The sequence below is a fragment of the Mesoplodon densirostris genome, chromosome 8, assembly GCF_025265405.1.
Source record: "Mesoplodon densirostris isolate mMesDen1 chromosome 8, mMesDen1 primary haplotype, whole genome shotgun sequence".
NCBI classification, from domain to species: domain Eukaryota; kingdom Metazoa; phylum Chordata; class Mammalia; order Artiodactyla; family Ziphiidae; genus Mesoplodon; species Mesoplodon densirostris.
The window spans coordinates 76096773-76342771 of NC_082668.1; the positions used below are offsets into that span (position 1 = coordinate 76096773).

General features: G+C 39.5%; 2 protein-coding genes and 2 non-coding genes across 17 annotated transcripts; 2 read left to right on the forward strand and 2 right to left on the reverse strand.

Moving 5' to 3' along the window:
- Positions 1 to 22372: 22372 nt before the first annotated feature.
- NR4A2 (nuclear receptor subfamily 4 group A member 2) lies at positions 22373 to 40310 on the reverse strand. 12 transcript variants are annotated; one of them, XM_060106623.1, is made up of 9 exons: positions 31734 to 32069; positions 30089 to 30283; positions 28574 to 28697; positions 27217 to 28065; positions 26296 to 26425; positions 25738 to 25901; positions 24603 to 24805; positions 24034 to 24212; positions 22373 to 23883 (listed from the first exon to the last, which is right to left on the reverse strand). In XM_060106623.1, coding segments are annotated over exons 2-9 (1908 nt in total). In that variant the 5' UTR covers positions 30091 to 30283; positions 31734 to 32069; the 3' UTR covers positions 22373 to 23626. The 12 variants fall into 12 exon arrangements, 11 of the variants coding, with proteins under 11 accessions (XP_059962606.1, XP_059962607.1, XP_059962615.1 ...); XM_060106624.1 differs by lacking the exon at positions 31734 to 32069 and adding an exon at positions 30370 to 30387; XM_060106632.1 differs by lacking the exons at positions 30089 to 30283; positions 31734 to 32069 and adding an exon at positions 40214 to 40310.
- Positions 40311 to 83159: 42849 nt separating this feature from the next.
- Positions 83160 to 83231, forward strand: TRNAA-CGC (transfer RNA alanine (anticodon CGC)). Its single transcript has one exon. It is a non-coding gene; the product is annotated as a tRNA-Ala (tRNA).
- A 287-nt stretch (positions 83232 to 83518) lies between these two features.
- On the reverse strand, positions 83519 to 83589 carry TRNAG-GCC (transfer RNA glycine (anticodon GCC)). Its single transcript has one exon. It is a non-coding gene; the product is annotated as a tRNA-Gly (tRNA).
- A 3052-nt stretch (positions 83590 to 86641) lies between these two features.
- Positions 86642 to 241938, forward strand: GPD2 (glycerol-3-phosphate dehydrogenase 2). Of its 3 annotated transcripts, none has more exons than XM_060106452.1 (17): positions 86642 to 86719; positions 146589 to 146698; positions 163149 to 163320; positions 175953 to 176077; positions 177360 to 177457; positions 178683 to 178846; positions 208660 to 208824; positions 209653 to 209797; positions 216715 to 216908; positions 225998 to 226132; positions 226391 to 226566; positions 227126 to 227257; positions 228409 to 228567; positions 236791 to 236903; positions 236989 to 237067; positions 237265 to 237363; positions 240466 to 241938. In XM_060106452.1, the coding sequence occupies exons 2-17, from the start codon at positions 146597 to 146599 to the stop codon at positions 240589 to 240591; spliced, it is 2184 nt and encodes a 727-aa protein (XP_059962435.1). In that variant the 5' UTR covers positions 86642 to 86719; positions 146589 to 146596; the 3' UTR covers positions 240592 to 241938. The 3 variants fall into 3 exon arrangements, with proteins under 3 accessions (XP_059962435.1, XP_059962434.1, XP_059962433.1); XM_060106451.1 differs by lacking the exon at positions 86642 to 86719 and adding an exon at positions 110255 to 110362; XM_060106450.1 differs by lacking the exon at positions 86642 to 86719 and adding an exon at positions 110890 to 111030.
- The last annotated feature ends 4061 nt before the right edge of the window (positions 241939 to 245999 follow it).

The window sequence follows — 245999 nt, forward strand, 5'->3', positions numbered from 1 at the left end:
CAATAGCAAAAAAACAACATCTGGATTTGAAGGAAGAGGATTGGCCAACCCCCTTCACTTTGCCATCACTGAAAGTGCTATCTAAACCTACCTCTCTTTTGTTTCTTCCATAATGCCCTTTGTTTTATTTACTTGAATCTTCTGAGCAGGTTCAATTATTTTCAGTTATTTTTCTTCACCACATTGACATTATGCTTTTTTTCCCCCTCTGGAATGTATTTTCCTTTTATCCTTTTTATATTTGTTATATGTTTGCATATTTTTCTTCCTTTTAAGCTACTTAGCATTTAGAAATAATTTGCTTCAGACTATTACTTCACATACAGAAATATAATGCATAGTTTTTTTAATGAAAAAAATGATACAGTACATATTTTTACCCTCTCTCAGAATTTCCTATCTCTTCCTCTCATTTTGATAATTGTCTTAGAAAAAAATGGCAGTCTGAAAGGGATAATCAAAGGGATTTTAGTCAAAGGGACCATTTATACGGTTTTAAGAGAGTGGTTCTCAACTGGGAATGATGATTTTCCCCCTCAGGAGATATTTGGCAATGTTTGGAGACATTTTTGCTGGTCACAACTTGAGAAGTGCTACTGGAATCTATTGTGTAGAGGCAAAGTGTGGTACTAAGCGTTTTACACCACACAAGACAGCCCCCATAACAAAGAATTATCCAGACAAAACATCAATGTGCCAAGGTTGAGAAACCATGGTTTAAGGAAACCAACAAAAGATGATGAATTCCTCAGGGAATCATAAAATCAGGAAAGGGTTACTACCCTTAGGCCCAAAGAGTCAAGGTGAGAGAGCTGTCACCAGATTTCAGTTAGAGCTATAATGTGGAGAGGGACCATGATTCAGGTTTTATAGGGCTTAAGTTTATATAATTTGAAGTACCCACTTCAAGAAAAAATTAAGCAAAATTCCAAATATAAAATTAGGCATGAATGTGGATATTTTAAAATAAAAAATCTCAAATTTTTTAAATCGAATAAATACCACAAACACAACAAAATCTAGAAAGTAATTATTTTATTTATTAACTAACAGAAACAGTTTTGAAACATCTTTTATCTGACTTCTTTTGGTTACTTATTCTGATTGCTTCTTCATATAATTTTTAAGATCGATTTTTAATAGGGAAAAAATAAGTATTTTCTCTAGCATGATGGATTGAAATTTATTTTTCATCATTGTTCATTTAGAATCAACTATTACAATGTATAGCTTCACAATTCCTATTGTTAATGTTTATGTAATTTTTTTGTTTTGTATTCAAATTTTGGAAACCTTCCATCAGGTGTCTGTCATATATAAGCTATAAGATTTCAGGTCATCTCAAGTTTTCTTGTGTAGCAACTAGTATTAAATACTGTTTGAGTTGACAATAGTCATTAACCAGTTTGTCCTAACTGTCCTCGTTATAGTGTCTTATTGTGAGTTTTCTATTATCTTTATCAATGTCAGTAATTCATGTCAAAGCATCAACTAATTTATATCTTTCTCCAATGTGTCTGTATGATTCATTCCTCTTTGTTAATTAAATTATCAAACAATTCAAGAGCCTATTCATTCTTTCTATTCATAATTTATTTCTTACTCTGTGAATTACAGCTTTTAGTAAGATCCGAAAAAAATTTGTTCTATTTCTCATTATCAGAATTACTTCTACTGATTTAATCACTCAATTTATCATTTCATATTTCATTAATTGTTTAATTTATCTCTGTTTTTTTAACAAGTGTGTTTAGTGATGAATCAGGAATCTCATATTTCTTGCTTAGAATTTTTAAACTTGTGATGCATTATTGAAATATTCTAAAATTTCTTTTCAAATATACTTCTTAATGCCAGAATATTTTTTTATTTTAACAAAAACATATGATTGTACAAATATTATTGGAGCCCCTCTCTGGACCTTGGAAAGAGCCTTGCATTTGTGAGTGGTTCTGAAGCTTAAGCTTCATTCATTTCATGGAAATCCTCCTCCAAATGCAGTCACTGCTAAATCTTGGTCCACCATGGAAAAAGTCAGGAAAATAAAAGCCTCAAGCTCTCTCTACTGCTGGTGCCTCCTATTGGCCAAACCCAAATGCAAGGGCAGCTCTGGAGGGACAAACAGTTGAAGGAGCCCAGCTAATTGTGTTTGAATAATTCCTGTCTTCTAAAACTTCTATTTTATAGTATTTATACCTTATTTTGGACTCTTGTGCTTGTGTTCATAAAGAAGGAAAGCAAAATAAAAAATATGATTGGCACTTGCTCATAGAAATTACTTGCTCAAGAAGCACCTGCTAGCCTAAGTATGCCTGTGAATCTGTACAATCTTGGTTCGGCAAAGCATATTCATCCCATAATACATTCACATATCATAATCGAAAGTTTCAACACATGTCTTCTAATGATGTCACTCTATATAATGAGATATGCAAATTAAAATGTTATAGAGAGTCTTAATTGCATTATATCATTCAGAGTTGTAAATGTTCAGCTAGTTACAGCCCAGGTAGGACAATCAGAAGAAGAAAAGAAGAAAAGAAATATTCTTTTGGCTGTTTGACCCAAAAATGAAATAGACTTACCTTGTTAATAGGCATATTAAAATGCTCCTCAGACATCTATAGTAACAGGGGGTTAACAGGGATGGCCTCAAGAGCTGTATCAGCATTTTCTTATAAATGCTTCATGAACCCTAGCTTCAGTGTTTTGGGGTCCCCAGGCTCTATTTCATATATTGTTTTAAAGCTTATAAACTGCAAGAAATTAAAAAAGAAAAATATGACTTGTCAGGTAAAGAGTGTAGTAGGGCACAGTATACCTGCTAAAGAAAAACTATGTTCCCTTTCATATACTTTCCATGTAGTTAAATAATGTCCATAATGTTATTTTCCAAATTCTAAATTCTATCATGATTTGACAAGATAAGAAAATGGAACTTGGAAGACCATTTTCCTGGAATAGACTAGAGCAGATTTCCCAGAGGGCTGAGGAAAGGACTCACCACCCTTATGTTGAGCCCTACTAGGCTTCCCATGCATTTCAGCCCCAGTGTTATCCTCCATAAGAAGTAGATAGGGTTCCAGGTTTCTTATCTTCTTAAAAATTTACTTGTCCCAGGTACTATCTCCTTAGGCCCTCAAACTTATTTAAGAGATAGCTAAATTATTTAGCAATGTAATCCATGGTCATTTGATGGTGCATTCCATAAGATTACTGTTTTCATAGCAAGATAACTATGTGCTTTAGAGGGACCCTCTAGAATATCTGTCTCATACCAAAGGAATAATTCTTCTGGTAGAATTATCATGCTCTACAGCAGGTCTGTTGGGGTAATGGTCTTTTTGTGACAATCAGATTCTATCGTGATCAATGACAATCGAAGCTTTATCGTTTAGACCTCTGGTATTAAAAATTTCCCTTACATACAATGGAATATTTATGTATATATTCGTTCTGGAGTCAGTATAGTGTACTGATTAAGAGCAATGGTTCTGGGGCCTGGCTACCACCATTTAAATTCTAGCTCCAATTTGTTGGCTGTGTGACTTTGGGCAAGTTACTTAACCTCTCAGTACTTCTGTTCCCTTTTCTGTAAAATAGGGAATATAAGATCCTATTAACAGGGTTGTTCTGATGGTTAAATGAGTTACTCCATGTAAAGGACACATAATAAACACTCCATCAATGACAGTAGTAAATAATTATTCATTTATTTTTAACTGGCTTGTTCCCAAAAGGTTTAAACAAGCCAACTGAATAAATAAGACATTCTATATATAAACCAATCCCATATTTATGATGTTATCTTTTTAGGAATAATAAACAAAGCAGGTTGCTTCTGAACAAGAAAAACATTGTTACTCATCCACAACTACTAATTAGTATCATCTCAAATCAGATTTTGAAACAACCCAGTACTGAGAAGTGACAGCTACCAGTGAAAAAGAAGAAAACATTCACCAACTAGAAAAACACAACAGTGTGGGACTGACTGTTTAGTTATCTATATTCCCCACTACATTGTATTTTCTGGAGGAACCAGGACTATGTCTTTAGTTATCTATATTCCCCACTACATTGTATTTTCTGGAGGAACCAGGACTATGTCTTTCTTTTTCATTTTAATTCCAAGCTCTAGCATATTCCTTGATACATACTAGGAGCTCAATGCATTTTAAGTGAATTAAAACTACGAATCTTGAGCAGCAGAATAGACTGTGCAAAACAATAAATCTATATTTGTGTCAGTAATTTCTTCTGTGGGGGGATTTGCAATATAGTCATTCTATACATCAAATTATATTAAGGTCTAAAATGTTTTAGGCCAACTCAGAACAACGAACATGTCAAGCTCATCTCAAGTTCACGTGTGTAATATTTTTTCTAAACAAGAAAAGTCTTATATACCTTGTGAAGATTTCATACAGACACACAAACTCTAAAAGTATTTTTAAGTAACTTCTATAATTTACTTGTATAGAAAATATATATATATAGTACATAGATTATTTTTCATTTCCTAACAAAGTGAAGTAAACATGTTTCTTCTTGAGTTCCCGTAACACAATGTGCATACTTCCATTCCAGCACTGCTCACTATGTAGTGTATCTGTTGATTCTTGTGAATGCTCTGTTAGACTAAGCATCTGTGTCTTTCATTTTTATATCCCCTGTGCTATCTGGTACATAACAGAAACCTAATAATTATGTGTTTAATTAATTAATGAAACCTTATTTTCAATGTGAATTTCTTCTTTAGGCATTTTGACTCCAGAGTAAAGTTTTCTTTACAGAAGCCATCATTTTCCAATAAGAATGATAATGTCTCTTGGTAATTTGGGTCACTGGCCACCCATGCCCTCAGGATAACGTTAACACCACTTAGAAGGTTCTGGGTGGTCCAGCTCCTTCTTTTGCCTCCAGATCCATATCCTTTCATTCTCTACCTCACAATGTCCCTTTAGCTCCAAGTGAGCTGCCTTTTATGAATTGGCTAACCAGGAAATCTTTGCAAGGATCAAAAAGAAAAACTTCAAGACCCTAGTTAAACTATAAATAAAAAAATAATTTTAGGTAAAAGTTCATTGCCTGGTGGGGATCAATAAAAATGAATACAGTTACTCCACAAGGGCATCTGCAGTGATGGCTCTGTTCTCTGATTTTTGATTGTTACAGTTCTAAACATGATATTATCCGGCCCCTGAATTATAATTTATTTTGAGTAGAGATTGAGTCTTTCTTTAGTAAATATTTATAACCTTGAAAGAGATACCTGGGAGGCTACAAACATGATTTTTTTTAACAATAGGCAATACATTTGTTTTTACCATAAGTTGTCAATAAAATACAAATAAAATGTAAATATAAACATACACATTTTGAGTGTCCTTGTCCCCGTGGTGAGCCACAGCCACCCCCTGCCTCTGCAGCAGACCCTCCAACACTAGCAGCCATGTGGCTGACAGGGTCTTGGTGCTCTGGCCAGAGGCCTGAGCCTCTGAGGTGGGAGAGCTGAGTTCAGGATATTAGATCACCAAAGACCTCCCAGTCCCACGTAATATCAATCGGCAAGAGCTCTCCCAGAGATCACAGTCTCAATGCTAAGACCCAGCTCCACCCAAGTGATGATTTCACTTCCCAGTTGAAGTTTCATTCATTGCCAACTGGTCAAAATATAAAATATAAAATGCTTTGTATGGCCTTGTAGAATCCAGGTTCTGATTATCAGTCTAATCTCACCTGCCAATATCTTCTCCCTCAGATTTTATATGCCAGCATTTCTCAGAAAACCCTAGCCTTTTCATATCTCTAAGCCTTTAATCTTACATTCCCTTTTGTCTTTGAAGTAAACTCCTATTTTCCCTGCAAGAGATTCTCCCAGGGATACTTGGGTACTCCATCCCAACGCATGGCTTAGAGGTCCCTGCGTAAAGTTATTAACATACGGTGCCAAAAGTGTTGGTTTTCACGTATGTCCTTCTTATATGACTATAATAGACTTGAGAGCAATGACTATGGATTTTCTTCTTTGTATTCTCAGCATCCCTACACTAGCACATAGAGAATTTGCAGTCAAGATTGGTCAATTAGATGAATGCAAAAAAGGCCCTCCACATTGAACAGTATTACAAACCACCAAGTACAACTACAAAATTAATTGGAGTGGAAGGTGGAATTGAAATTAAAAGTGCTTCTATTCTCAGAGTCTAATGAGATAGTGGCAATAGAAATAACCACACCTTACTGAGGATTCATCATGTGCCGGACTATTTTTATCTCATTTACAGATGAGGAAACTGAGGCATAGATAGGCTAGGTAAACTGCTCAAGGTAACACAGCTAGTAGTTAGCAATACTCAGCATACTGCATACTTGTTGGGTTGTTTGGTTGTTTACGATGATTGCTACTTTTATTTCAGTGCTCACAGGAAGTGCCCAGAATCTCACCGTATCTTGTACATGATACAATGCATTGGATTCTTGAGTCATGGAATAGCTATAATCTTGCATTTAGTCAACTCCCATATTTATATCCAAATGTCAGAACTATTCCCCAGGGTACTCCTAAAAGATTCTAAAACCATCATTCCACTGGAGCCTGCTTCTTCCCTTTATTTTTCTAAAACATAGAGCTTTAAACTAAGCAACTAATCTAATTCCTGAAGGGCTCCTGATATTAGCATAAGGTGGGTTCACTCTTCCCTAAAAACCTCCAAATAGAAAAGAACGATGGGAGCAGAATAGGTACAGAGTCTTGTAGACACCTATGGAAAATAAAAAGCTCTAAGACAAGAGTTTGCTCTATTAAATATGTCAACTCTCCCTAGTTCCACAAGCCTCCAGATCCTAGACTCTCAGTAGGAGTTCAATGCACTCATTACAACAAAAGACCAGGCACTGTGAATAGGTCTACTTGCTTATGTTTTATCTATATGACCTAGACTGCTTTAAACATGAACTTTGAACCTGCAAAGAAGTAAGTTTTACTTTAATGACGAAACCAATGTTTTGCTTGCCTTTGGTTAGGTATGCCATTATTTATGCCCTAATTAGTGTCAGAGCAATTTGGTATCTATATATGTAATAAATACATGTCTACTACCTCAAGCGTTTCCTCTGTACTGTGCACATCTTTAGAATATAAGTCATCTATAAACCCACGAAGAAAGTGTTAAGCAACAAAGCTTACCATTGTCAAAAACTCTCATATTCATACCAACGCAAAGACATCTTATTTCTTGGAAAAAAATCAATGGTAGTTATTCACATATGTTAAAGAATCATCTCAAAAAACTACTTTTTCTATAAATAAATACATTTTGTATAAGTAAGCCAAATGTACATAATGTAATTTAGATACACTTGGCATCCTGAAAACACTTGGGAGAGTATTCACGAAATCATTCACTAAATGCTATAATATTCTGTCACTGTATCATAATATTTTATATGCAAAATATGCCCTTCCTAAAGTGGGCCTAAAAACAGTCATTTCTGAGATGTTTATCTGGAATATAAATGTGTTAATGCACTATGGGGTAAAACACTTGAGTGCCTAAGGATTTTCACTAGGTACCAGAAAATTATCAAAAGAAAAATCTTTCATTCCTTTTAATGGCATATTCAAAGTAATTAGCATCTAATATTAAAATGCTCATAAAAATTTTTTTCAAATCCCCATTCCATGACACAATTCCCTCTGTGCACTTGGAGATAAACGGGGATCTTGTCTTTGACATGCAAAGGAAGCAAGACAAGATTGGCCAAGTGAAAGAAAGATGGCCTTAGACAACCTTGTGAGACCACTTTAAGTTCATTTTACAATTCTATAAACAGACAGGTGTTTAACTTCCTAAGAAGACAATAGATGTTAACTGCCTCAATCTATTTCCCTAGAAATCAATCTAGGGACTTCCCTGGTGGAGCAGTGGTTAAGAATCTGCCTGCCAATGCAGGGGACACGGGATCGATCCCTGGTCCGGGAAGATCTCACATGCCACGGGAGCATCTAAGCCAGTGAGGCACAACTACTGAGCCTGTGCTCTAGGGCCCACGAGCCACAACTACTAAAGGCGTGGCACGCCTAGAGCCCATGTTCTGCAACAAGAGAAGCTACCGCAATGAGAAGCACGTGCACCACAACAAAGAGTAATCCTCGCTCACCACAACTAGAGAAAGCCTGCGTGCAGCAACGAAGACCCAACGCAGCCAAAAATAAATAAAAATAAAGTAAATTTATTTTTTAAAATCAATCTAATTCACAAAGTAGCCATTATAAAGATTACACACGTTATGTCATAGTTAATAATAATGTTCTTGTATCCAAAGAAAATTCACATGCTGTGCAATGATCTGGTGAATTTGCAAGGATCTAGACAACTCATTTATACATTGTCATTGTCTAACTCTCAGCTTCCTTAACATGACCTGGTTGGACTTGTCCTATGCTTTCAAACAAGAGACTGAAAGGAAACACAAACAGCACAGAAAGAAAAAAAAAAAAGAAGCATAATCATGTCAGGAAGTCTTGTGGTCAAAAACCCGAGCTCAAAATAATACAAAGATTAAACTAAATAAAAGGTTTAGCATGCAAATGGGAGGGTTAGGACTAAGATTCCACTGTGGAGACATGACAAGATTAAAAAGGAAAAAGAAGTGATTGATTTAAAAAAACCTTAATATCACTTACAACAAATTCCTGATTATTAAATAAATTAGAATAATAAAAAGACTTTGCCATTAGTTGTAGAACCTAGGTTAAATAGAATAATCTAAAATTCAACATTCCTTTAAATGATCAGAAGAATTAAGAGTGTTTGAAATAAGCTAATCATAAGACTGAAAATAAAAATCAACCCCTCCTTTATCCACAGTGGTATTTTTAAATGCACAGTTACAGAAGAAATGTTCCTCATTAGAAAAGTTTATCATTAGTTTTACAAGAAAAAGTCAATGATAGCAGCCTTGTTTACTTTAATTAATTTTTTGTGCAAAAGTAAGGTCATTTTTCCACTAAATCCTTAACACAGTAACAAAAGTAAAGCAGTTTAGCAATTATAAATGTTTGCTTACAGCATAGTCTACCTGTGTAATCTCTTTTCTATCGCTTTTTAATGCAAAAATGATTAAATTAAATCTCCAGGCTGAAGAGTTTTCTAAAATAAAATCAGAAATTATAACCATTTACAAAATGAAAAAGAAATCTACTGAAATCTTATAGCATCCTCTTCACTTAATAAAACTGTCTAGTAAATATAGTTCATTGACTTTTATTAGGGTAACGCATTTTTTAAAACATTTTTTAACAAATAATAATAAAAAAGAACAGTTGGGATCTCCTGCAGCACACTAAGGCACCACACAGACACTTTATATGTCATCTTGAAACTAAAATTATCTGATGAGTTTTGGTATAAAACACACCCATTAGAAATGTAAAGATACTCCAGATAAAACCAACTGGCCATAATTGACACAAGCTATTATGTATCAGCTATAAACAACATATCAAAAAAAGGTACAGACAAATGTTGGCTATTTTTTTTTTCTCCAATCAGCAGAGTAAATCCACCAGGGTCCAGACATCAACGTTTACTACGCGGCTTAAGAGAAAATACCTGTGTGCTCCCAATATGATACCTTACTGTTAGAAGTTTAAATTGGGCATATAGGAAATATCAGTTCAAATAGAGACAGACTATAAGTTAGTATTATCGTGGAATCATACATAGGATCCTATCCAGAAATAATTACATGCAGCCTTTTGCAGCAGGCACCCCTAGAAGCCTGCATATGTTGGCTTCTCAGCAGCCTGACAGCAGGCAGTTTCAAAGTGCATGGGGAGTGGAGAGCTCATGTTAATGAGATTCTCTTTCTGCATCTCTCTGCCTAACATGCTGCATCTTCTAGCACAGAAAAATCACTCTCTTACTACGACAGGGAAAGCAGGAGATCCTTATGAGTCTTGAGTTCACTTACGTCTTTTTGCCATTAATATTTTTAGATCTGTTTCTATTTCTCATTGACACTGGAAGAAATATTTTCCTTTTCTTGGCTTCTAGAGCAGGATGCTTTGTAATATCCTTTCCCTCACCTCCTTGCTTATTATAATTTAAAGTGGCCACTTCATTTTCCATTTGTACTTTTCCCTTCCAAGCTGCTCCAAGTTTCAGAGGGGCATGCCAGAAAAAATACTAATAAAAGATAAATGAGAGCACGCCTTTCTTCTTTTATATGTTTGATACTGGGCTGTGTTCCATCAGCATCACTTCCATTATGAGGAGAACAATTCCGTGAGAGGAATATTTTACTAAAAGAAAACGTTAAAATCCTCTTATTACATTAACCAAGGTAGGGTTAGCTTACTATAGAATATGTGGTCAAGAATAGATCTACTGCGAAGAAGACCTCTGAAAGTAGGAAAGATTCTATTTTTAGGATAGCTTCATTTAAGATTCACTCTGACCTTTATTTGAATGTGTCATATTCAGTTTAAACTACATATAAAATTCTTCACATTCTAAATTGAAGTAAACTATTGTTTTTTCTTTGTTTTCCTCTTTCTCATCTCAAAGTTTTTCTAGTAGTGAATAAGTGGTCCTTTTTGCATTAAAATAATAATAATAATAATAATAATAATGCAATACTCTTTACTAATTCCTCAAAATTGCCTCCATTATTTTACAAGTAACATCATGCAAATTATTTTTCTGATAATCTACCAAATCCCTCTCTACTTATTTTCTTCCCCTTACCTCAAAGTTATCACCACTTTGGACCCATCTAAGCAATTCAACTCCTACCTTGGTATTTACACTCCTCAAATAATCATACATGGTTTTCTTGTCTCCTCCCCACTCTACTGCTTGTCTTGTTTGGATAAGCAATACATAACTGGTTCTTTTAATCTTTTCTCCTAAGTCACTTGCTCCAGCCCTTAATCATTTTTTGTTGTGGTTCTCTGAAATCTGTCCAATTTGTCAACATCCCTCTGGTGCTGGGAAGTTCAGGACTGCACACAGGATTCTGGCACTGCTTCCTCAATGCTTTCTTCAGAAAAGGATTTTCACCTCTCTTGTCCTGATGGTGAGAAGTCCCTGGGCATGCAGCTTTAAAAGTGTACAAGCTTTTTTTCTTTTTGACTCTAATTTTACGTGGACTATTTCTACCGAACTTTTTATGTAGCCTTCACTCCGAGCATTAGCATTTTACAAATTTTTCGCTTGCACTCATACTCTGTATTTCAAATCCATTATGCTGAGACATGTATTGGACATATTTGCTTTCATCTTTCTCAGCTGAGAAGTGCTTCATTTTCTCTGTGTATGCCTGACCTCTCTTTGTGCCTCTGTATTTCTCTGGTCTCACCAAGTTCTCCATTCTGTACCATTTGTGAGTGTAATTAATGTGATCTTTGCCCATTATAAGGATTATTAATAATAAGGTTAAATACAAGCCTTATAACAGCACCCCCAGTGAATCACTCCACACAAGCCAGCTTTACTGCCAGACAACAGTTCATTTTATGTATGCTCTTTCAACCAATTTTCAGCACATGTGACAGTGCTCTTGTTAATCTGAATAAGATTTCAAAAAAGGTTTGGTGAAACTGTATCACAGGTTTCATGCTCTTTTCAGTCACCAGTTTTGTAATTTGATCAGAGGGTTGTTAAGTTTGACTGCTGCAGTTCAGTCTTCAATTTGGGAAGTTACCGTTATTAGCTGGAGGAAAAAAAAATGATTAGGTGGTTCATAGTAGTGGGAGATTGATTTCTCTAAGTGAAAGCCATAGGAACATAGACTTTTAAAAATAATAAGCATTCATTGCAAAATCATATACATTTAATAATATGCTTACTTTCCATGTTTATGGTCCTGTTTCACTAAGTTATCATCAAAATTTATGAATATGTCTACATAATGCAAGTATTTGTATTCTAGTTACAGAAAGGAAAAAAATGCTTATTTACAGCTTCCTGTTTATAGTACCTTGCCTTTCCTGTATCATACATTGCTACTTGCAATCTAATGAATGATGCATTTCTCACCCACACCAACTTTCCTATAGCCATCAAATTCCATAACTGTTTTATATTATGGTACATTGGAATGCTTATTTTGAATACATGTCAAGGGAAATTAACTCAAGTAAAGACAAGCACTTGATTTTCTTTTTCTTGCTTTTCTGTTAAGTACATACAAGATATGTAATGAATGAATCAACAGTACATATTTTGATGAAAGCAATGTTAAACATACAAAACACTGCACATTGAAGAGAAGCCTTGCATTTTTCCTAACTCATAACACTGGAAATGAGATTCACAATCTTGTTAGTGTTAGACTCTCATCATTCACATTGCTCTACAAATCAAACTACTATTTTTAAAAGAACAGCACTGTACCTTTCATGTTAAAGTTTTCTGTTGTTTTGTGTTTTATGAAAGAAATTTTGCTCAGAAAGATCCTCAAGGGATGTGAAAGACGTAAGGCCTTGTGAGTCCAGAAGAGAAACTGGAGGATACCAGTAGGTAGCAGATAGCGTGCAAATTGGTCTCTTGATACCATTTGAATTGCAAGATGCGACATTAAATACTTGTGCTAACTGAAAGTAAACTTATGGTATTCTTGTCAAACCCCGGGCCACTACTGCTGTGTGTGTCTTGGAGGTGATGTGTTAGTCCCCAGGGAGAGGGTACATAGGAAAGTGCACATAAAACTTCCACTCCAGAGGAAAAGCAGCATTGACACCCTGGACACAGAAAGTTGCCCCTTTGTCCTCCCACCTGGAGGTACGGTACGGTCCTGGCATGTGACAACAGGTGGAGATTAAAAACAGGAGAAGTATCTGGGACAAAAAAAATGTCAAAGCCTTAGAGTCAGTTACAGTCTTAAAGAGAATAACATTTAAAGGGAAGTCACATTATTAGCAACATCAGCTTTAAAGGGGAAAGAGTAATTAGCAACTTATTAGTTCTGAATTACAAAACTTTCAGCCAAATTCATCCATCCTTAGACAAGTCTGAATAGACATTAGAACAGACTTTGTGTAGCACCCATGTTTATCACACAAGGTAAAAGTGATAGCAGGGCCTCCCTGGTGGCGCAAGTGGTTGAGAGTCCGCCTGCCGATGCAGGGGATACGGGTTCGTGCCCCGGTCTGGGAGGATCCCATATGCCGCGGAGCGGCTGGGCCCGTGAGCCATGGCCGCTGAGCCTGCGCGTCCGGAGCCTGTGCTCCGCAACGGGGGAGGCCACAACAGTGAGAGGCCCGCATACCGAAAAAAAAAAAAAAAAAAAAAAAAGTGATAGCAAAAGATTTTCAGTCAACGTTGTTGCCTTTTCCAACACTCAGAAAACAAATGATAATCCTTTTCGTAATATGTTATTCATAAATTTGAAGAAAATTGCTCACCAAACATTCACTTTTGAATTCATTTACTCAGCTCTACCTGTAGAACTAACATAGAAGATGGTACAGGGAAAGATGACCATAGTATCAAACCTATGTCTTATTCAGAGAATGCTGTCGAAATCTCTGATTCTATCTATATTTAGGTATGTAGATTTTTTACAGTAGACTTACCTCAAGGCCACCTAAATTTCTCAGTTCAATTGGCACTTCTCTACTAGAGATACTTTACATCCCTTCCAAAAATAACTGAATACAGGACAATTTTAAATGCTACTCAGACAGATTTCAAAACCTCTATTCATTACACCAGATCCTGGCACACAAATTCCTCAGCTTCTGAAAGCATAATCATTCCATAGAATTGTTTTTCCTTATGTGCTAATCCAGGACTGTAGCAAATTTGGTATGTTTGACATGTATCAAATATATTTTTTCTTTTAAAACTAAAAATCAAATGATCTCTTCTTTATATAGCTCTCTTTTTCTGGCCATAGCATAGAAACCAGTAATAATTTAATTCATTTAAAACATTATTTGCATAAATAATAACAAATAATTCATCCAATAAGGAGACTTATAGACCCCAAATATAAACACCAAGAGCTGTATTTTAGTAGGAAAACATGAACTATTGGGGGAAAAAAATGCAAGACAGAGCAGTACACCATACATAAAATGTCAAACATGTCAAAACACTCATGAATACCAAGATCTCCCACCACACCATGACCAATTTTAAAGGTTATTTAGGGCTAACACATCTGCAAGTGCAGATTTTACAGCAACAGACTTCATTTTTCTCAGATATATTAAAAATAAGTCACTGAAGTGTCAAATGTTTTTGATGTTGTTTCCACACATGTGGCCCAGCCACATTCTGCCCAGCACTGCTGAGAGTGGGACCATTACACAGAACACGGATTCTTGGCATCACATAGATTCATTATGGATTTCTGGAAGCTTGTTTTTAGCTGTATCCATTCACTATACAGGGAGGATAATTCAGCAAAAGACCAAGAAAGCAAATGTAGCTGTCTTCGTTCTTCAAAAATAAAAAGCCCTGTTAGGGTCTCCATAATTCAACTTTTCAGAACTTCATTTCAGAAAGGCACTTTCAGAACATGTCACAAGGCTTCCTTGTCCTAAGTCACTGATTGTGAATTATTTCCAGAGAGCTGCAGACAAGTATGTTTTATAAAACAAGAAGCATAACACATGCAGAACATACCTATCCTATTCCCAGCCCTCAGATAAGCAAAGCTTAAATTAAATGTCAAAGACGAACAAAATCTATTGTATAAACAAACAGCTGACCTAAATCCACGATATTTTGTTTGTCAAGTGCTATATTTTAATAAAATTTGTAACATAATAAGACTATTTTTGCAGCCCTTTGACCATGCCAACTTGGATGCAGATAGTCTTCTTGAGAAATATTACTCTCCACTTGACACTCTAAGCAAAATCCATTTATGCCATTTGGTGGACTGTGAGAGTAGCTTTTAAGAAAATGTTCATAACAGGTAAACATTGCAGACCACAAATACAGGAGAAGTCAGGGAAAGAGTGAATGGCTCGTGCACAGCCAGTTTTTACAAAGTGGTCTGCTTGGGGCTGTGACTAAAGTGAGCTTACTGATGTACAATTTGGTTTTCCTGATAGGAGATGTAGAAGCTGGCTAAAAATCAGATGATTAATAAAAGGAAATTCAAACAGCTTGAGGAGGAAAAACATTTTTCCTCATATTACCTTTAATATGACTTTCTTTTTTTTTTTTTTTTTTTTCTTTTTGCGGTACACGGGCCTCTCACTGTTGTGGCCTCTCCCGTTGCGGAGCACAGGCTCCGGATGCGCAGGCCCAGCGGCCATGGCTCACGGGCCCAGCCGCTCCGCGGCATATGGGATCCTCCCAGATCGGGGCACGAACCCGTATCCCCTGCATCGGCAGGCGGACTCTCAACCACTGCGCCACCAGGGAAGCCCTAATATGACTTTCTTGATGACAAAAACAAATACAGCAATCATTCCCATTCTTTTCTTGGGCAGCAAAGCAAGCAACTCAAAACTCCTTCATGCATTAACTGTGAAAGCAATCAAAACACAATCAAAATAATCCCTTCTGAGAGAAGGGAGTCTTCTCGTCAATAAAAGAGAAGAGCAATGTACTATTATCACTACCCACTATGATTTCATGTTAGTTCTCCCCTCTAGAAGTCTGAATACAACATTCTCAACTCTCAGCAGAAACTCATAGTCAGTTTTGGCAGAAGTTATGGGAGAAAAAGGTACAATCCTTCTGTGCCAGGTAGCACAAAAGCAAGGCAGTTGGAATTGTTGTCCTGGTTCTGAGTTCAAATTCCAGCTATTCCATGTACTTAGAAGCCAAGATATTTAACAGTACCTTTGAGTCTCATGTCACTTGTAAAATGGAAGCAACAATGCGAACCTCACAGGTTGGAGTTGAGAGGATTACATGAGATGAGATCTAGCCTTGCAACATGGCAGGTAGAGTTATTGTGATGGCACAGTCTCAGAAACCATGGCCTCATCTGCCATTTGGTACTGCCTTTCACACTGGCCGGAATCTTGAAAAGAATCCACATTACCCCAGACTGGAGACTGCAGCACCCCTTAAGAAACAAGCCTGCTTTCAATACCCCTTAGTTAGAATGGAACGACAGGGGAAGTACTTTTCCATGTCAATGGTTTTGTTCCTTTTAATTCCTTATGACATAACTTGAAACTTCTGTATGGTCCCCATTAACCCAAGGTTTCCCACACCTAAAGCCACCCTCTCCTTCCATAATCCTTTTACTATGGCCTCCACATCCAACTTTCATCTTATATCTGCCCACCCACACCCAGCATCCTTTATGTGCCCCTTCTGTTTGCTCTTATTGGTCTCTTCTTTTTTCTTGAAGCCCATCCATATTATTGCTGGTACCCTGGCATCCTGTATTTCTAGGGCATTTTAGTCTTCTTTCCCATCTCTATTTGCCTTCAATTCTAGCACTTCGATTAAATAAATCCTCAAATTTCCCCTTCCTCTTCCATCTCCTCAGTCCCCACTCATCTGATCTTTCTCAGTAAGGTTCATTATCTTTACCCATCCCTATCTCTACCTATTTTCCTCAAAAGCTTTTGCTTCTTTCCCAGCGTTGGGCAATAAATGAAAAGGCCAGGCACGTGGTGAATGGACAATGTGATGGTCACTCCCCTACCCTCTCTCTAGCTTCCCCCATGACTTGCTTCACTGTTTACTCTATTCCCAGGTGCTAGGTTGCTGAGGGAAAGGCAAAGGGAGTGGCTTTGTGTGCTTGTCCCATGGTCCTTACTCACAATGCCCAGCCGGGTTCCAAGAGGTGGAATTTCGTTGGAGTTGGGGAGGAACACGGAGGAGACGGGGGACAAAAAAATAAATAAAACATACAGAAAAGAGAAGACTGACCACAAAACCACAGTGCTGAAATTCCCTTATCAGCATCTCTCAGTACAGGCAACCCCCCTCCTTCACTTCCGGCACAGTCTGTTCGGTCAGCAATGGCTCTCAAACTTTTTACCTGAGACCCACACTCATAAATATATTCTATACTGTGGGCCAAGAAAAGTTTCAGCTAACAATGCTTAGACTTTTTATACTTTGGCTATTCTGTACAAAGCACTCGTGAGTTCTATTCTGTTATTCATTTATTTCTTTGAAAGAGAATTCTGATCGTAACCCATTATATGGATTTTACACACCACTAGTGGGTCAGGACCCTCAGTTTGAAAAACACTGGCCTACTTGCAGCTTACTGATGGAGAGTCCTCTCTCCCTCTCTACCTCGTACCTTCTTCAGAAGTCCAAGTTAATCTAAGATAGTTAACCCGAGCTTCCCTTAGCAGGAGCAGTCCCTCTAGAAGCCCTTCTAGTATCCAACGGAGTTCTCACACGCGCAGCTGCCCCTCGACCACCCTCTACTGCCCCCAGGGAAGTCTCTTACAGAAACTCGGAGACTCTTATTTGTTAGGACTGGCGGCACGTGTCCTGGAAATCCTAGTTTCTCTAAACACAACTTTAGCTAGAAATATAGAGAAATAGGAGTAAGAGAGATCAACTGGACGAAGAAGAAACGCGGAGGAAAGCGTGGAAGCCGATCTCTCCAAGGATCCGGGTCCCTGCTCGGTGCTCTGTCAGGTCCAGCTGAGGACTACAGAGCTCGGCTAAGCAGAGAAGAGGGCAGCCAGCAGCCCGCAGTCCGCGGCGTCTTTAGGGGAGGAAGGAGCGCGCCCGCGGCAGGCGGATAGGCGGACTGGATGTCCTGAGGCCCCTCCAGGCGCTGCACTCATCTGGCCACCTGACGAGTCGCATCCCCCGGCGCGCGGGCCTAGGGCTCACAACCCGTGGTGCGAGACCTGAAAGCAGAGCCGGATGCGCACCATGTCTCCTAGGAGCTTCGGGGTTGGGAGCACACTTGCGGGGCACACGTGTGCGGGGGGTCCTGGGGCCCCTTTCCGCAAGGCGGATGCGCCTCCGACTCGCGCCCCGGCGCCTCTGCCCCTCCTATTTGTGAGCCCACAACCAGGGAAAAAAGATTTTCCCCAGGAAAATCTGGAGTGGATGGACGCTCCAGCTCGGCTCACAACTAGGGGAGACCCAAGACTGACCACTGATCTGTGGGTGCAGGGGAAGCCAGGGGCGCTCTCGGCCGCACGTGCTCGCGCCCTGTCGCACCGGCCCTGGCCACGCGGCGACTGGAACCTGTTGCGGCCTCCGGCCCTGGGGGACGTGGAACAGCTGGGAAAGAAGCAAGGAGCAGCTGGGGAGGGCAGGGCAGGAAACGGAGGAAACAGAGTTAACCCGAGCGAGTTCGTCCTAATTGGTCCAGGGCTCCCTGGGCAAAGTCTCCTGCTGCAACCTTCAGAGTCAAATTCTAAGTCTCCAAAACGCCTCGGGCAAAGCTGGAGCGCGTGCGTCCCCGCATTCGCACCCCCGAACCACAAACGGAGCCACGTCCTCTCCAGTAATTCTGGGGCCTCAAAACCAGACCACGCTGGGAGGGGGGAGCCTAGTGGGAGGGCGTGGGGGTAGGGAGTAAGCGGCCGGAGCCTCGCTCTCCGGAGTTCTCCCGCCACTGTCTGTTGGGCAGGGAGCGCACGTCGCGGCTAAGAACCAGGGGTGCGGCCACCTCCTTACGCCCCTAGCGTTGGGTGGGGCCCCGCTGTCCCGCTCCGGGAAGCGCCCTCCTACGGAAGTGGGACTTAACCTAAAGAAGCGCAAAATTAAAGTCGGAGCAAAGACCCTGCGGCCCCAGCGGTCGTCTCCAGTCGTGCTCAGAAAACAGAAAGACTGAGGGAAGATGGATTTAAACGACAGCCTCACCATCCTAAATGGCTATGCGTAATACCCAATTTGGAGTTTCTAGTAAAATTCAAAAGTAAAAATGAAACGTGGATTTGTGCGTGTTTGTTTTATTATTAAAAACGAATTACAAAAAAATGACGGCGCTGTTTGGAGTTCTTATCTTGCTTTACTAGTAAAGTCAGCCAGTATCGACTGAACCCCAAAACATGCAGCTTTGCTAAACGCGATCCCCTGGCTGAGTTCTGCCAGATGCATAGATCTTGGCCGAACCTTTCCCGAAAACTGTTGCTACTGGGTGCGCTCTTTTCAGTCCTGGCTGAGACCCATGGGGAGGATCCGTTGACTGGGCTTAGGCTGGGACCCCAAACTCCATCCCTCCCCGGTGGGACTCTAAAACTCGAGGGGCGCACAGGAGGCTTGGACTACTGAGGAATTTCCGGGCGCGCCCACGTAGCGACAGTTCCTGTTCCCGAATAGCAGGCGAGGTGGGGGGAAGCCTTAAAACCCCTTTTGGAGGAGCACGTTTTAGAGATACTCACTCCCAGACCTCTTGTTCAACCGTCGAAATAATACTGGGAAAAAAAGTTTTTAAATCCGCGGAACAAGATACCCTCTTTTCCCCTCCCACCTCGATAGAACCTGTCTCCATTTTTGAGGTGGCGGCGAGCAACACGGCTTCGAGACAGAACCAGGAGCCTCCCTCACCGAGAGAAGCGATGCCGGCCCGGGAGACCCCAGCCCTCACTCTCCGCAGACACCTCCGCGCTGCCGCGCGGCGGATAAAAAGGGAAACGGGCGCAAGTGCGGAGCTAGGCAGGGAGCTGGTGGCGCAAAGATGCGCATCCCGCGACATGCCTGGAAGGGCCCTGGTATCGCTACCCTGGATAGGGCCTGGCGCGATGGTAATGTATCCTGTACCGGAAAACTCTGTGATCAAAATATTGCAATGAAACAAAACTTTCCCCTCGCAGACGTGTTTGTATCTTGGAAGTATTCACTGCCGACGCCTAGGTTTAACATACAATTAGGTAATTGACTATTAGTTTTGAAGCGCAGATAATGCCGAGAGATTCTCATGGCAAAGTGAAATGGAATCTTCAAGCGACATTCTTAAGTTGGCAGGAATATCTGCTTCTCCTTGTCCGGCTCCTTGCACTCTAAGAACCAGTGTCCCATAAGACTTATGACCGGTATTTTTAGTGGAGGGGGCACACCAACTCTCTAGGGATGGAGTTGAGCACCGAAATGAAATACACAAGGTAAGGTCGTTGGGTGCCGCTGTCACCGCAGGGTGCTGTCAGCTCTCTGGACCAGGCTATCTCTCTCGTTAGAATCAGGACCAGAAATTCAACCCCCCCCCCCCCGCCTCTTTCTCTCCGCGAAAGCGGAAAGTCAGAGCCAGGGCCGCCTGGGTTCTTGGAGAGACTGTGGCAGTCGCCTGGACGGTAAAGAAGCGGAGCGCACCAAGTAACAGGCAGGAGCGCTGCTCACCCGTGCTTTGTATTAAGGGCAACTCTCCATAAATTCAGGGCGTTCTAAGTAACCACTCGACGTGGGTCTAGACACCTTGAAGACTTAAAATGAGACCCTCTTTCAGAGCTGAGAAGTGTATGGTCATGTCTTCTGAACAATGATAAAATATTTCCATTGCTGAAACAACACACAGTAACTGAAATGCTTAAGAGGACTTGGGGAGAGGAGGGCTATATGAAGCCCCCATTATAAAGTTTTAATCTATTTCTATAGGAGCTCCATGAAACTTCTGTCTTTTGCAACGCATCATGTCTGTTGCTTTTCTTGGGCTTTACTCCTAGAAAGACCAGGACAGGAAAAGTCCTCAGCCTTACGGATACCGGAAGCTGCAGGATAGATGCGTGCGAGGCTCTTTCCCCGCGCAACCCAGTGCGCAGCCGGGAGTTGGAAATTGACTCGGTAACTGTGAAGCAGGAAAAGGACTATCCACTTTTCAATTTAGGAATTACAACTAAATATACGCGGAGCTGGTGCAGTCTGCACGCGGGCATGGGAGAGAGTCATCCCTCCCTCCTTTCACCCCAAATTCTCGGGAGGCGCACTACCTGACACCCCACTGGCCTCGGGTGATGCACAGCCGCTTCCTTAAGGGAGAACCTTCAACAGAGTTCGTTTCTGGGTTCAACTCTCGAGGATTCTGAGTCGGAATGTAATTGTCTCGGGGTTGCAGACACCTGGGAGATGACTGCTGACGGCTCTGCAGACCCCCAGCATTTCTAAAGAGCTTTCTCCTTCTCTCTGCTTATTAGTGTTCGGCTTTAGTTGAGCAGAAGTTGTGAAAATAAAAGAAAATGGCAGGCCCCATCTTTTCAAGGAAGCTAGGACATTGGACATTTTGCTTATTACTTAATCTCTTATGTGACCACACACTTTTGCCCCTCAGAGTTACCTGTAGAGAAACGCATCTCTTGTAAATAACCTTAAATTACCACGGAGACCTGCCTTATCTCTATTGCCCGACCCGTAAAACATGTCTTTTTTTTTTTTTTTTTTTTTTTAAGGAAGAAAAGGCAAAGTAAAAATAACCTGAGAACTCTCCTGGAAATTTACTGTTCTAACTCTGCATTTTAAAAATAATAACACGTTCTGTAAATTTCAGTGACCGGGAGGCCAATTGAAATCCACCAGGGCCAATGAAGAAAACCACCCCCATCCTGCACTTTCTATGAATTCACAGCTGTCCAGAGGCGAAACTGGCTGGACCTCCACCACCCAAGGACCAGGTCGCTGAGAGGAAGCTGGTACCAGAAGTGGCTTCTACAGTGTTAGTTACTTTCTTTGCTAAAAGTTGGTGCTGGGTGGAATCCTAGAGACTTTGGTATAACTTGTTTGTATCTGACAAGACCCAGGACGTGACAAATGGATATTTTGTCCTTTACCTGAGAAACTTTTAAGACGAAAATATTATTCTAAAACTGCAGATTGAACCTCATCACTATTCACTGAAGGAGGAAAACAAAAAGTTGTAAGAAATGCCTCTATTCTGCTCTATGCCAAAGACCACCGACCCAAGGCCCAAAGAGACCAAAATGCTTGGCTCTTCCTCCAAGATCCTTTACAAAGAGTGGGAAAAATCAGAGATTATATTTAATACACTACAAATCCATGTTGACTTTCTGAGTCTTAAAAAGATACTTTCTAAACATTGTGCAAGACAAAAACTTGATAGGACTTCGAACCTTGCAAAACTTCAAAAGCTGTTAGGTCTCCTGAACTTCTCTTCTGAAAGCTGCACTTACTGGCAAAGTTATCAGAAGAGTTGAGATAGTCTCACCTGATTCTGATAAATGTAGGTTGCCACACTGGAAAATTCCGGTTAAGGAAAAATACTGTACAGAATTCTCTGGATAATTAGTTCAATTTCCCATTTCCTTTTGCCAGAATAGGTCTAAGCTGTCAGAAACTCAGATGTTGAATAAGTGACCTATCCCAAATCAATCTCCAACTCTGTCTATTGTATACTGCTGTTTAGTCATCATTTTTCCTAACCCAGAAAGAAGACAAAATTCTGTTCATTTACATAGTTTATTGTTGTAAACATTAAAATTGTCTTTCTCAAAGAAAGAATTTATCAGGAAAAAAAATCAGCGTCTCTAACTGTCATACACCATAGAAAAAAAGGCAGTGACTCATATCGTGTGCCATACTGGAAATATACAAAGAAAAATACTACAGAATATGGCAATATTAAAATTCTTACTCAAACATAAAATAATATATTAACTGACAATCTTAGACATTAAAACAAAAAACAAAAAAATTCAAAGTGCTCAGTAATTTCCAGGGAGTTATGTATATTATAAGCACTCTGGAAATGGTCAAAAGCTGCTGCATGCAAGTTCTGTTTAGCTTTAGACAACAAAATAATCAAGATATAAACTTTCTTTTATCAACATCAACGGTACATACAACACTTACAAACAAGGAATGTTGGACGGTGTTACAAACACTATGTGTCCCTTTTGTCAGGATTTTCTGATGTGTAATACTTGTGCCGACCTATTTTACAATTGAGAAAATGTTTAAGCTCAGATAACTACCAATCTTTATAAAATCTAACAGACTACATAGTGTCTGAAATACTATTTATATAATATAGACATTACTGAAGTAGCAAGTGCCTATAACATTTTCAACCTAGAATCAACATGCTTGTCCCTTTTTTGTGGTTATTTCTTTTTTCTTTTTTTTTGCAAACACACTTATCTTTTAGAATTTGTAATATTTATTCATAAATAGGCACAAAATAATTTAAAAAGCCAAACTGCATTGGGTAAATTTACAAGCCTTTGCCTTCTTCAACTCATGCCACCCACGCAACATTTAGTTTTACTATATATTACAGCTTTCTTTACAGCAGAAAACTTTGAAGTCTTTTAAAGGGCAATACTTGTGGGTCCCCTTACAATGTGGGTGTGTGTGTATGTGTCTATGTGCATTACATTTGTCTTAACTGCAACAACCAAACATGGCCAAATGTTTTCCGTCATACATTAAGAAGCTTCCTTCTGAACAATAAAATGATTTTTAAACTGATAATAAAAAGTTTATACCACTGTATTGTGTGTAGTCCGTGTTCTAAATCCAGGATGCCCCGGAGCCAAAATGCCCTTTCAGGTTCTGCCTGCAGGTTAGGAAATAGTAACAGTTTTTGCTTTTGTTGTTGTTTGTTTGTTTGTTTTCTTTAGAGATCAAGGGCCAAGGTGTATGGAAGGGGTGGGGGCCGGCTAGAGCTGAGGCAGCTCAGGGGGATCTCTCTGCCCTTGTGACTTGCCCCCTCTGGACAGTTTTAGGTTTCTTTCCAGTTTCTTTGAAGTGCATGGAAGGAGGTCTTAGAAAGGTAAAGTGTCCAGGAAAAGTTTGTCAATTATTGCTGGTGGTGGTACCAAATCTTCCAGTTTCAGGTAGAAAATGCGCTGTAGCCCCTGCGTGCAAAGCGTACGGAGTTCTGGAAGCTTCCCCAACAGTTTGGACAAATAGTTGGGGCGGTTCAAGCCCCCATTATTGAAAGTCACATGGTCTTTGAGACAATTTACAATCTTGTTTTGCAGCTCCTCCACTCTCTTGGGTTCCTTGAGACCGTGTCTCTCTGCAGAAAACACAACCAGAAACAAAAGAGGAATGCACCGAGCAGTTAGCTAGCTGACAGGACCAGGGGGGGTCGGCAGGCAGCAAGGGAAAACCGGGACGAATCCCACTGGGCAGTTCTGGAGAAGTGCCCTGTGCCTGTGGTACTGACCTGTGACCATAGCCAGGGCAGCAATGCAGGAGAAGGCAGAAATGTCGATGTTCATATTCTGCAAGTTGGAGGAGAATTCAACAATGGAATCAATCCATTCCCCAAAGCCACGAACGCATTGCAACCTGTGCAAGACCACCCCATTGCAAAAGATGAGTTTACCCTCCACTGGGTTGGACCTGCAATTAATACCAAAGAGAGGGGGAGGGGGAGAAAAAGAGAGAGAGAAAAAAGCTAAACAACTAATTACTTGAAGAGCAATAAATGAGGGATTTAAGAGGCACCTAATTACCAAAGAGTTAATAAAACGTAGGCCAGTGGACCTTGAAAGGGTTTAATTTCATAACAATCAAGAATGCCCCCTATCCCACCTCCATTCCATTCATCTAAGGCTTCTGCCCTCACTCCTTCCCTTCTCTTCCTTTTATCTACTCTCCTTTCCCCCTCATTTATTTCCCGTTCTGTTCTCTTCTCTTTCCCCCTTTTCTTTCCCTTTTCCTCTTTCTTTTCCTTTCTTGATTCCTCTCTTCCTCCATTCCCAGCCTTTCTGGATCGCCCTCTCCGTTTACCTGTATGCTAATCTCAGCACAAATAGTTCTAGGAAAGCCGATTCGAAAAGCAGGTCCTGGTCGGCTTTGGGCAGGTCAGCGAAGCCCGGGATCTTCTCCGCCCAGCCCCTGATGATCTCCATGGAGCCAGTCAGGAGATCATAGAATTGCTGGATATGCTGGGTGTCATCTCCACTCATCTGATAGTCAGGGTTCGCCTGGAACTGGAATTTCATTTTAAAAAGCACTTAATGAGGTTCTCTAAAATATATAACCCGTGAAATTGCTAACCTCGCTTCTAGTAGGGGAGCCAGGTTTTTATAACAGTTAAACCTCTCTCTGACCAGTAAGGAAATTAGATGTTCCGGGGCAATTAATTCAATTAGGGATGGTGCTATGAGGTCGCTGCTTTAAATATGTAAATTACCATTTCCATACAGACTAAATACGGTGCCAACCAGCCCTGGGAAACGTTCACTCTTATCTCCACAAAACAATTGACACGTTAGTATTCATGCCAGTCCCAGAGTGGGTCTCGAGCAGAGACGCCCTTTGCAAATCTCAATAAAATTGCAGTGGCTTCTAGGTTTGCTTCTAGGCTTGCCCGGCACGTTTCCTCCATTTAAAGCACACACGTTTCTCATGGCTGGGGTAAAAAAGGAATCTGACCACTTGATTCCCCCGTTCACTGCCATTCCTCATACCCCCTTCTCTTCCCCTTCCCTGACCCGGGAGGAGGCATCCCTCACCCTGACGGCACCAGAGAGAATGAGGATTAAAGCATCTCAATGGAGGACTGGTGATAGAACCCAAGTGGGGGCTTTTGCACTGCCTCTGGTTTAGGCATCAGAGGCACTGGTGTGTGTGTGTGTGTGTGTGTGTGTGTGTGTGTGTGTGTCTGCACTGTGGTGCTGGGAAGGGGCCTCACAGAGGTTTGACCACTGTGGCCTACCCTCTCTTCCTTCCTCTGCCCTGTCCTCACGTCTGCAGCCCTAGCAACGCCATCTGTCTTCTGTGGCCCTGCCCAGAGCTGTGAAGCCACAGCCTCGCATGCTTCCTTTATCCCTTGGGCCTGGGGGTTAGTGATGGGTGTGGGGAAGGGGTCCTGCCCATCTGTCAGTTGTCCGAAGGATCCCCCCCCGCGCCAGCTTCTTACCCTGGAATAGTCCAGGCTGGTCATAGCCGGGTTGGAGTCGACATGGGCCCTGACGAGGGCACTGATCAGACTCACCGGGGGCGAGGGGGGAGAGGGCTCCTGTGGGCTCTTCGGTTTCGAAGGTAAACGACCTCTCCGGCCTTTTAAACTGTCTGTGCGAACCACTGCAAAGGAATCGCCGGGTGAGGGCAAGCAAGATCCAGCTGCTGCCTGGGCCCCTCCCCGGAGGAAGGCCGCAGCCGCGGGGCACCCGGCGGGGCGGGGCAGCGCCCCACCGCTTGTAAAGCCTTTACTGACAAGAAGCGTAAAAAAGGGGGGGTTGTTTCATGTCATCTTCCCAATGGGTCGTATAGTTAAAGGCGGGAAGGGCCTAGCGGCTTTCTCCTAGGGCAGGATGGGCTAGCAGGCAGCTGCCGAGTCGTAGAGGCCAGAGGCCGGTGCGGGGGAAGCCGGAGACCTCCCCCCGCCCCCGCCCCGGCTCTGGGAAGTGGGTTTGGGGCCGGAGCAGAAGCTCCCCAAAGGCGCAGACTGGGGAGTGGGCTGCTGGCCCCAACCTACCTTCTTTCACCATCCCAACAGCCAGGCACTTCTGAAATCTGCAGTACTGACAGCGATTCCGGCGCCGCTTGTCCACTGGGCAGTTTTTATTTGCTAAACATACGTATTTCGCGTTCTTTTGCACCGTGCGCTGCAAAAGGAGACAATACAGGCCGGAAAAAAATTTTTTTTTCTCTTGAAAATCCAACAATTCAGGGAATCCAGACACAATTTCTGAACGGCCGGGATCCACACACCCTCCCCATAAACAAACACATACACAACTCCTTTTTATTTTTTTCTTTTTCCTTTTCTTTCTCTCTCTTCTCTTTTTCCTCCCCCAGGGCATTTAACAGAAGAAAATTGATAGCGTTAACATTTGAGCTAACCTTGCCGCTCCTTGCTGTGTTTTATATGCCAAGAGAAGAAGGAGACGCTCAGTAAATACAAATCCGTGGGCATTCATATTATTTACATTCCTTAGAGACCTTCTCTATTTAAAATGATAAGATTATTCAATCAGGATGGAGAAATAAAGAGATCACTTAATTTGACCATAGGGAATTCTGTTCCACTTGGTTAGCTCAGACACGGTTCTCTGTCCTAACCAATTTCAATCTGAACAGAGAAGACAGCTCCTAGCACATGCAAATGACCCTCTTCCAACTCAGCTCCGGCAACTTCGGGCGGGGGCTCGCCGGGTCGGCTGCGTGCGGCGGATGCGACCCCGGGTCTCCCGGTCTTCCAACTTCCCTTTCCCAGGCACCCAGAAGCCTCCGCCGCAGCCCAGGGGCGGCTGCAGTGCAGCCCCCGTGGACCCCGGGAGTCGGACGGTCAGGGGCCAGTTGGCGCCGGGAGCCTGCACCCCGGTGGAGCCAGCACTCTGAGGCTCCGGGCACTAGGGGGCCCCTACCTGTCTCCTCCGCCCCCGTCCTGGCTCACCTTAAAGAACCCTTTGCAGCCCTCACAGGTGCGCACGCCGTAGTGCTGGCAGGCCGCGTTGTCGCCGCACACGGCGCACAGCCCCTCGTTGGAAGGGGAGCCCCGCGACGGCGGCGAGGGCACCTGCGTGTCGAGCAGCTGCGACGCGTGACCGATCTGCAGGCCGGGGAAGCCCATGGACGCGGGCTTTCGGATGGGGTTGGGCACAGCGAAGGTCTGCCCGTCCACCACGTGGTGGCTGCTCGCCGGCTCCGGGTTCATGGGGACGTGCAGGGGTCCGTCGAAGCGCATCTGGCAGCTAGACACGGGGGTGCTGGGGGGCGACTGCTTAAAGGAGAAGAGGGAGAGGCGGGAGACCGGCGTTTTCCTCTGCTCAATCATGTGCGTGGTGGCCACGTAGTTCTGGTGGAAGTTGTGGAGGGAGCCTGGGTCGTCCCACATGGGGCTGTGCTGCACCTGGAAGCCCGGGGTGGTGGGCGTCGGGGGAGAGGAGGGCTTGTAGTAAACCGACCCGGAGTGCGGCATCATCTCCTCGGACTGGGGGGGCAGGTGGCTGTGTTGCTGGTAGTTGTGCATCTGAATGTCTTCTACCTTAATGGAGGACTGCTGTCCGGACAGGGGCATTTGGTACAAGCAAGGTGGCTTGACGTCGTAGCCTGTGCTGTAGTTGTCCATAAAGGTACTGAAGCTGGGGAGAGAAGTGGTGGCAGTGATTTCAGTGTTGGTGAGGTCCATGCTAAACTTGACAAACTCTGGAGTTAAGAAATCGGAGCTGTATTCTCCCGAAGAGTGGTAACTGTAGCTCTGAGAAGCGGGGCTGGCTCCTTGAGGCGAGGACCCATACTGCGCCTGAACACAAGGCATGGCTGGAAATGAAACAGGGTAATATACACTCAGCCTGGTCAACTGAACACTTTCTCCCGGGCTCGGGTACACCTGGAGCTACACCGGCAGCCCGCGGCGGTCAGAGAGCACGTAGGGGCGCGAGAGGAAGGGCGGAGAGTGCGAATACTGAGGAGCGAAACAGTGCAGGACAAGGAAAGGCTGATCCAATAAAGACCCAGAACTAGAAAGCTATTACAGTCTCCATTCCCGGATATTTCCAGCGCCTCCCCCTCCGCCCCCTTTCATGGGTAATCCCTCTTCAATGAGCCTTTCCTCTGAAGCTCGGGTTCAGCAAGCTCAATCCAGAAATCAAGTTGAATTGCACAATGAGAAACTTGTTCCCGAAGGCGATGGGTCGGGGCGGGGGGAAAAACTTAAGTTACAGGGTTTGCTGGGAAAGATCGCATTGCCCTGTTTCTTGACGTTTACGGAACTCGGGGGAGGGAAAGAAAAAAAATGAAGTTGCACTAACCTTCAGCTGAGTTACAGGCGTTTTCGAGAAAATTAAAGGTGGACAGTGTCGTAATTCAATGAAGGACAAAGTTTCCAAGATTTTTAGAAAAGCAGTGGAGAGCCCAGCCTGGCAGATCTCCTCCCTGAAATAAAGACACAGGAAGCCTTAGGGTGACTTTCTGGACAGATTTGGCTGGGCATCTGTATCACCAGGGAGGCCCTTCTATGCCTTTCTTGATTGTTTAATTGGAAATTAGTGTGTAGCCTTTATCAAACAGCATTTAAAATGAATGTCTAAAAGAGATGGCTGGAAACAACAGAAATTTTCACCCATTGACTGTGTTGATCCTTGCAGAGAATACCTCTGAAGAAGGAAAGGTATTCCATGTACTTATTTATGGTGAAATAAATTGGCCCCTTTACTGGGTGTTTGGGGGCAGTGCGAGGGGAGTGTCATTTCCATTTTAGTTTAATTCAAAACTAAATAAGAAGAAACTGGGGTTTAATAAAATACAGCACTGGAACCTTCTCTTGAATTTTTTTTTCCTGTGGTGAAACTGGCTTTTCATCTAGGAAGCAGGAAAGGAAGTAGAAGTCAAGAATATAAAATGTGAAAACAATCTCTTTCTTCACCCCCTAGGTGTTACAAAATGTTAGCAAGGCCCGGTAGCCCTGAAGGCAATCTTAATGGAAGCATCTGGATTTCCTAAGAGCTTTTGATGGAGTACTGGGTTTGGGGATACAGGTGAATGGGCATTCACTTCTCCAGGAAATTTGTCTTTCATCTTTAATGGCCAAGAGGTGGAAACAGGGGACCCTATTTTTTCAGGAGCATCTTAGTCAGTTTCAGGGAGAGGGAAATGCTGCATATCCAATAGTGGCACCGGTGTTTGAAGCACCTCTCAACATAGCAAGCTGGGCACCTTTCCTATCCAGCCTTCCACAATCTGCTTACTTGCTGGAACAAGGCATTCTTGTGTCCTAGTACTTTTCAGATGTTCCCACTTGGAAGGCATTCTAGAGCATAGACGATTGTATTACTAATGAAAAAGAAAGCCAAACATCCAATTCTGTTCTCCTCCCCCACCCCCCTTCATAATCTTGCTTCATGGAGGAGGGAGGGTAACCAGAAAAAGTAGAAAGAAAGGAGACCCTTGACGGATATGCCTGTGCTGGATATTAACCCTCTGGTAACTTCGCAGCTTCATAACTACTCTAAATAGACTGTCTCTCTGTCTCTGCCTCTCTGACAAACTCACAAACACAAGCGCGGCATATGTCAAAACCAGAAATTTCAAGCAACTTAGTAACAGGTCACTCTACCAACCGCCCCTCCTTACTCAACAATACCCAAGAGACACGGGCACGCTGGCCAGCCGCGGTGATACAGTTCCCAAGCAACACATAAACTGAAGAACTTTCACTCTCCCTGTCACTTTGTGGGCAGCGTCCAGGTCCCTCGTATACACAGGACTTGGAGTCTACGTGTCCAAAGACCACAATCAATTCCGCACCAAGAGCAAACTTTGCGCACATTTCCGCGTGTTAAGTCCGCAGCTCCCGAAACTGTGCAAGCCTCCCTCTCACGTCCACCAATGAGGAGCCTGGAAGCCTCTGTTGGGTGGCAAAGCAGGAGTTCCGACAAATGCCCTCTGTAGCTGCGCACACCTACTCCCCATCCTCCGGCCCCACTCGCGCTCCGCGCCTTCGGCGCCCACTTCCAGAGAACCTGCACCACACAAGCGGGAAGAAGAGACGTGCAAAAACAGAAAGAAGGATAAAAGAACGCGAGCTGTACGGGCTGCACCTACTCACTTAGGAGTTCTCCGTGTCTCTCTTCATTCATTCAACTCGGCCAAAGTGTAGTTCCCTCCGGGAGTCGGGGTGGCAGGGTCGGGGAGGGGTGGGCGAGAGGGGCGAAGGGAACGGAGGCGCCGAGAGCGGGGAGGGAGCAGGGGAAGGCGGCGGCTGGGCAGGCGAGCGGGACCGCGGAGCCTAGCGCGAGCCACCGGGCGGACTGGCCCTGGCCGCCAATGTGCCTTTGTTTATGTGGCTCGCGCTGCCGCTGCCAACATTCACCTAAAGTCTCCGCGCGTCAGCGCGCGTCAGCGGCCTGCCGCCCAATCGCCGAGCCGCCGCGCTCCCCAGACTCCTGGCCGGCGCTCGCTTTGGTATATTTCCGACCTGACGTCACGAGCAGGGCCGATTTTAAGGTGGGAACCGTTCAAGGTTCACCTTGGTAGCCAGCTAGGTTTTTTTTTTTTTTTTTTTTTTTTTTCCCTTTTCCGAAAGAGGTGTGACCTCTCCACTTAGGTCCGCGCAGCCCACAGAGCCTCGACATCTCCCCTCCCCACCCCCCAACCCCCGGCCAATCCCCGCGCCGCCGCAGCGGTCCGGCAGCTCACAAGTGGGGGAGGGTGCAACAAAAGCCCGAGCGGAAGGGGACCCAGGCGTGGGCCAGGTAGCCAGCACCTGGAATCGCACGAGAACGGGGCGTGCCTGGCAGCACCCTAACCTCGCCCACCCACAATTGCCACCCCCGTTAGCGGAAGCGAGTACAGATGTCCCATGACACGAGACGCTCGGAGGGCTCAGGCAATTGGGGTGGGATTTCCCTAGTCCAGTGCATCCCCCTTTTCTTTTTTTTCCTGTCCCCGGCCTTCTCATCTAGCATATTCTCTCTCTCTCTCTCTCTCTCTCTCTCTCTCTCTCACACACACACACACACACACACACACACACACCAAGGTGGAAGAGAGTAGGTATGGCCTATTTTCTATGTTCCCTTCTTTCCTTGCAGTGCTCACGTGCGAGGGAAGACGTGGTGCGTGGGGAGGGAAGCGGAAAGGAGAGGGTAGCCAGTGACCCAGCCCTTCAGGGACCCCCAAAGTCAAAGTGAGGCGTCACCCACTTTCCTTTCTCAGACAATGCAGCCGAGCGCCGGGCAACAGGTGTGTTCTGCAGAAAGGTGCCCCAGCCTCACCTTTTACCAACTCTCATACTTTGACACTACTGGGTGCCCATCAACTCGTGTCTTTCCACGAGTTTTAGGGAAATAAATCTACCCTCCTCTGAAGCACAAGGGCTCTCGAAGCTTCAATCTGAGAGCCAAGAGGGAAAGACTAAACATGGGGGAAGCGGCGGGGAGAGGGGGGGTTCTAGATCTCTGCGAGGCGTACGGTGTGTGCGTTCAGCCTTCCCAGGAGTGGGGCCCGGCGGGCGACCGGAGCTCGCCGCACCCCCGCAGCCGCCCCAGCCGCCGCAGACTCCGCTTCGCAAGTCAATCCACCTCCAAGCTGAGGGCTCAAGGCGCTTTCTAGCAAAGAAACGCCGCTTCTCCCGGGAGCAAGCCCCCTTCCGGGTTCCTGGGCTCGAGCTGGACGGGCCTCGGGGCTTCTCCCATGGGGCTGGGGAGTTAAAGGGGGAGGGAGGGTTCGGAGGCGTCCCCTTCCTCCGCCCAAGAAGACTTCCAGCCGCCCCTCCCCCTCGGCGTAGCTCGCTTCCAGGCTCGGGGCCCCTTTGCACACCCCCATCCTGGTGTTCCCAGTACAGGCGGGCCGAAATCGCCGTGGGGCTCTCCGCCTTACGGTGCCGCTCAGCTCTAATCTGCACCCCAGCCTTTGCCCTCTCCCGCCGCCTCCTGCTCCCCGGCGGCAGGAGAGGCGTTGCCATCAGGTGCCCCGAGGCTGCCCCAAGAAGCCGCAGGCTCTTCTGCACCGCATCCTCGGGAAAACCTACGTGACCACCTTAAGTTTCCCCCAGATGTTGCGACTGCCGCTGCTGCTACTGCAGCCACCGCGGCGGCTCAGCGGTGCCCTAGCGGGCGCGAGGAAAAATAAAACCAGGAAGTGTGTGTGAGAGCGCGCGCGCGTGTGCGTGTGTGTGTGTGTGTGTGTGTGTGTGTGTGTTGGGTGGTGGCGGGGGGGAATGTTGCGGTGGCGGGTGAAGGTGTGTAAGTAGGGGGATGAGAGGAGGAGGGCGAAGAATAGCTTATTAGCATGAGCTGGGTAGCGTCAGCGCCCTGTGGGCAGAAACGATTCCACGCGAACGAAAGGGAAAAAGTGAGAGTTTGGAGAGCAGGGGAGAAGGAAAGCGGTGGGGGTGGCGGTGACGCAGGGGCTCAGGCATTGACGCACCCGCCGGGCTGGGCCCAAAATAGCAGCAGCTCTAGCTCGGTGGCGCCCTCCCGGGTTCCCTTCCCCTTCCACAAGGGAGCAGGACGCGCGGCCTGGGGGAGCTTTCCTTGATCCCAGGGGTGGGCCAGGCTCCCAGCAGCTATTTTCAGGCAGTCGGAAATTCAAGCGCAGCCATGCTGGAGTGGCAGTTATTGTTTTTTAATATATTCCTAGGAAGGCGGGGGCCAGGAGAACTTTAAGGTTGTAACCATCATTCTCCAAACACCAATACTCACGTCTAAGTAGGTACATTCCCTCCACACGCTCCTCCTCTCTTAAACCATTTAAAAAAACACTTGGCTTTAGCCTGGGTTGAGTCTGCGGGCAATTTGAAAATTCTCTCCCAGTAAGTGGGAAAATGTGCTGGAGTTCTTAAAGTGAGCTCCAAGGAAGACAAACATTGTAATGTGATGGGTTATTCTATAACAGCAACCTGTCGAGTCTGGCTTCTTGATAACAGAGCTTTTGCTCAAGTCTTAAGGCACCCAAGATCGAGACGCAGTTTTCACAGCAGCTTATTATAACAATTATTAGTAACCAGAAATGGATTGAATAAATACAACATCAAAATGAGAAAAAAAGGTGGCTTTTTTTGCCTTCTATTCTACAATCCATATGAATTTTCTCTCTCCTCAAATTCCTATTCTAGCTCCTAGGAAGTGTGTCTTCTTGGGAAGACACACTGGATGCAAGGCGGATAAACTCACTTAAACCCATTATTGGGTAAGCTATTTCTTGGGTTGGTATTTTTGGTAGGGCTCAGATGTGCTCGGGGTGAAAAGGATCCAGCAGACATTAGAAAGTGTAAAGAATGACCACGCTCAAAGCTCCAGACTCCTGTGTCCCCACCAGATTCTGATGGAACAGCCTCAGTAGAAGGGCCAATGTCTGTAATTGACTGATCCTGTCAGTAGGGGGCCTGACTCCACAACGTTCAGGAAGATACATCACACACACATACACACACACACACACACACGCACAAGCACATACACACACAACTAGCTATTTACTACTTAGGCCAAGCCCCAGGAGAGCTTGCTGCAAGCCAAAATATTCATATTCTGCTGGAATTCATAAATAACTACAAATCTTTGATTCTATTCTGTATTTCTCAAAAAGGGAAACAGTTTAACACTGGAATTAGGTTCACAACAGGTTTTCTTTATTTCCTCCTGTCCATGTTTAACTCACTGTTAGCTCACAGGGAGAAAAAAAAGTCAAAATGGTAATAAAATCTTTCATTTTATCACCAAGCAGTTCAAATTTGGCATTTAGTTTGGAAAAATGAAAGCATGTTTTAAAATCTTATGATTACATGTTTAAATAAATTATAGTTTAGAAGAGGATTCCTGTGGGTGTATTTGCTAGTACATAAGAGAATGCTTTTGTGAATAGAGGTTTAATTACACATATAATGGAATCAAAATGTAGAATTGAACAACCTTTTAGAATATGTTCAAATGATGCTCTAGGCTAAAAGAAACTGAAATTCTGCATTTATATGACTGCAATCCTGCAAGATTCTTGAACATAAATAGATTCTTGAATATAAACTATTTTATAACTCGATTAAAAAACAATAATGTTTCTTTCAGGGCCCAGAGTCTGATATAACTTTAAATTATTGCCATGTATAAATACATAAAGTTACCCCAAATGAAGGTCGGTGTTCTTAACAATTTACAATAAATGGGAATAAAATTGATCCTATCCATAAGTAGGCCCTTCTTTTGAAGCCAACTAAAATAAATTACAAAAGTATTATTTCTATCAATATACAGTATTAGATGACCTCAGAAACAGCATATAGGAAAATAATGTTACTATGTTATCTTTTATGATATTAGCCAATATTAAGCAGAATATATTGGTACATATATAGAAAAAACATTTTCATAAAAAAACAATGTAAATAATGCATACTCACATCTAAACCAAAGTATTTATTTTATGCAAGGCTAGGCAGATTATACTTAATAAAATTGAGATTTTGGTATAATTTAGAAAGCAAACATGGATTTAATTCCATAGGGTTTTGTATCTTAATGCATGGGAAAGGGGTCTTTAGGGATTTATTTCACTATTCTCCCAAAATGTACTCAGAGTAGCCCTTAGCTCTTACAATTCAAATATAGTAAACAGATATACCTGTTATGCTATAAGAATCAAGGTAACTTGAAGACATTTCACAATAATATTAGTTAATGGAGCCTATGTTAAGCATAAAGTGAGACATATTTTAAGTTATATTTGGACAATTTCCATGGCATTTGTTGCCATTCAGCAGGAAGTTTTACATTAGTGATAGAAGAAAGAAATTTTCACTTTGAAAAAAACTCAGTTTCTGAAAATACAAAATCATTTTTTAATATGGAAGGTTTTTGGTTATCTGCTTTGCCATTTCACTTGCATTAATAAGATACTAATCAAGCAATCATTTGTTCCTCTTTTATGAGATGCCTAGAGAATAAGTCAAATGCTCAGCTGGTAATTCACATTTTGGATAGTTGTGGCTTTTGCTCAGTTTTACCCAGCCCATTTTTCACTCCAAACCACTTAATGCAAAGACTTTAAAAATTGTTTCTTGCTTTGATACAGTACTCAGTTCTAGAAATGTGGAAAGATGTGCAGAAGAAAACAGCACTCTTTTTTTCTAGAAGCATCTACTTATAAATTAAAATTCTAAAACTGAACATATGGTAAAACCTCATGCCACTCAAAAAGTATTTGCATAATAAAAATCCTTCATCTTTTCTCTAATTCTTGACTCTCAGTAAATATCTCCTAAATATTTACTTTAAATTAACCACTTAAAATTTTCTTTTTGTTGTTGTGGTAAAAGACACATAACATAAAATTTACCATCTTACATTTGTTAAGCGTACAGTTCAGTCATGTTATATACAGTCATGCTGTTGTGCACCAATCATCACCATCCACCCCCATAACTCTTCATCTTATAAAACTCTAACTCTATAACCATTAAACAATAACTCTCCATTCTCCCCTCCTCCCAGCCTCTGGCAATCACCAATATTTTCTTATGTAAGAATTCTTCTTGATTAAGCAAGGAAGTGTTACTTTGGTTTTAGATTTCCTTGCTGATTTCACTAAACATGGGAGTCATTAAAATGTACAAAGTCCTGAAAGACACTTTAAAGATTCTGAAAATAAGTTGCTATATGCTAAGAATATATCTCAGACACTTGAAATTCTAGAAGTAGCTGATAACATTAGTAACCATCACAGTATTACATAGAATTTTCTTTTAGTAGATAAAATACATACACTTTGCAATAGTTTTCATATGTATATCATAGCTGGTTAGTTTTTGTTTTACCTTTAATGATAAAATAACCATTTTTGATTTTTTTCCCTCAGACTAACTGGCGTATAGAAACTTCTCAATTTAATAAAAAATGAAGACATGTTATTGATATATTATGACAGACATACATGCCCTTTTTTATCATAATTCTGCAATTATCAAGCCTACAATTTTAACACTACAAAAGTAACTTATAGCAAGGACCCTTATAGTGATAAGTAATAAATCTAATTACCATATCCTTTGAATAGATGTAATATAAATTTCATTGCTCACTTAAAAGTTCTAAAGTTAACAGCATAAACTTGAAGTTGAGTAATTAAGTAATCCTTATATAGACACTTATTAAAGTATTTATACATATTATCTTAAATCTACATCTATCATTTTGCCAATTAAAATTAGGACTTTAATTGCAATTAAGTAATTTAATTGCCAATTGAACAGCAAAATTGCTAAGTGACTAATTTTAATGCCTATTTTAATTACCAATCATGACTGGGGAGGGAGCTAATCAAGTTACATCAAGCAGTACCAGAGTAATGATGTGAAGAAAAAAAAAAAAGTAGAACAAACATTCAAGGCTACACGCTTTAAAAAAAGAAACATAAATTAAATAAATGCAAACACAATCTTATAAATGTATAAAAATACTGTATTTCAATATCTGAATACAGAACATGAAATAGAGCAAGATTAATTAAAGAAGCCTCTGTCCATCTTCAAAGTAAGGAACACCAAATCAAAATTTTATGTGTTATTTACATGGCCACCACACTAACCCAGGTAAAAACAAAGCTGCATATAGTCGAGAATAAAAGATTGTTTCCTGCTTGGCTGGTTAAATATTTACAGATTGACAGTTTTTTAAAAACATGTTTAAATGAAAGGCTATAAAAGAGAGAAACAAGTTTCCAATGCAGCAATGTGGTTTTAAGTTTGAAAAGCAAACAGGGCCAGTGCAGTGGGACTATATACTCTTTCCTGATGGCTCTCCTCCCCACACTCACTCACTCAAATGAAGTGTACCATTAGAGGTCTAATGCCTATCCATAACTTGTCTTATATTACCTTGAGAAAGGCATAAATCTGTCCTATCTTAAATATTTTAAAATACATTCATAGGTTAAAAAAAATAGAAAGCATCTAGGATTACATCACAATTAAAATTACTTAGAGCATGGGCAATAGACCTTGTCCTAATAGTATTTCTTAATTTTCAATTAAAATATACCTGCCGGCTCAAGATTAAGACTGTAAACCAGCAGGCAACCAAAAACTCTGGTGAAAATCTTGGCCAATACAAACACATTTTCAAAAGTTTTCATATTCAAACAAATTCTCAGATCAGCAATATGGAAGGGCCATATTGAAAGAGGTAGGTGAAGTTGGGAGCTCAAAAAACAGGAAGTGATTCCCTGGTAGACAATAACAATACCACTACTTTCCAGCTATAGGGATCCCCTTGGCAGCCAGCCACCTCATCTAGAGTAACAATGGACAACCATCAAATCTTTGTTTAAAATAAGTCATGATGCAAGATACATATCTTGCTTTTGCTACTATATATGTATAACAAATATACATAGTTTTTGTCTACAAATGGGCCCGAAATTATTCACAATGTATGTAATATAACTTCAGGAAAAGCAAATATTGCTGCTTAGGATTTTATGTACTAATGGACTTGAATTCTGAAATAAAGCACAGCAGGACTTTCAGCCTGGCTTTTGAAGAACATGTTAATAATCATGGGGCTTGACAGAAGCCTGCAATATCTGCTCATGACAATAACAGCTTTATAAGGCGAGTTCTGTGTGACTGGTTAAAGGACACATTCACTGTCTATTCAGAAGTCATGGAGATGGAGTCATTATTGACAACCTCACTACTGATCAAGGTTAAAACTCATTGAATGCTGATGCTACAGAGAGAAATACAACCTCAGCCACTAAAAGACTGCCAAAAACAGTCTCCAGTAAGGGTTGCCATAACTCAGATATATCTTATTTTGTTCTGTATAAAATTTTCTGCCATTTACATACACAAAAGATCTTATATTATTTGATAATCATTATCAAAATTATTGCCTTAACTCAAGCACTAGGTAACAAATCATCAGTCATTACAAAAAGAGAAAAGAAAGGAGAAATATTATCTTGTAATTTAAAAATGAATATGAAACTTGTATGACTGAAAATGTGTATTTTCAGACTATGTCCATTTTGTGTATGTCGCTAGTTTATCAGTTCACATGAATTAATGTGGTTCACATATTGCTGGATGCAAAATCTTTTAAAAGATAGTATGTCTATAGCTTTTAGATATCCCTTAATAGGTAAAAGTTTAAAAACAAAGTTATCGTAAATTATTTTACTTTTTTTTTTACCCTTACTTCTTGTTTTTCAGTGTTGCCTCTCCTCATTAGTGAAGGAAAAAGGAGGGATACAGTAAAAGACAACCATGTTTATAATCTGAAATTAGAGCCAATCAATTAAATATTTTATTAATCACCAGGGTATTTTTTTAGAAGACCTGTGAAATATTACAGAATCATTCCACTAGGATCTGACAGTGAGCTCAGTATGCTGTCACTGACATTTGGGGGGGGGGGTGAATAACAAACGAACAGTATTACCACATCCAGGATTCAAGTCAAAGTACACACATAGTTGAGGGCATGGAGGCAGGGAGGGAAGGGTATAGAAACTAGTTTACTAAGGAGGTCCTTCTTATCTTTCTTATATTTCATATTTCTAAGTACTTTTCCGTAAGTTACTTTCCTAAGTTTAAGAATGACTGAAGTATAAAAAAACAGAATTTCAAATAGTTAATAAATGGCTTTAGGAGTTATATTCAAACGACTCACAGAACACATAATTTTCTTAGGAGTCCTTTAATTTTCTGATTCAGAAAGTACGGTATTCCTAAAGACTGCTCTTAAGTACCTAGCTCTGGAAATCATATTTTCCATTTCTCCATACCCTCATCGATTAGTATTTGGTCAGCTGATTGGCAGTTACCAAGACAACAGTTTTGCTAAACTTTATAAACTTTCTATCAGCCAGAGGTGGGGGGAGGGGGGCAAGACAGAAACGGATTTTACAGCCAGAATGGTGTGACAGAGCCCCTCAAACTACAAATAGATGTTACAAATCTGAAACGTAGCTCTGTAGTTCAATTTATACCACAGAAACTGTGAGATGCTACCTTCCTGTTGTTATAACGTATCAGGTCAAGGGATATAAATTGTACCAGGTAATTCATTTTGCCATTCAGAGAGTCATTAAGTTCCTCCCAGAATATACGTGATTGATATCCCTGGAGGTGAAAGGCTAAAGGAAACATATGGCAACATGTTGCATTCCGTATGCTATCTGCCCATCCGTGCTTAAGCTGCCATTAGCAACATCTGTACCTAACTGAAATCCAGCTGCGCCGACGCCGGCTGACGGAATTGTACTTGGGGGGGAAAATCTAGCTTAGCGCCATTAACTTGAGACTTAGAGTCTATGTACCAGGACGCATGGAAGCTTTCACAATTAGACGAGACGACACAAATGCTTTATTAAAGTTTAATTTTGAACTCCCAATTAGCGAAACTGCATTACAAATCGACTGCAATTTCCTAGAAGGCACAGCAAGTTCTCTGCCTGCCTGCCACGTGCGAGAGGCTCCGGAGCCAGCTTCCCCAGCTACCGGCTGCTGAAAGGGGACGGTTCAGAGCTGCTCTCCGCATCCCAGGAAGTCCCTAAAATCCTCGCCAGCCCCTCCTTCCGCGGGGCGGGGGCGGGCGAGGACCGAACCCGCGGCGAGGGGGTGGGGGGGAGGACTCAGATGTCCCCGGCGTTGGGAGGGAAGCAAGGGGTGGGAGTGGGCGGGGGAGGGGCGACGGGGGGGGGGCCTGCGCGGAGGGGGGCGGGGGTCCTCTAGTATCCGGGCCTCTCCGGAGGAGCCTCAGCTAGTCACGCAGAAGTTTCTCTTTCGCTCTTCGCGCTACACACCCAGGTTGGCTTCCTGCGGGCAGGCCAGGGGTCCGGAGAGCGGGGGAGGAGACAGGAGACCCGGAAGGGCTGCCCGGCATCCACACCCACCCCAGGTCCCCTCCCCCGACCCCAAACAAAGCCCCCACTCCAGGTCCAGGATACTTTACCTGCCTGGCGCTCCCGGCCCCTCGGTCACCGCGTCCCCCGCTGGGCGCGCCTTGGGCGGGTCCCGCTCCCCGGGACGCACAAAGTGGTCTCCCCCGGCCGGCTAAATCCCACTCTCTCGTCATGTTGGGGGTCAAGAAGGGGGAGCGGGGGAGGTGGAAGCGGAGGTTGGGGCAAGGAGAACTGACTGATAAAATTTTTTTAAAAAAGAAAAAAGCAGCAGCCGGCGGGGCCCGGCCAGCGGCAGAAGAGGCCGGTTACGTTTCGGGGGTCTCGGGCGAGAGAGGGGGGGGGGTCGGGGAGCGGCCGCCCGCCCCCCTCCCCCCGGCCCCCAGCGGCGACGGCAGCTGCACACACACAAGCCCATTGTCGCCGGCGCCCGGCGTGCAGCCCCGCGGACTCGGCCCCGCGGCCAAGCGCGTCAGCGGCCCCGTCAGCCGGGCCGGGCTCCGTGACGCGCGCGCAGCCCGCTCTATAAATAACCCGCCGCCGGGCGGTTCGGGCGGCTTTCCAGTGACGCCGGGGCGAGGCGCGGGAGGAGGAGGGCGAAAGGAAACAATGAAACCGCCCGCCGCCCTCCTCCCAGGCCGCCCTGGGCGCTTCTCGCCGCGCTCCCCTGTCCCCGCCCCGCCCCGCCCCGCCCCGCCCTGCCCGGAGCAGAGCGCGCGTGTGGGAAAGACGTCGCAGAGGCTGCGTCCCCCGAGCCCGCCAGGAGACTCGGGGGTTGGGACCCATCGCTCTCCCCCGGGGCGGGAGGGCGGCTACTTACACACCGGGGAACGGGCCGGGGGAGGGAACTTGGCGACGAGTTTAGCGAATGGGTCGCTGTGTTACTTACTCCCAGACTGATTTAAACAACTTGACGCTTGCTCCGACGCTTTCCCACACCCGTTCTAATACAGGTCGGGTGTGTTCATGGCAGTAAACCCTCACTTCAAAACAAAACACAACACTTCCCTCTTAAACGTTCTGATCTAGCGTATTTTAAAGTATATGCCTGTGTTTGCATCTCATAGGGTTCTGCCTACATCCTACCCTGTATCTGGATTATATCCTTCCTTTCCTAAATTCCACCGGAATTATTTATCTAGGTTTTTGTCGGGCCAGGCCTACGTTACTGTTTTCATTTGGGGAGTTGTATAAAGGGTGCCCAGTAGAAGCAGCTTGGGCGTGGGTTCCAGGACTCATGCTCTCAGTCCCAGAGCCTTTTTGCATGTCTTTTTGGCCTTGAACATACCATAGCCTGAACGTAGAACATTTGATTTTTCCAAAGTCTATAATATTTCAACGTCTTAGACTTTCATCAAGGCTGCCATTTAAAAGGGGCTTTTTCTATAGGTAAATTTTTTTCTGAGGACTTTCTGTCTTGCTTGTATATTTAGGCCATTCTGTCCTACACCCGGACACTCCTCCCTATTGAGGTGCCCGTGTACAACTGGAGGCAGTCTGTCTTCCCGGAACCATCAATTAATGGACTAGTAAGACAGGAGTTCCTCTTGAGCAGAAGATCTCACATATATGAACTCCACGTTTTCTGGGATGCTGATATCCATAGTTTGCAGAAGCAAGCAAAGTTCTGAAGTGACCAGGCACGGATAGAGTGAGTTAAAAGGGCTGAGGAAGTGGTTCTTGGTTCACAGTCAAGACAAAGTAGTGTAATGAAGGGTTCACTGGGCCGGTTTTCAGGTTTTAATTCTATATTCATTGTATCTCTCTGTGCCACCTTGCAGAAATCGCAGTCTGTCTCTGCTTCAGTTTCCTCGTCTTCAAAATGAAGGACCAGTGGTTTCTAAGCCCCTCTCAACACTAGCATTCTAGGACTCTTAAAGGATATAACTGTGTTCAGGTATAAAGTTACTAATGTGAATACCCAGTGTCTCATGGGAAAAGGATAACCAAATGTAGAATGATTAATTCAGTCTTCTTTCAGTTTCTTATTTTGTACATTTTTTTCAGAAAGAAAATATATTGAGGCCACTTCAGAAAAAGAATGAATTCACCTGCACGATTACAACTATAATAAGAGGGAAAAATAGTTGTCACTTTTTGCTCCATTCACATGACAGCAAACACAATTACAGTCTGATGATGTCTTAGGCCCTTTCCAACATCATATTCACCATGTGAGTGAATAAATTATGAGTAGCAAAATGTACTAGGACCACTTTCTCCAATTTTGCCCCCAAACCTGTCTTGTATGGTCTTTAGGAGGAAGTTTTCAATTGAAAGACACTAAATTGTTTATCAATGAGCAGTATTTATGAGACAAGCAAAAGTCATCTGATTGACCCTCACCAGAGAGTCAGAATTTGCCTTATTCTCCTGTCTCCAGGTTGGTGAAGGGAGAAAACATAAAAGCGGCAGAAACAAGTTTAGAGCCAAAGCATTTGCTTCACATAGACACCACCAAAGTGTGATCACAACTAAAAGTTAACCAGTATTTTCCCGGTTCCAAAAGCACATCTGTCTCCCTTTCCCATAAAATGTTCTGTATCTCTGATTTAATTTAATTTTGTCTTAAAGTTCTTTCTTCTGTAGCTTATAAAGAGGTATTTTTCTTTCACTGCTACTTTCCTGTAACTTCCAACTTCTCACATCGTTTTTTTTTTTAACATCTTTATTGGAATATAATTGCTTTACAATGGTGTGTTAGTTTCTGCTGTATAACAAAGTGAATTAGCTATATGTATACATATAGCCCCATATCTCCTCCCTCTTGCGTCTCCCTCCCACCCTCCCTATCCCACCCCTCTAGGTGGACACAAAGCGCAGAGCTGATCTCCCTGTGCTATTTAGCTGTTTCCCATTAGCTATCGTTTTACATTTGGTAGTGTATATATGTCCATGCCACAGGACAGGAATAAAGTCACATAGTTTTAAATTGAAACTCTTTCGCTTATTTCTTATCTTTTTTTCATGTGACCAGTTCAATACTCCATTATCCTTACCCTTAAAAGTTTAACAGAATGAGAATTAGAGTATCCAGGCTAAAATTGAAACATGACCAATTTTAGAGAGATGAAAGAAGGCTTAGTTCTAGGACCAGTAGAAGTACAGTGAAACAACCAGTTTTCTCAGAGCAAAAGCAAAAAAAAAAAAAAAAAAAAAAAAAAAATCCAGAACAATCAGGCTGAAATTTGTGAAAATAGGAGACTGAAAATATGGAAAACTTTTATTTGGATCTCCTTGACACCATAAAACTTGTTAGAATTCTTTAAACAGTGAATGTTTTAGAATGTGGATATTTCTTAATATTTCCAAAGTTTCTGTCTACCTGAAGTTAAATCCTTTGAAAAGACTCCTCTACGGTAACAGTATTGAAGAATTTATTCAAGAAACTATTGTGCACTCTTGCCTCATTACTCATTTAATCCTGATCTATGTTTAGAGAGTTGTGCCAGCCAGGTCGAGGCCTCAAAGAAATGAGCACAAACATTTACCCTTTCCTATGCAGTATAGTTTTGGTGATAGAAAATTCATTTGGGAAATATCATTGAAGTTATAGTATAAGCAAATTCAGTAATCTTTAAATAGATAAACAGAAAGCTACCGATAAAGTGATAATGGATTCTTAGTATTTCAAATGAAAAGAAAGGGGAAACCAAAGTTTTAGAGCTAGGAGCTTTCTGCATTTAAAAAGCCAAGAAATTAAGGCAGGCAGTGTTCTTAAAAGGAAGGTTGACTAAATTCAGCAAAATTAATACGGCTTCCAACATCAGTTCAAAATATGAACATACATACATAACTGGCTCTCTATTTTTTTTTCCCTGATTTTTTTTTTTTTTTTTTTTTTTTTTTTTTTTTTTTTTTTGCAGTACGCGGGCCTCTCACTGTTGTGGCCTCCCCCGTCGTGGAGCACAGGCTCTGGACGCGCAGGCTCAACAGCCATGGCTCACGGGCCCAGCCGCTCCGCAGCATGTGGTATCCTCCCGGACCGGGGCATGAACCCGTGTCCCCTGCATGGGCAGGCGGACTATCAACCACTGCACCACCAGGGAAGCCCTTTTTCCCTGATTTTAATGGTTTATCCCCAAGCTGTGCAGCCTTTGGTAACTCCTTGATGAGATCCATTATAAACAGCTTTGTTCTTCCTGTATAAATTATAACATCAAACCAGGATTTGTTAACAGTGAATTAAAAAGAAATTCTTTGTGAGGCTTCAGGATTCCAGGCCTGTTTGCTCTCTGATCCATTCCTGGCTCTTCTCTCCCCCTTTCTGGTCTATATCACAGGGGAGCTGATCCTGCAAGCAGCGTTGCCCTGCCTTCCCTTAGGAGCTGGCTGCCAGCTGGGTGTGACCAGTGGGAAGCAAGAGCAGGAAAGGAGAGAGCTGGAGGATGGGGCAAAGTCAGGATATTCCTCACTCAGCCTCCCTGCTCTAGCTCCTGCCAAATGCCCTGTGACTTGACCCTGGGCTCCAGTAACGTTGCCTTTTCCCTTTATTCCTCCTGCTTAAGAATCATAGTGGCTTTATCCTATTCAGAATCACTGTCCTCTTTTGGGGTTCTCTTCTCCCTTCTGTCACCTGCTTTTACAAATTCCTCGAATTAAATTCCCCCTCGGTTGACTACTTAGAGCAGTTTTCTGTTTTTCTGTTTGGAGCCTGACTCTGTGCATCCTATTGAAAGGCATTATTGGATGATATACATGGAAAACTCTATTATTCCTTGATTTTCTTTTGCTAGAAATTCTTTACTTTTAAATGTGCTATTTAGAAGTGCTAATAAAGGGTTCAGTCCTCAAAAAAGCAGAAAGAAACCCAACACATTTTTAAAAATCAGTTTTCCATGGTCATAATATTCAAAACTATAAACACAAAATATTATAAGCTTTACTGTTCATTAGTCAGAACAGGGCTATACTTAGCTGTGACTGATATATAAATTCCATCCTAAAAAGAGGAGTGGCATATAATACTTGTCAAGACAATTACATCACACATCCTGTATAAGGGGTACTCATTCACCAGCTTATTTGCCAGTGGTCTCTCTGTTTTCTCATATCAAAGAGAGAGAGAGAGAGAGAGAGAGAGAGAGAGAGGGAAAATAGAGAAGAAAGAAAAACTGGAACTTTCTGAATTACCAATTTGAAATGCCATGTTTGTGAGTCCTTGGGATAACATTTTGAAATCTACATTATGTCAGCACTTTTTTTTCTCCCTGTATTTTCTGCTATTGCTTCTCTCCTCCCTTCCCACCTCTGTAAGCAGGTCTCCTGCTAGGTATTCATTGTCCCAAGAAAAGGCAAGAAGAAAGGCAAACAAAAGTAATCTATGTGTATTTCTGGCTTTGTCTTATAGAATCCTGAACTCTCAGGGAAAAGAGTTTCAGGACACAGACTAAGTATCTTGAAGGACCTTCAGAGGGAAAAGGATTTTCCTGAATCTCAGAAGAGGATACCCACAGGCACGCAGAAGGGGAGAGAGAAACAGTGCATGTTCAATGATTCCTGAGGAAGAAGCAAGAAGCTGGGAGCTGCCACTGGAGGAGTTGCTGAAGTACAGAATCCAGGGTAGACTTAGCAAAGGAGTCCCCTGAGATCATGGTTCTCGCATGCAGGTGTGTCACGGCAGATTACTCATCACACAGATGCTACCTGGACCTCATTCGTCTGTACCAGCGATTACATTAGTTCTTCCACCTATTGACCAGTCAGCACCCCAAGTAGCCACAGTGGCTGGTCAGGACATGTGCGGGAGCCACCAGGAACGATTTCTCCCTTGTTTTGTTCTCTGTGCTTGAGCATGGAAAGATGTAAACTGCCACCACAGGCAAGAGTCTGCGAGAGAATGCAGCTAACACAGAGAAAATGGATCCAAGAGATGGAGGGGAATTGGGTGTTGAAGACATTTGAGCCTGGATCAAGCTGTTTCTGGAGTGAGACCTATCAGCCTCTCAAGTTATGTGAGTAAATCAGTTCTCTTTTAGCTAAAGTCAATTGGGATTGAATTTTCTGTCATTTGCATTGGAAAGACTCCTAATTGATACACTTATCCCTAATACCTACCTGTTCAAGGCCTTAGTGCTGGGGCATAGTAAGTACAGAACTTACCTGAAGACTAATACTGATGCATACACTTAGGATATAATTTATTATGCTACTGCTACTGGGCAGGGGGAGAGAGCATTTCATATCATCACATAGGAAGTGGCATGTCAAAATCAAATGGGAGGGGCTTCCCTGGTGGCGCAGTGGTTGAGAGTCCGCCTGCCAATGCAGGGGACACGGGTTCGTGCCCCGGTCCGGGAAGATCCCACGTGCCGCGGAGCGGCTGGGCCCGTGAGCCATGGCCGCTGAGCCTGCGCGTCCGGAGCCTGTGCTCCGCAACGGGAGAGGCCACAACAGTGAGAGGCCTGCGTACCGCAAAAAAAAAAAAAAAAAAAAAAAAAAAAAAAATCAAATGGGAATGCCCATTTTGGGTTAAACCTTCAGGGAGGATGAGACTCTTCTTGCCACAGAGACATTAAACCCTCTACCACCACAACAGAGAGCTTAGTGACAAAAGCTGGAGACATGAAACACAGCAGCCTTTTTGGGCCCTGTACACCTCTCACCTCTTTATTTCTTGATTCACTCAGCCTCAGTTTCCACTCCTAGTCAACTAACAGGATTAGTTAGACTAACCCCAAATTTCCTGTGTTGCTTCATGTATTAGTACCTTTGCACTAGCTCTTTCCTCAGGCTGGAATGAACTTCCCATACTGTCTACCTTTCAATTCCCAGTTAAGGGGCTTTAGCTTCTGTGAAATTTTGCCTGACACCAACACTACCCTGCTTATTATACCTCCCACCCACATACTCTAAAATTGATCACTTGTCACACTGTGTACATCCTTCTGTTGTGACCCATATGCAAGTTTTTGTTTATTTCTCTGTCTCCCATATTAAACCAAGCTCCATGAGGGCAAGAATTCTCTCTAATTTATCTTGGAATTTTTAGGACCTGGCCATTAGGCTATCTACAATTATTTGTGAATAGTGGAAATTATTGAATACATGAAATAAATGAATGTGGAAGCAGAAGGAGTCATACGTTTTTAGAGCTGGAATATTAGAGTCCACCTAATCCTTGTGAATTAAAATATTTACCACAGGAACAGGAATAGCAAAGTTATAAATTTTAAGAGAGTGAAAGGTTAAATTTTATCAGAACGCATCATATGATAGCATTCTTTATTTTATTCTTGCACAAACTATAACCTTATATTACAAAGTTTAAGAATTCTCATTTTTTTAATTTGGCTACCTTAAATTTCTCTTTTTCAAATTTAAGACCTTCTTTTCCTTTAAGTATTTTATTTCCTGTGCAAGTCTGTTTGTTCCCCAGGACTATGGAATATTTGTGATTACAGAATATGAGTTCAAATAGCAAATGAAATCAGATGCTTGAAAGAGCCAAGCTAATTATAATTGGAAAAAAAACCCTCCACCAACTTTATACACACACACACACACACACACACACACACGACATTTATATCTATACTCTTTAATAATTCCATGAATTCAACATCTTTGTGTAGGAAGGGAGTTGCTGTCACTTGAAAAGGTTATGTAATGCATCCTGTTTCTTACAGACCTATAGGAATCTGGGCAAGGTTAGAAGCAGGAGGATGAACAAAGTGAGAATCAACATAACTCTGAATAAAAATGTAGCCAGTTATCTCCATTTAGGGTAGACTCAGTGCAGATTACGTTTTTAGGAAAATTTTTCTCTTCCTTAATGTGAATTGTCTTTGATAATTATTATTTGCCTTTGGGAGATACGCATGTGTAGAATCCAGTGGATGAGCAAGGAGAACGAGGTGCGAAATCTTCACTGCTACCAATAGGTACAGATTGAAACGCAAATTCCACAGGGGCTGTGCTGTTCGAGACCCTCTGTAGTATTATTTCATACTGCCTAATTCAGGCTTTGGGAAAGGTGTTGCTACAAATAATATCCTGTGGTTGCACTGACTGGGAAAGGGGCTGGACCCTCCATGAGATTAAACGCCATGAGTAGGGCGTAAGGTGGTAAAGATATGTACTGTAGAGATATGAAGAAAGGTATTTTCTAAGGGGAGAGTCAATACCAGTGGACCTTGAGACGGGGGACTTGAGACAAGGAAGAAAGGCTAGGAGTTCGGGATATGCTCTTAAGGGGATCTCTGTGTAAGTAGTAAGTTTTTTTGTTGCTCTTTTCCTTTGACCAGTTGGGAAGTTTTATTTAGTGAACAGTCTGTAATCTGTCCTCTATGTTGTGATTCCCTTCATTTGTTTCTAAGTTTCAGCCGTTATTAACACCTGCACAGACTTGAGTGGTGAGTGTATGGGACAATCAAGGAAAAGAAGACGGCATCGGGAAGTATAACCTTCCGCACATGGCACCTCCCTGAGACCAGGGTCGTGGTCCCCACTTCTGACAAGCAGCAGGGAACTGAGTGGTGGCCTCTGAAGCCTCGTGGAGGAGACCAAGGCCCAGGAAGAGCTATGGATGAGCAGGTAACTCAGGAGAGGGGGGCAAAAACTTTCTTTGCCAGAGGTGTCGGAGCTTGCCGTCCATTTTAACTCTAAACGCTGTATCCCCACACTCCCTTCCCCTCACAATCTATTTCCTTGCTCTTCTTTCACCTTTCGTCACTTTTTACTTGGATTTTGGCAACAGCTGACTATGTCATCTCCTGTCACCAGTGGCTTCCTTGCCCTGGCCTGGCCCTACTCCACACAACTGCCATGGTTGTGTTTCTAAAGAGTTCTGGCCCTTGACCTTCCCCAGTGCTTGGCCAAAACCTCCTGTAAAAACCTTCTTTCTGCTTGTTTACTGTCCTTGGGATTTCTATCGCAAGTTGCACCTTTCATTTGAAGACTAGGTATTCAAAGCTACTAGAGGTGCCACTAAAGTCATTAAGAGGTGCCATTAAAGTCATTTGTCATGCCAAGAGGATTCCATTTAAGATGTACCCACTTAAAGATTACTCAGGTTTTCAGTATTGAGACACTTGGCAACACAGTGGAAGCAGTGATGTCCTGGAAAATCTGTCAGTTTTGTTTGGGAAATTAAATGTTCATATAGTCAAAGGCTTGTGGGATCTGCTTTTTTAATAATTCTGTAATCTCATCAAATATTTCTGATCCTAGATGAATCCAGAGAGAGTAACGTAGGATATGATAGAGAGCATGGTGGGGTCTCTGAACCATTGGATTCAAATGGACCAATTCTTGGGCAAGGATCTTTACCACTACACCTTATCTTTATCACATTACACCGGGGGCTTTTTTACACACAGAGCTCACTTAATTTCCTGAAAGTTAGTTATTTTTAGCATTTTAAAAAGTCTTCTATAGAGTTAAGTTCATACCCACATTTCTAATATGCGTGATGGTTTATAAATATGTAGAAGAGAAAGGAGGAAACAGAAAATATGCTCCTCTATCCCAGTAAGTCATGCTATTGAAAAGGGACCCAGACATAGCTTTGAAATCCAGTCTGGAGCTCCCATTATCCCTCTCTTTTCATTTCTTTGGTCTATCTTGATTGAATGGATAGCATGAAGCTGATATATAGAGTCTTGTCCTCATCTGTATCATAGAGAAGTACATCATTGATGTCTTCATAAGTGACACTAGTATAAAATTTCTCCTATATCAACAATGTTGTTATAATACATTCAACTTTGGTATTTCGTTTATATGCCTTAAATCCAAAAGCTCTTCACCCACTGCTGCCCACATATGCTGACAACTGTTCTGATCTGATCCCAGCAGGAGTAACAGATTTTATTTCTTAAGCATTGCAGAACTACAACCAGAGTGTTATCATTAGATGAAAGATCTCATACTGATTTTGCAAGAGAGAAAAAAGAAAGAATCGAGATGAAAATAATCTAGGCTATTTAAAAATGCCCCACATTTTCAAAATTGTAATTCAATTTGGTTTTCAAAGGTAACATATTAAAATGGCTCAAAGTTCAAAAGGTACAAAATTATGTACAGAGAATAATTTCTGTCATATCCCTGTTCCCCTGCCATGCAGTTCAGGCTAAACTAATGTTATAAAATGTTTGTATTTTCTCCCAGAGATAGTCTACATGTATACAAGCAAATGTGAGCTCACACACATTTTAAAGTATGTATCTTGTCTATTTTTCCTTAACCACTTATTTCGGAGATAGTTTTGTATCAGTACATAAAGCGCTTTTAAATTATTTTTTCTGGTTGCATACTGTTCCCTTGCAGGGATATACATAGTTTATTTCATCACTACCAAGTGAATGAATATTTAAGTTGTTTCCAAAGGTTTGCTAACACAAAGATATCCCTGCACCTACATCATTTGGTTTATGGATAGATATTTCTTTAGTATAAACTCCTAGAAATTGAATTTCTTGCTTAAAACTATACTTTCTTAAAGAATGTAATTTATTCGTTTTTGAATTGTGATAAAAATTCAAAAGGAACAAAAGGATATATCTTGAAAAGTAAGCTTTCTTTATCCCCCTTTGCCCAGCCCCCCACTTTTTTTTCCCAGAAGCAAATATGTCATCAACTTCCTGTATATCCCTTCGGAGATTTTACACACACACCAAGCACACACACGTACAGACGCCTATGCAGGAGAATGTCCATATGAGAAAATTTAATGTATATAGGCAGATTTGTATTTTCTTCTGCATTGTAGTCTGCAGGGATCAGAAGGCCCTTGCAAATACGGCTGACAGCATTCAGTGTTAACAATTTAAGTCAGGAATATACTCGTTTATTGCCTCATATACCATTATCATTTAAAGTAATTCTACCACTTTTCTCTATGCACAGCTGTTCTGTGTGGAGGGAAGGAAGGCTGTGGATAAAGAGCCTTGCCCTGTCCTCACCAAAAATTGTCTAAGGAGGTCCATTATGGCCTGTATGCAAGGTGAACCACAGTTAGCCTGTAATGCTGTCCTCTTTATCTAGGGCTTCTCTTCCCCTTTCTCTTGTGTTGGAGTCCCTGTTCCCTCTGGCACATGTAATCCTCTTTTTCTTAGTGTTCCCCCCAACTCCTCCTCCTTGCCAACACACATTCTCTTTCTCTCAGAATATATCTTCTGGGCTTCCCTGGTGGCGCAGTAGTTGAGAGTCCGCCTGCCGATGCAGAAAACACGGGTTCATGCCCCGGTCCAGGAAGATCCCACATGCCGCGGAGCGGCAGGCCCGTGAGCCATGGCCGCTGAGCCTGCGCGTCCGGAGCCTGTGCTCCGCAATGGGAGGGGCCCCAACAGTGAGAGGCCCGCGTACCGCAAAAGGAAAAAAAAAAAAAAAAAAAAAAAGAAAAATATATCTCCCAATAGCTCCAGCACAAGAGTGTCTAGGAGGTAAGTTTTTAAAGATCCTACATTTCTGAAAATCTCGTTAATTCTTTAATCTGATTAACAGTTTGGCTGATAATAACAGTTTTAGGTGGGAAATACTTTTTTTCAGACATTTAAAGACATTGCTCCGGTCTTACTGTTAAGAAATACGGTGCCATTGTGATTTCTGACCCAATTTTTTCCTCTCTGGAAACTTTGGTGATCTTCTCTTTGTCCTCATTGTTCTAAAATTTTCCAATGATATGCCCTGATGTGATTTTATTTTCATCCATTATATTGAGCACTGAATAGGCCTTTCATTTTGGAAATTAATGTCTTACAGTTATGGAGAATTTTCTTGAATTATTTCAGTAATGATTTCCTCTTGTATGCTTTCTTTTATCTCCATTTCTGAAGATATATTCATTATATATTATATATTAGACATCCTGGACTGGTCCTTCAATTTTCTATCGCTTTTCTACTTGTTTTTATTTCGTTTCTGCTATATTTTTTGAGAAAATTCCTCACCTTTATTTTCCAACTGACATTCTTATATATTTTATTTTTCTATTTATTTTTATGGTGGCAAAATATATATAACATAAATTTTCTGTTTTAACCAATTTTAGATGTACAGTGCAGTGGCATTAAGTATGTTTACACCGTTGTGCAGCCATCACCACCATCCACCTCCAGAACTTTTTCATCTTCCTAAACTAAAAATATGTATCCATTTAATAACAACTCCTATTCCTTCCTTCCCCAAGCCCCCAGCTCCTCCATATTAGAGGTTTTCTCAGATGTCTTATAATCCTTGATTTTCTGCTTTTGATTAAGAATGAAAAACTAAAAGCTGATTGGGAACTTTGAATGCATACATGCATATGGAACTCACTGATCTTGAGCTTTACTGCAAGGTGATCTGGGAAGGCTGTTTTTTGGGCATCCTCGTTAGCAATACTTTTAGGTCTTCCTAGGTGGCATGGCCAGGTACTAGAGAAAAGTCCACCTGTCTCCTTCGTGGAGGGCCAAGATTTGGCTGCCAGTGTCCTGGGAGCTGAGTGGGGAAGGTGTTTGAGGTGGTGTTTTCAACAGAATATTCAAGTCTTCAACTGTGCCTGGCCTTTATTAGTCCAAAATAACCACGGGGCCTTATTCCAAGGTGAGGAGAGTTAGTCTCCCACTGGCATCGGGCTGGGAAGGAGATCAAAGGAGATGATTGCTTCTCAGTCAGCTTTCACCGAATACTCCTGTAGCACCGACCTTCCCTCCTTCACTTTCAGTTTTGGAAGTACCTGGGCTATTATTTCCTGAACCTTAGGAAAATTCTGTTGTATTAATGGAGATGTTTCTCAGCTTTCCCCATTACTAGCTTAGTTTCCCCTCTCTGAGGTCTGCTAAGTCTCTCAGGTTTCATTCACTTATTTTCCAGTTTTCAAAAGTATGTTGCTGTTATCTCCTATCTTCCTCCTTTTTTTTTTTTTTTTTTTTTTTTTTTGTGGGTGTGTGTCTTAAAAAACATGTCCTTAAGATTTCTTTCACAGGATTTCCTGAAGTAGTGGCAGTTAACGTGTGTGTGTTCAGTCCTTCCTTCAACCCCACGCTGGCACAGCATATTTAATGCTTGCCTGGAGGATCTCCTTGATTCAACAACTTCCAATAAATTTAGGGATCTAGAATTTAGTTTTATGCCATTAACTTAATATTGCCTTATTGAAAATTCTCTCATTTCCTCATTTTAAGGAAATATTTAGAAATTGGTTTATTTCTTCACCACTAAGGTGCTAAAGTTGGGCCTAAATCATATGAAGTGCCTATTCTGATAAGGCAGTTGACATGTCAGCAAATAAATCTATTTTTTTAAAGGTGTAGGGCTTCCCTGGTGGCGCAGCGGTTAAGAATCCGCCTGCCAGTGCAGGGGACACAGGTTTGAGCCCTGGTCCGGGAAGGTCCCACATGCCGCGGAGTAACTAAGCCCGTGCGCCACAACTACTGAGCCTGCGCTCTGGAGCCCGTGCTCCACAAGAGAAGCCACCACAACGAAGAGTAGCCCCCGCTTGCCGCAACTATAGAAAGCCCGCCTGCAGCAACAAAGACCCAACGCAGCCAAAAATAAATAAAAATAAATAAATAAATAAATAAAGGTGTAATCTTCCTATAGACACTCTATTAGGAGGAATAATCATTGAGAAAATTATATTTACTCAGCAGATTTTAAATTATAAATGATTTGTGTAATTTGGTCCCCATTTATTAAAAAAAAGTGTTCCTCTGGGTTTTTTGGTTTTTTTTTTAAGTTTCACATGTTTTCTTTGAGGTCATTGCAGTTGGTCAAATTAGTGTTGCAGTAATCAAAGTGAATTTTCAAGGGAAAAAAATAAAAATAAAAATAGAACCTGTTTATTATCCAGATATATCTGTTCCCTCTGCTGCATTTTAGTCATAGCTATTTAATTTCCTGAAACAAAAAACAAACAGATTTTTCACTAATGTCAGTACTGCAGAGCTAGCATAGGACAGAAGAGCCAGCTGTACTCGATTTCGTCTTATGCATCATCAACAAAATTGGCAGCTAAGTTCTGATTTCAGAGCCTTTATGGTTAATGATGATGTACAAGCTGTGCTTGATTTTCAGATACAAGACTAGTCTTTGCTGACAGAAAAATCTATTTTTGATTTGTAAATTGAGCAAATTTGATGCAAAATTATTGATGTAGGATAAACACAGATCATGAAGATAGCGTTTTTAGACTCACATTTCTAACCCTAAAGCCACTTCATTTTATTATTATTATCATCATCATCCTTATAATTATTAGCATTACAATGATGGTAACTAAGTATTTAACTAAAAATGCAGTTAAGTTTTGCGAATGAGTCATATATCGACGAGTATAGTAACTTAAGAATGTAACTGCAATGAAAAGGAGCAGCAGAACTAATTAGCAATCAATTCTCTTAGCATCCCTGTTCTGGGTATAAGGCTAATTCAGAATCATGTTGCAAGAGATCATGGGTAAAATCTGACATTGTGTAAAGAATGGTGGAGCAAATAGGTGTGAAAGAGGGAAAAAATGCTTCTTTGATTATAAGCTCTTTGACAATAGCGATTATAACTCAGTCATTGCTTAGAGCAGCTACTATAGTTTTTGAATTCATACAAATCAATTTTATCATACTTGCTAATGGCATACCATTGAATTTGTTAATAGAAGCAGCAATATTGGCCTTGTGCAAATTATGGAGCTATAAAATCTTGTCTTAGATGTTCTCTCATCTTGTCCCTTGTTAGGAGTCCTACCATACATAGCCAGTTCTTTCATGCTGCCTATTTCCTGGAGGTAGTGCTCGCTACCCCTGCTTGGGGTTGCTCCTCCCTTACTCTATACCTATCACTCCTTAACCTTATCAAAACTTATCTGCCCTTGTCCCATTCCTTTATGATTTTGCAAGGACAGGTGTTAAGAGCTTAAAAATGTTTATTTTTTAATATGTTATTCTAATAGTACAGATTTGGTTTTTTTGTGTGTTTTTTTGTTTTGCGGTATGCGGGCCTCTCACTGTTGTGGCCTCTCCCATTGCAGAGCACAGGCTCGGGACATGCAGGCTCAGCGGCCATGGCTCACGGGCCCAGCCGCTCCACAGCATGTGGGATCTTCCCGGACCAGGGCACGAACCCGTGTTCCCTGCAACGGCAGGTGGACTCTCAACCACTGCGCCACCAGGGAAGCCCAGATTTGCATTTTTAAGAGGAACTCTTGAAAACCTATTGCCAGCAGTAGAAATGTCATATCTTTCTGTCTGGCAAAAGTGGCAAAAATCCATATCCAACAATAACAGGCTTTTACTTATTGATTCTACCCAGCTTAAAATGTGTGTTTCGGAAGCAAAATGAGATACAGATTAAGATCAAGGGCTTTGCAGTCAAATGGATCTAGTTTGAAACTCAACTCTGACACTTACTAGCTGTTGGTCACAATTTACTTATCTTTAAGATGGGATACCATTATCCACCCTATAGGGTTGTAGTGAGAAGTAAATAAATGAATGCATGTAAAATTATTGCTATAATGCTGAGAAATAGTAAAGGTTCAGTAATTGGGAACTGCTATTATTATTTACATAATTTATATCAATATATATTCAAATATTCTTTCTACATTGTTGATTTTTTCTTGGTCTCAAATATAGGTTCTATATAAATATGCCTAAGTGAACCAAGAATATGTAAGGCTTTGTTTTCCCGAGACTGCATATAATAATTGCTAAATGAATATCAAATTTTATTTAATCCACCATGAAATGTCTTTGATTACAATATATATTTCCTATATGGAAGAGATGGCTTAAATAAAGGAAACAGATTTTCACACTAATGTACTTTAATTGAATCAAACCATTTTTTGTGGTTTTCTTCAGTAAGATCAAATGAAGTATGCTCTTAAAACACAGTCCCATTTCTTTTGTCATTAGTAAAACAGAAACCTTACAAGTTTTAAGCAATAAACCGGTATCCCAGGGCCCAATTTACTGTTAAGGAGCACATTAGATACCTTTAGATTAATAGCAAAGAACAATAAATTACACTCTGGGGTCCTAAAGAGTTAATATCTCCCTCTAAAGTGCTACTTGTTTTATTATCAGGGAATAATTTAAACATTTTGAGAGTCTGTTTTAATAATATCAACAAAAAAAACAGCAGCATCAATAATGTTTGGTCCAATTCTGTAGGGCATAATTAGTGGGCTGGAGTTTAAAAAATATCTTTTAGAAATGGGGGTTGTGGGATTTCCCTGGTGGTGCAGTGGTTAAGAATCTGCCTGCCAATGCAGGGGACATGGGTACAAGCCCTGGTCCGGGAAGATCCCACATGCCACGGAGCAGCTAAGCCCGTGTGCCACAACTACCGAGCCTGAGCTCTAGAGCCTGCGAGCCACAACTACTGAAGCCCGTGTGCTACAGCTACTGAAGCCCGTGCCCCTAGAACCCATACTCCGCAACAAGAGAAGCCACCGCAATGAGAAGCCCGCGCACTGCAACGAAGAGTAGCCCCCGCTTGCCGCAACTAGAAAACACCTGCGTGCAGCAACGAAGACCCAATGCAGCCAAAAATAAAATAAATAAGTTAATTAATTAAAAATAAAGAAAGAAATGGGGGTTGTTCGAGGGTTGTTAAAAATGAACATCCGGGCTTCCCTGGTGGCGCAGTGGTTGAGAGTCCGCCTGCCGATGCAGGGGACACGGGTTCGTGCCCCGGTCCGGGAAGATCCCACATGCCGCGGAGCGGCTGGGCCCGTGAGCCATGGCCGCTGAGCCTGTGCGTCCGGAGCCTGTGCTCTGCAACGGGAGAGGCCACAACAGTGAGAGGCCCGTGTACAGCAAAAAAAAAAAAAAGAACATCCAAGAGACCATCTCTAGGTAGAGAGTTTACTTAGTATTTGCAGTGAACTTCAATCCAGGAATATTTTATTTGCAGTATAGCTGATTTACAATATTGTATTAGTTTCAGGTATACAGCAAAGTGAGTCAGTATACATACATATATATTTTTTCAGATTCTTTTCCATTAAAGGTTATTACAAGATACTAAATATAGTTCCCTGTGCTATATAGTAAATCCTTATTGATTATATATTTTATATATAGTAGTGTTTATTTGTTAATCCTATAATCCTAATTTATCCCTCCCCCCCTTTCCCCTTTGGTTACCATAAGTTTGTTTTCTATTTTATGAGTCTGTTTCTGTTTTGTAAATAAACTCATTTGTACTATTTTTTACATTCCACATATAAGTGACATAATACAATATTAGTCTTTCACTGTCTTCACTTAGTATGATATTCCATGTTGCTGCAAATGACAATATTTCATTCTTTTTTGTCAGGCCAGATATCTTTTAAAATTGTTTCTATAGATTGAGTTCAAGGTACTGTCATAATGAGTGACTAGTGAGTGACTCTGAATGAGTCTGATGCAAAACATCAGGCCCTCAAAAATACAATTTGATGTCTAACAAAATCTAAAAGGCTGCTTGATTTTTGGAAGCTGCTGGATCATCTTTGAACATTGGAGAACCTAAATTGACTACTTACTGATTGAGTTTGGGGATACAGACATGAGTGGAGTAAGAAAACCTTGCCCATTCCCATATTTACCAGTGATTGTATCTTCGTTCTTTAGAAACTCAATGTGTTTCTACCTACATGAAGCCTTGCTTTGCCCTTTCTCCTTGAACTGGAGTCAGCTCACTGGAGTCAACAGCACTGAACATCCTAGAGAAGAGGTAGTCTCAAGCTTTTAGCTCCAGATGAGACCCATTTACCATCCTGGATTACACTGGGGCCACTCAAAAGCAGATTCCCCACCAAAACTAATGCTTCTTGCCCATCTCAGCAGTTCCATGTCAAGGTCTTCTCTTATCCCTAGCTGAAACATGGGGGAGCTGCAGATGCCAACAGATGCTTGGTAGCTTCATACCTCCCATCTTAAAGTGGCTATCCTCCTTCTTTAGGAAGGTGTCAAACACCTGTTTTGACCCACATTTCTGCCTCTTACCTCAAACATCATCAGGAACTCAAGCTCTTTTTTTTTTTTTTTTTTTAATCCATGGGCCAAATCCAGCCCACTGCCTGTTTTTGTGAATAGAGTTTTACTGGAGCACAACCAAGTCCATTTCTTTACATATTGTCTGTGGCTGCTCTCACACAAAAAAGACAGAGTTGAGTGGTTGTGACAGAGGCCATCTGGCCTGCAAAGCTTAAAAAATTTACTAGATGGCTCCTTATAGCGAAAGTTTGCTGACCCCTAGCCTAGACCTTCATCCTCATCTGACTCTGTACATCCACTCACCTGACCTGCTCTTTCACTTCTGCTGCCATCACGTCTACTCTGCCACCTGGAGCTCAGAGTCCAGCAGCACCAGACCTGTGTGCATCCTCAGCTTCAGCTCTTTGCTTTCTTACTCCAAGTAAAACCTGGATGTGCTCTGCTGAAATCACTTCTGATGCATTGTAGTCAGCATGGGCTGTTTTTCTTTTACATCCTACCTAACTACAGGTCTGATCCTGGAGTCAGTGTTCTCTTTGCCTCATCATTCCAAACCCTCAGCTCTGTGAAGTTTATGCCATCATACTTTGTCACCTTCTCCTCCGCTTTGTTGAGTTCTAGAGAACTCAGTTGCCTTCGTTATTTGATAAAGTTAGCACCTGCATCACTGTCTTTCTGTTATTCTACCGTTATTCTCCTAGACTGACTTCAGTCAGTCTCCTTCTTACTGACTTCAGCATCCACGTGGATGATACATCCAGTACCTTCAAGTCTCAGTTTCTGGACCTCCCCACCTTATGACAGCATGATGTTATTCTTCACCCATCCTCAGCCAGTTTCTCCTATGGTCATACTTTTGACCTTGTGACCATCATCAAATCCATCATCTCCAAAATTTCAAGTTCAAGCATGCCACTCTCTCCTAAACAGCTCAATAAACCACGTACACATACACAGCAACATTTTGACTTCATTAAGATGTTCCAAGCTGTTGGCTTTGTGACTGTATCACTATCAATCTGCCCTCCCCAGATCCTCTCTTCCTTCTGTACCCAGCTTAAATTATATAATACATTCATATAATACAATATTAAGCCACTCTCTGACAACACCCTTCACTCCTTCCTGCCACCCTCTCTCACCTGGCCGAGCTGCAACCCTGGTTTCACCCAATAGTCCCCATACACCTAAACAACTGAACATTGATGAAGACACAATAGCTATGTCAGCCAGTATCACCTTAAATGCTGGCTATAAATCTCAGACTGGTAGTTGTATTAGGATTTTCCAGGGAAAGAGACCAATGGTAGATAGATAGATAGATAGATAGTAGGTAGATAGGGTGATAATAAGGAATTGACTCATATGATCATGGAGTCTGAGAAGTCCCAAGACCTACAGTTGGCAGGCTAGAAACCCTGGAGGGTGAATGGTGTAGTTCCAATCCATGTCCAGACGCCTGAGAACCAGGAAAGTCAATGATATAAGTTCCAGTCCAAGACTGAGTCCAGAGTCCAAAGGCAGAAGACCAATGTCCCAGTTCCAAGACAGTAACACAGAGAGAGTGAATTCTCCTTTCCTCAGCCTTTTTGTTCCATTCAGGCCTTCAGTGGATTGGATCATGCCTACTGCACTGAGGAGGACAGTCTGTTTTACTCAGTCTATGGATTCAAATGTTAGTCTCATCCAGAAACACCCTCACAGATGCACCCAGCATAATGTTTAACTAACTATCTGGGCACCAGTCAAATTGACACATAAAATTAACTATTGCGGTAGTCAAGTTCTATCATATTACTTTTATAGGACTTTAACATTCCCACTTTTCAAAATGATAATTTAATATCTTGTCTTTACTCCCTGAATCTCCTAACCCCTTTTACTCTCCATGCTCTCAGCATGTAACACTGCTTCATAAATCATTGAGAAAATGGAAGTAATTCGATGAGAATTCCTTTACCTTTCCAACCTAAAGCTGTTTACTCACCTCACTCTGTGCCTGCCCTCTGCCTGCTTTGTTTTATGACAGAGCAATCATCTCTGCTGCCATAACTGACAACACCCCTCTGGTTGTGCTCTGGATCCCACTCCCCCTCTCCTTATCAGGGTCTCTATTTCTCAATTACCACCTCATCCTCTCCTGAATCATCAGTCTTCACTCAATTACTCCCATTGTCATAAACCACCTCTGGTAACTCCTTTCTCAAACACACACACACAAAACAACAACAACAACTACTACTTCTACTACAGCAACAGTAGCAACAATAGCAGGAAAAAGACCCTCACTTCACCTTACATCCTCTTCCAGTGGTCTCTTGGGCCTCCACTGAAATGTTTTCTAAGAGGAGTATTCCCTGTCCACATATTTAAAAGTAGTCACACAGGTACTCTTTATCTTATTCTATTTGAAGTCTCTACGTTGCATTTATCACTCCATTATGTGTATATATGTTGATGGTGTGTGTTTACTGTTTTTCTCTCCCCAGTATTACATAAGCTCTGTGAAAGCAGGTGTCTCCTCTGTCTTTTCACCTTCATTTTATCAGCACATGTGACAGACATAGAGGATCCTCAGTAATGATTTCTCAAATGATTGAATGAATGAACGATTTCCTTTTTTTTTTTTCTGTCTATTGCTAGACCATAGGATTCTCAAGGACAAGGACTCTGTGTCTTATATATGTCTTTGTAGTTGATTTCATAAACACTTGTTGAATGGGTGAATGAATCATTGATCTAAATGAGCAATAACCTAAAGATAAAAGTTATTAACATGATGTTCTACTTTTAAAATTGGCATTGGCATTTTTACTTTAAAAAATCAGAATGATTTCTTTAAGATTTATACTAATTCCTTTTAAACTAGTGATAATTTGTATGACTTATCCATATGCATCTAAATTAATTTTTCTAACTTTAACTAAGACTTATAAATAAATAAGTGTACATATATGTATGTAGATGGATGGCTATATATACACCTACCCACACATATATAAAACATATGTTAGTCCTGTTCTAAGAATCTGCCAAACTTTCTTGGTAAGACTTGCCAATTGCAATCATGTGACAGGATGACAGTTCTCTTCTCTGGGAGAAGTCCAGACTTACAATGTCTGGGACAGAAATAATATAGACCAGGAAACATATATAGCTGATGATGGATGATTTTTGGCTCCCGTAATGTGAGGTTTGGTCTTCTTATTGTGAGACTTTGAAAATCATTAGACCAGAATTTTTTTTTTTATTTCTACTCAGCTAAAAATTTTCTTTCTCATATTTCTGTATGCAGGCATACTGCAAAGATAATTTGCCTGGTCAATTTGAATTTATACTAAACTCTACCACTTAATGATAGCTTGAGATCTTTTTGCCAGTGTAGCTGCCTTATTTTTATTGGCCTTGTAAGTATGTGCCCAAATATACCCAATTACAGATGCTCTCCTTTCATCATTGATATAATACTCCTTAAGAGTGAAGGTGTTTTGGGCTTCCCTGGTGGCGCAGTGGTTGAGAGTCCGCCTGCCGATGCAGGGGACATGGGTTCGTGCCCCGGTCCAGGAAGATCCCATATGCCGCGGAGCAGCTGGGCCCGTGAGCCATGGCCGCTGAGCCTGCGTGTCCGGAGCCTGTGCTCTGCGACGGGAGAGGCCACGACAGTGAGAGGCCCGCGTACCGCAAAAAAAAAAAAAAAAAAAAAAAGAGTGAAGGTGTTTTCACTCTCAGGCAGAACTGATTCTCAGGAGGTGACCAGGACACTTCAGTGATCGCATATGTGCACAGAGGAGGTAGCAGTTAGGAATGCTCTTAGCTGCAAGCAACAAAAAAGTCAACTAGCAGTGGTGTCAACAGATTTTCGCACAGTGGCTTAATGACATTAAGGCTGCTATCTCTGCAATGCCACTGGCCTTCTCCTCAATATCAAATGATGGCTGCAGCATAAAAGTGTTCTGGCACCCTTGTCTCAGCAAAAGCATGTTTCAAATGCAGGAAGCAGGAGGTGTGTGGGCAATATCTTTGAACATTGTCTTCTCATCAAGGAGAGAAAACTCTTCAACAGACTTCTCTTAACATCTTCTTGGCTCCAAATTGGTCCCATGACAGTCCTTGGACCAGCTGCTGAAGCCATATTTCCTGAGAACTAGAGACTGTTGCCTGATTTCTGAACAAACCTGGGGCTCCTTTTGAAAGAATAAAAAGAGGAATGACCTTTCGTTGGCAATGAATGGTGTCTCCCACAGAAGCTACCAAGAACACTCATGAGACTTCACGGAGATCATGCTTATGTTGAATCTGGAATTCAAGTAGAAGTTGGCCAGGTGAATAAAGTTTGGAAAGGTTGAAAAGGCAGAGGGAGCTGCTTCTGCAAGTGTGTGGAACATCAGAGAACTGCAAATAATTAGAGTTGGGCATCCTGTATGTGTGGAAGAGTGGGAAAAGAGACTGCAGAGGTTGATGGGAGTCACATCACGCTATGAAGACAAGTGAAAGCAGGGAGTCAAGTTCTCACACCTTCAGGAATTCATTCTGAGGTCGTTAAATCTGCAAATAAATACCTGTCTGGGCTTTCCCCCCAACCTCCCACCCCACATGTGGCTGAGAAGATCCATTTCCCTGTTTTAAAGAAGAAAGATAGAGCAGTCATTACACATGATTACTTGCTCTCTCTTTCTCTCCTTAGCCAAATCTTGCTTGGGAATTTTTCAGGTGTTTGCTAAGCCAGACTGTACTCGGTGGGTTATGGAGCCTCAGAGGACTTGCCAGCTACACTTCCTCTACTAAAACCTTTGGAGAAAAGAAGCTGAGTGCTTAGAATGAAACCAGTCCTGCTACCGTGATCATTATTGATTAGACCAAGGGATCAGTACCTGAGCCAAAAGCTGCCCAGTAGGAATGCAACTTATTAGGTAATGACAGACAAACATAATCAGATCTTCTCACTTTGGGAAGGTTAACAGAGTGAGGGACAGATGCCAGAAATATCAGTAGCAGAGGCAAGGTGCAGAGGAGGGAGAAGGGAGAAAAAGGGCTAGAGAGAGAATAAGAGGAAGGGAAAGGGAACAATAGCTGAGCTCTGGAAATGAACACAATAAGTCTTTGATCTTGGAAACTGTGGGAAAAAGAACATAGAAAGCATCAATTGTTAAACAATTCTTTAGTGACCTGAATTGTATTACCATCAGACCATATGAATCATTAAATTTATTTTCAAAATGCAATATAACCCCATTCCTCCAAAGAATATGATATAGTCAGATAAAATTATTGATGCAGGTTGCAATCATAAATTATTTTGGATCAGGTTGAACTGCTGTTCACCTTCCAAGGTAAGTACCTGAGGTGTGAGGTCTCTGGGAATAGGCATGTCACTGTTTCCTTTCTGTGAGCTTGTGGTTGATGGCTCATAGAGAAGACTTCCTTTCTTCCCTGAGTAGTTTTGAATAAGAAAACAATTATCAAAATGGAATAAGGTAATCTCTGAGGCAACAAGAGAAAGAGAAATGATGTTTAGTTATTAGAAACTGAGGGCCAGAGGAGACATGATTCGTGGATCTGCCAGGCTGAGGTGTACAGCCTGAAGTGCAAATAGAAGCAGATTGGAGAACAGGAAAGAAGCTTGTGGGGAAAGCAGGCAATAGGGACCTGTTCCAGTTGAAGAATACCTACGTCTCCCGGAAAAGTAGTTCTTCACCATGACTACTCATCAGAATTGCCTGGAGTACTATCGAAAAACTCCATTTCCAGACCTGAAGTCCTGCTGAATCAGAATATGACATTTTATGCAGCTGGCCCAGCACTCACCCATGACGGAGCTTTCACCTGCTGAAGTGAAAATATTTGTGTCGTGATAGCAACAGTCCTTTCTTGAGAAGGACTGTCTTTTTTTCTCAGACCATGGCTATCTTAATTTTTTACTGGAATGTTCTTCCTTTTATGAAATTGTTGTGATAAAACATGGTACTTTAAAACAATGTTCTTAGCAAAATCAAAGTTAGCAAAACTACTGTGGGTTTTGACCTTGGGTAATTTACCATCATTACTATCACTAGTTTCCTGACCTTAAAATGTAACAGAGTGGTTTTGTGCAGATTAAGTGAGATAACATGCGTAATGTGCCTGGTATGTAAAAAACTCTCAAAATTTTCTCTTCCTGTGCTGTTAGGTAAAGTACTTTAGTTTGCAAAGTTTGATAACTCCTGCTTAGGCAATAAAGATGATTTATTGTTTCAGATAAGTGAAAAGTCTAGATCTTGTGGTGGGCATAGGGTATTATTTAAACAGACTTGGCTCTAATTTTCTATGATTCTTTCTGTTCTACCCTCCTCTGTGTTTTGGTTTTGTCTCTGGGCTACCTCTTCAATGTGGCTGCACATAGTGAGAGATCCACATAGTGAGAAAGAATGCAGTTCCTGAAACCAGGAACCAAATTCCAGTCCTAAGGAGTTTGGACCACCCCTGAGCCAGTGACTATGACCAGAGAATGCCGTGCATTGACTGGCTCAGCCATGATTCATCTGTTCCTGAACCAATGCCGGTGCTAAGGGAAATGGGATTGCCCTAATCAATTTAACGTGCCAGGACCAGTCCCCAAAGCTGGAGATGCTGTAAATCCCAACAAAACCAAAAGGCTGCCACCCAATGGGCTGGAGGAGAATTGAAGTTGGAGGAATTACCACAGGCCCTTCCATAGCTTTATTCCTAAATATACTTGCTATTGGCTACCTGCATACAGCAGCCTCCTATACATACCCTTACTGCCTGCATTAAAGTAGTTTGGGTTAAAATGAAAGAAGCTTCCAGCATTAAATGTTATTTACTTAATACTTAAAAGTACTAAAATGTTGTTATTGAAGATTGAAAAATATAGAAAATTAGAAGGGAGAAACGGCTCTTATGCCACCAGCGAAGATAACCATCATTAAAATTTAGCGTTATCATCATTGTCTTTCTCTTATGTGTGTGTATATTATGTTATATACCAAATTTTGTATGTCATTTTAAATTGAGTTTTAAGCTAATATATACCTTTCTTGATTATAAGAGAAGTATCTAGTCAAGTTTTTAACATGGGAAAATACAGAAGTGTAAAGTAAAAAGAAAGGATGGATGGCAGAAAGTAAGACAAAAATAGAAATTTCATTGAAATACCATCTCTAATTTTTAGTATGCATCAAATATTTGTTCCATATAGTTGAGGTAAAGCTATTTATACTAATGTTTTAAGCATAATTAACAAAAAATGCTCATTTTTCCTAGATGACAGATAATATTTACCACTGGATGGTTTATTAGTCTTTCCCAATTAAAAAAAACGACTCATAATCAATATGAGTTTTAAAGATGTGAAACTCATAACTCAAGCTTCCTAGCAATAAAAGTGACCACTGTTACTATATGTAGCTCTGTTTTATGGAAGGGAGGGTAGGGGCTTAACATGTAATAATTCTCTCAGTGTGGTTCACAACTTAGTAAATAGTTTAGCCATTTTTTATTTTAATTTTTAAAATCCAAGTAGTATATGCACATAATTTTAAAAGATAAATACAAACACAGAAGTCCTCTGCTCCAGCTCTCCTAGTGGATCCACTTCTAGTCCATCTTCCCAGATATAATCACTTTCAGTTCTTTTGGCTGTATCTTCTAGAGACTGTACTGGCATATGTCTTAATGCTTTTAGTGCCATTTATAGTTATTGATTTTAAACTTTAACTGCTACCTCTCAACTCTAGAATATGAGTATTTAGCAATCTTCCACTCCTCCTCTCATCCTCCAAATATTATATCACAATTTTTGGTTAAATAAACATAAATTGTTTGTGTTGCTATGTCCATATAAATATTGTTTATAGATGAGTATGTAATTTATTATGATGATACCTTCTTTCTTCTATAACTTTGCCTTCCAGAGTTAATTACTGTCTGACTTGGTTGTTGTTATTATAAGTTTTCTTTATTTTCTATACATCTAACATTACTTAACCCCCCCAAATTTTTAATATTAATTTTTAAAAATTAAACTCTCCCACTGAAATGAAAAACGTATCAATAGAGTCAAACATATCAAGTTCCTCTTGCTTGCTGGCTTGCTTACTTTTTTTGTGCTATCGCCTCATCCCAACTGTCCTCCTTTTCCAGGGACACAGACTAACTGCTTTCCAGGTCCTCTGCATCGCTGTTGTCCTGGGATTCCCCTCACTACTCTGTGTTGACTATTTTCTAAAGATTTTTCCCTCTTTCACTGTACTCCTTCATTTAGTAGAGCAAATCATGCATCGGAAGGCCATTTTTTGAGAACTTGCTTGTCTGACAAATTTTTATTCATTCACATTCAATTGATAGTTTGGGTGGGTAGGTAATTCAAGACTAAACATTTTCTCTCGGTGCAATAAAGGCATTTCTCCACTCTTCTGGCATCCTGGGTTTCCAGTTACCCTTCCTTGAATGTGGCCTCTGCTTTCTCTCTGGAAGTTCTTACCTCTGTCTCAGGTGTTCTAAAATCTTATCGTGAGCTTTGATGTCTGTCTCTTTCTATTCATTGTACCAAGAACTCTGCAGAAACATGTTCTTCAGTAACAGGATATTTTCTTATATTATTTCTTTGATCATTTCTTTTTATCAATTTGCCTCTCTCTCTTTCAAATTCTTACTGTTCTGATTTTGTATCTCCTGTATTGGCATGCTTGATTTTCTTATTTTTCCTCTCCTGTAGCTCATCTTTTTGCCTTTTATATTATTTTCTCTGGCTGACTTCCCCAACTTTATGTCCTAAACACTCTACTAATTTTAAAAAATTCTGCTGACGTGCTTTATAATTTCTGCGAACTTTTATTCTTTTCTTCCTCTCTACTTCTTTTTCTTCAATAACATGTTCTTCTTGATTTATGGATACAATATGTCACTTAGTTTTCTGATTATATTAATTATACTTTTTTTTTTTTTTTTTTTTTGCGGTACACGGGCCTCTCACTGTTGTGGCCTCACCCGTTGTGGAGCACAGGTTCCGGACACGCAGGCTCAGCGGCCATGGCTCACGGGCCCAGCCGCTCCATGGCATGTAGGATCCTCCCGGACTGGGGCACGAACCTGTGTCCCCTGCATCGGCAGGCGGACTCTCAACCACTGCGCCACCAGGGAAGCCCCTAATTATACATTTTAAGCACAATTTTTCTGTCCTCCACATTTCTGTTTCTTCTGCATTCAATTTTATCTTTTAAAAATAGGTATTCCTATTTTGTATTTTGGAGGTGGCATTCACGTTCCTGGGGATAGTGGGCTGTCTCTTAGGTTCTAGATGGAAGCTCTATATGCTAATTGGAGGCTCTGTGCATGTGTATGGGAGTGAGGCGATGTGAAGTGAGAGGGATGTGGCCAATTTGAGGCTTCCCTGCTGCAGGGTGAAAAGAGAGGGACCTAGCTGTCCAAATGTCAGTATTGTTGGCCTTTTATTTGGGCCAGATCCTTTGTGTTAATTTTCTATGACTGCTGTAGTAAATTGCCACAATGACTTAAACCAACACAAATTTATTTGATAGTTCTGTAATTCAGAATTCTAAAACAGGTCTTACTAGGCTAAAATCAGGGCTATATTTCTTTCTAGAAGGTCTACAGGAGAATTGGTTTTCTCGCCTTTTCCACTTTCTAGCAGCTGACCACATTTCTTTCCTCATGGCCTCCTTCTATGTTCAAAACCAGCAATGGCTGGTCAAGTCTTTCTCATATCTTATAACCCTGACCCTGACTTTTACTTTTCTATCTCCCTCTTCCACATTTAAAAGACACTCTGACTACTTTGGGCTACTCAAATAATCCAGGATAATCTTCTTACTTTAAGGTCAGCTGATTAGCAACCTTCATTCCATCTGCAACCTTAATTCCCCTTAGCCATGAAACATAACATATTCACAGGTTTGGGGGATTAGGACCATCTTTGGGGGGGGTCACTGTTCTGCCTACCACACATTCCAATTTCCTGTCTGATGATCTCTTCTAGGTACAGAGCAGGGAATAGAACTGAGGTGTCTTGATATTTTATAGGAATTTCATATATTCCCCCTGTTTTCTATTTTTGCAGTGGCTCACTTCCCATTCTCTTTTGTCTTAGTGTGGGTTCCCTATAGTTTAATTCTTCTGGAAAATGAATCTCTGGTTCTTGCCAAATATAGAAAGAGATCTATCCATAAACCGGGAACCTGCCTGGGAGGGTGATAGCTCCCTAGATGGGGTGGTCACGTGTGTGGGTAGCTGTGTCACTGGGTAGTGTGGCATGAAGATATGAGAGGCTAATGGCTGTTCTTCCCATTTTCAATTCCAGCCACTACTCCCACCTTTTTAGGTACCTGGTGTATTCCTAAGCCTTCTCAGGAGTCATCCATCTGCTTTCCTTCTTTCAAATTTGTTGACCTCCTTTTTTCACTAATTTCTTCTCACATTATTTTTCCTCCTGTGAGTTTTTACCTTTTTTATTCCTTTATGTTTATTTTAGTGAGATATTTTGGAAGGATCAGAGACAAACAAATATAATCATTAACCAGAAGTTGTTTATCATTTTTAAACAAGTGATAAAACTGGAGAACAACAGGTATTATTTTAGGTTGTCACTAAACACGGAGAGAGGTTCATTATAAACTGAGAGGTACAGATTTGCAAATAAACATTCATGTTCAGGTCATTGGAAAAGAGAAAGAAAAAAGAGGAAAGAACAGATTAGGGAAGCACTGAAGATTAAGATTGTTCCAAGTCTGCAGAATTGATCTGATATCACATTTTCAATGGGATTAATGAAAGAAGGCCACACCATGTAAGAAAAACTATGCAAGTTCTTTCATATCACTACTTCTGCATTTTTGAAATCTTAATTTTGAATCATCTCTGAGTTCTCCAGACTATAACTGCACGGTACCTTATTTTCTGAGACAATGCATACCTAAGAATTTCTTCCTTGTTCCCTGATGCCTGAAAGACAGCTTGTCCAGGTGTAAAATTTTAGTTATTTTTTTCTTTAAATCTCTTCAGATGTTCCTCCATTGTCTTGGGAAGGTGTTATTGTACAGGTGTGAAGATAGCTTTTTGTTCCTTTCTGTACAGCCTGCCTAGGTGCTTCTGAGACTCTTTTTTTTTAGTTATTAAAATCATAAATTTAGGCAATTTTGGGTTATATGCTATTGATAGTCTAAAAGTAATAAACAATGAAAGTTACTTTAACATACATATTGACACATTTCTGAGATTAGGGTAAAATATGTAACAATGTTGTAATTAAGGATTCCTTGAATCACATACAGATGGTCCTGCTTAATGATATGTCCTAATTAAAAGCTGTCTTAATTTTTAAATCAGCCTTTCCATGGAGTCACAAGTGGGATTATAAATTAAAGGCCAGTAAAAAGCTGAATCACTTAATTATCTAGAAATTTCTTACTTTAAAATCTGTGTAAATCTATATTACTACTTTAACCCTCCTTATTTCAGAATGTCAAAGCCACAAAGGCTAGTGTTTACCCTTTCTGTAGGGGCTGACATATATGTGAAGCTTTAGCTTTTATTACAGAGTGGATGTTGTTACAGTCTGACTTGGTCATTTTATAGGCAAAAAAACTACTTCAGCTGATTTAATTGTCATTTCAATTTTTCACTTTTTTCTTTTTTTTTTTTTTTTTTGCACTTTGGAGACATTCTCTATTCAAATTACAAGTGCTGTTTTGTTTCTTTCTAACCCTGTTGTCTCGGAGTGTCAATTTCACGGGCTATACAGTCCTTAAAGATAGGGTCAGGTCTCATCCATTTCTATATTTGCAGGGCCAAGCCCAACAACTAGTTTGAAAGATGCAGAGTGCGGTTGAGGTGTAAGTTGTGCATTTATACTGGAGCGTATATTTAAGCCTGGAGTCACAATGGCCTTTCTCCTACCACTGTACAGTTCTCTGGGCCTCCCAGAACAGATAGTCCACCCTCTGGCTTTAGTGGTAAACCTATCTGGAGGCATGGATTGTAGCTGAACATACATAGGATGTTTGCTTTGGGGAGTTCCATGGCCCATGCCACCCATGGAACTGACAACAGCATATCTGACGACATCTTGAGAGGTTGAGTGAAGGGTTAGGATACCTGTTGTAAAGCAGTAGTACAGTTGAGTGAACAGCCTGATATAATGCAAGTGATGAAGGAGATGAGAAGGAAATGAAAGTCCTGAAACCTGCTCAGGAAGGTGAGGTTTACCTAGATGGCAGGGCTGGAGAATGACAGAAGACAGCAAATGAAAAATTGCTGAATTCCCAGGCATAGAACATAAGGAATTTGAATTCATATATCCCAAACGAGTCTCCATCATTATTTAGGCACCTAATTTTTAAGAACATCACTATTCTCTTCATATTCACAGGCATATATACCTGTATAGTAAATTGTACTATATTTTATTCCCATTGAAGAGTTAAATCTATTTAAGCTCCATTCTCCAATGGAGAATTCTTAAATCATGGTCTCTGACTATTTCTTTAATGAACAAGTGAAGTCTTGTGAATAGCTTGAGTATTTCAACAATGGTCAAGTAAGCTTATAAGCAGAAACTTCTATGTAACAGCTGGATCATTGCCTTTATCTAACCAAAACAAAGTGAATCAAGGATTAATCTTCCTAAATTACACTCTAAATATTTGTTTCAACTTCTAGGCTTGCCACAAGTCTATGGGAGATCTGGTTAGTGTTTATGAATGACCTTCGTAATGGGTGGGAGAAAGCAACCCTCCTGCCCCCTCTCCCCTGCAGACTTCTCCAGTCTTTTCTGGTGCCTTTGTTATAGAAGAATTCCAAGATCATGATGGCTCTGATTCGTCAAAATCATTTGGAAAAGGTTTCATTCAGATCCCAACGCTGTCATGAAATGGATATCAAACTGGAATATGATCACAATAACAGCCATAGAGGAGTCCTTAAATACCTCTTCCCAAAGGGTTATTTCTTTATGATGCAAGTTGAAATCCAAGGAAATAATTAATATTCCTCAAGGCAATAAATAAATAAAACAATAAAGTAAAAATTCAAAGCCATAAGTAAAAAGTAAGGAACTTCTCTCAAATTCCTCCCAGAATTTTCCTGTTTAGGTATCCCAGGGATCTCGTGTGTATAGCCTCCAAATGCTATGGTTCCTGTGTTCCTGGTAACTAATCTATGAATTTTATTCTATTTAATTCAGTTATGTAGAAATATCTAACATTTATTACTTCTATGTGGCAGGTCCAGTTCTAAGTGCTTTGCATATATTTACTACTCAATCTCCACTTAGCTTTTGTTATTCCTGTTTAGAAACTGAGGCACAGGAAGGATAGCAATTGTCTCAAGGTTGTTCATGTAGGAAGTAAGAGAACTAAGATTCAATCCCAGGCAATCTGGTTCCAGCATCAAAGTGCTTAATCACACACGATAATGCCTCTCTAAAATTCTTACTTTGTTACACATAATTATCAGATCCTATGATTTTACATAGTTTTCTGAGTGAAAAGAGGAAGCAAAGGAGAGCTGCCCAAAAATGTTAGAAGCAAATGTTATCCTGCTGTGTTCATTTTTTAAAAATCTTTCATTGACCTCATGAGTACAAAGAAATGTGTCCCCATCCAGATAAAACACCAACGTGGTGTTCCAGCAATGGATTTGAACTCCAAATCTTTGATGATCATAGATAAGAGACTTGGGAGAACCTAGTTTAAACAAATTGATTTGAGCTAAAGACAAAGCTCAAATTAATGGTACAACCTAGAAATGCTTGCTGAAAGTCTAAATCTTTGGATTTTTATACTATTTGGAAGAGGAGTGGTTCTGTTAATAGGACAGACTTTGTGCAACATATGTTAAGAAAAAAATTTGGAAGCACTTAAAAAATACAAGCTGGAAGCTCAATCTTGTAAAAAAAAAAAAAAAAGGGAAAAAATCCTTAAAATATTTTGGAGCTTTTAGAAGAAAGTCAATATTAAAATTAGCATGAATATAGAGAAAGGGCTTTATGAGTCGAGTGTCTGTTGTTTTTCTAAATGTCAGCATGGAAACCCAAACAGACAGAGGTGAGTTAGGTCCCTGGAAAGACTGACTGGGAAAATTGAGTGTTAAGTTTGTGACGTGGTTGATGGCAACCAAAAATTGTCAAGTGCATGATGACAAAGTATTTCCTGGAACTAGGGGCTGCTTCAAGACGTATAAACAAGGGTAATGTGGGGACCCATGCTTTAAACTAAGATGGGTTATTGCCACACATCACCAGCTGTTCCCAGAGGGGGAACAATGTTCCCAGAGAGGTCTCTGGAATTCGGAAACCATTAACATAGTTTGAGCTGAACTTTATACTGAATTGACAGTCTATGCATACAGCAGAGGAAAACACCCAATTTTAAAACATAACTTCCACTCTTTCATTTTAATGTCGTAATCTTGAAAACAGAACACTTGGCTGTTAACCGAGACTAGAGCTTACTTCATTACAGCTCTTAGAGTTTACCCTGAAAATCACATTTCATTGAGTTCTTAACTTTAATTCAAGAAAACTTCCTCTAGAGGTATGACTACCTACTCCAAGGAAGCAGGAAATTGTATTTGAATTCAAAGTTACCGTCGGACCCTTAGTTTTCTCATCTATGAAAAGGAAGGTTTGGTCTAAACCCTCTATAAGAGTTTGTGGGATTTGTTGGTGTTGTTTTTAAGCCTCATAATCAAATTCAGATGTTGTTGATATGACCTCCCTAGAGTGACTATCAGTTCTAACAGAAGAGAAGAGAGGCCTAGGGGTGTGTGTGTATATGTATCAGACATACCCACAATACATACGTATGTATACATGTGTATATGTATACATATACATGTATACATATACATGTGTATACATATACGTGTGTATACATATACATGTGTATACATATACATATACATGTATACATATACGTGTGTATACATATACGTATACATGTATATGTGTGTATGTATATATGTATATATAATACTCAGAAGTGAATATGATGCTCAAGAAATTTACCACACTGAAAACTAAATAAGAAGCCCTCTCTGCAAAAACCAGAAAAGAAACTTACCTAGCTTTCCCAGTATGCTTCTCCAGAACATTTTTCTCCCCATAGAGTAAGAAAAGTACTTTGCAAAATTCTTAAAACATCAGCCTAAATAGAGTTGTGACTCCTTCTGAAGTCATGGGTGTTTCTGGCTCACACTTTACCATTTAGGTTACCATTTACCGGAACAATGACGTGTTTTTGTTTAAAAGTCTGTCCTCTCTAATTAAACAGAAATGGAACTGAGTCAACAATGGAGTTCTAGAAGCTGACAAACTGAAAATGTCAATAAGCTATTAAAGACATGCCCTGTCAAAAGATACTAGGAAGTTGCATTGATCCTGAATCCTTAAGAGAAAAAGACCTTTAGATCAGAAAGCTGTCCTTAAAAGGAGCTGAGGAACCTTAGCTTAATCGTGATTCTTTCCCTTGCGAACGCTTTCTGATCCACAGGCTCAGCAACTCGGCCATGCAGCAATGGCATTCTCTCTCTACTGTCTCCTAACCCTTTTGTAAAATGCAGAACATTTGTTTAGCAGAAGGCACCAGTGCTCAGAAAGCAGACCGGTCTGATGGTGTGCGATGATTCTGTCTTTTATCTGTCTTTATCCTTGGGGATGGGGGAGGGTTCTTTATACCTGGACCACAGAGCAGCCATCTCCATGAAACTTTTAACTAACCCAGTAGACTTCAAATTTTATGGTGATGGTTGCACAAGTTTGTGAATATACCAAAAACCAGTGAATTGTATGCCATAAATGGGAGAATTATATCTCAACAAAGTTGTTATAAAATTTTTATAGTGTGTAGCGTCACACCTGGATACAGTTCTTGAGTCTTAGTCCAAAGGGCTGAATCTCTAGATGCTGAGTCCAGGCAACCGTGTTTTATATTTTTTTATAAAATTTATTTATTTATTTATTTATTTATTGGCTGCATTGGGTCTTCGTTGCTGTGTGCAGGCTTTCTCTAGTTGGGGTGAGCAGGGGCTACTCTTTGTTGTGGTGCGCGGGCTTCTCATTGTCATGGCTTCTCTTGCTAAGGAGCACAGGCTCTAGGCGCGTAGGGTTCAGTAGTTGTGGCACGTGGGCTCAATAGTTGTGGCTCGCGGGCTCTAGAGCTCAGGCTCAGTAGTTGTGGCGCATGGGCTTAGTTGCTCCGCGGAATGTGGGAATCTTCCCCGGCCAGGGCTCGAACCTGTGTCCCTTGCATTGGCAGGCAGATTCTTAACCACTGCGCCACCAGTGAAGTTCCAGGCAACCATGTTTTAAACAAACATTTCAGGTGACTCCAATGAGATGGCCCAAGGTCCACACTTTTAGGGAAATCTAAAAGAGGTGCTACATTTTGGTACTTCCTCTAAACAAGGAAAGAAATCCCACAAAAGTTCAGAATAATCAATAATCAGTAAACAAGTAGTATAACCATCCTTCAGCAATCATGAATTTGATTCAATTCATAATTCCCCATTATGAATGTGAATATTATCAGTACTGTAGGAACTGTGATAAATTTTTACTGGAACTAGGTCAGGAGTCCCCTCAGATAACTTATATGAGTATTTATCAGGCCACAAAGGAATTTTCAGTACATTTTCTTACTGAATCCTCACAAAAACCCTATTGAGTTGCAGGAGCTGTAAAAGCCACCTGTCTTCTACAGATGAGAAGGTGGAGATTCAGCAAGGGTAAATGTTTTGCCCCAAACACCTGACTGATAACTGACAATCTGCTTGGATACCAGGTCTTCTGACTCCTAGTTCAGCACTCTTTTCACTATAAAAATCTGTCTAAAGATGCTTCCTCAGCATATACCAGCATGGCCTGCCTCTAACCTTTAGAAGCTATTGTTTGAGCACATTTATGAAGTTACTATTATTAATGGTGCTAAGAAACTGTACATCTTTTTTTCTATCCGTATCACAAAAAGAAAATGCACAACTTAACACATTTAGCCCCAATTTCTGTAACAGTTTTGTCTAAAAAACGGGATTAATGTACATCAGCAGTGGGGAGCATCTGTGAATGTTTGTGAATGCGTGTGTATGTTGAGAGAGAGAGAGAGAGAGTAGATATATGGTGTTTCCATATGTTTGTGGAAAGAATGGAATATTATTCTAATGTGAAATTACAAAATAGAATTATCAATTTGTAGGTGAACTGTTAAAAGAAATCAACATGTATTGGATAATTACTATAAATCTACTTCCCTCCTCTCACCAATCCCCACCTCTCCCTGTCTCCATTCCTTAAAGACATGCATTGGGCTCATGACCTGCTCCACCCAGACCCCACCATCTTCCTGAGGTGAATTAATGTCCCTGTTAATATCTCAAGCCTTTCAATTCCTTGATCATCTCATCTTTATTAACCATCTCCACTCTACCTTAGATACCCATTCCCGTGGTGATGTCATCACCCTGAACTTCCCCATCTTTGAAATATTTGTTCCAAAGATCCCACTGACCACAGCTCTCTCATTTGACCTCAAGGAATTCTTCAAGCATCTGGTCAACCCATTCCTCTCTTTATTAAGGAAAATCTTAGATTCTATGTTCATCTCTTCAGTTGTACTCTTGTCAATTCCCAAATTCCTGGCCCCATTGTCCTTTCACCATGGGCACCTTCAGAATCTCTACCCAGGCAATCTGGCATTCCCCTTTCTCTGTGCCTACTGCTGACCACTGGCTCTCCACACTTCTCTCTTTAACCTCATCTGGGTTTCAGTGCTGCCTGGAAATCCTTCCAGCTCCTTTAGACTTTTTCCATTTTCATCAACCCTTTAAACACAATAACTTGTCTAATAAGGCCATGTGGATGGACTCTCTTCTTTGCAAAGGAAATAGAAGCTTTTTTCATGGAAATGTCTTAAATTTACTACCTCCAAATCTATACAATTAACTATATGCCAGAACCCATCTGTTCACACTTTCCTCTTGCTTCAAGAAGGTAGATGTGTCTTCTTTAAGGGAGACTTTTAAGATATTCTTCACATATCTTTGTTGTCTCCCTCTCTTCTGACTCCATGTTTTTATTCAAACATACTGAATCTTCTTCTACCTTAAATTAAAAACAAAACAAAAAACGTTTCTTATCCCTAGACCCTCTTCAATCTACCATTCTTTCATTTAGTTGCTCAAGTCAGAAGCTTTGGAATCATTTATTCCTTTCTTTTCCTTATCCCCCATATCCAATTGATATAAAAGCTCTGCCAAACCCATTTCCTCAGTATCTCTTTATTCATTCAATTTTCTCCTTCTCCATTTCCCATGCAAAGTCTCTAAATCAGTGTGGTCCAACAGAACTATAATGTGAGCCACATGTGTAAAATTAAAAATTTTCTATTAACGATAAGTAAAAAGAAAATTAATTTTAACGATATATTTTATTTAATCCAGTATATTAAAATATTATCATTTCAACATATAGTCATCATGAAAAAAGCTACTAATGAGATATTTTACCTTCTCGATTTGGATTAGCCATATTTCAATAGACATACGTTGCTAGTGGCTACCATATTTGATAGTGCAGCTCTAAATCATCATCTCTTGCCTGAGCCCATCATTTCTTTGCTTGGTGCCAGAAGGAAGCTTCCAGTGGTCTCCTTGCTTCCTGTTGGGACCCACTTCCATATGTTCTATAAATTTCAGCCAGAATGCTTTTTCTAAAAATAAAATCTCACGTTCATTTCCTCTGTAGAACTCTGCATGGTTTCTCACAGCTTTATATGCTTTTACGATATTTACAAGACCCTGCATAAACTGGACCTTGTCTACTTTCTAGCTTCCTCTCTTCCTTGTCATATTCCACAACACAGCACACACACCCCACTAAATATATTTTACTCCTGAGAGGTTTATGATCTTCTTGGCTTCAAGGTCATTGCATATTATTCTGTTCTTGCTGCATAGTTTGCTCTTCTTCATCCTTATCCCTATTCATCCTCAGTAGGCTAACTGCTACTCATACTTCAAGTCTCCACAGAAACCTTCCCTGATCCCCTAGTCTGGATTATGTGTTCCTCTTGGGTGCTCACATGGAATTCTTAGTTCCTTCTACCATAGCCTTTACTGTACTATCAATGCTTTCTTTATATTCACTGCTTCCTCACTTACCCCTAAGTACAGTCAGGCTTGGGGCAGGACTAACTTTGTCACTTTTTTATCTCCAGTTCCAAGCACAGTGCCTAGCATGTGGTAGGTGATCAACAGATCTTCACTGAATAGATAAATGAGTAAAATGAATACATGTGACCTTTTTTAAGACAAAAATATTAAAAAAAGAAGAATCTTTCCTATTTGCAAATTCTCCTGTGATTAAAGGTAGTTGTGTCTCTTGTCCTTTCTTGATTCCTTGGATCTCACTAATTTCCAGATGAATTTGCTTCAAAAGAAATAGTTTCTTTAAGGCAGGTATTAAAAGGTAGAGAGCATGAAAGAGCTTCCACTAGAAGAAAAACTTCCACTAGACAGAAAAACTTCCCAGAGAGAATAACTGAATTACATGGCATATATTAGAAGAATTAACATTTGATTTTGTGGTGAAATAACCATTATTAAAATTAAACAATGACTTCCATGTCACTAAATCCAAGGGACGTTTTAAATCATCGAAAATTTACCTGATTTCTCAGGTGGCAGTGTTTTTAAACTTATCTCCCTATTGAAATGTCTTTTCCAGTTGGGATCCCTGAAATCTTACTCTGGTTTTCCTTCTGTCTCCCTGGTTGTTCCTTTTCATTCTCCTTTCTCAGTCTTTAAGTATTAGAGTTCCTCAATGCTAGACCCTCAGTCCCTTCTTGTCTCATTCCCTGTTCTTTCCCTAAATAGTCTCATCCAATCCATGACTTTGTTTTCTCTATACCAGAGCTTCTCAAATATATATATTTCAATGCCAAACCTCTCTTCTTGTCTCCAAATTCATCATCTAAGTATCTACTTAAGATCTCTGTTTGGAGAGATGAATGCATCCTAAATTGAACAGAATAAAAATGGAATTAATAACCACCTATAAAGCTCCCTCAACCTCCAGTGTTTTCTGTTTCATTGAATGACACAATGGTGCACGTAATTGTTTAAGTCAGAATACTGGGAATCATCTTGGACACCTCCTTCTCCTGTAATTGCTATTTCCATAAGTCAATCAATAGTTTACTGAATTAATATCAGAGATGTTTTACATTAACAAATATGTACAGAGCCCTTAACACATATATGTATTATATGTTATATATTATTATTGTATTTATGCAATATATACATCTATATTTGCAGAGCAATGGAATTTTTTCTGAAGTTCCAGACATTTATCTAAATGCTCCTCATTCCCTATTCTTGTAACAGTTATTGGAAACAGTAGTTTCCCTATCTATGTAACAACTGTTTGCTTCTTTCTACATTCACAGGAAATCATTCATTCTCCACTTTTCCTCTTTTGTGCGTCATTTTGTTTTCTTTTTCAGATCAATTGTGCAATCTGTATGTGTAACTTCTCACTGTCACATTAATCCTATTCCATTATTAACACATTCCACTCCCTTACATCCCCCTCTTTTGAAGCTTTATTGAAGGGTAATTTACACACCATAAAACTCACCCATTTTAACCATCAAATTAAGTAATTTGGGTAATTTTACTGAGTTGTGCAACCATCACCATAATCCAGTTTTAGAATATCTTTTAGAATATCTTCATCACTGCAGTAGAATCCTTTATGTCCATTTACCCTTAAACACCCTTTTAGCCAATTTCCCACTTGAAATTGTAAAGTCAGGATGTATCACATGCCTCAGTAGAACTCAGTGAGTGCTTGGTGCTATGGGGAATTCATATAGAATAAAATACAATACCTAATCTCAAGGGGGCTAGCTAGTTGGTAAATAAGACCTCAGTCAGAGACCCACACAAGAGAAAATAGATCCTATTTCCCGCTTTTGTGAATGGGCCAGTATAAGACTACAGAAACTCCTGTCATTGAGCAGATAATCTACATTTGGAAAAATCTTTCATACCCCATACAGATTTTTTTTTTCTCCTTGCAGCCTTACAACACTCTTTCTTAAACTGACCATTGATAGTTTCCAGAAGTATGGGCTTTTTGTAACATCTTTTCTCTCTTAAATGTCATCTTAAATATGTACCTCCTTCTGTTTCCATCCATTTGTAACCAGAATCTAAATTATAGAATTTGCATCTTTCCAAGTAGAATCTAACACTGTTCAATAAATACGTCAAATTATGATCACTATAATTTTTCACTTTGGGGTACTAGTGAAAGGAGTAATGTTTATTAACTTTCTTTGAATTAAATGTAACCAGTAGCTTTTCTGGCCCTTGGGTTGTTATTAATAATTAACTGTGGTGATGAAGAATTACTAATAGTTATGACCCCGAGGAGCAAAATAATGTATTTCGAAGAGCTGCCTGTACCTTTAAGTGTTGAGTAAAGCAATTCAGTCCTTTTTCATCCAGGAAGTCACAAGCACAAGGCATTCCGAGGTGCCAAGTGCTGATTGCTCTGCTCCCATCCTTTCCTAGTCTCCTTTGAGCCCTTCTAACGGCCAGCAGATCAGCAGGGACAGCTCACTGGAGGAACCCATTAACGTAATGTGGGGATGGGGTAGAGGAGACAGGATATGTGAAGCTAAGAAATGTTTGTTTGCAGCACGTGAACACCTGCCTCCACCAGTTTTATTTTATATGAAGGAAAATAGGGAGAAGTTGGAATGAGTTAGCTTCTTTCACCCTCTAGCAATGCTAATTTCCCAGTGTTCAGGGCCCTGGGCAGTGAGTCCTCCACTGTCAGAATTTTGGTAGGCTTGGCTGCTCACATAACTAGGTGAAGAGCTTGAGAAAGTACCTACTGGAACGCTATGGTTCTCTACCTTGGCTGCATATTAGAGTCTCCTGGGAAGCCTTTTAAAACTCCTATGCGCAGACCACCAATTAAATAAGTATATTTAGGGATGGGATTCAAGCATCAGAATTTTTTTTAAAGCTTGCTGGGTGCTTCCAATGTGCAGCCACATTTGAGAACCACTGGACTGGTGATAGACATCTCTTGGGGGTTTTTTTCCCCAGTTTTATTGCAACACAATTAACATATTGTATTAGTTTAAGGTGCACAACATGACTTGATATATGTATATTTTGTGAAATGACTAACACAATGAGGTTATTTAACAACCATCACCAGACATCTGCTGTTGTCATGAAAATAGCCCTCAAGCAGTGGCTCTCAGGCTTAGCTGCACACTGGGGTAACCGGGGAGTTTAAAAAGATACTGATGCAGGGGCTTCCGTGGTGGCGCAGTGGTTGAGAGTCCGCCTGCCGATGCAGGCGACACAGGTTGGTGCCCCGGTCCGGGAAGATCCCACATGCCCCTGAACGGCTGGGCCCCGTGAGCCATGGCCGCTGAGCCTGCGCGTTTGGAGCCTGTGCTACGCAACGGGAGAGGCCACAACAGTGAGAGGCCCGCGTACTGCAAAAAAAAAAAAAAAAGAAAGAAACTGATGTGTAGATCCACTCCTAGCGATTCTGACTTAATTGGTTTGGGGGGGTGCTCAAGCAAGTATCAGCATTTTTCAAAGGCCCTCTCAGTAATTCTAATGTGCAGACAGGAGTAAGAACTACTGCTTGAACTGGGAATAAACATCTTAACTCGTTGCCAGCTTAGAGGGAAAGATGCTGTATACCTGCTGGACGAAGATTGCCATGAACTGAAGCAAGAATGTGAAAGGAAATGTGGAAGCAGTACCAGAGATAAAAGTCACCTGCCTCAAAGTGGGGACGTAAGATCAATCGTTGTGAATGGGGTGTGTGTGTGTGTATGCATATGCGTGTGTGCACAATGTGTGTGACAGAGAGAGAGACTGAGAATTGGGGAAATTTGTCCCCAACCAAGAGAGATGTGCTGAGGATGGAAGATAGAACTGAACTTTTTAATACTTCATAATTTTGGACACTTGGTCAGCCTCTCTTCATCTGCAAGCAGAGGTGGGGCAGTTTTATTTGCATATAGAATAGATGGGATCCAAGAAGTATTCCCTAATCCAAAAATGTGCCTTCTCTTTCACCTTTCCCATCGACCACAATGGCTGAAAAAGCCATCTTTCTCTTGGGTTATGCCAGACCAGTAAATCGATTTCACATTCTCTGTTGGTTTTAGAGCTTGGCTTCATTTTCTTTATCAAATGCACCAAGTTAGGCCCTGGACTGGTAGGAGGAGTGAACAATTTAAAAGAAGCCTTCTCTAGGCTTAACTCTGAACCTTAAGAACAAAGGTTCCTGCCTGAGAACAAAGTCCCAGAAAAGAAGTGCCTCAGGTGATAGAGAAATAAACCATAATGTGAGGAAGGGATCCTAAAGAGGATGTCAAAGATGAGGTCACCAAAGGCAAACGTACTTCCTTTACAATTAACTGAATACTGCAGTTGTAATTTGCACTGGTGAAAACCCTGGTTGGTGAAAAATGGTCTGTCTCTGTTTCCCGACTCAGAGTCAGCTGAAGGTGTTCATGTTCTAGTGTCTCTGGATGGAAAGCAGGGGTTGGTTTGGAAATGTTTTGGTTCTGAGTAGAGCTCCTTAATGACTGTCCACTGACGTGGCTTTTTTTTTTTTTTTTAACATTCTGTATTATAGCTGTATTAGATCAGTATGTGGTTGTTCTCATTAAAAACAAAATCTGATTATGAGCCATTATTTGTTGAAATTACTGTAAGCAAACACAGTAACATTTATTTTTAATCTAGGACTTGATTATGAAACTTGTGGTTTACCCAGAGTTATTTTGAAACTTCTGCTTTTCTGCTCTGGCTTTTGGCCTGCTGACTATTCCATTTACGAGGGGTGCTCTGCTGCAACGGAAAGCAGTGGAAATTCTAGGCCCTCACCGTTTACTTGCTGGGTCAGCCTTACAGGTCGGCTGGAAGTGAAGGTAGCCCAGCTCCCCTGACACCAAATCTCTCCCCTGCTCTTTCCCATCAGGGTGTCTGAGGCTTCTCTCAGTCAGCCTTCACTTCCCTGGGATGGTATCAGTTTAAACTGCACTGGGAAGGGTCAAACACACATCATTTCATTATAATGTAAGTTAGCTCATCATATGACCTAACACTCAAACAACTAGAGAGGCAATTTCCAAGGAAGCAGGACTCGAGGTACATTTCTTCATTTGGGGCTGGGAGTACGATTAGCGGTTAGTTAGGAAGGGTTCAGAGGACAATAAAGGAGCTGTTAAGTGACTTACATTCCTATCACAACATAGTCACATGGGTCCAAGGTGTAAATATCAAACAGCGAGCAGAGTGCATCTTGAGCGGGTACCTCGCCTCGACTTTATCACTATTTGTACAAGATTAAGCTACAAAGAGGGTATCGGTGTCAGTTTCTTTCAGTTTGGGCCCCACTCAAAGAACACGTTGTTAAGTTATTTTTACCTCCAAGAGTTGGCTGTAATCCCTACAAAGTCCAGTTTATGGGGATTTGGCGCGAACACGTCGTTTTCCTGAGACGGGGCGTGGGGGGGGGCGTGGTGGTGTACAGGTAAATCCAAAAGGGTTTTGGGTGCGCACAGAAGGTCCCCACCGCTCTGCTTCAGGAGCAAGTCTCCCCTGGCCCCTGGGCAGCGTCCGTGGCTCTGCCCGCCTGCTGGCCCGTCAGTCGGCGTTGTAGGCGGGGCTCCACCCGTAGCAAAGCGGCGGGCTGAACGCCCCGCCCCCCACCTCTGCGTTCCGGGCCGCCTGCGCAGTCAGCCGGCCGAGGAGTCGAGCTCGGGCGGGCGTCTGGCAGGGCAGGGTACCCGATCCCTGGTCGAGCTCCAGGCATCCGGCAGGAGTGCTCGAGAGCTGGTCAAGGTTGCGGCCCACACCGCTGGCTGCGTGGAGTTCCGATACACCCTAGAAGCAGTTTAAGGCGGTGTAGGAAGGGTAGAAGCGGGGTGTCGCAGAAGCGCTCACCAAAATAGTCTTAAAACTTAACTATAGCAGTTGGAGTAGCGCTGGACTGAATGAATACCTACACCAGAAATACATTTTTCGGCTGGGGGATGTAGCTCAGTGGTAGAGCGCGCGCTTCGCATGTGTGAGGTCCCGGGTTCAATCCCCGGCATCTCCATACAGCCGCAATGATCTTTTAAATCTCAGAATACTATATGGCCCATTACTTTTTGCTCATATACTCTAGGGCCCCCAAAAACGTCTAAAAGAAAGGCCAGAGAAATACGGCAAATCTCAGGGAATCGGCAGTTTCGACTGCTCGAAGAAAAAGTGAAACGGGAAATTATCGTTGCTTTGTCTTTCTTCATTTGCATAAAATCAATGTGTCTATGTTTTTATTGAACTTCTTTTGGGGATCTGAGATGTGTAGGAAAGATGGGGTGAGATAGAAAAAATATTACTAGTTGCATTGGCCGGGAATCGAACCCGGGCCTCCCGCGTGGCAGGCGAGAATTCTACCACTGAACCACCAATGCACACAGAAAGAAAAGTTCTTCCATGGTCTACTAGAATAGATATTAACGTGTGTACTGACTCTTATGTTAATAATTATAAACTTATGTATTCAACATCAGAGGAAGCAATGGATTTTTTAGATTAAATAACTATAATAAAATATTGAGTTAACATTTACATAAAAATCTCATTATACTTACTTCTGTTGAACCTTATGAGGAGATTCTTTCCTCCGAAGTCGTCCTTGGTGAAGGAGGCAAATGAAAATTTTGTCATGTATACACAAGATTACATAATTACTTAGCTGTATCTTCAGATATTTAGATAATTTAGAACAACCACTCCCTTTTTACTTTTCTTATCTTAGCTATTCAGACAAATACATGAAGATATTTGTCAGGGATTGGGAGTAGGGATGACGGGGCACCAAGTTATAAGAGTATATTGGAACTATGAGATCTGAACAGGGAACTTTGGAGCATTGGTCATTGACAAGTGACCTAAATTCTCTAAACTGCCCCCTTCCTTCATAGTGAGAGACTTGATCCTGGGACCCCTTTCTACTCTAATAGTATGAGTCTGATCATTTACCCTTAGTTTCCATAAAGTGTAAAATTGCAAACCACACACCAAATACATATAAGGGGGAGAAAGTAAAGTGAAGGAAATTCATTCGTGGAAATGAGTCTAAATATAAGATGGAAGGCTCTGGATTTAGGCATTACTGGCCCTTTATCCCTGAGAGGGAAATTCCCAGAGATCTGCAGGATCTTTGATAGCCAAGAAGAATTTTTGGGGGGAAAATAGCAGAAAACACATAGCACTTACTATGTGCTGGGCTATGTAAATAGCATTACATATGGACTTCAACCCAGTGAAGTAGGTAATTTTATAATTACCCTAACTTAATAAATGAGAAAACTGAGGCTGTTAGAGGCAAGATTGGAACACAAGTGGTATCATGTTTAACATTTGGTTGCTTAGCCACTGTCCTGTTCTGCCTACAACAGAATAAATCACTGTGTAGTTACACCAGAAATACTGCATGTGTAGCTCAGGAACACTGTATATCAAGAGTGGAGTTAAAGAAAGATCATAACACACTGTTGAAATAATGTAAGAACTTCTACATCAAGATTTATTTTTAAGAACTTTTTTTTAGTGTCTGCATACAAAGCAGAATTTGAAGAAAAATACATTACAGAATTATAAAGATGTAAAAGATATAGAGATTAGAGAATCAAGAAATCTAGACTACAATCTTAGTAAGCCATGGAAGAACAAATTCAAATCATTTCACCTCTCAGAACCTCAGTTCCTTAAAATAAGAGAACTATAGGAGAGATGAGGTTTTAAAATTGCATTCTGAAGGACTCTAGCTTTCCAGAAGTGCCTCAGGGCCACTAGCTAGTGGGGCCTCACCTTCTTTTCCCGGGCCCCTCACTTCACCAGCTCATTCATAAACTCTCCCATTTATTTGCATTTGTTTGATGGGTTACAAGTCTAGAATAAAAAACATTGAAAAGCCCTCAACTAAATGACCTAAGTTTATTTGAATCTGAAATGTTACGATTCAAAATAAAAAAGCAATCTAAAAAAACCTCAGCATGAGAAACACTACAAAAATTTTAAACAGGTGGAAGGAATCAAATAAGAAGTATGATCTAATGGCAAACACTATTCGTGACCTCCTATTTTACTTTTTTTCTTCCTAAAAGTCTGGAAGAGGTTACCTAGCTCTAGGGACAAATGTGGTGCATTAAGCCAGTTATCCCATTTTCCTTTCCGAAGATTGAGCCGGGATGGGTTTGTGACAGTTCCTGCCAATGAGAGAAAAGAATGGTCAGCTAGGGAAAGACGGTGTGTATGGAAGATCTCTTTAGCCCTTTCTTGCTTGCTTGTAACACTGCCTTGTGAGGTATAATGGTTAGAGCTGCCCCAGCCATCTTGTGACTTGCAGGGAGACTGAGGATGACCCAGTAGAAAGAAAGAGACATTGCACCATCCTGGAATTTTCTCCAACCAGATTTTAGGTTAGGTCAGATAATTAAGGATCTTTATTGTTTAAGCCCCTTTGAACTGGGTATTTTGTTACATGCAGCCAAAGGCATGCAGGGCATGTGTGTGTGTGTGTGTGTGTGTGTGTGTGTGTCCAGCAGTTCATACACTTTCTGGTACAAGTCTTCTATTCTGTAGAGAATCAATACCTTGAGATATGGGTGAGGCTAACTTGCCTCTTCATCTCTATTTTTCTGTCACAGTGATAGGTCTACCCAAATATTTTCCCTTGCCACTGTGCTTAAATAGAGATGATATGTGACTATAGCAGGGGTAATCAGAGTCCTTACCAGAACTTTCTTTCCAGAGCTATAAGCAAAGACTATATTTTTGATGTGGTGGGCAAACAGGTTGAATGTATAACTGGGATTGTTTGTGGCCATCTTGCTTGTCCAAAAGAGTTAGGGACATACCCACCCCTAGTATGACATTGAGCCCCTAGAAGCAGCCATGCCTAACTAGAACAAATTCTGGATTTTGCGTTTATATGAGTCAGTAAATTGTCCTTATACAATAAGTTGTCTTTTATTTTTTAAGTCAGTTTGAATAACATTTATATTGCTTGCATCTGAACAACACAAATTGAGAAGTTATTTTACCCCAAACAGTAAATTTAGAGAACTCATTACTCCAGAATGTGCTATAGGATGAAAATATGAAAGTTTAAGAAAAGTTTAAAGAAATTCATCATCAGTGGTTGAATGACCAAGAGACAATAAAAGCCATACAAAAAGTTTGAAGGACCCATCCTTAGTTTGTTGGACTAGTATTAATTCTGTAGCAAAGGAAGCCACCTAACATTTTTTGAGCAGGGAAAGGATCAGAGCATTTGGAGAGATGACCTAGCAACAATGTGTCAGAGAAATGGAAGTAAGAGAAACTAAAAGTAGGGAATTCACCAAGGAAGTGGTTACAGTGGGCGTGGAGAAGCATGAGGTCTCTAGCATGAGGCAAGGCAGGAGGAAGAAGAAAAATGAATCTAGAAATCCAACTTAAGTGAGTGGGAGAATAGTGGTGTATTGTAGGGAAGTCAGGAGAAGAAAGGATGGGAAGAAAACGGTAGAGTGTTTACTTCTGGAAATACTGCCTGAGGTAAGTAGGGGGAGTCCCTTACTGGGCAGCTGATGCCTAGATCCGAAGAAATCAAGGCTCCAAGGTGGAGTGGGGCGTTGACTGTACAGAAGTGAAAAGTAAGAATGTAGATGTGGAGGGAATCACAGAGAGAGCAGAGAGCTGAGGGCAGAGCCTTGGGAAGGTCTATTTTAGGGAATGGCAGGAGTTGAGGGGACAAAGGGAGAAAATCAGGGGAGTGGGGTGTCTGGAATCTGTGGAGACATGGCTTCTCAGGCAGGCAGAACCCTCCCCCTTTGCTAATTCTGAGTGACACATCATGACAAATACTGGTATTACTGTGTTTCAGGGATATACTCTGAATTCACACCAGAGATTCTGTGGCAGGCGGTGATTTTGTCCTTGGTATGGTCAAGCATGTAAAGATCACAAGATGGCACACACTAACACTTTCCCTAGTCTGCTGGGCTCCCAGGCTCTGATGAGTGGCCCCTGCTGAGGCTGGCCGAGAGGAGGAAAGCAGGGAGTGCCGTGAAAGGTTACACAGTCACATATCTTAGGAAACCTGGTCTTTGTGACAGCCCCATGGGCCAGGCAGGGGCTTGTGATTCACATCATAGCACCTTGGGACACTTGCTCAAGGCACCTAGTCCTGGCTGGTGTTGGCTTACCATGGAAATGTGGCCAGGCTTACAGCTGAAGAAAGCAAACCATTTAGAAACAGAAGTAGTTCATAGAATGCATAGCCACCAAAGCAATGACTTTTTTTTTTTTTTTTACCTTGTGAGTGATTGTATTGATTTAATACACACAGCTTATTTCTGTCCCAGGTTACAAACTAGCCCTGGGGAAATGGTGGAACCAGTCATTTGGATTGCCCTTTACTGGCTGGGAATTAAATCATTACTTATTCCATTTTAGAATCATAAGTAGTACCCCAAGGCCTACTTTCCTAAGGATTAGAATCAAGGCATGGAAATGAAGAATACAGGTGTAATTCTAAGGTGCATGCAAGATGTTGAGAATGCAGCAGTTTTTCCTGGAAAGCTGTCACTGCAAAATCCTCCTGCTCTCGATATGCTCATTCCCAGTCCTCCAGCATGTCCAATTAGTCAACACATCTGATTCCCCCCTTTTATTTTATTTTATTTTTATTTGTTTATTTATTTTTTGCGGTACGCCGGCCTCTCACTGTTGTGGCCTCTCCCGTTGCGGAGCACAGGCTCCGGACGCGCAGGCTCAGCGGCCATGGCTCACGGGCCCAGCCGCTCCGCTGCATGTGGGATCTTCCCGGACCGGGGCACGAACCCATGTCCCCCGCATCGTCAGGCGGACTCTCAACCACTGCGCTACCAGGGAACCCCCCGGGAAGCCCCGGGAAGCCTCTTCCCCCCACCTTTCAAAATGGCATTGAATCTTGCTTTTCCTCCTCATGCCTATCCCTCCCTCCTACCTAGTGCAGACCCTTATCAGCTCACTCCTTGGGTTGCCTGGGAAACCCCTGGTTTCCTTTGCCATCCTGTGTACTGTTACCAGTTGAATTTTCTCCCTCCTTCTCCTATTCCTTCCCTCACTCCCTGCCTCCCTCTGTTTCTGATTTCCTTAATTTTTGAAAATGCAATCATTCCTTTATTGCTGGTTCAAAAATTGAATTAATTTCAAATCCATACAGAGTCCTCAGGCTATATGGGTGTGAATTCTTTATCCTTTTCTTGTGACACCCATCTCTGGATGCAGCATTTATTCAAATACTCTTGAGCTGTGTCACTTGGTGGCTCACCATCTAGGGGCAGTAGTGAGTGGCTTTCCCCTCCTTTCCCAAGGGCTCCTTCTTCCTCTCAAGTCATTTGGTCTCTTAAAATATATTTTTTCAGAAGTAACCCATGCATATGGTAAAAAAAACTCAAAAGGTGTAAGAATACACATTAAACAGTAAGTCTTAAAAAAAAAAAAAAACGGTAACTCTTCACCCCACCGCGGTCCAGTTCCTGGGTTCCCTTTCCTACAGGCAACCCGCAGTCATTCATTTCTTGTGTTTCCCTCCACAGATATTCTATGTAGATACACATATAGCATTCTACTTTTATGCACAAATGGTACAATACCATACACACTGTTGTGCTCATTGCCTTTTCTTTCTTTCTTTTTTCTTTTTTTTTCAGAAAAATAGATCTCAGGAAAATTTCCTTCTACATGCATGTAGAACTACCTCTTTCTTTTTCATGGCTCTATCTTTTTTTTTTTTTTTTTCCGGTACGCGGGCCTCTCACTGTTATGGCCTCTTCCGTTGCAGAGCACAGGCTCCGGATGCACAGGCTCAGTGGCCATGGCTCACAGGCCGAGCTACTCTGCGGCCATGTGGCATCTTCCTGGACCAGGACACGAACCCACGTCCCCTGCATCGGCAGGCGGACTCTCCACCACTGCGCCACCAGGGAAGCCCTGCTCTATCATTTTTAACTGCCCTTTACTGGCTAGGAATTAAAACCTTATTTATTCCATTTCACAATCACAAATGGTGCCCCAAGGCCAAGTTTCCTAAGGATTTAGGTCAAGGCAGGTAAATGAAGACTGCAGCTATAATGTTATGATGCATGAAGATGATGAGAATATCCATTGCATGGAGGTGCCATCATTACCTTAGCCAGTTCCTTAGCAGAGGACAATTAGTCTGTCTCTGATCTTTTGCTAGTGGACACAACACTGCAGTGAATATCCTTTAACAAAAGCCATTTTGCTCATGTATGAAACATGTACACGATAAATTCCTAGAGGTGCAACCACTAAGTCAAAGGGTAAGTGCATTGAAAATTTCAATACATATTACAGAATTACTCCCAAGAGAAGTCTGTATTTTTTTAAACAATGATTTCATTATATTACTCTTTTGCTCACCAACCTCCCAGTTGCAAACATTTTCTAAACCTTGCTAGATTCAGGTGCATCCTGTGCAGTCACCCAGAGCCTCGCACTTGGATGGTAATGGCACACACCATAGCTTGTATGCAACATGCAGAAGGAGTGGGTTAGATGTATTACAGAGCAACATGGATGCTCTCAAAAACATGATACCTAGTGAATAACGTAGGCTAGGGGAAAATGAGATATGACAAGATAAGTTACATACGTTTAAAAATAATGTATGTACAGCTTTCCTGGTGGCGCAGTGGTTAAGAATCCACCTGCCAATGCAGGGGACACGGGTTTGAGCCCTGGTCCGGGAAGATCCCACATGCCGTGGAGCAACTAAGCCCGTGAGCCACAACTACTGAGCCTGTGTGCCACAACCACTGAATCCCACACACTTAGAACCCGTGCTCTGCAACAAGAGAAGCCACCGCAATGAGAAGCCCACGCAGTGCAACAAAGAGTAGCCCTTGCTCACCGCAACTAGAGAAAGCCCACGCACTGCAACAAAGACCCAACGCAGCCAAAAATAAATAAATTTAAAATAAAATAAAACAATGTACACAAAACATGTTTTGTAAGGTCACATATAAACAAAAAGATGTATATTAAACACAATATAGTGATGGCTTATGGGGAGGCAAAGGAAATGGAATAGGGATATGGGGATAAAAGTGAATAAATATATGAACAAAACAAGAAAGGGGTGTGGTCCAATGATAATAATGAATCATGAACAGAAAGTATAAGTAACTCAACTCTAGACAACTGAGCTCTCCCCAGCTCAAAAAATGATGAAAAAGAAAAAGTAAAGCATATATGTTATAAAAATGCAAACAATACAGAAAGGTATAAAATTGAAAGTAAAACTTTTCCTCCATTCTAGTATTCCTTCTCTTCCCCATTTCCTAAATCCAGTTCTTAAAATTTTCAGCCACTAATAACTTCTTGTTTAACCTATCTCTCTGTATATCCATTTCAGCGTAGGCAGATCTGCCCTTACTATAATAATGGCTGAGTCCTCCATGGTAGAGAGAGAAAGAGAAAGAGAGAGAGAGAGAGAGAGAGAGAGAGAGAGAGAGAGAGAGAGAGAGAGAGAGAAAGAGAGAACATAATGTAATCAATCCTCTATTGATGAGCCCTGTTTGCTAGAATGTTTCTCATTTTTAACTTGATTTTTGAGAGTATTTGTATATAAACAAACCTCATTTGTATTTTCCTTTTTTTGAGCTCCTTCAGTATTTCTAGTCCCTGTCAAAATTTAGCTCTTAATTATTGACAAAAAATATTTATATGATTTACTCTTATTCATATCTTCCTATTACATCATACTTGTAGTCAGAGAAAGTTTTATACAGCTGTTTTGTTTTCATGATTGCTTTTCAGCAGTCCCTAATGCAATGTTGGATATAAAGTCAGTGTTCAGATATTCTGATTGATATTGGGAATTACATGTGCAAAGTAACCTACTCTCTAGTTTTGAACAAAGATGTCCATTTAATGGACATTTAATGGATTTAAATAATAAGGAAGATATGTTATAGGCAACAGAAACGATCTTCTAAGCAAGGAACAGAAGAGCTGGAACCAGCTATAACTTTATCAAGGCTATTAATATATCAAAAGGAAAAAAAATGTGTCTCTGGGAAGGGGTTGGGGATACTTGGCTTGGAATAGGGAGACACACTATAGCTATATGCAACTCATCCAAGGATGAGAAGGGCTCAGACTGTCATCTCTAGGTTACATTTAGAATATACAGTGTATGCTAAATAACATGAAAGGGCAAGAAAGCCTCCCTGACCAGGGGTGAATTATCTTCCAAACATGCTTTTTAGTTCAAAACTAGAGAGTATTCATGACAAATTGTAGTACAGTACATTACAGAAAGATCTGATTTCCCTGTGTTCGAACCGGCACATCCTGTGCCAACCCTGCGAGTGCTGGCACACCACAGAGCCTCTGCTCCCAAATTCTGGCTTTTTTTTTTTTTTTTGGTGTGTATTCTGTTGTTTCCTCGTCCTTATGGCCCTCAGACATGCTCTTGGAAATGATTCCCAACTTCCTTGCTTCCTGGTACTTCCTCTTGGGGCATTTATCTCCTTTAACCCAGTGCTCTGAAGGCTCAGTTCAGCTCAGTTCCTAAGGCCCCAGATTGGATGCCATAGGCCTAAAGAACAGGGCCAGGGCAATGTCTTAAATAACTTCGTGTCCCTTCAGCATTTTGCACAGATTTAGTTTCCTCTAAGCGTGTGCTAATATAATGGACAAATCCATCTTTTGAGTTGTTTGCAAATGCCTTGAACTTTTTCCATCCAGGATTGAGTCATCCTAGCACAGAAGCTGTGGAGGTAAGATATCTTAATAGAAACTTACAGATTTAACTTTGGTTGAACACTAAGAACCATTAACACATTTGTCTTTATTTTTTCTTTACCTTCATTTACTGCAAGGGGCTGGATTACAAAGTCATATACTGTTTGACTTTGTTTGGATCCTTTACATTCGTGACCATCTTATCTTGAGTTTATGCTTAAAAGGTTAATACTGCTATTAGTTACTTGGAGACCTCTTCACTCTTCCCCTTTCCTCTGTTATGTATATACAGTATTTACCCAGAAAGGATATTGCACTGGTGAAAGGAATATTTCATTTGGTCAATTAACTGAATGTCTAACAGACAAATTATTTCCAATTTAATGTGATTTTTTTCCACACTTCTAAGACTAATCCTATGTAGTGGAAGAAAAATAACAGGGTTGGTGAAAACAACTAAAACTGCATACAGTATTTTTAAGAAATTAATCTTTGTTCAGCTTGAACTAACAGCAAAATAATTACCATAAACTAGAACACTTGTGGTTAACAGATTGAGGAAATTAAAGTTTAAGTGACTTGCTTAAAATCCTTCAAAAAGTAAGTGGAGGGTTGGAAATATAACTCCAGAGCTTATATTCTTGACAAGTGGTCTATAATAGACTCATAACAGATTTACTGTGTATTTGATTTGTATAACTTTCCAGTTATTTTAAGTTCTATATATTAAACAATTGCATCGGTGGATATTACTAGCAGTTTTTCCTTTAGCACCAGGTAGCTGGAAGACATCAAGCTAATCAGATGTCTTCTACTATGACCTTAAGGGTCATTAAACCTGCAGTTGTTCCTCAGAAGGGTAAAGAATTCTAAATATAATTGCCATATTCTGACTTAATGATCCCATATTGTAGCACAAATACATACTATTAAAATAACATTCAAATGTTTGAATCATTGATAGGAATTCTTTCTATAGGATCCTTCATGGTCTTGAGGAATATTATGCCTGGCCAGAAAAGCTAAGTCTGCTCAGATACTAAGTAGTTTCCTTGGCTCAGTTTACTATCCTGAGTGAAAGTGTTTGCCCAAGTCAGTTGAGAACACTGGTTAAACAGAACACCCATGGGCTTCCCTGGTGGCGCAGTGGTTGAGGGTCCGCCTGCCGATGCAGGGGACACGGGTTTGTGCCCCGGTCCGGGGGGATCCCAAATGCCGAGGAGCGGCTTGGCCCGTGAGCCATGGCTGCTGGGCCTGCGCATCCGGAGCCTGTGCTCCGCAGCGGGAGTGGCCACAGCACTGAGAGGCCCGCGTACCACAAAAAACAAACAAACAAAAAAACCAGAACACCCAAAGCTTCTCCTACCAGTGTTGAGTAATAAAGAGGCAGGCTTTATCAGTCACCCCTTAGAAAGTACCTGTAGACAGTTGTATGGAACACCTGTGGCATGATATAATAGTTAAAAGTTCAGGATCAGGTCAGGCCAAGTTTTAAATCCTATTTCCATCTCAAGCTCTCTGAACTTAGGCAAGGCATTTACCTCTCTGTCTCAGTTTTTCCCTTGGTAAAATGTGCACACAGTTGGACTTACCTCTTAGGGTTATTGTGAGAAGTAAATGGGCCAACGCATAAAAAATTTTCCCACAGTGCCTAGCAAATAATAAACTTAGCTCAATAAATGTTAGTTATTAATAATAATAAATGAGAACCAATATTGCAAAACCTGCTTATAATCAGTATAAAGGTGAGTAACATAGTTATAAGGACCAATAAATACAAAACTGAGAGAAGAAACAACATAGTATCCAAAATATATTTTTTGCTGAGTTAGCCAAAAAGGCCGTTCTTTATTTCATCAATGTTTCATAGTCTTTGCTTATAGTTTTTGCAGCTATTTTGGTAGGGATGATGTCAAAAGTAATAATCATAATGGCCTTTTATGTTTATAGTATACTTATGTCACGAAGTTCTTTCACGGGCATTTTGCTTTGCGACAATCCTGTGACAGCTAACATTTCCTTGTTTTAATAGTGTAGAAACTGAAGGTTAAAAAAATAAAACTACCATTTCAAAGAGGCATAAGGTTTTATTCATTCTAAATTCCTGAATTTTCTTCCATGGGAGTGTGGAGAATGTAGATAAAGTGACCTATATATTTAACACAGTAGTGAATCAGCAGAAAGGATTCAATTGGATTTAGTTTGCCTCAGAAATTGTCACTTCGGTTTAAATAATTTGCAATGTTAAATTTAAAAGTTTTGATGCAAATGCACAAATCACTTGGAGACAAAGCTTGATTTTCCTTACAATTGAAGGATAGAGTCTTGATGTCATTCTTGCTGTTACTTAAATTTTAAAATGGTGATAAAAATATAGAGAACATACATCATGTCATTAATCTACTTTCATTTTAGCATTCTAAGTGAAACTGTTTTCAGAACTGATATTTTAAAGCAGACTAAAACATAAATAACATACAATTTATTGGTTACCTATGTTTCTAATTCTTCAAATTGTATCTAAACTGAAAGTTAAACCCAACAGTTCTGTAATAATTGATCCTAAAGCACAAGGAGAGAGAATCGACATGTGAGGTCAAACATTCACATTAAAATTTACGGAATAGACCTATTATCTAAAATTATTTATAATGTTTCTTATAGATATATCTAAGTGTGTTTCTGTCCTAAGGAATACATTGGTCCTGAATAGTCTAGATATTCACATGCTTTATGGAAAGGGTATGAACCGAATGATCTCAAGTTACTTTCTGGCTCTGTAGCTCTGTGACATTTCGGTGGCTTTATCAGCATCATATTATTGGTGAGCTTTATTAAAAAAGGAATCAACCTTTTACATTCAAAGTGGATGAGATCTAAAAACTTTTTCGGTTATTTAGTACCAGCATTACTTTAATGAGTACTTTACTCTTTAAATTATTATAATTTCAACACCATTTGTATTTTGAAAAACAGGGCATATCATCAATTATTTCATATATATTCTAAATAGCAGTGACAGTCCCAGAAGGGATCAGCAGGTCTTTAATATATGTTGTTAAATAAGAACATAAAGATATTACATAATATCTAACTAGATTCAGAAATTACATTATTATGATGATGAGTTAATGTGCTCCTATTTCCTCCATCTTTTAGACAATGTAATGGCCACACATGCTATTATGCAACTGTGGAAGAGTAGAGCAAGAAGGAAGTCTAATTCAAAGTCTTTACTTTTTACTAATTACTTTAGTCATTCATGAAATATTTTTTGAGACCTTTATGTGCCAGGTACTCTACAAGTCACTGAGGATACATCCTTGAATAAAACAGAAAAAAATCCCTACCCTCATGGCATTAACATTCTAAGTGGGAAGATTTTTAAAAGATGCAATAAATGGGAAAAATAAACCAGGGAAAGGGGTTATATAATGTTGATAAGGGACTAAAATTGTAAATAAGGTGGTGAGGGAAGGCCCCATTGCGGAAGTGACATTCAAGGGAAGATGTGTCAAGGGGGAAGAGTATTCTTGCAAAGAGAATATAAAGTGTAAACTCCAAGGTCCCTGAGGTGGAAGGTGCTTTTTTTTTTAAGAAGCAGCAAGGAGATCCTGTAGTTGGAATGAAACGGAGGCAGGGGAAAGTGATGGGAGATGAGATTAGGGAGATAGGTGGGCAGGTGGTGTCCATGGCGAGGAATTTGGCTTTTGATCTGAATGATATGGAATGTCACTGGAAGATTTTAAGCAGAGGAATGGTTTTACTAAACTGATATTACTTAACAGAAGTAGTCTGGCTGCTGAGTTGAGAATAGAGTGAATGGGGGCCAGAAAGGCAGCAATGAGTCAAGGTAAGAGGTTATTCCAATAATCCAGGCAAAAGATCATGGCGGCTGGGACAGATGGTAGCAAGGACAATGGTGAGAAGTAGTTAGACTCTGAATGTGTTTTGCAACTACAACCCAATGTTAGATGCTTCCAAATCTAAGCAAAATTCAGGCCCAAAGAGGCTGTAGTTTGACTAAGGACAGGAGCCAGTTACTGGTAGAGCTGTCATCAGATTACAGGTCTTCTTCTAACCCATTTTATACTTTTCCCAATAATCTCACTTGTATAAGAGTTAAAATAACTCATCCTTTGAAATCATATTGGAAAATGAAAAAATATTACTTGAATGTAATTTGGATTACGTGTGTTAGGATTCGTTGTTTAAAATTAAATGAAAATATGTCAAAGTCTCCACATGCTTTATATCACTTTGTTCTAAAGTTCAAACTAATTTGCCTGGCATACTGGACAGCTTAGATCTGGATTGATTTTTCCTGTTTATCCAAGTGGTTAACATCTGACTCTTTTCCTTCACTATTTATGAGTTTTATGAATGATTCTTGAGTGCCCTGTATGGTGCCAGATCCTGGAGATTAGCTAATACATGACTCTACTGAAACTTCACCTTGGCTGTCCTCAGGCACTGTTGGTCACTCCTTTGTACTCCTGAGGCACTGATACATACCTCTCTTGTAAGATTTATTGCCCCAAATGACATTTATCTGTTTAACAGACTTGTTTTCTCATGAAATTTTAAGCAGTTTGGAATCAGGATTAAGTCTTTTTTTATCTTCGCATCTTCAGAAACTAGAACCATGTCTCACGCATAGTAAGTGTTCACTGAAGGATGAATCAATCAATTTTACTCAGAATTTGGGTTTGGGATCACTTTCTTTCTTTTTTTTTTCCTTAGATCTCATTCTTTGCAAGGTGAATGATCAATAAAAAGGAACACTGAAAAGTTACAAAATAGTATTTGATTAATACCAGTAATTAGGTAAACTCTGTGAATGGTTGTATAAAATTAAACATATGCCAGAAGATGAAAATTACGATTGATTTGATGATTTGGAGCAAAACCTTGATGAATGGGCAATGATTTCCTATTTGTATCTTGCATATTCAGGTTCATAAACAAGCTACTAAAAATAAGGTTTGTTCCTTAATTTACCAAATATTCATTGAGCACCTATTACATCAGGATTTGCCAAATGCTGTTGGTTCATGAAATGCTTTTAGGTGCATGTGGACATTTAAATTTTTTCATTTATTTAATTTGTTTATATTAATGTGTAATTCATGGAAATTATTTCTTAGGGAGAAGTTAAATTTTTTTAAAAGTAAGTTGATTTGAAGAAAAATGTTAACTAGGGAAGCAAAAATAGTGAGGGGCATGTATAAATATTAAAAGTTTGAGAAATATTATACCATAAACCATAAAGTTACAACCAAGAGATTTCCAGAGACCAGTCAAATGGTCCGTGAAGTATTATAGCTGATAATGAAGCTTGATTTCAGGAAGAAATAGCATTTCTTTCCAGTTTTAATGAGAAAAGAATTAGCACTTCAGCTCTTTTTCTTCTTGTTACTGTTGGCTTTAAATTTATATATCTGAGTGACGTAAAGCCTCCTTACTGACTGATCTCATCTGGATCTCTCCCACTTCCATTCTGCTTTTCTTTTTTTCTTGACCTCTTTTGTCTTTTTTAATCATCCTTCTCCTCTTTATCATCAACAAGAACAAGTCTGAAGAGACAGAACATGGTTAAATTTTCATTAGAGAAATTTTACCTGAGTATTTTTTATGGTGAAATGTGCATTGAGACATATACTTTTGAGTACTAATCAAAAACTTATAAATAAGTGCTCTATGGCTCTGTGGTTAATTCTGTCTGTCTGCCTGCCTCTCTCTCTCTCTCTTTTTTCTTTTGGTTAATCAAAATCAAACATTTCTTTATTTAAAATAAACTTAGAGGATGAAAACAACCAAAGTTGCATTGCATCTTTAAGGTCTAACAAACTTTGAAACTTCTTTCTAAGTATATTTCAAACCCAAGAAGTGGGATACAAAATTTTTACTTGATCTAACATATATTATTTTTCCCTTTGGGTTATTCCAAATCCCACCATACCTATCTGAAATAATTATTTAACTATTTAGTGAAAATTTCAACATCCTAACAATGTTCAGATTTGATTACAAGATGGTTGTCTCCAACCAGATTCCTATAAGAGACTAGTACAATGAAATCTGTGACTCAACAAGGTGTATTTCTACCAATTTTGAACTTCTTAAAATATCAACTAGGAATGGTAAATAAAAGCTCCATGTTTTCCCTATTTGTTTTGTGTTTCAGCTACATAATTTTCTAATTTGAAAGGTTCATCAGTAGAAACTGACAAGAGGAATAAAACCAAACCCAATTTTATTTCATTTAGCATCTATTGATCATACTTCGAACTGTTTAAATCTTTCTTGCTGCAACCTCCCCTGTTAGAGATTGATATACGCATAGAAGGGGTTAACTAGAGAACTATGAATAGATCATTTAGATCTCATTTTTCCTCATCACTTTTCCTGGAATGTTAGTGAAGGAGTCTTATATGTCACTGGCTTATCCTTCTGGGATTTTTTCCCCCCGAGATTATTCAAGTGATTCTGGAAAGAATGTGAGACACAAGGCTTCTTGATGCATATTCTCAGTACCCAGTAGTATATGAATTCTTGGTCTCCCCAAAAACCAAATGGATGGGACTTCTACTTTTCATGGGAAATTTTTTCTATGTTGGATCTACTTAGTTTATTAATCGACAGTTAACCTAGGGTTTATTAGAATTTAATGTGCATGTGAATCATCCAGGAAAATTTTTAAAGTACAGATTCTGTCTGGTAGGTCTGGGGTGAGGTCTGAGATTCTGCATTTCTAACAAGCACTGAGGTAATGCTTTTGCTGCTTATACAGGAACTGCCTTTTGAGTAGCAGGGGACTAATATAGCAGAGTTATTCAACATGGCGTAATCTGAGGACTACCTACATCCAAGTTAGCTTGGGGTGCTCATTAGAATACAAATCCTTGGTCCCCAACCTGTTTTTACAGGACAAAATCTATGTAGGCACCTTTTACTTCTAGGGAGAAGCATTTTCATATAAGTGGTCCAGGTTATTTGTACATACATTAAATAAAAATAAAACAAAAAACAATCAACAACTTTGTATCAAGCAGCCCTACAGTTCTATACTTTTCCTGGAAGCAGAGAGAGGGTTGAGTGGGCATTGGAAGAGTGGGCTAAGAGGTAACAGTGGTTTGCCTTCCTTGAAAGTTCTGCCTGGTGTTGTGGATCATGAAAATGTTCATGTTAGCATTCCAGAAGGTGCTCCAACTCCTTAGCATATTGTCGAGTGTTGAAAGAAAAAAACCCTTATCCTTTATATCTTTTACCTTACATTACCCTCAGAGTTCTCTATAAAACTACTGTTCCTTTTTATTGATTTAGCCCCAAAGATGCCTGGGTTTAGAGTATGACCTCAGAACAACTTGAAGATAATGAGCTCACTCCTGTTGATGTCTTTCTCTCACTTTTCTTCCCACTCTTCTGCTTATCCTTTAACACCCAGCTCCAGTATCCCTTCCACCTGAAAGCTTTCCTTGGGCAAGCTAATAATAGGTGTTAAAATGTTTTTTAAATGTTCATCAGATTTGGCTCAATAATCCCACTTGAAGCATATATCCTTAAGAATCATTTGGACATGAATACAAAGATATTCAAAGCAGTGTTGTCTATAATACAGTTTGGAAGCCATCTTTGCAGGTCCTTGAATAAGAGATTGGCTGAATAGATTATATCTTCCCACTGAAATGCTATGCAGCCAGTAAAAATGATGATATGGATCATGTCTAAGTGTTTATTTTCATATAAAGATGTTCTCTATGTGTTGTTAAGTGAAAGCATATACATAATAGAAAACATTTGTAATATGTTTATAGCAAACTATTAACAATGGTTGTGATCTGAGTGATGGGACCATAGGGATTTCTTTCTCTTTTTTGTCTGTATATTTTCATGTTTATAAAATGACCATGGATTACAGTAGTAGTCCCCCTTATTCACAGTTTTGCTTTTCGCAGTTTCAGTTACCCATGGTCAACTGCGGTCCTAAAATATTAAATGGGAAATTCCAGAAGTAATCAGTTTATACTTAGTGGCTGTCTAGGTTATGAGATCAGATAGGCTGTTGCATGCTTGTGTTCAGGTAACCCTATTTTACTTAATAATGGCCCCAAAGCTCAAGAGTAGTGATGGTGGCAACTCAGATATGCCAAAGAGAAGCCATAAAGTGAGAAGTTGAAAGTTCTCGACCTAATATAGAGAGAAAAAAAATTATGTGCTGAGGTTGCTAAGATCTACAGTAAGAAGGAATCTTCTAACCGTAAACTTATGAAGAAAGAAAAAGAAGTTCGGGTTCGTTTTGTTGTTGTACCTCAAACTGCAAAAGTTATGGCCACAGTGTATGATAAGTGCTTAGTTAAGATGGCAAAGGCATTAAATTTGTACAATAAGATATTTTGAGAAAGAGAGACCACATTCACATAACTTTTATTACAGTATATTTTTATAATGGTTCTATTTTATTAGTTACTTTTGTTAATCTCGTACTGTGCCTAATTTATAAATTCAACTTTATAATAGGGATGCATGCATAGGAAAAAACATAGTATGTATAGGGTTCAGTAACACCTGCAGTTTCAGGCACCCACTGGGGTCTTGGAATGTTCCCCCATTGATAAAGGGGAACACTGTACTTTCATAATAAAATGCCTATATTAAAAAGAACCTTTTTTTGTTTATTTCACCATCACCACCAACAAAAATGCTTTCTTTGGCATTTTTCTTTCTAGAAAGAATAAATCATTCCCTTTTCTTATGCTATGTCAAAACCCAGCTCCACATCTACTTTTTGCTCTTTTCACTCTTTTATAGTTATTATTGTTTCAATTTTGTTTCTTTCCAACTTAAGCAAGTTGGAGAGTGTATTTTATTTATCTTTTTATTTTTAGGGCTAATGTGGTGCTCGGTGTGCCAGACATATATCCAAAGAGATTTATCTAATGAAAAAAGAGCTTTAAAATAGTAAAATCACTGTTCATCATTCTATTTTTCTTTACCCCTTTCCTTGTGCAGTAAATATTACGTGTTTGTTCCTCGTCTGTGCCTTGGCAAAGCAAGTCTCAACTGCCCTTTTATCTCCTACTGCTAAGAGCAGTAGCCACTAAGTGTAAAAAATCAAAACAAAGCACTTTCCCATCTCCCTGATGGAGTAAAAGCAGTGAAGCCCAAATAATGCTTAGTTACCAAAAGCAATGCCAGGTGTCTAATCGAAACGGTATTGATTTTAGCTAGTAAATAGCCCTTAATAAAGTTGGAACCTGGGTTGAATATGCAGTCTGGTAATTAGCTAATAAAGCAAACAAGGCCTGGAGAGAACGTGGTGCAGTTGGATAAACAGCAGCCTGTCATCCAGGAAGCTTTCCTAGGTCTAATACCTTCTCCTACAGAGGACTTAAGTTACCCGTAGGTCTCCATGCCTAGTGTTTTTAGCCATTAAATAAGGAAAAAAACAATAAGTGTATCATAGGGTCTGAGATATGACTAAAAGCAGTTGTAAATGTTTTACAAATATTACATGCAATAGAAATGCTTCCTGGAGACAGATGTTGCAATTTAATAATCTTAAGTGGGAAGGTTTAATAACTACTTTAGATCATTAGGATAATGTTTAGTGCCCTAGGATAATTATTAAACAATTCTCAGTTTGCTAAATTATCTGATACTCCAGAGAAATCCATAGCCTGATTAGTTCTCACATTATCTGTCAACTGCTCAATGAAACCGCAAAGCAGTAGAGGCCAGCTGGGAAAAAAGAAGAGCAAGGGTGAGAAAAGGACTGTGTTAGCCAGATGTCAGGTTGAGAAAGAAGAAAATCAGGGATGGAGGGCCAGAGCCAATGTGTAAGGAAAAGTGGTAAGGTGCAAATGATCTGAATCAGAGATGCTGATTAGAGCCTAGAGCTTCAGCATCAAAATGCATTGTATCAGGCCTGCACAGAGGTTTTGTTGCTGTTGTTGATTTGCTTTTAGATGTGGTTGCTAACATTTTCTTACGTGGGAAAAGCATTTTATATAAAAATCCCAGATTTCCGGCTTCTTTTGAAAATTCAGAGTATCTAGTAACAGTGGGCCTAATTCCTACATGACAGCAATGGACAAGAGCTGTGTAAAGGCTGCCCCATTTATTTTCTCTCAAGATTTTGATTATGAAAATCTTAAGGCTAACTGAAGAGTAGAAATACAAATAAATATCTATCCACCTACCTCTAGATTCAACAATAGTTAATATTTTTCCATATTTATTATAAAAGTAAATACCTATATACATTTATATTTTTGCTGAACCATCTTAAAATGGTTATATTACTTCATCCCTAAATATGTTAGCATGCATTTCTAAAAATAAAGACAGCTTCCTACAGAACTGCAATCTTACTATCATGCTGAAGAAAAAAATCAATCATCATTCCCGAAGGTCATCTTTACTCAGTCTATATTCAAATTTCCCCATTGTCCCAAAGTTTCTTTCAGATTCATTTTCCTTTCAAGCCAGGATCCAATTAAAACCTATGCATTGCATTTAGTTATGTCACATAAGTCACTTTTACTCTAGATCAGGCTCTCCCCCACTTGCCCCTTTTCTTCTATGGCATTGTCTCGTTGAAGGGGTCAGTTATCTTGGGGATTGGGATTCAGATCTAAAGGCTTGACTAATTTAGGTTAAACATTTGGGGCAAAAATAATTCTGAGGTGATAATGCAGACTTCATATTACATCACATAAGGAAGCATATACCTGTTGTCCTAGCTGGTAGCACAAAGTTTGATCATGAGGTTTAGGTAGAGCAATCTCTTTAGCTGTGGTATGCTCTCTCCAATTTGCCCCAGACCCACCACTCCTTGTCTTACATCTAGCCTAATTAATTCATTTTACCTTGCCTGGAAGGCATATGTAAAGGTCAACCTAGAGCCTATCACATGCTACAATCTGGACTACGTGATACGAGCACCTACCACTGTATCCCTGGAACAATAGAACAGTGCCTGGTGTATAGGTGGTGCTCAATAAATATCCATTGATTGACTAAAATTAGAAACACATAAGTTAGAGAAACTTGAAAGGAAGTAGGGTTTGGGGAAAAATTTGGCAACTCATACTCCTGCACTATATGTGGTTCAGAGAAGCCTGGTGCCCTTGGATATGTAGAGCAGATTGCAAAGGCTCCTGGCTCTAGGAAATGGTTCTTTATTTGAGCTGGACAGAAATGTATAATCCCAGTGGATAAATCAGAGAAAGGAGAAAGAACGAATTTAAAATTATGTGTGGAACTCAAGGGTTTGGTTACCTGGGCTTCCCATTTATGAAAGGCCCTGACGCAGCTTGGGTTTTCTGGAAGCAGATACTGAGACAGAGTATGACATGCAGGTTATTTTTAGGGATACTTGTGAAAAGAAGAGTGCAGAAGCAGAAGTGGACAGAGGGAGAAGTAGAATTGTGATGCAAGCTCAACAAAGCTTCATTCACCCCCTAAGGGAGTTCTGGAGCATACACAGCCCATTAGAGTTATCTCCCAATTATCCAGCTGAGCCTTTATACCCCTGCTTCACTCAATCACAGGGTAAGGACCAGTCCAGGAAAGGGATGGCCTTGCACGAGGCGGCGCTCTCATTGAGTTGGCAGCTGGAGATGCTTCCAGCAGCTGGTGAAAGAATTTCTGCTTGAAGGAGGATCTGGGTGGTGTGTCAATCCATCTACCACAGACCTCAAATTAAAAATTTTGCTCTTATCTCTAAATGAAGCTATAGGGACAATTACCAACATATTCCTTCTGCTAAGCATTAGTTGGCTAACTGTAACATTCAAATTATACCATAATTTTTTCAACCTTGTTTTGGTATTTCATCACTTATTAGAAAGCTCAAAAGAAAAAAAGGTCCAGGCATCTCTCAAATTTTGGAAATTTCTGGTATTGCTTGAATGTCCCACAAGGCAGAAAATTGAGCCCATTTACATGGCTGTAAATTGCTTTGGCATCTTGAATGACGAATACCCTACAAATGCCAGTGATGTACTGAAGGGCTAGCTCTACAGAGATAGATTGATGTTGGTGTCAAAGGAAAATAAATGAAGGAAGTTGTATTAGTTTCCTATTGCTGCTGTAACAAATTACCACCAACTTGGTGGTTTAAAACAAGAGATATAGTCTCCCACAGTTCTTGAGGCCAGAAGTCCAAAATTAGTATCACTGGACTGAAATCAGGGTCAGCAGGGCTGCAGTCTCTCCAGAAGATCTGGGGGAGAATCCATTCCTTGCTTCTTCCAGCTGCTGGCATTCCTTGGCTTGTGTCTGCATTATTCTAATCTGTGTACATGATGACATTGTCTTATACTCTTCTGTCTGTGTAAACCCTCCCTATTACTTCTTTCTTATAAGGTTATATGTGACTGCATTTAGGGTTCACCCTGATAATTCAGGAAAACGTCTCCATCTCAGGATCCTTAATTAAATCATATCTGTTAATACTCCCCATCCCCCATATAAGGTGACCTTCAAAGGTTCCAGGGAGGCCACTATTCAGCCTACAATAGGATAGCTTTTAAGTCTTCACTTTACCTCCTTAAGCCTGGGGATAATTTGCTTTCACATAGCTCCAAAGCAAGAATGTAAATTGTGTCTAAGGTGAGGAAAATCATGGAAAAGGTAGAATTCCACCCTGCAGCACTTTGAGACCCACTGTAGGAAGGCCATCTTTGTGAGGGCTGGACTTTTACTCTTTTTCAAAACTCTGTGAGGCTCAGTTTGATAGTGAAGAGCACATGCTCAGGAAAAAGTGCCTTCCTCCACATTTGACTATTGAAAGATATTTTTAGAACACACATACTCTAAATTTACAAGGAAAAAAATTGTTTTTTCAGATGCCCTGACATCAGTTTCTAGCTTTTTATCACATGTCAAGCTGTCTTAGTTCTCAGAAACTTGACCAGGGTTGAAAGTTAGGCAAGAAGGATATGGGATTATCTATTTACAGTGTGGTCTAGAGAATGTTAATAGACTTTCCATTAAATTTTCAAATTTCTCTTTGATGAAGGTTAGATTGAACCATTCTCTTCTTTTGTTTTATGCCCCCCAAAAGAGCTATTTAAAAAATAAACTTCAGGGCCTCCCTGGTGGCGCAGTGGTTAAGAGTCCGCCTGCCGATGCAGGGGATACGGGTTCGTGCCCCGGTCTGGGAGGATCCCATATGCCGCGGAGCGGCTGGGCCCGTGAGCCATGGCCGCTGGGCCTGCGCATCCGGAGCCTGTGCTCCGCAACGGGAGAGGCCACAACAGTGAGAGGCCCGCATACCGCAAAAAGAAGAAAAAAATAAATAAATAAATAAACTTCAATATGTAACTCAAAGATAACAGAACAAAGATTCTCTACTTTTCCATGGTTCATTTTTTGGCTTTGCATGATGCTTTTGCTGATAGAGGAGGAATGAAGGAGATTCCCTTTTGAGTCCAAGGTATTTGCTGAGGGAACAGCACCTGTTACTCTCTGGCCTATACCCCTGTGTGTAAATGGCTTTCCTCTTGGCTTGGAAGAAATTAGGTCATTGCCCACGTGCTTCAAGGCTGCTGAATTAAGACACAACATTCTTCTTATTTTAAAGCTAATCAGGCACAGGCATAAACCCTGTCCTTTGCTATTGTTGCTCTATTTTTTTGCTATTCAGATTCATTCGTTCAAAAAAAATCACATTATAACATTACAAACTGTAGTCAAGTTAATTTTAAGCATTTACTGCTGAGATTGAAGCCATCTCCAGGTTATGTAACAGGTATCCAGACACGGAACTGAACAAATCTCCAGTTTCTTGGGCTGTTTACTCTTGGCTTATTTGCCTCTTTCACTGAATCATAAACAGTTACTCTGAAGAACCCAATCCTCTATTTTGTTTCAGCTCCCACATCAGAACCTAATACTTTTTCATGTTCTCTGCATGAGTTATTTGGGACATATCTACTTGCCCACAACCTTCCTCCTGCTATTAAATAGGAGGCTATGTTCCAGAGACAACATTACTCAATTTATATCACCAACATTTGTTTTCAGTGCTGCCTTGTCCAAAGATCAAAGTGGATGCCTGCCCAAGGAAGTTCATACTTCCTTTACCCACAAGACCTTTACATCTAAGTAAGTTTCCTGGTGTCACTTTATATTGATGCCTTAAAAATTTATTTCAAGAAGACTTTCCCAGATTCTTATAAAGCAGAAATAAACCTTAAAGAACCCATTAAAATATGGGTTAAACCTATTAAAATATATTTAGTATTTTCATTTCATCTTTTCAAGGATCATATACTGTATTTTTACCTCATTCTTGATCCTAACTCTTTGAAAATCACTGATGTGGGAAGATTTTCTGTTGTATATTTTTAGATGTCTATAATTCTGCTTTTAAGAATTCAAGTAACAAGGAGGTGGAGGCCCACTAAATGATAAATGACCTGCTCTTATCTCCAAGCCCCAAAGGTACTTGTCCAGTCCTGTTCAAGGATTTAAGATTTTTCTGGACAGCGCTGCTAATCTTCTAGAAACTCCATATTAGTGGTTTTTTGTTTTGTTTTGTTTTGTTTTTTGTAAGTGGTAAACTTGAAGTCTTTGTTTAATGTTTGGTTATCTTCTTAATGTTGTAACTGTTGTTAACAATGGATAAGATTATAGGTACATTCAGTACTTCCTAAATTATGTAAAGTACTAAAATAATAGAATGGAAGAAAGATGTGAGCATACACAGCAATCGAAGCTCAGAACAAAGGTGTCTTGGCCCAGTATTGGACCATGAGTCAGAATGTGTGGGGTTCAGGGTAGGGAAATGACATTGGTGATACTTTTATCGACAATCTACATGTTAAGCATTTTACATATATTATCCCATTCAATTCCAGTTTGGCTGTTGCTAGCTGTGTTTTCTTGGGCATGTTACTTAACAATTTTGTGCCTCAATTTCCCAGTTTGTAAAAACAAAGCCAAACCAAAAAACTCATAGTTATTCAGAGTATTAAAGATTACAAGTACTTTGTTAAGACTAGTTCCTGACATAGAGTAAGTAGTATTGAATGTTTGCTATTCTCAATATATTCTCACTGATGAGGAAACTGAGGCTCTGAGCGGCTAGAGGTTAAAGAACTTAGAAGAGGATGGATTTGAAGCCCACACACTGGTCTCTATACCAAGCAGTTTCTCATTTTAGTCTTGGCTCTATGTCAGGCTAACTCTGTAACTTTAGGTAAAGTACTTAATAATTCTGGGCCTTGGTTTCATCATTTGTCAAACAAAAGTCTGTGAGTTAATAACATTTATGGCTCCTTTCAATCCTTACATTCCATAATTTTATTATGAGCTTTGATAACCAATGAACACTCAGGGAAAATGTGTTCCTCTCTAGAAGTGGGCAGGGACTAAAACAGTTGACCCTGGGCAGGTGGTAAATGGTCATAAAAGGTGAGTAATAGAATCACCAATGGAAGGTTCCCCATTTTGGGGAAAGGTCACCCCCAGCAGTTGGGTTGAAGATGTCTAAGCGTCAGGGAACCTACTCTCCAGGCTTGGGAAGGGAAGAACTTCTCACTTGTATTGTTACACTAGACTATAGAAAATAACCCAAATTTACCTGACAACACTACAAAAGCAAGATAAATTAATGGCAGGCGAATTTAGGCTTTGTTTACATAGGAACAAAGGAAAAGGGGAAAGCTTTTCAGATTTCGGTAGCCATGTGAGCCTGAAAACCTAGGATAGTCCTGAAGTTTCCGTAGGCACATGAGAAAAGAGTTAGGTGGCACCAAAGTTATTTGACACCCTCAATCTGAAAGACAGTAAACATAGTTTCATTCCAAATGCTGAGTAATGCTTACGGCGACAAGGAGAAACACTTAAGACTTAACTTCTCTGAGGTACTGGTAGGGTCAGTAGATTGTTTTCTGCTAAAATAATTACTTCATGCTTTTAAATTTAGTTATGATAAGTGCTTCCCCTCCTACACTCTCACTCAGTTTTCTCCCTTTTTAGCCCTCAACATGTTTGTTTGGTTTTGTTTTAATTCCATGAGAAGCTGTAGCAGGTGTATGTGTGTAGGGAAGACTTTTTCTTTTTAATATTGCTTGTGTATCTAGTGTAATACTTAATTTTGAAGAGCAATTTCTAAATGAATGATTATTGCCCTCCTCCCCAAAAAATTATCTTAACAATGAAAATAAATTGCTTATCCATATGGGAAATTACATTACTGTTAGATATCTCAATCAGCAACCAAATTCTTTCAGTGGAATTCTTATCATAATAAGCAAGACCCAGGGGCAGAGATAGAGAGGTGGAAAGCTACTTTAGGTACTCATAAATAGTAACCTAAGTTTTAAAGCATCATGTTCAAGGCTAAAAGGAAAAAATTATTTTTATACTTTATTCCTTCTAGAAGATACTGATGGAGTAAATACAGCATAGGTTTTGATTTTGTAAGTCTCTGTCGGTCTTAAAACAGAAGGATCATAAAACTCTGCATTTTGAAATTATCTAGTGTATATATTGAAAAGTTAATTTTTTTACCGCTTTTGCCTTGAATAAAAGTGGATGCCTAATTTATGTTGAATAACTACAAATCAGCTATGTTTTTATGCAGTAATTGGAAGTAATTATTTTACAATGATTTCTAATTAAAAATTTTTTTTCAAGGCTGTAGTTGAGATTAGATGTGTATGGAGCATGGGGAAGAGGAGAGCCGAGGTGGGTTGTTTAGAAAAAGAAGATCCAGAGTAAGCTGTATGCTTATCATGCATGTTAAGCTTTCTTATCTCTCCTCTCTTAACCCCTCCCCTACACACCTTTTTCATTTGATACCTTTCCTGAATTCCACCAATGCCTAGGGTCCTCCTGCTTTCCTTTGGTTGCTTTGTGCCCCAGCCTTGGCAAGTGAAAACATGTCCAGTGCTTCTGAGTTTTCTCACCTCAAGATTCTCTACCTCTTCCCATGTCTTATTCCATCAGGGTCTGACTTGGATTGGACCATCATGGATGGTCATGGGGTATTGATGAGAACTGAATCCCTGCTGGCTTGTTAGCTAGCAAGGTGACCAGGACTTGTGGGGAAAATAAACAGCAGACATAATAGGGCTCGGAACAAATTGTTCACCTGAGCATTCATTTCATATCAATGAACAATTATAGAACATCTATTATGTTATAGGGACTGTGCTAGGTACAAAAGTGAATATGTTGTCTCCATTTTCCAAGCACTGAACTGTCCTGGGAGAATTACTGGGAAGCAAATCCAGGACTGGCACCTCAGTTCTGCCAGATTATTCCTTTTCTATGCAACGTGTTGCTCTTCTAGACAAATGTTTAGGATTTGAAAAAATGTGAAAGCAATGGTCTATTAGAGGGGCTCTCAACCCTGCCTGGGTGCTCACGTGGATCATGGGGTGGGGGGAGGGTTTCAACAGTGGTTCCAAGCTGTAGTGTGCACCATAATCTCCTGAAGGGCTTGTTCAATCAGCTAGGCCCCTGGCCCCAGAGTTTAAGAATCAGGTAGTCTGGGGTGAAGCCGAGACTCTGCATGTCTATCAGGTTCTCTGGTGATGCTGGCTCCCCCCGCTACACTTTGAGACCCATAGTTTTAAAATATAAAGATTTCCAGGTTCCATCCACCGACTGATTCAACTGGTGTGGGGATGGGAAACTAGCATTGATCATTTAACACACACACACACCCGCCCCAATCCCCCGCTGTTCCACTGGATAGACTACCCATTGGATAGGCTGGTTTCCTGTTACTATGAGTTTGGGACCCAATGAAACTACATAGTCCTCTGGGTCAATTATAATAATTATTTGGTATTTAAAGAAATTAGTAAGTGACCATAAATAATTGGCTGAAAAAACCCCACCCCTGCGATTTTGTTTCAAACTAATTTGGCTGCCTTTTTTTGGAAGGCCTTTCCAACCCTTCCCTGGGTATTTTCCAATACCACGGTAGAAACGTTACGTGTAAACCTCCCAGAGATCTTCGGAGGAAAGACCTTAAAGAAATGGGTCAATTTGAACCCTATCTGCGTCCTCCTTGGGCCCCCTTGGTCTCGCCTAGCACTTCTAGTGCCAACAAGTGAGCTGGGCATGCTCAGTGGGTAGGGTCGGTTCTGGGGGTGCAACTGGGAAGCCTGCTGCTCTGCTGCCTGGGCTCTCCCCTCCCCCCACCTGTACGAGGCTGGGCCCGAGGAGCCCGTGCTCAGCATCCCACCCCCTGAAGCTTGGGCTTGGTCTTCCCTGCGGGTCTTCTCGCTGACATTCAGGCAGGGGTCAGGCGGCCGGGCACGCCTCCAGAGCGCGCGGGAGGAGCCCGAAGCTTTGGGCTCTGACGGTGGGGTCCCAGGGCTCTGCCTGCCTCCCAGACGCGTTTCTAGGCCCAGGGAAGCCTGCCTGCCGAATAGGGGAAGCCAGTTTCGGGGGCGGGTAACGAGAAATCAGGTAAGCCAGCCCCACCGGCGTGTAGGCGGACGAGTGTCTCCTCTCTCCTGGGCAGGTGGCGAGGGCGGAGGAAATCCGACACCTCCGCCGTCTTCCCTCGGCCTAGCCCCGCCGAGGCTTCCCGGCCCGCCAGCCGGCTGGCGAGGCGGGGCGGAAGGTCTGGAGTGAGGCCGGGAGAGGACGCGGGCAGCACTTGGGGCCTGGGGCCAGGGCCCCGCACACGCCGCGCCGCGGCCCATCCCCGCGGGCCCCGCGCGCCGGTCTAGTCATGTTCATTTGGAGGCGGAGACCTCGCTCATTCTCTGCCCGCTGGTTCGCAACCCTTCCCCGCCTTCCCGGCCGGGTACCCCGCCTCCACTTCCGCGCTTCCCCGCTGGGTCGGCGTAGCCTGGGCCCGAGGTATCCGGCTGGATGCGGCGGTCGCGCCGCCGGGGTCGACCCTCGGGCAGGGGAGCGGGAGGCGCGAGTTTCGGGGGAGGCGGGGGCGCGGTTGCTCTGGTGCGTCGGGTTACAGTCGCCCTGCTTATTCGGGGGGGTGACATCCACGCGCGCCTCGCTGCGAGTATCCGGACCGAGGCGCTGATTCGGTGGAGGCAGAGACTCCGCCCAGGCCCGCGGAAACGGGTGCTTCTTCCCTCACTCCCTTCGCGCGAGAGGATCAATCTAAGGTGTGTGCTTCCCGGGAGACCCCCGTGCCCCCGCCCCCTGGGTTCTGGGGAGGCGGGTGGTCCCTCTCTGGCCGGGTGGAGTCCGGTGTTGGGGTGGGTGGTGGCAGAATCTGGGGAAAGATTTAGAATTTTTCCGCACCGATAGAACGTGGGCTCATTCTTACCGGGAGCGGGGCTGTGGGGTGGAATACTTTTGCCTCCTTGGTTAAGTGGCAGGACTTTGGGGTGAGGGTTGGTGTCTAAATGAAAGTTTGCTGCAAACTTTTGGCTTGTGGATGCCGCTCGTCTGAAAAGGACTGTTGCTCCCTTCTGAAGCAAGGGAGGGAAAGATTCTAGAAGGGGACTGAGGCTTCTTTGAGATCTTAGCTGCTGGAGTGTGACAGTTTTAGGAGGAAATGGAAGGTGTACCCTGATGAACTTAAAACAGACCCTACTCCCCACGTAGTAACTTCTGCGTCAAAAATGGACTTGAAGCGTGCTTTGGCAGGAACGTATAGCCCTGTGAATGAAGGGCTGATCTGGAGCCCTTGACCTCTAGACTGCCTTCCATCTTCTGCGGGGGAGCATTCACTCCGGGAACTGCCCTCCTCAGGAGTTCCAAAGTTTACACATGCAAGTTCTCTTAGTGACGGGGCCAACCCAAATTATGCAACACTTTATAAATATCATGGGAAGGGGTGGGGACAGCTATAGAAATAGCTGACAACTAATTTAGTCAACTTTTATACTTGTATAAATAGGTATGGGATGGAAAAGTAGGTTCCACTGAGTCCTCATTGCTTAAAACAAAACAATTTTGCATGCGTTCCCAAGTTTAATAGATGTGAAGTTTTGTTTTGGAGTGTGGAGGGTAATGGGAACTGCCACACGGGGGCCAGGCACTTCCTGGTAGCTACTGACCACTCTAGTCTCTGAGTGCCACAGTTCTTGCTGGCCATGGGCTGAGTGCTGGAGGCCATTGCTCAACGGATACCATGTGCAGCCTGGGGAACCTTATGATGAGGAGGATGTTGGAATCCTTCTGTGTTTCTCATAGTGGGATTATGTCAAGTTACAACACTCCCTTGATTTTTCCGAATCAACTCGTCAAATGATGCAGTGGTACCTTAGTAATAATGGATAAAGATGGAATTTGGGGTTTGAGAACCAGCATCGTTGGAGCTGTCCATTCTGATATCTCACATAGTCACTTTATTTTGTAGACATTCTGAGCAGCATTAATACTCTGCTTCCTTCTCTCTCCCTCTGATTTATTAAAAGACTCAATGGCTTAGCTCAGTAATTGACAAGAGGGCCAATCGTCAATGCCTCCCCTCTTGTTTTTGTAACTATTTAATCTCAGAGATGTTTAGAAATACTTGACTATCATCGTACATAAGTCATGTTGGTGAATAATTATAACTCTCAAAGTATCCCGTTTGCTATTAGTTTCTGCTTTCATTACTAGAATGTACATTCTGTGAGAGGGCGTGGGCTGCCTCACACACTTTCGTATTTCCAGTATCTAGAGTGGTGACTAGTTTGTGATAAATGTTTTCTCAATGAGTGACTAAACTGTGGGAAAAACTCTAGCTGGATGTAGTGGGGGAAGAAAACCAGAGATTTTGGCTTTAGGGAAACTAGTCAACCTCACTGGGCCTCAGTTGTCTCACTGACAAAATGTAGATAATAATATATGATATAACACGTAAAATCACTAGTGATGTTCCTTTCAGGTAGTAGACTTCAAAATATTATTTTCTTCTTTCTTATATATTTTACTTTTTATATTCAAAAAGGGAAGACTTGGGGAAAGAATGCAGATAGTTGGATAATTTAGCCCTTGCATGTTGTGAGTGAATTATCCAGGTTTTTTCCCCGTTAATTTGGTGTGTGTGCTAGAAGGAAGGGGGAGGGGGGAAGTTAGTGGCAGCTATGGTTATTAGAGACAGAAAACAATTTCCAGGTCATTATCTAATTTCTCCTCTTTATATTTTTAATGTGATGAAGTTTCTGCTCAGGTTTTCCAGAACTTGATTTTTTTTTCTACTTGTCAACAACCAGACTCACTAGGTTGTCCTAAGTACAGAAACAACACTTTAGAAAGAGCATTAGGAATCAAATATCTGTAACACTTGACTTCTTAAATGAAATTTTCTGTAGTCTTGTGCAGCATTATATAGTAACAAGATAAAGAAAAATATGGTTATCCTGCTTTTGAGAAGGTTAGAGTTCATTTAACAAGGTAAAACATATAGATGTTGAACAGTTACAGAGCAGCATAAGATCTTGCATAGTCCCGCACCCACTGGTTATGGAAGGGAGAGGTTAACATGCTCTCAAGTAGCTGGAGACAATTTTGTGGTGAAGAGAATGTCACTTCAGCAACAGAGAGACTTAAAGTTTCCTGAAGATTACAGCGGATCATTTCTGTTTCAAGAATGTTTGCTATTTTGTACTTCAGTGTATTAAAAAGCCAAACAATCATATACTTTCAAAAGTAAACTTTCTATGGAAAAGCATATTAGAAACTTACAATACAATTCTGTACATGAACTAAGTGATACTTTTCACTGTGCCTCTGAAGTTTTAAAGCCCAGGATTGGAGTTAAAAATTATAACTTTTCATTCTTGCCACTTTTAACACCCTTGCTTAAAACAAAGTGTCAGATGGCCTGCCTTTTACTCTCTCCAGTTGTATATAATAGGATATCGTTTTCACTGAAGTTTCTGGGGAAAATTACTAGTCATTAAGTTTGGGATCCCCACAACTGGCTAATTTGAGACCGTGTTATAAAAGTGGTTTTAGATGCTCTTCAAAATACTCAGGAAATTCCATCAGGATTCATCACCTTTGAGATAAGAAGGCAACTTGGAAGTTGTTTTATAGAGGAAGAAGAAGCTAATAAAAGGGTGTGTTGTATACTTCCTTGTTTTAGAATTGTTGACATGATGGGGGAAAGAAATGTAGGGGGGCGGAGAGATGATCAGATTCAACTGCAAGTGAGAAAGACAAGGGCCAACGTGGCTGCAAGCCAGGAAATGTCGAACAACTTTTGACCTCTTCCTGTATTACCTGACCAGGGATTGATCTCAGGAGCATTTTTAGGAAAAGGAAGCTGAGGAGCTAATGGTTTGAATACCTGAGGACGTTGAGGTAATGACTGTGGTCAGAGTTTGTCTAGAACTCTAATTTTGTGTCCTGAGGTGAATGTGACCATTTTTGTTTGTTTGTTTGTTTTAGTCTTTTTTCCCCTTGTTTCCCAGGATTTTCACCTTTTTTTTTTTAGCAGTTCTTACTAGTTCTTTGGGTTAAATATTTCTTCCTATATCGTATCTGTGTTCTTATTTCCCATTTTCAGTAGAAAATTTTCTGTTGATTCTTTTAAAATAAGGTTTCTGATTTGTGCAGCAGACAAAACATTGTTTCTGATTTTAATTAGGTCAAGCTCTGGTGCTGTTAATTCACTAAAATTAGTGGGAAAAAATTAACTAATAGAAAATGTTGCCCTCCTAAGTAAAAATTTATTGTGACAAAACATATTAACAAAACTCTAAAGCATTACTTGGGGATATCTTTTACTTTTTCTGGCAAAATGAAATGATTACTAGCGTACTTTATTCTGTAGCAGTCAGATACTGTTAAAGTGTGAGCAATGACTGTTTCATTTAGATTTTTCTAGCCTCGGATTCTTTAAATAGTGATATATCCTCTATGGAATTTCATATTTGATTATCCACCTATATCCTTCAAACCCCACAAATTATAACAGAGAGGCTGTTTTCTGAAAATGAGATTTCTAGAAGCTGCTACTGTCAAATGACACGGTCTTCGAGTATGACTCGCTGACACATGCTTAGAAAGCTTTATTACTTACCTCATATGCACCAGTGACCACTAAGTCTGGTTGGTTATTCACACTAGGAACAAAAGTTGATGTTCAAGGTAAACATTTTAGGAAAATTTTCATTGGGATTTTATGAGTTTCAATAAAACACAATGAATTTCTACCTGTATTTGAAAAGTGATGAAAATAGTACGGCTCAGAGTACTAGGTTCTCAAAAGTCGTTTTCCTTTTGTTTAAACTGAAGAAGGAGAGGATGTTTTGTTTCGCTGCAGTAATATCAGAACTGCTTTGATCCATACCACTCTTTGTTCCACCCTTCCGTGGGTCACTCTGCCCTATTGCATTAAATTCTTAATATTTATCTTTGAATTCATGGACGTTTCCGGTCTTGCCCCAATATTAAACTTCTGCCCTTCTCTTCCTCGTGATCCAGTCGAACTGGACTACGTTAGATCTGTTTTATTCCTACTGCTGCCCCCTGTGCTAATGTTCTTCCTTCTGCTTTACCTCTTTAAAATCCTACCAATCCTTGAATGTCCTGACCACAGGCTACCAGTTTTGTGACGCTTTCCTTCACTACCCCAGTCAGAAGTGTTTTGTACATTTCCTAAACTCTTTTTCGGTAAGCGGGCCTCTCACTGTTGTGGCCTCTCCCGTTGCGGAGCACAGGCTCCGGACATGCAGGCTCAGCGGCCATGGCTCACGGGCCCAGCCGCTCCGCGGCATGTGGGATCTTCCCGGACCGGGGCACGAACCCGTGTCCCCTGCATCGGCAGGCGGACTCTCAACCACTGCGCCACCAGGGAAGCCCGATCCTAAACTCTTCAACTACTCTTTTTATGCCACTCGTAAGTATCTCATTTACTCCTGTGTATGGTCATTATTTGAAAACATGCATAATTTCCTTTCCTGCAGAAGATCATGCAGAGCAAGGGCTGGATCTTTTACAATTTTATAGACCTCATGTGCCCAGCCAAGTCCCTGCATGTGGGGACACCTAGTAAATAGTTGTTGAATGAATGATTGACTCATAATTCACTCATCCCTTAATTACCAAGAATAAGTGATAGAAATGGTTGGGGTGTGATTGGACAGCAGGTAACACACAGGCAGATGCATTTCAGATAATCAGTTAAACTGAATCTTTATCTTTTTTCAGGCCTCCCTTTCTCCCTATACATTTGGCAGTTCTTATATCTAAAGGATATTTGTTTTAGGAGGAGAAAAGGAAATTGCTGCATTTGAACCAAAGTTATAAAAGCAATCTGTGAAGAAAATCAGTGGAGGAATCTGCAAATGAGGAGGTCATTTAAGATCTGCTAAGGAGTCACCTTTGTCAGGGCTCTTAGGGCTCCCTTCTCTTCACTAACTTCTCTCTTTTCCCCCACCTGCCTACCTAATCCAATCTCTTAAGAAAGAATCAAGAAAATTAATTCACAACAAGATGACTGATAAAATTAGCTTGTCGCTATGTCAAAGGTCTCTGGATTCTAAGGGGACAAAACCTTAGGGACCATTTATGTAGGATAAGTAGAAGGAGCTTTGGGAGTGGGCAAGTGTTTACTTCTGTGCATCCCTGAAGTCACATTATAGCCACCTGCCTGTGGCCTTGGTCAGTCTCTGCACCTGTCAGTTTCTTCCTCCTTAAAATAAGGTGGCAGAACTGTGTGAATTTAAAGCCATAAAAGTGCGCGGTGTTTTATTGCTCTTGCCGTGTCTTGCAAGAAGAAGCCAGTCACGGTCAGTGGGTTCTGTTCACCTCTGGACCTGGCCTAACTTTTCCTCTTACTTCCCCGAGTTTGGGATGTCCTTTCTCTCAGCCTCTCCAGATGTGGCATTCACTTGGGAGGATGCTGCATTCCCTGCTTCTCCCTCCTGGCTTGTGCTCATAGGATCTGTTACAACAAATATCCTTTGACTTCTCTCTTTCTTTATGTTGCCCTTTTCCCCTATCCCAACCCACCATTAAGTAGCTGGGATATTTATCTAAAAAATATATATTCACAGAATTTTAAATAGGAAGGGGGTTAAAGATCTAACCCAATGCTGCTTTTTATTATTGATAATAAATAATAATAAGTATCATCTAGAACATTTAGAGCAATCACCTTTTTCTAGGCTCTGTGCTATGCACTTTGCACACATTATTTCATATATCAACAGTGAACCCTGTTATATCAGTGAGGAAACCGAGTTCCAAAGAACATAAGTGACTTACTCAAAGTCACAGTTATGTTCCAGTATGACAGAAACTCCCTTTTTTTTTCTTGCTACTTTGGATTCCCCTGCTTGACTCATTGAACTTTGCCTTTTAATATTTCACTTCCTAATACGTTGTGCTGTGGGTCAACAGTTTCCACCAGTGATGCTGAATTTGTTCAGACATTGAATGCATAGCACAGTATGCCTGCCTGAAACAATATTCCTTTTTTTTTCTTGTTTTCTATGTTTTTCTTTATTTTTTTAATTTATTATTTTTATTGGAGTAAAATTGCTTTACAATGTTGTGTTAGTTTCTGCTGTACAGTGAAGTGAATCAGCTATATATGTACATATATATCCCCTCCCTCTTGGACCTCCCTCCCCACCCCCTGCCCATCCCACCCCTCTAGATCATCACAGAGCACCGAGCTGAGCTCCCTGTGCTATACAGCAGGTTCCCACTAGCTATCTGTTTTACACATGGTAGTGTATTTATGTCAAACCTAATCTCCCAGTTCATCCCACCCTCCCCTTCCCCACCGTGTCCACATGTCTGTTCTCTACGTCTGTGTTTCTACTCCTGCCCTGCAAATAGGTTCATCTGTACCATTTTTCTAGATTGCACATATATGCATTAATATTCAAAAAGACACATGTACCCCAATGTTCATTGCAGCACTGTTTACAATCGCCAGGATATGGAAACAACCTAAATGTCCATCGACAGATGAATGGATAAAGAAGATGTGGTACATATATATAATGGAATATTTCTCAGCCATAAAAAGAAATGAAATTGGGTCATTTGTAGAGATGTGGATGGACCTAGAGTCTGTCATACAGAGTGAAGTAAGTCAGAAAGAGAAAAACAATATTTCTTTTGATTTGACTTCTGGGAACCATGACATTGTTAAAATCCTCTTTAGTCTTAATGAATGTGGGAACAACCTGCAACTTGGTATAAATCTGCATTTTCCACTCCTACACCTGGGTTTGTGAATGCTGGTGGGAAAATGAACACCATCATGCAAACTGGAGGCACCTACAAATTTATGTTCTCTAGCTTTAGCCACAGGGCAGTTCTTTTATCTTTCTAGACAGCATCTTTTCTTGTTTCTCCCCGTAGTTTTTCCAAACCTTCCGCATTTTCTTTGAGCCTTTTATCCCACTGTGCGTTTCTTTACCAGAAGATGATCGTTAGTGGTTAGAGCAGACTAAACTGTTCTAACAGAAAGATCTGAAAATAGATAAAAGCACAAACACAACAGATGTTTATTTCTTGATCATGTCATAGTCTTGGTTGGTGGATGGCTTTCCTCTAATTGATGACTCAGGCATCCTGGAGCCTTTGATTTTGTGATTCTGCCATCCCTTAGGACTTTGTTTTCAAGCGTCTTCAGCTTCTCTGAAAGAGAAGAAGCATATCCACTTTCTAAATACTTAGTCTTGAAGTGAATGTAACAGTTCCACTCACATAGCATCAGTCAGAAATCAGGTGCGCAGTCACACCTATCAACAAGGGGAGATTGGAAAGTCTAGTCTGGCTGGGAGAGGAAGAGATTATGGGTTTTTGGTGAAGAGTTAGTTAGCTGTACCTTTCACAGTGTCCTTGCCTCCTGTTATACTGAGAAAACAGATATGTCAATATTTTGATATCTTAATATTTTGTTCTCCTTTCCACATCTTCCCTGTATCTGAATATATTAACTCCATCATTAACTACCAACTTAGAGGTAGAGTTATCCAGAGTTTATGCTTTCCCCAATACTCTAAATCCCCCATTTCTTCAGCTAGCTTACTCTATGAAGTTTCTCAATATTCACCTGCATTTTAAATATTTACAAGAATGTTCAATATTCTCCCATCACAATAACAAACAAGACCAAAACCCAAAACTATTCCTCCTCTCTTCACTCCCCTCTAGCTACATGCTCATTCTCTCCTTTCTTTCAAGCTACACTTCTTGTAAGTATTTTATATGTTGTTTTTCTACTTCATTACCTTCCATTCACCCCGCAACTATTGAAAATTTGGCTTCTACCTTAGATGAATCTGTTCTTTTTATGATTATTGGTTTCTCCCTGACCGGCAAATCCATAGGAGCTTATTGCTTGAAATTTCTGTGATTCTGCTGATTCCCTCCTTTGTGAAATTGAACTTTCACCAGGCTACCATGACACTTCATTCTTCTTATGGGTCTACTTATGGGTCTCTTTGCAGATTCTTCCCCTTGATGTTGTAGTTCCCAGGGTCTGTTCTTAGTTCACTGTCTTCTCATTGTAGATGTTCTCTGTTCCATCAAGTACATCTATATCTTTGATTTCGATGATTTCAAATCAACATCCCCAACCAGACCTCTTCCTTGATTTCAGACTCAGTGGATATTTCCACAGTCAAGACAGGACTCATAATCTCCCTCCCTGCCCTCATGATGTTTTTCCTCTCATTGAAGAGCACCACCATCCTTTCTCCCACCTGTAGCATCCACTCATTTGTTAAGTTCCTCAGTCACCTAATATGTGCTGGGCATTTTTCTACAAATTAAAATTATAGTGGTGTACAAAACAGATACAGTCTCTTCTCTTGTAGCATTTACATTGTCAGGGAGGGGGAAATTTTCCCCTCTACCTGTCTTGAGTTCCTGTGGCTGGATTAGTAACAAAATTGACATAAGACATTAACAGGAGAAAAACAAATTTTAATTCATGCACTCAGAGGTCTCATTGAAATGGGACATAAGAAGTGGCCAAAGCAGGCAGCTTTTATATTTTTAGACAAAGAAACAATAAATTTGTGAGGAGTTGACAGGACAAAGAAATTTAGGTTTTGGTGCTCAATTTGTAAGGAACCTAACCAGAGTTTGGGCTTGAAGAAGTAACCAGGTTTGTTTATATAGGCATCTCTGCCCAAATTCCCTATCTCTGGCCTGAAGGGTGTCCTACTTCCAGATTCAGGGAGTGTACCTTTCACATGAGAGATTTATTTCTTACTTTCAGGGAGACAGAAAGGAGAGTCAGACTGTCCCTCTTGCATTCACCATTTCTTAAGGAACTTGAATCCAAAATAATCAATATACCATTGTACATATTTTGGGGTGGCCTCCCCTGAGCCCTAGCAACATTCTGGGGGGTGCAGGGAAGAAATAATAATGATTAAATAAAGATGAGATGTATGAGCTGATGAGAGCTGTGATTATTTTGGATTTGGATGGTTTGGGAAGGCCTCTCTGAGGAGCTGACATTTGAGCTGGGTCCTGAGTGAGCAGAAGCTAGCTGTACAGAGATGAGCAAAGCATTCCAGGCAGAGGAGACAGCTGGTGCCAAAACCCTAATTGTATTCTTGATGAATCTGACGGGCAGAAGAAGGTAAATAAACCCAGAACTTCGCGAGAGGCAGAGGTATCTGTATTAGTTTCCTGTGGCTGTTAAACAAATAACCGGAAGCTTGGTGGCTTAAAACAACAGAAACATATTCTCTCTTCGTTCAGGAGGCCGGAAGTCCAAAATCACTATTACTGGGCCAAAATCAAGGTGTTGGCAGGCCATGCTCCCTTCTGAGGCTCCAGGGGAGAATCTGTTCCTTGTTTCTTTCAGCTGCCAGTGGCTCCTGGCATTCATCAGGTTTTGGCTGCATCACTCCAGTCTTTGCCTCTGTGGTCACATTGCCTTCTTCTCTTCTGTGTGTGTCAAATCTCCCTTTTGCTTCCCTCTTATAAAGATCCATGTGATTGCATTTGGGGCTCACTCTGATGATTCAGGATAATCTCTCCACTCAAGATCCTTTATTTAATCACATTTGCAAAGTCTTCTTTTTGGTGGTTGTTATGTAAGATAACACTCATGGGTACCAGGATTTAGGATGTGGATATCTTTACACTGCCACTACTCAATCTACCATAGTATCCAAGAGAATCTTTATAAAGTAGGCAAGGGCCAGATCCTATAGAGCTGTACAAGCCAGGATAAGGCATTTAGATTTCTTTCTGAGGTTATATAAGCCATTGGAGGATTATGTGCTGGTAAATGAAATGGTTTGGTTTTGCTCTAACATAGTGTCTCTCAACTTTTTTTTTTCCATTATGTCTTTCCAAGAAGAAAAATTAAGTTGAAATTAATTAATTAAAAATTTAAATTAATATTTCCCTAGCAAGAATGTATTCCTTAAATATAAAAAATAAGATTTTGTTAGGTAGAGATGAGCTTTGGAGGACCACAGCTCATTATAATATGTAAGATTTTTCACCGTTCTGCCCCAAGAACCAACTTTGTCCCCTTGTGAGTGTTGCTGTTCCCATTCAGCCTGTGTGCTATCAAAGGCTGATCTGGCTACACAAAGTGGACTGGATTGTGGCAAGTTGGGGAGGGAAGATTGGATGCAGGACTCCAGTTAAGAGTCTATTTTAGTTGCCCAACTAAGGAATTATAGTTGTATGGACAAGCAGGTGTTAAAGATGGAAAGAAGTGGATGGATTTAGGATTTGTTTTTGCAACCAAGGGAGTTGACCGAACTTTCTGATAGATTAATTCTCTGGGGAGAGGAAACAAGAATTGAGACAAAGGCTTACACTTTTTACTTGAGCAGCTGGGCCATAAACTGAGAAGAGGAGAATTGGGAGAGAAGCAATTCATGTACTTGAAGGAAGATGTAAAATGTTCTGTTTTGGCTGTGCTAAGTTTGAGGTGCTTCTTAGACATTCCTTTGGAGATGTCAGTTAGACAATTGGATAAATGGAGTCTGGAGATTCTGGGAGGGGTTTTGGCTGAAGATATGGAGCTAGAGGTTATTGGCATATAGTTGTATTTGATACTGGATGGAATTACCTATGGAGAGTGTGTAGATAGAGAAGTGGGCCATTGGAGCACTGTGTTATGCAGAAGAGAAGGAGGACTTGCCAGTGGGGTGGGAGGGAAACCAGGAGGGTGTGGTATCCCTGAAGTTAAGAATTCAAAATGTTTTTAAAAGGAGACATTAAACTGTTTTTAAAAGCTTATTGGATTGAGTTGTGGAAGTAGAGACAGTGCTTAGAGACAACTCTTTCAAGTAATTGTGTCATGAAGAGAAGCTGAGAAGTGGAAAAGTTCCTGGAAGAAGTTACTGGTTAAGGGAGGGTTTCTTGAACCTGAGAGTAATAGAATGAGTTTAAGTAGAGAGGAAATGATAGAATGATTAACTAGAGAGGAAAAACTGATGAAGGCAGGAGAGAGTTATGGATAACTGTTGGAGTACAATTCTTGAAGAGGCAAGAAGGGAGATTTAGAGACAGATGAAGAGGTTTATCTTCACTAGGATCAGGAACATTTCATTCATAGTAAAAGGAAGCTCTGCAGAGAGAATGGGTACAGAGCTGATAGGTCATGGTTTGGGTGGTGGGAAGATAGAGTTCTTATCTCATGGCTCTCCTTTCCCAATGACGTGTGATGATGTTGAGGTAGGATGGGGTGAAACAGGTTTGGGAAAAGAGGAGATTTGAATTGGCTATTTTGAAACACCCTGGAAAATGTAATAGTATTGCTGGTCAATGTGGATTGCCCATTAGAGACTTGTAGCCATGAATTTAATTGAGGCTAGTTGTGGATGTGGTTCTTTCTTCAGGCAGTTTCTTTAGCTGTTTAGGTAGAGGTGTGGAGCAGGCAGATAGCTGGGCTTAATCAACTTGAGTATTTTCCAGGTAAGTAAGAAGCAGGAAGAGAGGATCAAGGACGTTAAGGGTGCTTTTTGCAAAGGAGAGTTTACAGTGATGGACCTTGACCATGAGCTGGACAAAAAGGGAAGTGCATGTGTAACTGATAGTGTGGAAATTGCCAATGGATTGGAAAACCAGATAATGCCAAGAAGATGCTGGAATGGAAATACCAGAGTAGATGAGCTGGAAAAAGAGAAGACATTGTTCACATGTAAGATGCTTGAAGCTGACGTCTCAGAGCGGGTGTAAGTATTCATAATGCTAAATCAGAGGTTATGACAATGAGAGCAGGTGGCTGAGGCATGGTCAAAGAGAAGACTATCAGAGGTGAGGTGCTTTAGGAACTGGGGCCTCCATGTGGATGTAGAAGACAGCAGAAGTGAAGACAGTTATGAGTTTGGAAAGGGAAACAGCCAGGTGCTTAGGCCATCAGCGAATGAGAGGAAACAGCAGTAGATGGGTAGATGACAGCAAGAAGGGGTGATGGGTGGTAAGTATAATGATATGAACTTCAAAACAGGTAAGATTTTTGACAAACAACCCAATCCAAAAATGGGCAGAGGACCTAAATAGATATTTCTCCAAAGAAGACATACAGATGGCCAAGAAGCACACGAACAGCTGCTCAACATCACTAATTATTAGAGAAATGCAAATCAAAACTACAATAAGGTATCACCTCACACCAGATAGAATGGGCATGATCAGAAAATCTACAACCAACAAATGCTGGAGAGGGTGTGAGGAAAGAAAGGGAACCCTCTTGCACTGTTGGTGGGAATGTAAATTGATACAGCCACTATGGAGAACAATATGGAGGTTCCTTAAAAAACTAAAAATAGAATTATCATATGATCCAGCAATCCCACTACTGGGCATATACCCAGAGAAAACCATAATTCAAAAAGACACGTGCACCCCAATGTTCATTGCAGCACTATTTACAATAGCCAGGTCATGGAAGCAACCTAAATGCCCATCGACAGACAAATGGATAAAGAAGATGTGGTACATACATACAATGAAATATTACGCAGCCATAAAAAGGAACGAAAGTGGGTCATTTGTTGAGATGTGGATGGATCTAAAGACTGTCATACAGAGTGAAGTAAGTCAGAAAGAGAAAAACAAATATCGTATATTAACGCATGTATGTGGAACCTAGAAAAATGGTATAGATGAACCGGCTTGCGGGGAAGAAATTGAGACACAGATGTAGAGAACAAGCGTATGGACACCAAGGGAGGAAAGCGGTGGGGGTGGTGGTCATGGTGTGATGAATTGGGAGATTGGGATTGACATGTATACACTGATGTGTATAAAATTGATGACTAATAAGAACCTGCTGTATAAAAATAAAATAAAATAAAATTCAAAAATTCAAAAAAAAAAAAAAACAGGTAAGATTTTTGAAAGAGGATAGAGGAGAAATTGGAAGGTGAAATGGTGAGACACTTAATGATCTCCAGGCTGGGGGATTTGCAGAATAGAAGCAGGCGTTTAACTCAAAGTATTTACAGCTAAAATGGAATGGGTACTGCAGGTACAGATCTTTAGTCTGGGGTGGGGTCCTGGAGCCTTTTGTGAGGCTAGACATTAACTCTTTAATCACTTAATCATAGGAAGGTCCTAGGAAAGGGGCTAGTTATCACCTGGTTCAGAGATGTTTTGATATTTTAGCAACTGGTACAGCCATTGCTGTTTATCCTGGCTGAACGCTGGACTTAGATATGAGAGTATAAACAAACTCCCTTTAATGGGGTGCTGTGAAAACAGTGTAGGTAGGCTTCAGCCTTCAAAATTCAGATTAAATCTTGCTTTCTCCATGTTTTCAGGGTATTGCCTGATGAAAGGAACATCTAGAGAAGAAAAGGGTAGATTTTGAGTTCTATAGGGCTTAACTGGGAAGGAGAGAGGTCTGAGAAGGTGAGAAATGGGGCAGGTTGGGCTTCTGATAATGACTGAGGTAAAGAGGATTGTGGGGCATGCTATGATTAGTCCTGTGATGTCCTGAGGGGAGCTGGTTGCAGACATCTGGCAGCTCCTGTTGATGTGGTGGCCAAGGGTGAGCAAAAGCCTCCTCAGAGTATCTGTAGCCCTAGGACATCTCCTCATGGCTTGGTGGCCAACTGGAGTATAAAGGCCTCCTTGGGGACTGCTCTCAAGTGGCCAGGAGCGCCAGATGCTCTGAGGGCCTCTTTCTCAGCCAAAATGGTGGTGCAACCCCTTGGGGAGGTGCTTTCTCCTATTTGGCAGAAGCTAAGGAGTGCTGCTTCTGGGGACCATCATCAGAGTCAAACGTATTTAGACTGTGTGCTCTCCACTCTTGTTACTGTCATTGGCTTAGTATGGACCCTTAGGAGTTTGTGCTGGGATGTTTACAACCAGTCTCCTGATTTCCCTTCTCCCAGATGTGTGTCCTTTTAATTTATCTCCCAGCACTGCTTCTGGTAGTGGGGAGTGGGGAGGATGGTCTTTAAATTCAAATGTGTCTATCCATCCTACTAGGAATGTTGTGAGGATTAATATAACATGTATCAACCTACTAGCACAGTCCTTGTAACACAGTATGTAGCCAACAAATATGCTTAAAAGCTTTCTTTGGTGATCCATTGCTTACTGGACAAAGACCAAAATCCTTTGATTGGCACATAAGATCTCCAGAGATTTTACCCTTGCTTTCCTGTTCAGTCTCCTCACTTCCTCACTTATAACTGTTGTATACCATCCTGTTCTCTAGACATACATATTACACCCCCTTCTTCTTGAAAATGCAATATTCATTCATACAGTCATGTCCTTGCTCATGTTCACTTGGATCTGTTGAACCTTCAACATTTGATTAATTATTGCTTTCTCTACAAATCTGCCCTGATGACGTTTCCTACCTCCCCTTAATTAACCCCATGGGTAATTACTCCCTTAGCCCCTAGTCCAAACCTTATTTGTATCACTCATATGTGTTTTAGAATCTTCTTCTCCAAGTTGTGAGTTCCTTAAAGACAGAAACTATAAATTATTCACATTTGTTTACTCACAGTCTTAACACAGTAGGTGCTGAATGAATATGTTGAATAAAGGAAAACTCAATACATATTTAAGTTTACATATTGCCTCTCTGTTATAAAATATAAACTATATTTTGTGTACCATCTTTTTCTTTAATAGTGGAGGCAAATTTTCTGACGAAGCAGAGGAAAATTGGTGACCATGAAGTTAGTGAGTAGGCAGACTTAGTCCTGTGTTCTTTTTCTTTTACCGAGTGACTTTTATTTGAGTTATCCAGTGATTTTGTTCACCATCGTCATTGCTTTATGTTGAGTTGTAATCATTAACTTTTGCAGTTATACCCCCAAAGAACCTCAGACAAATGTGGGTTTCTGGTATTGGTTCGGTATGCTTGACCGGGTGGTTTCCAGTGCCCGCTTACAATTGCAGGATTGGTGTGTGGAGCCTTTGGCAACCTTGGTCAAGTTGTGCAATTCCTTTTAGGTCTCTTCGGACCTTGGTTCCCTTGATCCTATGAACTGATTAATTATATTTAACAAAGAATTGAGATAATGTAAATCAGACATCAGCCATCAGAATCTAGTCAGAAAAGGGTGGGAAGAGCAAATGTGAGATGAGGTGGCAGGAGTGAGTCACTCCTTGTTGTCAGTGGACTAGGAGTGGCGGTAAGAGGGCAAAGCTGGGTTGAGAGGTGATGGAGGCGTCTGTGGGGAGCGGGCGGGATTGTGTGGACATGGGTAAAGGTGGTTTGGAGGATACAACAGACTGTTGGCTAGTGGTTGGCATGCAGTGAATGAATGGCCAAACAAGACTCTTTGGGCACTTAAATGACTCTTGTTCCTAGGTTCTTGCTGTGTACTTAGTCAGAGTCATGGTGTACGTTTTTACATCTTGGGGTAAAGGCATGATCCTAAGAAGGGACACATTCTTGAGAAATATCTCAGTTTCTTTAAAAATACATTGACTCATAGAGTTGACTGTTTTGGTAGCATTTTGTTTTTATATCAGTATTTTTTTTCCAAGGTAGAGGGTGTTCAAGGTTTGTGATAGAGCCAGAAAGCAATTCCTCACCCTCTCTGAACTAACAATAAATACCAGGAAATATTCTGAATAGAGGACAGAAAACCACTCTTATGGGTCAAAGTTTTCCCAGTGACTTGGGTTGACTCAGGACACAAACCTTAGATCAAGCCTCTTACAGAGACGGTTTTAAATCCGCTGACTAATTGAGCTACTGGAGGTAGACTGTAAACACTGGCTTCCATGCGCTCAGAGTCTAACCTGAAGCAAAAGAGCCTGCTGCGTCCTGTGACCTCTGGAACAGCTAACCTGTGGCCTGGAGTCAGATCTGCGTTAGATGCTGGGCTTTACAGGGTTTTTATTTTATTTTATTTATTATTATTATTATTATTATTATTATTATTATTTTATTTTTATTTTTTTCTTTTTGCGGTATGTGGGCCTCTCACTGCTGTGGCCTCTCCCGTTGCGGAGCACAGGCTCCGGATGCGCAGGCCCAGCGGCCATGGCTCACGGGCCCAGCCGCTCTGCGGCATATGGGATCCTCCCAGACCGGGGCACGAACCCGCATCCCCTGCATCGGCAGGCGGACTCTTAACCACTTGCGCCACCAGGGAGGCCCTATTATTATTTTTTAAAGAAGATGTTGGGGGTAGGATTTTATTAATTAATTAATTTATTTTTGCTGTGTTGCGTCTTTGTTTCTGTACGAGGGCTTTCTCTAGTTGCGGCAAGTGGGGGTCCCTCTTCATCGCGGTGCGTGGGCCTCTCACTGTCGCGGCCCTCTTATTGCGGAGCACAAGCTCCAGACGCACAGGCTCAGTAGTTGTGGCTCACAGGCCCAGTTGCTCCGCGGCATGTGGGATCCTCCCAGCCCAGGGCTCGAACCCGTGTCCCCTGCATTAGCAGGCAGATTCTCAACCACTGCACCACCAGGGAAGCCCAGGGTTTTTATTTTTGATAGAACGCTCCACAAATAATGGTATCCGTTCTGTGGAAAAGAATGTTTATTTGGGGGAGAGATGCTAGAGAAATGCTGGAGAGACCTGCCTACTATTTTTTTTTTCCAAGGGAAATGACTGACAGGATTCATTTCCCCAACCTGGGAGTCTTAAGTGCACTTGCTTGGTCAGAGCCAAGTGCTGCTTGGGCTAAAGCTAGGTTACGGCTGCCTTTGTTCTCTCTAACCACAGTCTGTATCGCCCTGTTCAGCACTGCACACGTGGGGACCCACTGCAGGTTACGTATGAGTAATGGGAGTTGTTGACAGCAGATATACTTCTACACTTCATCTACATTATCTCAAATTTTCAACGTAAGTTGTGAAACAGATGAGATTTTATGCATGAGAAGACGAAAGCTCACAGTCAGTCACACAGCTAGTAAGTGACTGAGTTGGAATTCAATCCGAGGGGGGTGGTCTCTGATGACCTCTACACTGGCTACCTCCTGCAGAGAATGTTCTATTGACTGGTCAGTGGTGTGGTTTGAATATGCCAAGGACAGCGCCTATGACAGAAGGATCCCAGTTATACCTAGGCGAGTAGCTGTGTTCCTGCGTGTAAGCACTGAATTGTCACGGGGCAGGGAAGGGGAGAGAGTGTTGGCCTCCGTCTAGGATGGTCTGTGCTTTCTCTGTGTACCTGTGGCTTCCTTCAGGGCTGGCACTGTGGAGGGGTCCCCTGGGTGTGTTGTTGGCTGAAGAGTTTCTGTGTTTATGGAGTTGAATCCTGGGGAGCACTAAATGCCAGTAAGTTCGATCAGGTTTGCAGTCACTGGTTTGATTAGTTGTTGGAATTTCTGATGTTATGTTAAACTTTAAATCCCTGAGACGATGTAATATGAAATAACTAAAAATTCAAGGCTAGTTTAGGGGTAGTTTAACTCAGGCTTAAATAGTTATTGTGTCAGATGCTCGAGGCAAATTCATCCCAGTTAGGGTAGAGACTGTTCTTCAGAATAAGGTAGATAATTCTGTGACATTTTCTAGTTCTTGTTCCAAGAGTCCTAATAAATTCTAAAGGCAAAATATCCTTTTCCTTCTCTGTGTGGGTCTTTTACTCTATCTAGTTCATTAAAGATGAGAAAAGTTGTGTAACAGGAAAATCACTCAAGTAGTGGTCAAATGATATGGGATTTAGTCAAATGTCAGCCACCTATCTGCACGGTGCTCTTTAGAGCTCTTATTTTTTTTTCTCTCTCTCTCTTTTCTCTCACTCACACATACACACACAGATTGTTTTTTTTTCTTATTACAAGAATAACATGTGATCATTTTAGAAATTTAAAAAATGATACACACAAGGAAGATAATAAAAATGACTTTCAACCCTACTATTCAAAGATGAGATTTTAAATATTTTTGGGTATGTCCTTCTAGCCTTTATGTGTGTGTGTGTGTGTGTGTGTGTGTGCGTATGCACATATACTTTAAAACAGAAACACACACAGATACTATTTTATCTACTTTTGTTCTCTTCATAATTAATTTTCATTGCCCATTACCCCATCTCTATCCAGAGTGTAATTAACCCAGAAAGAATTAATTCCTAAGCAGTCAAGAAATTCTAGAATGTGTAACTTACTTAAGGCTGTCTGCTTATTTCTAGACATTTATAATTATTACCAGCATAAAAATGTTGCTTTTTCAAGTCAGAGTGGGGTAAGAGGATGGCAGTCATTTTGGCCTGGTGAGTGACCTACCCTTGTGGTCCAGTTCAGATGGGAAAAATGGCAGGAGACTCTGGAGAGCAGAAACCCAAGCTTATGGGGTCTAGCAATGCATGCAAAAGGAAATGTCTAGATGATCTCAATCTTTTATGTGAGGAATCTGAAGTCCAGAAAACTCAGCTGGCTTTGTTGAGGCTGAGATTGTCGCAGGGTGAGGGTCTGGCTCCGGTTGCTGACTGCCTGTCCTGTGATCGCTGCAGAGCCTCAAGACACAGACTGAAAAACAAACCACGCTCTTGCTGCTGCCAAACTAATGACCAAGGGAGTAGGCACAAGTGCACTGGGTGAGGTCATGCCTGAAGGTCGCTGCGTGGATGTTGGAACCTGGCATTTTGACAGGAGTCCTATTAGATATACCATTTTGTAAGTCATTTTTTAAGTCCTGACAGCCTCGTGGTAAAATCACAGGCTCAACTATGGGCTAAATTTTTTGGATTAACTTTGGGTTTCACTTAACATTATCTCAAAATTTATGGTTGAGAAGAGGCTGTTGAGTATAAATTGCTAATGTGCTCTGCTGATTTCCATCAGCTATGTGCTTTGACTGACAACAGTGCGGGCCTAGCCCACTGGGGTCTGGTGAATTACATCTGCTCAGCCAGAGTGTTTCTTGAGCTGGAATTGAAATGCATGGCCCTTTAGTTTCCAGTGTGATGCCAACACTCAGGCAATTGACTTTTGCTCTTCAGTCTCCAGCAGGGGGAAAATTATGAAATAAAATGGGGAGAGGCCAGGCATCCTCAAGATTCAAACCCATAAATATAAATAACTGTAATTAATCATATGCAGTCTCTCTTGTCTATTACCTCTATACTCAGTGTGTCAGTAAGTTTCACACAGCTCTTTAGCGCCCTGCCTGTATGGTTGGTGCGGAATGTTCTGAGTGCCTCAGCTTGTTGAGATGTGACCTAGGGTTCTTTTCCAATATGAGTTCAAAATCAGTTCAAGATATCATGAGTTGCTGGGGGGCAAAGTCACCTGCAACGTACCCTAGCCCAAGGGGGAATAGAAGTATAAAAAGACCTCTGCTGTTGGCATTTGAGAGGCTCTCTCAGTTGACACTCTGTTCTTTGTTACCAGCTTGTTAGACTGAATGGACTGGAACAGTCTTTCAAGTGTGTAAGTTCAGGAGACATTTATATTCAAGATTATCTCTGAAGTGTTTGTTTTCCTATTACAGAATCCTATTTTTGATTGTGGTTTACATTTTTTTTACTATTTTGTCATATGATTTATTAACACTTCCTCTCTCTCTCCCCTTTACGTCCTTTTTTCATCTACTCATTATGAACAGGGCTAATGGCGTCCTTAAGAAAAAGCAACTGCTTTTACTCTTATATCCTTGGAAAGCATCCTCTATGCTGTAGCTAGGGTCAATCTTCTTTCCTCCCTCCCTCTGCTTAAATTCCATTGTATCATCGCACTGATTAGGACCTTCCACTGATTTTCTATCTCTATCTTGTCAGACTAAACACCTTGCTAGAAGGAAGTCATACATGACTTGGCACATGTCTGGCTCTCTGACCTGATCTGGAACCCACTGCCCACATGATACACTGTGCTGCCCCTACATTGTCCAGTGGAGCCCAGGCGTACACCTGCTGTGTGTCTTTGTATGCCTGTCCCCTCTGTGTAAAAGGCCCTTCTCTTAGGTCCCTGTGTGGCTGGCTCTTCCTCCTCAATTACGTTTGTGCCAAATAACCTGCATGGACTTTCTATCTAAAGTAGATCCCTTCTACTCCCAGTCACTCTCCAACCTAATTATGTTCTTCATAGCACTTGTCAGTTTCAAAGTACTCAATTTTTAAATTGTTATAGGTTTATTTTTTGTTTCCCCCAATCCATGAGAGCAGAGAAATTGCCAGCCCCTAGAACAATGCTGAGGATATAGCAGACATTCAGTCAATCCGAGTTGAATCCATGTTGCAAGAATGAATGCTCCTCTTTTCATCTTCCTTAGTTGGCTAGTTCCTTCAGTGATACTTCCCTGAGTTTTGTTGAACTGTTGCTTTCATTATTTTCTTAGAGCGTACAATTTTAATCTCTCCCTCACCAATGGTAAGTGCATTTTTCATAAACCAGTTTCCAACAATTAATTTTGAAGTTTTTTAAAAGTGGCAGGACTTCCCTGGTGGCGCAGTGGTTGGGAGTCCGCCTGCCGATGCGGGAGACGTGGGTTCGTGCCCCGGTCCGGGAGGATCCCGCGTGCCGCGGAGCGCCTGGGCCCGTGAGCCATGGCCGCTGAGCCTGCGCATGCGGAGCCTGTGCTCCACAACGGGAGAGGCCACAACAGTGAGAGGCCCGCGAACCGCCCCCCGCAAAAAAAAAATAAGAGTGGCAGATAGCTTCTTTTTTGGCCCATTTATCTGTAATCTTTTCCTTAAATCCAAGAGAGCACAGAAAAGAGGTTCTAGTTGTTTCTAGACAGAAGCATACAGCTTTGCCATATTTTTTTTCATATATGTAATGTGAATTTGTTCAGATGAGGCAGAAATGAAATAAGAATTTTCTTTTTCTTATCTTGGACTATGTGCTTGTATCTGGCTTGAAATTCTTAATCTTCATCGGAGACCTGTGTAGTTTGTTTCATCCACGCTGTGTACCATAAACTTCTGATAAGACATAAGCTGGTAAGATCCACTGACCTAGAACAAAGGAAGGAAGGGGGAAAAAGGCCCTTGAATAAATACAGCCAGAATGTTGAAAATCTAAAAGCTAGAATGCTAATGAGTTGCTCCTTTTGCCTTGCTCAGAGTTATTTATTTGTATTTTAAACACAGTTTTAGCTAAGTTGGCTCTCACTTTTCTGACCACAGTGGCAACAAGTTAGAAGTGATCCGGAGAGCTCAAAGATCAAAAGGGAAAACTACCATCAGCCGTATAGTTTGAAGAACCAGGAAAACTTTATAAAGCAGATACAGGAAGAATTCAAATGGGAACAGTGTGGTTTGGAGCCACTGAGTAAAGGAGTAATAGTATTCAGCTGTTCCTGAGGACATTACCCTAGCAGCATAGTCTAATGAATATAAGGATGGCTCCAAGCCATCAATAATTGAATTCCTGGTTAATATTTTTAAGAAGACAAAGTATGATTTCTATTTTTGAAATATTTAAATTCAAAATAGTTTAGACTTAAAAAAAAACCTATAAACTCCATTCAAATGTAAGCTCTTAGAAGGCAGGGATTTTTGTTATGTTTGTTCTCAGCTGTATGTTTAGTGCCTGGCATATGTTAAATGATTAGTTAGTAATTATTGAATGAAAGAATGAATGCAAGCCTTAATCATCCAACATTGCTAAATAAATAGGATATTAAGGTAGTACCAAGTTTAGTGCAGAAGGTTTTTCTTTTCCTTCTGCACCTATTGAATGAAGAAAAAACATAAAATAATACAAATTTAAAGTTAAAATAGATCTGGACATTTTCAAAGATGCTTCGTTTATAAGTGGAGTGAAGATCAGCAAATTCAAATGATTTGCCTGAAATCACAAAGCAAGTTAGTGGTATAGATGGAATTACAAGGCGAGTCTCCTTAATCTCTCCTTCTAGAATACCCACTGGTGATTTTCTTTTTTAATATGGTATTTCAAGAATTAAAAGAATATAGAGGTTTTTGGTGTGTGTGTACTTTTTTGGGGGGGTGGCAGTTTTAGCAAGAATATTGAGTAGAACCCTTGATCTTCTCCTGTGCATGCTATTTCAATTTTAGACTGTCAGATGCTAGGGTATTAGCTGTGTAATGTTGGTACACAGTATCTCATGCACAATGACTAGACTTGTTTATAGTCTAGTATTTGAAAGCTTTCCACTTAGGGTGCATGCCCGTCCTTTTAACGAAGAAAAGAAAAATCTAAATAGGAGAGGCTTGGAGAGGTTGCCTCATTCAAATGGGGAGAATAAGATCTTATGACCAAGACTGTTTTAGCCAAGATGACTGAGATGGAAATACAGCTTTGTTTATTACTTTTGCATAGGTGAAGACCTATCTTTTCTTCTCCTTTCTGAGGGGCCAGGGGATGGAGCATTTACAAACTGTTGTATGATATGTATTCCATACTTTTGAAAGAAATTTTTGGTAGAAATATGAATTACCGCAGTCTTTCTCTCCTGTTATCTGATTCTTACTTCCTTAAGGGTGAGACATTTTTAGGGAGTGTCATCACTAAGCTAAATAGCATAAAATATGATTATTTTGTTGTACTACATCTTAGATTTTCTTTGCATCTGTGCTTTTTGTGTGTAATTTGACCCTTTGTTGATAGTTAGATTTATACATGCAATGGATTATTAGATATGTATGGGAGTGAATTTTAAATGCAAATTTCAGCAGGCTATAGGGGAAAAGTGGTTACAGGATGTAAAAAGTGGTTAGATTTATTTCCTGGGGATTTTCTCCAGCTCAAGGAAGCAGAATAAATGGTCTCCCCACCCCATACACTTTTTGGTCTCTGTTATAACTCCCAACGATGTCTTATGCATTAATAGAGCTGTAATAGAGCTGTAATTAAATTTAGAACTTTTTTATTTACAATGTAAGTAAATTAAATCAACTGAAATTATTGTGCTATAACTAATTATCATAAAAATTATATCATAGTTTTTTATGAGCCCAGATTTCATAAACTATTTTCAACAAGTATTTCCTAAAATGCATTTTTAATGACATATATAATGCAATTGCTACTGGAACTTTTGAAAGAATTGGTACATTTTCATTGTATTTGGTGATAAAAATAATGAATAAAGCTGAGTTAACTCAATTGGCATCAGCATTTTGAAGTAAAAAAAAAAGCCAGTTTCTCAAAGTTTTGTTTGTGCTTATAACTTTCTAAGGCAGATTCTCAAAACTTCTACATCTGTGCTATTCAAAAAAAAGAGATTTTGGAAAAATGATCTTGTCTCTTTTTTTTTTTTTTTTTTTTGCGGTATGCGGGCCCCTCACTGCCGTGGCCTCCCCCGCTGCGGAGCACAGGCTCCGGACGCACAGGCTCAGCGGCCATGGCCCACGGGCCCAGCCGCCCCGCGGCACATGGGATCCTCCCAGACCGGGGAACGAACCCGCACCCCCTGCATCGGCAGGCGGACTCTCAACCACTTGCGCCACCAGGGAGGCCCTGATCTTGTCTCTTTATAAGATTTTTTTGAGCCTTAAAAAAATCCCTATATTTAGTAGATAGTTTTTCCTAATTCATAATGCCATATTTCTTAAAAATATATGATATTGGATAACAACAAAACAGATCTCTGATTAAGATCTAGGCAAATAGAAGCTTAATTATCTTAAGCACTTCTTTTTCTGAACATGCTAAATTAATTGAAATTTTCTTAGGGTATATTTCTTTTGACTAAAGTTCATTATCATCTATATGTGTTAACATCCTTTTCATTTGATTCACAGTGCCTGCGCACTATTTTATAGCACCTAAACCCTTTTTATATAATGAAGTAGATGTTTTCTTATGGAACATTTTAGGGTGTGTAGTCAACAGCCATGATTGTTATTACTTTATAAGGGTTTGTTATTTTTATAATAAATCCGGAGGAGAGGCTTGATATATTTTAGTGTAAAGGCAGATATTTTGAGCTCTGTTATTTGATTTGCAGTTTATTCTATAACAAACTAAAGGGGTTCTTCTTGTCTTAATTACTGAAGTAGACTCTATAACAGAATGTAAAATCTAAAAAAAGGGGGTTTATGCTGCTAGAAGAATGTGAACCATTTTCCTAACCCAACAATAGGGTTAGTAAAGGGGCAAAAAGACTGCAAGAAGCCCAGGACTGGGACTTCCCTGGTGGCGCAGTGGTTAAGAATCCACCTGCCAATGCAGGGGACACAGGTTCAATCCCTGGTCCTGGAAGATCTCACATGCTGCGGAGCAACTAAACCCGTGTGCCACAACTACTGAGCCTGTGTTGTAGAGCCCGTGAGCCACAGCTACTGAGCCTGTGTGCCACAACTACTGAAGCCCGCGTGCCTAGAGCCCGTGCTCTGCAACAAGAGAAGCCCACACACCACAACGAAGAGTGGCCTCTGCTTGCCGCAACTAGAGAAAGCAAAGAAGACCCAACGCAGCCAAAAAAAAAAAACCATCACAGGACTAGTGTGGTCTGTTTGCCTAAAGAATTATTTTTGTGTGTGATTCACTGGTAACATTTCTTCTTCTTCAAGACAGAATTAAAGCTTTTTACATTGTCTGCTGTATTCTTTTTAAGTGAGGCATTTCTTATTAGTTGATACATAAATGCAAGTTTATTATTTCATAGTTGGCATGCTATCCACTCAATTCCTTAACCTGACTTGTGTCTTTATAAGGGGTGGGCATTTTGGGGAAGGAATGCTCCAGAATTTCTCTTATAAGGGGCATTTTATTTTATGCCTCTCAGGATTACCTTAAATTACATATGGTAAACAAAGAAGGCAGACATATATTTTTATGGAAAATCACTGATAGGATTTTACAACTTTAAACAAAAACCCATTAACATATCTAAGATGATAGAGAATATATATTAATTTCAGTTTTAAAATGATTTTAAAATGGAAAACAAGTTCACCTGCATGAACTAATTATAGTTCTTCATGATTTTTAATAGCAATTCTATGGAGAGCAAATACAGTGGAAATCATTCCATTATGAATTAAACTATGATCATTTGCATTTAATGAATATAAATCTATTATTAGCTGAGGTGGGCTTCATTGATTTCTTGTAATTCTGGAGTGAACCTTATGAAAATAAGAGAAAAGGGTCAAATCTGTGACTTTATAGTATTGGTATGCATTTTAGAAATGGCAGAAAACATAAATACATAATATGGAAGTTGCCTTGGCAACCCTATTTATTTTTTTAAAATTGCATCTTACATAATAAATGACAGAGTGTGAGCATGTATCCTCTTGTTCCTCTGCGGCCTTCTTCCCTTTTGATACGTTTTCATTTTGGAGGACTTTGTGAAGTAAATGCTTTAATTGGTTGTGGCATTGCATATTAAATTTTAAAAAACCAAAAATTACACCAAAAGAATTCATGTGATAATGCTTGAGTTGAATTTTTATAAACAGATAGAGGCTTCTAACTGGCTCATTTTAAGTGGTTGACTTTATTTTCTCCTCTTTTTTTGGGGGGGGTGTCTTGTGCTTACATTTCTTAAAGTCTGATTTGAACCTCTGAAAGCAGTGCAGCCCTTTTCTGTGCCAACTCTTTCTGTCAAGCTTCCAGGTGCCTGCTGTCCTTTGAGCCTGAGGGATGGTCCTGGGCTAACCTCTCTCTCAGTCATCTGTAGCTGTGTGTTGTGTTTGTTCTAAAATGATATAATTGACCTAAAGGTGCCCCAGAGTGACTAGTAGGAATCATTTCCAAAGTACCTTCTGGCTTGAAGCTATGTGGACCAATACAAATATAGTGTTTGTCTTCTTTCATTTTCTCTTTGTTGCCCAATTCTGTTTCTCTTTTGTCTTTCTTAAAATACTCTCCAGTCATTGAGATTTTTTTTTTTCCATCTTTTGGGTTGGGCCCTTCTGGCAAGGGATTTCCTGGGGAAATTGATTGGAAATGGAACCTGCCCATCCCTAAAGCAGTCTGGCTTTTGGATAGGGTGTGAAAGACAGGGACCAAGCTAGGGTTTGGGTGCTGTGCCAGCCACGTGTGATTACGTTGCCTGAGCTTCCTCATCAGCCACAGGCCAAAATTTTGGACATCCAGAGCCTGAGGACTCATTACATTTATAAGTTTTGTGCTGACTTTTACATGATCCTTTCATTTATCTTGTTTTTCAGGAGAATGCTTTTCTCAATGATTTCAGAAAAATCTTTTTGTTTGTCCTTTGATATCCTGTTCAGTGTATGTATTTTTTACAACTGTAGGCTGTAAATTGTTATCATTGTTATTATGGTGTTTGTGGTTTAGGGAAAAATATATATGTATGTATGTATATGTGTGTGTGTGTGTGTGTGTATATATATATATATATATATATATATACACACACACACACACACACACACACACACACACAATAGAGGAAGGCCTAGGGAAGGTGAAGACACTTTTAAGTGTCTCCTGTTTTCTCAGGATTTGATACATTCACTTATTTCCATTGGGATGATCTTTTGTGGATAACCCTTAGGTCCATTTTCTATCAGGACTTGGTCTAAATCCTTTTCAAAAATGTTTAAAGCACCTGAAAAAAGAATGATTCAATTTCAGTTTATGGACTAGGGCCCCTTTCTGTTTGCAAAGAACAGGCTGATGGGCCTCTGATGTTGACTGTTTTGTTCATTTACGTCTGACAGCTTTCAAAGAGCATGCTTGAAGGTTCACTCTGTGTTTCTGTAGGGATCCCATGCTGCTGTGTAAGATGTACGTGTGCAGAAGTTCCTCTCTGCTTGCCTGGGGAGGATGCGTTTGTAGGCAGAGCACTAATCATTCTCCCCTCTATAAAGTCAACCTTGGGGAAAGAGGCGGTAGTGCTTGGTGTGCTTTGATCAGTACTCGTTTGTGGGAGCACTTTATCAGGCTTAGGCTTGGTGTGCCTAAACTGTTATGTTGTTTCTTATAGGAAAGTATGCATAACATTTGCTATCACATCATTTGGAAGAATAAAGGGTTTGCATGTTGAAACATGCCTAGTTCAAAGCACCCCCGAAACCTTGACTTTTATAGTTAAAACTACTTGGGAGGGAAGGTGCTTTTGCGTTCACTCCCTGTTCTTCCATTTTGCTGTGAACTTGCTGTCAAGTTCCATGACTTTCTGGGTAGGACTTCCTCTGATGAGGCCCTGCACCCTTATTTAGTAAGATTCATGCAACTTTCTCCCTTAAGTCACTGAATTTGTGTGCAGGTGGATCTTGAGGCCCTGCGCTCGGACTTGTGCCATCTGTGGGTTTGACGGAGTGTCATGACTCAAAATAGATGAGGGGGAGGCTTTCCATGCACAGCCACAAGGAGGGTGGCTGCACAACTGAAGTGTAAGGAGCGTCTTCCTACCTTTGGACCTGCACCTGCTTAGGTAAAGGGCTGAGTGAAGTAGCACATGCTACATCTAGGTTACATTCTGGGAGTTTTATTTTATGTTTTAAATGCCTTGTTCATCTTGGGTTCTCAGTGTAGGTGATCAGAGGGGCATAGAATGCCTTTATATCTTGCCAGAGAACACATGTGCCAGGGACAAGGCTTGTGGTTGAAATGACTCTTCTGAAAATGATCTTTGAGCTATCCTCCTTCCTCCCCAGCACCCACACTGATAATTCTTGTGAGGGATGGAAAGAAATAGGTTTGCATCTGTGCTGGCATAAGACTCAAAACGCTGAGAAGTCTCAATTTTTCTTAAATTAATGGAGAGCATGGAGGTTAAAATGGAAATAGCTGTTTCTACGCAAGAGAACAGAGGATAGGAGAGTTTTTGTAGAAGTGAAGGGATCCTTCCACAGAGGAGTGATAAATCTATTTGGATAGATTTTTATTTATGCTGAATTAAGAGAGAAGCTAGGACTGCAAGACAGGGGGAGGAGTTTGAGGACTCTATTTTGAGAATTCCGGGGCCAGGAAGTGTGCTTTTGTTCTGGAATAAATTTGCTTGTGAGTAGTTGCCAAGGGGAACCCCAGCCGTTGCCAGTGGGTGGTTATTTCTTGTTTTTAATTCTCAAGTGTGTGGTTAAGTCATCTAAATGCATGATTTAGCTGGTAGAGTAGCCTTACCAATGAGTAGGAGGAAGGCAGAAGTGGTGAGCGCTCAGGAACTATTTAAGATAGGGTCTGAGCGGTTGTCTTCATCGTCGAAGTCACTCTATCTATAATGAGAGTCCTAAAAGGACAGCCAAGAATCCTGTGGAGCCAGATAACTTGCAGGGTTAGCTAGAAGCATGGGTCAGCAAACTTTGAGAAGTGGCAAGTCCAGTTTTTGTTTTGCTGGCAATAAGTACATTTTATTGTGAGCAGGTATATCTGTCCGTTTTAGGCAGAAAATTCCTCACACCATAGCTTTTGCTATGAGGACTCTTGTGAGTTTAAGACCCTCCTATCTCTATGTTTGCTCTTTTCTCTCTGTAGGTGTTCTGTCAAGATCTTAAATATTTTTGCTTCCAAATGAACTCCTCTTCTCCCTTAAACTTGCTTCTCTTTCTGATTCTTAATGTTGTAATGTTGGGGCAAATCCCCCATTACCCAGGCTAAAGCCCCTTATGACCTTCAGTTTCTTCCTGTTTCCTTCTGTAATCAGTTGTCAGATTCTGTAATGGTCTGTAATTGAGTGCTGTCATTAGAGATTTCTGCAAAGCATCAATGTCTGCATTAGTACTTTTCAGTGTTGTCCTAAACCAGGCTTTCGTCTTCTCACGTGGGGACTATTTTATTGCCTTCCAGTTGGTCCCTCAGTCTTCATCATAAGCTTCAACACCAAAATCTACTTGAACATTCTTCATAAGTCATGAGATGAAGCAGCTTGCTTCCTTCGTCTGGAATCTCAGCTCTCATGGCCAACAGAATATCATAGAAAAATATCTTATTTCACATGTACAGAATGTTCTTATCTCTTGCCCTGGACTTCTTTTTAAACCTCACTTTCAAATGAACATCATCTCCAGCCAAACCAGATAACAACTTGCATGCCTCCTGAACATTACCATGATGTTCCTCTTTCTCCTCCAAATCTTTCTCAATCCAGACCTGCCCGTACTCACTCCCCTCCAAATCCTTTCTTCTTCAAGAGGCTTTTCAAGTCTCCTGTCTTCTGAAACCTTCTTTAATTCTTTTAGTGAGAATTAATCTCTTTTCACTGCAATGATATAGTACCTTGCTTTCTTTTCTATCAGAGTATGTATGTGTATATATGTTTGTGTTTATTTTATTTTATTTTTTTTTCTATTTTGTTTGCCATTACCATGCGTTTAGAGCATACAGGATGAGCTGAAGCATAAATTCACTGCGCCATCTTGACTGGATAGTCACTGATTTTTTTTAAAATTTGATATTGACATGGTTTAGTAAATAATGTAATTTAACAGCCTGCTTTATTTATAAACCCTTCCACCCTTCCACTAATTTTGAGGGAACCCAAGTCACAGAAATTCAGGTGAAGTATAATCACTGTCCATTTAGTGATTCCTTTCTTTATTTGAGGGCATGATAACTCAGTGCTTGAGTTAGAATAGAACAAAGGAGAAATAAGCATCTTAAGTTTTATTCTGCGCTGTATCTTCTGGTTGATGAAAATGGTATCAGATAGTGCTTTGAGCTATTACTTTCAAACCACTTTGAGCTATTACTTTCTTTTGGCTGTAATTTAAATGTTTTATTTTCTTCCAGGTTTATTGAGATAAAATTGACACGTAACATTGTATTAGTTTAAGACATAAAACCTAATGATTATATAACATTATAATGATTATATAACATATATAACATTATGTGTGTATATATATATAATGAAATGATTATCATAGTAAGTTTAGTTAACATCCATCATTTCACATAGTTACGATTTCTTTTCCTTGTGATGAGCACTTTGAAGATTTCTTCTCTTAGCAACTTTCAAATATGCAATTCAGTATTGTTAACTAGTCACTATGCTGTACATTACGTCCCCAGAACTTATTTATCTTATAACTGAAAGTTTCTACATTCTGACCACCTTCATCCATTTCTCTCACCTCCCACCTCCTGTCTCTGGCAACCACCAATTTCTTCTCTGTTTCTGTGAGTTGGGGTTTTTTAGATTCTACATGTAAGTAAGATCATACTGTATTTGTCTTTCCCTGTGTGTCTTATTTCACTTAGCATAATGCTCTCAAGTTTCATCCATATTATTGCAAATAGCAGAGTTTCCTTCTTTTTTCATGGTTGAATAATATTCCTCTGTGTGTGTGTGTGTGTGTGTGTGTGTTTGTGTGTGTGGTGTGTGTGTGTGTGTATCACATTTTCTTTATCCATTCACCCTTTGATGGACACTCTAGATTGTTTCTATATCTTGGCTATTACAAATAATGCTGGAATGAACATGGGGGTACAGATAGTTCCTTGAGATAGTGATCTTGTTTCTTTTGTATATACACCCAGAACTGGAATTGCTGGATTATATGGTGGTTCTGTTTTTAATTTTTTGAGGAACCTCCATACTGTTTTCACATAGCGGCTACATTAATTACATCCCTATCAACAGTGCAAAAGGGTTCCCTTTTCTCTACATCCTTGCCAACACTTAACTCATTTTGTGTGTGTGTGTGTGTGTGTGTGAGGTGGTATCTCATTGTGATTTTGATGTGCATTTCCCTGATGACTATTGATGTTGAGCACCTTTTCATGTACCTGTTGTCTATTTGTATGTCTTCTTTGGAAAAATGTCTACTTAGTCATTCTGCCTGTTTTTAAATTGAATTTTTTTTTTTTTTTTGCTATTGAGTTGTATGAGTTCTTTATATATTTTGGGTATTAACCCTTTATTAAATATATGATTTGCAAATATTTTATTCCATTCATTAGGTTGCCTTTCATTTTGTTAATGGTTTTCTTTGCTGTACAGAAGTTTTTTAGTTTGATGTAGTCCCACTCATTTTTTTTTTTTTGGCTTTTGTTGTCTTTGCTTTTAGTATCAAATTAAAAAAAAAGTAATCACCAAGACCAGTGTTAAGGAGCTTACCCTCTATGCTTTATTCTAGGAGTTTTATGGTTTCAGGTCTTAATATTTAAGTCTTTAATCCATTTTAAGTTGATTTTTTTGTATGGTGTAAGAAAGTGGTCTAGTTTCATTCTTTTGCATGTGGCTGGTCCAGTTTTCTCATCACCGTTTATTGAAGAGACTGTCATTTTTCCAGTGTATATTGTTGGCTCCTTTGTTGAAAATTAATTGACCATGTATGCACGGGTTTATTTCTGGGCTCTCTATTCTGTTCTATTTATCTATGTATCTGTGTTTATGGCAGTATCATATTGTTTTAATTATGATAGCTTTGTAATATAGTTTGAAGTCAGGAATTGAGATGCCTCCAGCTTTGTTCTTCTTTCTCAAGATTGCGTTGGCTATTCAGGGTCTTCTGTCTATCAGAGTATTAATAACATTCAGTGTAGTACATGTAGTTATAAGACAGTTATAAGACAGACTTTGATATTTAATCCTCCAAATTGATTGTAAACCCCTTGAGAGCAGTTGATAAACTCACAGATATATTTAGTTGACTAACTTTGTTTAAGGTTTTGTTTAGTTGCCTGGTGTTCTCCTTGCAAGAATTAGAGGGCTGGCATTGGTCTGTGCAAATGCAGGAGCCAGTCCTGAGTCAATGTATATGTGATTTATTCACAGGCTATTTAACATAGACATCAGGCTATGATAACTAAGCTAATTTTATTTTTAGATGATTTTTCTACCTCCGGTTTTCTTTTCTACCTCTGGTTTTCTCTTCTGCCTCTGACTTTCTCATACTTTTAGTTGCAAAAGGTAAAGATTTATTGACATTTTTATTCCCAGTCTTTGCTAACTTCCTGGTTGCAGCTTTTATGTAGAAGGAAGCAATCTTTTTCTCCTTGTCATCATTGTGAAAACCTTTTTCCTTATAATGGAATGTAAGTGGGTATAAGTAGTTCACAGCACATAGTTTAACGTTAATCTGGTTTTACATTTCTTTTTGTCAACATTAAAACAAAGTTTTCACATTATCTGGCAGAAGGTTACTAGCAGATATTTTGTCAGAGTTTTCCTCATTGCCTTAGAGGAACCTAATGCCGAGGAACTGTACACTTTGGGTGACTGCTTGTGAATAGGGCTTTCTTTTGGGAGTAATAGCAAAATATGGTGTGGCTCTTGGGGAGAGGTTGGCTTTTCAGAGCAAAGGCAGGGCAGAACCACCTAGTGATTAGCAGCAAAGACTAAGCTGTGGCTTTGTCACTTACTAGGGAATGACCTAGGACAAATCCCCTACTCTCTTTGAACTGCAAGTGCCTCTTTTATGAAATTAGGATGTTGTGAGGGTGATATGAGCTGATATATATAAAGAATTAAAAGCATGGTACCCATTTCCTAGCAAATAACTCAGTAAATGGCAACTATTGTCATTATAACATTAATGATGATCATCATCATCATCATTATCATCATCATCTTGGGAGAGTCAGGTAAAGTCGACTGATTCTGTGCTTTTGTAAGAGTGATTTATTCATTACAACCAGCTAGATTATCTTGTGGATAAATTTGATCACAATAGAAATAATAATATTTAAGCATAGGTTATTTTATGAAAATATTGAAAAAAGAAACTTTATTATAGCCAATATTATCAATAACTCTGCAAAATAATATGTCAATGCAGTTCTTCCATAGTATTTGTGGCTCATTGAGAAAATCCATGAAGATATCCTCCTTAGCAAGTTTTGGTTTCAGGAAAATCAAATTGAGGCAATATAATAAGGAGCAGGGAATGTAGGGAACTACACAATTGGAAAAACTAGCTCCAAACTTAACTGGCTGAATGAACACCTCTGCTGAGACGCTTTATGACTGTGTTGTATAACATTCCTCAGTTAGCTATATTGATGTGTGGTGTCCTTTGTGAGGTCATCAATGACATTATCAACAAGACAGAAGCAATGATACTGAGCTAAAGTCAACCACCTACAAAACTCACATCCAAGGGACTGCCAGGCTTCTATCTGTATGGGGTGGGCACAGGCATTGTTTAGGTAATCAGAACTAGGTCTCTATTCTCTGTCTCTAATTGTCAGGGAAGCCCAGTTAGCCAGGGGATAGCATGCTATCTCCGGGCTGCTAGGGTTTCTGTTGTGTGATAGGCACCCATATGAACATTTATAGCAGTACTAGGAATGGTGATGCTGAGCTATGACAAAGGGGTGCCTTCCAAGTTGGCTCAGTTGCGGTTTTCACCATCAGAACAATTGTGGACATTAGGTTTTTCTTAGGGTTGACTGAATGATGAATGGAAGCCCCAGCCAACATACACCAACTCTTTTGCATAACTTGGGAGAGAGGGGATGGTTGATGCAGAGAAGGGATGGGAAAGAAGAGACCTCCAGCAGTAAAGAACATATGCATGTGAAATATTTTTCTGGTGAGAATCTTAAAAATAAAGATGAGTCTTAGAATTTAGGAGTTTGTCAGAAAAGAATGAGATCAGAAGAAAAATAAAATTTTAAGAAATGCCAGCTTTTATTTTGGTATATAATTTATAGTATTCCAAAATGGATTTTCTGTAGAGTCATAGTTACCAACTGCACTTGAAATTCTTTGATTTAGGATAGTTATGCTAATAGATTCTATTCAGTCAAGATGAACTCAAACTTTTTTTTTTAATATATAAATTTATTTATTTTTGGCTGTGTTGGGTCTGCATTGCTGCACATGGGCTTCCTCTAGTTATGGCGAGTGGGGGCTACTTTTCGTTGCGGTGTGCAGGCTTCTCAACTGCGGTGGCTTCTCTCGTTGCGGAGCACGGGCTCTAGGCGCGTGGACTTCAGTAGTTGTGGCTCATGGGCTCTAGAGCACAGGCTGGTGGCGTAGTGGTGGCGCACGGGCTGAGTTGCTCCGCGGCATGTGGGATCTTCCCAGACCAGGGATCGAACCCGTGTCCCTTGCACTGGCAGGCGGATTCTTAACCACTGTGCAACAGGGAAGTCCCTGAACTCAAATATTTTAACTGTATCATAATTCACGTTGAGATACTGTATGTTTTTTACTATCCTAGGTTAAAATTGACTTCATATTAAATAATTTGAGTTGTGAGATATCTGTAAAGCATAAGGTATGTTGTCCAGAGAGGTCAGAACTCCACCCATTCAGGAAAGTAGGGTAGTGGCTTCCCTGTAACACGTGGGTGTACCAGCTGCTTTTGTAAGTGAAAGACTTAGGTAGGTCAAATTGCTAAATATCAACTCTAAGTTAGAATTGTTTTTAGGTGATTACACAGTCTTATTGTTTTTCGTTTGTTTGTTTGTTTAGCAGAATAAAAGGGAGTAAGATGTTTTACATTGGAATTTTTATTTTTTATTTATTTTATTTTATTTTTTTGGCTTCTGAAAAAGTTAGACTATTTAAGTCCTCAAAAAAAAAAAAATTAAGAAACTCCATCAATCCGATAGTGGATTTTTTTTTTTTTAACAAGTGAGAAGAAAGAAAGTCAAGAGCTAACACAGTACAAGACTTTATAGAAATATACAGTGAGCACGAAGGAGTGCTTGATCTGGAGGGTTTCCCCTTGAAATTTTGGTGCCATGCAACTCTGGCTAGAAGAAACCTTTTTTTTTTTTTTTAAGTTCCCTTAATGAAAGGAATTATAGCAGTGTTATATCTGTCATTTTGTAAAAGGATCATGGCATGGTTTTCTTTTACTTTTTATCTGTAAAGTGTAGACTCTTCCAGGGATAGAAACGTAAATGTGTTGGCTTTTGGTTTTAGTGAGAGCTTTATTCGGAAGGGGAAAACTCAGGAAGGGAGGTGTACCAGAGTGGAATTCAACACTTGCCAAAGAACCCAAAGCAGGCATGAGGTTCATTGTCCTGTTGAGTGACAGAAGACTTCCACCAGTTCTTTTCGTGGAGGGGATTAGTGGTTGAACAAATTTACAAGTACAGCATGAAGTTTTGTCAGGTACACATTTCTTTTCACAGCTCTCTTGACTTTATACTATGTAAATAACCTCAGTTGTCTGAATTTTTCTTTCTTTAATTCCTATTGGACGGTCATTTTATAAAGTCAGTTTCTTGGTTTTTTTGTGTATTGTTTTTGAATTGTGGTATACAAATTGGTATATTAACAAATTCCTTATTGTGTGTTTTCTTTTCTAGTTTAACATAATTTCATAATCTAGGCAGTCTCTTTTTGTTATTGGATTATTATGTGATAAAAATCCCAAATAGGGCTTACCTGGTGGCGCAGTGGTTGAGAGTCCGCCTGCCAACGCAGGGGACACGGGTTCGTGCCCCGATCTGGGAAGGTCCCACATGCCGCGGAGCGGCTGGGCCCGTGAGCCATGGCTGCTGAGCCTGTGCATCCGGAGCCTGTGCTCTGCAGCGGGAGAGGCCCGCGTACCGCAAAAAAAAAAAAAAATCCCAAATAACTCTTTTGTTTCTTTTTTTGTCTCTGTAGGCTAAAAAATGGCATTTCAAAAGGCAGTGAGAGGGACTATTCTTGTTGGAGGAGGTGCTCTTGCAACTGTTCTAGGCCTTTCTCAGTTTGCTCATTACAAAAGGAAGCAAGTAAGTAACTGTACATGTATTGATTACAATATGAAACAAATCTGTTAAAGAACTGTGTATGGGGTGTGTGTAGGCTAATGGTATTGTTTAGCGATTACTGTCTCAGCTTGATCTGAAAGACACTAATTTAGAATACTGCCTTATTGATCCTTGAGAACTGTGTATATCTCATTTTTTAAAAAGTAAATTTCTTTGTCAGAAAGCATTATATTATTTAGCCTCTGTTTTGGCTCTTTGGTTTTAAAAGACTGCTTCATTTCCGAGTGCCAGGGTTTATTCATTTATACTTTCCTTGTCTTATTCATCCAAATGTCTGGATACCTTCTATGTTCCTGCCAAGAGTTTGTCTTATTAGAAGGCAGGCAGCTGAGAAAGGAAATGGACAAGAAAGAGCCTATACAAAAGGCTCAACTCGGAATCTTGGGTTTATTTCTGAAAGGTTTAGTTACTTATATAGTATTATTACTTTATATTGGGTAAAATTTTTAGTGGGAGAAAGCTATGAAAATGAGATTGGTATGAAGTTTCCAAATAATTTAAAGTGTTCAGTTTATTTTCATTTTGTTTTTTTTCCCCTTTGCACTACAACTATGCCTTCCCATAGTTCAAATTGATGCCAGGAAATAACTTTGGTGAATGCTTTTGTTCTTTTCAACCTTGAAATACTAACCTCAGTAGTTAGTATTAATCACCTGTTCCCCCTTCCCTATGTCATTAGGGCATTTTGTGATACCAGTTGGTTGGTGCATTCCCGATTCAAAGATGGAGGTGAAGGAATTTGGGAAGCTATTTGTAGCTGGGCTATCTGTGAACTACTCACATCCTACATTTTTGTGAGAACCTTTACGCCCTGCCTGGGCTGTCTTGTACATGTTGTTTCTGTTTCTTTGTGCTACATGGTGGTGGAGCCAGCCACGTTGCTTGGAGTCCTATGTCCTGAATGGGAAATACCACGTTAAAAACACATATTAAGGGCTTCCCTGGTGGCGCAGTGGTTGAGAGTCCGCCTGCCGATGCAGGGGACACAGGTTCGTGCCCCGGTCTGGGAGCATCCCACATGACGCGGAGCAGCTAGGCCCGTGAGCCATGGCCGCTGAGCCTGCGCGTCCGGAGCCTGTGCTCCGCATTAGGAGAGGCCACAGAAGTGAGAGGCCCACATACCGCAAAAAAAAAAAAAAAACCCAAAACCAAAAAACAACCACATATTAAGAAGAATCAATTTGCTGGCTTATAAATAAAAAAGAAGCTAATTTCTAGTGCTACCTCCTAAAGATGGACGATATTAAATAGGTTGTGCTGTTTTTTTCCATTCTTAACTGTGAGCACATTACTCTTAAGGTTTCCCTAGGTATACATGTTGCAGGTATTACTGACTTGCTATTGAAGTTCATTCTCACCTGCTGAACATGCTTGATGCACTATTTCTTTTAAAATGTTCCCTTGGTTCCTTAAAAGTAAGTGTGAAAAGATGTTGTTTTTGCTCAGGCTATTTTAGAAGTGCAGTTCTGTTTGGGACATGGACTTTAACAGATTAGATTACTTCTGCCATCTTTTACCAGTGGTATCTGAAATGATATTGGAAAATGCCAGTGCCACAGGTCACGATGTCTAGTATGGTAAGTTGTTGCTAAATTTGTACAGGGTTCATGTCTGTTAGCAATAGTAAGCATGTTCTATTTCCAAGTTTATAACTTCACTTTGTACCTAGGGAATACTGTTTCAGAAATATATTTTGTTGTCGTCGTTGTTTGACTTCTCTTCTACTTCACAGAATAGAATAAGCAGTTGATACTGCCTCCAATCCATCAAGTTAGGAGTTAATTTTAGTCAGTAAAATCAAGCAAAACAAGGGTCTGTTGATTCCTGGGACATTTTGTCATTTTCTCCTTCCTAAGTTAGACATCCTGACCACCCTAATAGCCAAACGAAACAGATAGCAGCAGTTTCAAGTCATTTATAATTTTAATCTGACAAGTTCTTTTGAGAAAAATCACCATAGGCATATTCAATCAATGAGTTGCATAAGACATATGCCCAAGTGTGTGTATTCTTTTTGTAGTGATTCCTGTCCCTTTAAGCCACTGCCGTGAGCGTATTTTGGGTAGCAGTTTTGGATGTAACCATAGGGATTGGCAAAAAAAGAGAGGGGCGTGTGAGGGGGGAGAGGAGACCAACTCAGTTGAGCCATTGACATAAAATGACCACAGGCCTCAGCTGTCCTCTCTCAGAGAATATCTGCCAATCAGAGCCATTCTAGGGGAGGAAATTTTCCTGACTTCAATAGTCAAGAAAAAAACTGCCCCTTGACACCCATTATTTGGCCACATTTTATAGAAGCTGTGACCTTAAATGTGACTAGGCATGCTCTATTTTTCTTGAGAGCAATGCTTAAAGTATTGGCTTGTGTTTTTATCTTTTTTCCAGTTTTATGAAATGATTCCGACCGATAAACTGTCCTCCTTTAAGAATAAGTTGGTTTTGAAAGCCCAAGGTACTGATGGCTGAGAAAACTGCTGACTTTTAAGCTTAGGCACATTTTGCTGGCATTCCTGCACTCGAAGCTCTGCATCCCCTGGCCGCTAGCTTGTGCTCATTTGATATTCCTGGTGCAAAGCTTCCTTCCTAAAATACAAGCAGAGGTCATATTCCAAATACAAACGGGTTGATTGTAAAAGTTGGTCAGTTGTTTCAGCACCTTTGGTGACGGGATAGTGCTGTAAGTGTTTAGCTGCCAAGTCAGCTCACAAAACCCTTTTTTTTTTTTTTTTTTTTTGCGGTACGCAGGCCTCTCACTGTCGTGGCCTCTCCCGCTGCTGCGGAGCACAGGCTCCGGACGCACAGGCTCAGCGGCCATGTCTCACGGGCCCAAGCTGCTTCGCGGCATGTGGGATCTTCCCAGACCGGGGCACAAACCCGTGTCCCCTGCATCGGCAGGTGGACTCTCAACCACTGAGCCACCAGGGAAGCCCCTAAGCTTATATAATTTATGGCAGACTTGATTTATATGGTGATATGTTCCTAAAAAGTTATGTGAATATAGTCTTTTTGATAAATTAATGAATATATAGTACACTGTTTGTTGTAATTCTATGGTGAAACAATTTAGAAAGCTCTGTTTTTTTTGGGGGGGTAAACCTGGTTTTTGAGGGTAAATCAGAATTTAGCTTGAAGGGGAATATAATTAAACTTATTCTTTCCTAAAACCAGTGATGTAGTAATATTTGTTAATGACAGGATCTTCATGCTTTGCAAAATAGCCTCTCACTTTGTAAGAGACAGCCTATACTTTGAGTGGATTACTAAAGGCTATAGTTTACTTTGTTATGCATGGTAATTAAGGGAACATGAAAAACACGATAGTGGTGATGTTAGTGAGTTGATAGTATTAGGTGAGTTGAATTATAGGTAAACCTATATACCACCTTTGTGAGGAAAAATACTTATGCTCATGCGAGGCAAAGTGATGTATGAAAGTTAAAATCCATAGGAATTTTGAGAACATTGTTTTACTCTCAGTCTCTCCCTCTCAATACATTATTTGTAAGAGATCTTAGTAAACAAGGGTCTTTTGATTGGTAGTACCAATGACCCAAAATTCAAAAGATACGATTGGTGCAGCAGCAAAAAAAATGGAATGATTATATCTAGTCAAAGTAAGATCTACTTTGGGGGTTATTTTAATGGATCCTCAAGTGAAAAGATACTTAGCTCCCTGAATGTGTCTGTTAAACAAGTGTGGCCGGGTTTTGGTGAGCTTGTTACTGTGCACAGGTTATGAAAGTTTCCAGAACTCTAGTTTCTTTATCAGGTAAGGATACTGTCACTTTACTCCCAGGCTTTTCCCCCCTGCCAAGCACTAACCAGTTCAGAATATACAAGGTAATGATCACAGTACCTGACACATTAGCAGGTCTTTCGTATCTATTATACCTCTTTCTTTTCCCCGATATAGGATATAAAATATTTGAAATAGACCTAGCCTTGTTTGGCGTAGTAAGAAAGATACAACACCAGGTTTCTTTAAACAGCTGAGCTTTTGATTGGCATAATGCTGCTTACATTAACTGCTGGCCAGAGAAACTGGTAGAGGTTAGGGAAACCTTAAGATGAATATCAGTCAAAGAGAAATCAAAATTATAAGCACAACCAATCAAAATCATAAGCACACTAAATACTAGTGAGGATGTGGAGCTACAGGAACCCTCATTCATTGTTGGTGGGAATGCAAAATGACACAGCCACTTTGGAATGCCATAGTTGGGTGGTTTCTTACAAAACTAAACATATTCTCACCATATGATCCAGCAGTCACACCTATTGATATTTACCCAAAGAAGCTGAAAACTTATGTCCACACAAAAACCTGCACATGGATATTTGTAGCAGCTTTATTCGTAATTGCCAAAACTTGGAATCAATCAAAATGGCCTTCAGTAGGCAAATGAATAAATAAACTGTGGTCCATCCACACAATGGAACATTATTCAGCACTAAAACGAAATGAGCCATCAAGCCATGAGGAGACATGGAGGAACCTGAATGCGTATTACTCAGTGAAAGAAGCCAATCTGAAAGGGCTACACACTGTATGAATCCAACCATATGACATTCCAGAAAGGGCAAAACTTTAGAGACAGTAAAAAGATCAGTGGTTGCCAGGGATGTATGCAGGGAGATGAATAGGCAGATCACAGAGGATTTTTAGGGCAATGAAAATACTTTGTGTGATACTGTGGTGATGGATACGTGTCATTATACATTGTCCAAAACCATAGAATGTCCAACATCAAGAGTGAACCCTTAAGTAAACTATTGACTTTGGGTGATTATGATGTATCAGTGTAGGTTCATCTTTGGTAAAAAATGTGCCACTCTGGTGAGTGATGTTGATAATGAGGGGGGGCTGTGAGTATGTGGGGCAGGAGGTATATGGGAAATCTCTGGAATGTCCTCTCAATTTTTTTTTGTAAAACTAAAAGTGCTTTAAATTTTTTTTAAGTTATACTTAAAATCATAAGCATAGCATCTAGAACAAGATGTCAACTGAGAAAATTTCAATTGTAAAAATTCTACTTAAGTATCACTTTTCAATAGTATCTTTGATTGAATATAACTATTTATTTTTTGAATGCACTTAGTATCTTTAAGAATTTAACCTCAGTTGTAAACATTCTTCTGGCTCCTAGGCTAAAGAGTATCTGTGGGTTTGAAATCAGTAGAAATCTTCCTGAGCACTAATGTAGCTGAAATTATCACATGACACGTTGGATTTCTGCTTACCAGATTGCTTTTAACTTTGTGAGGTAGTTCTGGCTACCAGACTTGTTTGTTCTCTCTGAGTAAACAGTCTTACATCTCCAGAGGCATTTTTCATAGGTTCATAAACAGCATTTCTCTTTTAAAAAATCTTATAAAAGTGCTGTAACAGGAACTGTTCTCAAACAGTCTTCATTTTTGTTGATTTTAATGTTTAGGTGGGAACTGTAGTGTTAGAGACCACATGAAGAATGTATATTTAGGAGGAGAAAGGACTAGTGGTTGAATAATAGGCTTCAAGGTTCATCTGCCTGCTTAGAGAGCTGTCAGCATCAGCATTACGTTAAACATGAAGGAAGAAATGTCTCTGCACCATGGTTTTCTGGGGCTTGCATTTGATTATCTGTCCTTTTGGAGCTTTATCTCTATGGATTTATTTTTCTATATATGGTGGGGTCTAACCCATCAGAGGAAGATTCTGGACTGTATACAAAGTATGGGAATTGCAAATCTTGGGTTGTAATGCTAAATATATCTCATATTTGTGTATTAAGTGGAGTAAGCTAATTGGTGTAATAAGCAGCTCCCAAAGCTCAGTGGCTTATAATGAAGGTTTCTTCCTTACCCACATTACACTTCAGTGTGGATAGGTGGGGAATTGTTTCTTGTAGTTATTCACGGACCTATGTCCCTTTATTGTAGTGGCTTCTCCATGTTTTATAGCTTTTTGACCCACTGGATCATTTCTAGCCAACTGTAAGGGAGGGTGGGAAGTGTAATCCAGCAGTGTTCTCTGGAAGAAGAGAAAAAGTTTTAAGCATCTAGCCATTAAATCTGTGTCCTGACTTTAATTTCTAATCAGTTTGACAAATAAGCCGCATTTTTTTGATAACAGTTTTATTGTTAGAGTTTATGCCAAAGACTGTATAATTAATTTTCTTCTCTTGTTTAGAACCCTGTGCCTAGATTTCTGGAAGAATTGTTTTTCTACTAAAAACACAACTAAATATGTTGGGGCTGTGTCTGATATCTAAAGCTTGATGAGGATTCTGAATGCATTGTATTTTCCATAAGGCGAGTTGAAACTAACTCTATATGGTTAACCGTTTCTCAGAGGCTTGTTTCATGAAAGTACTGAAATTATGCAGACAGAGCTGGAAATGTTCTTTGAAGTGCATCCTATCATTTTCCTTATAATTTTGGTTTTTATTTAACACTTCGCTCCCAAAGTGGGACCATGGCAATATCTTTGAGTTATAACTCACATCAGGCCTTCGAGGAGTTTGTGATGCTATTTTATTGCTGGCATACAAAATCCGCGAGGTTAACTGTACTGCGATAGGTCACACAGTGAGTCAACGACTGAGCTATGATTAGCGTTGACAGCTGGTGAGCTTGTAGGCTGTTGCTAACTGAGCAACATTGACATTCATTTTGATTTGACTTTGCATTTCACTTTCAACTATTTATCCATTTTAAGGCCTCCTTAAGAAACTTTTTAGGGATACTGTGGGACTGAGGAAACTTTCTAGAAATGCTTTGGGAAAAGTCTACTAGCTTCCCTCTCCAGCTTAATAGTTACATTGTGTTAATGCTAGGTAGGCCCCCTTTTGGTAGAGTTTGCAAATTAAGAAAATAGATGCTGGGCCTCCCTGGTGGCGCACTGGTTGAGAGTCCGCCTGCCGATGCAGGGGATGCAGGTTCGTGCCCCGGTCTGGAAGGATCCCATATGCCGCGGAGCGGCTGGGCCCGTGAGCCATGGCCGCTGGGCCTGTGCGTCCGGAGCCTGTGCTCTGCAACGGGAGAGGCCACAACAGTGAGAGGCCCGCGTACCGCAAAAAAAAAAAAAAAAAAAAAAGAAAATAGATGCTTTAAGGTGTTAGGCAATGTTAGGCAAAATAATTTTACATGCTTTATTTCAAAATTTGTGATTTTTCAACAAAGAAGTTCTGAGATCCAATTATATGCTTGTGAGTATAAACTAGAAAAATTATAAATGTGTATACATTTGATGAAATAATTCACAGAGAAATGGAAAACGTGCATCACAAATTATACCCCAAACTATTTTGATCTTAAAATTAAAATGCAGCCAAGGGCCATCTGGATTGTGAAACTTGGAAATGGTCCTTTGGCTCATTGGGTCAGCATTTTATTCACATGAGAGGGATGGGGCGGGGGGAAGTGAGTCCCATTTCAGTTCTGTATCCATTTCCAAATGTATGTGTTAGGGAGGTTTTTAAGGAAAAGTGCTATTTCGTGGAACCCTGGGTGTCACTGCCCGGTGCGTCTGGCCATGGGCAAAGAAGGTTCCCTCAGACTTCTGATTCCACTGGCTGCCATCAGCTGTTCCCTGCAATGCTGCTGCCTGCAAGACGGGTGGATCTAGAGCCCTAGGTAACCCACACATACAGGGAAAGATAACCTAGCAGAGCTGAGGACATGGGATGTGGAGTCAAACCAGGGATCAGATTCTGATTCTCTCAGTTACTTGCCCAAAGAATAACAAAACTCAGTTTCCTCACTGGTCAAAGGATGACTCCCTTCTTTTTTTTTTTTATTATTTATTTTTGCTGTGTTGGGTCTTTGTTTCTGTGCGCGGGCTTTCTCTAGTTGCGGCAAGCGGGGGCCACTCTTCATCGTGGTGCGCGGGCCTCTCACTATTGCGGCCTCTCTTGTTGCGGAGCACAGGCTCCAGATGCGCAGGCTCAGTAGTTGTGGCTCACGGGCCTAGTTGCTCCGCGGCATGTGGGATCCTCCCAGCCCAGGGCTCGAACCCGTGTCCCCTGCATTAGCAGGCAGATTCTCAACCACTGCGCCACCAGGGAAGCCCCCCTTCTGTGTCATGGTAAGACCCAAGGGACCTGACTTGTTAGTGTGTGGGCTAGCAGCAGCTCTTCTTCCCTCTCTGCACTCCCTGCCCTCAGGCTCCCTCTCTAGATCCTTTCATTCTCAGCACACTATTGGAATTGAAGAGCAATATCAAGTTCAGACACCTCCAAACACATATTCTATGTCTTTAAAATACTTATTTGAAAACTGGTGAAACGTATCCCTCAAACCTCAGATCATGTAATTATGTGATTTTATTTGAAGTAGATTCAGACAAAGCCAAAGGGTTTTCCCTATTTTTCAGCTATAAAAGAGTTTTATAATTTAATGATTTGGCTATGTTGTGATTGGTATTAAAAGTGCTTCCTTGCGATTTCTTAAAGGAATCACAACCCCTTAAAGGCGCCATAGCACCTTCAGCGTGAGCTACAGCTCTTTTCTCAGCCACCCTAGAAAGATGGACTTGTCTTATTTTCTCTTGTCTGGTCCCCAGTGGAGATGACGGTCCACCCATTAGCCAGTCTTCCTACTGAGTAATCATGAATCCCTCACCCAGTCCGTTTATATTGAGAAATGTTGCTTACTGTCCTGTAAGTATAAGAAGAAACACCACTGTTTAGAATCAAAGTGATTCAGGAGGTGAAAGGTCATTAAAACATCTTAGGATTCATTCTAAGGAGATGCTTATTGCATTTCCTTTCCAGGAATATGGAAATATAGTATTTTTCAGTGACAACAAAACATGAAGCAATTCCCCTTAAATCTAATGATTCCATTATCAATATATATAATTCAATCACATAATGAGAGAGAGAAAGAGAGAGAGAGTGATAGTTGCAGTAAGAAGTGATTTGCATGAAGCCCTACTTTATTCTCCAATTATTACTCTACATGATTAAAGGACAACCTGGTTGTTAATTGCATGTGGTCTTTAAGTATGCACTTCTTTCAGAAATAGACACTAATTATTAGATCTTGTTTTCGGTCTCACCTGAAGTTGCAAATGTCTGGGATATATATTTTTTTAAATTTGCAAGTCTAATGGTGTACAGACATAGTAAAACTGATCTCATTCTGAATCCCATTTTGTTCTCTGGGATGTAAACTCTCAAAGATTATGAACTCGGCTTTCAATTCTGTATAGGTGTTCTATGTGCCAGTCTCTTGACAAAAGCCATATGTTTTCTATCAGAATGCTGGAGGAATTTTATGTTTTCAAAATGTAGAGGAACCTTTGCTTACCAGTTAAAAAAACCCCACCTACTTCCCCACAGCTCACGATAATTAAATATAATCAGAAATAACAACATCAGAGTAATATTAAATATTAGGTATGCTCCTAATTCTACCAAGATAAGAATTTTTTGTTTTGGATCTGTACTTGGGCTTAGGCTAGGCACAAGGCAGTTTGCTTTGTGTCTTGGGCTCTCCTTTCTTCCGACGTCAGTGGCTGAATTAGGTAATAGATCCTGAATCTGATAGTGCTGGACTTGTCCTGTCTTTAGGCCAGGCTTAGCAAACTTATATGCCTGCAGGGGCCAGGCTGGGACGATGAAAGTGTGAAGCCAGTCAGTGGGAATCCTGGGCTAACAAGGGTGCACAGCCCTGCCTAAGGGCAGCAGCTGCTGTTCAGTTTCAGAAGATTGATCTCAGCTAGAAATCCTAATTTTTATGTGAAATATAGCAATTTATGTTATTTATTTATATTATTTTTAAGTTGAAGTATAGTTAACTCACAATGTTATATTAGTTCCAGGGGTACAACATAGTGATTTGATATTTTTATAGATTATGCACCAAAGTTAATATAGTATTAATGACTACATTCCCCGTGGTGTACATTACATCCCTGTGACTTATTTATTTTATAACTAGTAGTTTGTACCTCTTAATTCCCTTTACCTATTTCTCCCATCCTCCCACCCTCTCCCCTCTGGTGACCTGGGTATTTACCTGAAGAAAATAAAAACACAAATTCAATAAGATACATGCACCCCAGTGTTCATTGCTGCATTATTTACAATAGGCAAATATGGAAGCAACCTTTGTCCACTGACAGATGAATAGATAAAGAAGATGTGGTATATATATGCAATGGTCAATATGGTTAATGGTTAATATTAACCATAAAAAAAGAGTGAAATCTTCCCATTTGTGATAACATGGATAGACCTGGAGGGTATTATGCTAATTGAAATTAGTCAGATAGAGACAAATACTGTATATTTTTAGTTATATGTGAAATCTGAAAACCATGAACAAACGTTACAAAACAGAAGTAGACTCACAGATATGGAGAACAATTTTTAAATATTGGATGTGTAACTCACGTTTTTAAGAAACTAGTATGCTGACCAATTCACTACAATGACTTCTGGTTTTAGCACATGCTGTGCCTACTTCCTTTCCTGGCATTTTCACCCAGCTAATGCCTATTAGTCTTTCTTGACCTGATTTAGCTGTGGTTTCCAGGAAACCTTCTCAGGTCTGGCTCATGCCTCCCATGGCTCTTATAGCTTCTTCTCTATCTTTAATCCACCTGTTAAGCAATATTATAATTTCCTCTTCATCTTTTTGTTTTGTCCTCCAGTCTGTAGAATCCTTGAGGGCCTCCACTGGATGAGGAAGTGCAGTGGTGCGTGAGGTGTCTTCTTAGGTGACTTAGGGCATATTGCCTTTCCAAGCCTTCTCCCAGAATCTCTGGATCAGTCCAGATTCCTGTTTAATCAACTGCCTTGATTAATTTGTCTGCGAAGTTTGATTAGCAGGTCTGAGAAAATTTGGAGTACAAAGGCCCCCTTTCTTAAAGCGTGCTGTTACTTACCACTACTGTTTTATTCCTACTGCTTTTCTTTGATTTCTCCTCAATCGACATATTCTAGGGGAGGTAGAGTGCAGATGTGTTTCTGTGACTCAAAGCCATATGAAGCCCAAATGAGCCTTTCTCTTGTCATAATTATAAGGAGGGCTTTAGGCTGTGTTTACTGCCTCTAAAATAAACTTGGTGCTTAGCTTCTCAGTTGCAACACTTTCCAGCTTTTATGAAAAAAATAAACAAAAATAAAGTGTTCTTTTAAATGTAGTGTCAGAAATTAAATAAATTACCCTCAGTAGTGCCGTATATTCAAAAAATATATATTTTTGGAAGGATTGTTCAGCAAAACCCCCACGACAGAACCATACAACAAAAAAACCCCAAACTTTCTGCATTTGATAACTGATGATATCTCATCCTATTATAACTATTTAGTCTATTTCTTAATTTTTTTCAAATTATACATAGAATCAGTATGTTGTAGTGATGTAAAACTAGTCTGTGTCACCAGGCTGCATAAGTTCAATTCCTAGCTCTACCATATACCAGCTGTATAATCACAGGCCAAGTGCTTAAGTTCTGTGTCTCAGTTACTCCTTCTGTAAAATGGAAATCATAGTAGTACCTAACTCATAGAGTCATTGTGAAGATCAAGTGAATGAAAAAAGTTAAACCCTAATAATAATGCCTGGTGCATAATTGCTGTGTATATTGTTACTTATTATTATTATTATTATTATTATTTATTTTTTTTTGCTGTACGCGGGCCTCTCACTGCTGTGGCCTCTCCCGTTGCGGAGCACAGGCTCCGGACACACAGGCTCCGCGGCCATGGCTCGCGGGCCCAGCCGCTCCGCGGCATGTGGGATCTTCCGGGATCGGGGCACGAACCCGTGTCCCCTGCATCGGCAGGCGGACTCTCAACCACTGCGCCACCAGGGAAGCCCGTTACTTATTATTATTATTATTATTTAAAAATAATTCTACAGCATTTCTGTTTATTGATTGATTAACTGATTGGCTGTGTTGGGTCTTCATTTCTGTGCGTGGGCTTTCTCTAGTTGCGGCGAGCGGGGGCCACTCTTCATCGCGGTGCGCGGGCCTCTCACTGTCGTGGCCTCTCTTGTTGCAGAGCACAAGCTCCAGACGCGCAGGCTTAGCAGTGTGGCTCACAGGCCCAGTTGCTCCACGGCATGTGGGATCTTCCCAGACCAGGGCTCAAACCCGTGTCCCCTGCATCGGCAGGCAGACTCTCAACCACTGTGCCACCAGGGAAGCCCCTTATTATTTTTTTAAGTCAAGTTTATTGAGGTATGACTTGGGGTGTAATTTACATGCAGTAAAATTCACCCTTTATAACGTACAGTTCTGTGAGTTTTGAGAAGAGCGTATGGTCATATAACCACCACCACAGTCGAGATATAGAACATTTCTATCATCCTTAAAAGCTCTCATGTTCTCTGTAGTCATTCCTCCCCACCACATCTCCAGACCCTGACCATCACTGATCTCTTTTCTGACCATATACTTTTGCTTTTACAGAACATCATGTAAATGGAATCATGCCCTATGTAGATTTCTGAGTCTTTCTTCTCTCACTTGGCACAGGGATTGGCAAACTTTTCTCTGAAGGGACCAGCAGTACAGGTTTTAGGCTTGAAGGCCATACCTCCTCTGTTGCAACTACTCCACTCTGCTATTGCAGTCGTGTACTAGGCATGAATGATTGGGTGTGGCTGTGTTGCAGTAAAACTTTATTAAAATAGGTAGCAGCCAGATTTGGGTGGAAAGCCATAATTTCTCAACCTGTGACTTAGCATGATGCTTTTGAGATCCATTCATGTTGTTGTGACTATCAGTAATTTGTTCTTTTTATTGTCAATTATTATTCCAGTGCATGGATGCATGAGAGTTTGTTTAGTGATTCACCAGTTGAAGGATGTTCGAGTTTCTAATAATTTTTGGCAATTATAAATAAAGCCACTGTAAATATCTGCCTATAGGTTTTTGTGTGAACACAGGTTTTGATTTCTCTTGAGTAAATCACCTGGGGGGGGCACTGTATGGTAAGTGTATGTTCACCTTTATTAGAAACTCTCAAATTGTTTTCCAAAATGGCTGGATTATTTTGCATTTCCATCAGCAATATAAGACAGTTCCAATTGTGTTGTATCACCACCAGCACTTGGTATTGTCCATTTCTTTGTTAGATTTAAGCTACTCTGAAAAACTATGACGCATCTTAGAAACTAAAGATGCTTACCTTATGTTGTATTAAGTCAAAAGCTCTTGAAGGGTTTTACACGTGGAAATGACATTATTTGGGTTTTTACATGATTACCCCACCTTCAGTATGGAGAATGACTTGGAAGGGGGAATGGTAACTGTGTGAAGACCTGTAGGAGGATATCATTTTAATATAGAGGAAAGGGAAGATACCTGGACTTGAAAGGCAGTGAAGATGATGTGACTAGATGTGAGAATTTTTTTAGGTGGTGGAATTTATAGAACTCAATGACTGAGCAGGTAGGAGACTTAAGAGAGTGGCACAAGCAACTAGATATATAATGGTACCTTCACTGAAATGAGGAAAATTTATAGGGAAAAAGGTTTGGGGGGATAAAGTTATCAGTAGAATTTTGAGATAATGTGAGACATCGAAATGAAGGTGCCAAGTAGGAAGTTTGACATCCAGGTTCTGGAATAGGGGAGCATAAATGAGGGTCAGGGTGGTATGAAAGATATCTGATAATATGGAGGAAGATGATGTTCCCTAGAGAGAGTTTTTAGTCATCTGAGAAGAGTGAATGGGACAGACTCAAGAGGAACCTCAGTGATTAATGTTGGACAGCAGACAGACATCCAAAGGAAACTAGAGAGTGAGTTCAAGAGACTGGAGGGAGAGAGAGAGAGAGAGAGAGAGAGAGAGGTCATTTCAGACTGCCATCTTCCAGATGCTGAGGTGAGTGAATGTGCTGAGATGACAACTGAAATGAAGGATGAAAAGTGCTTACTGGGTTTGGCAGCATAGTGGACATTGGTCAGTGTTGGTGGTCTGGTCATGGTGGTGGTGCTGGTGTATGTGAAAATCCATATTAAACTTGAGTTGGGGAGTGAATAGGAGGTGAGGCAGTAGAAAAGCAAGGGTACACAGTTACTTCCAGAATTTTCAGGCTGATTGTTAGAAATATATGTAAGAGACATTTTTTACTGTTTGTTAAGATGAGACAGGTTAGAACGTACCGATGAGAAGTATGAGGCAGGGGATGAGGACAGGAGAAACAGCATAGTCAGTGGAGAGATGCACAAAAGACATGAGAAATGCCCATCAGATCTGGTGTACTTGCTGAAGAAGAATTCTGCTGAGTTTAATCTCCATGGTTGCAACCTGTGAGCAGAGTAGAATGGGGTCTGTTAGTATTGCCACGTTCTAATGAACTCTACCATAGTACCGTCCTTACATTTATTTTCAACTATTTCTAGAAAACTTACCAAGCAGCAAATGTCAGCACAATTCTTTTGATGTGTGAAAATGCTCTGGCAGTTTAGTCACTTGTCAGTCTCGTGTTCAAGTCTTATCCATCTGTCATGGCCCAGTTGAAAGCCTCAGATGAAAGACTCTCCCTCTCTAATCTGAATGGTCATAGCTTGGTGCTTTTTTTTTTTTTTCCTCTATTTTGGCATTTGTTCTTGTATGTGTTTACCATGTGTGTGTGTGTGTGTGCGTGTGTGTGTGTATGGTCTTTTTCATTCTTCTCCTTTGATGATGGAAAACGAAGACCATGACTGAAAGGCGTCTTATATTCTCCACAGCACCTAGCCAGTTACATTTATTTAGCTTGTTACCTTAAATGCATGTAAATATGAACATGGGGAAATGGTTATTAGCAGACAATTAGGAGGAGTTATATAAGGAAGCGCAAGATTTTTGTGGTTTGGAATCTGAATTAATAGTCTGAAAAATTATGGTACCAGATTATAACGTTTTGTATTTATGATACTTAGTAAAATATGTTTTGAAAGTTTCCTGTTCCCTGCTATTAAGTAATCACATTATTTAACAATAATACAACTCCTCTTTGGTGTAATTAATAGTTTACTACCTACTTTCATATCATTATTCCCTTACTGAGGGTAACCCAAAGATAAAGAGATAGAGACATCACAGGGGTTTCATCCCATGTTGCAAATGAAGAAACCAAAGCCAGAGAGATAATCGGTCAAAAGTCCCTTTACTAGTAAACACAAGTGCTAATATATAAGCCAGGGCCCTCTGATTCTAATCCAGGTTTCTTTCAATGTGCTCTATGGCTTTTAGGTTTTTTTAAATAGAAATCCAATTGGCCTGATAATAATTAAATCCAATTGTAAGGAGCACTTTGGTCTATTTTATTTAAATGAATAAAAAATCACTTATCAGAACAATCTCTTGGTCAGAGCTAAGACCACCTTTTCTGGAAGAAGCTTGGCCTTGTGGTTCAGAGCTTCATACATGGCCCTTCAGCAGAATGGGAAGAACGCTGCCCTTGTGGATTGTGCTGATGCTGTGATTTAAAGAAAAGAAAATAGAAGCCACATATCTGTGGAATACTAACTGTTAGAGCAACAGTGACCAGCACTGTTCAGTATAGTGAACGAGCCTAGTATTCGCATTTTGGAGAAAAAACAGATACATATCTGTTTTTCTAAGCTTTTGACTCTGACTTACTACTTTTTTATATATAAAGACTAGCATCATTTTTGATTTAGGATGATAACTTATATTCTAATGAAAGAACTAGAAATAAGGAAGGTCATTATCATTTAGGGGACTATGGCTGGCTTTAATCATATTATTGTTAAAGCTTTCACAAATTGAAATAGTGTGTATTAAATATATAAAATCTATAACTTTCTGTTAAAACGTTGAATGGGGAAGCCTCTGCCTAAAATCTTTATATAATATTATTCCCATTGGCCAGAGCTGATTTTAAACTGGATAATAACGTCTGTTGAACAGATTCTTTTTAATTGTACTGACTTTAACTTATAGATCCCCAAACTCAAGAATATATTTTTGTCAGGGGAATTAAGGAATGAAGAACATATACTTTTAAGAAATTGCGTAAAGGCATAAAGTGCTTTTTCCTCCTCCTTTTTACACTTTTAAATGTTATCTGAATGAATGGCTGCTACCGGGTAAAACATTTCCTTATGTTCTCCTATAAATTGTCTTAGACAAGGTATTTGGGAATTGCTGTACAGTGTGGGAATTAATTGAACTTGGTTGTATATGAAACCAAAACGATCAGTTGAGATATTGAATCTGAAACCAGGTGTTCCACGGTTAAATAGTTACGATTCATGGAAAAAAAAACCTCACAGAATTTTAAGGACTTTTTTTTTTTTCTCCAAGGCAGTTGGTTCTATCACTCACTCCATGTGGACTGTAGACTCTGGTCTAGCTCTGGTTATCCTTATCTCCATTACAAATCTTTTTTTAGTATATCGTAAAATTTATTAAATTGGCTTTCCAGATGCATATTTGAAAATGGTCTTTTACCTCAGGTGAACCTGGCCTTTGTTGAAGCAGCAGACTACGTCTCAGAACCTGTTAACAGGGAGCCTCCTTCCAGAGAAGCTCAGATACTGACTTTGAAAAACACATCTGAATTCGATGTACTTGTCATTGGAGGAGGAGCAACAGGAAGTGGCTGTGCCCTGGACGCAGTCACCAGAGGTGAGTTCTGGTGTGGGTGGATGTAACACAGGTAGAGGTTTCATCTGTCCTTCTGATATAAACACACAGTGTGCGCTCCGTGCTGGGAAGCCACGTTTCTGTTGCATTGCTTAATTTTCCATTCTTTGTGAAGCACCTTCCCGTTTTTAAAATGTAGGTACTTGCACAATTTTGAAATTAAGTATAGTTTGTCTTTTACACTGAAATGAATTTATTTAAAAAGAAAACTTTATCTTCCTGTGAATTCATTGATTTGATGTTCTGGTTAGTTTTTTTTATACACAGTAAAGTACATTTATGTGAAATAAAATTATTTGTGTATCACCTAAAATCACATTTATGTCAGTGATTTGTCTTTAATCAAAAGATCTATTAAAACGAATTAATCTATTAAAATAATTCTTTTTGTTTCTCTATTAAAATAATCTTTTCCAATGAAATACAGACTACAGTTTGGGAAACTCTAGTTCAGGTAACTGAATAATGGAAAAGACTTGCTAACCTGTAGTTCTGTCTCACTCTATTAGTCAGCTTCAGGAAAGATATTATGAGAAGTTCTTTCAAAATGGCAACAGGATATATAAAGAAAGAAATTTTTGTATGGAACACCAATGCTCTTACATATGATATATTTAATGATTTGCTTCTTTTGCCTGTGGTTATTAGTGTGGAGTTTGGAATCAAAGAAATCTGAGTACATATCCTGGCTGAGCTGCTTTATCAGCTGTATGTATGTGTATACACACACACACGCACATACACTTAAGCAAGTTACTTAATTTCTCTAAGGTCCCACATCTTTCAAATAAGGAAAGAAATATCTTCCGTTAATGATTGTTATAAGGATTAAATGCATAATGATGAAGAGGATTTAAAACAGTGCTTGTCACACAAAGTAGAAACTCAATAAATTGTAGATAGTATTATAGCTGCCATTAATAACATGAAGGCAAAAGACTTTTAGAACCAATTGTCCTGGAGAAATAATCCTTTGTGATTATTTTTAGATATATCAAATTGGACTGGGTACTGCTGCAAGGAATTTTGACTCCAAATTATTTTAGTTACTATATGAGGTTCAGTATTCTTTGCAGTTTCATATTCAATGGTAATAGTTTATTACATGGAATAATTTTTCTCAGATTAAGTTACTACCACACCCACTCTAGACTTAGTTACTTTGCATATCTGGTAGATTTTAGTCTTACAGAAATGAAATAAATTTCGTGAGATTAGGCACACATAAGCCAAAAAGTACGCTAGATTTACTGTGATTGCACAGGACCCCCACTTGAGTTTTGATCCATGGAGACATCACAGCCTAGGTCCTTTCTGTCAATTCCAAATAATGGTAAATTCACAATAATAAGTCCTGGAACATACTCAGTTTCCTGGCAGACCCTAATATTTATATAATTCTGTCTCCATCCATAGTTTATAATTTAAGCTGCATTATCCTGGGACATACTAAGGCAGATGGAAAGAAGAGTTGAAGTCACCTCAAGGTGTTTGAATTCAACACTCTTCCCTGGAGTCCCGGGAAAGAGAGTGTCAAGAGAAGACACACAGGCAGTGTAATGGGAGGTCTCGTTTGGGACTGCCCCAATTGTCCTGGGACTACCCCAGGGGTTAGAAGTTACCAGATGACAATTTTCTATGTCCAAGAGGATCGTTTCCCCAGTAGGTTCAGAAAAATATTTCTTGCTATCTCCACTTATGTTCATGCTATGTACTGAAGTATACAGCAGTTCTTTTTCTTTCATTTCAACAAATATTGGCTGAGTGCCTGCTTTATGCATGGCAATATTCAAAGTACTACATGAGAATACAAAGATGTTTGATCCAGGCTCCACCCTTAGGCTGCTCCAAGTTCTGTAGTTCTGTAGTAGACTGAGTTACCCTATAGAGAATATGTGCCTTTCAGGAGGCTTGGGGGCATTGTTATATCTGCATAGAATGGTCTGGAGAAAGCAAGCCGCTATTTAGCGCGGGTAGAGTTTTAGTAGGCAAACATTGCTTGCTGAAAGTGTGCCAATCTGAGGGAGCATGCGAGAGGAACAGTGTGTGTGGGAAACAGCCCGTGTTTCAGTTGGGATCACCCAGGCTGTGCTGGGCCTGGGATACCGGGGAAAGGCCTTTGGACTTTACTGAACAGGCCCTCTGAGACAGTGAAGAGCATTCGTGATGAGGAAAGGATAGGCAATAAGGAAGAGGCAGGCACGGGGCTAAACTTTTAAGAGATCTAGAGACAGATACAACAGAAAGGACGTAACTTGCTGGTATAGTAGGATATGAATAAGGGAGGCAATATGTGCAAGAATTGTTTCTTCTTTCTTTTCTTTTTAAGATAGGAGCCATCTGAATATTTCTATAGACTCAGAGGAGAGCCTTAAGATGCAAATAATAGAAAGCTGCATGTGGAACAAGCTCTCGGGAAAATACGAGGCATGGGATATCAAACATGTATCTTAGCTTTGGCAGGGCAAGAAGAGACATTTCTCAGAGACAGATACAAAGTGTAAAGATTCTAAGGCATAAAAGAGGGAGTCTGTGTGACTCTGAAGAGCTATTCTTAAACACTCAAAAAGAAGTGAGATGTGCTACTTATGGATAGGAGTAGGGACTTGGATGTAGAAAAGATTTAGAGAATGTGATAGGAACAGGGGTTGCTTTGCTCTGGTTAGGAAAGGATATCTGTGTGTGTGTGTGTGTGTGTGTGTGTGTGTGTGTGTGTCCCAATGTGTGTCTAATATTGCTCAGAGTTGGGGCAGAGAACATACATGATAGGGTAGAGTCCCAAATTGAGAACTGACTAGGTATCAATGACAGAAGGAGAAAATGAGAAAAGATTCCATGAAGGCAAGAAATTGTTTAAATGGAAACTTAGGACTGGTAGGGGGAGGTAAGGGGAGTTGGAAAGCCAGCTTCCCTCAAAGAGTTAGGACCGTGATTGCAGTAGCAAAAAGGCAACTACTGATTAAGTGCCTTTTATTCCTTTTCTCCTTTTGAAAAGCCTCACCTATATTTGCTTTTGTGCATTTTTTAGATATCTTTTTAAAAACATAGATAAGATCATACTGTAGTCATTACTTCGCAGTGTGTTACTTTCAAATAACAGCATAGTTAATCAATCTTTACATGTATATGGTATTCATGGTTTTTCATGGCTAAAAAATTCATCCCAAAGACGTTCTTGTTAATGACTCTTTAGGTGGTTTCCGGTTTTTTGTTTTGTTTCATTCTGCTGTTTAAAATAATACTACTTGTGAGTCAACTGCTGAACCAGCTCTGGGAATATAAAGACTAATAAGATGTGGCCTTGCCCTTGAAGAGCTTATAGTTTATTAATATTTGCTGAACAAACATTTTTCCTTTGGGCAGTAAAGAATGTTACCTAGTACATTAGCAGACGATTGTGGGTGATGACAGTGATGATGATTTTGAAAAGATAAGAGTTTTCAGACCCAGAATGTTGACAAGATTTTTAATACTTATAGTTAGTAACAGCTAAGAAAATGATGTACTTTCAGTATCTCCTGGCATTTCAATTGCTGTCTTTTAAAATAATTGACTGACTGTCTTATTTGATGTATACGGAGTTACGATTTATAAAAAGGATGGATAAACCATAGTTTGTATTTCCTTTATTATGCTGGTAGCCCTCTGAGGGTAGCATTTATAATTAAAATGTATAGAGATGCTGAAGTTAATCTATATTTATCCTTTTACTACAATTTCTGATCGTATCACTAGCCCTCTGAAGTGTGAAATAATCATGGGCATTTGGTTAATGAATTGTGCATTGTTGCTGTTCATTCATGGAATTTGCTCTTTTATTATATTTGATGCTTCACTTAACAACAAATTTTGCTTTCTCTGCGTTTGATATGTTTTTACCAAATTATTCCTGACTGTATCCATTAATCTTTAGTCACATTTGACAAAAATAAATTGCTGTGATCTTTTAAAGTTACCAGTAATAATTAGATTTTTCAGGACATCAAAGTTTTGGGGGAACTGCTAGATGTTAAAAGGCTCATATAAAAATGTTTTCACAAGGTTTTTGATGAAATATTGTGCCCAAATGCAATTTTGGTAATGGATAAACAAAGACCATAGAAGGAAGAGAAAAAGTCATGAAGTTTTCATAATGAACATTTATTTGCATTCTTACCATCTGCATTTTCTTGGGAATCAGTTTTTCATTTGTTTCATTTGGGAATATTATTTTATAAACATAATATGCACAACTCTCCTCGCGTTCTCCTGCAGGTCTCTAGGATCAATAGGAATTGCTTCTCTGTTTAAAACCTCTGTGGCCAGTCCCCAGCCTCGAAGCACGACGATATAGGAGGCACTTTGCCCCCAAAAGAGAGCTGGAATGAAGAGACTCTGATAAATATAGTCACTCCCTCAGGGGGCTTCAAGATGTTTTTTTCAGCTCTTTTTTGTTATTTTATGTGATTTACCTGTATGTATCAGGGGTCAACCAGTACAATTTTGGTTTAAAATCTTATTTATAAACTTAAACTTTATGGCTTCAAAATTCCAGAGAAGACTGCCTCTTGCTAGAAGAAAACATTAATTGTAGTTCTCTTGTTTAAAAATGTATGTGTACTTCTAGTTTATGAATGGTGCCTGGCTAGTAATTCCTGAATTCTCACCACAGTTCCTTCGAGTCTAAGACAGTATAGCATAACGAGTAAGGACACAAGCTATGAAATGAGAACCAAGTGGGATCAGTCAGCTTCGTCATTTACTAGGTCCATGACCTTCAATAAGTGTCCTAACCTTACAGAGAGCCTCAAGGTTCTCAGACATAACGGAGGATAACAGCAACACTCTTCTGCATAAATAAAGGTTTGTGGAAAGGAGCAGGTGTGTGCATTTTTGATTGCATTAAAAACTGCAGAAAAGGGAGAGCCATGGAAGATAGTGCATTTTGGGAATTACAGATCTCCACCGCCTTCTACCAGTGCCCCTCTCCCACCATGAGGGTAGAGAAAATCCTATTTCAGGACACTAGAATTGCAGCAGATGAAAGTTTGCTACTTACTGGACTGCTAATTAGACTAGGTTGCAAATTGCTACTAAAATTAATCTGGAAATTTGATGTAATTTAGTGATTACGTTATAGTGACTGTCTTTGGCAGGAGTAGGGTGGGGAGGATTCGAGAAACTGTGCCAAAGTTATCTGGAAAATTCAGCCTTTGAGATTCACTAGATTAATTTTGAAAAAGAATAATGATAAAGCAGATAGAGCTCTATCAATATCGAAGTGTATTCTAAAGCTACTTTAATTAAAATAGTTTGCTAAAGGAATGGAGAGATTAGCAGAGCAAAAGTAAGAGGCTAGAAATAGATCTGAATACATAAAATTTAAGATATGGTAAAAGCATTTCATATTTGTCATTATTGGTTATTTAATAAGCGATGTTGAAGTATCCGCTTTCCCAAATTTATATTTGTATTTATATATATTATGTATATTTATATTCTGTTTATCATGCTCTCTGTGGATCAAGGATTTAACAATAAAACACCACAAACCTATTAGAAGAAAGTATATGGAAATTTTTAAAAATGGAGTAAGAAAGGTGTTTTTAAGTATGACATCAATAAAGTCATTTTCCTTTTGGCAAATCCTGTTAAGTTTGATTTCATAAAAATTGAAATTTATCTGTGGCAGAAATATAATAAACACCTGTGAAATTGGAAAAATAACATATCAGATAGGATTTGTTTCATATTGTTTTCAACTTTTCTATATCCTTTTGTTTTAATATGTCTATGATGAAACAAAATTAGCTGGATTCTTCTCTTTTTTTAATGCTTGATAGATAGAATCTGTCTTTCAACAGGTGAGTTTGGTCCATCTCCATTTATTTGGATGCTATGTGCTTTTATTTTGTACTTTTTACCTTACATCTTTTTTTACTTTGCTCCATTTCCTTCTTCCTTTCCTCCATATCAAATCAGCTTTGTATCACTCTCTGTTTCCATACGTTAAACTCTATAGATACAGTTGCTGCCACCTTCAAGTCCCATCAGAGACTTTTCTCAAAACCAAATCGAGGCTCCTGCCCTGTGTTGATCTTGGCCAGCCAGCTGGTGGTTCCCTGGCCCAGGTACTGCTCTCCAGGCTGGGTCGATCTTCCTGCCTCCTGGGCATGTCCCAGCAGATAGTCCACAGCCCCAGACAGTGGTCAGCAGAAGCGTTTCCACCCTTCTTCAATCCCTGGATTCCAGCACTGGTCTGTCTTCTTCACCTCTCCCTATCTCTTGCCCTTCAGGAACTGAAATCTTGGTTACCTTTGAGTTTCTAGACCCAGATTCCACCAAGACAGAGGCTTTGGGCCTAACTACTCCGAGTTTCTGCTACATTTCTGGTCCATGAGGTGTTTATTTTTGAATCAACCATGCCTTAAAATATATGTATGTATGTGTGTATATGTGTATGTGTGTACATATATATATATACATGTAAAAAACAAATATATATATATATATATATATATATATATATATATACACACACACACACACACACACATATATATAATTTTCTCTGTGTTTGGAGAGGAAGAGTTTAAAGCTGAACTCGCAGTGCCATATTGGTCAAAATTTTACCTATAAGCAATATTTATAATAGCAAAAAGAGTGTGGTATGGTTTAATAAATTGGGTCCATTCAGTTATTCAGAGAGGTTTATAAGTATTTACAGGGATAATGGCTAAAATGTATTGTAAATTGAAAAACAAGTTGTGAAGAATGAGTTTGTTAATTGTATTTGTTTTTGAAGCAAAAAAGTACACAGGTTTATCAGCATAAAAATTTCTGGTAGAATATATGGGACATTTTTAATATTTAAACTTGGTTATGTCTGGAGTGTATTATTCTCTCTTTTCATCATTTTATATTGTTGGGATATTCCTTCTCTCTGAATACTGGCTGTTTTTATTATAAAATAATAAAAAGTAAAATAGTAAAAAAGTAAATAGTAAACTAGTAAAAAGAGAAAACAACAACAGCAACTTCCTTATTCCCCTGAAACTCTATTATTGTAATTAGTGTTATGGCTTAATACATTTTTGTGCCTCCATAATCATGTGTGAACTTAAGGGACTCAAAGTATGTTAATGGCATGTTCTAACTTAGCATAGTATCTCCATTAATGGTTTATATGTTTCTAATAGAAGAATAGAAATAGGTATAATAACCAATCCAATATTATATAGTTCTGTAAAATGTTAACATTCACCGTTAGAAAATACTAGGCTTAAAGCATAGAATCCTGATCATGAGGATTAACAAGCTAGGATTGCTTTGCAGCTTTACAAGAGTGTTATTTTTTAGAGAAATTGGTACTAATGTACAGAGTGTCTAAACTTTTTGATTTGTGTGTTATTACCTGGGTTCCTCTGGTAGTTATTTCATAGCTATTACTCTGCCCTTTCTATTTAAAAATAGTTAAATAATGCCATATCTGAAAATTTATTATAATGAAATAAAGATGAAGAGAGTTTAAATGAAAATATAATCTTGCAGTACTGTGATAGTGAAGGTAGGAAATAACCCAAGTGTTCAAAAACAGGGAATTGAATAAATAAATCATTGTAAATATTTAATGTATTACTATTCACACATTAAAAGTGAAATTATAGAAAACTATGTATTGACATGGAGAGATGTTTACAATAAATAATGTTAAATGAAAAAAATGGAATGTATCATATGATCCTATTTTGGTAAAAATGTGCATATGTGATTACATACATGCACAGAAAATGTGAACATTTAAACACTCAAATGTCAACTGTGGTTATCTCTGAGTAGTGTGATTACAGGAGGGTTTTATTTTGTTCTCTTTACTTCTCTGCATTTATTATATTGAGCGTGTTTGCATGCATAATAAGATAATCAGTAAAAGGTATTAAAATATGCTTCTGTTCTATTTCATGTTGTAAAAGTTAAATGTCGTACCATTCCTCCCCTTAGATGGTAATTATCCCTCTGTATTCATCCAACTGTCTTGATCCATGAATTCGTTTAGTTGGAAGTGCCTGGTAGCTAGACATTCTCACTCAGGACAGAAAAGGCAAGTCTGTGAAGAGCTGTATTTCGTTCACATCCCTGACCCCACCCAATAGATACAACTTTAACTTCAGAGATGGGCTGAGTATGACTGAAAGGTAGATTTCAAGTTGACCTTCTTCTTCTGCTATAACTAATCTTGTTCTTCCACCAAAGAACTTCAGAGTAATCTCACTCCGAATATTAATACTTTACCACTGCAGTGAAATTCATGAGAATAACTACTAAAAGCAATCAATTATAAAAACAAAAAATCGAATAATCATACCACCCCCAAATGTTCTGGTTCATCTCAGCAGTGATAGAACATACTGCTTTCCATAAAAAGGAACTTCTGAAAAGAAAAGAAACAAGCAAAAGCTATTCCTTATAAAATCTTGAACAAGTTTAGTGAATTATCATAAATGTATAGAGGCCAGCCCTTCACCGGTGGGCATGTGGGGAGGTCATTCTTTCCACTCTGAGAAAAGATCTTCCCCAGTGCCTCACATCCAGCTAGGCACAGTTGCTGGAAGCCTGGATGCATTAGTTTTGGTCTCCTTCAAATTTAATTATTTTACCTAAGATGCAAAATGTTAGCATTGAATGTCACTTAAAAATACTGTTCAAAGACAAATATCATATGATATTGCCTATATGTGGAATCTAAAAAAAAAATGGTAAAAATGAACTTATTTACAAAACAGAAAGAGAGTCACAGATGTAGAAAACAAACTTATGGTACCAGGCGGGAAAGGGATGGGGGAGGGATAAATTGGGACCCTGAGATTGACATATACACACTACTATATATAAAATAGATAACTAATAAGGACCTACTATATAGCACAGAGAACTCTACTCAATACTCTGTAAGGGAGTGCAGAGTACTCTATGGAAAAGAATCTAAAAAAGAGTGGATATATGTATATCTATAACTGATTTACTTTGCTGTACACCTGAAACTAACACAACATTGTAAATCAGCTATACTCCAATAAAAATTTTAAAGAAATACTGTTCATTCTCTTTGAGAAGATAAAACAGTGCTCTCTCTTCACTTCCTTGCTTTATACTGAAAAAAAAAACCCTAAACTTTTATTTTCAGATTGGAGGTGGAAAAAAATGTTTGGATTTTTGAGAAGTGAAACAGGAAGGAACATCTTAGGTGACAGAATCATGCAAGATCATTATAAGACTTTAAACAATTTCATTGTCTTTGCTGTAGTGGGTTAATCAGTTAAGGCAAAAGCGGTTGTAACTTCTAATAATGTCTTGATTTTGCATTACTTTCCTCCTTTCTCATTCCATTGTTCTCATCTAACAAAAATGAGAAATCCAGAACGTTTAGCATAAAAGCAGTTGAAATTTTTAAAATGTTTTCTTTTTAAGGTTTCAAAAACTTTTGGTAATACTTTTAGGTTACATGGTACTTAATATATCAATTTAGCTATAAATTTAGAGACTAAATTTTTATTTTTTATTTTGCTCTGGAAGGAGCAGTATCATTTCTCTTCCGAAATTCTGGTAGGTAGCTTGACGATGACACTGGAAATAATGGGACAAGGAGAAACAGCCTGGTTTGACAGAGAAGCCCATTTTAACTTTTGTTGGTATTCACTAAGGTTTTTCACATAAGTACATGTGAATAACTTTTTTAAATGTCCAATTCTTGCAAAAGCAGTTTTGAGGCTTTAAAGTGTTAGCTCTCACTTAAATATCCTGAAATATCCTCCTGAGATGGCTTGCTAATTCCTAGAGTAGTTCCCTGCCTCACACTGTGTCAGTTTGGGAAAGAAAAAAAAATCCATCCTGATAACACACACCCATAAAATTCTCTCTTCATATCACTCTCCAATTACCGTCTTCTGCCTTCTGAGGCTAGACCCTTTATCGCCCCCCTCATGCTGTGTGGTTCCCCTAGAAGGTCTCCCCACACTCCAGCCCCTGAGTGACAAGCAGACCCTAAATAAGCTGGGCCATTTCAGTCATTTGCCTTCTCTTGCTTAAGCTGATCTTTGCCAGTGATAATTCCCTTACTCCTCCCCTCAACCCATCTGAACACATCCTCCTCGTTGACCCAGCCTTTCTCCAAGACCCCATCCCAGATACAATTAAAATAACTACCTTGGCTGTAGTTATTGTTCACACAGGGAATTGTGTCATCGATAAACTACCCCCCACACACATTTTGTGACTTCAAACAAGAACATTCATTCCCACACAGTGTCAGTGGGGCACACATCTGGGCCCTAGCATGGGCCCTCTGGCTCTCAGTCTCTCACAAGCTGCAGTGCTTCCTAGCAACTCACATGGAGGTTGGCAGGATTCAGATCCTCACAAGTTACTGGACTGAGGCCTCAGTTCCTTGTGACCTGTTGACCAGGGGCTCTGTTGGTTCCCTGACTCAGAACAAGACAGGTTGCTTTATCCAGGAGGAAGTCACAGTCCCTTGTAACCTGACCATGGAAGTGGCCTGCCACCATCGTGTCTGTATTCTGTTGGTTAGAAGCAAGGCACTAGCTAGGCCCACACTCCAGGGTAGGGGATTACATACTAGGAGGTGGGGCTAACTGGGGACTAAGGCATCTTCTCCCACAGCCTGTGGGTACCTTTGGGCAGGTAGGAGCCATAGGCTGGATGGGAAAGCTGCTTATCCTCTCTCAGTTTTATGTCCCTGCCTCGAATGGTGTGGGCATCTTAATGCCGTGACTGATTCCAAGACTGGAAAAGAGGTGTGTTCTAAATAATTCAGCTCTTAAATGCCATTTGAAAGTCAACTTCCTCATCTGATCTTCAACTGAAGAAAAATGGTATATTTTAGTACTGGAAGGAGAACTCTCTGTGTTGGACTTACTAAGAAAAGGTGATAGAGCTCACCAAGGCAGTGCATTATAAGAGAGATTGCAAATGTAATCTCGACTAAGCAATTTGAGGTTTATATCCTGAATTTAATTTCTGACCCACTTTAGGATAAAGAGTCCTCTGCATTTTCAAATGCAGCACCTATGAAACTTTGCTTCATTTTGTTCACTTGCCTCTCTTTGGGTTGGGAGCTACTTGACATCTTGGTCTATGTCTATTTCATTTCTAACACCAGCACTTTACCTGGCACTTAGGCTCTCAAAAAATATGCACTAATATGATATATTTTTCTGTGTGTTTAATACATCCTGTACTAAATTTACTAAGCATTGCTAGAGTTTTCATAGTTGAGAATTTTACACATCTTTTTCTGGCATAAATGCTTAAAAAGAGTGACCTGGGTCTATGATATCTGTAATTTCTGTGTTATTTTGCTAGTTCATTAGAGCATTAGCAGTTTTTGCCCTTGAATCAAAGTTCCCTACTTTCCTCTCCACAGTTTCCAAATATTTTGTCCTTTTGAGTCAAGGGAATTGCCCTGATTTTATGATGACATTTGGGTACGATATTTAAACTGTTAGAAGTTATAAAAACGACCCTTTGGTATTAAATGTAATAAATGGCTCTGAATTGAATACATGCACAAGTTCTCTTATATGAGCTTTGTGAGCCCAAACTGCTCCAGTTACATATTCTCATTGTAATTGGATTCTATGACATTCTCTCATCCCCCAAGAGTATGGCAGGCCATGAAAATTTCTTCTGGCTTGGTGCTGATATACTTTGGGTCTTTTGAAATTTTGGATTTCACATCTAACTAGTGTATGGAACTTGTCATACTGTTGGTCCTCCCAGTCCTGAAGAGGCAGGGGTGTCTCTGCAAGAAAACAAAACAAAATAAAACTTATTTCATTCCTAAGAGATTTATTGCAACCCTCAAAGAAAGCCAGGTTGGGAGGGATGATTTTTAGAACTGACTTGTCTCTGTTCAGCCTCACCTTAACCAAGAATATTGTCTTTTCTTTACTCATGGATACTCTGTACTGGGTTCATTTGTCCTGGCTTGTGTTTTTCTTTGTAGTTCTACAATATTGTGCTTGCATGTCTTCAGTTAGACTATAAACTCCTCAGCATCAGAGGTTATTCTCTTCTTTCTTCTTCTGTTTCGATATCTTTGATCTCTTTTCCCATTTTATACCCACTTTCACACCACTCCAGAAATAGGAGCCGGCACGTAGAAGGCTAGTCTAGATTCAGTCGATGCATCAGAGTTGACTGGAGTTGAGAGGCTGGCACATGTCTGGACTCTCGTAGTGAGGGATGAATGTGAGTTCCAGAAGGCATCGGTAACAATACTGAGTTAACTCTACATGGTTAAAGATGGGTGCCAGACTCGCCTTCGACCCTCGAAACACACCAGTGTTATGTTACTGCCATGAAATTGCACTGTAATATTTTCTAGCTGTGATTCATTCACAGTTTAATATGCTTCTAGTTCTGGTTTGACTTTTCCCCCAGGAAGAGACTAAAATCTCTTCATTATAATATAGACAGTGTACTGCACTTGGAATACAAATTTATCCATGTTCAGAGTAATTTTTCTTGTGACTGTCTCTACCCTGGAGAAGTGCCTTTAATGAATTACATACAAATTGTGTAATTTAAGAAGTTAATTTGGTTTTCTGGTTACACAGGACTAAAAACAGCCCTTGTAGAAAGAAATGATTTCTCATCAGGGACCAGCAGCAGAAGCACTAAATTGATCCATGGTGGTGTGAGATATCTTCAGAAGGCTATCATGAAGTTGGATATTGAGCAGGTAATTGTGTATGCTGGTTGTTAAACAAAAATTGCGACTGTGCTTTTTTCTACCCAATTAAATCAGTTTTTTTTTATGGCTTTTAACATTTCTTCCTATTGGAAATACCTATATAGTGTATTCTGCTGGAGTGTCTTTCAGGAGAGGTGTGCCAGTTTTATTCCTGTAGCATTATGTTTATGGGTAATCAGGGGCTTTTTCTACACAGGCATGTCAAAGTAGCAGATTTACAAAATCACTTTTGGATGTGTTGCTTTTAACAATTGTGATTGTTTTGTTTTGTTTTTTTCCCCACCAATGGCCACCAAATTGCTACTTCCCAAGCAGTTTCAAGGGAACTGTGTTGTAATACATGAGGAATATTAAACTGATTCTCTTAACTGCAGATGCAATCATACTGCATATTGTCACTGACATATTCTTAAGGAAAAGATGATCTGAGTCATGCTTTTTTTTTTATGTCACACTCTGTTGTGTCCAGTCTGCCACCATTTGAAAACTGCCAAGGCAGTGTGGAAGATGACATTTCCCAGAGGAGAAAAAAAAAAAAAAAAAATCAACTGAACTCCCTATCTGCTTTTTGTACATGAAAAACACAGCAGCACTCACTTGACATTGTCAGTTTTGAATCTGTCCCCTTCTCTTATGTGTCTGTTTAGCATCATGATGGATGTGAAGAAAAGAGCATAGGGTTTAGAATCAGATGACTTGTGATGTGTTTCAGCTTATTTATTTAATTTCTATGAGCCTCTGTTTTCTTATTTGTAAAATTAGTATTATGATAGTAATGCTGGGTCTTCAGAGAGACGTAATGAGGACTAAAGACAAAAGCTTTTTAATGATAGTCTGTAAAATACTGTGCAACTCTTAAGTATCATCTCTGCTTGGGCTAGTGGAGGCAAGAAGGAAACGTTTAACATGAATCTGAGCAATCTGTTATCTCTTACATGAGAAAATATAATGGGAGACCGAGAAAAGGGACAATACAGAGAATGCAAGATAAATTGTTACAATAATCTTGTAACTCAAGTCAGGAAAATGTCTTACATCTGGGAACTCTGACAGCATGTTTTTCTCCTATGCAAATACAGTTTAAGGTTTCTAAAAAATCTTTCAGGTTGACAGCATGATGTATTATTAGAAATTTGATTAGGAGGGTGCTATCCTTGCTCAGAGGTAGAGAGGTTTCTGTGTATCAATCAGTTGGCAGGGTGTCTATTTGCCATTTGAAAATATTATGATCTGTTATTGCCAAACTAATCTTCTCTGTTTTGCTTTTCAGTACAGGATGGTAAAAGAAGCCCTTCATGAGCGTGCCAACCTACTAGAAATTGCTCCCCATTTATCAGCTCCATTGCCTATAATGCTCCCAATTTACAAGTAAGCCTTTTGGTATCATCTGTGTACTCTTTGCTTATCTGAGGTCAATAGAACACAGTTTTAATGGAAATAGTTCCTCAGTGTGTATTTCTTAATGTAGTTTTAATTAGTCCTAATCTTTAATCCTTTAAAAATATTTTCCTGGGGCTTCCCTGGTGGTGCAGTGGTTGAGAGTCTGCCTGCCGATGCAGGGGACATGGGTTTGTGCCCCGGTCCGGGAAGATCCCACATGCCGCGGAGCGGCTGGGCCCGTGAGCCATGGCCACTGAACCTGCGCGTCCGGAGCCTGTGCTCCACAACGGGAGAGGCCACAACAGTGAGAGGCCCACGTACAGGAAAAAAAAAAAAAAAATTTCCTTTGTTGCATTTTAAAAAGTGTGACTCTTCCTAGATTACTCTCTGCTGACCCACCTCTAAGGGCTAGCTCTTGAAGGCAAAGGAGGCTGTGTCCTGCACTTATAATTAGTAGTTTTTGACTCCAGTTTCTGAGAGTATATACAGGAGCAACTACATTTGCACTGGGGAACATAAGAGGGTCATTTGCAGACTAAAATGCAGAGCCAGAAAGAATCCTGCTGCAAAATCTGAACTGACATATATCAACTCCAAACCCTAAGCCATTCTGTGTCATTTTAAATTTCCTAGTTAACCAAAACTGAAATTTGGTTTGGAAGTGTCAAATAATCAAAAATTATTAAACCCAATTTTCTGAATGTGGTTAGAGCTATCCATCAAGTTGACTTAAGATGGAATACAGGTGGTAGGAAATACAGAATTATGCAACTCTGCTAGCTGCATGAGTCTTGTGGGGCCTGGAAGCAGATTTTATAATTTTTGTCTATATTTTGTCATAGATTTCTTAGGACATCTTAAGCCAATGATTCTCTACCCTGGGTGTACATTAGAGTCACTCTGATCTTTGCCCTAGTCTAGTTAAATTGATCCCTAGAAACACGAGGCCCAGGCATCTATATTTATTTTTGATGCTCCCCAGAAAATCTAATATGCAGTCAGGTCCAGAACCACTGCCTTAGAGATGATTCATTTACTTTTATAATTCAGCTGGGCTGGTGTCAGAACAGGCAGGCACTTCTCTTGTTTCTTTTGCAGTCACTTCTAGGTATACTTTGCTTTTCTTAATAAAAAGTGTCTTGTATCTTAAAGCGACAGTCTATAATGTTATACTCTGTTTCTAAAGAAACCTTTTCCCCTATTTATGCTGTAGGTGGTGGCAGTTACCTTACTACTGGGTAGGAATTAAGCTGTATGATCTGGTTGCTGGAAGTAATTGCCTGAAAAGCAGTTATATCCTCAGCAAATCAAGAGCCCTTGAGCATTTCCCAATGCTCCAAAAGGATAAACTGGTAGGAGCAATTGTCTACTATGATGGTATGTGATTTTTTTATTTTTACAAGATACTTTTCTCCCACTCATGACCCTTACAGCATATTCTTAACGAGACAGTTTTGCATCCTAATTAATGTTAATCTTACACAACACACAAACATACATGCACACACTCCACATAGTGTTTTGCTTTTAATATTGCTTGAGTTTGCATATTCCTTTTCTTCTTTGATTTCGACTTTGTATCTCATGGTTGGTTTGGTCCATTTTCCATCATTGTGTATTTGGACACCACCTTCATGCCATTTAATTTGTTATGTTTGCCAGTGAACACTTGCCTTATGAATATATTATAATGTTGAAAGCAGCTGAGGATCTGTTAGGTTTTCTAGATGAAACCTCTATTTTCAAGGGGTTATAAACCTAGAGAAAAATGCCCCCTGGGCTGAAATTGACATGTTTGTATTTTGCACAGGGCACAATTCTTGAACATAGAATTTATGTGAGAAGGGAGATGAACATTGCATCTGTTAAACCAGTCCCTCAGTTTTTAATGCTTATTTTATTGTAGTTAGATGTTTTCTAACAGTGACATTATCTAGTACCCATTTGCCACATGTTCAATGTTGATTCTTTGTGTTTGTGTGTGTGTGTGTGTGTGTGGACAATACAATTTTGTACACTTTTATTTGAAGGAACTAACCACTTAATATATCTCCAGATGGACCACAGTACAATACAAAACAACACAGGAAAAGCCATTTGTGAAGTTTTGCTATAGCTTTAAAGGGTGAATGGAATTTGAAAGTAGTCCAAGGATGTCTATTTATAAAGAAATAGCTGGACACAGATAATTATACATGGTCAAAAAGTCTTAGAATTTTGTGGCACAAAGACCCTATAGGGTCAGTGAGGTTTTTTTACCCCTACTATGTGATCTTTTGTATTTAGTGTTAGATATCTAAACTCTTAACATGAAGAAATATTTTTGTTTTTCCAGGAGACTTTGATATTTATACTTCATAACATGGGATATCCTTAAGACTACCCCTACCTTTTTTTCTTCTTCTCAGTGTTAGGTTTCTGAATCAATTTAGCTGTCTTTCAGGCCTTCGTATATGAAAGCAAAATGTGTACGTGCAGATGGGGCAGCGGGGATAAACCCAAGAAGATGTGTTAGGAGCAACAATATTAGAAAAATGTCAAGGGTCTTAGACAAACATTAAAAGCTAGAAAATTCACAGTTTACAGTGCCTTCCAGCATCTGAACACCACGGGGTGGGGGGCACTTAACTACTTTTTTGGTGCCCCTGATTGAGCCTACATGTTAAGGGACAATCTTAACTGTGAATATTCTTTCTCTGCTTCAGACCCTTAATGTTAATCCACTGTAGTTTGGTGGGTGATTATATTAAAGAGGTTTTTGATTCAGGAGGAATAAAAAGGCATTCTGCAAATGGCCCCCTGCCCATCCTGATATGAAAGTGTTTGCGCCCTTTGCCTCTTAGTTTGAATCCCTCCCTTGCAAACTCTCTCAAGAACTTGGCCATTTTCTCTACCATGTGATATATTGAACGCAAACTACTTTTATTTGTTACTTTTGTTTTTTTAGCTTGTGCATATCTGAACCTCCTTGAGAGGAATGTTAGTGGATGTCATATCTGAATTTGTGCCATCTGTGTTATGTTGGTTTGATATTCTTATGAATTATAGATTCTTAACAATTCTACATGGAGAAACCAAGGGAAATCTATGTCATATACTGCAGGAGAAACACTATCCTATTAGAATCAAGAGGAAGAAGAACTTCTTTTATCTAGAATTGGCTTTTATCGTTTGTTACAGGTTGCAAAATTATGAGTTTAGCAAGGATTATTGAAAAGTTAAAAATTATTATTTAAAATAATTTCAAATTGATATTCGAAAATTGATTGTGAAACCCAAGTCTTGAAAAAGTAAAAATAATTCTAGTCACTGGAAATAATTTCTTTTTTAATCTTGTTCTGAAATGATGCAGGTCCAACTATGTCACGCCTGAGGCAAGACAAAACAACAATGTGAAACAGTGTAGTTCTGTGGTTTCACAGCTGTATTCACAGATAGGGCAACTCTTGTTAAAGCTAATGGTGTGATGAACAAATTAAATACCAATATAGAAATAAGGTAGAAAGGAGCATATAGTAAAGGAATTAAATGTAATAAATATGTGCTCACAGAAAGGAAGGGATGACTAACCCTTCAACCAGAAAAATAACATTATTATCCTGCTACCAAAGTATTTCAGAGAGGAAAAAATACTTCCTAAGCATATACCATTGCAATTGAAGTCTAAACGTTGTAATTTATAAGATAAACATTTCTTAACAACAACAACAGCAACAAATACTCTTCTTCTTAAATAATCATTATGAGAATGTAGTAACAGTCTCCCAAATGATTTCAAAATGCATTTGGGCTACACGAAATAACTTTTTTTAACTTAAAAAAATAATTTATTGAGGTGAAATTTACATAACATAAATTTAACCATTTTAAAGTGAACAGAAATAATAATTTTTATAATTCCCACCTTGGGAGGATCTTGATCATAATGAAAAAGTGGCAGAAGTAACTAAATGAACTTTTAAAATCTACAAGAAATTTTGCCAATTAACAGCTCTGGTTAGTTATCCATCACACAGTTACTTCAGTACCAGTGAAAAATGAAAAAATAATGGTGTGAAAATATAGTCAGACAGACTACTAAACATCACCATTAACATGGAGGGACCAGTGACTGAGTCCATCTTTAAGATTCTTTCAAAACTGAGATGTTAGGTCTGTAAGATATTCCCTCTGAAGTACAAAATGTACAAAGGTCAAAATTTTTTTCTTAATTATTCATGTAAGCAGTTGATGCTAAAAAAAATAGTGATGATCATTGCATAGGATTAAGGCAAAGTCTTTTCCTCCACCAAAATCCACAAAGGGAATAAGATAAATTCCACATACATTTTTTTTTCTTTTTATCTTTATTTTATTGAGGGATAATTTACATATAACATTATGTTGGTTTCGGGTATACAACATAATGATTCAATATTTGTATATTGCCAAATGATCACCACCAGAAGTCTAGTTAACATCTATCACCATACATCATTACAAACTTCTTTTTCATATGATGAGGGTTTTAAGATTTCTTAGCAACTTTCAAATATGCCATACAGTATTATTAGCTATAGTCACTATGTTGTACATTACATCCCCAGGACTTATTTATCTTATAACTAGAAGTTTATGTCTTTGACCACATACTTTTAAATGTAGTAATTATAATAGCACTTCTGTGCTTGGCATAGGTATATGATCCATTGCCATATTTTGTTAAACTCTGAGAAACAAACTCACATATGTGGAGGAATAACTACCATCTTTTTCAGTATAGACAAAGTAAATGTCAAATTTCTCAGTAAGATCCATTTGAAGTGAAAGTTGGGATAGGAAGTGACACACTAGGTTATTTTTTCTTTTTATATTCTGTTAGAGAAAGCAATATAGTCGCCTCACTGGTTTTCTGCCTGAGACATGTCCTAGTGTTTCCTCTCTGCTCCTCTCCATATCCTACCAAAGATCCACCAGCTGGACCCTGTCCGTGGCCATTACCACTGATCAGGGGGTCTCCACGTAGAGAGTGTTGTGACTGGTGCAACTCTCCCACGTCAGCAAAAAGTATTTAAGGCACGACAGGCTCGGGTGACTTGGCAGGCTGTGAGGTTATGTGAGCCAGCTGTGGAGGGCGAGCCAGTTTCCTCAGGAACTTACTTGGTCTTCCTCCGTCAACTTTACTTCAATCTCCCTGCTCCCAGAGAAGATCTTTGGTGCCATTCTAGTTGGACCTCAGTCATCCAATCCAGTGCACAGAAAATGAGATATAATTAAAAATCATTAAATATTTAAAACCATTAGATACCCCCATTAAGCTTCTGTAAGATGAAACTGGAGGACAAAATTACAGCTTTAAATTCTTCCTTCTGAGAGTCCAGGCGGTGACAGAGAGAGATGTCTGTTATTTCGAACCTGATGATGCCCTTAAGTATTCCTTATGCACATATGAAAATAGCAACCTACGAGAAATTACATTGGCTTTCCTAGTGTAAATAGAAGTTGGTTACAGCCATGTTTCAAAGGGGGAATTAAAGCCCAGGTTTCACTAGAATATTCATGTTTATTCCAACCTAAAACTCACAGCATACAAATAGATGAATTCAGCTCGTGAGAGAGCAAAGCCAATTTAATCTCTGGCTCCCCTGAGGTAAATGCAGCTCATGGTCCTGCCCTCGCCCCCCCCCCCACAACCTCAGCTATAATCCCTGGCTCCTGGAGGTAAAAATGCACTGAAGTGAGGAAAATTCTGCAGCAGGATATAATGATCCAAAATGACAGGGACAATAATGACAATGAATTTCATGTCTCCCAGTCATGAGCTGGAGATGCTTGACTAGGCTGACTTATACAATTAAATTGTTACAGGTACAGCAGGAGATGCAGTTAGCTGTGAGCTTTGGGGAATGAGGCCTCTGGCAAAAGGCATATTGTGGAATCCAGACTCTTTTGTTAGGGACAAACTATTATTCCTCTAGGCATGCACCCACAATCATATATGTCAATAAAAGAAAGCCTGGGTTAGAGACAAGTCTTTTAAGGTGTTGATTTTATCTACTTTGAAAGCTTAAAAAGAAATCAATTACCCAATAACACAAAGGTGATTTTTTTTTTTTTTAGTCTTATGTTTTCATTTTTGTTTTTCCATTGAGTTCTTGGAACATAAGTCAAATCTAAAGATGGTGCCTTTAATCCTCATTTACATTATTTGCAAACACAATTGTTGAACTATAATTGGGTGTTATCTACTTTAAATTTGGACAGACACATTAATTTCTTCAGAACAGAAATCGATTGAATACACAACTGAATAGTGTGGATTTACAAACAAAACAGCAGTACCATTATGCAAGTTTGTCTCTGTGCTTCTTAATGCAGTTCTTGTGGGGTTGTTATGGTGATTCTAAAGTGGTTGTGTGAACAGCCTCCCGGGTTGCACAAGACCATCCACTGGGGGTAGGAAGAACATATGAGAACTTTTCCTTAGACCTGTTTCTAGCAAATTCCGTTTTTACATATGGTTTAAAGGTCTATAAGTACAATAGTACAGGTAAGTAATTTATAAATAAATAACCATATTGGAGTTATATGCTGACATTTACTCTACTTTTGTAATACTCAACTTGATTTTTCTTTTTTGAACCACTGGGTTAGTAATTTATCATCATTTTAAGTCTATGTCCCAGAGAACTCTTATGTGTGGCAACCAGGAGATATGTACAAAAAGTTTATAGCAGCGCTGGGAATAACTTCAAAAAGGGAAATAATTCAAATATCTATCAAGAGACGAATAAGTAACCTATAGTATATTCTCATAATGGAGTAAAATAGAGCATTGAAAGTGAATGAACTAAGCTAAGCTGAACTCATCCTGAGTTCAGTCTTAGGAAAGATATGTTGAAAGTGGCATGGTAACTTGTCTCACAGTTGTAAGCATCCCAGTCATACTTGGAAACTGCTTTCCAGAGTACCGTAGTGTAGTGGTAGCAGTCAATAATATGGAGGTAGATGACTTAGGATTGCAAATTTTATTGAGTTTTGAGCCACATTACACATCTATGAATTTAGGCTTATAATGTTTTGCTCATGAAGTGTTTTGAGCTTCAAATGAATAATAAATGTAAAATAACTTTATAAGTATAAAATTATTTAAATTTTAATTGTTTTATCTGGGTCAATTTTATGCATATTGTATCGACCATCAGACTTCAACTTTTCACAAAAATGTTCTAAAGCGAAGCATCGGTTCCACAAATGTCCCTTGTATATTTAAAATTTGCAGATTCTTCCAGAAAATTTGCAAAACATTCTCAGGAAAAAGGAAAATATTGTGCATACAAACATGCTTCACATAAGTATATAATATTTGAAATTTAAGGGTTAAAGAGCACATTTTAAAAGAACTTCCTCTAAAATTATCCACTTCTTAGACATGATTTAAAACCTATTTGTTTTAGTATTTTCCCTGTCCATATGCAGTTTTACACTTATAAATTAAGTGAATAATTTTTATCTTGATTTCCTACTGTCAGCTTTTCCATTGTATTTCTCCTCTTGTTTTCTGTGAGTTACATAAATGAAACTGACATTATTGCTCATATAGCAGGCATATATTTTACCCCCGAATGCTGCCTTTTTGCTATTCAGTGTATCTGGATACCAACGAATGCTAAATGAAGTTTGACATGTACCCCTAAGAAACAAAACTTATAAATTGTGGCTTCAAAGGAAACCTTGAATAAATAGGACACATTTGTGTCCATCCAGGCTAACATCCAACATATGCTTTAGCTTCCTGATGATGAGACAGGGCAAAATAGCCTCTAGGAAAGTTTGCAATTGTTTATTGCTCACTTGACCAGCATGTGTTAAATACCAGGCTTTTATTCTCTTATATTTAGTTTTTTTTTTTTTAAGAAAATCAAAAGCACACAAAAGTAGATTTGATCAGGTGTAGCGTATGAGATAGTAATTCACATTGTACCCTGCATATAAAAGCTTAAAAACAGTGCTAAAATTCACCAGTAGAAGGGTATGTAGTGTATATGGTGTTTGAACAAATAGTTCTGGTGCGTTCACAGTAAGATACTTACCTCTCACACTCTTGTTGCTCAGTTGACCCTTTTTAAAAAGATGCAGGATCAAAGGCAAAAGCAAGTGCATCCAAAATTTCCATGCCCTCTTTCCTCCAGTTTATGCCTTCATCCAAAAAATCTTTATGGAATTTCCATTTTCTAAGCACTGTGCCTGGTATTAGGGCCAAATGCATTAAGGACAGAGTTCTTAGCTTTCAGATTTTGAGAGAGTTCACTGCATATATTCCAAATATTGGGCCAAACACGTGATTCTTACTACGGATAATGTTTTGCATTTGTGTAGCAGAGTATGGTTTTCAGAACATTTTTTCCCCATAAATTGTCTTAGTTGATCAAACTCAGCATATACACTGGAATGAGATATCATGATCCCTATTTCCCAGGAGAAGGGGAAGCAAAGTTAAATATCTAGATCAATATTTTGGACATGTGGGGATGTGAAAGTAATTTTTTCCTTGGCTAAAAAAAAAAACTTTACCAAATAAAGATTATAACATCATGGCTTCTTTCAGCTAGCATTAGGTTTTAAGTCCATTATATGCTTTAACAAAAAATAGCCAAATATTGATAGTTCAACAAAGTATATGCATTTTTACCAAGACATATGCAGAAGTAATGAGAATAATAAAATGAACTTCCAGTTTCAACACATAAACTCATGGCTTAATTTCATCTATATTCCTATTTGCTACCCTCCAGCCTCCAGATAACAAATATTTCATCCATGAATATTTTGGTCTGTATCTTTAAAGTTAAGAACTTTGTTTAAAATACAACCACACTTAAAATGTTTAACAATAATTCCTTAAGGTCAAATACCTGGTCATGATCACATGTCAACTATAGTGTCATTACCTTAATTTGCTCCTGATTAAAAAATAAACCCATAAAACAAACAAAATCCTAGTTAAGGTTTATATATACCAATTCATTCTTTTTATAATAGGTTTCCCATCCCTTCCCTTGTTTCCTCATGGTTTTGTTTGACAGTTCCCCTGTATTTCCTGTACATGTTAGGCTTGTCCCGTTAATCTGTTGCTGCAAAAGAAACAACACCCAAACTTAGTGGCTTAAAACATCAATGGACTCTCTCAGAGTTTTGAGGATGGATGGGGTTAGCTGGGTGTTTCTCACCTGGGATCTCTCCTGTGGTTGCAGTGAGTTGGTGGCTGAAGCTGGAGTCTTCTGAAAGCTTTCTTACCTACATGTCTGGCTCCTGGGCTGAGAAGGCTGGAATAGCTGGGGGCTGGTCTTGCATCTCTCTCTCACTGTGGCTTTTCCACACAGCTGGGTTGGACTTTTACATAGACTTCTTATGTGGTGCCTGGCTTACCCCAATGAGTACCAAGAGGCCAAGTCTCAAATGCAAGGCTTCTTCTGACCTAGCCTTGAAAGTCACACAATGTCATTTCTACCACATTCTGTTAATTAAAGTGAATCACAGGGGCATCCCAGATTTAAGAGACAGGACATTACAAAAGCAAGAAAAATAGGAAACATCGTTTATTGGAAGGGGAGGAGGTGGGACATCTTTAGTGATAAGTTACAAGGAGGCTGGATCAAATTGTTTTGTCAAAAATATTTTATAGGTGGTGGTGTGAATTTCTATCACAAGTCTTCTTGCCTCTTTATTTTTAATCAGTCATAATTATTGCCTAGATCAATTTCAGTATGTCATTAGAAAATGGTACTTTTCTAACTCTGTCATTCCAACTTCATTTATTAGTTGGAATAGTTATAATTTCCCTGTATCGACTCTTTGCCTACCTTGAGGTACATTTTTGTGTAAAATCTGGATAAATGCTGGATTCTTTCCATTTATATGCTAGTTTTCAATAATAATGAGTTAGTTTTCTGTTATCCTCCAAGTGTGTTGAGATTTGTTTGATTATCAGTTAAACTCATGATTTTAAATATATTTGATATGTGTCAGTCTATTAGAGTTACTGATGTTCAAACTACTCTTTTCTGGCCCATGGGCACCTTCTCAAGTTGGTTCCTGAGCCTTTTTTTTTTTTTTTTTTTTGAGGTACGGGGGCCTCTCACTGTTGTGGCCCCTCCCGTTGCGGAGCACAGGCTCCGGACGCGCAGGCTCAGTGGCCATGGCTCACGGGCCCAGCCACTCCGCGGCATGTGGGATCTTCCCTGACCGGGGCACGAACCCGTGTTCCCTGCATCGGCAGGCAGACTCTCAAACACTGCGCCACCAGGGAAGCCCTCCTGAGCATTTTTGATAAGCTGTTAATGGTCTATGATGACTTCTGTGCTATCTGCTATGACAAGATATTCTAGGTTAATCTTGTAACTTTCCTGACCTAGACCTGGAAGCAGCCATTTCTCCAATAAGCTTTGACTCCTTCCTGTGGGGAACGGTAATGAGACCATAATCTATTTGCTACGGATGTTCATTGCTACTGATTGGTCATTTCTAGGTTTTTCTGTAGAAAGAGTTAAGAAAAGTTTTTTGCTTAAAGAAGAAAAATATGATGAATTCTTAGACATAATTATACTTTAAATTCATGAGTACATGGCTTTTATTTAATCTCATCAATCATACCTCCAAAAATATTATTACTGAACCAGTTTAAGTTTTTTGTTGTTGTTATTATTGTTCTTAGAGTATATGCCAATGGGAATATATAGATAAATTACTGTCTTTTAAAGCTACTTTTCATAGTGTCTATCAGTGTGGTTATGCCATCAACTCAGTACATAAAATCATTTAAAGTTTGCTTTAGATCTTTACCTTTTAAAGCTGTGCTTTTTAAAAAAAATTTGTGTAAAATACAGGGCTTCAAAGTCAAAATGAAAACAAAGACTATTCAAATAAGGCTAGCTTCTCTCCCTGTTCACTCCACCACATGTCCTCTTTTTCCTTAAGATAACATTTTAAAAAATAGAATTTTGGCATATCCTTTCATTGTGTGTGCATTGCATATGCATATGTGTATATTTTATGTACACTTTAATTTGCTCCCCCTTCCATTTCTTAGGTAATAGTAATACCTTGCTCTTTTCACCTAATATAATGGGTATTTCATTCCTTAGTAACATAAGGAGCCACAAAGTTTTGAAAAGTTGAATTTAAAAAGAGATCCAGGAACCAAATTTCATAGAGTTAAACTTTATAGTCATGTTAGCTGCTTAGGTCAAAATATATGTATTGTCACAGCCTTAGCCATCAATAAACCATATTTTTAAGTTATTTTTCTTTTTATAAGTGAAAATGAAATTTTATTTTCTTTCTTTGGACACCACAAAACAATGGCATATCTACTAGTTTTACCTGTATAGGGAGATTAAAATTAGGCTGTGAGTCTCAAATGCTATTATTGTCATTATTCTCTGATTTGTTTAAACTTGCTAAAAACCTAGTACATATCATCTGCTTGTGTCGAAAGCCAATCTTCAGACTAAATATTCATGTTAATTATAGTCTTTTAAATAGATGGATCTGAGCTTCCCTGGTGGCTCAGTGGTTGAGAGTCCGCCTGCCGATGCAGGGGACACGGGTTCGTGCCCCGGTCCGGGAAGATCCCACATGCCATGGAGCAGCTGGGCCCGTGAGCCATGGCCACTGAGCCTGTGCGTCCGGAGCCTGTGCTCCGCAACGGGAGAGGCCACAACAGTGAGAGGCTCGCGTACCGTAAAAAAAAAAAATAAATAAATAGATGGATCTGTTTTATACCAATACATGAAATTATACACTTCTTAGTAACATTTTATTTTTATATTCTTTATATTACTGGTGAATTTAAAAATTTTAGAAATGAAACATTAATCGCAGTTTACAGTTAAGACTTAAAAGTTTGAGGGATTTTCTACTTTTGTTTTAGAGACATTGGGAAAACAGACTCCCAAGAAATTTTTAAATGAACTGCATATCGAAGCTTAAAGTAACTATCCAGTACAGTTGTCTCAAAGAAGTTCTCCTTCAGAAATATAGTCTCTTAGATCATTTTTGGAAAGAAAGGGAGAAGGAAATAATTGCCATTAGAATATGGGGAAATAAATATGAAATTAAAAAGGTATAGTGATTGGTCTTCAGGAGCTGTTTTTCTTGCTACTTTATTGTATGACAATGTAACGCTTCACGGATCTATCGGCGCAGTCTCCAGGTACCCACTGATCTACCCACTCTAGCATGTTTTCTAGAATTCTTTCAAGGGGTTCAAGAGTCTTTGCACAGATAAACGTTTAGAAAAAGAAAGAAAGAGAGAGAAAAACAAGAGTCAAATCCATTTTTAATTGCTCTGCACATGACACACAGCGGCTTTCTTAGTGTAACAGAAGGCCAGGCTGGTATCTACCCTCACAAGAAATAGCAGTAATAAAAAATCTCTTCAATTAAAACCCCCCTATGTTAGTTTCAACTAGAAATTCTACAACCAAGCCCTGGTAATGTAATATAGAAAAACTGACAAAAGGCGTTGGTACATAGTTCTTATAAATGAAACCTTGATAGATTATATTCTCTGGTGCCAAATAAACCACTATTTTAGAATGTGAATTTCAAACTGGTTTCATTATTACTATTAATACTTATTCATATCACACTTTACATTATTAAAACACTCCTTAGATCGTTATATCCACCCACAGAAGATATGAACCACACAACCACTTACTTTAAAACAAACTCAGCTTTGCACATTAAATACACACACAAAAACACACAACTGACTTCCCACACAGCTTGTATAACTACTGCTTCTCTACTATCCCAAACCAGAGGCAGTCTTGCATTCACTGTAAAAGTATTACCAGTGTGTAATTTACTGTCTATTCAGAAGAATAAGTCTTTGATTAGAAAATGATAAAAGAGCACAAGGATTAGATGAGCAGCTGTCAGGTTAAGAACAAGTCAAATAACTTGTACTTTATGTCTTTATGTCAAAGATGATTAATACACAACCCTGAATTGACTTGGGATAGGTAACTCCGAAGCCTCTCAGTAAACCAGAAACTTCCTATTTCCCAGGTATTTTAAATTCTTCTCATTTTTAACCTGAGAAATACAGTAATGAGTGGGCTTAGGATTTCATGCAGTTTTCCTTTTCCTTACAGAGGACAAATTGTGACTGAAAGTCAGCCGAGAAGAGGCTCCAGAGGGTTTTCTCTCTCTCTTGATAATTTTTTGTGTGCAAAGCATTGTACCTCAGTAGTTAACTCAAATCTGTTTTGGCAAAAGAAGGGGTGTAAATACATTATTATTTAAAAAGTAATCTGAATACCCTCAAGATTTACAAATCAGACAAATTCACTACTCTTGTCCCCTTAAGAGAATAATATAAACCCAAATTATCCTTTTCAATAGTTGCCTCTTCAAAAAACATTTAAAAAAATAAATAACATTACATGGGGGTTATAAGAAACATGTTTGGTGTAAAGCAAGATTAATATGTTTTTATCATTTCCCTCTATCTTCTATTTGTATATTCCTTTTTCTCGTCTCTTTTGGGTAAAACTCATGTCTTCACGATCCTTCAGTATGAATAAAGAGAGAACATTTTGCCACTCAATTATGTCTATTTTTTTAGGTAGCAAAAGATCTTATTTAAAAGGAGCCAAGCGTAAACATTATTAACACAAATATAATGAAACAAACATACAATTTAGAGTAATATTTAAAATATATAAATACCTAGATGCAGTTAAATACCTCATTCTCTGAAGTTTATTTTAATTTGCTACATTTGCTGCTTAACGTAACTTTGGCCCTTTCTCCTCTCCAACCCTGACAAATGTGATCATTAACTTACCCAGTACATTTCGATTTAGACTTTTGTCTGAAACTTATCTTCTCCCCCCCCCTTTTTTTCATACATAAAAGCAGTCATTTTTATTTGTGTCTTTCCATTGCAGCTTCCTTATATTTCATGGCAGGAGGGGTGGGTAAACTTAGGTCCCCTTTTTGTTATTCAAGTATCTTCAAGCCTTTGAGCGCATGTGATTGTTCCTGAGGGCCTTCTGCATGCTGGGTGGCTCTCCATGATGCCACCCTCCCCCAATGTTCCCGGCCCATCTGATTTTGAGTAGGTGGTCTTCCCTCACTATGTGCGCATTTTGAGCTACAAATTTCAGACTATTTACTCCTCTTAATTCTGTTTGAATTATGGCATTGTAAGCATTTTTTCACAGAAACTGAACTTGAAATTTTAGAGACACCACAGGGGCCTGATCCTGTCAGTTCTTATTGAAATTGTTCTTCTGGCTGCAACAGCAGCTACAAAGCAGAGAGCAGTGCCACCCAGAAATGAGGTGAAACGAAGTCTCAGGAATTCAGAGCAGAACCAACAAAGTGACAGGAATGTAGAAGGCTATTGAGTAGTAGAGAGCTGGGGAGAAAAAACATGCTCTAATCTCCACCTCTACTACCCATAGAGTAGTAGAGGCACTACCACCTCTACTACTTTCATATAGAAATTGTGCCTTGTCTAGGCTGGGGCAGAGGCACATATTAAAACAAGGTGCCATAAATGTTTTCCTAACTCGCACTCAGAGAGACCTATGGCACTTCGTGTAGGGTAGTCAGTCTGGGTGAGAAGATCTCTGTCAGCATGTGAGGGCTGAAGGCAGCCTTGGGGAGGTTAAGTTACCCCAGACCTTCAAATCCATCCTCCAGCTCCACAGGGAGGGACGTTTCCAAGGGCTGGAGGAAGCAGCAGCCACTGAAGCACTGAGTGCTTCTCTCCCTTGTCCAGTGGACTGTGACCACTCTCATTACTTTCAGGTTTCCTTATGTCCAGGATCCTTGTGTCCAGAATAAAACAGGGGTCCTCCAGAAAATTCTGTACCATTGTAGCGCTGAGGAGCCCTTGGACCCACCCGGGTGGTCTCTGTATGTACATTTGATCAATCTATGAAAGGGAAACCGTGAAAAGCCTTATTTTCCCCCATCAATGCATGAGCTATGAGAGCTTCTGAAGAAATGTTGGAAAATGGCTTATAAGCAGTAGTTGAATTTCAGCCTCATGTTTCTGCTGCTGAAGCTGCTCCTCCCAAAACTGCAGGGCTTCTTGACCAGCCTACGTTTCACCTCGTAGCCTTTGAGTCCATCCAGGACTCAGATGGGAAAAACAAAACAAACAAACAAACAAGCAAAGTTCCACGTAAACACTGCTGAACTTCCTGATTTCTCATTCTTGGGAAGAAGCTGACTGAATGTTGACATGTGTTACCTCTGAATTGAAGTGTGCCTACTCTAGGTCTAGGCTTAAGCTGTATGATTGTCACATCTGTGTAGACTGTAAAACTGAGTACCAGCCCTTTCTAAGCTTTTCATTAATTCTGACTTTCTTCATCAAGATTGGCCTTAATGTATTAGTCTTGGGATTTGCATAGCAAGTTGAAATAATGTGTAGATTCATATCGTTCTAGTTAGGATAGTATTCTTAGTTTGTTTTTTCTACGACTAGCAATTTTATTTATTTATGTATCTATTCAGTAACCATATATTAGCACCATGTAAAATCCAGCAACTTGATAGGTCCTGGAGATACACAGAATAATGCAAAATGTTTCTTTTCCTCCAAAAGCTCTTTGGAGAATAAAGACACTGAAATCAATGGTTTGCCGTACATGTGAGGAATTCTACAAGAGGCATATACCTAAGGTGGTTGTGGAGACCTAGAAAAGCTTCTGTAAGGAAACAATACTTTACCAAATTTTAAGATGGAGTAGTATAGCAGGTGAGGTCAGTGAGGGAGGATGTGGAAGAACATTGTGGCCAAAGGCATGAAGGCACACGGAGTACAGGAAGCAGTTGTATAGCGTGTGAGCATCACACTCTATGTAGTGTGATGTAGAGGTGTGGAGTGGCAAACAGGGCCAGGATCCTGGAGGATCAGGTATTCTATGCTAAGGAGTTAAGTTTGAATTCTGTAGGCAGTGGGCATCAGTGAATGAAAACAGCATTTGCTGCAGGGAACTCAGAATCTAGGGACCATATTTGGGTGGTTAATGGGAGAGTCTTGGATGAGATTTTATGCTGATTTGAAGGAACCCAGGCTGAAAGAGAGGTGAAGAGGTAGGACAAGAAGGTATAATACATAGAGCAGTATCCGTCTCTTTGCTCACAGTTCCTTGACAACTCCAACATTCACTGACTAGATTTTCTTATATTTTTGATAGTTGTCTTTGTGGCTTGGACTTTTTATTTACTATATGTCAGCCTTTCTGGTCTTTTGTTAAATTGTCCTCGATTTGGAAGTGAATTAATAAGCTAATGTCAAGTGGTTTACAAATTTTGTTTTAAGAGAAATCTAGATTTTTTAAAACTTCGGTAATGTGGGCTTTAAAAAATCCGTAACTGCCCAACTGGCTTGTGTCAACATTTTGGAAAGAATATCAGTCTTTAAAGCAGTGTTAGAGATATAAACCCTTGGGGGAGTGAAGAATGCCTGGTGCTTACTAATTTTGTACTTATCCAGGTGGAAGAGAGAGAGGAATAGCCAAAGCTATAGATAGAACAAAGGGATGTCACCTGCCACCTGGTCTCAGTTTGGGCTTAGTTCTCCTCACTAATTCCATATCAGAACGTCAGTGGTTTACTTATTTATTTCTAACCTGTATCATATTAAGATCTTACTTTGACAAATCGCATTTTGATTTATAGTCTGTGCTTTTGGCGTGTGCTTTAATAGCATTAGCCAACTCTAGACACATACTGAATTCATTATGTACCTTATGTATGTAAGTAGTAATACTTCCTTTTAATGAACATACGGTCACATCAAAGTGCTGTGAGGTTGTTTTACAAAAGCGTCTTTGTGCAGTGCTCCTGAGAAGTTTTGAGACATATGTTAAGTTGAAGACTAATATGCTGCATTTTAAGTTGTATTTTAATGGAGTAGTATATTATAATCTGGCCTCTCAAGGTGAATAGGCTGTTTCGGTCTTTGATTCTTAGGCTTAGGTTTTTAATTAGAATTCAATATTTTTGACATTTAAGTTTTTTATTTGTGACCAGGTGAACTTGAAGCTCATAAAGTAAAATTGACCTTGAATTTGCATCCTGAACTATGGTATGGATAAAGGGTAGATGAGTGACTCTTTTTCGTATTTTCTATAGGCAGTAAGACGTTTGCAGAACCCACTCTTATAGATAGCTATATGTGGCAGCACTAAACCGTGGCTAGATCTGCTAAACTGTTTTTTACCCTTAAAATATGGACACCCTTCAATAACTTTTGAGGGCAGGGCTCTCCCAAGGCAGGTTGATAGAAGCAGAGAAGTGAACCAGGAACAGGCAGGATCAAAGTCTAGCCTGGCTATGAGCAGTCTTCCAAGGGGAGTGGCTAGCAGTCCTAACCACCTGTCTCAGCTGACTTGGCAACCCCAGGACTCCTCATCCCAGTCCTATCAGTGTGCGGGAGACTGATGGTGGGTCTGAGCAGGAAAGCAGTTTTCTCAGTGAAGTGATGCTCCATGGAGTCAAGTGCATGGCAGCATTTTGGGGATTCTTTGGGAGAAGGGGGAATCTATGGAGGATACTAGGCATCTCCTTGAAATGGAGAGAGAGAAGGGCCAGTACTTGAAGGAAGAGCTAGGCAGAATGTCAGAGCTCTAGTCAAGCAAGCTGAGATGAGAGCAGAGTTCTAGTCCAAGTAGGAACATAGAGTGCAAGTCCAATATTGGGCAGGGACTCTAATGCTTGGTGTATATGGCAGGAGAGACTGCAGCCTGGTAAACACCAGGGATTCCCTTGTCTAGGGATTCCCGGTAGGCAGGTAACAGTTTGTGGGCAGATTCTAATTCTGGAGGGCTGGGACTCCTCGTATATTGCCACGTGCCATCAGGATTAACTCAGGGACTGCTCAGGGCTGAGCCTGCAAGTTGAAGGTTGTCAGTAATTTTAGCTGGGTGAGGGTACCTTGACCGTCTCAGATAGAAACTACTATGATCTTTCTTTGACAGTAACCACTGACTAGCATTTCCAGGAAGACTTTGAGAATTTCTGGGAATATGGGAAAGAAACTCTGCTTGCTGGAGCATGGTATTGTTTTTACTTTTCATTTTAAAACAAAAGTGAAAACATTACTAATAGTTATGGTATGTCCCAGCCTTGTATTTAATAGTTGAAAGTAAAACTAATAAATGTATTTTCAATTTGGTGGGGCATTGTGTAGCATCTAAGTTTATTTTTTTATATTATAAGAAATATTAGCAATGTGAGGGTGTGGTTAGTTTTTGTTCGTTTGTTTTTAGTTAGTGTTTTACGTTTGAGTCTTGCTGCATGTTACCATGCTCCAGAATTTCAGAGACAAAAGGAACATTTTTTGACATTCATTGAAACCTTTTTGGTGAAAAATTTGTTTTAATGGTACTATTTAATTTTAATTTATGTAAGAGTTTATCAGAAATGAGTCCATAGCCTATTTATTGAATCTTTTCTTGTTTAAACTCTTAAATATTTATTGAGTGCAGATTTCAATCAAACTGTGTAGAATATTGGAAGTGTCTTTCTCAAGTACAGGGGCATTGATTAGCTCTATTGTCAGTTTATTTTCCCCCAGAGAGGGAGTTCTAAACAACCATGTTTTATTGGTGTGGAAAGTTTGACAACACGTGGCAGGGTAAAGGAAACTTCACATGAACCAGATTAACTATATATTTGTCGTTGGGAGCCCCATAAGCGTAATGGTGATGGTGGCAGCAAAAATAATCTTCCTTTCCTTCCCTCCATCCTTCCTCCCTGCTTCTTTGCTTCCTCTTTCCCATTTTAAAGCTTTAATTTCCCACCCCCAGCTTTATTTAGGTATAATTGAAAAATAAAATTGTAAGATATTTAAAAGTATATAATGTGATGATTTGATATACATATACATTGTGAAAGGATTCCCTTCATTGATTTATAAAACTTTAAGTTTTTATTATCAAAGCTTTCAAACATACATGAAGGAAAGTAGGATTTTGAACTGATGTGTACCATCTCCAGCTGTAACAATTATCAACTCACAGGTACTCTTATTTTATCTATTTCCTCCCTCCCTCTCTTTCCCTCCCCTCTCTCTTTTTATTTTTCTCCTAGGGCAGAGGTCAAATCCCTACCTGACTCTTATTTTGTATGCGAGAATGGCTTTTATATTTTTAAATGGTTAAATTTTGTGGCACAAAATTACATAAAATTTAAATTTCAGTGTCCGTAAAATAGAGTTTTATTGGAACACAGCCATGCTCATTCATTTAGGTATTGCCAACAGCAGAGTTGAGTAGGTCAATAGAGATCGAATGGCCTTTACAGAAAAAGTGTGCCATCCCCACACCTAGAACATTTTAAAGCACATTTAACTGACAAGCATTATTCTTTATTTTTTAATAATTTAAAGCTACCATGCCATTATTATACCCAACTAAATTAAAGAGAATTTTCAATGTCATCTAATACACTGTCCATATTCAAATTTTATGAGTTGCAGATTGGCCAGCCAGAAGTTGAAGTATCACTGAAGGTTAGAGCAATGAAACAAAACTTTTTTATGCGTGTGTCAGGAAATGGGTTGTTTTCTTTTACTTAGAAATGAACATTTTCAAATTAGATAATAGACTGCAGTTATCTATTTTCTAGTCTTTTGAACAGTATGAACAGTCATACTGAGTCATCACTAAGTTACAACTCAAGCTACTTTCTCAAAGTAGAAGATCTTTTTTTCTTACGATGTCTAGTCTTTTTTTTCTTGGTTGTGTTCATCTTTCCAGAAGAACAAATCTGTTGGCTTTAAAAATATGGCTAGAGCATCTGGCATAGTATTTGATGTGTGTGGTTGCAATATTGACATAATTTCATTGATAACTACATTGTGTATAAACCTTCTGTCCGTGTTTTTTTTTATCTTGGAGATGTCAGATATTCTACTAGCTGTTCGCAGGTAGGTAGTGACATTAAAGGAAGAGCCCTGTTAAGCTGGTTCTCACAGTATTTGCACCTTGGTCTTCTGCCTCATCATGTGATCTTGGCTGTAAGGATTCACAATATCTATTTTTTCACTTCTCTCAGGGTGATAAGGCTCTGCTAAATTGATGGGCACTGGCTGAATGTACAGACGATTGAATTATAAATGATTACTTTAGACAACAAATGTTTTAGCACCTTCCTACATGCCTGACACTGTTGTCCTTCCTGGAGGTAAATTGGTGGTGGTGATGGTTGCGGTGGGTAGAACTAAGTCCCTGCCCTTAATTTATTGATTCCTGGGAGAAATAAAACATCCATGTGGCTCACATGAGTCATCCATGGCTCATGATTGCTGTTAAAAAAAAAAAAATTTCCAGCAGGGCAAACCTATTTAAATGACCAAATTAAGATCAGAATTTTGCTTATTTAGTACCTAGCAAGTTCAAGCAAAAGCAATTGGATATTTTTTACTATAGTTTGAAACAATATCTGTTAAAGATATATTTGTAAATTGAATCTGAAAGTTTTGTTTTTGTAGTTACAAAGAGAGTTAAATTCTTACTGTTCTTCCTGTTTTGGAGTTCAAGCCCCAAATTAAGTTTCTAAATAAACATTGAATCTGGGTTGCTCAGAAGTATTATTCTGAAAACTGAGGAACACTTAAGATTTGCATAGCAAGTAAAAGACTATCTCAGACAAAAGGAGAGAGGGAAGGTAAACTTAGTAGAAGGAAATCTTTGTTGACAGTAATAGCTTCAGTCTCACAGTGCTTCCCAGTTTACAAATGCTTCCCTGTACGCTCTAACCTGATCATTTCAGTGGCAAAGAAGTTGGTGTTAACTCTGCTTTGCAGGTGAAGAAACAGGCTCTGATGGGTAAAGTGATATGTCCAGCATCAAGTCAGTCCGTGACTTGCTGTGTCCTGGACTCAGGTGTTCTGAGTCCCCAGGCGCGCAGTGCTCTTCCCTGGGCTGAGAGCCTGCTTTTCTTGTTCATGTGATAGTACACATTCTTTTCAATCAGGACATTGGGCTCTGGTCAGACCAATTTGATAACAACTTGATAAGGTGTAGAATCTTCCCGTGATTAGAGACAGAAATCTGATAAGATACAGGACTCACTTGCAACAGATAAAGCTTCTCAAAAGGTTGCTTCCAGTTAGAATTCCCCAGCTGGTCCTTAGGACACGGTTCCATGTTATTTATTATGTAGCTCACACTCGGAATCACCCCTGGGGCAGGTGGAGCCATTCCAGTGGGTTTGTAAAAAGTTGCGTGCATGTACTCACACACAAATGAGGAGACGGGGGCCTGGGAGATGGTCCTAGGTAAGTGAAAGGAATCGCTCACTTTTGCCAGTCCTTTTGTGAGAGGTCGATTGTTTCCCATTGAAGGCTTTCTTTTCCTTCGTTAGAGAATTCGACTCTCAGTTGGCTTATTTGACATTTTGAGATGGCAGCTTATGAAATTGGTAGAGCTGGAAGGAACCAGAGAGATCATGAAGTTCCACTCTGTGGCTCCAGCAGCAAGGAAACTGAAGCACAGGGCTTGGGACTGGCCCAGGTTTTTAGTCACAGGCAAAAGAAAAATAAATTGGGCTGACTTAAGGAGAAAAAACCTTTTTGAGAGGACCTGAACAACAGGCAGTGATGCTGGGAAAGCTGCTGAAGATATAAATAATGGCAGCATCCAAAGCTGCAGGCACAATCCTTTCCCAGAACCGGTGCACCAAAGACGTCAATGCTGATTACCGCCCCTCGTGTCTCGGTCTGCCATCGCTGTTGACATCTCTGTCCCCATACCCCTAGTACGGGATGGTGCTGCTGCTCTTTGGCCTCCACCTTTGAATTCTCCGTGTCTGGTTCTCTGGGTCACTAGTTCTAGATTGAAGTCTGTGTGGGGAGCATCTGATTGGCGGAGTGGGGTTAGAGGTCCGTGTGCGGGGGACAGGTAGACTCTACCTCTTGCGAGGCTTCTGTGATGGGGAGAAGGGGGGATGTTGGGAAGCATAAACAAACAAACAAAACCCAGACAGTTATTTGTTACAGAAACACATCCAGTTAGTGGCTATCTGAGGCATTAGAACTTGGATCTTTTGACTTTTCTCAGTTTATAGCAAGTGTTGATTTCCTTGGTAGAAACTGGCAGAGGCTCCCCATTTTTAAAAGAAAATGTCCTCTGGATGAAGACTTGGTGATTCTGATATTTCCAAACACTCTGTTATCCTGTCAATGCTGTTTTTCTTCTGGATTGAAAATCACTCCCCTGTCTTCCTATCCTTGATGGCACACAGAAAAGAATACCTTGCACATCAGTGGTAAAACGTAAAGAGAGAAAGAAAGAGAAACCAAAAAGAGCAGGCACCATTCAGGAAGTGCAGAGATTAGACATTAGTTGTCAACACATTTCAGGAAAAGCTTGCCAGATTGATGAGCAAGAAACCATTTAGAACTAGAAAATATACAGAGCTTTCTTTTTGTTTTTATTTTTTAAGTATTTTGGGCAGTAGTGATATCTTTTAATTAAGGTACAAAGTGGTCTTGACTTTTCAGTACATTTTTTAACCTTTTAATAATAATCGTTAATTTTTATTGAGAACAGTGATGTCAGAACAGACATTCCCTATCTCACTCCTCGACCTCTGTCAGTCCCATTGTCATTCCCCCTGTATAGATGAGTGACTAGCGCCTTAGATGAAGCAACTAGCGTGAGGTTTCACGGTTGGCTGAGATGAGGCTTGAACTTAAGTCCACACTCCTATGAACAAAGCCTTGCAGATCTTCCTGTAACGTAAGAGAGAAAAAGAGGTATGTCTGGAGCACTATGCTTGGTGATATTTTAGGAAAACTGCAGGGGAAAGAGAAAGGAAAAGTGCTCAGAAATGGAGAGACTTTTTGGAACTTGCGACCTTTCCAAGTTGGACTGTAAACTTGCTCTTGTTCTCAGAGTCCTGGGGTAGCTGAGCCAATCCATTTCAGTCTGCTCCCCACAGTGATACTTAGCTCACTGACCGACACATAGTAGGTGTTTAGTAAATATAATTGTTAAAGAAATAAATCTCAAGCATCCTCAGGTCAGTTATCTTGGGTTAAGATGCCATGCATTCCAGACGGCTGCTCTCAGTTAAGAAAGACCCTTACCCTCAAAGGTGCTTATCAGTGACTTTGGTGCATCTCACAAACAACTAAGGAGGATGACCTGTGGCTTTAGGCCACATAAATGTATGGTCTGTAAAAGAGTCTCTATAGTGTGTCACGCTTCCTGACTTTTCAACTTCATTTCAATTAATTTTTGTCACATTGCTCCTTTTTCCTTTTTCTTCCTTAAAAGTATAAAAACCTATTTTTGACTTGTACTAGAGAGAGAATTAATTGTTCTGCATGGGAGGGGAGGGGGTCTTTACCGTAAACTGATGTATAGACATTTTTGCACAGATGAGAGAAAATGAATACCCAAAGCATTCTGTTGTTTGAAGTTTAAATGTGGTTTTATTTTAAATTCAAATCTAGCTAGATTCCTAAGTATCTGAAAAGTAGAAAACTTATTCATTAGATTCATTTAAAACTTTTTCAAGAAAGGAAAGCCCTGAGGGTATAGAAACTTTTATGTACTTAAATATGTCATGTTAAGGCACTTCACAGTGTTTTTTTTACACGGGGCCAGAGACCACAGATCCACGCTGATTGCTAATTATTCAGGTTGTAAATAGCTTATTCGAAAACTTAGGGGGAGACAAAAGAAAGATGAAGGAACAAAAGGCCTGCGATAATGAAAAGGACATTGTGAAGAGAAGGGCTGGGCAGAATTATGATGCAGGTCACATTCTGTGCCTGTATTTAATTGTACCTTTGTATTTAATAATAAAAATGATTACACGCTCAGGGCTAACAGGTGTCCCTTCCTGAGAACTGTAGTATGGATAAGTGACAGCAAATTACTCCAATTCATAAACTTTGAATATTATGCTTTTGAGTTTCACCAGTCTATACTAGAAGACATTTCCTGCAAAAATGTACATCAGCCCAGGAAGATTTCGAAACCTAATTCTTGATCAGTATTGATATATATAAACTATAGGTGACTGCTTTAAAGCATGAATGACAAAAAAATCACTTTGCAGACACTGTTTAATCAAATGTAGTTGTGCTAATATCATAGTCACATTTCTGATAGTTTATGCTTCATATAAGCTTTGGATATAAGTGCACATTAGCAGTGATTAAAGTTTATAGGTGGTGGTCTTGCTATTAGGACTTAATCTTCCCTGCATTTTCTCTACTTCTTGCTTATCTTGACCACTTTTTCTAACTGCCCCGCCTTCCTTAACTCCCCAGGTTGTTGCTCTCCCTGCCCACTATTTCCCCTTCTGTTGCCGTTATTGCAATTTGTAATTGTCTTTAATTTGTTTTACTTGACTTTACCTGTCTTCCCATTAGAATGGGGTTCCATAGAGCAGAGACCAGGGTTAGCTTATTTTCCCTACTCAGTGGATCTCTAATGCCTATCATCATGCCTGGCTCATAATATGTCCTCAATCAATATTTGTTAAAGGGATATGCCACTTGCTGTTCTGATCATACATCAAGCCCTTGCTTGCTTTAACTTTATCACTAGCCTTTTTCTTTTGCTTGTACTTTGACCAAAAAGTTTGTGGTAGAAGACATCTTGTTTCTATTGTCTGCTGGGTAGCTAGGTAGAGAGACCATAGTCCCTTGGTTCAGTGGAAACCACAGCTATAGTGGGGGTAGGGTTAAGGGTTAGGGGCTGTTCCTAGAATCTGTAAGACCTGAGCACATTTCCCATATTTGAACAATCTCTGACCTGTGATTGTGTTCTGTAATCATGTTCATTCATTTATTCATGCATTCATCAAATATCTGAATGTCTACCTGGTAGCAAATGCTATGTTAGGCACTGGTAAAGCAAAATTGAATAAGATGTCCTCTATCTTCTAGGAAGATATTATTAGAATCAGGGTGCCCTAGGCCTGAAACTATGTCTGTTTGGGTGTCTGTTGTAAATCCAGCTCCTAGCATAATCCCTGGCACATTTAAAAGCATGTAGTACATATTTGCTCAATAACTGAGTGAGTGTTGAATGCAATTATTTAGAAAATAGTTTGTGCTGTAATAAGGATATGTACATAGTGCCATAGAAGCACAGAGGAGAGAAGGCTGTTGTGTCTGAGAGGAGTCAGGGAAGGTTTCATGAAAGAAAGATGAACATTTGAATACTTTACTAGGAAGGGTAAGATGTTCCATGGAGTAGGGATACCATGAGCGAAAAGTCAGAGGTGTGAAAGAGCTGAGTTTTATTCGAGGATGAGCGCTTTGGTCAGCCTGGAGATTTAAGGTGAATGTGGGGGGTGGTGGGCATCGAGGCTATTATTAATTTCCTTATTCAGGTACCCTATGCACTAAATAGCTCTTGTGCCACAATTTAATCACCTACCACCATCTATTTATAGCATTTCTATAGGAAAATTAATTGTGTTCTAAATAGCCATCTTAGAATGCAGTCTCGAAGATAGAACCTGTTTTTAAGCTGGGACTGATGTTATTAGAAAATTGGCTACATTGCCTGTATAAGTTATCTGTTGTCACAATTCCACGTAACAACCATAAAACCTAAGCAGCATGAAAACAATTAGTATTGATTGCTCATGCATTGGAGTATTCATCTAGGTGGTTCTTCTGATCTTGTCTGGGGTTGGCTCAGCAATTCTTCTGGTCTCTGCTGAACTTGGACTCATGTTTGGAGGTTCAGCAGAGACTCACTGTCTGTCAGCTGATGTAGGATTGCCTGGGCTGGGATGACTGGGGCAATTCACCACAGGCCTCTCATTGCCCTCCTGGTACCAGCAGGCTAGCCTGGATATGTCATTTTCATGGCACTGGCAGAGCCTCCTTTTAAAATCACATCTACTAACATTCCCTTGACCAAAACAATTTCACATGGCTGGGTCCAGAGGCAAAGTGGGAACCTACACTGTGAAGACTCTTGGCAATGGGAATGGATACAGGGAGGGGTGAAGAATTCGGACAATTTTTGCAGTAGAGTATGTGGCTCATAAAAGCTAATCAAATCAAGATTTCATTATAATTCTAGATCTAATGGAAGAATATTATTTCTCATTTTATTTTTCTGACTTCTTTTACAAAGCACCTATCTTTTGGTCTTCATTAATCCCAATCTTTTTTTAAACATGCTGGGCCAAAGTCAGAGAAATCATAAATGAGGAAGAGATTGCAAGTGAAATCTTGAAAGAGAGAGGTAGCTATTGAAGAGTAGCCATTACACGAATTGTATAATTTCAGAGGCTCCCACCCAGCTCCTCTCCGTTTATAGGACACTGAAACCCAGAGGAATGCAGTGCATCACTTACATTCCCCCAGCCTGGTTAGTGACTCACTCAAAACTTATGCCCCAATCATCCCAAGCCCAGAGCTGTGTCTTGTAAGGTACATTCTCCCTAAACTGTTTCATGCGTCTCCCTGATCCCTTCCACTCCCCACACAAATAATCGTTTTTATAAATAACTTAGTTTTAGGGGAAATTGTATTCTGTTTTAATTTACGTGAAAAGTATGTTCTCATTTGACTTTTCCTTTTCAAGCTTACTCATCGTATGTACTTAAACCAGAATTTAGTAATCCCCTTACACAAAGACACATACACACACACACACACACACACATGCACACACCTATTTTGCTCTGCCTCTACCTGCGCTTTTCCCATGAAAAAGGAAATTTTTAAATATAATGGTTATATTAAATCAGCTTGGGTTTGGTGTGTTAGCCTTTGAATTACCTTTGCCAGACTGTTAAGAAGCTTCAGAGGTCATTGTGTCACTCAGTGTCAGTCAGAGACAATAAAGCATGCCCTGTGAATTTTGTGAGAAATGGGATTAAAGCTTTAGGGAGGTATTCTTTCACACTAGCATCCTTTTTCCCTCTGCTAGAAGTAACCACATGATTGCATGAGGCCCAGGTCAGGGAGGTGGAAGGAAATACTCAGCATTTCCACAGTGGCAGTCTTTTATTGATGATAAAGTTATGGATGGTGTTATTTTAATTAAGAACTAATTTTTTGCTAACAATTAAACTTTGTATATGGTTTCTGGGTCCATAGATTGGTCTGTGGCTATCTATGTAAATGACCATTTAACAGTAGGCTGAATTAAAAGAAGATTGTATGTAGGATTTCAGAGCATCCTGGAATTTTAGATCTGAAGGGCCAGGAAAATGCCAGCTAATTTGTTATGTAGGGTTTTTTCATATTTACTCATTCTTCATACCTTTTATACATTCAATGATTGTTTCTCTTTTTTTCAGCTGTTTTGCATGTTAACTTTTGCCAAAAAGTTTTGAAACCCTCTGAGGAGAACTATATTGCTTTGTCCCCAAAATATTTATATTTGAGGCCTATCTTATAGAAAATTACATCTTAAAATGTTTTTCACTTAAAATATCTCTCACCATCCTGGGTGCAAGGCCATTGCGGACTAAGGCAAAATCCTTCTCTGCCACTACTGACCTTCATCTCATTGGTGGGTGGATTTTATATTTTGTTTTTCTAAACAAGGGAAAACAGTTATAGTTCCACCTCCTATGTGCTTCCTCTCATCTGAGTTGTAAGTTCAGTACACGCACATATGTAAGATTTCAAGTGCAAAAGGAGAACAGAGTAGGAAACAGATTTTCACAGTCCCCGTCTGGGTCCTTGCGTAAGTGCCAACGCAAAGCTATTCACTGATCAGTGAATAGTATCATGTTGCCTGGCTCTAAGGCATTTGAAAATCCAAACTTAATAAGCAGATCAATTGGGTGGGGGAGTTGAGATTATTGTATGGAATTCCAATGACATGCAGTGTTGTCAAAACCTTTTGACTCCGGAAATAAAATTACAGGAGGCATATAGATACCTTTCAAAATGTCAGGAAAGGGAGTTGGGGGGGATTTAGTTAAGAATAGTGAAAATATACCACTTATCACAGGAAGCATGCACTGCGAGCATCTGGGTATCTCAGGGTAAAGGGTGAATTAAATGTGGGTCGGGGAGGGGGAGGTCTGCCCTGAATCCAAGCAGGTAAATGAATTAAGCTGAATGTCTGCAAAGAGGGGACTTCTGGGTAGAGGTGTGAGCTCCCGGGCCAAGTGGGAAGTCAAATTACTTAACTCCTCAATTTTTAGGAGCTTATAATAACTGTGTTTGTATTCCCCTTCAGAGCAAAGGGCAACTTGAGGGTTAAGTCTTGAGGGAATCATTCATATCCATTTCTCTTTCTGTCCCACTTATTCAACTTATATATAAGGGCTAGTTTGGGTTTAAGTTAAGATTTTACACATTTCTGGGGTTTCCCTGCTCCCTTCAAATTTATTGCCACCAACTTACTGATGTCTGAAATTTTTTTTTAACTTGAGACAAAGCATTCCATTCTATAGCTAGAGATAATACTATAAATCTATAAGGACTATAAAATTTTATATAATTATGTAAGATTTCTATAAATCTAGAAGACTATAAATAAACCTGTTTATTTAACACATCGAATGGAATTTGGCTAAACTTAACACTTACTGGGTACCTGTTCTGTGCTTGGTACTAATGAGGAAAAGAAAAGATGAACAAGTAAGACCCTGCCTCCCCATGACTGGGCTGAAGAGACATGGAAATCATATATATAGTAATTACAGTGGGATACTACTTCCAGGAGAACCGAGATCTCCCTGTATCTTTCTCACCACTGGGTTCCTTGCATTTGTTACAGTGCCTGGCTCATAACCAAGGCTTATTATTTTTTTTAAGTCGATGGATACAGGGATGACTAGTATCATAAAGACTATAAAAATGGTATGTACAAGGTACAGTGTTGGTGCAGAAGGTGGAATGAACAACTTGGCCTTGGAGGGTTGCAACACAGATAAGGAGAGTCTTCATGGTAGATATTGAATCAGCTCATGAGAGAGGACTAGGAGTTGTCCAGAGCTTCCAGAATGGTTTTCCAGCCAAAAGAATTAGTGTGGACAAAGGCAAGAAGGTGTGAAGTGACATGGACGTTCAGGGAGTTGTAAATAATTTGACAACCCTATACAGTAGAATAAAGGCAGTAGAAGAATTTTGGCAGGTGAGGACCTTCATAAATAAGTAACATTTTTGATTTGAGTCAAGGCAGGTGCTGCTAGGTATCAGGATGGGCATGCAAAATAAGGACCAAAGGAAGTTGTTTCCACCTCACACTTTTAACTGAGGTTTATCTTGTTTCCCTTCAAAAGTATTGGGATTTGGAAGCTAATTAGGGAGGTATATCTTAGTACAGAAACAGTAGAGCTTGATGAACTATACCAATACTGCTTCAATGAGATTTTATAATTTAGAAAGGTATTAAAAGAAAGATTTTGTATTTTCAAAAGTTAGAGTTTCATTACCAGATGATCATGTAAATAGATAATACCACTTTACAAAGGGATCTGTCATTTAATAAGTGGGCTTTCTGCCTGGTTCCTTTGAACAGTGACATCATATAAGATTTAAAATAGTTGATTTTCACATAACTTTCCAGAGAACCGTCCTGTGTGTAAATCAAGGCACACTTGGATGGGTGAGAGTTCCCCTACCCTAGGAACATGACTTGGATTTCTTGTACTACCCGTAGGATGTTTCATTATTATGTACATAAATTCACTAGAAAGATTGGGTGGGATGAGTACTTCCTTCAGTTTAGATGTATAATCTCTTTAGTTTAAAGAGAAGATCTATAATGGAGTTTTTATTTTGTTTCTTTGGACTGTTTGTGAACCATATTCCAATATTAAATGAGCCCTATGTGAATAAAAGTGAGTTTCTTAAACTTAACTTGAAATGTACCTACTGACTATTAGCATCTTTAGGGTTGTGCTGAGTTGAAATCGATAGAAATGCTACCCTTCTTTCTTCCCACTTCTAGTTCAGCTGCTGCTGCTGCTGTTTTCTTCTACTTCCATTCTATTAATTTTTGGATAAAATAACTCCTTATTTTGCATGTTGAGTTTTAACGTACGTTCTCCACTTGATAGAGGCTTTAGTTTTGAGGGAAAGGTCCTTGGCTGATTGTGTTAGTTGAGCGGTTCTAGAATAAGACATTTGTCGGGAGGGGCGGCAGAATCCTGTCATTGATTCTCTCTTTATAATTGTGCCCTTTTAGCTGGAACCGATTACCTGTGTAGTGCTTCTGGCCCTGTGCAGACTGAATCACAAGGAAGAAACTTTACATAAAACATTTATACTAAATGTTTGGTATGCTGGCAACATAAATCAACAACAATATCCATTATAAATTCATCCCTTTATCAGTATTATCTTGATAGAACTGATCCCAGTGTGTGGGAATTTGAACACTGCTTCAATACATCTAGCCCTGGGTAATTAATTATTCAGGGCACAGAGAACCTGGCCTCTGTGCTGTAGAGTAATTCTTCCTGGTCAGCGTTAACTCCACTGGCAATAATAAATAGAAAAAGTCTCTAGTGATGCCAGTATTTTAAAGTGATTAATCATCTTTCCCCCCTTCGCCTCCCCCTTAGTTTTCTTTAACTAGGATTTTTCAGCAATAAATCTTTAACAATACAGGTAGGAATTGTTCTGTAATTAAATTTTGCCCTGCTTAATTTCTTACCTTTTATGTATGATTAAAAAAAGTGTTACATTTTAAGGGGCTCTGATCAAAATTCAAACCAAGAAGAATCCTTTTATAGAATACTGAGAGATTCTCTATGAAAGATTAAGCTCTTGATTTTGAATATTAGATAGAGCACATATTCATAAAAATTGTTCATCAGCACCAGTTGGGGTGTCAAATATTCTGAAGTTTTGAATTGCTTCACTTTCTTGCATACGGGTTGTCTGTATTAGGAAAAGTCTGACATATACATATGTTCCCAAACTGAGAGAATAATTACTTATTTCTTAACTTTCAAATAATTGATGTGAGCTCTGTAGGAAAGGGAGATTTTTAGTCCTTTTGTGGTACACAGAGTGCACTTGCAGAAATGGCAGGTAAATGCCTGACCGAGAACACCCATGTATTTTCAAAATAATGCCCTATAGAGCTGACCAGCCATCATGTATATTCTGGGAGACAGGGACAGATGTGACATATCTGTTGTGACACACTTCTGTACCACCAGTCTGTGGCTCGAGGTGACTCCTGTCCCTCCTCTGATGCTTTCCCTTGCTGCAGGACAGCACAACGACGCACGGATGAACCTTGCCATTGCTCTCACTGCTGCCAGGTATGGGGCTGCCACGGCCAATTACATGGAGGTCATGAGCTTGCTCAAGAAGACAGACCCCAAGACAGGGAAAGAGCGCGTGAGCGGTGCACGGTGCAAGGATGTGCTCACAGGTATGCGAAGGCTCAGGCGGGGAGGGATTTCTTAGCATCTTGCCTTGTCTACATAAAGACTGAATGATAATTTTTCTGTCACTTCTCTTTTATTGAAGCGAGATTTCAGAGTCCTATTAATTATATTCCTTATTGTCAACAATGACTGGTTTCACATGAAAATGTTCCCTTGTAGGACCTGGCAATTTTTCCTCTTTGTGTTAAACAATAATGATGATCATGATAATAATAAATGCCCACAAAATTCCCACAGCTATGAATGCATTCTGTTTTCTTTACAAAAACATGTCATTAAGAAAATTCACTAATGTGCCAAGTTTCAAAGTATCATTTAGGTGACATAAGCAGTGCATTTACCTGTCGTTAAAGTCAATCACTTTAACTTTGGTGAGATTTTCATGTCCGTCCAGTTCTATGGCCGTGTGGGCGAAGTTTCAAAATTACATCGTTTCCTTCAAAACCAGCACTGTGAAATATATCATCTCACGGCAACACTGCTCACACATTTGAGTTTTAAGGAGAAAGCGGCTAATTTACTCACTTTCTTCCTATTTGGCACTTTAATGCCGGGCATTTTGCAAACTAGAATGAGAGCTGAAATGAAAAAGTGGCATGTTTTTCTTCCTGCGGTTTGGACTTGGTTTCAATAAATTTACTCACATGCGAACCTTTTGTGTGGCTTCTCAATGACTCTGGTTGCCCGTGTCACTTAGTGTGGCATACAGTATACTCCACAATAGGTTAAGTTAAGAGATGAATTAATAATCCAAAGCGTCAGTGAGCAGAGAAACAAACAGGGTGTGTGATTGACGCTGCTTTCTTTCACAGGGGAGGAATTTGATGTAAGAGCCAAGTGTGTTATCAATGCCACAGGACCTTTCACAGACACCGTGCGCAAAATGGATGATAAGGATGCCGCAGCTATTTGCCAACCCAGTGCTGGCGTCCACATTGTGATGCCTGGTTATTACAGGTACCAGTGTTCCCACTTGGCCGTCATCGTCAGAGAACGAGGGATGCAAGAAATGGTCTATATTTATTCCTGTAGCACACCTTTCTTACTAGATGGTCTAGCTCACTGTTCAAAATGAGAAGAAATGAGTGAAAAAAAAAAAAAAAAAACTCTTCCAAAGCACAAAATACAAACCAGGCTTGTGTATTTCTTAGCTTTTATGGCAATACTCCTTTCTATGAGTTAGTGATTTGGGATCTATTTTTGTACTTTTTTCAGTGTACTTATCGTCAAAGGCTAAATAAGCCTTACTATTTTTGAATTTTAATTTCATTAAAACCCTAAAAATAATTTTGCAAAAATGTCCATAAAGGACATTTTCATTAAGACACTAAAAAGTTAATTTTACAAAATACCCAGATTTGCTTATGAAGAATCTGAAAATGAGGACCACTCAAGTATTCTTGTTTATAACTTTTGAAATGTGTTTTGAAAAATACTATAGCAAGTAAAAATCGGTTATTATTTCTGATTTATCAAATTAACAAAGATAATCACAGGTAGAGAAATAGATAAAGATAGAGGTGAAATAAGAGCAGCTATTAACTGAAAATCATTTAAAAGTTAGGTGATGGGCACATGAAACTGAGACTTTTGTGTGTGTTTGAATTTTTAATATTTTTTTATTTTTAACAAATTAGAAAAGAGACATTTATGTGATCCTAACTAAGAAATTGATAATTATTACCCCTCATGTACACTTCAAGACATCTGGGGAAAAATTCGTGTGTCTATGCTGAGTATGGAACATTTTTATTTCCACATGTGGTAAATCTAATAGGCAAACTAGTACATAATTCTGTGAAATAATGATTTATGCTCAAGGTATTCATTAAGACATTATTTGTAGTTGAGAAATTTTACAAACCACTTCAGTTTCTAACCTTAGGAGAATGGATAAGTAAATTATGGTGTACCTGCATGAGGGAGTATTATATGTTCATTAAAAATTATAATTATAAATAACATTAGTGTCCTAAGAAAACGCTAGTGATACAATGTTAGTTTAGAATGGAGGATACAAGATTGTATGTGTAACACGATCTAAGCATTATATAAGTACATAGAAAAGAGATTAAAAGAAATATGTTAAATACCAATGATGATTATCTCTAGGTGATGTAATTATGGGTAAAAAGGTAATTTCTAGGTAATGTGGTTAGGATGAGAGCTATCTCTTCCATATTTTAATAACTTTCCATAAAAGGTATATACATTTTTCATATTTGATAAAACAGATGTACAGATCCATGATATTTCATTTAATATCTGCATTCTTCTAGAATGCTATCCTGCTATGTAATAGATGATACTGCCTTATTAATTATCAGTTTTCCAGTAACTAAGTCTTCTTGAAGAGAGTCCAAGATATACCTAATTGTACCAAACACACTTCTAATGAGAAAGATATTACACTTCTACCAAGAGGAATATTAACGAAATTTCTTATCCACCAGCTTCCAAGGTTTCTTTGTCATTTTCTAAATGTCTACGTGTAATTGGTAGACAGTCATTAGTATTTTCACTTAGGACTGGAGAAACCAAGGTGCTTCCAGTCTCAATAATAAAAACTTATGCAGTGGTGCTTAATAGAGTTTTAAAAACTGCTAACAGAAGTTTAGTGCAAATGAAAAGGAGAGAAGTAAATATATGTACATGTTGCAAATGTTTCTTGTATATAGAGAAGTTTTCAAAAATAGTTCCAGACCCAATTATATATGTTTATTTTGTGTTGGGTAAAAATATGCAAGGCCAGCTAGTTTGTAAGTTTTTTGGAGTTTTGTTTTTAATGTTTCGTAGAGTACAGATGTAATACCTAAACTATAGACACACACATCACCATAATCCTTATATTTGTTTAGGTCTTACTAGATTCAACATATTTTCCTGTACATTCTGTTTCGTATCTTCTTCACTATTGTCGCATGATGTCAGAGGACACTTACTAGTATTCTGTATTATTCCCTGTGTTATTTCTGCCACTTAATAATGACATTGTTTGGGACAAGCCATTTTATTCTGCAAACCTTAGTTTACCTATCATTAAAATGGGAAGGCATTCTGCTGTTTCCAGTACATAGACAAAGACAGTATGAAGAATAACTTCAGGTGATACCTTGGTAAAGAACTTCCTGGTTTGTTCATCACTTTACCTCTTGCTAACTCTGTGACTTTGGGAAGCTGCTCATTTCAGCTTCTGGTTCCTTATCTCACGATAGTACCTATCTGTATACATTTTGACAATGATTATTTACTTTTTATCTGTTTTCTTGACTGCTATATCCCCAGCTCCTGGTATATTATCTGGCGCATAATAATGACCAGTAAATATTTTTTGAATGAACCCAACTAACTTTTTTGTGATAACTTGCCCAAATTGAGATTGTTGCTTTTTTTAATTAAAATTTTAATATAATACCTATAAGGGAATTTTAAATATATAGATATTAAAATATAAAAACAAAATGTGATTCTTCATTTTACTGCCAAGATAACCCCTGTAGACAAAAATAAACAAAAATAATCACTATAGAAAAATAGAAAGACATAAAATGAAAAGTGAAAGCCTCCCTCTTTTCTTCATGCTCCCAACTTCAGTTTTTGATCACACTTCCTTCTGATTCCTTCCATAAAATTTTGTGTTTATATTTGCACAAATGTATATCCTTTTAAGTTTTTTTTCTTGAAGGAAGTCATGCTACACATATGTCCTATACTATGCTTTATAATATGCTAGTAACAGAGAAGATAGGTGGTTTTTAAGAAACATAAATATATATCACTTGCATGTATAATAGTATTTTCCAAACAGAATACCTTTCTTAATCCTAAAAATTAGGCATTAGCTTCGGGCCCCTGCCCATAAGTCATGAAAGTGTTAGTCACAGCTGGGTCTATTTCAGTCTAAGATGCAGTAAGTGATCTCATTCTACTTTGGGAGAAATTAATGTCTCCATCTTTAGCACCTTGAACTACAACCACTACACATCCTGTGGGAAACCTTAGAGGAGTGGTCTGGCAGCCCAGTTCCTGTTCAGGCTCTGTTTCAGATGAGTCCCTTGGTTTGGGATTACAGCCTGGGTTAAGCGTTTGGTCCCTCTTTCAGCACTGACCTTGAGCAGCTGTATCGCTGGCATCCCAGAGGGATGTTTTACTTTCCATATCAAGTCATTCTCTTGGGTGGGTTGGGGTCAGGAGATCTCAGCCTGAAATGGTTCTCTGGATTTCTCAATCTCATTCAACAATTATAACTCAAGGGTTCTACTAGGTCCTCAGAGATGAGTCAGACCTTCTGGTGCTACCCTATAAACCAGCTGATAATAACATAAGGCCTAGCATTTCAAGTAGAACCTGATCAGTTTGGCAATGCAATGAGTTCAGGAGCCACTGATTTATTGACTTTAGGCTGCTAAATGGAGAGTGAGGATGAGGTATGCAGTGTATCCTGCTGGGCTATTTTCAGGGTATCTTTATGGAATTTATTAAGCTTGTTAGGACCCTAACTAACATTCCACATGTGGAATTATCTTGTGCCATGGTAGCAGCTTTCTCTCTCTCTCTTTTTCTCATTCTGGATTGTTTTAATTTCATAAAACTCAACACACCAAAATCATTTACTTTTTTTTTTTTTTTTTTTTTTTTTTTGCGGTACGCGGGCCTCTCACTGTTGTGGCCTTTCCCGTTGTGGAGCACAGGCTCCGGACGCGCAGGCCCAGCGACCATGGCTCACGGGCCTAGCCACTCCAAGGCATGTGGGATCTTCCCAGACCGGGGCACGAACCCGTGTCCCCTGCATCAGCAGGTGGACTCTCAACCACTGAGCCACCAGGGAAGCCCAGAAATCATTTACTTTTGAAGGCACTAAGAACATTAAGAAGGCATTAAGAGCAAATCTGGAATTTTCATCGGAGTTGTGGGTAGATGCTCTTATAAAAGCAGCAACAATACACCAAATGACCGAAATACATGAAAATAATCATCTCCTCCTTTTAGCCTACAGATGCTTTTTATTGCTGACGAAAGGTCAATTTTTTTTCTATAACGTGTGTGCATACTGCTAGCTCCAACACTGATTGCTAAGTAGTTAACAATAAATTGATTTCAGTTTAAATAAGGGTACTTCAGGACAGCAATGGTCTGCATGAGGAAAATGTTCATTAGATCTTATCCTAGACACACACGTAAATTAGAAGCCAGCTTTTCCTGCTGATGTCAAGTGAATTATACATATTGAGAAAAGACCTATGCCTCACCGCATTGTATATACCATCACTATAGTTGATAGCCATTTTCAAACTTTTGTGCCACCTTGCAGAATTAATCATTTGTAAGAAAACAAACTTTTCCCTAAGGGCGAGTTATGAATTAGGTAATTTAGAACCGATGAGAGGTATTTCCAAGTGGCTTCTTAAATTTTTATACCATTCATTAATAGCTTTGGCTTCCCTCTATGCTTGTTAATTTTATGTTTGACACATATGTCTTCACTTAAGCAGTTGATTCTCTACAGGTTCCAGTTATGTGTGTGTTGGTAACCATCACATTCACCCTTTAAACTGCTTTTTATTGCACTGAAAGATTTTAAGGGATTCAGCAGTTGTGCTTTTCTAACAGCATTTCTTGTCCCAGTTGCTGAATATTATAATTTTATGCTGATGTTGATCAAGTTTATTGAGTTAGACACATAATATGATATCTGGTCCATAAAATGATGATATATAAAATATACCAACATGTAATTTGTTCCTTAAATATTAGAATATGGAATTTATCCTTTTGTTTCAATATAGCACTATTTACCAAATTAAAAGTTTGAACTCATGAGTTAATTTCTAATCACAAAGTGACTTATGTAATCTAAGGGCATATCAACCCAGGATCAAATTCGGTGCTTACAAAATATATTTTAACTAGTTTCTTTTAAGATCTTTAGAGAGTTTTATGGCAAATACAAAGAAAAAAATATAGGCATACAGAGACTGAAAATACTCGATATTTGTAGTTTTTCAATGTATTTTTAAAAAGTAAAATTATTTCCTGTAAGTAACCCTGAGTGAAGATGAGATCTTAGCTGAAGGTTTAAATGATTGACACACTTCTGTGGTGCTTTTTGCATGTGCTAAATAGAATAACTGAGGCCTACTCTCTCCTGTGTCTCATGTAGGCTGCAGATAGTGATTTCTTTCTGCAAGGCTGTGTGGACATGGCAGGCATTTCATGGGGCTGATGGGTCTTTGCAAAGAAATATTAGTACTCCTTATGGTTTAAATGAAGAAGATACATTAGCTAAGCTGACTGTAGGTTTCTTTTTCATAAAAAAGCCAGTTTTGTTTTGCTTTTAAACAGTATTTAGACTCTCATCCTTACACATTTGAATCTGAGTTTCATTTTTTTTTTAATTTTAAGGGAATGATAAGCATAAATAGTTGACCGTATGCCCTTTAAAATATGTGAGTTTGGGCCTCCCTGGTGGCGCAGTGGTTGAGAGTCCGCCTGCCGATGCAGGGGATACGGGTTCGTGCCCCGGTCTGGGAGGATCCCATATGCCGCGGAGCGGCTGGGCCCGTGAGCCATGGCCGCTGAGCCTGCGCATCCGGAGCCTGCGCTCTGCAACGGGAGGGGCCACAGCAGTGAGAGGCCCGCATACCGCAAAAAAAAAAAAAAATAAAATAAAATATGTGAGTTTAAGAGGGATTTCTTGAAACCAAATAGAATTATATTTCCTATTCAAGAAATGTTATTAATAGAAGCTAAAAATATATTCACAGAAAATACCTTTAACATTGGCTCCTTATGAGAGGTCAGTCAAATTGAAACAGCTGTCTGAAGATCAGTAGTGTTCAACTGTTTGAGAGGGACACTTGCAGATTCCTTCTACTGCTTTAGCAGGACCTCCACAGTTTTAGAATGGTTCATGGATACATTAAAACAAGAGTTTCTAATGATTTAATAATACAGCTGAACAGATTTTGTTAATGTTTATTTACACTTGCCTGTTCTTTCAAGTGTGTTTCACAATTTGGTTTTAGAATACTAAGTAGGTATTAGAAAAATTCTTGATTAATATTTTTGAAAGTTTTACATAGTCTGTCAGAAGAGGTGTCCTTGAACCTTGATTTAGCAGCATAGTACACCAGCATCTTCTGCCTATTTAAAGATTTTCACTGCTAAGATATTACTCTACTTTTTGACCTTATATCCCAGTACACTGTTATTTAGGTAGTAGTAGAAAACTGAGCCCTTTTCTCATGGATGCGCTTCTTGAGATTTCTGCAAAATTGAAATAAAGTAAGAAATCTCATATTTGGTGAAGTGGTACAAGCTTATTCAGGCACAACGGAGTAAAGAACTTTTTGATTACATTTTAGTTTCTAGAAAGTTGGACCCTTCACTTTTCTCATGTACTTCTGAGACCTTAAACTGAAAGACGTGCCAGATGTCAAATGTCCCAGGAAAATACTTTTCATAGACTTGAAAAAAGGTTGAAGAGCTATCCTTCATTGACCATCATGCAAGAAATTATAGACATTTATCCTGCTGACATTATCTGATGTGAATGGTCCAAGGGATATAAAAACCCAAACAACTGGAAATTGAAGCCCACTTACCTAATTTACCTTTGCATTACTGAGTGGGGAGGCCTGAGTTCTGCTGTGGAATATTATTATTATTATCCCACTTGCCCCATTCCTTTTGTGTCACCAGAATTATTTTTTCTGTTAGGAATTTCTAGATTAGGGTAGTGGCGATAAAAGTAACAGTTCATGTGTTTCTTGTTTGTTTATATGAGAGTTAGTGAATAAAATCATTTTTAGAATGCAGATTAAGAGCAAACTTTGGCTAATTTCAGAAATATATGACCCTTCTTTTTATCCCAGCCCAGAGAGCATGGGACTTCTTGATCCAGCGACCAGTGATGGGAGAGTTATTTTCTTCCTACCCTGGCAAAAGATGACTATTGCTGGCACTACCGACACCCCAACTGATGTCACACACCATCCCATTCCTTCCGAAGAAGACATCAACTTCATTTTGAATGAAGTGCGTAACTACTTGAGTTGTGACGTTGAAGGTAACTTATGAAGTTTATCCTCCCACTTTTATATCTCCCAAACCATTCCAGCTCTCACTGGGTAACGGCCATGTGTCCAGTCTGACTCATCTTCACACCTGGCCGCCTCTAACTCTTATGTGCTGACCACTTCTTTTAGAAGGTTTATGAGGGCCAAGTTATAACACAATAGGAAGAAGTTGCCTTTTTTCCCTCTACTTTCCACATCCCCATGAAACACATACCGTCCTTTTCTGGTCCTTTCTAATGGCAAGATTGGAGTGCTATTACGGGAGCTCGAAACACCCATGCTCTTCCAGAAGAGTATGAAATGTTTGCATCGCTATTTAATTTCTAGAGCTTGGGAAGATCTGATTTACAGATCTAGGATATCCATAGGAAATAATTAATCAGAGAAATGAGAGGATAGAGGTGTGTATTCTAAGAAATTTAGTGAGCTGTTATTATGTGGAAACTGGAGTATTAACAGTGGATTTAGCTAAGAAGAATAAGTATACTTGTTTTAATTGAAAAAGCCAAAGTTTACTTCTTTCCAGTGCTGACCTGAGCATGCTTTCTTTTAACTTGGATGTCATAGTACCTTCTTCTTTTTTTTTTTTTTTTTTTTTGGCGGTACGCAGGCCTCTCACTGCTGTAGCCTCTCCCATTGCGGAGCACAGGCTCCGGACGTGCAGGCTCAGCGGCCATGGCTCACGGGCCCAGCCGCTCCGCGGCATGTGGGATCTTCCTGGACCGGGGCACGAACCCGTGTCCCCTGCATCGGCAGGTGGACTCTCAACCACTGCGCCACCAGGGAAGCCCCATAGTACCTTCTTTTAACTTGGATGCCATAGCATTTTCTCCAGTGGACATAGATGGTATAATGCATTTTTTTTTTTATCTGTGCTAGTTTCAGAGGTTTCCCAACATTATTTCCTATCTCAGTTAATAGCCTCATCATCCGACTAGTCACCCAGGCTAGAAATGGCATGCTTATCTTTGCTGATCCTTCTCTTTCCACATCCAGTCCAACTCCCATCAATGCTCACTCTGAAGTATCCTGTAAATCCCCTCTCACTTTCATTACTCTGGGTCACACCTGTGTCACTTTTCACTTAGAGTTGCATTGGCCCCCTAACTTGCTTCCATATATTAGGTCTCTGTCCCCACTCAGTCTGGTCCTTCCACCAGAACTCTCTAAAACACAGTTCTGATCATCACTTCCCTGCACAAAAATATCCCTTTGATATCTCATCATTAACTTCAGGAAAAGTTTTAAACTATTTCATATGGAATCTAAGGCTTTCCATGATTTGTCTTTGCAGGTTTATATTCTACTACTCCACTTATGTGCATTCAGTAATTTAATCATATTACATTACTTACTATTTCCAAATCAGGTCATGCACTTTTAAACCTTCATGCCTTGTTTACTTAGGTTGAAGTCTTGCTCTGGGATGTCTTTTCCCCCAACTTCTCATTTTGGTAAAATACTATTTATACTTCAGAAGCCAGATATCTTTCGTAGTCCCCTAGAATGCTGGTCTAGTATATCACAACATTATACAATAGGTAATAGTCTAAGATATATTCTTACTTGGAGCTCCTTACAGGTAAGGGTTCTTTATTCAGTTACAAAGCTTGTTATATATCTAGTACGCCACTCATGATTGTTTTAAATCAAAATGAATTAGCAATAGGTGCTTTCAGGGTTTTTGATGCTGGTAGCAATTTGAAAATCTTTCTATATTAAGGTAGAAAGTTTAAGATTTTTGAAAATAGTCTTCATCTGTTTATATCAGGAATCTCCTATAATGTTGGCTTCAATGGAGGACATGCAAAGACACAATTTTTGTCTTAAGGTGACTCAGCAGCATCTATGAGTCCTTTTTCCCTAAAGAATTTTTTTCATTATGTGATCACACATTTACAAACAAACAAACTGCTTTAAAAAATGGTTTGGGGGATTCTCCTAGTTTAATTGATTGATCCATACTGTATAGTTTTAGTTTCTTCTAATTTCAAATAATGGTTGTAATTTCATTTTGAGTAGATTCTCTTTGGATAGCTATAATAATAGTATAAATGTATTAAATGCACGTAATTGAAATCTGTGTGGCTAAATTTATACTCTTTCACACACACACTCAACACTCAAACATAGTTGTTTAAGAAATAGTCATGCCCTGTTTAATATCCATACTTAAGTACTCAAAATGCATTTCAATTTCAGCTTTTTTTTTCACCCTTTGCAAAGTAGGAGGAGCTTCATCTGGGTATGATTGTATTTTAATGTATTGATTATTGTTAATGAATCCTGCTTCATTTCACATTTACCTGGGTATGATATTTGTTAAAAGTGGGTTTATATTGGGCCATAAGAACAGGAAGTTTAGATTGTTAGAGCAAGAAATAAAATTAATTCAAGAGCAGAGAGCTATAGTTGACAGTTTCCAAATTCTTAAAGTTCAAATGCACTAACAAGAAATCTAACTGCTTATACGGGCTGTGCTGGGAATAGGTGTAGGTTCCAAAAGGCTGCTGTGTCCATATCGTGGGTGGGGATTTCCATCAGTAAAATGAGCCTGGGACTGGAACAGAGACTGAGCCTGTACCCATCACTTTTATTCTGCTAATTAATAGGTAGGAGACTTGGTAATACCTGCTGGGACCTGCTTGGTCTATAGAGGTCTTTTCAGTTAACATACCTTTTGGTAGTCAGGTTAATTGGTGAAACTAACAAAGAGTTTTTGTCAGTTTTGATTTTTGGTAAAAGCGGATTGAAATTAATATGTGAACACTGTAAATCAGGCTTTTCCTCTGGTGCTCTCGGGACTCTTGAGATTACAAATTCTCCAGGTAGCAAATAACCAGGGTAAAAGCAGAAGTGACAGCTCTTTCAGGTACTTCATTTATTTCCCTATGCTCACCCTCTATCACACCTTTCTTACTTATCAACTTATCCTTTTAAAAGCAATGAATCAGCAATGATTCTTTATGGTTTGTTTTCATTCTTATTTCACTGGACTGAAGGCCTCCGAGTATATGAGGAATTACCAGTCTTGGTAGAGTGCTAGTTATCTAGAGTATGTCTATATCTAAAGTAAAGACATTCAAATTTGTATTTTTTCCAAGGAATTTTGGTGAAACCCAATACTCTCTTCTATACTGGTGAAATGTGAAAGAGAAACTCGGCTTCAGGCACCGTTCAGTTTTTTTGACTACATGCTGTTGCTACACATATTTTAATCTTTCCATTTGTCTGCAGTGGGTTATGCATGCTTTATTTTTTAAAACTCTACTGTTATTGAGCACTTTTTATGCTACACACTCTGCTAAGCATATTGCTTATATTATCTCTGATTCCTTGTAACAACATTGTTAGTTTTATTTTGTAATTCCCATTTTATAGATGAAGAAACTGAGGCCCAGTGACTTTGTTTCCCTCCCATAGCTCATTCATGTTGGATTGATATTGAATGCAAGTCAGTCTAGCTCTAATACTTGTGCTTCTAAATATTATGCAGTATTCCAATTGGTAGTCCCGGGTTTGTTGCATGATGTGATATTATATCCACTAGGGAGTGGATTAAGCCTCTCAGTTCATTTCATGGAAGCTGCCAGACACCTTCAAAATGCTAGTGACCTTTGCTCTCGACTGGCCTTATTTGGATTTGAATGTTAAAGTAGAGGAGGTTTCATTTCTCATAACCAATCCCTTGGGCCAAGCAGTTTTCTCTACAGATTTAAAAACTAAAAAATTTGTGTAGATCCTAGAGGAAATACTTTTGAAATGGTTTGTATTCACCAGGGTTGAAATAATCATTTTAAAAGGATTTATTAAGTGGATGAATAAGTAAAATTCTGACAACAGTTTCTGAGCCTACCCAAATGGCTATATCCTTGAGAAAAAAAAAAGTGTCAAATCTTAACACTCCATGCTGTTCGCAGCGGCTGCCACACTTCTGCAAAATGCATCGGAACAATTCTGAAAAGCATTTTGCCTGTTGGGAATAAGACCATGTCTTCTTTCACGATTTAGAAAGCTTTCCATTCACAGGCTGAATTTTCTAGATTACTTGTTTGTTCTCTTCTGAAACGGGTAATTGATAGTTGTGCAGTGTGTATTGGGTTAGGAAGAAAAATGATCTTTTGAAAAATGTATCATTAAGTCCGCTGTGTAGAGGTTAATCAGAAGGACGCAGTGGCGAAACTAAGCTGTGACTTAAAGGGATTGAGGAAGACAGAAGATTTGCAGAGTGCTTTATCCATGTAGTTTTTCCGGAGTGCTTCTCTAAGCAGCTTCTCTAGTTGTACACAGATTTTCACATATGCAATTAGTAGTGTTTATAGATTGCCTGTTATTCAATTAACAACGGAGCTGGCCGTATCAACTCACTGCAGACCTGCCTTTTCACTGCCAGAGATTGTACCAGGGTTATCAACTTACACAGGCTTGGATGTCTTCCAGCTGTTTAATTATAGTGTCACGCGCTTTGCTTTTTCTAGTTTCATTAGTTAATAAATGTAATATGGTATCTTATTTCTGTGATTAACACTTCATTTCTGCAGGTTAAACATGCTGGTAGAGAAGGTATTGATTTCTGACACTGTTTCCCCTGTGTTCACGTAGATATTTTCACATGGTTTTCATTGATTTTTTGAAAGTGGCAAACATGAGAAAGAGCACCCCTAAATGTATGGCTAAATAACTGATGTGAAGCAAAAGCGCACATTTAGTTCTTAATTGTTACTTCCTGTGGGCTCCATTTTCTATTAACTTTTAAAACCAACACTTGTCTTGCCAAGTTTTTAAGAATAAAAATATTAATTATAAGTGGAAACAATTACACAGCACTTAGGCTTTTCAACCAGCTGTGAAAAATGTCTATTCAACTTTACTATTTATATTTTATTCTTTATATATTTTATACACTAAAACCTGAATGAGTTATTTATCAGGGTTGTAATAAAAATAATTCTTAAACATGATGGTAGAAGGAGTATTTTATTTCCTTACTATCCTTCTGAAAATATCAACAAGTACTTTATACATTCTGGAGTACTCATGGGATTTTTAACATCTGGGCAGTTGGCACTTAAAAATCAGAGTGGCATGGATTTATATATACTACCAAATGTAAAATAGCTAGCTAGTGGGAAGCAGCTGCATAGCACAGGGAGATCAGCTCAGTGCTTTGTGACCACCTAGAGGGGTGGGATAGGGAGGGTGCGAGGGAGATGCAAGAGGGAGGAGACATGGGGATATATGTATATGCATAGCTGATTCACTTTGTTATAAAGCAGAAACTAACACACCATTGTAAAGCTATTATACTCCAATACAGATGTTAAAAAAAAAAACATCAACTGGGTGAGCCACTCTCATAAGTGGTGTTAAGTGATAATTTTTCTCAACTTTAATAGTAGTGTTGTTTCCTGTCATCTTGTTTTATTAAAGTGTTCAGTTGTTTTAAAAGAGGATATCCAATTGTTTAAATATATAGTCATTAGAAACCTAAAGTCTAGCATGTTGACTCAGAAGCCAAAATATTATTGCTTTTGATTTTGTAATGTCAGCTCTTGTTTGATATAAAAAATTCAGAGAATGTTTTAATATGCCATTTCATATTTATTGATCACGATACATGACTCCTACTTGATAACAGTATTTGAGGTACTGAGAAATACTAGAATTGACATTGCCGAAGACTTTCAACATGGTGAGGAAAATGCAACAGTAATGCCATCTTGTTTAGCTATCCTGATGGTATGAGGACCAGGAAAATCAAGATGAATCTTTGAGCTCTGAAGCATCAAATCCTTGAGTTGAGTTATTTTCTTCACGTGTTATACCATGGAGAGTTAAAGTAGGTGATGTTCACTGTCTACTCTTGGCTACAACCTAAATGATAGAACCGATTTCTGGGTAAGAACTTGAGGGTAGGAGTACCTAATTTAGTACAAATATTTTCATTTCTTTGAATTGATGAGATTAGTAGGAGAGGAGGATACTTTGAAATGGTAAATATGGAACATGTTATGACCATAAAGTATTTTGAGGTGGGGTGTCTCATACTATTACAGCAGATTATATTCTCACTGTCAAATTTCACTGAAAGGATGCTCCATTGAAGACATGGGCAAGGTGGCCATGGGGGAAATACCCAGCTTGATGATCAACCAGGACAAGTCTGAGATCTACCACTTGGTGGTTTTACTCTAGAACTGCCTTATGCAATGTTATAGCCTGTACATGTGCATATCATGTGGCTATTTAAATTTAGTTAAAATGAAATAAAATTTGAAATTCAGTTTCCCAGTTGCATGGACCACATTTCAAGTGCTTAATAGCCTCATGCAGCTAGTGGCTAGTGAATCAGACAGTTTAGATACAGAACATTTCCATCACTGCAGAAAAGTCTATGGAACAGTGCTGCTCTACAGAAGCTAGAGGTATTTACATAGACATTTAGAGAAGCACTCAATTTATTAGAGTCATTGAATTTGTATTTTTTGTTTTTTGTTATTATAAAATAAATAATGTATTATCATGTAAAAGAAGATCTCCACATATAAGAAGCCTCAAGAGGTGATTAATTTAATGATTGAGCAATGTCTTTAGCGAAAGGCCCTTATTTCTCTTCACTCCACCACCCCCCAGGTAGGCTTCATGCTATGGTTGTTTCCCCCATGGTTACAATATGGCTGCAGCAGTTCCTGGCAATTTTGGAAGGTTCTCTATGCTATCTGTCCACTGCTTTTGAATCTCTTTCTAAAGAGAATTTTAATAAGAATTTGTTTAACAGCACACAAGGTTTCCAGTGTGTGTGAATAAGTAATAAAGAGAGAAACCTGTTAGTTTAGTTTGTTGCTGTCTTTTCTACAAGAGGTTAGAATTCATGTTTCATGTGTTTAGCTATGCTGTGCCCTGTGGGCCTAGGTTATACCATAGCCCTGACTGGTCATTACTTAATTTGGATGGTAGAGAGGTAAAAAGTGCTTTTATTCTTCAGCAGCAAATGGCATTTTGAATAATCCATAAAAATCATTAAATCTCAAGGTTGGGAGAAAACTGATAGATGATAGATCACCTGATCCAACCACACTTTAGTCTAATAACATAAAAATGCTGCAGGCTATAAAGCCTGATTCATACTTGAAATATGATTTAAAATTTGATTATCCTTAAATGAATCTTTTAAAATAAATATAATCCCAATATTCATCTGATATAATTCTCAGGCTAAAAAGCTGAATGCTAAGATATCAGGCAAAATAAATTAAGGTTCCTGACGTGTTATGAACTCTTCCTGTTAGTGTTTTCTTTTCTTTTTTTGAGTATCAATTTCAAAAGTAAGGATTAAAAATGGTATCAGTATACATAATGTTTTATTTAATTTTCCTCCATGAATGAAAAACTCAAGTGTTTTAGTTTGGTCTTTTTGTTTCGGACAGTACAGTTTCACAGATGTATTTTTCTGCCTGTTATACCAGAAAAGGTAAAGCATTTGCCACAAAGATTATTTGCATATGCTTTTCTAAATTTAGAAAGTCTAGTTTTCCACAGAATAATTTTAAGATCAGTCAGAAGGCTGTAAGAACTGAAACCAAATTCCTGATCAGCGTGGCTACCTAAGGAATTTCAGAGAACACACTCGTCAGACTTTGCAGTGACCACAGTGACGTTCTAAGTGGTTGGCTAAGTTTTATTTTTGACTCTGAGGGCAATTTGAACTCTAATGGAAAATAGTGGTAATTTCCTAGTTAAGCTTTTTGTAAAGATTAAAATATTGCATGATTTATGTTGAGGTTTTACAAGACTTTTGTGGAATTGTGTGGAGCAAGAATTAACCCCCATTCCATGGAGGCCATCAGAATTAAACATACTGAAGAGGATGCACCCTTCAAAGGGGCAGATCTAGGGATGGAATCCCTACATTGAGTTACCAGTTAACAAGACTGCAAGCCTTAGGCTTTCTGCACCAGTTTATGAGGTTTACTCTCCCTTTGTTTCAGAGTCAGTGTTGGGATATGGGTTTGATTAAACACCCCCATAGAGGTGTATGGGTACCTCTTCTTTCGGATTATAGTCATGTTTAGAGTGTGGTCCTTAAGGAGCTGAGCTAAAACATGTCAGATTACCTTAGTTGAAGTTAGCTTTACCAGAAATTTTTTTTCGTTTGAGATCAAGAAGGAGAGATTGTCATGCAGTAATACTTGTTTTTAGGATCTTTCCCCTGTACTTTTTAGGTGCTTTTTTTTTCTTTTCTTTTCTTTTTTTGACTAGTCCAATATACCAGTCACATCAAAGAGTCTTTGTGACTCTTTACACAAGATTTCGCTAGATATATATTTAAGTACTTTTCAGAGTCTGCTGTGTCTAAATGTATAGGAGGTTCGCTGTACAAGAACACAGGACCAAGGGGTGAGTGGGATCTGAAATCCTGACTGCCCTCTGCTCCTAATAAGTATCTTTGTCTTCCCTGAGTAGAGATAGCAAGATATACTCTAGGGGGAAATGTAACAAGTCATGTCTTTTGGTTTTGTTTTTTTTTTGCGGTACGCGGGCCTCTCACTGTTGTGGCCTCTTCCGTTGCGGAGCACAGGCTCCGGACGCGCAGGCTCAGCGGCCATGGCTTACGGGCCCAGCCGCTCCACGGCATGTGGGATCCACCCGGACCGGGGCACGAACCCGTGTCCCCTGCATCGGCAGGTGGACTGTCAACCACTGCGCCACCGGAGAGGCCCTCTTTTGGTTTGTTTTTATTTTGTTTCTGCTTTGTTGTTGTTCTTTCTAACTACTGCAGATTGTCCCAGCTGAGGGTTGCTAACATTTGTTTCTTTTGTTTCCTCTTTGGGACCCATGTCAGTGATTTTCCAGTTCTTTACTTTTTTCCTCCAGGTTATCTTTGTAACAAAACAATTCTTTGAGTTTTTCTTGTAACTTACCCACTCACTTAGTTCTTATATTTAAGGATACTCCCTCTTTTTAAAAGTTCATATTCATATGTTCCTTTTACTGAACTCTTTTCTGCTTTCTAATCATTTTAGTTTTGTTGAGACGTCTTTGAGTAATCCTCTTAACCCTTGGCATTGATCCTTCCCAGTAAGAAGAGGGGATGTCCTGGCAGCCTGGAGCGGTATTCGCCCCCTTGTTACAGATCCCAAGTCTGCAGATACACAGTCCATCTCCCGAAATCACGTCGTGGATATCAGTGAGAGCGGCCTCATCACTATAGCAGGTATGGCATATTACCTTGTTGTTTGGGTGTGCTTTATATCTAAAGCAGCTTGAGTTAAATTCTCATACCAGAATCCCTTTTAATGCTAAAAGGGGACTTTTTTTTTTTATGATTCTGAGTAAAAAAATCTTATGCATTGCTTTGCCACATTTGTTATAAACAACAGGTGAATTTTGTTATTAATAAGTTGATAAATGGTTAATTATAAGAAAAACAAGGGGTGGTAACCTAATGAATTATTTATCAATGTATTTGTAGGTGGAAAGTGGACAACCTATCGATCTATGGCAGAAGATGCCATAAATGCTGCAGTCAAGGCCCACAATTTGAAAGCAGGACCAAGTAGAACAGTTGGGCTTTTCCTTCAAGGGGGCAAAGATTGGAGCCCTACACTCTACATCAGGCTTGTCCAGGATTATGGACTTGAAAGTGAGGTGGGCATGCATTGCTACATCTTACTCTTGAGCTAATCTCACTATTGCCAGTAACAGAATCGGCAACCATGTGGCCTCCATGATTTCGAGTTTCCTGTTGCTGGGTTTGTTTCTGTCTGTGTACTGTGGGAGTGAACTAATGGGAAAAAGCACTTTTTAGGTGCTTTAGTCACCTAAAAAGCAATGCACGTTTTGGTTTCTGTTTTAGAATCTGGAGTTTGTTTGGCTTGTTCCTAGCAGACAGGACCTCCCAAATTCTTTCTGTCTCGAGCATAAGGAAGGCTGTTCTTCAGATGTGATATCTGGAGCAGAATGAAGCTGAAGCTTCATCAGTCACTGATACAGTAATACATGTGTAGTAGCATTAGTGCTGGCCTAAGCATTTGGAGCCAAAGTATTTTCCTCCCATGAAATCAAAATCTAACACTCTCCTAGGATTTTTAGTTACAGGCTGTAAAAAAAAACAAAACTGACAAGATAAGCATGTACATTGTTTTGCTTTGTACCTAGAAGCTGTTGATATTCAGAGGACCTGCCTGATGCAGTTTTGTTTCCTTAGGTGGCCCAACATCTTGCTGCCACCTATGGTGACAAGGCTTTTGAGGTGGCCAAAATGGCGAGTGTGACGGGAAAGCGGTGGCCCATTGTTGGGGTGCGTCTTGTGTCAGAATTTCCATACATTGAAGCAGAGGTACGTGAGTGGCCATTTCCTGTATGCCAGGGGATACCTTTCATCTGTTCACTTTTCATCCTCTTTAGAAATAATATATAGCTAAGTTTTAATGTGCATACATCAGCTAAAACCTGGAGTAAAACGTCTGCCCAGCACAGTTCCTTTCATTTACAAAATTATAATTTCAAATCTGAAGTCATATTGATAGTGGTAACATAATAATAGAAAATATGGATTTCTTTCTCCTCCATGGAGCTATCTCAAATCTTACTGATTCACAGTTGTTTGCCCCTTTTGAGAACTTGTAGCTCCTCAAGTTTGTACCACTTACGCACTGCCTGATGCCGTATCTTGACTTGACACTTTATATTCATTTATAATTCACTACACTTTAAAAACATGGGTGCCATGTAAGCATTTTGTTGTTGATTGAAGGCAAGACTTCTGTCATCTGATTACTCTGAGACAGAAAACTTTGGATAGCCAAAAGAGATGAGACCATAACTTTTTTTTAAATATCTTTATTGGACTATAATTGCTTTACAGTGTTGTGTTAGTTTCTGCTGTATAACAAAGTGAATCAGCTATATGCATATGTATATCCCCATATCTCCTCCCTACTCAGCTATGTAAATTAACATCCGTGTCATGTATGAACAACGAGGTGATTACTGTAGATGGTAAATGAAAAGTGATGCAATTTACATGTTTGCACCAGGTTCTATTCAAGGAGAAGGCATTAATAACTCTTATCCAAACTGTCCCAGTTTCCAAATCTTCTTTGGCAGGCAGATGGGGAACTTGTATGATGTCACTATGTATCATGCCTTCTAAAGAACCAGAGTATGTAAAGAAAAAGGTCACTTTTCCTAAACATGATTTTTTTTTTTTTTTTGGTACGCGGGCCTCTCACTGTTGTGGCCTCTCCCGTTGCGGAGCACAGGCTCCGGACGTGCAGGCTCAGCGGCCATGGCTCACGGGCCTAGCTGCTCCGCGGCATGTGGGATCTTCCCGGACCGGGGCACGAACCCGTGTCCCCTGCATCGGCAGGTGGACTCAACCACTGCGCCACCAGGGAAGCCCCTCCTAAGCATGAATTTTAAGTGAAGCTTTATTCCCCCTTTTTAAAAAAGGCCTAAATTAATAATTTTACTTTAATTCAAACTCAGGTGAAATATGGGATTAAGGAGTATGCCTGCACTGCAGTGGATATGATTTCACGTCGTACTCGCCTGGCCTTTCTAAATGTCCAGGCAGCAGAGGAGGCCCTACCCAGGATTGTTGAACTGATGGGCAGAGAACTGAGCTGGGGTGATTCCAAAAAAGAGGTATTGTATAGAAGTCTTTAAAACCAATTTCCATTATAGACATGCAATGTCTTAATCTGTTAGTAGAGGCTAGCATAGTTTTTGATGGTGACTTTAGATTGCCTGCCAGTTCCTGTGTGTGTGTGTTTAATATTGCTAGGCCTTAGGAAACTGGAAAGATATTCTTGTAACAAATACCTTGTTTTAACAAATTCTTGTAACAAATATCCTTATAACCGAATATTCTTCCTGGTTGTTTTTGGAAAATCCCTTATAGAAAAATGTTCTCAAATTTGTGGTCGTAATTCCTGAAAAAGTAAGATGATAACAATTGTGGGTAGAACCTTTTCTGGTTTTCATTGAAAACATTCTTAGAATGTATTCTACAGTGAAATTCACACTCCTGCAAGGTTGCCTTTGGTAGGAAATTGTGGTTTTATGGCCTGACCACCTGATTTGTGTCATTTGAAATTTTATATTTATATCCAAATTTAAAAAAGAAAGCCAGCGATACTCAGATGCCCACCTATACAGCCCTGGGCTCCTTGTAATAAACAGAAGACTGTCATGATTTTTAATTAAACCAAACTATTGTGATGTGCAGAGGCATTTTCATGTATTTATTCAGAAAATACTCTGTGTTCTTTGGTTTAGTTCCTGCCCCCCACCAAGTCTTTCTTGAACCCATTCCATGTAGGCTCTTTCGTGGCCATTTTGCTGTAGTGGCTCTGGTCACACTCCCCAGGCACCTTCATGTTGCTCACCATGAGTGCTTGTCAGCTCTCGTCATCCTTTTACTCAACCACTTAGTGGCCTTGACACAGCTGATTCCTCCCCCTTCCTGAACACCACCTGTCTTAGTCTACTCAAGCTGCTATAACAGGATACCACAGGCTGGGTGGCTCATATAACAGACATTTATTTCTCGCAGTTCTGGAGGCTGGAAATCTGAGATCAGAGTGCCAGGTGAGATGGCTGGGTTCTGGCGAGAGCCTTCCTCCTGGCTTTGAAACAGATGCCTTCTGGGGGACACAGAGAGCCAGAGAGAACTCTTGCTGAGGGTGCTAATCCCAATGAGGTTTATCTAAAGCTAGTTACCTCCCCAAAGCCCCATCTCCGAATCCTATCACGTGGGAAGTTAGGCTGTCAACATATGAATTTAGGGGGATACAACTCAGTCCACAGCACCATCTCTCTCAGATCTCCTCCTGCCTTCCTCAAACTACTGCCATTACTGACCTCTCCGTGTCGTAAATACTTATTCCACTCTGGTTGCTTGGGCCTAAATCTTATTTTCATACTTGATCTAATAAGCCCATCAGCAAACCTCATCATACTTGTCTTCAAATAATGGCTTGAGTTCAACCCTTTCTTAACTGCTGTCACCCTGATTCAGGCTATCAGCATCTCTTACTTGGATCATTATAACAGGAGCCCTCTGTAATCTGGCCACCACCTTTCTGATCCCCCTCATTCTTCTTCCCATTTATTCACTCTCTCCAACCCACAGGTTGAGTTGCTTTTCTTTATTCAAGCCCTACTGATCCCTCTCCCTGGAATGCTCTCTCCTAGATGTCCTCATGGCCTACTCCCTCACCTCCTCCTGGTCTCCACTCCAGGGAGGTCTCTCTTCACTGGACTGAATAAAAGAGTAGCCCCCAATCCGAAAGGCATCTTCTACTCCTTCCTTTATTTTTCTCTTTAGCATCAATACTCACTTGACATACCATGCATTTAGTTTATTTACTGTCAGCCTCACCTCCTGGAAGTAAGCTTCCCAAAGGAAGGGATGTGATCTGTTTTTTTCTGTACCCTCAGAGCCTGGCATATAAAAGGCCCTAAATAATGTGTATTGAATGAGTGAATGAACATTATTGAGCATGTATGTCACATGCTGAAGGTGTAAGGAAGGACCGGGCATAGGTCTTGTCCTTAAAGCGTTTTCAATGTGGTGGAGATGCCTGAAGATGGTTACATATTTGTCACCTGGGAATGGTAGGGAAAAAGGCAGATTTGAAGGCTTGACTATCAGAGTCTTCAGGGGTGAAACCATGGCCCTACATTTAAAATTTTCTCCTCCTGTAATTCTAATGCCATGTATGTAGTGTACTGATGGTAGAAATCACTGTTTGAAAAGAGTTCCTCAATCCTATCACAACACTGTCAAGCATAACCTTTACCCTCATTTTATAGTTGAGGAAACAGGCTTAGGGAGAAAGTCCCTGTGAGAGTTCATACAACTAGTAGGTTGTGGAACTGGGATTGAAACCAGGTGTTCTGATCCCAGAGCATACCCTTTTCCCACCCCGCCCTGTTGCCTCTGCATTGGCCGGACTGGTTTATAGCTCTTCCTGTTTTGAGTTTTGGTTTGGCCAATTAAAGCTATATACTGGGGAGTGGTGGTGGTGGATGAATTGGGAGACTGGGATTGACATATATATACACTAATATGTATAAAGTAGGTAACTAATAAGAACCTGCTGTATAAATAAAATTCAAAAAAGAAATGAAATAAATAAATAAATAAAGCTATATACTGAGGCAACACAAGAATGAAACTTACTCTTGTGCTACTGCCAATCATTTTTACCATATAGAAGGACTGGCGATAATGTGTTCCTGTAAAAATTATGGTTGAAATGATCTGAATGTGCAGGAAGGTACTTTGTGCCAGGAATTCAGGCTGTAGGAGGTAAGAAGGAGGAAGAAAATTCTGTAAACTGCTTGTGTTCAGCCCTCCTGAGGAAACTAGATTTAACTTCAGTTTAGATTTTATGAGCAGATTTATGTACTCAGAAATATTCTCCCATCCCCCTTAACAAACAAAATAACAGAAATAAAAGACCTAAAGTTATTACTCAGTATCTGAGACATAGGAGTATTAATGAGAACTGTGGACAGTCTAGAGAGAACAAAGGAGAGGGAAAAAAGAATTAAAGGTTAGAAAGCTGGACTTCTGAGAAAAGGTTAAAAGCATTGGGATTACTTAACCTGCAAAAGTGAAAGAGGAACAAGGTGATAAATAACTCTCTGTAGATGAATTGTGGTTGTTTTTACCAGTCAGTACTTAATGAGTGACTTGTCTACTGAGCATTATACCAAATATTTTAGAGGAATAATAAATAGCTTATAGTTTCAGGGATCTTCAAATTTAATTGAGTGGTTACAACACATATATACCTCAGAAATGTGTGTATATTTTCCAAAATTTATAGAAAGATTTAGAGAACTGTTACTCAAGACCAAAGGCAGCCAACTTGGAAGAAATGGTTAGGGAGGAAGGTGTTGTCTAGGGGACTTGGGGACTGACAGAGGAGTTGGTGAAGACATTTAGAGAATGTGTCATTGTCAGGTTGTGTTTTACACAATTATATAAATTAATACATAATTATAAATAAATATCAATATATAACATCAGTGAAAAGATGACTACATGGTCAAAAGAGTTTGGGAGGGCTTCCCTGGTGGCGCAGTGGTTGAGAGTCCGCCTGCCGATGCAGGGGACACGGGTTCGTGCCCCGATCCCGGAAGATCCCACATGCCGCGGAGCGGCTGGGCCCGCGAGCCATGGCCGCGGAGCCTGTGTGTCCGGAGCCTGTGCTCCGCAACGGGAGAGGCCACAGCAGTGAGAGGCCCGCGTACAGCAAAAAAAAAAAAAAAAAAAAAAAAAAAAAAAAAAAAAAAAAAAAAAGAGTTTGGGAAATTCTGAGTTAAACAAATGAAACCATTTTCTTTAATGCAGATTATTTGGTGCCTTTAAAATGCTTATGTGCATTGTCAGTTTCCAAAAGGCAATTTACTTGGAGACAGACCCAACTCTCACTTGTTGGAAGGGCTGGTAGAAAGGGAAACTAATATTGCTTTAGGATGTATTTTGGGAAGTGCTGCCGTATTATTTGGTAAGGTAGACATTATAACCTTCAGACAAAACATGCATTTCATTGAGAGACTTTAAAGAGAAGATCACTCGAGTAGATTGAGGGTATCTCACAAAAAGAAATTATTTCAAAATTGATTCCAGCAAGGAGAATAAAGGGGAAGCAAGTGAAGAAATGGAGTGACTATGGACAAAGCAAGCTAATAAGCACCAAATATCAAACAGATGGAAGATACGTACTCAATAATGAAAGGGTATCCAGGACTAATAAGGATGTGTATGAACAGTGTCAGGAATTGGCTGAGTGTTGGCAAAAATGCTAAAAACACCAAAAATAACTGTTAAAAATGGAAAAGAATGCAAGTAAGGCCTAACCTAGGTCGTTGCTCAAGGTGACTAGCACCAAATCCTTGACTGCTGGAGAAGGCAGAGAACCTTTCAACTCATAGTTTAATACCAATTTATTTTTCTTTTTTTCCTTTTTTGTCAAGGAGAATGATTTTCATTGTGAGAAGAGCAAAATAAATATTGGTAAGAGGAAATAGACATTCAAATAGGAGGCTGCTCTAAATGAGTTTGTATGCCAACCCAGAAATGTTATACTTCAGGGTACTCAGAGAATTTGCAGATGGGATTTATTTAAGTACTGTTGAGCTTTAAAATATTATGGCAATATGGCAAATAGGAAGAGCACCAGAAGACAGAAGGTAGGCAAATGTAGTACCGCATTCCAAAAAGGGAGAAGGGGGGGAAATATAGTTTGTAACCTATAAATTAGTGGTCTTGGCATTGGTCTTGGGCAGTTTTCTAGGTTATGGCATTTTAAGTTTGTTTTATCAGCATTTAGCAAGAAGGTAGTGATCACTGGAAGGTAGTAAGAAATCATTTCAGACATATTTGTTTTCAGAAAGAGCAACAAGTTTGTTAGATTGAGGAAATGTTATAGACATAATGCATTTGGATTCCATGAAGCATTTTATGAAGCCCCATGTGATATCTTCTAAAATTGGTGGATTTGTAACCAGTCAAATGATCACTGTCCTCAGAAGAGGTCTTTGATAGCAGGTCATGAGGATTCTGTCTTTGGTCTTGACCTAGTCTACTGTGGTTCAAGTGCCTAGATTACGACATGGATGGCATGCATCTTTGGTGTACCTGTAAGGAACTGGAGGGAGAGTGAATGTTTGGTGACAACTTGAAGCAATGGGTGAGATTACATTAGGTATAATTTAATAGACATAAATGGCAAACCTTGCATTAGGTAGAAAAACAACTCCATCCATTCATGATAGATTTGACAAGACTTTAACAGTAGCACATGCAAAAAAGAAATATGATTTTCGTTAACTGTGAATGCACAGCAGGTAACAGTGGAACATGGCTGCCCCCAAATGCAATTACAGTCTTAGGTTGCCTAATAGAAATCATATCTCTAGATTGATGAAGCTGATAGTTACTTCTTTCTAGGTACTTGCCAGATCTCTGCTGGAGTATTATGTTGTGTTCTGATCATTTTATTATATGACAGACTAGTTGTGGTTTGGGAGAAATTATTCAGCATGATGATGGGATTTAAAATCATGTCTCATGCAGGAGCGTAGTTCTAGACTTAAAGAAAATTCTTAAAGAGGAAAGCTCTATCCTTAGATATTTGTTGTGGTGTGATACAGGGGAAAAAAACTTAGACTTTATAAAACATTACTATAAGGGGAGGGGGTGGTGGTGGGATGAATTGGGAGATTGGGATTGACATATATACCCTAATATGTATAAAATAGATAACTAATAAGAACCTGCTGTATAAAAGATAAATAAAATTCAAATATTAAAAAAAAGATAAAGAAGAAATTACAAACTGTGTATTACCCCACCATTTTGCATGTCCTTACATTGCATTTCCACATATTTATATATGTACATACTGTATCTTGAAGATAAAGCTTGGATCCTACTCTACAAAAAAAAAAAAAAAAAAATATATATATATATATATATATATATATATATATATATGTATAACAGAGTCACTTTGCTGTACAGAAGAAATTAACACAACATTGTAAATCAACTATACTTCAATTAAAAAAAAACCTCTCACTTTCCTTCCATGGAATTTCATTGAAAACAACCCCTCCCAACTTAAAAACAAACAAACGAACAAAAATTACTGTAAGAAAGTTGCACTGATCCCAAACAAATTCTAAGAATTGCAGAGATTGATTTAATCTCAGCATAAATATTTTTAGCAGTTGGAGTCTTCCCTTTATGGGCTGCTTTCAGTGGAATTGAGTTACCTCCCTATTGCTAGAGCTCTTCTTTAGATGGAGACCTCATGCTTCTATTTTTGGAACATTGTAAAGGAAATGTGGGGTTAGGGAGGTACTTTGGATGACTTCTAGGGAAAAAAGCCCTTTCAGCTTTAAATTCCATGATTCCTTGCTTGATATGGAGTATGGATAAATTACATAGGTAATAAAGGGACATGACTCGAGGAAGAGCTTGTTCTTGGAGGGAAGTATCAGAGATGCCACTTCCAAGGAGATAAACGTTGAACCAGTTTTATAGAAAATGACTGGGCAAAATTGGTGCAATAGAAGAATAGTTTTATTTATAACTATTGGATTTTCCTGTGTGAAGAGAGTAATCTGCCAGTGAAGAATGCCCTTGGTGACTTCAAAGGCAAGTTTTATGTATACCTTATAAATCATGTATATGTGTGTGTAATAAAATAAATATTTTATGTTATACATAATAAAAATATATAATAAACATATATAATAAAATAAAATTCCTAAGTTCTTACATAGCAAAATGAAAAGTTAGAAATGCTAAAAAGTTCTCTCAGCTAATATATATATATTATATATATATATAATATATATATATATTTATGTTTTAAAATATATATGTCTCCTAAGAGAAAGGAAAGTAGGAAGGGAATAATCTCAGAAAAAAATTTATCTTCCAAAGAAAAAGGAGCAAAGGGACTTGTCACTGACATAAACAAAGAAATAGAAACACATTTCCTGCAAGAGTATGTGCTATTGTTTTATTTTCCTTGTTTCATTTTGCACTGGCACTATTCTACAGGCCAGAATTTGGGTCTACAAATTGATTTAGTCAGATCCTTTGAGGGGAAGTCTGAGGAATTTAAGACTTGTGTTCGTAAGCATTTTCTATGTTATACTGTATAACAATTTCAGAAGCTCACCGGTCTAACATAGCAAGCCTTTACTTTTCACTCATATAACCTGAAGGCTGCATGTTAGCTGCTGTGGTTCTTCTTCATATTTCAGACTGGCTTCAGATCTCTCTGATTCATGCCCTTCTTATGGTACAGGAGCAAGAGAGGCTAAGCAAAACTGTGCAATTTTGTATAAAGCTTTTGCTCAAAAGTGGCATATATTATATCCATTCATGTGCCATTGGCCAAAGTAAATCACATGTCCAGACTCACATCAATGGGGTTGAGAAGTATAATTATGGGGGGAGAAGTGTGTGTGTGTGTGTGTTTATGAAAGAGACTATTTGTGAACAATATACAGCACAATAGAGTCATTTTGGAAGTTCTTAGTTTGGAGACTGGCATGATGAAATCTAAGAAAGACAGTGTTCTCAGCAATAGGTAGTATCAGTTGTGGCCGAGATCATTGAAAACAGGAAGAATAACTATTCAATAGAATAGCTTGTTTCTTCTCCTGACTCTGTAACTTCTACCCAACTACCAGCATCCTAGTGACAAAATTTTAGAATTAGTTAACCCCATGATGTCTGTCTTGGTACCGTATGCCACATTATAATCGTTGTTCAAGTCCTGGATGTCTTCTTCACTTTTAATTGCTCTTTTGTCACCAAATCTCCCATAGATTTTGCTAGTCAATACTGTGGAAGAATATTCAGCAGTAAAAAGAAACAAAATATTAAAGCATGCAACAACATGAATGAATCTCAGAATTTTCATGCTATATGAAAGTAGTCAAACACAGAAGACTACAAACTATATGAACACTTTCATATGAAATTCTAGAAAAAGCAAAACTCTGGTGACAAAATCGGATCAGTGGCCTGGGGCTAGAGGTCAGGGGCAGGAATCAATTGCAAATGGGAATACGGAAGCTTTTTAGGGGGATAGAAATGTTCTATATCTTGATTGTGGTGGGATATATATCGAACTGCATACCCCAAATAGGTGAATTTTATTGAATAAAATTATACTTCAGTAAACCTGGAGGAAATAAAAAATTGACCTGGCCAGAAAAATGAAGATGAGCTTTCATTTTAGAAAACCATGTGGGAAAAAAAAAGGAAGAAAAAAATCAATAATTCTTTCCATAAATCTTTGAACTTTGTGTGTGTCTGTGTTTTAGGAAGAACTTGAAACAGCCAGGAAGTTTCTGTATTATGAAATGGGCTATAAATCTCGATCAGAACAGTTAACAGATCACTCTGAAATTAGCCTACTGCCTTCAGACATTGACAGGTACTTCTAATAAGTTTCTGTATCTCTCTTTCTTTGTCTTCACTTATCTAAGTATATTTTTCCATTATTCAATGTTGTGTTCCAGGTACAAGAAGAGATTTCACAAGTTTGATGCAGACCAAAAAGGTTTTATTACCACTGTTGATGTTCAGCGTGTATTAGAGGTAATTTTTTTTTTTTTTTGGTTCAACATCTTTGGTAGCAGAAGAATGTAAAGATTATACTAGATAATTTTTTTCTCATCTAGTGCGTTCTATAAGTAATATTTCTCTCTGAATTTTTGAAAGGCTGGTAACATTGATAAAGTGATATGCATAATTTCTAATGAAACTTCATTATTTTGTGCTTTCCTTTTACTTAGAGTATCAGTGTCCAAATGGATGAAAATACACTACATGAAATTCTGAATGAAGTAGATCTGAATAAAAATGGACAGGTTGAACTCCATGAATTTTTGCAGGTGAGTTGTAGTGAAAGGAAACAAGTGTATTTTCTTTTTATCTATTGGTCATCAATTTATATTCAGGAATGGATTTTGAAGTCCACACAGTTGTCACCTCATTCTGAAAAAGAAGAAAGCTTGAAGCCAGCAAAGGTTGATATGTCTGCCCTTAAGGATAAGGCTTTACGTGGTGCATGTTCTTTTGCTTTTTATAAGACACATTCTGTTGCGCTGGGCAATTTAGATTAAATCTAAGTTAATTATGGCTTAAAGGACTAGATCAGAAGTGTGCTTTATAAAGAGTATGCCTCGTGGGATTCCCTGGTGGTGCAGTGGTTGAGGGTCCGCCTGCCGATGCAGGGGACACGGGTTCGTGCCCCGGTCCAGGAGGATCCCACATGCCGGGGAGCGGCTGGGCCCGTGAGCCGTGGCCGCTGAGCCTGCACGTCCGGAGCCTGTGCGCCGCAACCAGAGAGGCCACAACAGTGAGAGGGCCGCGTACCGCAAAAAAAAAAAAAAAGAGTATGCCGTGGGATACCACCGCCGGACCCTTCTTTACTTCTGATGTGGAAAGTATATTTTTAATCGAGGAAGTTTAAAGAAATCAGAGTTGTATTCATTTGAGAATCATTATTCACTTGAGAACCCAACGTGCAATGATTATATTCTTACATTAGAACGAACCTGAAGAGCAAAAGAAAGGAAACCTATATTCCTGGGTCAAGACCATGTAATTCAAGCATTTCTATTTCTAATTTTCCACTTACTCAAGGCTCAGTTGTTTAATCATAACCAGGAAGGAAGTAAATTTTGTTACTTTAACTTCATACTGGATGCTACACATCATTCCTAAAAGTTCCTTAAAAGAAAGAAACTCAACAAACCCATACATTATTTGTAACTGTCCATAGGACTCTGCTCTTATGAAGAATGTATTGGTTTCCAAGCAGCCAGGGTTTTTCTGTACTGCTTCTTGGGCAGGTATTTCAAATGAATGCCAGGTCTTGCTTGCACCATGGCAATGATGAATGCTGAACATGAAATAAATTAATGCTGGGGATTTTGGTCAATGTCAGCCCTTTCTTCACTGTGTCAAGTTAAACAAACAAGATCAAGGCAAAGGAAATGGTAATTGTCTCTCTGGAGCTGAGCTGCAGATAAGAGCATTGTTGAATCTAAATGCAGAAAATTTTCACAGGTTGTGTCCAGCATTACAAAAAAGAATGTTTAGTTCTTTAGCTTACTGTTTAACTAAGTGGACATTTGAAATTGAGTTTAAAACGTATGCTTGGGAATTAGAAACCATTTCATACATTTTTTGTCTGTTTTTTTCTGTGAGAAAATTTTTTTTTCTGTCTCAGGATTTTAGAAAACTTTTCTTCAGATAAATAGTTAATGCTTCACTTCATATACGTTGTAAATAAACAACAGCATTTAGGGTTCAAGGACCTGGGGTCTTAGAAACAGTGAGTCTAATTTTATGGATATGCTATGTGGTTTGGGTGTTAAGTAATTTTCTTGAGTGCAATAGAGTTAAACACGTAGAAAATAATTTAAAACATCTGCAGGCTTTCTTGTAGAGTCTTTTTTAATAACTGAGTATTTCTTGTCCAATTCTAAATGAAAGAGACTATTCATGCTTCTACTAAGTACAAATACACAGTGTAATTTTCAACTTAAAAACGCTGACAATATTTCCTATGAGATATATTCACACCCAAATACTATTTTTTTCTCGTAATATGGTTTCAAGATACATGTAATGTTTGAAGAAGACTTTGAGTTTTTAAAGGTTGGTACATCATACAATATTTATGGATAAAGAAAAAAAAAACCTCCAGCTCTCTCAGTTTTGTTAGCGCTGATAAACTTTGAAGGTCTTTATGGAATCAGAGGCAAGACGATAAACAACCAATTGTTCCATCTGTAGATGTCAGCATTCTTTGTTACACCATTCATCAGATGCAAAGTATGTTTTCAGGGTTTTATTTTTCATAAAACATTTTCCTTCCCTGAAGATTAAGAGCCCATGTTTATCCCATTAAACACCATTTTGAATACAGACTTTTTAAAAATAATCCTCATGGAAGGATCTCTATAGATGCTGTATGGTTACATGACTTTATTTTTAGGTTTGGGCTCTAATGACACTTCCGCATGTAGGAGTCCATCTCTAATAAGCAATAGCTTGTGAAACAGCTTTTAATAAGGTCATGAAATTCTGATCCAGCCCCTTGGCAGATGCCTCTGACCCTTATTCAGAGGCTTTTTTAAGAAATGTATTTCTTTAGGCTAAAATCTATAACCCTAAAAATATTTTGAGGATTTACAGATATATATATTTCTGATGAATGACTAAATCAGTTCTTTAAAAAAAAAAAAACAGATAAGAAAGATTGAGGAAGTGAGATCAAGAAAATAGTAAAAACCACATCAACTTGAATAGGAAAAAAAAAAAAAAATCCCCATGCTGATAATTGCACAGTGCCTTCCAGATTAAAGGCGTTTGCCTGCTGACTGCATGTAATTTCAAGACTAATTCTGATTTTATCCACTGGATAAAAATGAATTAACTAAAATCTGGGCTGTGGAGTGCTTTTAATTCTTAAGGTAGATCTCTGGGTCCATTTTCAAGGACTTAAATGTAAATTACTTTAAAAAGTCTTTAAGGAATTTGGATTTGGGGGACTTGAAGTTGTCAAGTACAGTAACACTAAAAAAAGAGTAGTTAAATATAGGTCACGGTTTGTCTTTGTTCAATCCCTGAGATTCCCTTCTAAGATTTTAAAATGGAATTAAAGATTCAATATTTGAGTTACTCCAAAAAAGATATGCTCTGAGCACATTAAGGGGCAAAAAGTGATGCATTCGATTTGCATTTAAAGGCAGGCTGATTTGCCAGATAGGTGTAGTTTTTGCAGCCGTGGCAAAATACCTGCCCCTTTCCCCCTTTATGAAATGTTTGAAAATTGTGCTCTTAAGTGAGCTGTAGTACCTGCTGCGGTTTTCGACGGGGGCACTTAATTACCCCTGCCTGCTGCAAAGGTAACCATTAAAATGCCATGGAGAAGGGAGGAAGCTGGTTGGCCTTCTGAATCTGTTGCCTATTTTCTCTTTAAGCTGATGAGTGCTGTTCAAAAAGGAAGGGTGTCTGGAAGCCGGCTTGCTATACTCATGAAAACTGCAGAAGAGAACCTCGACGGAAGAGTTCCCATCCCCGTGGACCGAAGTTGTGGAGGACTGTGAGTCTGAGCAGTAAGTCCACAGCCAACAAACATAGGAACAACAAATCATCATGTACCAAACCAGAGGTGACTTACACCGCTCTAAAATAGTGGATATGGATAGCTGCCTTGTTTTAACACTGGGAAACATTCCAAAGCTTTAGGATGTCAATGTATACCCTTTATTTGTATTTGCCATTCAATCTAGCTTCTTAAAAGTGTATTTTATCTTTTTTTTCTCTCATTTTCAATGCACACTGGTTTAATGTTTTGCATTTATTTTGTGACCTGTTAGACTGGACATGCTCCCTTTTTGTTTGTTTATTCATTTAGTCTAAGTCAGTTTTAGAGGCAGAATATTTTGGCAGAAATTGAACAAAAGAAGCTGGAAACATTTCCTGATTTGCACAAAGCTCTGGACATTAAGCTTGTTGATAGTATTTGTTCTTAAAAGAAACTGAGTGGGGTGGGACCTATTAAAACGATAGTGTTTCTGGAGACCCCTCAGCCTCTTCTTCCTCCAGCTTGTCTGCGTTCGTCATCCAGACTTTATATCTAGAGCGTGACTGGCAAAACTGGAGAAGGAAGAAAAAGTTTAGATCTGGTATAGGAGCAAATCTCAGAGAAACTCTGAAAGCTTCCAGAATCACAGGTACAAGATATAAGGATAGCATTGACATTTACTGGGAGTTACAGTGATAGTTTCATCTCAGCAATTCATTTTTTTTCCCCCAGTCACTGCTGGTTTTTCTTTGACTATTACAGTTGCCAGGAAGATCCTTGCTTTTCTTACTTCAAAACCAGCATTTAAGTGGCAAGTTGGATACACTGGGATGGGACTGAATTTCTCAAATCTTTACAGTAGTAATAAATTTAAGGATTAAAAACCTGCGTTTATATATCCACATATTATAGCACCATTTTCAATCCCCAAATCCTAGATCTTGGAGCATGTGACACTGTCAAGCATGACCTATTTTGCTCAGGTTATTGCATCATTTGGGGGAGTATTTGTAAACCGATAGTAAAAGAGGAGAGAAACAGCCTTTAGTTAACTTTAGTTACAATTATTTATAAAAAGCCACAAAATTGCAGTGTTCAAGGTCATTTTAATTGCTTAAAGCCTTTCTCCTTCTGTACTCAATAGAAAAGTTCTCAAACAAAAAGAAATAGAGAAAACCACACTCAGCACACACACACGCATTCCCCATCACACACATACACACTCACAGAAAGACAAAACAAGACAAAAAAATCAATCTGCCCATACCACTCTCTATATACTTCCAAATGTAAAACAGCTAGCTAGTGGGAGGCAGCCGCATAGCACAGGGAGATCAGCTCAGTGCTTTGTGTCCACCTAGAGGGGTGGGGTAGGGAGGGTGGGAGGGAGATGCAAGAGGGAGGAGATATGGGGATATATGTGTATGTATAACTGATTCACTTTGTTATACAGCAGAAACTAACACACCATTGTAAGGCAATTTTACTCCAATAAAAATGTTTAAAAAAAATCAATCTGCCCAGAATTTAGTAAATATGTAATATACTGAATTTAAAGGGCCAATGTATGCTTTTACAATAGTTTGGTGGCATTTTAGCCAGTCATCTGAATGTTTATTCATTGTGCTTCCTCTTGTGAAGTTAACTACCTACTTTTTTTATTTTTTAAGATCACGTTGTGTATGAAATAGGAAATGTGACCCTTTATTTAATGTCAGGTTTTCATTGTGCAGACTCGAGATCTTAATTTTTCAAACTGGTACATAAACACTTTTGTGCTATTATTTCTATATATGTCAACATTGTAGAATATCTTTTATGCCTCATTCACGTGGGGTATGAGCCTGTCTGCCATAATATACACACTGGAGGTTCACTCACCTAAGCCCCTACCCCTACCTCTGAAATAAACAGTGAAGACAGCACCTTAACTCATTTTGCTTTTAAATGAAGTTTAGACTTGCCACTGCCTAAAGGAAAACCTAAAACAGAGAAAGTGACCTCCCAGGTATCACTGTGAAGTTTTTTCTTTTAAGGTGTGAATTTTTTTTTTACACTGGTTTCTTCCTTCCTTTCTTCCTTCCTTCCTCCCTCCCTCCCTCCCTTCCTCCCTCCCTTCCTTCCTTCCTTTCTTTCTTTTTTAATAATAGAAGCATGTGGCTTTGTAACTTAGTGTTTTTCTATCAAGACAATAACTTCACTGTTTAGAGCCCAGTGACCCTTAATAGATAGAAGAGCTGTCCTTTAAAACATCAGAGGTGATGTACCACGATACTGTACATTTGTGCTCTCTCTCTTTCTCTCTCTCCTTTTCTAGTTAAATCAAGACAAGGATGACTTGTATCCTCCCTGAATCCATTACAGTAGGGATAAGGCTTATAACCTGACTGGGCTGGGCAGAGCTGTATTTGAAAAGAGGCCTTGTTTCTGCATGCTTTTTTATGAGTGAAGTTCCTTTAAGGACAAAGAAAAACGCACTTTTCTTCTTTTGAGCACATCTGCTTTTGCTTAAAATCTGCTAATTCTAAAACACACGCTCCTTCACCGATCCCAGAGACTCATCTTGGAAACGAGCTGGTTCCAAGTCTTTACTGTGAATAAAGCACCCCTGCATTTTTGTGTAAGTTCTTAATTAAACCTGTACAGCTTCTTTACCTGATTTCAGAAAAGAAGAAATGGGGGGTGGGGGGAGGTGTGAGTGTGATTCAAAATCTATTCCAAGCACAAAAGAATTATTTTCTTTTTGTATAAACATGTATCAGCTGATTCTGTTGGGGTGGGTGTGAGGTGTGTAGAGATTGTCTTTTATCAAGTGATTTATTTAAAGAGGCTTTATTAAGGGGATTCAGGTGAAGGAACCCCCATCTGTGGTGGAGAGCTGGATGCTCCTTTCAGTAGCCCTTCCCACAGTCATAACAATAGTGATAACGCTGGATTATTTGTTAAGCCAAGGTTGTCTGCCTCATATCCTTCATGCTGCTGCAACATTCTTGCTTTCAATCAGTTTCTACTGAGTGTAACTTTAGGATTTCTACAACTAAATGCATGCTCCCTATTTTGCTTTAGTTTCTAGCTTTGTTTTGTCTTTTTCAAAATATATGTAGCTTACTCCTTTGTACAACAGAAATTTCATTCTTCTACTAAACATACTGTAAGAATGATCATTGATCTTATTTCCTTTTTTATGTATTTGTAAAGATTTTTGGCATATGAATGTAATAATATTGAAGTCAACGATGCTAATAACTTGCACTGTTTTGCATTATGTCGATCCTTTTTAGGGAGTAAAAGAGCCCTACTGTGCTTTTAAAGAATATCAAGTATAAACCCAGTACTGGAGTCGATATACACACTGCATGTTTTCATATATGGCATTTTTTATGTATTGTGTGGGGTTATTGTTCTAGATTGGACTCTTAAATACTATGTTTGAGGCTGGGTTGTCATTTTTATAACTGTCTTGGTGTTTTATCACCATTATTTATTACTCTTGATATACAGAATGAGCTGCATGCATTTATAGAGCAATAAGAGGATGTATTTAATGTGCCTTGTTTTTAACTGAATAAGAACTGAAAGCATGAATCAATAAAACTGATTAAAATGGGCCATTTACTGGCATTTTGATGTTACTTGCAGTCAGAGAAATAACTTTGATTACTGTTGAAGTTTAAAAAGTTTGAAAATATCTTCACAAACTGTATTTTTAATTGCACTCACACATTAATTATTTTCACTTGCAGTTTTGTAATTTTATCTCAAAAGTGAATCCCTGCATAGACCAATGCAATTTTATGAGACTGCCACGTTTATTTGTATTAATTTGTTGCTGGAGGCTTTAGGGCACGACTTCTGTATCTGTGCAATCCTATTCTAAAATTACATTCATCCTATTAACTCTGTTGAATTCTTTTTTTCCTCTCTTTTTTTTTTTTTTTTTTTTTTGTCAACCAGAGCCTTTCAGCCTCAGCGTTTCCAGGCACACTGATGAATTTTATCATAAGTAAAATCAATAGAAATGAATGGGAAAGATTACATAATCCATTTTGATCATCTTACATGTCAAGTTAGTGTAGGGTTGCCAAGTGTTGATAAATGCTCTGACAGAAAAAATGCTATATATTTTCATTGTCAGTAAATCAGTAAAGCTGTTACCAGTTTTAACACAAATTTTATAATGCCTGTGTTATTTTATATGTTTTAATTTACACATGTATATGGAACATCGTCTCCATTTGTGGTTCAGAAGCGCTGCCTCTTGGTTTTGCGTGCTCAAAGGCCTGTGTGAGCTTCTGAAGTTTCTTTGAAATTGTATAGAATAACCCAGAGAACTGGACCCCAGACAGACTTGGAACAATGAATTGTTTTTTCAATGCCTGGAAAAAAATATATAGCAGCTCAAAACATTGTTCATTGATTTAGCGTATCAAATTTTATAGCACTTTAAAATTTGTCAACATAAAATTTGTCAAAATACATTGCTCCCAGTTTTCAAAATTTATGGTAATGAATTTATGGTAATCAAAGAAAGAGAAATGGATACTCACATCAACATTTTGCAGTCTTGGTCAACACTGCATTATCATCGGTGGCAGATTTCACCTGATGACATTTGACTTAGGAAGGAAACAGACCACAGAAGTTTTAAATTGTCCGGGCACCCTCACAGCGAGAGTATTTCTGTATAGGAGACGGAGTTGATGAGCCTTCTGTGCTTGGACTTTGTATTTTAGGTATCTAATTAGCTACCACACTGGTGAAATACGTGCACACAAGGTGAGGTATGTGAGCCATGATGACACCAGAGATAGTCCTGCAGATCCTGTGCTAAGAAGGCGGTGGGGCCTTGTCAAAAATCAATACATACCTTGGCATTTTGTTAAATGCTTGATCCAGAATAGTAAAATTTATTTGGTCTAAACAAAATACCACCTTTGCAAAATGATCGGGGCTATCTTCATTCTCCACATGCGGCATCGAATTGCATTGCTTAGCAAACCATACCATCGGTTCCCTGTTAGTTCCCCATATTCACACTGGGGTTGCTTGCAACTATGTCGGTTAAGGTGCGCGTATCCTGTAGTCGTAGATAATATATCATGTTTCAGTGGAAGAGACGGGACGATTGAGTGTCACTTGGATAGTAGAGCATGGCACGTGGTACAAGTGGTTCCACCCGCTTCTGAGCCCTTCAAGCCCACCTTGTTGTGTCTGAAGCAGAATCTGCTCTCATTCTCCAGGTACAGTGACTCCTGTAGAGCCCGGGCTTGCTCCTTCCCTGGCTGCTAGCTTTCCTTCGGTGCGGTGTTTCAAGGAGTTGGGAAGTGGAAAAGTATTTTTTTCTTTTCTTTTGGCCTTGGTGCCTATTAAAAAACAGTTTAGGTAAAGGAGAATCTTGAATTGGAGGCTGGTTTTTCTTCATGGTCA

Coding starts and splice junctions, on each gene's coding strand:
- NR4A2 (XM_060106621.1), bottom strand. CDS start 30,400: ATGAATGAAGAGAGACACGGAGAACTCCTAAGTGA. Junction 28,698..30,365: donor CACGGAGAACTCCTAAGTGA/GTAGGTGCAGCC, acceptor TCTTTATTTCAG/GGAGGAGATCTGCCAGGCTG. Junction 28,066..28,573: donor CGCCTGTAACTCAGCTGAAG/GTTAGTGCAACT, acceptor CCTTGTGTTCAG/GCGCAGTATGGGTCCTCGCC.
- GPD2 (XM_060106452.1), top strand. CDS start 146,597: ATGGCATTTCAAAAGGCAGTGAGAGGGACTATTCTTGTTGGAGGAGGT. Junction 178,847..208,659: donor AGCAATTGTCTACTATGATG/GTATGTGATTTT, acceptor CCCTTGCTGCAG/GACAGCACAACGACGCACGG. Junction 237,068..237,264: donor ATGTTCAGCGTGTATTAGAG/GTAATTTTTTTT, acceptor CCTTTTACTTAG/AGTATCAGTGTCCAAATGGA.